The 243793-nt window shown below is 35.5% G+C and overlaps 3 protein-coding genes and 1 long non-coding RNA gene across 7 annotated transcripts in view; all 4 read right to left on the reverse strand.

The window, feature by feature from the left end:
* The window catches only part of LOC136026337 (nuclear pore membrane glycoprotein 210-like), a gene marked incomplete in the record, with an annotated part of 122795 nt that extends 100039 nt beyond the window's left edge, over positions 1-22756 (reverse strand). The window contains 6 exon segments of the mRNA XM_065702771.1: positions 1232-1420; positions 8426-8671; positions 15657-15889; positions 16878-17000; positions 19564-19721; positions 22558-22756. Coding sequence (XP_065558843.1) covers positions 1232-1420; positions 8426-8671; positions 15657-15889; positions 16878-17000; positions 19564-19721; positions 22558-22706 — 1098 coding nt within the window.
* Positions 22757-34326: 11570 nt separating this feature from the next.
* On the reverse strand, positions 34327-105600 carry LOC136026336 (SWI/SNF-related matrix-associated actin-dependent regulator of chromatin subfamily E member 1-like). 2 transcript variants are annotated; one of them, XM_065702769.1, is made up of 13 exons: positions 105512-105600; positions 92427-92542; positions 89317-89460; positions 88276-88371; positions 80745-80866; positions 72379-72424; positions 67567-67671; positions 57640-57758; positions 53188-53257; positions 50564-51444; positions 49460-49619; positions 40071-40130; positions 34327-34545 (listed from the first exon to the last, which is right to left on the reverse strand). In XM_065702769.1, the coding sequence occupies exons 1-13, from the start codon at positions 105549-105551 to the stop codon at positions 34489-34491; spliced, it is 2016 nt and encodes a 671-aa protein (XP_065558841.1). In that variant the 5' UTR covers positions 105552-105600; the 3' UTR covers positions 34327-34488. The 2 variants fall into 2 exon arrangements, with proteins under 2 accessions (XP_065558841.1, XP_065558842.1); XM_065702770.1 differs by lacking the exon at positions 67567-67671.
* A 13349-nt stretch (positions 105601-118949) lies between these two features.
* On the reverse strand, positions 118950-243031 carry LOC136026338 (E3 ubiquitin-protein ligase MIB2-like). 3 transcript variants are annotated; one of them, XM_065702774.1, is made up of 18 exons: positions 242927-243031; positions 231751-231989; positions 228685-228856; positions 217322-217437; positions 200225-200410; positions 188187-188368; positions 184815-185030; positions 182572-182749; positions 176876-177009; positions 165840-165988; positions 159993-160149; positions 155481-155635; positions 154373-154565; positions 153219-153371; positions 147457-147632; positions 137197-137450; positions 122050-122289; positions 118950-119211 (listed from the first exon to the last, which is right to left on the reverse strand). In XM_065702774.1, the coding sequence occupies exons 2-17, from the start codon at positions 231971-231973 to the stop codon at positions 122060-122062; spliced, it is 2874 nt and encodes a 957-aa protein (XP_065558846.1). In that variant the 5' UTR covers positions 231974-231989; positions 242927-243031; the 3' UTR covers positions 118950-119211; positions 122050-122059. The 3 variants fall into 3 exon arrangements, with proteins under 3 accessions (XP_065558846.1, XP_065558844.1, XP_065558845.1); XM_065702772.1 differs by lacking the exon at positions 242927-243031 and adding an exon at positions 237954-238094; XM_065702773.1 differs by lacking the exons at positions 118950-119211; positions 242927-243031 and adding an exon at positions 237954-238095 and having other exon boundaries at positions 122047-122289.
* Positions 169191-170273, reverse strand: LOC136026340 (uncharacterized). The gene is made up of 2 exons (XR_010617273.1): positions 169800-170273; positions 169191-169494 (listed from the first exon to the last, which is right to left on the reverse strand). It is a non-coding gene; the product is annotated as an uncharacterized LOC136026340 (long non-coding RNA).
* Positions 243032-243793: the final 762 nt, after the last annotated feature.

The following is a 243793-nucleotide window of genomic DNA, read 5'->3' on the forward strand; positions in this document are numbered from 1 at the left end:
ACTGCTTTAATTATGCACGTTTGAACTACAAGCTGCCCTTTCTCCAATCATCGTATCACTTTCTTGGCAAATATTTTAAATTTGTTACACATGGAACTCGTAATGTATTGGCGCGGTGGGTTTGATCTCAGCTTAGTAAAACGGGATTTCGAGTTTAAACTCAGTTGCAGCAACATACTGCGGTGCGAGACAAGGACCTTAGCAGTCAAGAAACGTTGTTAATACAAAACATATCCAGATACAAGAAGGATTTTTGACTTGGCCAAGTCAGTAAGCAGAATATTAAGTGAATTGCATGGCCATGTAATAAGTAACTCTACAAATGCTGTATTGAAAATTGTCATACTGATTGAGAGAATCTTTCAGCCTTGAATCAGTCAGCAAGAAATAAGCTCAAATTGAGCACTAGCTTAAATAGAAATCCATAGGCTAGAAAGTTCAAAGGTTGCTGTAACATACGACGGCATTGAATACAAACCGTAATTTTAGTTTGAATAAAATAAAGTCAGTACAAACCTTAAAAGTATTTTCTTTTAAACTCACAGATTTTAAACCAGAAAATTAGAGCAAGTCAAGGCTTGTTTTAAGAGAAGCTGCAAAGTGTTTTCTTCTTTTCTTTCAAATAAATACACCCTTGATATGCCAAACTTTGTGTCAAAAATAATGTATAGAACATTTCTTAGAACGTAAGGTTAGTTAAAAAAATATAATACTAGTGAAATAAAGTAATGAGCTAATCTCTTTTATAAACAACAATTAAATTTAAAACCTAATTATCTCCTTTTTTACATTTTTCTAAACTATGGGCTGAAGAAAAGGATTCACTTCTGTAAAAACGGGACATGAGTTCTTTCTTAACATTTTACGCTATTTTCTTTCGCTTAGCCTATTTTATTTTTTCTTGGCTTTACTTTTGGATGTCAATTTAAATTCACTGGGAATAGCTCCACGCGTTACCAAACGTTAGATGACGTTGAGTTTTTTTGTTTATTTTTTTGTCGACACTAGTACCAGTTTCCACTTAAAACTTACACCCAATCTTTAAAATTACCACTAAAAAACGTTCAGCATTCAACAGCTATTGAAAGGGGAGGGACTTTAACGCATATTTTAAAGGAATATCTGTATAACTACAATGTGCTTTGATGCTAAAATTGAAAAATATGAAAAAAAAAGGAAGTTAATAGATTTGACATCTGATAGGCGCAGATAATAAGAAGAGGGTCCTTACATCAGACGGGTGAATTTTGTTATCATATTGATCAAAGATTTCCACATCAAGAATATGCTCTGAGTGCTCGAGAGTAACCCAATTCTTGTAAGGCAGAAGATTCAATTTCAACTTGGCAGGAAATGCTACTAAAATTGTTGCAGTCGGATGTGGGCCATCTTCTTCCAGATTGGGATCCAGCAATGTCACCTTAAATAAAATTGTATTTTGTTACATGACCAATTATGCCGTTTCGTAAATGAATGCTTGAAGAAGGGATTATTCCCAAGGTAACATTGGCACAAAAGTTACATCCCACAATAAGCAAATACTTGAGCCAAACAATACATTTTTGGGGGGTTTGTCTTTATGAAAAATCACCACCATTAGCTATGCTTACCTATTGGCTTAACTAGTAGGGAGCATGGGAAATCCCCTCTCTCAAAAGACTGCCAAAGATGAGTGTCTACCTTCGTTTTGACAGGAGAAAGTCATGTATCCCCCTCCCCAGGGAAAATACCTTGCAATGCCTATGCGTTCACTAGTTAATATATATACGAACATTTTTTGGGGTGATTTTCTGTGGGGAGGGGGATTCTCCACAGGGAGAGTTTAACATGCCGAAGAAAGTTTCCGCGGGAATTTTACAGAAGAAACATTACACGGAGGAGCAGGGAAGGCCACTATTCCTGGCATGATTGAAAAACGGTCAAAAATTAAATAAATAAAACAAGTTTTTTTCAACTGAAAGGAAGGAGCAACGTTAAAACTTAAAACGAATAGAGATTATTTTGTATATGAGGGGGACTACTCCTTCCTCAGAGCCATTCCTAGGGTTGGTGATACCCAGGAAAAAAATAATTAGTACCCTCCCCCAGCCGTCTCAAGCAAAAGCAAAACAATCCAAATCAAAGTAACTTTTTACTTTGAAGTTTGCTTTTCACTTTTCACTCTACTTTTCACTTTTTACGCTAAAGTTTGACTTTTTGTTCCGATTCTTTAGGAAAAATTACTCAAAAAAGGGACATTGATTAGAACGAGAAGCATTTAAAGAAATTCACTTTAGCGTAAAGATTGGGGGGTTGAGGGAGGGGCAGCTCAAATCATATGCATTATAATTTCTGTTTGTTTTAAGTTTTAATGTTGCTCCTTACTTACAGTTGAAAAAAACTTGTTTATTCATTTAATACTAGGGTAAAACACCTCTTTTAAGGAAGATTACTTTTCTTTAGGATTCCAAAAAATAGCAATGGCTTTTTGGACCATCCCTATTTTACTACAACATAATGCAATGGGAGGGCAGTAAGAAGAACCCCACCTTTACTTTATAGTCTAAATTAAAGTAAAGTTGCAATTTACTGCAACTATTTATTAGTTGCATTAGTTAGTTAATTATTAGATAATCATGCTAGGTTTTGGTGGAGGACAACAGATAGGGGAATGCCCTATAGATAGGTAGACTAGCTCCATAGGAGGCTTAGACCAAGTAGGACCTTGTCCCAGTGGGGCCCATAATAGAAACTGGGAAACCCTCCCCTGGGGGTCATAATTGCAGGTGGAGGAGGAAGAAGGCCCCTCAAATGTACACTCAGCAGGGCCAACTGCCCTGTTCACACGTCAGATGAGTTACAAACCTTCTCCCAGTAATGGGTTAAATTGCATGGTGAAGCAGAACACCATCGTGGGAGGATCCTCTATAGGAGGACAACTGCGGAAGGGCGTAAGATCCAGATTTATGGACAACGGCCTCTGTAAAGGGCTGCCTCGACCCTTTCGGGGTACCTGCAAGACTGGGAAACTTGCGGTCAATTTTTCCCACTTGAGGAGTGGCGCCCCTCGAGGAAATTATAGCCTAGTAAACAACACAGCACTCGTACGGGATTCTGATTATTGGACAATTTTCTGGTCTTGGTTTGTTTTGATGGGCGTTTTCGGGCTGAAAAACCTCTTCCTAGCTAATTTATCTACTATGGGCTGCCTGCCCGTAGTAGCATAATATTTGTAGGCATGAATATATAATGAGTCGGAGGTAATAGGCTTGGGACTGTCTGTGCAGGATTCGACTCTTGTTGATAGAAGAGCATCGCCAAGTGCTGAAAACCATGTTGTGACCAAGATGGGCCCAGGATTGCACAAAACCTCCAACTTACTGGAGGTCCCAGGGACTTCTTGCTGTCCAGTTCTAAGCCGGCTTAAGCGCTTCGGTGAAGACTTGAGAAGATATGTTGGTCCCCATCCTGCACTGGTATACGGGATCACTGCTTTTCTTGAGGCCAAAATAATTTCAAAGATTTAAAGAATATGAAAATTGGAACTTGGAATGTTACGACGTTAAAAAATGACTATCGCATCGACATTTTGATTGACGAATTCAGACAGTTTGAACTGGATTTAATAGGAGTTTCAGAAACTCATATCCCAGGGGTGGGAAGCATGAAATTAGGTGACATAGAATTTGTTTACTCAGGCAGGAAGGATGGGGTACATAGACAGGGAGTAGGGCTCATGATGAATAAGGAAGCTGCTAAGTCTTGTTTAGGCTGGGAAGGTATTAATAATAGAATACTAAATGCTCATTTTATGACTAAAAAGTTTAGGGTATCAGTTATAGTAGTATATGCCCCCATTGAACCAACTGATGGAGATACTAGTGACTCAGATGAATTTTACTTACAGTTACAGGAGCAAATAGACAGGGTACCAGTAGAAATATGGTGTTTTTGCTAGGAGATTTTAATGCCCAGGTTGGTAGAAATAGGGATAGATGGTATCCTAGCCTAGGTAAATTTGGTGTAGGAAAAGAAAACAGTAATGGCTATATGCTTTTGCAATTTTGTAGGTATAACAACCTAGTTATAACCAATACGGTGTTTGGTCACAAAATGGCCCATAAGTTGACATGGTATTCAAGTGATGGTAAGACAGCAAACCTTATTGATTATGTTATTGTAAATAGAAGACTAGCAGGATCAATACAAGATACTAGGGTGTATAGGAGTGCCGTTATTGATGTTAAAAGTAAAGATCACCATCTAGTAGTGTCTAAGGTTAATTTAAAGCTGAAATTTCGGAAGGGTAACTCCCTCCCGGAAAGTTATGATGTTGGCAGACTTCAGGATGAAAATTTGAGAAAAAAATTCCAGGAACAGTTGAGTACTAAGCTTGAGGGTTTAAAATTTGACAACGTGGAAGATGGATGGAATAATTTCAGAAAAACAATTTGTGAAGTTGCTGATGGTGTCCTAGGGAAGAGTGCTAAGACTGCAACTAGGAATATTAGTAAAAAAGCTTTAGGTTTAATAGAGAGTAGAAGGGGTTTGTATAAGAATTATCTGAGTGATAGGTCGTATGAAAACAAAAGGAATGTAAAGAAAGTGGAGAAAGCATTAAAATATGAACTAAGGAGATGTGAAGTGGAGGCGATGGATAAAATTGCTGAGGATCTGGAAGATGCGGCTAGACGGCATAATAGTAAAATATTATACTGGCATGTTAATAAATTGAAAGGGAGTAGCCAATCCGGACTAGTCCCAGTTAAAGATAGAAATGGGGCCACAATTAGTGATAAGGAAAAAGTTAAAAAAGATGGGTGGAACATTTTGAGAATGTGCTAAACGGAGATACAGTTGCAGGAAAAGATATAGATGAAAATGAAAAAGTTTGTGATACCTTGGATGTGAAGGAAGATTTGTTTAGTGAAGAAGAATTAGCGACAGTACTAAAAGGATTAAAAAATAATAAGGCCCCAGGTGTTGATAGTATGATTAATGAGTTTCTTAAATATGGTGGCTCTGAGGTTAGGAATAAGCTACTGAAGATTATGAACATGATTTTTGAAAAAGGGGAAGTACCCAAGGATTTTAGGAAAACCTTAATTAAACCACTGTATAAGAAAGGTGACAAGAGTGAGTGTCGTAATTATCGAGGTATTAGTCTGGTTTCTGTAGGTAGCAAATTACTGAGTAATATGATACTTTTTAGACTGAGACATGCTGTAGACAAAGTTTTAAGGGAAGAACAATGCGGTTTTAGAAAAGGTAGAGGATGTGTCGACCATGTTTTCACTCTTAGGTTAATAATTGAGAAGTCCCTTCGTCGTCAAACACCTTTGGTCCTTAGTTTTATCGATTATGAGCAAGCTTTCGATTCTGTTGATAGAACAGCGTTAACAAAGGTCTTATCGTTATATGGTATATCAGAAAAATACATTAAAGTGATTTGCGCTATGTACGAGAATAATACTGCTGTGGTTAAGGTAGGAAATGAGGTTAGCAACTGGTTTTGTATTAAATCAGGAGTTAAGCAGGGTTGTGTTCTATCCCCCTTTATATGGATCATTTTGATGGACTTCGTCTTAAGGAGCACAGGAAAGGCAATTGGAGACCATGGAATCAAATGGGGAGGAAGAACGCTCCTGGACTTAGATTATGCTGATGATTTAAGCATATTAGATGAAAGTGTGAGCAAAATGAAGGAATTTTTAGAGGTTTTACGAGTTCAGGGTGCTAAAATAGGCTTGAAAATTAATGTTAAGAAGACTAAGTCACTGAACAGGTGACATTAGGTAACGAAAAGATTGATCAGGTTGGGAGCTTCAGTTACCTTGGTAGTATTATTAGTAAAGATGATGGGAGCAGTGAAGATGTTAAAAGTAGAATAGCTAAGGCTCAGGTTTTTTTTCACAGTCAAAAAAGTTTGGAAGAATAGAAATATAAGTCTCCATACCAAGATTAGAATATTGGAAGTGATGACAGTGGTCAAATATGGCTCTGAAGCATGGGCACTCCGAAAAGCAGATGAAAATTTACTAGATGTTTTCCAGAGAAATTGCCTACGGATTGTTCTGGGTACCCGGCTGACTGACCGTATTTCAAACAGTAGGTTGTACGAAAAGTGTGGTTCAATCCCGCTTTCTGGGGCTATAATGAAAGAAAGGTTGAGATGGCTAGGCCACGTTCTACGGATGAAGGATGACAGATTACCGAAGATTGTCCTTTTTGGCGAACCGTCTAGGGCTACACGGAAAGCAGGTCGTCCTTGTCTGGGTTGGGAGGATGTCATAAATAAAGATTTAAAGGAAATGGGAACTTCCTGGGAGGGTGTAAAGAGGAAGGCTTTAAATAGATTAGGTTGGAGGATGAGCGTGCGTGGCTGTGTTGGCCTCAGGCGGCTTGGTGCTGCAGTGAGTTTTTAGTAGTAGTAGTAGTAGTATTGCATCAAGTAAGCATATGAGCATGAGTCTCATAATATGAATGAAAAGTCTAATTGACTCTACAAAGAGAATGAGAGTGAAGATACACTGTATTGTAACAAGTGTGATCCTGACTTTTCACTTCAAGATCAATACATGGTGAATCCTGGTGATCTAGGGCATTTAATGGTTCCTGGCGATGAGCATTTATACATATGGAAGAAGATATCTAAAGAAATCTATCCAAACTGACCAAGTTTATGAAATAGCTATGCTACTGTGGATATTCGAAATTCATGAATGTCGACATTTACCAGTGAATGTCCAAAATAGCTGTTTTCCTCCTTGAATTTAGTCAGCGTAGCCAGTCAACTTTTCCTATTTAATGCAAGGTTTGATGATGACGGGTTAGGTTAGGTTTGATTAGGTTAGGTTTCTAACCCATTTCTGATATATATATATAACCAAATTTGGCATAATATAATCTAATCCAACATAATCTAACCTAACTTTTACCATCATAGCTTGGATAAGACCAAAAAAGCTGACTCGCAAAGCTAACTGAATCCAAGCAGAGAAAAAGTAATTTTGGATATTCACCATGAGGCTACATTCTTCAAAGCAAAAATGAGTGCTTCAAATTTACCAAATTGCAAGAGTTAAACGATGTTCTATTTTGTATTATTATATTTAAATATACTATTTGTTTTTCTTAGACGTAGCTAATAATTTATCTTGAAAGGTATGCACATAATTTTGTCATACATGCAGCAGTGATTTTCATAGGTGACTGGTGGGAAATTGGGAATAATAAGAAAAATAGTAAGCGATCCTTAATGGTCAGTAGCAAAACGAAATTTAGTGTAATGACAATAAAATGAGGCTTAACAGTGATCAAAATACTGAATTAGAAATGTTCTTTAACTATGACTGTAATATATGAAATGATATGGTCTTAATCAAAATCTTGCATAGTTTAAAAAAAAACCTCATCAAAAGTACTAGATACAATTTCAAAAGCACTAGACACAATAGCCACGGAGGTATCATCATATGGAAGATATCAAAATCAGTACGTCTTGCTGATCTATGGGTGCTGCTGGATGATGCTAGGAGACTAAATCTAGACAAAACTACCTTGACGAGATGAAGATTCGAATCATAGTTCACGGGGATCAGACAGTTTTATAGTTTTGTACATTTGAATTAAGGGTATGTATTAGTCAAACCATGAACCTATCACCAAATCGGTTGGAATCTGAGCTTTTGTTTATCTTATGCAGTAGCATAAGAGACAAGGGCAACGCCAAAATGGAGCTTTCGAACAAAAATTCGGTTTGGCTAGCCGATACCTATCTCATAACGCTGCTACATAGAGCTCCTCCCTACTCCCTGCTGATAGAGTGGTATGGATTTATAAGAGATATGGTTAAAAAACAGGAACTACACTTTATGTATAGATGATCAAGATAAAGGGCCTGGTAACTATGGAAACACTATCAGAATATTGTGATGTTTGTTGACCAATCTTTTGTTTCACAAAACTGGAGAGACTTTGCTTATCGTTCTTTTTTTTTTACGCGCTATCCGCTTAAGTTAAAACTATGCAAATTAGCAACATTCCAAGAAAAAATTAATCGCGGATTAAAAGTCTGAGATTCGACTCTCAAAATTAACAAATTGAATCTATACTCCACAATTCGTTATTTTATACTCCAAACAAAGTTTGAAAAGATACGACTTGATTACAATCTGCGGATTCATCACAGACGTTTGCGTCAATTGAGATAAGTCTTTTATAACACTGAAGGTTTGCACACAAACTCTTAAAAAGTCCGCTTCAGGGCTTTTGCCAAAATATCTTCAAAATTACTCATTCCCAAGGATTATTCAGAACGAACATTCTTATTGCTTCCATAGACTTTTACTCTCCACGTCTCCTTTTCCCTTCCAGAGCTAAAGTAGGGGCACTTCGGGAGTTACGTTCCAAGCATCCAATTATCAACTATGTTTCATATTCTTACCTGAGTTTCTCCAGTTGTAAGAGCAGTAACCTTAAACGAAGTTGGGTCTGAGACTGCTACCACACTGCTATTTGACATTCTAAGAAGATACTGCTGTGCTTCAATCATTGGCAATGGATGTAACCGCCCATGTTTAAACTGAATAACTTGAAAAGTTACCGAAGATCCAGGCATAAGGTACACTCTTGGTGGATCTAAAGCGATATTGGCTATCACTGTCATTCTGACCTCACCCGAAGGTACCTCCTATAAGAAAAGAAACAAAATTGGCAAATACGAAGGAATGCACTCAAATAAGATACATGCATCCCAAAGTTTTAGGTTGTTATAAAACTTAATAATAAGTTGGCTTTTATAGTACATCATCTTCGTTTCCTTGAAAACAATTATTGCATGTACAGTTATTTTCATACAAATGATCTATTTTGCTTGTCTTCAATTCCTTTGTGATTTCGTTCAAAAGATCAGATATTATTTTAAGGAGACGGGTTTAAAAGTCTAACTCAAAGCCTTTTGTGAATTATCGTAGTAAGATTTTATTTGATGTCACATTTATAAATATGTCTCATGAAGTTTTGTCACAAGCCACAGAATCATGAAGCTTTAAGGAGAAAATTTCAGCCCCACCAGCAGGACCTTTTCCAAAATTTAACATATTTGCTGATACATTATAATAATTCTTTTTTCTTTATAGATCATAATAACAACTGATAGGATATATTCAACGATACAACAATTTATAACTTATTTCTTAATAATTCTAAACAATTTCTCATTCCCATTAATGCCACTGACATTAAACAATTCGCTGCCATACAAACGTTACTTCCAAACTATTTTCATCCCAAAAGACTTAACACGGGCTCTGAGAGAGCATAATTTAATTCATGCATAAAAAAAGTCAAAATATAAGGCAACTACTAACCTAAATACAAAATAAAGCAAATACTTGATAATATTAAAAGAAAATGTCAAACGGTGTATAATCATCAAATAGCCACTATTTGATTTGCTTTTAAATACTCGTATGTATATGTATATACTCTGGTGAAAGGCTGGAATCCAAATGATTTAGCACAGAACTACTTATTCAGAACGGTTTGTTTTGGTCTCAGTTACCTGGTTGGATCTTTGCAAGAGTCGGCCTTTTTTCTTTCACATGAATCCTCATTCACAAGACTGAGACCAGTGGTGAATAACTTGTCAATGCTAGCTGATTATCTTTAGTAAATTGCTACATTGTTATCTTTAATAAATTGTGGATCACTGCCAGTGATCAAAGCTTAGGCCATAGCTCAATTGGGTTCTTCAATGCTCCATTTCTTTTGGTTCTACTACTACTTTTATTACGAGTTTTTAAGAAGAAAAGAGAGTAAAGAGGCAGCACTAGCGAAAACATGTCTTACAGGGCAAATCATCAGTAATTTCTACCAGAAAATGCGGGCGTTTGGCAACCGATAGAGAAAATATATTGGGTTATGTGTTATTTTACTTGTTTAATTATTCAATAAAATAATATTTTTAGTTATTTTTTATTTATTCATTTATTCTTATTCATTTGGTCAACCGCTTTGGTCATTCTTATTCAATCTCTGGTTAACCGCTATACGCCCTCTTGATTGATATCAAAGGGGCCTTTGATAACATTTCTCATGCATCCGCTCTGCTCACTTTAATCCATGCTGGATTGCCCCTAGCTGTCATACGAGTCCTTCGCTCTTGGTATTCTGGTTTAAAGATCTGTATCTGTCCGAGTTCGTCTTCATCTCAGTCCAAATTAATTCAAGTGGGTAGAGGAATTAGACAAGGAGGAATTATTTCTCCTTATATATTCAATTCTTGTTTAGCTACTGCCCTTAATTCTCTTTCCTGCTCGTTTGTTTCATTATCTCGAAATCTGTCTTACATTGCAAATGCTGATGACATTATCCTTCTAAGCCGGTCCAAGTCTAGTCTTGTTTCTAATTTTAATATTTTAATTAATTGTTTAAAAGGTTTGGGCCTTTCTATCAGTTTTGAAAAATGTCAATTTTTTGTTGTAAATTGTTTAGAGGATAATGTCAGGGCGACTCTCGATTGCGGCAATGGTGTTATTTTTCAGTCGTCGCCAATAGTCACTGATTTGGGATTACCTTATGCTGCTTCGAAAAGAGATTTCAAACCAGTCCTGGTTCAGCATGTTCAGTTGAAACTACGCAAGGCATTTGGTCTTTTAATTCGTTTTCGGGTCTTTACCGTCGGGACGTCCTTGGTCGTATGTATAGCGCTGTTGCTCTGCCTCACGTATTGTTCCCGTCCCTCCTCTTCCGAAATTTCAGACCTTCTGATCTTTCGCCCATTAAAGTTGCTTATTTTAAATTTTGTAAATTTTTACTTGGTTTCCCCCTTTCTTTTAGTAACACTGAGATTGTTTTAAAGCTTAATGTGAAGGATCCTGTAGTCTGTATAAAGAAAAAATATAAAACATTTGAAGATAGGGCGAAAATTAGCCTTTTAGGCCACAACTTATTTCCGTTTTTTAGTAACAGTTCTGGCTCTTCATGATTTATAGCAAGTTTTTTTTTTTTTTTTTTTTTTTTTTTTTTTTTTTTTTTTTTTTTTTTTTTTTTTTTTTTTTTTTTTTTCGATCAATATTTGATACGTTTTGATTGTAAGTGTTATCAGTTGTTTTTTCTTTATATTATATTGTAGCGTACTCCTCATTTTTTGAGGGAAATAAAGAAAATAAAATAAAAAAATAAAATCTACTTTATTCTTTGTTATTTTTTACGTGTTATTTCCTTTATATTTTTTTTTTTTTTAAGTGTTCGATCAATATTTGATACGTTTTGATTGTGTTATCAGTTGTTTTTTCTTTATATTATATTGTAGCGTACTCCTCATTTTATGAGGGAAATAAAGAAAATAAAATAAAAAAATAAAATTTACTTTATTCTTTGTTATTTTTTACGTGTTATTTCCATTATATTTCCAATATGTTGGAATTATTTTTTTATTTTCTCGTTTCAAATACTAAATTATAAAAAAAAAATGTCAAACGGTAACCCCTGAATTATATTATATGTTTGGAGTTTAAAAGAAAAACGAGCACATTTTGGCTGGAAAAGATTTCAGGATACTGGAGAAGTTTCGCCCTTGGACTTGTCCTACCTTTAGAGTGTCAAACGGTTCCAGTTTTACACTCAAATGAGTGTACAGTAGCAAATAACTATATGAAAATACTGTCGTTTAGAAATTGGAAGAGAACAAATACAGGATCATATAGGCATTATAAGTTCAAATATTCGAATCATTCTTGGGTCATTCCATGTCAAGTCAACCAGGTCATGACGCCCACCTCTTTAGATTTTGATGAAACTTGGCACAATTGTTGCATTTGCTATCCTATTGATAAATACCAAATTTTATTTTGATCTGTCTCTTATAGTTTTTTTTTCTACAAATTTTTTAATTTTATTAATATAACGCGATTTTAGGCCTCGGATTTCGCGTCTTGCAATGTAACTTGTAGCTTAAAAAATTAATATCTTGAAAACTATTTGAAATATCACCATGAAACTTTGCATAATATTTAACTAATATATTTAAAATAAAGAAAAATACATTCACTAACCTATCTCATCTCCAAAAAATAATAAAAATATTATAATCAGAACTTTTTTTTATTTGTAAACCGTTTTCGGGATTTTCTAAAATTGGAATATCTCAGGTCTCAGATCTAGTAAAGTGTTCATATTTTTTTTACATACTCCTAGATACATAGGCTAACAGATAAACAAAAAAGATGTATTGCTTTTTCACATGTTTAGTTAATATTCCAAAAAGTAAAATATTATTAAGGAATTATAAATTTGCGGTTTACTTACATTTAATAAATGTGAAATAAATAAAAACTGAAGTCTAAGAATCAATAACTTTTACAGCAATTATTAGTTCTGCTTGTTATACTTTTTCCACTTCATCCAACACTTTTTGAAATAACACATTCTGCCAGTGCTACTTGATTGCGGTGCATCAACTGTACTGTTAATGTGCTCCAAAGGTATTATGCACAAGTCTCCTCTTTGAGGCCAGTAAAAGCTGGCAGCAGGTCCTGGAGGGTGAAGAAAAAGAATTTCAGCATCTTTTTCTTTATGAAACAGTTTTAACGAGTCCAAAGTACCACTTTAAATCGTAGTTTGCAGCCACATAATCGTTTAAAGATGGTTGAATGCAGACCCAATCCGTAGCAGAATCAAAAGAAAACATTAGAGTAGGATTAGGACTATCAGTAGCCCTCCTTATTTCAATTTCATATGTATTTAATGGTTTGAAATAATGGAAACTCCTAGTACCGGGAATAGTCTTGGTGGTTAAAAATCGTGACGCTAACTACAACCTGAAAGCTTCAGCATTTTTTTGTCAATAAAGTGAAAGTTTATTTTTTCAATGTTGACTTTACAGAAGTCATAAACTGCAGTTGCTGTCTTGATTTGATTTTCATCTGAAAGTTGAAGGCTGGTTTTTCTCAAAATTCCCTTAACAGTTCCTCCCAAGCCATCACATATTGATTTCCCGTGGCTTGTTGCAAAGAATGAATGTTCGACTTTCATTCCAAAGTCTTCATGATGGTTTGTTAGGTTTTTGAAACTATTTCTATTTTTGTATTGACCAGCACAGCCGTCAGTGAAATAATGAACTTGGTTTATTTTGGGATGATTTTCTTTCGGCCATTTCGAAATTTGTTCTTGTATGTAATTCACAAAACAAGTGTCATGTTGTAAGTCATCACTTATGAAACAATGGTTGGAAATTAAAACTTTATCATCCTTTTTCAAGTAGAGTCCAACTGGATGAATTGTGCATCCACCTCTGTTCCAGTGATAACTTTGGATTTCATTTTGAATGATGTAAGAATAATTTTCACTGAAATCCATTACTACAATTTCTGTATTCAAAGGCGGATCTACTTTCAGTTTTTTGAAAGTTTTAGACTGTGATTTTGTAATATATGAATGTGGGATTAGGTTTTCTACAGATTCGTTCAGTAAAGAAATAAAGCCTTAAACGCTGATTGATTGCTTAACCATTTCTGTCCTATCAGTATTAACCCATTGGCTTATAATTATTTCTTCTTCTAAATCATAATCTTCGCTCAATTTTGCAGTTAAGTATTCAATCATCATCAGACGGACAGTTGTCACAATGGCGTAGCATACACTCACTGTTTTCAACATTACAAACCAACATCTTGATCAAATCTTTGTAACTTTCTTCGATTTTTACAGCATCTAGTCACAATTTCATATTCTGGTGTATGCTCCATACACATACTGAACGGGTAGCTGCTGACCCAGCAAGGACACACCACTTTGGTCTTATACTGCAAAATTTCGAGAATCCTACTTTCAAGTCGGGGCATTCCCATTCAAAACACGAGTAAAGCTCTCTCAAATTACTGAGAATAAGTCTTTTTCGCATATAGATATTTTTTTTTAATGCTCACTTTATCTTTTGCTCCGGGTAAAACTCTTGAATTCTCATCATTTTGGTAAAAGTCTGTGACAAGTTTAACTGTGTTTTCGGAGAGTGTGTTACCTTTTTTAGGGTCAGGGATAGCTAGGATACCTTTCTCTCGTTCAAGTTTTCTTGCTTGTTTTACCATATATTCGGTCACCTGAAGTTCTGTAGCAACTTTTTTCTGGCTCGATGATTCTGGCACCAAAGTCAGAATCTGGACTTTTTGGGATCTCCCAACAGACATAAGTTTTTCTTTCAAAAGGCCCACGAGCTTATCAAAATCTTCTGCTTTTTTGATAAGAATTTCTTGTCTTCTTTTTCGTCTTCTGACATTTCAATGTCATAATCTAGAGCTTTGGAGATTTTTTTCTTTGCTTCTTTTGTTACTTTTTCAACTTTTCTTTCGTAATACGATCCCTTACTATGTGATGACAAATTATGAAGTTTAAATGGAGTTAAACCCAAATCATCTAAGGCTGCATTTGTTTGTGAAAGGGAGACATTTCTAGATTCGAATGAATCCAATTCAATCATTAGTTCGTCATCAGATTCACTTTCAGTGATTTTAGTTTTTTCTTCACAGAAGTTTTGACATGAAGGGCATATCTTTTGTCCAGGTTTAATAAAAAAAAATTTTTCACACAACTGTTTTGAAAAACTTAAAGATACACTTCTTAGTGACTTTTTATTGGCTTTTTGTGTTTTTTAATGGATCTTTGCATACTGTTTGATATTTTTCAAACAATTGAGAAAGTAGTAGCTGTGATGGGAACAAACATTTTTAAATTCAATTAAATCGATTCCAGATCTAAGTTGAATTAATTCTTTTTCTTCCTCGGTTAATTCTGATACAGATCGTAATTTTTTGGAAGGTGTATAAGTTGTCTGAAAACAGTCAACTTAAATACAGTCAACTGAAACAGTCAACTGAAACAGTGATTGTTTAAATAGTCCAATGCTAGAAGCTTGAGGATTTGCCATTTTGATTTCCGCTTACCCCATTTTAAAGTCCAAGAAGAAAAATAGGTACAACCTGTAACTAGCCTATTCACTTAGTTTTACACAATCACTGAGTCAGAGAAAATTGACTTTTGTTGATTTCCAAAATTAAAAGGTGCATCTTTACTTCAAAACTAAATAGTTTTGTTAAAAAACATTTAATGGAAATCACAGTTATATACTGCAACTGTTATGTTTCACTTTTCACTTAATAAAATTAAAAATCACAGTCACTGCACAAGAAGTTTGCACTATAGGTCTTCACTCCCTCAAAGCAAGATCTAAACTGAGGCAGTGTTCAGTGATTAGCTGTAGAGCTAGGAGTATATGTACTATTGTAATTCGTCATACCAAAATATGAAAAATTTCAGACCTCTCCCACTGTACAATGTTTGGAGCTTACAAGGAAAAACAAACACATTTTGGTTAGAAAAGGTTCTAGAATCTTGCTCAAATTTTTCTGTTAAGGTTTAATAGCTTCATTTTACACACAAATTACTATACGTAATTACATAAGTAATTTTTAAACAGTTTTAAATAACATCTACTTTCTCTATAGATTTCAAATATATAACATTTTATAAAGAACTACTTTTAAAATTCTAGGCTATCACCCCCCTAAAAGAGGATGGGTGAAGGCACTCTTCTTTGTGGGAGTTTCTGATCCTGCACAATTGTTTTTTGCTGTTTTTTTTCAAACTCATTCGAATAAAAAAAAAAGAAATAATCTTACCTTCAAAAGAGGGTCTTCAAAGCGGACACAAATTTTGGCGGATCCAGTTTTCATACCTTCAATGAGAATAGTATCACCCCTCTTGCCTGACTTTTCCAGTTTTTCAACCGATTGACTGGCATCATACTTGGAATCTTCAAAGCTGACAATTCGGATGGCATCGGATTCCATCTTGTTAGTTGGTTCAATATGCCACTCCATTGCTAATCCATTCAAAGTGGAAAATTCATTTCCTAGAAAAATGCATCAAGGTTATATTTTCGATAGCATAGATGCAAGACACAAATCATGACAATATAACTAAGACAACTAAGCCCCAAATTGAGAGCAAAATTACCCTGCTGTTCGAAAACTCCTTTCAAGAAAAACATGTTAAAAATTTTGAACAATTCTTTACGAACGCTCCACAGTCCAGTTAATAATATTATATCAGCTTATTCTTTTCTTTCTTCGCTATCTCTGATAGCGAAAATAGATGAGCCGTATATGATGATTTCACTAGCAAGATAGATTCAGTCTCAGAAAGTGTTGGCTTGTTGTCTAGGATAAAATTTTACTTTCTGATGCAAAGAAACACAGGTTCGTAGAGAGCCTCCACTAAGACCATCTAATGGAAGGAAAAAAATTATGTCAAATGACAGAAGAGAACAAAATTCCGCATATCTTCTAGATTTCTTAGTAATAATTCTAGAAAAGTCGACCTCGAATGCCAATTCCCAGTTTTTTTAGTTTTATAAATTTTTGATTTGGTACCCATCTGTATTCTAATCGAGTAATGTACGTACTATAAAAAGTACCTAAGATGCAATAAAATTTGTATAGACAAAATTGTTTCCATTACTTAGGTTTCCAGAAGTTGCAATGAAGCAATTTTGCTTTTTACATCCTAGAGTTGATTTTTTTCTATACATGGTAGGATGATTTTTCCAACATGGATAGACAGATGGTGATAATTTTATAACTGGAGCTAAAATTGTTTTTCCAACAATAAAATTCCTTCCGATACTTTCTATTTTTAAGTTTTGATTTAGCAAATTCCTAAAAGTTTGTACGTTTGTACTTGTCAGCAGAAATTTTGATGAGAAAAAAAAAATCAGGAATAGTTTGTTTTGGATATAGTGCTTTTTTCTACAATGCTTTTCTTTTCATGTTCAGTGAATACTTTTTTAACAAGCGTGTTCGCTTGCTTTAAATTTTCGAATTAGTAACAAGAAAGCATACCTTGGTCATCATATGCTCTAGCTTCAATTTTTCCAACATCATCTAAGTATATTTCATGAGTTCGAACAGATATCTCTATCTTGTGAATAGTGCTAACGACTACATCACAGTACAGCGTTTCACCTGCAAAATCGCTTCAATTAATCTAACTAAAAGTGGTTTTTCGTTACAAAGCTACAAATCACTATTTCAAGGAACTGGATGCAAAAATGAACTTAAAAATATTATTTAGTAGGAAGCACAAAATTAACATGCACAGAATTAAGAAATTGCAAAATATATAAGCACATCAATTTTTGTAAATATGTATGTCTATTTTAAAATTTTCCAGTCTCCTTGAAGATATTTCTTTTACAGAAGAATTTATCTGTAACCCCCCCCCCCCCTACATGCACACGTATGAAATAAAAATAGTGTGTACACGGAATAGAATGTACAAAGAAGTGAAAAATGCACGTTGAAATAAGAAATAGCAAAAAATATAAATACACCAATTTTTGTAAAAATATTTAGGTCCATTTTAAAATTCTTCAGTATGCTTGAAGAACTTTTCTTCTGCAGAAGAATTTATCCGTCATCCCCCTATAGGCACGAGTAAGAAACAAGAAATAGTATCAACACAGAAATAAGAAATAGTAAAAAATATAAACACATCAGTTTTTGTAATAATTTGTACGGCCATTTTAAAATTCTCTAGGATCCTTGAAGAATATATATATATATATATATATATATATATATATATATATATATATATATATATATATATATATATATATATATATATATATATATATATATATATATATATATATATATATATATATATATATATATATATATATATATATATATATATGTTTTGATGACTAAACAGATATTCGGCTTGTCTGCTGCCCGTTTTGAAACTAAATTGAATTGAATTGAATTGAGAGGTGCTTATGTTTCAAAGCAGTGATTATGCTAGCAATGTGTCTGGTATTTGACAGGGTGTCCAGAAACACATATGAGCTGAAAAAAAACACATCTGATAGCTAGTACACTAAATTAAAAAAAATAACCGAAGTAGTAACAAAAACAAAACAACCAACATCATTATTCATGAAATAATTCATTCTTTGTCATACTTCACTCCCCTCATCCATACTTTCACAATTCATAGGCTATTCTTGCATCAGCACATCTTCACTACTTATCACTATGTTTGTTAAACAGCTGTCAGGAATCTACTCAGAATAGAGAAGTACTCAGAAATACTGCTAGAGTATACTACTGAGTACAGAAGTACTTAGAAATACTACTCAGAAATATTAGAGAAGTTCATAACAATATTTCTATTTAATTTTTTTAGTGTTTTTCAGCATTGACAGTTTATTGATAAACTGGCATAATTGAGATTGTCCATTTCAATCTTGATACATTTTTTCTCCTTTCAAACTCCAAAACTGAATAATCAAAAGTATGCTCATATTCTAACCAATCTTTGACAACCTTTCCAAACACTTTTTTTGCTAATTCTGCATCAATCACCAAAATCACGTTCTTACAAGTTTCTTTACTTTCAACTCACTGGAGGTTTTGCTTAACTGCAGACAATTCAGATGTTAACTTCACATTTTCACTAGCCAAAATCGAAATTTGCAACTTCAGATTTAACACTTCATCTTCTAAGGCAGAAACTTGTGGCATTAATTCTGCTATTTCCTTATTTGAATCCATCACAGATTTTTCTGTTTCTGTTAATCAGTTTTCTACTGATTTCATACTAACCGCTAGATCTGGCAAAGTAGTTGAATTGTCCTTTACTGTTGTTAAAATTATAGCTATATTGTCAGCTAATGAAGTATTTTCTTGAAGTGTTAATTAGATTTTAAGTACAAGAGTCTACTATTACAACCAAATACACAGTTGATATTTTAAATACGTTTTCCCTGCATTTTTAGAAGACTTCTCAATTAATTTGAATTAGAGCCTCCAAAATGGACTCTTGTATGTTTACTTTGTAGGCAATAGTAAAGTTTCAATAGTTATGTTATATCTATCAAATTCTAAATATTTCTATAATCCAAGTTACTCTAGATGAAACATCCTAATACAAAATTTAGCAATATCTGATATATCTGATCAGAAACATGTTCTAGTTGATTATCTGAAAGAGATTGTATCCTAAGGGAGCTACAATAGGAAATTGTAAAAAATTACTTCTTAAGTATTCTGAAATACAGTATTTCATGAGTTTTGATTAAGACTATATACAGCTTCCTCTTTCCCTCTATTAATGTCTATTGAATATTTTTACTGTTAGATCGCATTTGCATCCTCTTAAGAAATAAATTCTTGCCTTGTAGAAAACACTAACATTTCAATAATCATATTTGCCAAATTCTAAAAATTTCTATATTCAAAGCTGGTCAACAAGAAATATATTGATGCAAGACTAGACAATCCCTAAGAATTAGATTCTGATAAATGTTGAATTTTGAAGGAAATGGATTCAGTATGAAGTTGAACTCTCAGAGAGGCCATAAGTCTACAACTAAGAGAATTTGTTTTTCTTAAGTACTCAGAAACACACTATTTTACAAATTTTGGATGAAATTGCACACACCATTTTCTTAACCTATACTAGCAAATACTGAATGTAAACCTATTGAAAGACCAGTTTCAAACCTAAAAAAAAACTAACCTTCTCCAGCAGCTAGAACAAATGCTGCAGCCTTTTGCTGTGCCAGTGATATGCTGGATGATGAAAGGGATAATGAGACTATAGCAGAACGAGAGCAATCTGGACCTGGGCCATCTTTATTCATTACTACTTGAATAATGTCTGGTCTTGATGATCTCCTGGAAAAAATCGTAAGTAAATGTATACTGGCCATCCAAAACTACAAATACAATACACTGAAGGGCATACTACTAATACCAACTCACTGCAGCACCATGCCACCTAAGTCCAACACAGCATTGCAAGCTCCTCCTCCATCTCAATCCATTCAAAGCCACGCTGTTTACACCCTCTCATGAAATTTCCATTTCCCTTAAATCTTTCCTTATGCCATCCTCCCACCCCCTTCCAAACAAGAGTATATGTGCTTCACCATCTTGTATCAACAGTGCCTATACTTTGTCTCTGACCCTCCATGGTCAAAACTGTGCATGATCTATCCCCCTAAGGGTAATTCTGTTTGTGCTTTACTGAATAATAAAGATAGCTTTGAAAATTGCCAAAAGATCACATAGATTACTACTTAATAATCAATTGTGCATGCTTCTGAATTAAATAGAGTTGCAAGGAAAGAAGTTTAAAAGTATACACCCTTTCCAGATGACCAAATTAACTTTAAAAGTTTCATTTTTTTAGGAGCTCTTTGTTTTTTCCTGGAAACTTAAATAGTATCTTTTATGATAAAGAAAACACATATATTTTTCTCAGTGTAGTAAAAATACATTCTCAGTAAAGCACAGCTAATGATCTAGACTTAAGTGTACTTTAAAGACTGATGACCAACTCATATCTGCCTCTATTTTAAGACATAATCTATAATTATTGATTCAGCTGCAAGAACATGTATTAACTTTCTATCTACATGTATAAAGTAAGAAAGTTTAAGAATGTTTCATCATATTTTACTGATGATGAAACATGGCACTTCCTTGGCCATCAAGCAGACAAAGTAACCAAAGACAAAGCAGGATGTACTTTTGAGTAATGGCAAGAACTGGTGGAGTCAACTGAGGGGGGAAACAACCCCACCTAGATTTTGAACAGTATGTCATTGAAAAATGCCTTTTTGGGTATTTCCATTTACAAATACAACAATTGCCCTCTAGATTTTGAAAAATATGTTTTGCCCCCCTTTAAATTTTCATGAACTGGCACCACTGGCTACTGCTAAAAGAAGGATCCACAATAAATTTATGGACAGAGTGGGGGTAAAGAGGAGCTTGCACAGCTTTATAGGCCTCAGATGGCTTTTAACTGCAACAAGTTGTTATCAGTAGAAGAAGACATGAAAACTGGAATTGAATAAGATCTTTCTTTATCTCTCAATCAACAGCTTGAGACAAAAATAATACCTGGGAATTTTAACAATAGGAAAATAAGAATAATGAGGTGGTCATCAAGGATCAAAATTGGAAAAGTCTTTTTGACCCTTAAGACTAATATGGAAACAGACATAGTTTTTAATAATAAAGGGTCTATTTCAAAATTTCATTTATTTCAAAATTTCATTTACTCTCAGGAATCTAGTCTAAATTAGGATCCATTGAAATATTTTCAACCTTACACCTCCACCCGTCCCTACTTACTATAGCCTACTGGAAAGAATTAACAAAAATATGATCTTAGCAGCAACAACAACAAAAATAAATTGGTTTTAAGAGTCTACCTCAAGTCTAAGGAACTGTCCTGCAAAAGCCTAGAGTCCAAGAGAAGTAAACTTTATCCCAAATATAAAAAAAAATATGCATTTCTGCAATTTTACTCATCCTTGTTTAGATACCATACAGTTATGGCATTCTGTATCTTTCATTCTGCTAAAATAGATTAAGCATGAGCTTTACCATTTGAGATGAAATTGATCATTTCAATTATATTTCATGGCAAATTTATTATTTGATGTTAGAAGTATTTCTGATAAGGTAAAACTTACCACATGGCTGTCACAGGTTCAAAGAGCTAAAATTAAAGACATAAGGATATTTAGAAAAGATACTAAACATGTTTTTATTGTATATCAAATTGAAGCTAACATAAAAAGTTTTAATTTGACTTAAATGCCATGTCTCTATTTGGTAAAATTCTAGTCAATTGACTTCTTGCTATCTTGGAAAGAACTAAAGGCAGAGAAAAAGCAACTGGTAACTGAAAATTAAGGTAAAATGTTGTTTTGTCAAAATTTCAATAGGTATAGACCTGTCATTTATGCAAATTTCAGGGCCCTCTAGAGGGAGAAGGAGTGGAGGACATACTTCAAAATACCTTCCCAGGACATACTTTAGCCTGTAGATTTATCCCTGAAAGTTTCATTTTCCTAACCTAAACCTCTATTATAATTAGGAGATAGATAATTTTTTATTTACAACAATTATATAGATATGACAAACCAGTGCACATGCCTGGTGTCATAGTTTAGCACTGACAATATTACAATATTAGCACTGGTTATGAAAATAAGAACTAGCACTGACAATATTACATACTTTAGCACTTAGCCTACATTGTTGTACTTTGAAAATAAAAACTAAGAGAAGAAAGAAACAAATTTTGAAAAAAAATATTTTTATCACTGTGTTGTTAACTTTTGTTTAATAATTTCAAAACTGTCACTTATTGCTACATTCTTGCACTGGTCAACTAGGTTAATGCTGAATGAAGGCTAAACTAGGATATCAGTTCATAACCTTAAACACTACCAGCATATTTTCTAAAGGAGGTTCAACACCATTTTATCTTGGTGAATGAGCAACTTAAGGTAGGCTAACAGCCAAGCATATATCATAGCCTACCTAAAAGGAAGTTACTGAGCAGGAGAACAAAGCCTGGTTTTGAGCCTAATCAAAGATTATTAGTTTTTAGAGAACACAGTTCATGTTATTCTTCGTTTTCAAATAACCTTCAGCCTAGGCTATTTGGGTAAGAGTAGCAAAATAAGAACATGAAAATATGTTTGCTAACCATTGGTAGCAGCTTCCTCCTTCAAAGACCTCCAGCTTGAAGTAAGATGCTTTTTGGGAGTCTTCAGGCAATAAAATTCTAGGAACATTTAGTTTTGCACCATAAACTATTTGAAGGTAAATAAATATAAATATCCTAATTCCCGGCATTTTTAAAATCTTTGCCGAAAAGTTAAACCCACGCGAATTTTATTAATTTAACGCCATGAGAACGAAATACCTAAATATTAGAATATCAAGAAAAAATCACTTGTGCCAAAAACAATACTAAACTTGTATTTCGTCTTATTTCTTCTTAGAAGAGGTAGAAAGGGTGTATTTTTCAATTATCGAAATCTTTAGAGAAGCCGAAAGTAATTCTCCAAACGAAATAGTAGATAACCAACATAGTTGGTCACATCCTAGCTCTATGCTAGACGATGGGTATTTATTTACTACTGAATATTTTTACTGACTGCTTTCATTTAACTAAAAAGTACGATAGTAAACATTTCTTTCGTACCTTTTTTCTTGAATAAGAATTGCTTCTTGCAATTGTGCAGCTGCACGAATTAACTTTATGATTTATTAGCCAGCTTACAAAGGTGCTTCGAATGAACTTTTTTTCCTAAATTCGCGGCACCAAGCATATCTAAACATTTGATTTGTCGCCAGATTTTTTTATAAAGCTTTTAGAGCCATCTTTTGAAAGAATCAACAGAGGAAATCTCAGGGATAATTTCCTCAGGAATATCATTCAATTTTGGAATGCAACGTAGAATGATGTTGTTCTTCAATGCTCTATTTGCGGAGTGCGAACCACAAGATTATTGGACCGAGCTATTCTCATTGGTATCTGTCTTATCGGTTGGTCAATAGGGGGGACGCAATACGAGAAAACTCTAGAGAAGGAGATGAATTTATATACTTGTAGAAAATAACTATTGACGCTATGTCAAACTTGTCAATAACAAAAGGGAGAGAAACGTGAGGAACGACTGAACCTGCCCTATTACGAATATTTTTGAGCGGTGCCACTAACATTTTAGGAGCACAAACATGTAGAAAGTGTCCGTACTTGGCGATGGATTGTATGCAAGACTTGTAGAGTGGGATGATCAAGCTGAGTGGTAGAAGTTTTTGAAGGCGTGAGTGATCCCCAGCTTTCTTCCGCGGGTGGGTCTTACCCAATCGAAGTGGGTTTTACAAGAGAGGTCTTTGGAGAAGTGGATTCGGAGGAGACGAAGCTTGTTGACTTTTTTCATGAATTCACTAATGAAAATAAAGTTGTGGTGACTTTGACTTGCTGGTGCTGGGCCCGATTGTGTTTTTTTTTCGAAGGACCTCTCTATATATTTTAATGAGATATACACTTATTAAGAAAAGAAAACAAACACTATTCGCCATTCGCCTGCCAAGAAAGGCAATAAGCTTGTAAGGGCAAGCGAGGTTATCACCCTCAGCAAATTAAAACCACGTTCATATCACGCTACTCAATACAAAAGAAACTCAACTGATGAAGGAAGAAAGGAAAAAAAGAAAAAGAGGAAAAAGACAAGAAGAAGACAGAAAGAAAAATTAACAGAAAAACATTAACAGCAAATAAATCAGGGAAATGCCTTGAATAGAATGACAACCTGGAATAGGCCTTACAACAAAATTACTCACGAGATAAAAGAAACTTCTTTACCCGTGACTTGAAAGCCGGAAGACTAGGCACATTTTTCACACCCTCGGGCAAAATATTCCAAACATGGGGACCATAATGGCGAATCAAAAAAGATGCCCGTGTAGTACTCCTAAACTCATGAGTTAAGTTATCAGCTTTTCTTGTATTATGATCATGACGGTCTCTATTAAAAGTAAAAAGATTTTCAAAAGCAGGGGTGAGCAGGCGATTCAAATGTGTTATACGAGAAAATTGCAGCTTGGTAATCTCGAATTTGGGATACATCCATTAACTTATTCTTTTTAAAATGCTCATGAGCAGGAACCTCATCAGAATCATAAAATTCAGATAATAATTTTACAGCTCTATTCTGAAGTTTTTGTACTCTTTTGAAACATGTTACAAAGTTAGTTGCCCATATAGAGCATCTGTAGCCAATATATGGACAAAATATAGAAAAATAAATCATTTTTAGAATATTTTTTGGGACTGAATTTTTAATTCTTCGCATCACCCTAAGACCACTTAAATAAATGTATAATTTAGGAGGACTTTGTCTCAAAGAGCACTAGAAAGGCCGTGGGAGAAAACGGAATCAAATAGGGAGGAAAAACTTTCTTGAACTTAGATTGTGCTGATGATTTAAGCATCCTAGATGAAAAAGTAAGCATAATGAACAAACTTTTAGAAGTATCGTGAGCTCAAGGTGCTAGAATAGGTTTTAAGGCATCCTAGATGAAAGTTTGAGCAAATTGAATGAGGTTTTAGAGGTTTTGTGAGTTCAAGGTGCTAGAATAGGTTTGAAAATTAAGGTTAAGAAGACTAAGTCGCTAAAGCTAGGAATGAGAGAAGATTAAAAGGTGACGTTGGGTAACAAAAAACTGATCAGGTTTGTAAATAGTACCATGGTAGCTTTATTAGCAAAGACGGCGAGAGCATTAAAAATATTAAAAGCAGAATAGCCAAGGCTCAGGGTGTTTTTTCACAGTGGAAAAAGTTTGTAAGAATAGGAAAATAAGTCAGCAAACCAGGATTAGAATATTAGAAGCTACAGTGATGACAGTGGTGAAATACAATTCTGAAAAGTGGAGGAAGATATACTAGATAAACATCCGTTTGCTAGATAAATTTCCAGAGAGATTGCCTATGGATTGTTTTGGGTATCCGGCTGACTGACCGTATTTCAAAAAGTAGGCTGAAAAAAAGTGCGGTTCAGTCAGGCTTTCTATGGCTATAATTAGAGAAAGGTTGAGATAGCTTGGGCTCGTTCTGCGAATGAAGGATAACAGATTAGCGAAAATTGCCCTTTTCGGTGAATCGTCTAGGGATAAACCGAAAGCAGGTCCTCTATGGGTGGAATGGAAGGATGTCATTAAGGAAGATCCAAGGGAAACGGAAATTTCCTGGGAGGGTATAAAGGGTGAGGCTTTGAATAAATTGGGATGGAGGAGGAGCGTGCGTAACTGTGTTGCTCTCAGGCAACTTGATACTATGGTGAATTGTTAGTTGTAGTAGTAATAGTATTCAATTCTACCCTGATTCATTGTCGATCTCATATAGTTCTTTTAGCTTCAGCCTGGAGAATCATCTCCCTCCAGAACCAACGCTTACTAGAATTAATTTTTTTTAAACAGGTTTTTTCGGCTGAAAGTGAGGAGCAACATTAATACTTAATAAAAACATAAATTATTCTGTACATGAGGGGGCTGCCATCTCCTCAATGCACCCCTCTTCACGGTAAAATCGCTTAATATAAAAAAAAACTTTTGATATTAATTAAAACGCCCTTGAGTTTCAGGAGTGTTTCTTAAAGAATTGGGACAAAACGTCAAAATTTAGCATAAAGAGCAGGAGTACTGAGGAGGAAGGCATCCTCCTTATATACGGAATAATTCCTGTTTGTTTTAAGTATTAATGAAATTCCTTATTTTTTAGTTGAAAAAACTTGTTTTTTCCACTTGAATTTCTTATCGTTTTTTCAAATAATGCCAGAAATCCACCTTACCTTTAAGAAAAATAACTCAAAATAAACTTCTTAAAATAAAGTTCCCCCTCAGGAAAATTTTCCCGAATAATTCTTTCCTCGCTGAACATCCCCAGGAAAATATCCGGAGGATATTTTCATTTAAAAATTCTGCTTAACATACTTTCGCTTGAAAAAAGAATTGTTTTCATTTAATTTATTATTGTTTTTCAGGTCCTAGTCAGAATCCACTCCTATGTGGTAATTTTTTCAGGAACACCGCCCCCCCCCCATGGAAAGCTTTTTCTGATGAAAATTTCACCAAGGAGAATTTCTCCTCTTTATAATTTCCCATGGAAAGTTTCTTCTGTGGGAATTTGCTCCCCGTAAAAATTCTCCAGAGAATTAAAACACCACTGAAAATTTCCCTCGGAACATCTCCACATGTAAAATGAAGTCGCCAAAGGGAAAGTAAGACAAATAAAATAAATTTCACATATAAATTCTGGCCCCGTCTAAAATTTCCCCAGGAAAGGTTAACCCTGGAAACCTCCCTCCAAATAGAAAATTCTTCCCGTGAAATCCCCCATGGAAACCCCCTCCCCAAAATAATGTATGTATACTCCCTAATAACAAATACTGTAGCACAAGGAGCGGGGTGTCGAGGAGGAAAAGCCCCTTTCATATACGGAGTAATTTCTGTTCGTTTTAAGTTTTAATGTCGCTCCTTACTTTCATTTCAAAAAAACTTGTTTTTTTATTTAATTTCTGAAAGTTTTGAATTAATGCATGTCTGATTTTGGCTCTCCGTACATGAATTATTAAAATTAAATTTGCGTATTAATTTTTTTTTTGGCTAAATGTCTTTCTCTTAGTTTTGATCAGATGATTTTGAAAAATAAGGGGTGAGAAGGAGACCTAGTTGCCCTCCAATTTTTGGTTACTTAAAAAGGCAACTAGAACTTTTAATTTTTAACAAACGTTTTTATTAGTAAAAAATATACGTAACTTAAGAATTAACTTATTAAAAAAATTTTATATTCTATATATATATATATATATATATATATATATATAATATATATATATATATATATATATATATATATATATATATATATATATATATATATGAGGGGGTTTGTCCCCTGAATCAGAAAGGCCGTAGAATAAATAGTTATAATTACTAAAAATAATTCAGCATAAAGAGCGAAGTATTTATCTCCTCCTAAATACCTCGCTCTTTATGCTAAAGTATTTTTTGAGCCCTCATATGCGTAATAATCTCTGTTCGTTTTAAGTTTTAATGCTTCTCCTTACTTTCAATTGAAAAAACTTTTTCATGTTTATATTTTCATTGGTTTTTTTCAATAGTAATGCTAGAAAATCCTGGGCCCTTTTCATTGAATTTCTCTTCCCGCATGAAATATTCCTCCAAGGAAAGATCTTCCCATATAGCCCCCTCCCCTGAACCCCACACCCAAACCCAAAAAATTCCCCTGAAAACGTCGGTACACTTCCCAATAACCATTACTTTATGTAAACATTGGTCAAAGTTTGTAACTTGCAGCCCCCCCCCCAGGTACTGTGGGGGGGGGTAAGTCATCCCCAAGGACATAGTTAGCTATTATGGTTTTCGACTATGCGGAACAAAATGGCTATCTCAAAATTTTGATCCGTTGACTTTGGGAAAAAATGAGCGTGGGAGGGGGCCTAGGTGCCCTCCAATTTTTTTGGTCACTTAAAAAGGGCACTAAAACTTTTCATTTCTGTTAGAATGAGCCCACTTGCAACACTCTAGGACCACTTGGCCGATACGATGACCCCTGGAAAAAAAAAAAAAAAAAAACAACAAACAAACACATAAACACGGACCCATGATTTGTCTTCTGGCAAAAAATACGAAATCCCACATTTTTGTAGATTGGACCTTGAAATTTTTTCTATAAGGGTTCTCTGATACGCTGAATGCGATGGTGTGATTTTCATTAAGACCCTATGACTTTTAGGGGGTGTTTTCCCCCTGTTTACCAAAATAAGGCAAATTTTCTCAGGATCGTAACTTTTGATCACAAAGACTAAATTTGATGAAACTTATATATTTAAAATCAGCATATAAGTTCGATTCTTTTGATATATCTTTTAGCATCGAAATTCCGTTTTTTAGAGTTTCGTTTACTATTGAGCCGGGTCGCTCCTTACTACAGTTCGTTACCATGAACTGTTTGATATTTCAACGTGAGATGACAATTTTGCCGTCATTCGATAGCTGATATTCTCTTTCATCTACCTATTAAATCTTATTTTTAACACTTGCTTTGCTTCATTTTTGGGAAATATTCTGATCAAAGGAAATACTGCAAATAACATTCCAGTAGAACACGATTCTATTTTTTATTCATGAGAAAACAGATGGTCCAAATGGACAGGAAGGCTTTCAACAGCTCCACGAACTCAACCGGCATACCGTCTTCCACCATGATTCGCCAAAGGTTTTCGCGGGTTACTGAGTTGAAAGCAGCCAAAAAGTCAACGAACATGTTAATTATGGGAAGGTTGTAGCGTTCGAACTGTTGGAGAATATTGCGAAGAGTGAAGATCTGGTCAGCGCACCCTCTCTCTTCGAAATCTGCACTGATTTTCACGTGCCCGCTCCTTCCTTGCTTCCTCGAACTTGTTAAGCATAATCATCGCGAATACTTTGGTAGCCGCTAGAACGCGTGGCGAGGCCTTGTAAACCTCAGTAGGGAAACCATCTCCTCCAGGCGACTTATTGTTTTTTAGACGTTTGATCGCGTTTAGTATCTTTGAAGCTGAAAGTGGTGTCATGTCAATTTCATATGGTGGTCTTTCAGCTGTTGGTGGCAGCAATAGTGATGCATCTTGCCCATCTGTATTTGCATTAAGCAGGTATTTAAAGTTATTCTTCCAATGACAAAGTTTACCTTGTACGTCAGGGCTCACGCTTCCTTGAGTGTCTTTTAAGGGACCAGCGATAGGTGACGTTTTTCCAGTTACCCCTTTGAGGGTTCTATACAGCCTTCTCGTGTCATTATTTCTGGCTGCTTTTCCCATCTCTGAAGCAACCTCATCCCAAAATTGTTAGCGGCCTTGATGCAAGCTGGTTTTAACCTGTTTGCGTAGCGACTTTTTTTTTACTGCGATTGATGCGTTTGATGCCTGTCTCCTAGCCTCGATTAGCTTTACAGTTTTCTCTGAGACATAATTTTTCCTCCTCTTTGCACGAGCATAGCCGATAACTTCAGGGGCAACCTTTTCAGTGGTGTTCCGGAATTATTTCCATCGGATGGTAGGGTCTTCATCGCAGTCTGTCAGGCTTGCGAACTGGTTCTGTAACTTCAGGCAAAAGTCCCTTTTTACTGTTTGGATTTTCAGTTTCTCCACGATCAACTTCCTTTTATTGGGTTGTCTCTTCCTCGCACTCAACTTCAGGAGTGTTTTCGCACCTAAAAGCTTATGGTTCCTTCCAGATTTTGATCCCGTGCACGCCCCTCTGCAAGCTCGAGAATCGATGACTGAGGAGCGTCGAAGCTGACGGATCAATATATGGTCAATTTGGGCAGTCGTGGAGCCATCGTTTGAGCGTCAAGTTATCCTTTGAGAGGGTTTGTGTTGAAACATGGTGTTGGTGATGGAAAGATTATGAGATCTTGCAAACTGCAACAGTCTATCACCATTGGAGCACCGCTAGCCGCATGCAAATGGACCAGCAATATTGCGAATATTGGGGTCTGTTGGGCCAACACGGAAGTTCCAATGACCCGCTAAAATTAGGGAAGTCTCGTTTAGGGCATTTCTGCATTGTAATCTCCAGATCAGTGTAGAATGAATCCTTATCAGCATCTGTTGCCACTCTCGTTGGTGCATAGACAGCAATGATAGAAATGTTGTATAATCTTCCTTTAAGTCTCGCTATTCTCGGTTTCACTGGATCCCATTAGTAGAAGTAGAAACATTAGGATTCAAATATTTTCTTTCAGTTAGTTCAACATCGCTCACACCAAGCCCGGTTAATTTCTAACTGTTCGTAAGATATAGCTGTTACACCCTTTTGACAACCTGCATACAGAGGGTCTGTTCTGATTCAGTTCATGTTCCCCCCTGAAAATTTCTCCTTCATGCCCCTAGACATAATTGTAATAGTAGTATTAATATTACTAGTAATAGCATTGAATAGCGGTAGTACTACTAGCACTAGTAGTCATAACCTTTTGCCTTTTGGTCAGAGGAAAGACCCTCTCATCAAGTCCTGAAAGTTTCAACTTCATACAATTAGCCATTACTATGACATTGCTGATAAGTCCTTTTGATAACCTGTATGTTTATATACTTCATGGAATTTTCCCCCACTGCTCTTAGCCCTACAAGTAGTTTCAATAGAGGTAGTAGTAGTGGTAATAAATGTAGCAGTAACAGTAGAATTCTGCAGTAGTGTGCATATATTGCCTTTTGGTGACATGATCTTCCCATTTAAGTATTATCTGAAAGTTTCAACTTAATACCAACATCAAATCTTAAGATGCGCTATTTTGACAATGTGCATGCACATAGCGTCTTTTGATTAGTCCAAATTTCCCCTTAATACTGTAAATGGAGTAGTGTGGAAGTAGTAATGGTGGCAGTTGTAGTAGCATGGATAGCATACAAATTTTGCCGTTTTGATCACCTCCCTTACCATTTCCTGAATTTTCCAAATTAATATACTCAGTTACTCCTATCGTGTTTAGATTAAGTTCAAGACTACCTCAACATTCTCTGAAAGGCTCACCTGAATACCATTCGTCTTCTTGGAAAGTTAAGTTCAAACATATATACCTTTCTCAATAACATAGACTATGGGTAAACAATGTATAAATTGCCTAACTTGCAGCCTTTGTCCTGAGGACAGTGGGGAGGTTGACATCCCAAATACTGGACCTTTTAAAAATGGAGAACGAAACAGCTTTCTTAAAATTTCTATCGCTTATCTTTTCAGGAATTATCGGCTTGGGGGGGGGGGGGGCTGACGTCCTTCGATTCAATTTTAACTCTTAAAAGTTGACTCCTAATTACGTTTAAAATGTTTTAGCTTTTTAAACTTTAATAAATAAAAAAATTATTTAAACTTTAAGGAATAAATATCAGTATATGTACACTAAACTGACAATTCACATAAATTGAAAGGGCACTAGCCCTTTCAATTTCCTATCGAATGAACCTTTTTCTAAGTTTTTACGGCAACAAATGGTCATCTTAAAATTTGTATCAAATGCATTTCAGGAAAATACGAGGTTTGGGGAGGGGTATCCACCCTTTGATCACTTTCAATCTTAAAAAGAACACTTGAACTTCTGATCACCGATCTAATGAGCCCCCTCCGAAGTTTATACGACCACCCTTTCTATATAAACCTTATATGCCTCGAGGGCATAACTTACAACCCTTGCCCTCAGGGCTCTGGGGGGGGGGGTTGTCATCCTCAAAGATAAATTTCTGGACCTTCAATTACATTGAAAAAAAAATGGCTATCTAAAAATTTTGATTAGATGTGTTTGGGAAAATGGTGGGCGTTGGAGGGGTGTTAGTTGCCCTCCAGTTACTTTCGACTATTAAAAAGGCCAGTCGCCCTTTTGATTTCCAATCGAATGAACTCTTTTCGAAGTTTCTACGACAACAAATGGCCATCTCAAAATTTCTATCAGATGCATTTCGGGAAAATAAGAGGTGTGGGGAGGGGGTATCCACCCTCCGATTCCTCTGAATCTTAATGAGGGTTCTAGAACAAACTTCTGATTACCAATCCAATGAGCCCCCCTCCAAAGTTTATACGATAACCCTTTCTATATAAACCTTACATGACCCCAGGGCAAAAATTACAAACCTTGCCCCGAGGGCTGTGCGGGCGGGTTGACATCCTCAAAAACACAATTTTAGGACCTTCATTTACGTTGAAAAAAAATGAATATCTAAAATTTCAATTGGATTTTTTTAAAATGATGGGCGTAGGGGGGGGGGGGGGTTAGTTGCCCTAAAAACACTCTCGACTATTAAAAAGGGCACTAGCCCTTTCAAATTTCAAATCGAATGAGCTTTTTTTGAAGTTTTTATGACAACAAACGATCATCTCAGAATTTCTATCTGATACATTTCAGGAAAGTACGAGGTGTGTGTGTGTGTGGGGGGTATCTAACCTCCAATCACACTCAATCTTAAAAAGGGCACTAGAACTTCTGATCACCAATCCATTGAGCCTCCTCCGAAGTTAATAAGATCACACTTTCTAAATACCTTATATGTCCCCAGGGCAGAACTTGCAACCCTTGCCCTGAAAGGTCTGGGGGGGGGGCTGTCATCCTCAAAAACATAATTACCGGAGCTTTCAATTATTTTGAACAAAATGACTATCTCAAAATTTTGATTGGATGTGTTTGGGGAAATGGTGGGCATGGGAGAGGGATTAGTTGCCTTCAAATCACTTTTTACTGTTAAAAAAGGGCACTGGCTCTTTCAATTCACCCTTTCTATGTATACCTTATATGCCCCGAGGGCATAACTTAAAACCCTTACCCTAAGGGCTCAGAGTGGGGGGGGGGGCTCATCCTCAGAGACATAATTTCTGAACCTTTCGACTACGTTGAGCAAAATGGCTACCTCAAAATTTTGATTGGATGTGTTTGGGGAAATGGTGGGCGTAGGAGGGGGGTTAGTCGTCCTCCAATCACTTTCAACAACTAAAAAGGGCACTAGCCCTTTCAGTTTCCAATCGAACGAGCCTTTTTCAAAGTTTATGCGAGAACAAATAGACATCTCAAAATTTATATCAGATGTTTTTTGGGAAAATGCAAGGTGCACGGGGGGGGGGGGGGTATCCACACTCCCATCAGTCTGAGTCTCAAAAAGCACATTAAAACTTCTCATTAGCAGTCCTATGAGTCCCTTCCGAAGTTTAAACGATCACCCTTTCTACATAAACCTTATATGACCCAGGGCATAACTTACAACTCTTGCCCCGATAGCTCGGGAAAGGGGGGTGTCATCCTCAGACATAATTTCCGGAGCTTTCAACTACGTTAAAAAAATGGCTATCTCAAAATTTTGATTGGCTGTGTCTGGGAAAATGGTGGGCATGGAAGGGGTAGTAGTTGCCCACCAATTACTTTTGACTATTAAAAAGGGCAAAAGCCCTTTCAATTTCCAATCGAACGAGCCTTTTCCGAAGTTTCTGTGAGAACAAATAGAAATCTCAAAATTTCTATCAGATGTATTTTGGGAAAATACAAGGTCCATGGGGGGGGTATCCACACTCCCATGAATTTGAATCTCAAAAAGCACACTAAAACTCTTGATTAGCAATCATATGAGCCCCTTCCGAAGTTTATACAATCACCCTTTCTACACAAACCTTATATGACCCAGGGCATAACTTACAACTCTTGCCCTGATAGCTGAGGGGGAGGTGTCATCCTCAAAGACATAATTTCCGGAGCTTTCAACTACGTTAAAAAAGTGGCTATCCCAAAATTTTAATTGGATGTGTTTGGGGAAATGGTGGGCGTGGAAGGGGTGTTAGTTGCCCACCAATTACTTTTGACTATTAAAAAGGGCAAAAGCCCTTTCAATTTCTAATCAAATGAGCCTTTTTCAAAGTTTCTACGACATCTCCTTCAATGCGTAGTGCCCTGGTCTAAAGAAAATAATACATTTTGCCTACATCACTCTTTACTTAGGCGGCATTATTGAGTGGTCTATGATGAGAGTAGAAAACAAAGCAGGATTTTAAAATAATTTCTTTAAGACTAGATTTTAGGCACTTTGATGAGCAAAGCCCAGGCCTACAAGGACCAAAACATTCATTAGGTTTCGAAATAATTGGCAAATATGGGCTTCTAAGTTTAAGAAACATATAAAGAATCTCTGCAAGCGTTGCAAATGTGACTTAAGAAGGGTTTCCCAATATCTCTACTGGGATTAGGTAGTCCAACCAGATTGAAGCCAGTATCCCCCAGGGATGTGCACATAGGAAGGGTCTCACACACCCTCCCTCCGCATTCCTGAGAATTTCATATTCAAATTATAAAATTAAATATGCTTTTTAATGTTGGACCCCATGAAAATCATACGTGCCTGGTATCACTATAAAAGACAATTATACACAGTAATTGAACCAATTTAAGTAAAGATTTACTTAGAAACAGTGGGAAGTATGAAATACATCTTATCAATCTGAATATAAACCTAAAATATTGGACTTAAAACTTCCAAACATACAAAGACGAAACTGAATTTGTACCGTCTGTTTCAATTGGTAAAAATTGATCACATCAATCTTCATCTTCGCTCTGGCCTTCAACGCTATGTTCACTCGAAATCATATTTATCTAAAAAAAGATAATACTATACCTATCATTTCGAAAGAGCATTCTCTCTTATTCCGTTAGAACAGGACTAACTAGTAAGGCTATTCCATAAATACTAACTAATTGTGTATTAAAAATCCGTTTAGAACTGAGGTGCAATGTATAGCCTATACACAAATTCTTGTTCCAGATCAGCTTTTTGACAGGGCACTATCGGCAGAACACAAAATCGATTATCCAAGCAAAAATCGAAAAAAATGGTGAATTGAATGGATCAAACTATCATTTAATGTTTACCTCCAGTTTTATATATATCTACTTTATATAGTACTTACTGTGTCTATAAAAACCGAAATTAAAGTATAGGAAGCCCTGCCAATCGAATTTGACTTTGCTGCAAATCGTAATCCCATTATAATACCAATCGTAATCCCACGGTGCGCAAGGGTTAATAAAGACACACAAAGGGTATTTTTTTGCAGTATGGAGAAAACAAATATAATGAAAAGAGAAATCATCAATGTAACAGCACAAACACAAACACAAAAAAAAGAAAAAAAAGAAGAAAAAAAAAGAAAGGAGATAGAAGGAGAAAGGGAAAACTGTTTTCCTAAATTAGTGGCTAATATAGACCAGCACTTGAACAAGGCCTTAACCCTACTCATCCATACAACCACATAGGTCAAACAGCATAGCCATACACAATCAACCATAAAGAATAATCCATGGACAGGCAGTCATGTCGTCAATAAGTATAAGTCGTCATTTACCAAACAATAAAAACACTAAAGACAAATAATTCAGAGGCAACAACCCAACACAAGGGCTCATCAGGAGAATAAACTTGCCTATAGGGTTTCGGCACTTTAAATTCTCTACCCAGTCAAGTGTTGTGCCTACCACAGAATATCCATGGCATCCCCGTGTCAGGTATCACCCCCAAAATACATGTCTATGAAAAAAAAAAAAAAAAAAAAAAAAAAAAAAAAAAAAAAAAAAAAAAAAAAAAAAAAAAAAACAGCAAATGTAGAACAACCAAGTAACACCAAAACAAACTTATCCTGTTAATATATTCCTCTTTCTAGCAACAGTAGGTAAACTAAATGTGATAAATTTTACCAAATCACAAATATTAAAACATTGCAAAAAACCTGAATGAACTAAACAATTATAGAATTCATCTTTACCATGAGGCTATTTTTAAAAAATTCCGCTCTATTAGAAATACAATTCAAAATAAATGGCGCTGCATCATCTTTTCGCGAACCTCCGAAATTAGCCGAAAATTTCCTTAAGTATTTCCAGATAATTCTTTTGGTATTTATTTAAAAGTTCATTACAATGAAAACTAATTTTTTTAAATTGCCAAGTTAATTTATTTGCAGAAAAACCTCTTAATATCAATTTTTGGCTTAAGATTTTACATTTATTTTTAAAATCAATATAATTGCTACAGATCCTTGCATAACGAAGTAACTGTGAGAAGAACGCCGAATATGTGATATTTGAGTGTATATTACTTTCAAAGAATGGGAAACTAATCACTTCAAAATCAAAATCATCCGTTTTATTATACATTTTAAAACTTAATTTATTATTATCAGAAATATTAATATTTAAATCTAAGAAACGATCTTCATGACCTGCGCCATGACTAGGTTCAAGAGTAAGCTCTGATGGATATATATTCTTAGAAATATCAATGAAATCCTTACAATTTAAGACCAAAATATCATCTAAATATCTTTTATTATTTGACAAAACATGTTTTAAATCATTTGGATTATTCTTATCCATCATATATTTATATTCTAGTTGACTTAAAAACAAGTCAGCTATAAATGGGCTGGCATTCCCCCCCCCCCATGGGAATTCCCACGATTTGCTTGTACAGATCACCACCAAATCTTATATAAGTATTATATAAAACAAATTCTAATAACTCAAAGATCACATCCAAGTTGTAACATTTCGAATTAACTGTAGTCTTAAAGCAGTTTGTCCATATAGCTTTTTTATTATAAGTGTCTATTTTTAAGAACCTTTTACTAGATAAGAGGAAAGATTTCTTGATAACAGTTTTTAAATTATCTAACACTACATTAAGTGATAAATTAGTATACATTGTCGCAAAATCGAAACACTCAATTCTTTTAGCTGAAACCATTGTTAAAGAATCTATCACCTACAGTGAATTATTAACGCTCCAATATGGGTTAAAATTCGAAAATCTTTTAATACCAGAACAATAAGTTTCAAGTTTATTTATAATTTCCTTTAAAATTAAAGAGAGGTCAGTAGCAGCAATGCGGGTTGGGGTATAAATAAAATAACCTCACTCCTGACTAAACAGGCAATACTGAATGGCAAATACACGGGTCACTAGTTCTGTTTTTTTTTTAACGTAAGTAATAGGTTTGAGATGAGCAGCTCAAATCAGAATAGTCACTCCTTGCGCTGTTTCTGAAAACTAATTGAGAGCGACCAAAAAGTTCCCTTCGACCTAACAGTAGATCGCAATGGACGGTTTGGCTGTATCTATTTAAACAAATATTTGAGCCAAATCTAATGGTTGTGAAACAGTTCGTGGTAGAACGAACTGTAAGTAAAGAGCAACGAGGCTCAGTAACATTAAAAGAAACGAATTTATATGCTGATTTAAAATATATAAAGTTCCTTAAGCTTAATATTACCTTTTAAAAATGACGAGCGTGAGAAAATATGCCTAATTTTTTGAAAAACGGGGGAAACAACTCCGAAACTTCAAGCAGTCTTAATAAAAAATACAACCTCCGATTTAGCATACCAGAGAACCCTACTATAGAGGTTTCAAGCTCCTATATACAAAAATGTGTAATTTTGAATTTTTTGCCATAAAATAGTCAGGAATGCGTGTTTTTTGTTTATTCCAGGGGTATTTGTATGGAAGCTAGAAGATCTTTGAACCTAGAAGACCAGGGGAGGGCTGATTTGATGGAAAATCAAAGGTTTTAGTGCCCTTTTCAGGTGAAATAAAAAAAAAACTTTCCAAAACAGAAGTTTTCTAAAAAAAGTAAAGGCAGTATTAAGCTTAAGATATGAAGAAATCAAAATCTACAATAGCTCAAAATCAAAAATACCAGAGATTACTATTAAAGAATAAATGAAACCCAAAATGAAAAAAAAAAAAAAAAAAAAAAAAAAACAGAGCAAAAAAGCATACAACAGGTACTAATATAAATGAATGAGTAAATCTTAAAACGGGTAAAGCTAAAGTTGAATATGCAAGTCAAGCTTAAACGAACAAAAATATGAAGTATAAATGAAACCCAAAACGAACACAAATTAAATAAACAATCATAGCAAACAAACATACAATAGGTACTAATATTAATGAGTAAATAAATCTTAAAACGAGTGAAACTTAAACTGAATATGTAAATCAAGCTTGAAACCAACAAAATTCTTTACAGAAAAGAGTTTGGGTTTTGCCTCCTTCACTCACTGTAAAAGTCTAAAACCTACTCCATTATTGGCGCTTTACTGAAAACTACATGTGTTTTGAACAGTCTTGGGAAGTACAAATAAAATCAAACTGAACGCTTGATATATAATGCTATTAACTGTTGAAAGATCATCAGTTCAAGATTTTATTTCACTGTAATTTTAATTTTATTTTTAATTCTGCAATAACTGGAAAATAAAGTATTCTTAAGATAATTCAATTTCAGTGGAGCAGCAATGACGTAGTAGACTTAAGACTTTTACAGCTAGGGAAGGGGTCAGTATCCAAACTCTTGTTTGCAGTGAATCTATATTTGTCTTGAACAGCATTGGAAAGAAGTAATAAAATTAAAATAAATATTCCATACATAATGATATTAATTGCTGAAAGCTCTTCATTTCAAAATTTAATACTACTGAATTTTTTATGTTTATTTTCAATGTTGTAATAAGTACAAAACAAAATATTTGTATATAACTCGTTTTCAAGATCTGGATTTTATGCCAAGACTTCAGTAACTGAAATCACATCAATATGGTTAAATTTTGCTTTAGCGCGTGGAGCAAGGTATTAAGGAAGGGGCAACCTCACTCGTATACGGAATATTTGCTGTTCTTTTTCAGTTTTAATGTTGCTTCTTTCAGTTGAAAAGAACCTTGGTTTTTTATATTTAATTTTCACTTAGTAAGGTTTACCAAAACGTCAATATTTGTTTTGGCAATTTATTCGTCACCCGATGAAAAAAGAAACCCTGATGGCTGACATTTTACACCCCTCTGTTTTCAATCAAAGAAGAAACCTTATTTTCTCCATCTGTAATTTGATGCATTTAAACTAATGCTAAACCTCTTCCTTATGCTCTGCTAAACATGTTCTGTTAAAAAAATTTCTTTATAGATATATAATGGATATTTAATTTTTGGCTGGATTCCAAACAGTATCAAGGACATAATAAACATTCACTGACCCACGGAAAAACCACGATTTTTAATATTTCCCCTTGGTAGTTTCAAAACTATGAATTTTTCAGGGAATACCACTTTTTGTCAATTTTGCGACGTTGAACCGTGAAAACAAACAAGCAACACTGATTAAATTGAATTTGACAATACTTTTCGTCTATAAAACTTGAAACATCAACAATCCGTTGATTCCCCAAGGCAACTGCACTTTCAAAAGAAGGTAACAGCCCCTTAAACTGTTTGGTACCAAAAGCTTTTAGCTTTTTATTTGTTGATACCCCCCTCCTCCCAAGTTTCTTTATTTTCTTAAATTGGTGCCTGCTATTACTAAAAACTGTACTAATGCATATAAGCCTCTTTTTTTTTTATTAAAAACTGAATTCCTCATTTTTTTTCTGAATACTTTGAGATACGTATGGATTAAGAAACGCATTATGTGTGTATCTTAATCTATTGAGATACATATTAGAGACGTAGCAAACACTATCTGAAGCTGAACTGTGCCTGTTCAATAGCAAACTAATATCCATATTGGCATATGGATGCAAATTGTGGAGTCTGTCTACAGCTGTAGACAAAAAGTTGCTTCAATTTCAGAATAATTGCCTGCAAAGAATGCTTACAATTAGCTTCACCAACTGAAGACCTAATACCCAGATTACGTCTCTCACTAAGCAGCCACAAATAACCAATAAAGTCAGATGAAGAAGATGGCGGCACTGAGGTAATATGACTCGAATGAGACAGGCAAGGGTTCTATATGAAGTGTACTGCTGGAACCCTCCGAGGCGTGGAAGAGCGGTAGACAATGGACCATAATTAGCCGTTCCTTAGAAGCTGAGACAAAAGGTCTTCCTTCATCCTTCAAAGAACTGTGGTCTTTAGCTAATATCATCGGACGCGGAGTTCACCTGTTGCTGCCCTACGCGCCAATAAATGAGGACCTAAGTCTAAGAATAAATATATGGTTGATCAATTAAATATACACTTAACCAATTAAAACAGATTTTTTTTCGATGTCGTTAGCACTTCAGGAAATTTCAATAGAAATTAACAAATGACGAGGACACTAAAAAAAGAAAGAAGCAAAAATCACAAACCTTTTCGCGTATAATCGGAATGGCAAGTTTGAAAAATCTTTTTTCCTCCTGATCCAGGCCCTAAAATATATATGAAAATCAAAGGAAATAATTTGAACTCTCTTTTTAAAATGAAGACATGTTCAGAATAAATTTTCAACAAGTGAACTAAGGATAAACAGTTATTACAGGAAAAGGCGAATTCAACACTAGTGTAACTTTTTATCGAAAACCGATTGTAAGAACGATACTTTCAAGACCAAAAAAAAACAAACACTGATTTGTTTCTGAATTTCAACTTAATTGCAAAAACAATTCAAAATAAATGAGGAACCTTTATCATAGTATTTTTTCTTTTTTAAAGACAAATCAAAATTAGAACTGTGTTGTTTTATATGTATTTTCAAGCCCCGAAGGCCGTATAAAAAAAGAAACTTAAAACACAAATACAGGGGAAAACATACATTCCACAGATAAAAGATTATATTACTCAATTGACACACAGAAGAAACTCATGGCACTTGCGTATAAGTACACGGACTATTCAGATACAAACTCCTATTCATAGCTCAGATTATCCTTGTTCAAAATATCCAGGTGTACGCTTTTTGTTCTTAAAAATTCAAACATGAACAGTCTTGATTCCCAAGAGGTAAATCTTCAAAGAAAAGCTATATCATTTTAAGCTGCTTGGTGCCTTTTGTTTTTACCCTATTTATGCAGATTTTTCACTCACAGTCCTTTTTCTTTGTTTGGCAAGTGGTTCCAATTCATGAAAATTAAGGAGGGGGTTAAGGATTTTCTAAAAAAATAATTGTTTCTGAAAATTAGGGTAACTTCTCCCTCCCTTCATTGACTCTCCTGTTACAAAAAAAAAAATGCATAACTGCTAATGCCAACTTTTAAACACACATAACCCACCGATGAAATTGAAAAAGACTCCAAACATATTGGGATATGGTGGTAGATAGGTTTTTGAGCGTTAGGTTTCTCTTAAGAGGTTATTACTATTTATACGATATTTGAAAGATACGGTTTTGTTTTACTTTAACCCCCAATTATACCTTTTTGATGCCAGGACAGTTGACAAATTTAAGCTTAACGGAAAAGTCGATATGTCGTTTTCATCTAACATCAAGTTATGTCCTATTTTACTACTCCTAATTCTGATTCTATCCCCATGGTTCTAATTTAACACATGCAATACTTTTCGTTTTTTTACTCATCTCCTGGTAAAAACCCCACAAGAAAACAATTTATAATTAGATCTACGTTGCATGGGCAACGTGAGGTGTTGCGGCAACCTTTGCTCGGCTTCGCCGAGTAAAGTGTTGCGAGAGCAACACTTTGGTTTTGTTTCCTCGCTGCGACTAAACGCTGAAGTTGTTAATCTGTAAGGATGCTAAAATACATACTAGGTACACCAACTCGCAAAAGTTGCAAACTCCTCATTGCTAAAGATGATTGTAGCCTTACAGCCGATTATTACTTACAAGTCCCCTACATGTCTTACCACTGGAACCAAATTGGTCTTACCATCAAATACAACGGAAACAAAAAATAGGTACACCAACTAGTAAGAGTTGCGAACCCCTCATTGCCGACGATGATTATGAGCTAACAGCCGACTGTTGCTTACAACTCCCCTATATGTCTCACAATTGGTATCGGCCTATTTTTGGTTTCAGTGTGTACCTTACTACTGAAGTTGTCAACCCCTTTAAACTTTCAAACTGGTATATCTCATGAAGGAATTTTTGTACAAAAAAATGGATGACATATACTTTGATCAGCTCATCAAAAGCTATCGACTGCCGTCAAAAAAAAAAAATCTATCTGTCTTAGTTCAAAAGTTGACTTTTTTGCCGTAGGCCAACTTTCTAACGTCATCACTTAGAAAGGAGCAAAGGATAAACTCTAATTTCTTTAGCAATGAGAGAACTTTTAAAGTTTAAGAGGCACATCTGATACCATTTCTCTACCGCAATCCCAAGTGCGAAAAACCGAATGATAAACTCAGCTGAAATCACGAACAGAAATGGCTAGAAACAATAGATGGCAGCACTTTCGGACCCGTGGGAAAATGCCGCTTTTTTGCTTCTCTAAATTTTTCTATTTATCACTCAAAGAAGATATATTGGCTGTGGGGCAGGGTAACTGTCGCATATATTTAACACTTATGGATTTTAGTCCATCTTCAATTTGAAACTGGTGCCTGCCTGCTTGCCTGCTAGAACGGAGCTTTCCACTCGAAAGCAGAAACATGGTTTGATGAAACGAAAGCTTGGCTGCATAACTTCAGATAGTCCTCTCTGACATAGGCTATACAACTCCTCTTCACTTCACACACTATAGGCTCTGGCTCAAGGACAAGCAAAAACCATCCTTTTTGGCCCCAGGCAAGAGTTCTACGATGCTTTCCAAAATGTAAAGTCATATTCATCAATCCGGCCTAAGGTCTACACTTTCCGTAAAAACCGCAGAGGTTAGACCCTTACCACTTTCTAGCAATAAGCTGAAATCGGGGTGCTAGGAACAAAAAAAAAAAAACACGACAAAACCAAAGTGTTGCTCTCGCAACACAATTAAAGCTACATAAAGTATAGGTATATTTTTGTATTTCCTTTAATTCTTTATTGGGTGCCTGTCGAAAAATTAAAACCACAATCTTCTCAAAATGAGGATGGGATCCACTTCATATCAAATCATGTCAAATTGTCTCCCACTTCTTTTCTTCTTCTTCTTTTAAAATTATTTAATCTTATCCTCAAATCTGGTAGTGTTCCTTCATCTTTCAGGATGGAGGGAGGGGGGGGGTAACTCTTATCCCAAAATCCGGCAAAAGAGATCACCAATCACGTAACTCTTTTAAACCCATTACAAAGGGTTCTATAATTGGTAAGATTTTCGAACTATGTATAAAGGGTATCAAGTAGGCTTCAAAAGAGGAATAGGCTGTGGCCATGCCCATACAACTTTTAAGAGTAAAGGTCGTCTGGCTCTCCGCTTTATTTGCATGCTTCTGCTCTTTCAGCAAATTGCTTAATTTGCAACAAGAGTACTTCATTTCTGGTTTCAAATACTGTTCTTTTTCTGGGATTACCTTATTGCGCTTCAGCTCGAAGTTCAAAGTCAATGTTAATTTTAAATATTCAAGAAAAAATTAAAAAGGCATTTGGCTCGGTAACACAGCTTCGAGATATCTATCCTGCCCTTTTTTTCGAGATTTTAATATCTTCTATTTTTCTTCAATTTGCCTTTGCTATTTTAAATACTGTAAATTTTTACTTGGTTTTCCAATTTGTGTAAGGAATACCCAATTAGTTTTGAAATATAAAATTACAGGGCCGTTTGAAGTGACAAGGATTAAAAGGGATAATTTTACCACAAGTCTGAAAAATTTTTGTACGCATAACCTATCCTCTTTTTTTCCCAGAATTAAAATAATGTTTTGTTTTTTTTCTACGTATTTACTGAGTTATGTTATAAAGCTCATTTATAATTAGTTGTTTTGTTTCATTTGTTAATGTTTGTTTCGTTGTTTGGTGTCTGATTTCGTTTGTATAAAATCGGTTGTTTTGTTTGGTGATGTATTTCATTTTGTATTTTATAAACTCCTCAATTTTCAGAAAAATAAATAAAAAAATAAATATGAGTATAAGCATAAATTTCTCTTCTATTTCAATTTGCATTATTATAGTTCAGTTCCCGTAGTTCTAATTTAATGGGTACAGCATTGTTTTTCCTAATTCCATTTTCTGATTAAAACCCAACAGGAAAATGATATACAATGGGTTTAGCAAGCTGGTACAGAGTATAAAGTATATAGGGTACAAATTAAAATAAAAATATCAAAGCTAAAAATTAAGAGTACTCGAAATTTCTACACAAACCTTGCACCACATTATTTTCTAGAAGATATAAAAATCTTTTCTTCGGAGTATTTGTTGTTTTCGGCTATTTTGTTTTTAATGCTGTCATTTAAGAAGTATTTTGATTGTTTAGAAATATTTTTTCTTAAATATATAAACATTTAAAATTGAACACTAAAAGTAACAATCAAAGTTAGAGCTTCTTTACAATTATAACTTTAAGGTAACAACAACAACAACTTACAATACAATTGTAATCTAAGTTTTACAACCCATAAGGTTACACCATCAAAAAAGGCAAGAACTGAGAGAAGGTGATTATCTATATAATCCACGCCAAAATGGGAACAGGAGGAAGAACAGCAATATAATATATAGTTTGCAGCAGCACTTTGGCTTATTAGTAAGAAAACATATTTGCAGAAGTTACATGTGGAAAGAAAGAAAAAAAAATAAGCTTGAGGAATAGGAAACAAGCTTAAAGTACATATTTCCTTTTTACTTACAAAAAAAAACTGTAGCCCAAATCAAAAATTTTAAGCTAAATATTAACTAGGTGCTTACTTGTGTTGCGAGAGCAACACTTAGGTTTTGTCGTGTTTTTTTTTCTAGCACCCCGATTTCAGCTTATTCCTAGAAAGTGGTAAGGGTCTAACCTCTGCAGTTTTTACGGAAAGTGTGGACCTTTTGCCGGATTAATAAATATCACTGCATTTTGGAAAGCTTCGTAGAACTCTTGCCTGGGGACAAAAAGGATGGTTTTTGCTTGTGTTTCTACCCATTTTGGTTCGTGATTTCACCTGAGGTTATCATTCCGTTTTCCGCACTTGGGATTGCGGTAGAGAAATGGTATAATAATAATAATTTATTTATAACCCACAAAATACATAAAACTGTGAAGTAAACACACACAAAAAGAAAAAACAAGAAAAAAAGCATAACAACATAAATAACATAACAACATATAACATAAATAAATTACCTCAATTCAAAAAATGGCCAAAGAGGGTCAAAACCACCAATCATTTGCTGAGTTTTAAGAGACATATCTGTAGATAATTGTTTCAGTCGCGAGGGCGCATCAACGATGTCAAATTTAGAAACGACTGTATGGTTCCGATACCACCGAGGCAGACGCAGCAAATACTTGCAATACTTAAAATATCCTGAGTGTATTTTCTTTGTATCCTTCTTGCGAAGGAGGAAAGCGAAACCAGAAAGATAAAAAACAGCAGGGGCACAAAAACTAGAATAAAGACGACATAGTCCTTTCCGGTTATACCGACCATGATTTGGTGAAATTTTTCGTAACCAACCTGCATACTTTTCAGCACGCTCGACGTAATAGCGGAGCAAGTAGGCGAAAGTGACGTTGAAAAAGAGAGACCCAACCATTTAATACTTGCTGAACATGGTATAGTAGAAGAACCCAAGCAAAGAGCTGATGCCGGTGGAGGACTCCCAAAACACAAAAACTGACATTTGAAGGCATTAACTGAAAGGCCTACTGTGGATAGTGCGGTTGAAAGCCGGTCAAAGTTGGTAATTAGACTATATTTTGTTCGGCTAAGAAGCAGAACATCATCAGCATATGCAACGTGACTAATGCCTAAATTATGATTTTAAACAATTGACGTTTGAAGACGTCGGAGACACGAAGCTAAAACACACTTATATATGCTCGGGGATAACACGGCACATTGCCTAACACCTTTTTTAACAGGAATATACTCCCCTACAGTACCATTCCACTTCACCCTAACTGAAGAATTAGCATACCAATACTTAAGCACGGAAACAATAGAAAGGTTAACACCTTACGCTACTAGAAAAAACAAAGCATTTGAATGAATTACATTGTCAAAAGCACTAGATATGTCAACAGTCAAACAATACAGGGGACTTTTTTGAGCAACAGCTTGTTTCATGAGCCGACCCACAATATGGTGAGCTTGAACGCAGCCATACCTTTTCTAAAACCAAGCTGGAAGGGCGTAAAATTGCACTTGGAGTTAATGGCCGGTAGCAGTACATATTCAAATAGCTTACTAACAAAACAAGACACAATTATAGGACGGTAATTGGAGCAAGCACTGGGGTCCTTACCCCTCTTAACTATGGGATATATACAACCGGACAAAAAACTATCTGGCACAATGGATTGTGCCAAACATATCTGATACAATCACTGCAAATGCTTCAGTAGTTCAGGACAATCATAAGCAATAAACTTGAAGCAAAGACCATCACTATCGCGAGACTTAGACTTATTCACTTGCTTAAGAGCTCGGAATATAATACCAGATTCCACCGATAACACTAGAGATTGGTTGATACGAACTGGGAGGATTCAGTTGACAAGTTTGGAGATTAACATTAAATGAAAGCAAAATATTTTTATAATGAGAAACGAAGTCACATAGCGGAAGAGACGAATTAATTGGAGATGAACACTTTACACTGTTTATAACACGATCCCAGGATTTCTTGTCACAAGGACCATCCCAGGCATTCAGTCTCACTCTACGCAGGGAATATACTCTCGTTTGGTTTTCTGTTTTATTTGATGTACTGAACCAGAAGGAGGACGATCACAGGCTATCCACATACGGAGCCAGAACTTAGCTTTTTGCTTAGCCATCTTCACTTTAGGATCAACTTTCCAAAAGGGATTGCGAGTACCTGTTCGCACGTGCTGAGACGGGACAGCTTTTTTAGCGGCAGACTTGAGACAGAACACTATTTGCTGATAATAACTGGGACAATGTCAATACATAAAGTGGAACATTGGTATTTTCCCAATTTAACTTAGAGAACCACTTGGGAGAGTTACGTTGCACCGATCTAGCCATGGAGCAAGAAAGTTGGCACGTGATTGGTAAATAATCGTGGTCGATTTTAGAGTTGTCCAAATGAACTATTGATGAAAGTAAAGTTTAATCTGACACAACTACATGGTCAGGGTTGGAAGTAAGACCACCACTATTGTGAATACAAGTAAATAGAAGATCTTTATCAGCAAGATGGAATCCTCCGGGTAGTGAATCGAGAAAGATTTCAGATCGGTCAGAATTAGATAATAAGTCAGTGTTCATGTCGCCGGCGAGAAACCATTTGGTATTTTGTTTTGAAAGGTCCCTAAGTAGTGTTCGTAGGTGATTACATGCTTGTGAAAAACTAGACAATGACTGCACAGTCTTTTTATCACAGGGGAAATAAATGTTTATAAATGTGGTATCACCACATCTTATCGCTAAGATGTTAGCGTCACTTTGCAATAATATCGGCTGAATCTTATGTCTGAAATAGATGGCCAGACCTCCTGATGGTCTACCACGGCTTTTCTGGGTGGCTCTTAAGAAGGTATAATGGGTCCGAAAGCGCTTTAGGCTATCGACATTCACTTTAGAGAGAAGGTGCTCCTGTAAAAACACAATATCATTTTCAAGCAGGTCACTAATCAGTAGATCCTTGTCTTTTGTACCATTAATATTGAGGGACACAAGCCTAAACAGAGTTTGAGCATTCATTCATTAGCACTGTTGAGAGCCTATCGGAGAACTTTGCATTTCAGACTAAAACTTAAGTGTTCCATAGTGCAATCTGCACATTTTGGCGAGGCTTGGCAAGGGTTTTCGTTGGAATTCATATGAGGGCCAGAACATCTGGAACACTTGGGATGTGCTGGTGAGCGGTGACAAGCTTCAATCAGGTGATCAGTACTTTGACAGCGAAAGCATCAACGCGGAATGGATTGAAAGGGCTTAGCGCGAAAAATTTCGTACCCAATGCGGATTCCCGACTCCAGTACCGCGTTCAGAGCGGCTTCGTCGATAAACTCGAGGCGAAAAGTGCGAGAATTGCCGATTTGATTAGCATCTACTGAGGCCTCTAAATCAGTTCTTGAATAGTTATGGGGTATTTCACGGACAACTGCTAAAGGCTTTTTATCAATTACTTTGATTTCAACGTTTGGAATGGAACTAGTAACAGCTGCAGCCAGCGTGTCGGCTGAGCGCTTATCACGTGCCATCACAACCCAGCTTCTGCTGTGTGGCAAAGATTTCGGATTTGCAATCCCGTCGTGACCATCCAACGTTTCGAGCATCTTAATACGAAGGATTGGGTCACTGAGCTCCGGGGGTGGGTTCCTTGCAACGACAACATAGGACGGTTTTTTCATATTTGGAGTAGGGGCTTCAAGCTTAGACTGTCCCTCAGTAGCCTTGGACGCAATATCAGATATGCCGCTTAAAACTTAAAAGTTCTCTCATTGCTAAAGAAATTAGAGTTTATACTTTGCTCCTTTTTAAGTAATGACGTTAGAAACTTTGCCTACGGCAGAAAAGTCAACTATTGAACTGAGACAGATAGATTTTTTTCGACGACAATCGATAGCTCTTGATGAGCTGATCAAAGTATATTCCATCCATTTTTTGGTAGAAAAATTTCTTCATGTGATATACCAGTTTGAAAGTTTAAAGGGGTTGACAACTTCAGTAGTAAGGTACACACTGAAACCAAAAATAGGCCGATACAGAAATGATATCAGATATGCCTATTAAAATTTAAAAGTTCTCTCATTGCTAAAAAAAAATTAGAGTTTATCCTTTGCTCCTTTCTAAATGATGACGTTAGAAACTTAGCCTACGACAAAAAAGTCAACTTCTAAACTAAGACAGATAAATTTTTTTCAACGGCAATCAATAGCTCTTCATGAGCAGATCAAAGTATATGTAATCCATTTTTTTGGTAGAAAACTTCCTTCATGAGACATACCAGTTTGAAAGTATAAAGGGGTTGACAACTTCAGTAGTAAGGTACACACTGAAACCAAAAATAGGCCGATGCCAATTCTGAGACATACAGGGGAGTTTTAAGCAACAGTCCGCTGTTAGCTCATAATCATAATCGGCAATGAGGGGTTCGCAAGTTTTGCTACTTGGTGTACCTATTATTTTTTTTCGTTCTATTTGATGGTAATACCAATTTGGTTCCAGTGGTAAGACACGAAGGGACTTCTAAGTAATAATCGGCTGTTAGGCTACAATCACCTTCAGCGATGAGGGGTTTGCAACCTTTAATAGTTGCAATGAGGGGCTTGCAACTTTTGCGAGTTGGTGTACCTAGTATTTATTATAAGATCCTTACAGATTAACAACTTCAGCGTTTAATCGAAGCGAGGAAACAAAACCAAAGTGTTACTCTCGCAACACTTTACTAGGTGAGGCCGAACAAAGGTTGCCATAACACCTCACGTTGCCTATGGAACGTAGATCTACTTTCATCTTATAATGGTTTACTTTGCTAGCCTATTTTCTTCAGTAAACTTGAAAGTGGCTTCAAATCACGGAAATATAGAGAGGGCAAATATACTTCTCACAATCTAGAGGAGGCTAGACATATCATTTTTTTCAACCAAAAAAAAAAAAAAAAAAAAAAAAAAAACAAAGAGCGATGTGGGCAAAGTTCCTAAAATACACTTAAAACAGATAGGTCTACAAGAGGTATGTCTATAAACAAAAATAAAAAACTCACAGCATAAAATTCTTTCATCCTATTTTGAAAATCATCTTTTTTTTGACGGTACATCAAAAAAATTTCTTCCTGTTCCTTAGGTTGTAATCTTTGGAACTTTTTCCTAGCCTTTTCTAGATCCCTGGTAGGGTAAATTTCCATAAAGACGTCCAATGCTCCTCTGAAAATCACAACGTATTATAGTGATTATATATAGCCATTTGAGGAAAGAAGGAAGCATATGTGCCAGAGTAGGCATTAGAATGATCCTTACTTTAAACATATAGTGACGAAATTGGGGATGTATATTGGGGGTGGGGTATTCCACATTTTGTTGAAGATTGTAAAAAATTGGTAGAACTAGGGAAAGAATTTCGTGGGAAGAGTTCTAATGATGAAAACTATTGGGTAATGAGAACAAACAGATTCAGAGTAATTTTTTAAACTGCAAGAGTTCCTGGGACTGAACTTCCGACCTCTTTTTCTGTAGGCTGATGGTGGATTGTAATGATATGTTTAATATTAAGAGCACCTCTTTTCCGCAGCCCTTGCAGATCCCTTAGCAAATAAATCAATATTATTGTTATCCTATATATATATAACTAAAAAATTCGTTCCATGGACATCGAAAAATATCGAAAAAAAGCACATTTTTTTCCTATTTTGGCACCCAACAAGGTCCCAAACTGAAATGAAAAGTAAAGAGAATTTAGATAAAAAGAATTAGTTGGAAAAACAAAAAAATTTGTGAAGAGGACCCACTTTTCTTTACAGATGCTCATATATGCTGGAATTAATTGAACTTAAGAATGTCCAAACCCTCCCATCACAAGGCTGTAAAAGACAGGTTGTATCATTCTGCACAGTATTCCAATCCTAATTTACAGGCATTTTCGGATTTTTTGCGGCTAGAAAACCAAAAAGCCAGGTCTAAATCAAGGGACTTCTGTACAACTATGGTTATATGGGTGCATTCTTGAGAAGTTCCAGTTGCTCCGCAGCATGAAGAGGGTGTGAGGGCCATAAAAGAGGGAAAGAAGGGTGATTTAAGAGAAAGAGAGAAAGAGAGAAAGAGAGAGAGAGAGAGGGAGAGAGAGTGAGAGAGAGAGAGAGATTTAAACTCACAATGAATCCTGTACAGGGTAGCCAGGCACTGATTTTTTCAATGCATTTGTCAATTCGTTGTAATCGAGCGTTTTCATTTCATTGAGGCTCAAGTAACTCTTCTGGGTCCTTTGTACTTTTCCTCCTAAATTACCTCCCTCATTTTTTTTTAATTTTAAAGATGGCAGTACCGGCGTAGTATTGTCACTATCACTATCACTTTCCGTTTTTGAAAGGTCTGTTTTCGGCGATTCTCTTTCATTTTCACTTTCAGAAGATAAGTCTTTCTTACTTTGAAGTTTTACAGGCTTATTCGTTCGGTTAAATTTTCCTGCTTTAGCAGCTGAAGGCTCGGCAACATTTGTTTCTTCATCTTTTTCATCACTGGAGTCAAGCATCGGTGGTTCAAGAGAAAGTTTTCTAGAAAGTGTTTTGGGTATTGGTTCTTCTGTGTCACTACCAGAATCATCCGCTTTAGAAAAAACAATCAACTTTTTGTTTTGTTTTTTCTTCGTCTCTTCGGCACCTTCTGTCACTTCGCGTAACTCTTCTGAGTCTAAATCACTCAAATCTAGCTGTTTCTTTTCTAGTACCTTTCTTTTAGCTTCTTTAACCGGTTTTATCTCAGGTTCATCATCTTCAGAGTCATTACTTCCACTTTCCTTCCTTTTAGGTACTTTACCGTTCATCTTTTTTTTCCCTATTTGTTTTTTCTTTGTAGCACGTTTCTCATCTTCACTTCCATTCGATTTCAGCTTAGTCCTTTTTGATTTGGTCTCAAGTACATCCGGATCCATTTCATTTAGCGTCACGGTCGATTTTGATTTTTTAGATTTCGGCTGAGCTAAGTCAGAATCCTCGAAGTCAGAAGCTAAAACTTCCTTCGCAACTGATTTTTTTTTCTGAAAAGAAAAGAAAAGAAAAGAAAATGAGAAAGCCAAACGTAAAGGGAGAGTCCTCTTGAAGACTTGAAAAACACCTATTTCCTAACCAAAGTCCACTTTAAATCGTGTGAGTCGACAAAATTGTGTCAGTCCATAGACAAAACATCAGCTGTAAGGAGATGTTTATCCAAATATCCACAAAGATATTAGAAAAAGAAGTAGTTCAGGATTTAAATGAAAACAAGCTAATAACCATTTAATTAAGTATTGATTTAAACCCTCATAGGTTATCCCTAGCGCGAAAGTGTTGTATTTTATTTATTTATTTGTGAATGTTGAAATAAAAACTTGAGCTTGAAAAAAAAAAGACTTAAACTTGACAATAATAATAATAATTTATTTGTGACCCACGTGCAACAGCAGAGCATAAAAAAAAACACACAGAAAAAAAAACTTCTGATAACACATTAAATTACTGTAGAAAACATTTTAGAAGATCATGAAAAGGGTTAATAGTAAAATGTACCGAGTCGGATAGTTTCTGGTGCAGCACTTAAAGTTTATTTAATAAATCTGGAGCCCCTAAATTTGTTACCATATCACTGTTCTTGTACCAGGGAGGAAGATACAACAAAAAACGGAGGAAACGAAAATAAGATGACTTGAGAGCCTTTAAATCTTTTCTTTTTAAAACAGGATACAATCCAGAAAGATATAAAACCGAGTGATCACAAAAGCAAGAATAAATTTGTGAAAAGGCTTTGCGAAGAACCCTAGCTATACTTCTTTTTGGAATAAAAGAAACAAATAGAAAAAAAACACTATTATATTTATGGCAAGCTTAGATGTGGCATATTTACACTTATCTCCAACTACACTTAAAATTAAATACATACTTATTTTTTCTGCCACCCTGAAAAATTGAGCTTTGCAATACTATAACAGAAAGCGGTCGTGTGCAGTCACAGCGCTGCCTAAGTAACGAGCGATAAGGCTTCAACGCATTATTTTTTTTCTTCTCATGCTACTTCGCATGGAAGAAGTAGTCGTAGAAACTCCGGAGGGAGTTCATTTGATTGAAAATTGGGCTTTCTAATACTCTTTATAAGGGTCACAATTGATTCGATGATAGTAAGCCCCCCTCCCACACCTTTTTTAGCTGCCCCTCCCCCTAAAGACATCTGATCAAAATTTTGGGGTAGCCATTTTGTTAAGAATAGTCGACAAATCAAACAACTAAACCTCCGGGTTGACGTTCTTTAGTTTTTTATTTGACTGCATAAATTTTTAATTATTTGGCTTTTACAATTTGGACAAAACTAAAAAGACACAAAAGAGCGAGTATTTTTTTTTCAGGGGAAGGAGGAAAATTTTTTTTTTGCAAAACACGTCAATAACCTATTTATATGCATTTTGTTACTTTTTTATGGATCGGAAAAAAATAAGAAGGAGGGCAGTTCAAACTAGCCCCCCCCCCCCTAAAACAGCTTTGAAGATACCCCTTTTTATCATGAAATGTAGAAGTTTTGCATTTTACCATATGTCTAAGGAAACTTCCTAAGGGTACGCCAAATTCCAATAACAAATACTGGAAACCATAATCGAAGAATATTTCAATTTTCTAATAAATCTTCAGAAATATTTCATTTTTGTAGTATATTATAAACATTATATTTCAGGTAATCTTCTAAAAATTAAAATTAATCTATTTAAGCTATTTTTTCTAAAAAAACTAAAATTATTTAATCTATACAAAGTTACCTGCTTTGCTTCTTTTTTCGTAGGTTTTTTCTTTGTGTCCATCTCGGCTGCAATTTCAGGATGTTTTTCCCTAAAAGAAGGAACAGTTGCATGATCAGCTATTTCTCACGGAAGCAAGAAAACGGACGAAGGCCAGGAAAAGAAAAGGAAAGAGAGGATTCAAAATCCCGTTGCTTTCTTTTAGTGTAAGATTGTTCCTTTCAAGCAAGCAGTTAAGAGTTAAAGCACATGCATTTATAGGCCTCAATTTTTACGAGAACAAAGGCTCCCAATAATTTGGCATTGGCGTGTCCCCACCCACTTTCGTTTAGGTCAACCTTAGATTACCCCCCGTCACCATAAATAGAAGAAGAGGAATTATTTTACTTTCTATATATAAATTAAGACGTAAAAAATAGAAAACAAAATATATAATATTAGCAAAGATATGAGGTGATTTAATTTTGCAATCAAGTGGAACGGGCTAAGCTTTGTGCTATTTTGACGGAAATTGTAGGCCCATGAGCTCAAAAATACTATCAGGATAAATGAGAGGTAATAAAATTCTGATATTGAACATGAGAGTTTTAGGTAGGAACAGTTGATATTCCTACTTGAGGCTTACTGAAAGTGGAGAGGGGAATCTTCAAACCTTTTAAAACAGGAGAATTATGCAAAAAATAGATGTATAGAGAAACATGTGGAAAATCTGGCAAAAACTACATAACCGAATATGGAGATCTTTTTCACTAAAATTTTACCAAGATATTTTTTTTGAATTTCTAAAGATACACATATATGATTAAATAAGTTTCCACTTAGCCAATCCCAACGATCAAATTTCATTGTCACTGTCCTTGATATTTTAAATACTAATTTTTCTGGCAATTACTGTTATGTTGGATCTGTCTAGTAGTTATTTTTTTTTCATATTGCTGTCAACTTTATACTTTTTCTCAATTGAAAGTTTCGTTGAAAATATGTTTTTTATTTCCATTAGCATGGGGCTTAAATTAAAGTAAATTAGACTCAAATGAAAATTCAGAATTTTATTTTTCAATGCTAAAATAGGTATACACCCGTCTTTCAAGCAATTGTCTAATCTTTAGAAATAGGAAGACTCCACATAGGAGCTTTAAAAAACCTTCCCTGACGGATAATTTAGACGATGAATTCGTTTCTGAAAGTTCTGTTCTTCTAACATAACTATTTTTCAAGATAGCGCTTATAATAATATAAGCCGGGCATACCCTTATTGTAGTTGTATTATTGTTTGTAAATAAAAAGAACCGGAACCTGATAGACATCACCCGAATCAGTGAAAAAACTCTCATGAGCAAAATGGGCGCGTACCCATGATTATTTTTGAGGATTAATATTTAAAAAAGCTTTATATTAGACAATTTGAATAAAAGATTCCCAGAAATTCCAGGAAGTATGGGATCTTGGGCAGAAGGGCTGGGCCTATAAGATACCCTGGGTAAGTCCCTGGAGCAAAGACACAAGTTCAAATTTTTAAATCGCACACTACTGATACTTGGGACTTTCCAGTGTGAACACAATAGCCTAAAGGAATTTTCAATTATCAAATAGTTTGTGGTCATGAACTGTACATAAGGAGCGATGCAGCTAAATAATAACAGAAACCCTAAGAAACAAAGTCTTAAAAAAATGGAAACTTCAAAATAATCAAATTTTGATGATTACTCAAAACACATAAAAATTCATTAATTTTAATGTTACCCATCAATAGTTACGAGCATGAGTAAAATTGGCCCATTTTTAAATAAGGGGGGAAATATCCCCAAAACGTTAAGCTATCTTAATGAAAATCACATCAGATTCAGCATAGCCTATCAGAGAACCCTACAGTATTTTATATACATATATATATATATATATATATATATATATATATATATATATATATATATATATATATATATATATATATATATATATATATAGCTCCTATACATAAAAATGGAGAATATTGAATTCTTAGCCAAAATATTGCATTCAATGCGTGTTTATTAGTTTTTTTTGTTATTGATGTTTTCCCCAGGGATGATTTTATCGACCAGTGATCCGAGAATATCGGGAAAGGACTCATTTGATCGAAAATCACGAGTTCTAGAGCTCTTTTTAGGTTACCAAAATAGCAGAGGGAAGCTAGCCCCCCTCCCATGCCCTTTATTCCCAAACTCGCTCGATCAAAAGCTTGTATAGCCATTTTATTTAGCATAGTCAAAAGATCTAACAGCTATGTCTTTGAGGATGAGTTGACCTCCCACAGCCCCAGGGGAAAGGGCTGCAATCTATGAAATTTCCCATTATTCACATATATTATTGCCTATTGGGAAGTAAACATATATTTTTTGGAGGGATATTTTTCTGGAGGGGGAACGTGGGAGGATCTTTCCATGGAGGAGAAGCTGGATGTCCTGGCATTATTTAAAAACGATCAGAAATTAAATTAAAGGAAAACAAGTTTTTCTAACTGAAAGTAAGGAGTAACATTAGATCTTGAAACGAACAGAAATTATTAAGTATATGAGGAGGGTTGCTCCCTCCTCAATACCTCGCCCTTTACGCTAAGGATTTTTTAGAACTTAAACAAGCTCATCGTCCTAATTAAACGTCCCTCGTTTTTAAACAAGGGACACTTGACCTCCCACAGCCCCAGGGGGAAGGGCTGCAAGCTATGGAATTTCCCATTGTTCACATATATTATAGCCTATTGGGAAGTATACATATATTTTTTGGAGGGATATTTTTCTGGAGGGGGGACTGGGGAGGATCTTTCCATGAAGGAGAAGCTGGATGTCCTGGCATTATTCAAAAACGATCAGAAATCAAATTAAAAAAACAACAAGTTTTTCCAACTGAAAGTAAGGAGTAACATTAGAACTTGAAACGAACAGAAATTATTAAATATATGAGGAGGGTTGCTCCCTCCTCAATACCTCGCCCTTCACGCTAAAGTTTATTAGAATTTAAACAAGCTCATTGTCCTAATTAAAGGTCCCTTGTGTTTCTGGAGCCATTCTTAAATAATTGGAGCAAAAGGTCAAACTGTAGCGTAAAGAGCGAGGTATTGTGGAGAGCAACTCCTCTCATATACGAAATAATTTCTGTTCGAATTGAGTTTTAATGTTGCTCCTTACTTTCAGTAGAAAAAACGTATTTTTTCTGATTTAATCACAGTACAAGAAACTGCTTACATATGGCAAGAGGTTTAGGTCAAAAAGGGACCGTATTTTTGGCCGATGTGGGGAGAAAATGAGGACTTAGAGCACTTTATGTGTAATTGTAAGGAGTTAAAGGATTTGAGGGTAGAAACCTTTGGGATTGGTGTAAATGAAAAGATTGGATGGTTGGAATTTTAAAATGTAAGTGTAAAGTGGATATTAAGAATGTGGGGAGGTACGTGCGTGTAGCCATGCAGCACAAAGAGAGATTTTTGGAGGGTGAATGATACGCAGAACAAGAAAATATTGTTGAACGTTATTTTATATTGGTTGCTTGAAGCATTTCTTTCTTTTTTTGTAAACATGATCCATGTAGCTTTAAAACATTTAAAATATACTGATCATGCGTGTGACATTTTGTGTGATTATGTGAGTTTTATGATATTATGTGCCTTTTTTTTTGTTTTTTTTTGCAATTGTTATGCTTTTCCATAGTTATTATTATATACCCTGCTATGTCAGTTAGCATCATGTGGTGCTACTTTGTATTATTTGTTATTTTTTGCCATGCCCCCTATGTGGCTTTTGTTGCAATAAATATCTATCTATCTATCTATCTATGCAACCGACTAAAAAGAAGAAGAAAAAATTCTCGAAAATCTATGAATATAAGCGAAAGCGAGAGGCGCAAAACAGATTGGGCTTTACATAACTCGATCTTTCTACCTTGTTTCTTCAACGTAGCAACTTTTTTCGTTTTTGCATTTATGACTTGTATTAATGAGACATTTATTTGATATGATATCAATTTGATCAGTCCAATAGATAAATTCACAGAGAGTATCTCGTTTTTATAAAAGATATATAAAAAAATGTCGGAATAGCAGAAAAAACACCAAATAACACAAATAAAATAGCTAAAAACACTATTTACTGATATTTAAGGAGGTAAATAAATGTGGAAAAGACATTAAAGAAAAAAGAAGAAAGGAAACAAGATATCCATGTCTAGGGATCATCGCTTCCAACCAATCAAGGTTTGCCCTGTTCTTGATAAACCGCCCTCATTGGTCACGAGCGATATTGTCTGCACAATAATGAATAGGCCACAATATACTCCTAGTTTTCTATTATATGTTTATCTGGAAAAGCGTCTTTGCCTGCTGTATTATTTCGTTATATTTTTTCTTTATTTTATACTCCACTGTTGTTTTTTTAAAGTGGATAAATAAACAAATATATAGGCAACTACATATGAGAACTGGGCTCAAAATGAACTTGCCTAAACTCTGCAAGCTCTTGTTCATACTTTTTCAGCCTTTCCTTGTACATTTCTTCATAGTGGCTCTTCTCTTCTGCAGATAAAATATCTTTCTGTCCAACTCTTTGTTGAGCCTCTTTCTACGAAAACGAAAGACATATCAAGACATATTTTATAAACTATGAATGGATAGATACCAGTATAACAGCGTGTAAGGTGAGGAGCCCCCCACGATACTGATCACAACAACCCCCCATCCCAGACAAGTCCATTGCGAAAATGCACTTTTCCCTGTTTTGAATCCTCTTTCCTCAAAGGAAGTAATATCTGATACCGTCCCTATCTAATAATTAAATATAAAAAAAAACTAGTTGTTTTTAACTGAAAGTAAGGAGCGACATTAAAACTTAAAACAAACAGAAATTACTCCGTGTATGAAAGGGGCTGTTCCCTTCTCAGCGTCCCGCTCTATACGCTAAAGTTTGACTCTTTCTCTCAATTCTACTTTATTAAACAGTAAAAGCTTTAGCGTAAAGAGCAAGGCGTTGAGAAGGGAACAGCCGCTTTCATACACGGAGTAATTTCTGTTCGTTTTAAGCTGTAATGTCGCTCCTTACTTTCAGTTAAAAAAAAACTAGTTTTTTTTATTTGATTTCTGAACGTTTTTGAATTAATGCATGTTTGATTTTGGCTCTCCGCACATAAATTATTAAAATGAAATTTGCATATTAATTCTTTTTTTGGCTAAACGGCTTTCTCTTAGTTCTTATCAGACGATTTTGAGAAATAAGGGGTGGGGAAGGAGGCCTAGTTGCCCTCCAATTTTTCGGTTACTTAAAAAGGCAACGTTTTTTATTAGTAAAAAATATACGTAACTTAAGAATTAACTTACGTAACAAATTTCTATATTCATATATTTTTATTATGTATATGAGGGGATTTGTCCCCTCGTTAATACCTCACTTTTTACACTAAAGCTTAAGTTTTGTCCCAATTCTTTAAGAATGATCCCTGAATCAGAAAGGCCGTAGAATAAGTAGTTGAAATTACTAAAGATACTTTAGCATAAAGAGCGAGGTATTTAGGAGGAGAAGGACTCCTCATATGCGTAATAATCTCTTTTTGTTTTAAGTTTTAATGCTATTCCTTACTTTCAATTGAAAAAAAAAACTTTTTCATGTTTATTTTTTCAATGTTTTTTTTTTATAGTAATGCTAGAAAATCCTGCGCCCTTTTCATTGAATTTCTCTTCTCCCATGACATATTCCTCCAAGGAAAGATCCTCACATATAGCCACTTCCCATCAACTCCCCAAGCCAAAAATCCCCCTGAAAACGTCTGTACACTTCCCAATAACCATTACTGTATGTAAACAATGGTCAAAGTTTGTAACTTGCAGCCCCTCCCCCGGGGACTGTGAGGGAGTAAGTCATCCCCAAAGACATAGTTATTATAGTTTTTGACTATGCTGAACACAATGCCTATCTCAAAATTTTGATCCGTTGACTTTGGGTAAAAAATGAGCGTGGAAGGGGGCCTAGGTGCCCTCCAATTTTTTTGGTCACTTAAAAAGGGCACTAGAACTTTTCCTTTTCGTTAGAATGAGCCCTCTTGCGACATTCTAGGACTACTTGGTCGATACGATGACGCCTGGAAAAAAAACACGCACCCGTGATTTGTCTTCTGGCAAAAAAAAATACGAAGTTCCACATTTTTGTAGATAGGAGCTTTAAATTTTTGCAATAGGGTTTTCTGATACGCTGAATGCGATGGTGTGATTTTTGTTAAGATTCTATGACTTTTAAGGGGGTGTTTCCCCCTATTTTCCAAAATAAGGCAAATTTTCTCAGGCTCGTAACTTTTGATGACAAAGACTAAATTTGATGAAACTTATATATTTAAAATCAGCATGAAAATCCAATTCTTTTGATATATCTTTTAGTATCAAAATTCCGTTTTTTAGAGTTTCGCTTACTATTGAGCCGGGTCGCTCCTTACTACAGTTCGTTACCACGAAATGTTTGAAAATCCTTAACTAGGGACCAGCTTACTTGATAATCTAAACGTCAACCAGCTCACTTGATAGTCTACAGTTGGCTTATTTTTACCCTAGATATCAACATTAGAAGATCCCAAAATTATCTCTACAAATGCAGTTAGATAAAAAGAACAAAAATAATTTTTTTAAACGCAACTCGTTTTTTTGTAACAATAAATGTAAAATAGATAAAGGAGAAATTCAAATAGTAAAAAAGATATATATATATATATATATATATATATATATATATATATATATATATATATATATATATATATATATATATATATATATATATATATATATATATATATATATATATAAAAGGAGCTTAATGGTGAATAACTTTAGTTCACTTACCCGAAAATTTCGGCCAATTTAAATTTTAATAATCGAATTTTTGGTGTACTTTGTTTCGACATTGTCCAATGACTGAAGTTCGTCAGTTACGAGGATTGAAATTAAGGCTCCTCCACCCATTTCAACTAGGAATACTTTCTCAATTATTTAGAGATCATCTCAGCTCTGTATTGAGCTTAGTTCCAGGATAAAGGGATCACACAATACTGATGCATTTAATGTGAGGCATGTGGGGAAGCTACTGGAAAACCATACCTTTGAAATACCTTTGAAATGAAATAGAGTAAATGAAATTTAGTTTAGCGCAATTTTTTTATAGTTTTTCTGATTGGTTCATTTTACTGGTTATTAAAACAATAGAAAAGAAAATTAAAAACAATTGTCTTATTGTTATAATATTATTATTTTTATTTGTAATTGATGATCGGCAATAGTAACTAAGCATCGGCACTATTTCTGTTTTCTGTTTCTGTTTTTTCTTGCCTGTTTCTGTTTCTGTTTTTACAAAAAAACAGAACAGAAAACAGAAACAGGCTACCTGTTTTTGTTTGACCTGTTTCTGCTTCTGTTCTGTTTTTTTTTCATCTGTTTTTTTCCGTTTCTGTTTTTTTTATCTGTTTTCTTTTTTTTTCTGTTTTATTTTTCGAATGCTGCGCTATCTAGCGGGCATGATACCGAAATCGTCCTTTGTCAACAAGAAGAAGATTAATTTCTTTGATATTCAGGTGAAATCATAGCGAAATCTAAACTAGAAGCTCGATTTCTTTGCTAACCTTCATCCAATTTTGTGTGCTGGAGCAAGCATCCTAACGGTAAAAATTATGAATAGTTAAATTAGACCAGTTATGCTAGTCTATTTGAACTTTTGTAGGCATGCGGGTTCTAGGCCTATTGTTATCAGTCAGCTCATTCCAGATACAGCACAAGCCCATTTAACTTCTTCCTTTTTTTTCTTTTTTGTACTATGCTGTAACTCAGACTTATTTTATCCCTAGTACCACACAATTGGACATGCAGAATTCAAATATCACATTGATTTTTTTTTTCAATTTTTTTTCCAAAAAATTCATCACAACATTGTCGATAACTACATTGTATGCAAAATTAGTCACACTGACTGGGTGTATCAGGATTCTTGTAGGAAAAATGCCTGTCTGTAATTTAAAAAAAAAACTGATTCATATGACTTTCAGGTACTACTGCAAAACTGTCATGGATGTTTCCTCTGATGTAGAGGTAGAAGTTTTACCTAAAATCATAAAGAAAAAGCCAGTTTGGGCTAATTATTGTGTGAAAGACAAATGCAGCATCACCTGCAAGGTTTGCAAAAAGACTATCAAGGCTAGTGGAGGTTCTTCAACTACTTTTGTCAATCACCTGGAAAATGTTCATAAGATTAAGGTGAAAGTACAGTCATCTGCCTCTACTGCACCAGTACGGCAGGTCATGGATAATGTTGCCAGTGGCCCAGAAGCTGTTGTTTGTCGTACAGTACAGGGTTCATTGCCAGGATGTGGGATAGCTGAAGAACAGCCAAAGAACCAAAAGAGCAATTTTTCTTTCTCTAGAAAAGGAACTAGAGATATTCGTTCTCTGATGTTGCGCAACCGCTCAAGTCAACTTAAATTGACGAAACAGTGTGTAAGAACAGTACTTGCAGACAAGTTACCACTTTCCATTTTTGACAAGCAAGCCATGCGTGGACTGATACACTCCTTGACAGGCGGTATTTTGTCTCCATCGGGTCGTACCGTAAAAAGGCATGTGTTTCAAGCAAAGAAAAAGAAACTGTTGAAACTGAAATTGGATATGAATCAAGCACGAAAGGTATCTCTAACATTTGACTGCTGGTCATATACAGGGGGAGGATACTTGGCAGTGACAGTACATTACCCCAAGCTAGTCAGTGGAAAATGGGTAGGTCACAGTTGCATCTTGCACTTTAAGCGTCTCAAGGTTCGGCATACAGCAGCAAATATACTTGCAGCAATCAGAGTAGCCCTGAAGAAATTTGAAATTGAAGACAAATTGTTCTGTGTTGTAACTGATTCTGGCTCGGACGTCGCAAAAGCTTGTCAAATTGGTGGAATTGAACGTTCATCTTGCTTTGGCCACTGCCTCCACCTCAGTGTCACAAATGGCCTCAAATTTTGGGGAGAAATGAATTTTGACGTAGATGATGAATGGAATGTGATTCAGATAATGAAGGTGAACCCGAACAAGGCACTAGTAGAGAGCAATGTTCCTCAGAGATTGGTCTGACAGAAGATGACCTTCCCGATATCATAGATTCAGACATTGTTGACACTGCTTCACATGTATATGACTTGGAAGAGTACGACTCCGACACAGAAACTGAATGGGATGAATGGGCCAATGGTGCAAATGATTTTACTGAAATTGAAGACTCAGTCTCACTCAATGGTGCACTCAAAAAGTTGCGTCGGACACTCAAGCTTCTAAAAAAAAATCAAATATTCAACACGACCTCTTTGAAGGGCTTTGCAAAGAAATAGGACTTAGTGGTCACATCCCTCATGATATGAAAGTGCGTTGGAATAGCACTTACGTGATGATTAGTTCCTCGTTATGCAGAAAATCTGCTCTACAGAAATTTTATGATGTAAATGTTCGCAATGCGAAAATTAGAGAGGTTGAACTTACTGAGCAAGACTGGTCACTTTTAGAATGTAAAACAAGTTGTTTGAGCCCTTTTGAAGAGGCCACCGAACTGGCTAGTGGGTCCACTTACACCACTTCAAGCAAAGCATACATGCTGATCAAGGGATTGGTGAGCTTCTGTGAAGCGAGATCGACGAGGCCGCTTGAGAATCGCCTGAAGGATCAGCTGCTTATGCAGTTAAAAAAGTATTTTGTGCAAAATCCTAGATTCAAGTTGGAGCTCTACCAGCGTGCAGCTTATCTTGATCCTTGTACATATGAGCGAATGACTTTAGAAGAAAGAGTGGCAGAAAGACAGTCCCTCATATGTTTACTTGGCAGCTTACAAGATTCCTTTGTGCCCAGTGCAGTTGAGATATGTGTACAGGAACCTGAGAGCCTTAATGATGGCAATGATAAACTTTCCCAATTTTTGAATAAAGCATGACTGATGCCCTCTGTGCAAAGAGCAAATTCCACCTCTGCACTGAACATCGAAAATGTGGTCAAAGCTTACGAGGAGAGAGTTCCCGTTTATCTTGTAGAGCGGAGGCAAAATGGGCTGTCGGTAAGTCAAATGCAGTTCCAAATCTGTCTAGATACTGGGTTAGAATCTGCTCGATTGTTACTTTGTAGAAGCTTCCTATCCCTTCAGCCAGATAAGAAAAGGCTCCAAAGCTTTCTTTGTAGGCTAAGAAAAATCCAGACCGTGTTCAGACGCTTGAAAGTCGGAATAATATCCTTCGACTTATTTTATTCTATGATTATTTGGCTTATTCTAAACTAGAGTAAAGTAACCAAACATTCATTCCCATAACATACCTTTCCTCCCAACTGAAATCACAACACCCAAGGGGGCGAGTTAATTCTTGGCCTCCACTGATGAGTAGAAGGTGGAAAAGATTATCATCGGTCCAAAAAATGCCTATGAGTTATGTTTACTTTCGAGAAAACGAAAGAAATGTACAAATTTTCGTCCCCGGTTTAGGCAGGGTTTAGGGGACGAATTTCTTTTTTCTTTGCCTTACTGTTGGCTCAGAAAGAAAAGCTTTCTGAATTCTATGTTTGGAGAAGTTAAGGGAAACTTGAAAATAAAACTATATGTCATTAATGTAAGAGGTCTTGCTATTTTTCCCTCTCCCCTCTCCATTCCGTTGTCCTTCTGCCTCTTGTTTTTAACCTAATTAAGGTGATGCTTTTCTTCTAGGTAACGGATCCGTTCGACTTCTGGAGTCAGAATCACATTCCGGAGCTGACAGCTTAGGCTCTGGACCACCTCATAGTACCCGCCACAAGCGTGCCTAGTGAGCAGGCTTTCAGCGTGGCTGGGTACATTGTTAGAAAGCAGTGTCCCAGAACTAGCGACAGATCTCTGGAAACCAGAATGTTTCTTAGTGATAAATTTTAAAATGTTGAATCAGTAGGGTATATTTCATTTTGTTTGTTTTTTATATTTATATCGATAACTGAATAAAATATGATATCTGATTGGGGTCTTAAGTGACTATAGGCATATATTCTTGTCCCACCTAAAGGTCGCAAGTACCAGTAGCCTATAAAGAGTGGGGGCTAGAGATTTTTTGACAACCGTGGTGTATAATTCTGCTATTCTTATTGAATGTAGAAAAATCTTAGTAATGTCAAGGAAGTTCGAGAAAACGAAAGAAATGTAAAAATTTTCGTCCCCGGTTTAGGCAGGGTTTAGGGGACGAAATTTTTGTTTCTTTGCCTTACTGTTGGCTCTTACAGAAAAGCTTTCCGAATCCTATGTTTGGAGAAGTTAAGGAAAACTTGAAAATAAAACTATATGTCATTAATGTAAGAGGTCTTGCTATTTTTCCCTCTCCCCTCTCCATTCCGTTGTCCTTCTGCCTCTTGTTTTTAATCTAATTAAGGTGATGCTTTTCTGCAAGGTAACGGATCCGTTCGACTTCTGGAGTCAGAATCGATTTTTTTTTACGACAATCTTTTATAATAAATGAGTGACAAAGAATTTGAGAATAAATGCAATTCGGCCGTTAGGACTAAAAATTTTTGGTGAAATTGCACCCGATTGGACGCATTTTATTAAAAATTTTGCCAAATTTCGCCCCCCCTAAAAATACGCTAGTGTGTTGAATTACACGAAGTTGCTCATCTTTTGTATGTAACTAAAAGGATTTAACAAGAAGATGTTTTCTTTCCTATTAGAAATAGAAGAAGTAAGGAAAAAACAGGAAAAACAGCTGTTAAAACAGCTGTTTTTTTGAAAAAACAGCTGTTTTCTGTTTTTTCAAAAAACAGAACAGATTACAGAAACAGGTCACCTGTTTTGTTTGACCTGTTTCTGTTTCTGTTTTTCTCAAAAACAGGAACAGTGCCGATGCTTAATAGTAACTGTTATTTGTTGATGTAAGTAACTATACTGTGATTTAATAGATAGGAAAAACAATTGAAATATTGCTCAGGTTCATGAAATGCAATGTTTCGTTTGTGTTTATTTAGATGCAGTTTACCCCCCCCCCCCTCTCCCCTCCGCTATTGCCGGTTCTTAAAATGAAAAGAATCACTTCGTCACAATTATTCAATTTATTGAATCATGTGTGGTTTTTATGTTTATTTTGCTGTCATTGTTTTGAAAGTTCTTAAGCCGAACTGGCCAGACATGACAACAAACAACAAAGAGAGATAAAACTCCACAAAAAAGAAACTCAAACGAGACTGCGGCCAGTAGAGAGAAAAGAGATGAAAGACTAAATACCGCGGATACTTCATCTGTATCTAAACTAGGCGTCCTCAGCACAAGATAAAAAGAAAGAAAAACACTAAACTAAAAACAAATAAAACCACCACCAATAACAATAAAAACAATTGTCGCTATTGATCCACGTAGGGAAATGAAGCTACTAGAGTTACTTCAATGAGAACATCAAAGCAATGAGAACATCAGTTGCTTTGATGTTCTCATTGAAGTAACTCTAATAGCTCTTTTCCCTACGTGGATACGTAGCAACAATTGTATTTATTATTACTGGTGGTGGTTTTATTTGATTTTAGTTTAGTGTTTTTTTTTCTTTTTATCTTGTGCTGAGGAAGTCTAGTTTAGATACAGGCGAATACCCGCGTAATTTTAGTCTTTTCTCTCTACTGACCGTAGTCTCGTTTGAGGTTTTTTTTTTTTGTTCTGGAGTTTTGGTCTCTCTTTGTTGTTTGTTGTCATTGTTTTGGAACCCCACCTTCGGAAGTTTAGCTTCCTTGGATGTTGCAGATTTGATTTTCGCATTCTGATTTATTCTACTGATTATTTATTCTATAACTCTATCGACTGCTGATCCTTCTACTTTATTATCCTGTTATTCTATTCAATTATTCTTTCCATCTGATTTATTCTACTTCTATAGGACAGCAAGTAATACTAAATGAGATTTGGGGCACTGTATTGGACACACTGAAGAGGCCCATATCCAATCCTATTCTTCGGGCAACACGAATACAAAACGAATTGATGCAACTTCAGCGTCTTCAAAGACAAGCAATTTTTTTTGCTTTGTATTTTTTCTGTATTATCGTGTAGTTTTTGTTTTCGGGATTATTCTCTGGAGGCTCAGTAATTTCATTTTTTGGCTCATATTTTGGCTGAATTCAAAACAAAGTGACGATAACAGGGCAAATGATCGGTCAAAATGTTGCTTAATAGAATGATCAATGACTCAAAACTCGTAGTTACATGTGAGCTTAACCGTCTTCTTCTAGTTATACCAATCAACATATCTGAAAGAGCTAACCAAGAATATTTGCTAAAATAGTAATTTATTTCTCCAAATATTAACTTATATTATAATATAATATTAACTTATAAATCGAAAAATTAATTGCTTGAAAATAAACAACATAAAAACTGATAATCAAGGTTAAGTTTCTATCTGTGTTCATTTTAAACAAAATTTTTTGGTTGGAGAAACGAATTAATCAATTTTTGTCCCAAACATAACCGGATTGTGTTTTCGCCCCCCTCAAGCGACTGATTCGTATATAATAACAACAAAAATTAACTTACAATCCACTTCTTGCACCATACAAAAATCTATGACACTTGTGGTGTAATAGTAAAATATAATAAAGAGCCATAAATGAAAAAAAAAAAATCAAACTTCATATATAAACTTCATCATAAACTTCAAACATCAACTAATAAAACAAGCGAATTGAATTATCATTTGGCGAAGATTGGGATAATGCTGGGGCTGACAACATACTGCGTAGCCTGGCCAACTGTGCTGTTACGTCTGAGATACCAAACCTATCGCCAATTCTGTTACTATATCTCATCAAATAGACATCAAATTTATCACCAATTCTACTGTTACTATATTTGGGGGAGGAGGATGAAGGAACAATTTAAAATATCTAAGACAAATTGAGTGGAATCTACTAACATCGTTGCTTCTTAGAAGGTAATAAAAGATGAGAAAGGTAGTGGACAGAATCACCATAGGGAGTAGAATACACTCCTACCCAAGACGAAATTTAAATCCAATCAAAAACCATTTTGACAGAACATATTCCATCTTAGACATAAAAGTTTATTAGAAAAAGTGTAAACAGAAATTAACTTCGTTCAAACAAAATTAAAATCCCCAAAGAACTAAAATCTAGAATATTTGAAAAAAACTGGACGGATTTATTCTTTCTTAAAAGCTGATAAAAACTAGAAAGGTAGTGGACTGCATGATCAGAAGAAGTAGAATATAGCCTGCCTAGAGCACGCCCACCCAAAACGAAATTCAACTACAGTGAAAGACTTATTTGAGAGAACATATATCCGTCTTAGTTGTGAATGTTTCTTAGACAAGGTGTAAATAGAAAATAGCTTGGTTCAAACAAAACTCACAAAAGAAGATACTCACGAAAGTAACATCTCTTCCAAGCTCTTCCTTCATTTTTTCCCTCACATCTTGGCAAATCAGTGTATACATGTTGGTAGGTCTCTTGGGTTTACCAAACAGCTGTTTCTGCGGAATGGTTTTAAAACTGCATTAGGTATTTTCGAAGACCACACTGCCTTTCCATGACATACAAATAAATATTAAATAGGGACAAATCCTTTTATTTGGCAGTGAAACAACAAAAAAAAATATCTGGATATCTTAGTCACATATGCAGTGGCCGTTTTCAGAAGATAAATGGCCGATTGACGATAAACTGACGCAGATAAACAGTCGTCGTCACTTTATATGTTGAAAATGGCCACCGTATGTGATCAAAATATCCAGAAATTTTGTTGTTGTTTTATTGTCAAATAGAAGAATTTGTCTCTATTGAAAAGTTATTTATAAAACCTCATTAATCCGGGAACTTGCACCAACTGACTTTGTTTCGAATGATAAACAAAACATTATTCAAAGCCTGATTGGTCCTCTTGCATTAAATACTAACCCAGTTAAAACAACCCAAAATTTTGGAACTTCACTTCTATAAAAAAAATCTGCTACTCTAGGCACAGACATTCAAAGGAGCTTTTTAGATAAAATTCAAACAATTCATGGCAACAAACTATAAGTAAAGAGTGATACATGCCAATAGTAACCAAAGCACTTAAAAATGGTAGTTTGAATCGACATAGTTCAATAGAACTACAATGACTTTTTCTACCCATGCTTGAGTGGGTAGTGCTTTAATACAAGAGTAGTAGGACTAAGAGTTAATTTATTTAATGCTTTATCTATTCAAATTAACATTAAAAAATCAAATTTTTCAAAACAATCGCTTTCAAAGGCAGTCGATCACTAAAATACTTGGAATTACTATCCGGTTATATTTCTTGTAATTTATTATTTTTCAGTCAAGCGCTAGTTAATCCTGAAAAGACACCATTATTACTAGCAGCACGTTGCTTGTTAACAACCGGTAGATTTTTTTTTTCTAGGAATATTGCCAGAAGCTTTCAATAATCCGCGAAGGTATTCCTGTAATGTCTAAAAGGTGAATGGACATCCTACCGATCCACAGACCTCATAAACATAAGAAGAAGAAGAAGTTAAACTTCGACGAAAAGAAATGGAGTTAAAGATCAGCAGCTACCCTCATATATAGGTTGTTGTTTTTTTCACGTTTTAATATCTCTATTTCGTCTAATCTAACAAACTCGCTTTTCTTAGTTTGATCGAAAGAAGAGCTCAGTGAACTTTGTTTTTAACCAGACATACATAGCAACGTTGTTTGGTCATTTTACGTCTTAAGAAAGTATCGAGCCTATTAGATCCCTCCCTAAAATCCTCAGATTTTCCTATTTGTCAAAAGATTTCTTATACTTCCTTTGGATTTTTTTTTACATTCATATCCGTGTTTGTATATTGCTAAGATTCTCCTTTTTTTCAGGTTCTTCATCTCTAAGAGCTGCTAAAAAGCAAATCCATCTGATTACTCAAGCGGTGACTTTTCAATCGAAGAGAATTGATCTGAGGTAAATAAAGGCATCCATAGTCAAAAACAAAGGGGAAGTGAAATGGTTACTCTCCGGGAAACAGGCGCCGAATGCTTCAAAAGAGCACGTATATTCAGTAGGAGCAGTCAGTTTTGGAATTATGCCTAAATTAGGTGCACGTCTGTTAATTTTTAATTTTATAAAGGAGTTTAATTACACCATAGTCCGAGCAGTCAGTTTTGGAAATATTCCAAATTGGTTTTTCTTCTTTAGGTGCACGTGTGTTAAGTTTTAATTTTGTAAAGGAGTTTAATTACACCATAACATTCTACAAAATGAAATATAAGCATTGCGTAAAACAATTTTTACTTGAATATGATGGCGTTGCCAGCGGTGAAGTAGCTTCATAACTTCATCCATGTGTACCCATAAATTTCATTTTACGCGGCGTTTACTGCTCTGATGGTGTAAATATTCGAAAACTGGACTGCCCAAAATTCCATTAGTGCCCTAATATGATAGTATTGCACGAGAAAACCCAGTTAAGACATATTCACTGTCTCACATTAGTGCCATCTAGCTGTTTGAAAGTGGTATTAATTATATTTAAAGAAGCCTAGATAGCATTCAAAGCTTAACAAGGCCTTTCTATTGCACCTAACAAGGCATCACAGAACAAAACGCTTATCAACCAAGACCTAATTACCCAAAATGATTTGATTTGTACCACACGAATTGTGCATTTTTCCTGTTAGCGTTCTTAGCCACTTTTTATTCCAATCATAACAAACAATGGTGTTCAGTCTGGCTTCAGCTATGATTATAACTATTGTTTGATTAATAAAAGATTCTGAATCTTTCAGGTTGGCCGTCTCCTTTCAGAACTTAAGCTTTAAAGTCAGTACTGAAAACGTTTATCACTTATTCAGTCATAACAACTACTGAAGAAATCCTTCAATCCTGCCTTTATTGATCGGTTCGTACCAATGTGGTACCTTTGAAATTCACCGTATGAAATGAAGCTCAATGAAATATCATATGAGCAATTTGAAACCTTTGGGAGTTACCTTGTGGTGCTACCAGCTTTGATTGAAAACCTTGCCGACATGGGGGACGTATTATTTATGCTGAATGTACGTTGAATTGACCGCGCTTTGCTTAGCAATTAGTAAGAGATTCTTTATTTTAAAATATCTCTCGTTAGCTTTCTGAATTATTGACAAATTTATGATTCCCTATCAAATTTTTACCAAAATTTTAAGCAAATATCATTTAACTGATTTGTCAGATTTGTGAGTTCTCTGTGGCGCTTGAAAATTTGCAAATGGATCCTATGGTCTTTGAGACAGTCAGACGACACAAAGACACGAGAATAATTTTTGAGGGCGCCGAAAGTCCTTAAACAAACGATATTGATCCTCAATTTTCCTATATATTAGCAGTTTTACTGATAACCTACCGATTTAATTCGAAATTATAAATATCAAAAAACCGTTCAAAACTATCAAAACTGCTAAAACTGTATAACTGTCAAAAAACGTTAAGCTAAACAAAGGTTGCCCTTCTGGCTAACTGGAAATAAAGTTACACTGGAAATATTCGGGAAAATTATCAGAAACATGCTGTGAAATATGGCCCGATCAAAAGAATAAGATTGACGTAAGGTCGCAGCATCCTACATATATTTATCTTCAGGCCACTTGTGGCTCGTGGAACGCAGTTTTCCCAGGTTTACACATGTATTTCGTTACTGAATACTCGTGTAAAATGCTGTAAAAACCTAAGTGGCATCGAGAGGAAAGGGAGAATGAGCTTTGATTAATAATTAGTTGTATATTATTTCAAAAATCGGTTCTTCTGGAATTCCACATAACGCAGGAGTATAACATAAAGTTTTCTAACGAAGAAAGATTTGAAACACAGCGACTGATGCTACGTTAAATTTATTAGAGAAAAAGAAGGGAAGGGAGGGAGAGAGATAGAGAGACTCAGAAATACAAAAGACACAAATTTACATATGCAGGAAATATAGCCTTTTGTGAGGCCAGATGTGTGTTGTAATAATAAAATCTTACCCTAAAACTAAATGTCATAGTTCTTTAAAAATTACCCTTATTTCTACTTCAATAGATTTTCAATAAATAAAAAAAAAAAAGAATAAAAAGGACATATATCAGAACCCTCAGAATACTTCATTCAGCATCAGTCCACGTTTGAGCCCATAATAATAACAAAATCTATGTACATAGAGGTATTTCTCTATTTCCAAATCTACATTTCGAGCGGTCATTTATTAGCAATAAGTTCAACACAAGATTTCCTCCGCTCACGCCCCTGAAAGACTTCAACGCGTGCACCCGTACTATTCAGTTAATCGCATCTGAATATTTGGGGCATATGGCGGGCGGTATCTAAAATAATGATAGAAAATCACGTCTTATACGCATAAAACACGTTAAAAAGAAATCTTTAGATACACCTACTAAAAAGCATATACAACGTAAAAAAAATCATAATTTTTGGTATTTAAATGGTAAAGAAAGACTAAACAATATTATGGAATTTAAATGGTATAGATCTAATAATAAAAAAAAGGTAGAAAACAACGCATTTCACTTCACAGTCCCTATTAGCGGTGCTAATCTCCGTTTCGTGGCCCTTCGACCAGGAAGTGCAAATGGTTGAGGGCCTGCCATCCTGGGGTTTTGCATACCCTTAAATGCTATCTTCCCCAGATTTCTCCAGCTACCCATTTAAATCTGAGTAGACTCTGACTGAACTTATAGAGTCACGCCACTGACCCCCGTTCCAAATCAAATAACAAGTGACACCAAGAATCGAACCCCAATCCTCACGAAGAAAGGATTTCAAGTCTAGCATGCCAACCACTCGGCTAGGACGGTCCATAGATCAATCAAATAGAATTTCGGGAGCTCCTGTTCCAACATCATAGAAGACATATTATAAAATAAACCTTTATATGCAAAATAAAACAAAAAATGGGTAACACTGAGATTGAATACTACAGGGATCACAAAGAAGAAGTCATTAGATGCTGCGAGGAATTACCACTAAGAGGCAGCAGCTTCAGTGGAAACAAAATGAATTGAAGTTCTTAAGCCTGTCAGTCAAACGTAACACAAGTTACAATAAAAGAACCATAATTCCAATGAATATAGATACAAAACCTAATTTTTAAATAATCGAACAATCGACAAGGAAGAAGATAATCTACCTGCTTCGTTGTATTTTTCTTTTCAATTAGCAAGAAATAAAATTGGAGAATTTTACTTACCTTTCCTTCTCCACACAATACAGGAGCCATTTGTGGATATTTTGTCCTAGAAAAAATTCGTATTAGACGAGAAAATGAAGTACTGAAACGCTCCATAAACAGCATATCAACTTAACCCAGAGATTTGTTCCCAAGCAGAAAAAAATTGCGAGTAATTCCTCTTTTCTGAAAGCATGTCTCCATTTGACAGATTTTACAAATCTGACGGCATGCCAATCCTACCAAGCTTGTGATCTCCATGTAAACTGCCACAATATGGGTAAACAAGTCTCAACTGAAATGGAATTTGTCAACTAGCATTGCGAACTTGCAGAATCTGCCATAAGAAGTTGCGGTTTAGGCAAAGGCGTGTGCAGGATTTTTGTTCGGGAGGAGGGATATTTTTTGGGGGGGCTACAAAAAAACTTCAAAAAGGTGTCAAAATATTTTCTTAAACGCATTTTATAAAGTTTTTATGAATCAGACAAAGATCCCGGGGGAGGGGTTGTAAACCCGGTCCCCCCTAAATACAACCTTGGTTTTTTCCTTTGAATTCCTGCAGCAATACTTTATTTTCATTAACTTGCACAAAAAGTTATTTTTTGATAAGCAATTTTATAAATATCGCGGTATATTAAATGAATAAAATCAAAAGGACATTTTCCAGTGTTCGTTCAATGTTGTTAAGGGGGATGCACTTGTTCAATGAAAAATAGATATAAATTTCCAGGATTGGAACACACTGAGATCACACTTATAGTAAAGGCCATACGGCTCCAATGTTTTTTGTTTTGTTTTTTTCAGAGACACTTCATATGGAAGGGGCCGTCGTATAAACTTCAAAGGGGGCTCATTCAATTGGAGACCGAGAGTCCTATTGCCCTTTTAAGAGTCAAAGGTGGTCGGATGGCAAAAAGCCCTCCCCCCTCACGTCCTTTTCTCCCCAAACATATCCGATAAAAATATCGAGATAGCCATTTGTTAAAAATAGTTCAAAGGTAAGACAACAAAACTCAGATGTCGACACAACCCCCCAGGGCCTGGGGGCTGGCGTTATAAGCTATGCACTGGGGGCATATAAGGTTCTTATGGTAGGGGTGCTCGTATAAACTTCAGAGAGGACTAATTTGATTGGAAATTGAAAGTTCTAGTTCAAATTTAAGAGTCAAAAGCAATCAGAAGGCAGCAAGCCCCCCCCCCTCCAGCCCTTTTCTCCAAATACTTCCGATAAAAATTTTGAGATAGCCATTTTGTTATAAATAGTTCAAACATCAGAAAATAACAAGAGCTAAGAGTTCATATGACACTTGTGACGAGGTCGGAAGAGCCAAGAGCCAAGAACTCATATGGTATGAGCTCTAGCAAAATCCTAGGAATCAATAGATTGCTTTAAATGTAAAATCAGAGGCTTAATGCCGTTCAGGATTTAAAATAAGAGCTCTGAGTCACGAGGTCCTTCTAAATATTAAAATTCATTAAGATCCAATCACCCACTCGTAAGTTAAAAATATCTCAATTTTTTTCAATTTTCCTCTCCCTTCAGCCCCTCAGATGGTCGAATCAGGGAAAACGACTTTATCAAATCAATTTGTGCAGCTCCCTGATACGCCTACCAATTTTCATCCTCCTTGCACATCCAGAAGCACCATACTCGCCAAAGCACTGAACCCGACCCCCTAACTCCCCCAAAGAGAGCGGATCCAATCCGGTTATGTCAATCAAGTATTTACGACATTTATAAGCGTTTTCCAAGATTTCCGGTTTCCCTTTCCAACTCCCCCCAATGTCAACAGATCTGGTCGGGATTTGAAATAAGACCTCTGAGAAATAAGTTCCTTCTAAATATCAAATTTCAATAAGATTTGGTCACCCGTTCTTAAGTTAAAAATGCCTCAATTTTTCTGATTTTTCCAAATTAACAACCCCCAGCTCCCCCAAAGAGAACAGATCCGTCCCAATTATGTCAATTTCGTATCTATAACTTGTGCTTATTCTTCCCATCAAGTTTCATCCCGATCTCTCAACTCTAAGCATTTTACAAGATTTCTGGTTCTCCCCTCCAGCTCTCTATATCCCCGGATGAGATTAGAATTGAAAATGGAGCATCTGAGACATAAGATTCTTTTATATTTCAAGTTTCATTAAGGTCCGATCACCAATTCGTAAGATACCTCGATTTTCACGTTTTCCAAGAATTCCAGTTTCCCCCTTCTCCCCCCAATGTCACCATATCTGGTCGGGATTTAAAATGAGAGTTCTAAAGCACACAATCCTTCTAAATATCAAATTTCATTAAGATCGTAAGTTACAAATACCTCATTTTTTTTAATTTTTCCGAATTACTCCCCCCCCCCCAACTCCACCAAACAGAACGGATCCGGTTATGTCAGTCACGTATCTTGGACTTGTGCTTATTCTTCCCACCAAGTTTCATCATGATCTCTCTGCTTTAAGCGTTTCCCCCCCCCAATGATACTGGATCCAGTAGGGATTTAAAAAAAAGATCTGAGTTATGAGGTCCTTCTAAATTTGAAATTTCATTAAGATCCGATCACTCCTTCGTAAGTTAAAAATACCTCATTTTTTTTAATTTTTTAGAATTAACCCTTCCGCCCCCTAACTCGCCCAGAGAGAGCGGATCCATTCCAGTTATGTCAATCACATATCTAGGACTTTTGATTGTTTTTCCTAACAAGTTCCATCCCGATCCCTCCACTCTAAACGTTTTCCAAGATTTTTAACTCCCCCAAATGTCACCGGATCCGGTCGGGATTTCAAATAAGAGCTCTAAGACACGATATCCTTCCAAATATCAAATTTCATTAAGATCCGATCACTCCTTCGCAAGTTAAAAATAACTCATTTTTTTCTAATTTTTCAGAATTAACCCTCCCCCCTTCCAACTCCCCCAAAGAGAGCGGATTCGCTCCGGTTATGTCAATCACGTATCTAGGACTTGTGCTTATTTTTCCAACCAAGTTTCATCCGATCCCCCCATTATAAGCGTTTTCCAAGATTTTAGGTCCCCTCCAACTCCCCCCAATGTCACCAGATCCGGTCGAGAATTAAAATAAGAACTCTGAGACAAGATATCCTTCCAAACATCAAAGTTCATTAACATCCGATCACCCGTTCGTAAGTTAAAAATAGTTCATTTTTTCTAATTCTTCCGATTTAACCGTCCAAAGATGGTCGAATCGGGGAAACGACAATTTTTAATTTAATATGGTTTGGTTCCTGTTACGCCTGCCAAATTTCACCGTCCAAGCTTACCTGGAAGTGCCTAAGGTAGCAAAACCGGGCCAGACAGACCGACAGACCGACAGAATTTGCGATCGCTATATGTCACTTGGTAGATATCAAGTGCCATAAGAATTCCAAGGTTGACACATACACCCAGAGCCTGGGGGCAAGCGTTTTGAAGTTATATCCCGGGCCATATAAGGTTTTTATGTAAGGAAAGGTCGCATAAACTTCAGAAGTGGCTCATTTGATTGAAAATTGAAAGTTCTAGTTACCTTTTGACAAGTCAAAAGGTATCGGAGGGCAGCTACCCCCCCCCCCAAAAAAAAAAACACACACACACACCTTTTTTTTTATCTCAAATGCATCCGATCAAACTTTGAGATTTGATGTTTGATTGAAGTAGTCCAACAATCAGATAACAAAAACTTCGGGGTTAACATACCCCCCAAGCCCAAGGGAAGGGCTATAACCTATGCTGCGGGGTATATAAGGCTTTTATGGAAGAGGCGGTCGTGTAAACTTTAAAGGAGACTCAAATGACACAACCCCTAGCATTAAATCCAACCCCACAATGTCCCCACATTTGGAGCACAAATGGGGGGATAGCTCTATATTGCCTACTGCTTGTAAGTGGTAATCTCTTTTGTAAAGTTATTTTAGTTTTTTATAATTAATTTTAGACAATAAAAAACTTAGGGTCATAAAGGCAATAAGGTTTTGATGTTTTATTGTTTTTTTAGTTGTACACTAAGATTACTGTAAACAAGACCACCATGGGAAGATTGTGCACAGTCAGCCCCGCTCACCCCCAAGAGGTAAATGTAATTGCAGGGCACCTAGACCCCCACCCCTTTCATGCCTCTTTTCTCCAAATGCAGTCAATCAAAATTTTGAGATGGCCATTATGTCCAAAATAGTCAAAAGGTGAATTAACTAAAATAATTATGCCTCGATGGCTGACAAAACGTCTCAATTCCCCCAGGGTAAGAGCTGTAAGTTATGCAAGTTGTTTATTTTTAATATACAAGGTTTTTATCAAAGGGGTAATCGCATAGACTTAAAAAAAGGCTCATTCGATTTAAATCTAAAATTCTAGCTCCGTTTTTAAAAGTCAAGAATAATCGGACGATAAGCATAACTTAGGGGTTGAGAAATCCTCCATAGCCCCCGGAGAAGGATTGTAACTTATGTATAACGGTTTATGTATGTATAACTGTAACTGGATACACGTTTATGTATAACAGTATCTAAATTGTAACGTATGTAAGTTGCTTATTTATAGAATGTAGGGTTTTGTGGAAGGGGTGGTCGTATTAACTTTGGAGGGGGCCCACTCGATCAGAAATTGAAACTTCTACTTCTTTTTAAGAGTCAAAAGTGATCAATGGGCAATTAGCCCACGCCCCACTTTTTCAAAGGGTATCCGGTCAAAATTTTGCGATTGCTATTTTGTTATTAAAGGCCAAATAACTACGCTTCCGGGGCTGAACCTCCGCCTCAAACCCTGGGGAAATGGCGTAACTTCCCCTGGGGAGTTACAGAACTTGCTTATTGTTACTTTGACACTTTGTTGACTTGGATTTTAATACTTGGATTTAGTGATTTACGTAGAAGAATAAATGAAAATTTAAGAATAAATGAAAATTTAAGAATAAATGAAACCCCCCCCCCCAAAAAAATAATAAATAAGCAATCATAGCATAAAACATACAACAAGTAGTAATATAAATGAAAAAATAAATCTTAAAGCGAGTAATAATTAAATTGAATATACAAATCAAGCTTAAAACGAAAAAAATATTTTGCTATTGAAGTAAAAGTGAAACCGGAAACGAAAAGATTTAAGGCAGGACGGGCTCTCTAGGAATCTTCCTATCCCTCCCATGTTAAACATTTGGAGTTTGCCTGACGTTCCTGAATTAGTGATTTCGGCGGTTTTTATTTTAACAGATATAAAAAAAAATCTGGTGAATATTTTGATCTAATCAAACATTAAAGCCGACAATTATTTCTTTTTATAATTCAAAAATAATTATAAATCTGTTTTGGATTTGCCTTCTAGATTGCTATACTTGACTATGTTGTTGTGGAGTATCAAAAAATAGAGCAAAAATATACCATTCAACAATCAGAAACTTATTTCTACAATATATACTTGCTGGCTACAGTCCCTTAAATAATTTACATATTTGTGTTCCGAAGTCAAAAATTTTCCTCAGATGACTACATGCAGCTGTAATCAGAGCGCGTGAGAATTCATAAATTAGACCAAGGGACTAACCACTCGGATTGTTCTTGAGCGATTCAGTGAAGTATAAGTTAGTTGTAACCGGTTTAAATTGAGACTGGAGAATAAGTAGCATGCAGACAACAAAGTGCCAGTTAATAAATATATAAAAAAAATTATATTATATAAATAATTACAAGAAGAATTGCTAAGGATAACCTACGCCTAATCGAAATTTTGAGTGGGAAACCCCTTAAGTTCAACCTTCTCATGTTTATTTAGTAGAAGCGACGAAGAAAACTGATAACTTTGTCTTTGATCGAGTTGCCGCCTCTGAAAAATAATTGACTAGGGAGTAAAATGCTTGGACTTCCGCTAGACCTTAAAATAAACAATCAATGCAAGCAAAAATACAATAGATATTAATATAAATGAATAAATAAATCTTAAAGCGAGTGAAACTTACGTTGAATATGCACACCAAGCTTGAAACGAACCAAAATCACTACAAACAGGAGTTTGGGTATCGCCTCCTTCTCTCACTGTAAAACTCTAAAACCTACTGCGTCATTGGTGCTTTACTGAAAACGAATTATATTACAAATATTTTCGTTTGTACTTTACAATGGAAATAAACATTAAAATTACAGTACAATTTTGAATTGATGAGCTTTCAGCAATTAATATATACATCAAATATTCAGTTTAATTTATTAGTTCTTTCTAATATTGTTCAAGACGAATATAGTTTCACTACAAAGTTTGGGCACCGCTTCCTTGACTGTAAACACCTAAAGCCAATTACGTCATTGGTGCTTCGCTGAAAACGAATTACATTATAAATATTTTCTTTTCCAGTTCTTACAGCATCGAAAATGAAAATAAAATTACAGTGAAATAAAATCTTGAACTGACAGATCTTTCAATAGCTAATATCATTATATATCAAATATTCAATTTGATTTGGTTATACTTTCCATAACTCTTCAAGACATACAGTTTTCAGTAAAGCGCCAATGACGCAGTGGGTTTTTAGACTTTTACAGTGAGAGAAGGGGGCAATACCCAAACTCTTGTTTTAGTGATTTGTGTTCGTTTCAAGCTTGATTTGCATACTCAATTTAAGTTTCAATCGTTTTAAGATTTATTTATTCATTTATATTAGCATCTATTGTATGTTTGTTTGCATTGATTGTTTACTTAACTTCTGTTCGTTTTAGGTTTCATTTATTCTTTAATAGTAAGTTCCGGTCGTTTCGAGTTTGAATTTTAAAAGGTATTTTAATCTACTGATCTTCAGTTTAAAATAGACTTTACTTTTCTTTGAAAAACTACTTTTTCGGAAAGGTTTTTTTTTTTTAAATTAATACTTTAAAAAGATACATACTGTGTTTAAAACACATACTGTGTTTAGTTAGGTAAATTATTGCATCCATATTGGTAAGTACATACAGGGACTTCAATTGCGCCCAGCCCCCAAAATTTTAATTATTCTAGAATGTTCAATTACGGTTACATTGTCAAATAAAATATATTTTTCTTAATTGCCCCCCCCCCGAAAAAAAATGCCTGAGTAAATATTGGGTACATGTTTAAGGCAGATTTCTACCACACTGAGATTTAGTAATTAAACAAGTCATGATTCATTTGGTAATTAGCTGCTGTAAAACAAAACACTTTATGTAACAATTTATTGCATCTCACGTCCTCAAAAAACCAAAGTCCAATCGATTTCAATCTATCTTCAACTATTTTGCTTAGATTTAAAGATATTTCCATGCAAGTTTGAATACAAAAAATGTGGTATATCCTCTTTAGAACTCGCATATATAGTAAAGGAATTAATATTTTGGTACTCATGCATCTTGGATGCTTCAAATACTAATTTGGAAAGAGAAAAAAGCCAACTCAATAAACACGAACTCAACACACGTTTCGAGTTGATAAAAAAAAAAAAAAACAACACGTTTTTCAGTTTCTCCACTAATCTGGAGGATTCATCTTATTTACCGTTTGAGTTACTATAGGCAAGTCTATCAATCGAGGACGGTACGGTAAAAGATTCAAAATTAAGTGGTACAGGCGTTGCTACATTTATTATTTTTGCTCAACAGGGTAAAAAAAAAAAGTGTGATATTTTTTTATTCGTAAATTCGCGGCGGCAGATACAATGGAATGTCTTATTTGCCGCTAGTCTTTTATCGAAGCTTTAAATGACTGTTGAACCTTCTTTTGAAAGTCAACAGAGACACTTTTAAGGATAAGTAATCATTCCAGACCGAGGTACAACGCCGAATGATGCAAATATAAAGTGAAGTTATAAAAAGGTTATAAACAAAAAAGGAGAAAGAAAATTAATATGATCAAATGTTTTCATATTAGGCTGTGTGATGTTTCTGGGTAAAATTCGATTGCGTTCTTGATCTTTTATTTCAACGAAAAACCTGGGTCTTTCTGTTATCAGTTTCATATAACACCATGACAATCTTCACAAGAAAGTGAACAATAATTTTGAATGAAGTTGCGTACTAAAATAAAGGTAGTTAAATGAATTTATCTAATTAATAGGTACTTGCAGTGGCTGAGTTTTCGGTAGATAATCACAATTTTTTTTTTCTCTTTTTTTTTTAGTGTGGGTGTGTTCAGTTTTTCTCTGTCTTGTTTTGTCGTTTGTTTGGTTTTTATTCTAGAGTATATTTTTTTTTTATTGTATGTAACTTTTTGTTTTATTTCTCTCTTTTTTGTATTTGTTCGATTTATTTTTCTTTTCTTCCTCCCTGCCATAGAGCCATACGGAGGGAGGGGGTATTTGATGTTGATTGTTTTTTTTAACATCAGTTTCGTAGGTATTTTTGATGTAGATTTATTTTGTTGGAATAATAAACCTAATAAAAAAATAAAATAAGATACTTACAAATATTCCTCAAAGTCCTGATGATATTTATCCATGAGCAGCTGGTGCTGTTCTCCAAGTTTTTTTCTCTTTTTATCAGGGATCTGTTGATACAACTCGCCTACAATCTTTCCAATAGCACCCTTAAAAAACACACAGACCATGCTGAATAGACTTACATTCAAAAAAAAATAAAAAGATAAGTTGAACATCAATAAATTTACCTTCCCATGCAGAATTCAGACCTTAGAAAATCATTTCCACAAATCCCCCCCCTGAAAAATTTCTGAATATTTCTCAACAACAAGTACTATATGCAAAAAATGAGCTAAATGCATTACCTTCAGCCCTTTCCATATGGGCTATGGGGGTTATGTCATCCCAAGAGGTACAGTTATTGGAATTTTCAACTATGCAGTACCAGATGCCTAAATCAGACGTTTGATTGGATGTCTTTAGAGAAAAAGGGCGTGGGAAAGGGGCTAGTTGCTCTCCAATCATTTTGGTCACTTAAAGGCCACTAGAAATTTTATTAGCGTGCGAACGAGCCCTCTTTTGATCTTCTAGGACCATTGGTTCGATAAAATAACCCGCAAAAAAACGCATCTGCATAGCAGAAAACGATATGACTCATATTTCATAAAATTTTACACAGTGATGTGTAAGTACACAAAAGCATTATCGAGGAGGTACTGTGGGTAATTTGTAGGTTTGGGGAGAACATATGCTTCAGAAAGTACTTTTTAATGCCTAAATATCCTAATTCTCATTGAATCCTTAGACATTTATAGAAAGAGTTTGGGGGAAATTGATGAGGGGAGATGGTAGAAATTAGTATATAATCCTTATTGTGTCCTGGAATATGTTTGGTCAACACCTTTATAATTGGTCTTAAAGGGGGGGGGGCTAACAGTCCCATTTCCATTGCGACAATCTTTATCTATATAACATAAAAAATTAAATTTACCTACCTACCAGCAGAGAGGCGTAAAAAGCGTGACGGGGCATAAGGAGCCTGACCAGGAAATTTCTTGGGCATTGGAGGGAGGTGCTACCAGTAGCTTTGTTTTGAGCGATTTCAAATGGTGATATTCCTTTCCCCTTTTTTATAAAACATGTTCTAATGTGTTTAAACGTCTGTTTACACTCTATTTAAGCATTAGAGAACCCTGTAGTAGAGATCGCGATGGCTTCAGTCGCGTAAAAGATCAAAAGCCATGTATAATTTTCATCCATGCGAACAACAATACTCCTTTCCGACCATCCGAAATGCTGTAGTAATAATACTATTAGGGACTTGTTCAACTAAACTGCTGTTCATTATATTTTATATATACTATTATTATACTATTATTATATATTATTTTATATATATATATATATATATATATATATATATATATATATATATATATATATATATATATATATATTATTTATATTATTATTATCGGTATATTATTTTATTATTTTATATTATAATTATTTATTATTATTTTTTTGTCTTCGGTATCAAGTATCGACTAAAAATTTTGAAATCTTTTAAATTTTAAATTCATGGTTGAGATTCAAATTTTTACTTTTTTTGTAAATAAAGGAAATCGAAAAATGTATCAAAAAACATAGGTTATTAAAATTCCTTTTTTTAAAGATCCAAGCAAAATTTTTGCTATAAACTATTTTTCAAAATCGGTCTTTATGGCACTTGGTATCAAACAGTTCGTGGTAACGAACTGTAGTAAGGAGCGATCCGGCTCAATAGTAACCAAAACTCTAAAAAATTGAATTTTGATATAAATAGCTACATCAAAAGAATCGCATTTTAATGCTGATTTTAAATATATAAGTTTCATCAAGTTTAGTCTTAGCCATCAAAAGTTACGAGCCTGAGAAAATTTGCCTTATTTAGGAAAATAGGGGGAAACACCCCCTAAAAGTCGTAGGATCTTAACGAAAATGACACCATCAGATTCAGCGTATCAGAGAACCCTACTGTAGAAGTTTCAAGCTCCTATCTACAAAAATGTGGAATTTTGCATTTTTTGCCAGAAGACAAATCACGGGTGCGTGTTTATTTGTTTGTTTTTTTGTTTTTTTTGTTTTTTTTTTTTTCCCAGGGGTCATCGTATCGACCAAGTGGTCCTAGAATGTCGCAAGAGGGCTCATTCTAACGGAAATGAAAAGTTCTAGTGCCCTTTTTAAGTGACCAAAAAAATTGGAGGGCATCGAGGCCCCCTCCCACGCTCATTTTTTTCCCAAAGTCAACGGATCAAAATTTTGAGATAGCCATTTTGTTTGGCATAGTCGAAAATCTTAATAACTATGTTTTTGGGGATGACTTACTCCCCCAAAGTCCCTGGGGGAGGGGTTGCAAGTTACAAACTTCAACCAGTGTTTACATATAATAATGGTTATTGGGAAGTGTACAGACGTTTTCAGGGGGATTTTTTTGGTTTTGGGGGTAGGGTTGAGGGAGGGGGCTATGTGGGAGGATCTTTCCTTGGAGAAATATGCCATGGTTGAAAAAAATTCAATGAAAAGGGCGCAGGATTTTCTAGCATTACTATAAAAAAAAACAATGAAAAAATAAACATGAAAACGTTTTTTCAAATGAAAGTAAGGAATAGCATTGAAATTTAAAACAAACAGAGATTATTACGCATATGAAGGGCTCTAAAAATACTTTTGCATAAAGAGCGAGGTATTTAGGAGGAGATAAATACCTCGCTCTTTATGCTAAAATATTTTTAGTGATTTCAACTATTTATTCAACGGCCTATTTGATTCAGGGGTCATTCTTAAAGAATTGGAACAAAACTTACGATTTAGTGTAAAGAGCGAGGTATTAACGAGGGTACAAACCCCCTCGTACACATAATAAAAATATAAGAATATAAAAGTTTGTTACGTAAGTTAATTCTTAAGTTACGTATATTTTTTACTAATAAAAACGTTCATTGAATATTAAAAGTTATAGTAGCCTTTTTAAGTAACCGAAAAATTGGAGGGCAGCTAGGCCTCCTTCCCCACCCCTTATTTCTCAAAATCGTCTGATCAAAACTAAGAGAAAGCCATTTAGCCAAAAAAAAATTAATATACTAATTTCATTTCAATAATTTATGTGCGGAGAGCCAAAATCAAACATGCATTAATTCAAAAACGTTCAGAAATTAAATAAAAAAAACTAGTTTTTTAACTGAAAGTAAGGAGCGACATTAAAACTTAAAACGAACAGAAATTACTCCGTATATGAAATGGGTTGTCCCCTCCGCAGTCCCACGCTCTTTACGCTAAAGTTTTAGTTGTTTTAAAAAGTAGAATTGTGGCAAAGAGTCAAACTTTAGCGTAAAGAGCGTGGGACTGCGGAGGGGACAACCCATTTCATATACGGAGTAATTTCTGTTCGTTTTAAGTTTTAATGTCGCTCCTTACTTTCAGTTAAAAAACTAGTTTTTTTTATTTAATTAACCAAGTGACATATAGCAATCGCAAATTCTGACAGTCCCGGTTTTACTACTTTAGGCACTTCCAGGTAGGCTAGGACGATGAAATTTGGCAGCCGTATCAAGGACCGGACCAAATTAAATTAGAAATAGTCTTTTTCCCGATTTGACCATCTGGGGTGGAGTGGGGGGCCCGTTAATTCGGAGAAATAGAAAAAATGAAGTATTTTTAACTTACGAACGGTTGATCAGATCTTAATGAAATTTGATGATTGGAAGGATATCGTGTCTCAGAGCTGTTATTTTAAATCCTGACCGGATCTGGTGACATTGGGGGGGGGAGAGGGAAGCCTAAAATCTTGGAAAACACTTGAGTGGAGTGGAGGGATCGGGATAAAACTTAGTGGGAAAAATAAGCCCAAGTCTTATACGCATAATTGACATAACCGGAACGGACCCGCTCTCTTTGGGGTAGTTGGGGGGGGGGTTGATTCTGAAAATTTGAAAAAATAGGTATATTTAACTTACGAAAGGGTGATCAGATCTCAATGAAATTTGATATTTAGAAGGATATCGTGTCTCAAAGCTCTTAGTTAAATCCCGACCGGATCTGGTGACATTAGGGGGAGTTTGGAGTGGGGAAGCCTAAAATCATGGAAAACGCTTAGATTGGAGGGACTGGGATGAAACTTGGTGGAAAAAATTAGCAAAAGTCTTAGATACGTGATTTAAATAATTGGAACGGATCCACTCTATTGGGGGGGGGGCGTTAATTATGAAAAATTAGAAAAAATGAGGTATTTTTAACTTACGAATGGGTGATCGGATCTCAATCAAATTTGATATTTAGAAGGATATCGTGTCTCAAAGCTCTTATTTTAAATCCCGACCGGATCTGGTGACATTGGGGGGAGTTTGGGGTGGGGAAACCTAAAATCATGGAAAACGCTTAGATTGGAGGGATCGGGATGAAACTTGGTGGGAAGTAGAAGTCTTAGATACGTGATTTAAATAATTGGAACGGATCCACTCAATTGGGGGGGGGGTTAATTCTGAAAAATAGAAAAAATTATGTATTTTTAACTTACGAAGGAGTGATCGGATCTTCATGGAACTTCATATTTAGAAGAACCTCGTAACTCAGATCTCTTATTTTAAATCTCAACCGGATCAAGCGTCATTGGGGAGGGGAGCAGTTGGGGGGACCGGAAATCTTAGAAAATACTTAAAGCGGAGAGATCAGGATGAAACTGGATGGGAAGAATAAAAACTTCTCTAAGATAAGTGACTAACATAACCGGACCGGACCGGAAAAATGAGGCATTTGTAACTTACGAAAGGGTGACCAGATCTTAATGAAATTTGATATTTAGAAGGATCTTGTGCTTTAAAGCTCTACTTTTAAATTCCGACCAGATCCTGTGACATGGGGGGGGGGGAGTTGGAGGGGGAAACCGGAATTCTTGGAAAACGTGAAAATTGGAGTATTTTTATCTTACAAATAGGTGATCGGATCTTAATGAAATTTGATATTTAGAAGGAGTTCATATCTCAGAGCTTTTATTTCAAATCCCGACCAGATCTTTTGACATTGGGGGAAGTTGGAGGGGGAAATCTTGGAAAACACTTGGAGTTGAGGAATCGGGATGAAGCTTGGTGGATAGAATAAACAAATGTCCTTGATACATGATTGATGTAACCGTACCAGATTCGCTCTCTTTGGGGGAGTTGGGGGGAGGGGTTCAGTGATTTGGCGAGTTTGGTGCTTCTGGACATGCTAGGACGATGAAAATTGGTAGGCGTGTCAGGGAGCTGCACAAGTTGACTTGATAAAGTCGTTTTCCCAGATTCGACCATCTAGGGGGCTAAAGGGAGAGGAAAAACTAGAAAAAATTAGGTATTTATAACATACGAGTGGGTGATCAGATCTTAATGAATTTTGATACTTAGAAGGACATCGTGACTAAGAGCTCATATTTTAAATCCTGATCGGCATTAAGCCTCTGATTTTCCTTTTAAATCAATCTATTGATTCTTAGAATTTTGTCAGAGCTCATACCAAATGAGCTCTTGGCTCTTAGCTCTTGTTTTTTAAGGTTATATACGAGAGCACAAAATATTTTATGACTTAAAAAATATTACATTTTAATGTTGAAAGGCATTAAAATGAATTTTAGTTTATTTTAATTTTGCTTTATATTACTTACATCATTATTTCTTGTCTTTTGAAATGTGTTATATATAAATCATTATTATATATTTTGAAGTGATTTATGAATACCTTTTAAATGATTGTCTTTTGTCTTCTCCCAGATAAATACCCGAGTCTGAACTATGAAGCAAGTCCAAACAATATGTCAAGGCACTGAAAAAATTCAGGGGACCAAAAAATTGATTTAAATTGCAACAGTCTGATTTGACCATAATTTATATTTTGTGATTATAATTTATGTGTTTTCATTACGTTTTATGCTACCTCTGACTTTATATCATTTATGTAGTTTATATAATTTATATTTTAAATAATATTACATTATATACATATTAATCATTGTAATATATATATATATATATATATATATATATATATATATATATATATATATATATATATATATATATATATATATATATATAATATTTTAAATACAAATTTAATTTTAAAATAAATATTCAATTATATATATATTAAATAATATATATATAATATATTTTAAATAATTTATATAATTTATGACTATAGTTTATGTGTTTTAATTATGGTTTATGCTATCTCTGAATTTAGATCATTTATATAATTAATGAAGTTAATATAATTTATATTTTAAATAATATTAAATTATATATATACATTAATAATTTTAATACATATATATATATATATATATATATATATATATATATATATATATATATATATATATATATATATATATATATATATATATATATATATATATATATATAAAATTTAATATAAATTTGATTTTAAAATAAATATTCAATTATATATATTAAATAATGTATATATAATAAATATTGAATAATTTATATCATTTATGACTATAATTTATGTGTTTTAATTATGGTTTATGCTACCTCTGAAACATACCATTTTACAAAACGTCTACAGAAGTAACTCGCACCGAAATAACAAGATATTTATACCATCGGACACATTAGTTTCAGACCTATTCATTCAACAAGAATTAAAGAATTATGACAAAACTATCGATTTTTCTTGAAAGATGATCCAAACTTGCTCAAACACTAGAAATATTTATCTATTATATTTATTGATTATATTATATCATGTTATATTCACAAAGGGGCAGATCTAGAGCAAAATCTTGGGGGGGGGGAATGCAACGAGGGTGCCAATGAGCAAAATCTTTGGAGGGGCCTAATGTGACAAAGTTGCCAATAATTGACCAAATTGACAGATTTATTCTAGAAAGAGTGAAAAAATAAAAAGAAAACAAGAAAAGATGGCGATACAAAAATTTTGCCCCCCCTTCCTGGATCCAACGGTCTATTTATATCCTATTTATATTCTATTATAATTCTGTTACATTAATTCTATTTTATTATATTCACACAGCATATTTATCTATTTTCAACAATTTTTACATGTTTTCAATACAGAAAAAAAATGCAAAGCGAATTTCATAAGTCCAATTCATCAGATGGATCAAGCTGAATCTCATTGATAGAATGACAGCGAATTTTCATATAATATGTAAACAATTATATTTTACGACTTGGAAAAATGATATACCAAAACATAAACCAGGAACATAAGCCTTAAAGTACATTGTCTCAATTCCAAAACTAGTATGCAGCTTCTGGGATCACTTAAAGATGGCAGTTGAGTCACAAGAGAACACAAACAGGTCCAACCATTAGGGGGGGGGGGGGGTCAGGCGGTAAATCAGGTATATCATAGGTCAAAACACAAAAAAAACTGTTCTGAGACAACTGTTCAATTTTTCTAGGAAGTCTTCTACACAAATCTTTTCAAGGGGGGTGTCTCCTCCTGTTTTAACGTTATCACTTAAAAGACGAAAGTATAATATATTAGAACAAAAAAAATACATAACAAAACTCACCATGTCCAAATCTGGGTTCTCTCTTCTAATTTTCTTCTGTTTAGACATCGAATACAACATATAAGTTGAAAGTGGCTTTTTCGGTGGATCTGGAATCTAAAAAAGGCGAAAAAATAAAGTAAAAAAATTTTAAACACTTAAAAAATATTCCCACTTAACCTTTTTTCAGTTTTGAACATATATACAGATTGTTGTAAAGAATACTAATAACATAATTTGTATCTCTCCTCAAAGCTTTCTGCACTCATACCGGATTTCTTGTTGTTTCCGTTACAGTTATTTAATCACACACATAAAATTCAAAATAAACATTTAATAGCAGCATTAATTGATACAATAAAACAGGATAGACATAAACAGTTGCCACAGCTAGTTCACAGGGGACATTTACCACCAAAAATAACAATTTTCATAACCCCTTTCAGTTTAATTGCAACCCAGCCTCGCCCTCCAAATACCTGGACATAGCCATATGCCACACTGAATTTGATCATTTTGTTTTTTTTGTACATACTTTGATAATAGTACAGTTAACCCCTCATCTGAAGAGAAAACTATAATAAAAAAAATCACGTAGAAGTAGCAGTAGCAGGTCCTATTAAAAACTATTTTGGTGAACTTTTTTAAGAATGTTGGATGCCACGAAAGGAAACTCAAATAAGTAGTATTCTCCAATTTTGATTCGGTATATATATATATATATATATATATATATATATATATATATATATATATATATATATATATATATATATATATATATATATATATATATATTATCGAATCAAAATTGCTTTAATTATCAAAATAGCAAAATGTTACATCATATTTTAAAACAAAACGTGGAAATAAAAACAAAGTTAAATCTAAGAGGGTGAACTAAATATGATCTAATAAAGAAGTGTAAATACTTTTTTATTTGGGACTTAAAAAAAATTTAAGCTTCAAAATTAATTGCTTCACTTTTTGAATTCGATGCATTCAAAACAAGCGTGTTTCCTTCCGTCCTAAATCAGTTTATATTGGATGAAAACTACTTACAAATGGTGGCAGATTCTTTTCGGCCTTTTCAGCCAGGTCATCCATCAACTCATTTAGGAGTCGGTAGTGGCGGACGTGACGCTTGTCAAGTAGTTCCATTAAAACAGCCTTAGTTTCATCCTTGTTTCGATTTTTTATCTCAATCTAAAAGAGTAATAAAATCACTATCAAACAATAAAAATAAATTCATACCTCCATCAAAGCAAGAATGATGATCTAAAAATAAAACTTTTAGCGTTTTGAAACATTCTTGAAAAAAAACCTTCACTACCTTTACTGATGGGTGTGTGAAATGCACCAGTGCATAACTTTTTTTTTATCTATAAACAGTCATTTTAAAGTCATTTTTAGTCGTTTTAGTCATTTTAAACATGTAGCACCAAAAAATATAATAGTCATTTTTTGGCATTTCGGAGCCTCTCATCTCCCCTTAGAAATTTTTCTCTAGGTTAACTGAGCCAAAGGTCACACAAAATGGAATAAACACCGTCTTTTTACCATTTGATACCACAGTAACAAATTTGGGCCAAATAATGCCAAAATTTCGTCTGTCAAAGACTATAAGACAAACATCTGGTTTAAGGTGTCGAAAATGCATATAAGGATCTAGAAATTTCAAAGGGGACATATCCATATGGTGGTGCGTTTCAAAATCTAAAGTGTTGACTGAAATTTACTTACTATAGCCAATTAATAACGAACAGAAATTGTTCTTTTTATCACATTTAAGATAAGAGCCACATTAAAATATAAACGAAAAAAGATGCCAAAAATATGAGGGGTCTTACTCCCTCCACCCAATCCACCAACTCTTTTCATTAAAGCTATTTTTTGTTTACGGTAAACTTATTATTGAGTGAAATACATCTGGTTAGTAACTGCAGAGCTATTAAATGCCTTCAAGTCTTTAAAAAAATCTTACTCTGTAAAATAAATATAATTAAGTGAGTGGATTCAGTCTTGAAGCCTAGTAATAATTTTGGCATAAAAACCAGGAGGATGGAGTTAACTATTATAGATAATTAATGAAGCAGTATCTAATCAAAATCACAACAAAAAGACATAAGTAATACTACAGAATTACATTGTTCTAACGAAAAAAAGAACCTGCCCCTTAATAACAAAAATTAAAAAATTATATAGTTGAATAGAAAAAATCAATACACGAAAAATACGGTCTAGAAATCAATATACAGTTTTAATGCTGTTACCTATATAGAATTAAGATAATTTGGTTTCAGACAATCATGAAGAAAAACCAGTTATTTTAAAATTAATTTTTGTTAGCTTTAAATTAATCATTAAATATTGATCTATTTAACTTAACTATTTAAAATTAAACAATTTTAGGAACATCATATTATTGTATTTATTATGGGCGGAAATAAATTGTAAATACCCAGTCCTACTTTGGCTCTCACTATCTAAAATCTTAGGAGAAGAGTTTTGAGCTCTTAATCCCCCTATGTATGTATATGACACTCTATCCACTTTCACAGGGGTTCTTTTACATTTCGAATTCAAAAGAAATGATTTGCAGTGTGTAGTCATAGAAGTATGTCAGTAAAAAAATGACCAAAGTATTTTGGCAATTAAATGCTAATTTTTGTCCCATACTAAAACACAAAAGCAAACACCAAACGATCTTTAACATCTTCTACATTAGCAATGTATCTTCAGTAATGAGCTTCTAGAGAAGTAACATTTATACTGTTCTATGACAACAAAAGCCCAATGTATAGGTTAAAAACAAATTTTCCTGAAAGTATTTCTCAAGCAGATCTGTTTTAGTGAAAAGGCAACTTTTCATGTCTCGTGTAAATTAAATTAGGAAACCCTGAAAGTTTCCTATAAAATATGAATGGCATCAAAATTAGCAGTATATATATTGTAATTGTGAGAGAGACAAGCTTCTAGAGAAGTAAAATAAAAGATATGATATAAATTTCCAAAAATTGCTACCCCAACCTCGGAAGGGCTGAATTCAAATTTCTGGGTCAACAAAAAAAACAGGACAAACAAAGAACAACAAAACTAATAAACTGGCAGAATTGCAAAATTGAAATTGTTAGAATGAAAATCCATTCATTAGCCATTATTCGAGCCGAGATTGGTCAAAACATATTAAAAAGATAAAAATAAATCAAACTCAATAAAAAAAAGATAACAAAAATTAATAAAAAGAGGGGGGGCTAGTGATATGTACTGTTTATTTTTTGCTAAATACAGGGAACAAAGAATTTATTCATATCCGGAGGTAGAGTAGCCAACGGAAGACGATGTAGGAACAGGCTTGGAAACGGCCAGAGGACAGTGAATTCTGGGGGTGGAGGAGGGCGAAAGTCTCATTCTTAATGCTCTGTCAACAAAACGGCAATGCATAGATTAAAAGCAAAAAACATTCCTCAAGCAAGTTTGTTTTAGTGACAAGGTGACTTTTCATGTCTCAAATAAATCAAATAGGCAAATCACGAAGGTCTGGAGATCAAAACACCCATATGAGATTAACAAGCTTTGTCTTCCCTAGTCCTAGTCCAAGAGTGAATATGTTGTGTGGATTGATGGACAATCAAATAGTAAATCCGTATTTCTTAAACGAGGCAACAAATGCAGCTGGCCTTTACCTCAACTTTTGACAAACATATAGCACCACACTGAATGACGTACAACCAACCATCAAATTTGAGTAAAATACTACATGATAGCATTAGGGATTACGTGTTCTTCACTTCCTTAATCAAACATTTCCAGACTGATAGATTGCAAGGGATGTTCCTATTCATGTTGAATGTGTTTTCTAGATATCACTCTCTTGGAATTTCTCATACAGGACTATATAAATGATAGTACATTAAAAAAAGATACAAGATACTGGTGACTTGAAGCAAAGTATTTTTAATATTGTTGCCCCAACAGTTGAGGCTACAGTAAGCATGACAAGAAACTGAGCACAGTATTGATATACTTTGTGCAACGTTGTGCTTAGTGGCTGAAATAAAACAAATCTAGTTAAAATATTAAAAATATACTTTATAAATTTTTTTAATAGTAATGAGCCTTTACTAACAGCCTGTGTAATACTACAGAATAGCAGACAAACGAATACTTGCCTCATCCCATGGGAAATGGTCCCTAAGGAATTTGTCCCATGAGGTAACTCTTTTTGTCTTATTAGCTATATCTTTTACTTTATTATATAGCCTCTGCAGCTCATCTGGGGACCAACCTGAAATTAAATAAGAACTTGTTAAAAGTTATGCTACATGAAAAAAGGTCATCTGACACCGCAAAGTATACTTTATTTCACCTCAGAACTTACCCATAAACAGAATATAGTGTATTTTTATTGTAGAAGATTCATTGGCTTTTGTAATTGGTTGTTTCATGCAATTAATTAAAAAAAAAAATCCACGAAACGAGTTTTTCAGGGAAAAATAGAGTAACGTTAAATCAAAAAATAGCAGAAATAAAGTCAAATAATGTCTCAAGCGTAAAACTACCACAAATCACCTTGAATAAATAAATAAAACTCAAAAGGAACAGAAATTACAATAAATAACTGAGTAAAGCTTAGAACGAGCAAAAAATAACGTGAGTAGTGCTGACAACACCCATGCCTTTTCAAGACCAGAACATAATTTGGACTTTACTGAAAATAAAATACATTTTGAATGTTTTTACTTTAATAAATAAAAAAATTGAAAATTTAAAGAATAAATATCAGTATATGTATATTAGACTGACAATCCACGGTCATTTGTTTTTGGTTTGTTTTTTCTTTTTTTTTTAGTCTTTGAAGATTTTAAACAAATTGGCTATCTCAAAATTTTAATTACCTTATAAATATTTTTACCTTAGATCACACGTGCCAACAATAAGAAAAAATCCTGTAGATTCTAATCAATCATGATAGGAACTCAGATTGTTGGCACATCCCAAACTGTTCACCATGGCTTGCTGCACCAATCTCTGTCATTGGCTGATTTTAAGGCTTCAGTACTAGGGGACATGACTGTATTCCGGCTAAGGGAGTTTCATAGACCAGCCACACAGATGAACTTGAGCTGCTTTTATGAATTGTAGTACCAACAGCGACTTTATCAATAAACGTACCACAAGGTGCCCCCCTCCCCTCAAAAAAAAAGACTATTTTCTAGCTCTCCATGGTAGTCAATTTTAGATCAAAATTTCCTAATTCAATTCACTGCCCAGCTGGTTTGTTATTTTGCACTTTTGTATGTACATAGACTGATTTTTAACAGCAAACTAGTTAATTACATTTAGGATGTCTATACCAGTTTGATATTAGGCAAAGATTTTAGCTCTCATCTAGGGATGAAGATTAGGAGGCTAGATATCCCCATCCTTGCCCTCCTTACCATCATCGGAAAAATAATAGGAAAGGTAAAATCTAAATTTATTATTATTCTGAGTCAATTAAACTTGCTAAATGTGCTAAAATAAGCGCATTTTTTAATCCCGGTCACCTCTCCAATGAATAATTTTGTATAGGGGGGGGGGTGATATATAACCTTGATATAATACCATTTTTTCAATTAATTTTTTATTTCCTAAGTAATACGCCAATTTTTGGTGAGCTTCTTTTAAGTGTTGCCCAATCTCAAACATCAATCCATTCCCTTTCCTAAAACAATGCTAACTTTTCGTGTCGGACAATCCCGGAGACAATTATGTTGTTTGTTTTTTTTTTTTTTGCTAAATGTAACCTATGTTACTTTATATTAGCTGTGTGATGGATATCCCCAGCCTCCTGCCCTCCTGTAAAGGGTACTGGCCTTGATCACCCTTTATCCTAATTTTTGTGTTATGAAAGTGAAACCTCGAGAAATGAGCTAGCCTTAATGCAGTGTAGGAATTGGATCAAGATCTTCTAGGAAAAATTTAAATTTCTGAGTAGGCTCTATTAATTCCTGTTTCTCCCCTAATTACCCTTTTGTTTTTTGTTTGTTTTTTTTTCAAAAGCATTGCTGTGTTTAAAATTATAATCAAACTATGGACCCACTGGGGGATTTTAGGGGTATTTAATTCCTCCCAAAAGGTCAAAATTTGCACTAATTACAGGGATGTAATTTGAGTCTTCACTAGCATCCAACCTGTGAGGATCTTATGTTGTTAACTGTTGAGCGAAGTTTTTCTTCCGAGCCATTAACCTCTTAAAGAACAATGGTTTGACAAAGGCTAGTTTGTCCCAAATATAGGCTGAGAGTCTTTTCAAACTCTGTTAAATATGGAGGGTGCAATTGCTTGTTTCATGGAGGACCAGAAAAGTGTACCAAAAGTAATACAGCTAATCGGAGTTGGAGCTGGTGTTGTCCTGGCTGCTCCTCTAAGAAAATGCCAATCGATTTGGTAAATTCTTTAAACCTCACCTGTTTTACCTTCACCTTGCACCCCTTGTTCTCCAAATTCAAGAACTAGGATGCTTTATATCTTAAAAGAGCTTAAATCACTGGTGCTCCCCTCTATGCAGAAGTTGACTCCAGCCTCTCCCTATTTACAACATGAAGTGACGCCCTCCCTCTTGAAGTTTCTTGTAAGGCTCAGGGTCTTGTAAGACATCTAAAACGAATGGTATACCATACCATAAGAATAACTTGCATATATCTGGAGTCAAAGCTCAACAATTTCTTTGCAATCAGAGCATTCCTTTCTTTTTTTTTCACTGATGCTAGACTAACTCCATCAAATCCTTTAGTCATTACTAGGTCTTTACTACTTGCTCTATCAAATATATTTATTGGTATTTATTGTAATTGGTCTAATTCGAGAAAAATCAATTGGTGCATTTTTTGGAGGGATTGGTGTAACATATCCATTTTTCCAAAAGGATGGGGAATCACCAGACTTTGTTATTAGATTAAAAGTATGGGCTAAAGGGAAACACAATCTGCCAGGGAACGCTTTAATTAAATCTACAGGAATATCAACCAGTGTTATACTAGTTTTTTCGAAACACTTAACTTTTGTTTTACTTCATTTGACGATATAATAGGGAAATCACAAAAATCAAGTGAAGGACTCGGTATTTCATCTTTTGGTAGAGGAGGGATTGACTGGACAATATTAACCAGGTGGGTATTTAGCTTATTTGCAGTTTCAATTTCTTTTTCATCTAAACTAGACACCACTCCTTTCTTTTTCTGTATTTTTGATTCTTCTGTACCACAGGCTTTGACTTAAACAAATGATTCACTTCTCTTTTGGTATATTCATGGGCCGCATTTCATGTCATTTTCCAAATTTTGTATTTTAGTTTATTCGCTTGTTCACGTTTGCCTTTAGGGAAGAGCCGCCTTTTTTTAGAATGAGCGTGTAAGTACAGATGTACTTAGAGATGTAAGTACAATCCGCAGAATGATATTTTGAAGTTCTTTCGGGAAAACAAGACTTGTATGCGCACTCTAGCTTTTCTTGTACCAGACTTGCTTTTGAATGTATACCTTCCGCCCTATAAATCTCATCCCCACTCACCTGGCCAATCCAATTACCAAATTTTAAAAAGCCTTTGTCACTTATTTGTCTGCAGGCCACTGTTGCAGTTTTGTACTCAATCCGAATTTTGTGGAGAGGGTTAAGCTCAAGAGCAAAGTGGTAACTCCTGCCCAACGGTGCGCCAGGTACTGGTTCCCTGTAGAACCCGTGTAAATTAGAAGTAATAAGGTCTAACATAGTATCCCCTTTAGTGGTTGGCTTTTTAACCAGTTGTTTAAGACCAAGTGTTCTGTTGATTTGCTCAAGTTTCAGTTCATTGGCATCACCAAACATAAATATTCCGCAATTAGGGTATTTAATAGTTACATAATCAGCACTTAATTGCATTTTTTCTAGAAGTAACGTTCGGGCATTTGCATTCTGGCCTGGTGAACAATAATATGAACAAACAGCAATTCGAGTGAGTTTGCGTGGAAACCGTTTAGGCTCCACAAAAACCCAAATCAACTCATCATACTTGTTTAAACATAGGACTTCAATTAACCTTGCTTTAATAACTCCCCAGAGGATGGTCATCTGGGCGAAACTTAACAAAACTATTGTAACCTACAATTTCTAGTAATTCAGGGCCCTGTCAGTGCACTTCAGCAACAACTATGATTGAAGCTATTAATCAAACTCTCTAACTCACACACTTTATCCATACTCAAACTTTCTGCGTTGCTGTAAAGAAAGTTGGGAAATTAAAATCATCTGAACAATATTGTCCTACAGTGTACCTTAACATTAGCAGTGAGAGGTTCTGTTTTCAAAACTGACTCTAGGCTCTTATCCATGTATTCATCCAGGGTAAATGTAGCAAAGCGGTTCTGAACTGGGCACGTGACTAAGAAGGCTGCTGTGAGTTGCTGTTGTTCAGTGGGAGTGTTGTCCGGTGCTGTAATCGAGATTGAGGCGGGGAAGTGGGTTGGGTAGACATGGAGGGAGGAACAAAAACATATGTGAGGGAATTTGGGAGGGTATGTAAAACTCCAGTCTTTGGTACATGGGAGAAGTCGGACACGTCCGAGAGAGCTCCAGAGGAACCAAGTTGTAATGATCTTGGTACAGAGGGCTGCAAACTGAAAATATAATCAGAAAAGGCGGGGCCTTCCTCCAAAATCCATCCCGTTTTTTGTCAAATTCGTAGCACTACCATCGTACTCATGAAAAGGTTTAGCTTGTGGCTTGGAGAATAACCTATTAAAAGACTTAGAGGTAAAAACATAATACTTGCCACAACCGAAACAACGACCCGACATAAAAACAGAACAAACTAAAACATGGTCAAACAAGCACAAAATCTTATTGCAAGAACCTGTTAGAAAATATTTGCAAACATTGAACCGATTACATTGTCTTCCGTGGTTATATTTTGCACATTAAAAAACCTTGCAAACTGATTTCGTTTTTTTTTATTGTCAATTACACACTGATCACCATTTTTTCCAGCTAAACCTTCCTTATCCTTCACTTTCATTTGCCACAAGTTCCTCATAAACAATTTCTATCAAACAGTTCGTGGTAACGAACTGTGGTAAGGAGCGACCCGGCTCAATAGTAACAAAAACTCTAAAAAATGGAATTTTGATACCAATAGCTACATCAAAAGAATCGCATTTTAATGCTGATTTTAAATAAATAAGTTTCATCAAGCTTAGTCTTACCCATCAAACGTTACGAGCCTGGGAAAATTTGCCTTATTTTAGAAAATAGGGGGAAACACCCCCTAAAAGTCATAGAATCTTAACGAAAATCACACCATCAGATTCAGCGTATCAGAGAACCCTATTGTAGAAGTTTCAAGCTCCTATCTACAAAAATGTGGAATTTTGTATTTTTTGCCAGAAGGCAGCTCATGGATGCCTGTTTATTTGTTTGTTTTTTCCCAAGGGTGATCATATCGACCCAGTGATCCTAGAATCTTGCGAGAGGGCTCATTCTAACAGAAATGAAAAGTTCTAGTGCCCTTTTTAAGTGACCGAAAAAATTGGAGGGCACCTAGGCGCCCTCCAATTTAGCCCACGCTAAATGTTTTCCCAAAGTCAACGGATCAAAATTCTGAGATAGCCATTTTATTCAGCGTAGTCGAAAAACCTTATAATTATGTCTTTGGGGACGACTTGCTCCCCCACAGTCCCCGTGAGAGGGGCTACAAGTTACAAATTTTGACCAGTGCTTACATATAGTAATGCTTATTGGGAAGTGTACATACGTTTTCAGGGGGATTTTTTGGTTGGGGAGGGGTTGACAAGAGGGGGATATGTTGGGGGAATTTTCCATCGAGGAATTTGTCATGGGGGAAGAAAATTTCCATGAAGGGAGCGCAGGATTTTCTAGCATTATTTAAAAAAAACAATGAAAATTTTTTTTTACTGTTTTAAAAAGCAGAGTTAAGAGAAAGAGTCAAACTTTAGCGTAAAGAGCGGGGCGTTGATGAGGAAGCAGCCCCTTTCATATACGAAGTAATTTCTGTTCGTTTTAAGTTTTAATGTCGCTCCTTACTTTCAGCTAAAAAAAAACTTGTGTTTTTTATTTAATATCTGCATAGGATTTCGCAGTAACCTTAATAGTCTTTAAACAAAAGTGTCATTATCCTTTTCAAATTCAGCATACAACCAGAATCCGTTAAGTTATTCCTGTATTCAGAAGCTTGATTCTCTACCACAGTAATAGAAGATTTGTCAGTGGGATTTTTACATTCATGAACTTTCATTTCAACATTATTAACTTGACCGTTCTGGTCAATGTCATTGCTAATAACCTGGTTTGTCACTGGTTCGGACACCCTTGACCTCTCAAATGAATTTACAAAGGACAGCATTTTCTGAATTTTCATTTTCACTTGATTGACTTCATTATTCTTTTTTATATCACTGTTTTGATTTGCAGATATAGGTTCAGAAATAACGGTCGAAATGTAGCTTAATAACTCTTCTAGTCTGTCTTTTAATTTTAAAAGCCACAACACAGACTCTGGTTTAATCATATTAAGATTTGTCTGGCAAGAAAAATTTTTAACACAGGGATTTGGATACGTTGAATTTTCACTGGCAACATATGAGTAACTTTCAGTTTCAGTATGGTGGTGCTAAGAGTATAGGATGGGTCGATGGAAAAAACGGCCTGACCCTGAGTCTTACATGAAACTTCAAGAGGGAGGGCATCACTTCATGTTGTAAATAGGGAGAGGCTGGAGTCAACTTCTGCAAAGAGGGTAGCACCAGTGATTTAAGCTCTTTTAAGATATTAAGCATCCTAGCTCTTGAATTTGGAGAACAAGGGGTGCAAGGTGAAGGTAAAACAGGTGAGGTTTAAAGAATTTACCAAATCGATTGGCATTTTCTTAGAGGAGCAGCCAGGACAACACCAGCTCCAACTCCGATTAGCTGTATCAATTTTGGTACACTTTTCTGGTCCTCCATGAAACAAGATTGGGACAAACTAGCCTTTGTCAAACTATTATTTTTTAAGAGGTTAATGGCTCGGAAGAAAAACTTGGCTCAACAGTTAACAACATAAGATCCTCACAGGTTGGATGCTAGTGAGGACTCAAATTACATCCTTGTAATTAGTGCAAATTTTGACCTTTTGGGAGGAATAAATACCCCTAAAGTCCCTCAGTGGGTCCCTAGTTTGATTATAATTTTAAACATAGCAATACTTTTGGGAAAAAAAGGGTGATTAGGAGAGAAACAGGAATTAATAGAGCCTACTCAGAAATTTAAATTTTACCTAGAAGATTCTTCTTGATCCAATTCCTGCACTGCATTAAAGCTAGCTCATTTCTCAAGGTTTCACTTTCATAGCACAAAAACTAGGATAAAAGGTGATCTAAGGTCAGTACCCTTTACAGGAGGGGGGGGGAGGCTGGGGATATCCATCACACAGCTAATATAAAGTAACATAGGTTACATTTAGCAAAAAAAAAACAAACATAATTGTCTCCAGGATTGTCTGACATGAAGAGTTAGCATTGTTTTAGGAAAGGGAATGGATTGATGTTTGAGATTGGGCAACACTTAAAAGAAGCTCACCAAAAATTGGTGTATTACTTGGGGAATAAAAAAGTAATTGAAAAAATTGTATTATATCAAGGTTCTATATCAGTCCCCCCCCCCCCTTATACAAATTATTAATTGGAGAGGTGACCGGGATAAAAGAAAATGTGTTTATTTTAGCACATTTAGAAAGTTTAATTGACTCAGAATATATAAAAAAAATTACCTTTCCTATTATTTTTCTGATGATGGAGGGGAGGGCAAGGATGGGGATATCTAGCTTCCCAATCTTCATCCCTAGATGACAGCTAAAATCTTTGCCTAATATCAAATTGGTATAGACATCCTGAATGTAATTAACTAGTTGGCTGTTAAAAATCAGTACAAGTACATACAAGAGAGCAAAATAGCAAACCAGTTGGACAGTGAATTCAATTAGGAAATTTTAATCTAAAATTGACTACCATGGAGAGCTAGAAAATAGTCTTCTTTTTTGAGGGGAGGGGGCATCTTGTGGTATGTTTATTGATAAAGTCCCTGTTGGTACTACAATTCATAAATGCAGCTCAAGTCCATCTGTGTGGCTGGTCTATGAAACTTCCTTAGCCAGAATAGTCATATCCCCTAGTACTGAAGCCTTAAAATCAGCAATTGACAGATATTAGTGCAGCAAGCCATGGTGAACAGTTTGGAATGTGCCAACAATCTGAATCCCTATCGTCATTCATTAGAATCTACAGGATTTTTTCCTTATTGTTGGCTCATGTGATCTAAGGTAATTTATGATAATTGCACAGAGGTATGCATAAACTAAAAAAAAGGAAAATTGATTAAAAAAAGATAATGTACTTTTAATTAAAACAATAATGACAGTATCTTAAGGTTATTGCAAACATAAAATATGTCTTACATTCACCAATTTTTTCTCCAGCCCTGCCAAGGGCAGCATAAATTGCCAAGGACCTCTTTTAACCCAAAAACAATCTAGCAAATGTTCAAAGCTTGTGCTTTAACTAAAGTTCTTTTAAAGTTATGATTAAAGCTTTTTTGTCATCATCTAATTGTTAGCTAACACTTCTTGTTAGTACAGCAGAAACAGGATTGTTAGCTAACAAACCACAGAAATGTAATAAATTAGCAGGATATCCAAAAACACAAAGAACAACTAGTTAGCTAACTCTAAATTGTATATAGAACTCTATTTTCAGCTGACTATTGGCTATTTCAGGCTTAAGTGTATCTATAATAAGACATTGATAACAAACTAGCTAGCTAGTTCAACTATATATAAGACACTTTATCAATAGCCAAGTAATTGACTATTTTAAGCTTTAGTTCATATATTTCAGATTCTGAAAAAGTCTGATGAAGAGAAAGGGTTTGGTTCAATAAGTCACAGAATGATGTCTCCAAAACCAGCTGTAAGAAAAGAGCAAAGCAATATGAGGAATTGTAGGTCAGGAGTGCACAGGGCAAAGGTGTTTAGGTTATCCATGGGAACTCTATAGTTCCAAAAAACAGTCAGATCTGTGCAGCCCATCCTACTACAATAGAACATTAAATGATATACCCTGCAATGTAACCAGTGTAAATTGTTAGTTAGATGGTATTGTTTTCAAAGTATGGTGTTTACAAGTAATAATAGTAGTGAGGCAAACCAAGAGACTTCTGTGTCTTCTGCCAGACTTAGTATTGTGCTGGCACCAGCTATTGCAAGAACATTGCTGGGCTTAGTGTTATTTTTAGCAATGTCAACTGCATAACTTCAAAATTTCAGGATATCAGATGTGTCCTTTCAGCAAATGAGGGAGACATTTATGCTTTTGTGAAATCAAACCCAGATACAAATCTTGGGATACAGACTGATGACAAACCTTTCCATGGATGGAGGTAGAGGAATTGCCATAACTGTATTTGATGAGATCCAGGTAGGCATAATCGATATTAAATTATATTATGAGCCATGGGTAGAACAAATTTGGATATCCATTAACCTACCAGGGGGTCCTGTTACACTTGGTTGTCTTTACAAGACTCCTACTTTAGCAAGCATGGAGGACTCACTCTTGACTATTCATCAGTCTATTGATAGTGTTGACTGAATATAAAAGAGTTTGTTCATACTTGGCAGCTTTAACTTACCTGTTGGCTGAGGAATACAGCCACACAAGCAATATGGTAACATAGTCCTTTCTGAGCTGCTTAGAGGAACACTTGCTATTCCAGACGGTGACATTTTCAACAAGATCTTGAGAAGGACAAAATCCTATGCTCCTTGATCTTGTTTTAATAAATGATCCTGAGTCACTCAGTAACAAAGAATCACAACCCCTATTTCGGAAGTGACAACATTGCAATTAAATACTAATTTTGGCTGTACCCACAGACATCAAACCTAACTAACCATGTGTATAAAAACTACAGTCAAATCATGCATGAAGTTTGATCTGATTATGGAGGTAGATGAAAAATGCGTTTTTGGACACCATCAATAAAATTACAACTATTACATAGAGAAACAAACCAAGAACTCTCCTCTTTATGGCCAGAGAAATGAAAATGAGAACAATAAAAAGAAACTGTCTAAGCTCATAAACCAGAACCCACATAGGAATGACTACCTAATTAAGTTCAAAGCTGCAAGGAACAAATTTCAAGCACTGTCCAGAAAATTGATAGAGATGGAATCCAGTCAAATAACCCTCAAAAAATTGCTGAAGCTTCAAATCACCAGTTTCCACACCTGCAGACACTGCCCACCCCTATCAACTCCACCAAACTATGTAATTAACACTCATGTTTCTCCAATAGTAGTAGATAATATGCCCAATTAGTGTAACCAGTCTCAAGGCTTTTTCAGAAGTCTATTGATGCCAAAGTCATAGCATTGGGCCAAGAAGTTGTCCAATCTTGCCAATACATAAAGGAGGTAACAGGATCAAAGCTCCCAATCATTGGCCAGTCAGTACTACCTTTACTGTTGGGAAAACCCTTGAAGGCATTGTAAAGGATGTCATTCTCAATCATTTGGCCACAAATAACCTTCTATTAAAACACCAACATGAATTCTAACCAGGTAGATCAGTTGAGACAAATCTGATTCATATAATTACATAACTGAGCTTGACTGAAGTCTCCCAGTTGACATAGTTCTACCAGACTTTGCTAAAACCTTCAATAAAGTCTGTCATCAAAGGCCCCAGTTGAAAATGAAGGCCATTGGTATTGAATAGGGTGTGGTGGACTGGATTATGTCCTTCTAGAAGAAAAGAAAGCAAAGGGTGAGAGTTTTTGGTGAAGATGGTACAGCTTTCTGATCTAGAATAGCAGAGGTCTTAAATGGGGTGCCTCAAGGAACTATTTTGGGACCTATGCTTTTCAATATCTACATTAATAACACTCCAAAAAATGACATAGCCTATATGCTGATGACTCAAAACTTATTGGTCCCATTGACCCACAGTAGGATGTAGCCTCAATGATGTCAGGCATAGATTGCTTTTGCAAATGAGCCAATATATGGAGACTCAAGTTTAATGCTGAAAAATGTAAGGTTCTACATTTTGGAAGAAATAGCCCAGGATGGCAATATTCAAGGCTATCAAATCCTGGTGAGAGACAACCAATTTTCAAGAGTGTCTCAGATAGAGATTTGGGGGTTTTTGGATGACAACCTCAAATTCAACTACCACACCCAAGCTGCAGTAGCAGGGGTTAACCAGACTCTTGGCACCATCAAGAATACAATTTCTACTAAATTCCCAGCAAGAGTGACAAAACTCTATAAAAGCCTGTTGAGACATAGATTGGAGTATGAAGTGTGCATTGGCATACCAATTAATAAAACAGAGCAGATGGCTCTCAAACCTGTTCAGACACAGGCAACTAAATGTGTAAAAGGTCATAAGGATAAAGAGTATGGATGTTGACAGCAGAACCTGAATATGATATTGGCATATAAGTTGCTCCAGTCTGATGACAAAGATATGTTTGAACCTGCCTAGTTATCATGTACCAGAGGTCATTCAACAAAGCCATTCTGTAGGCATGCCAAGACAAGAAATACAACCAACTTCTTCTACAATCAAATCATTATCTGTAGAACAGTTTAAGTGGTAAATTTGTGACAGTTCATGTAACAGACTTACCAATAAAGTGAACATACCACTTGATGTCTTATTTCATGATCTTTATGGATATAATAATCACTTCTACCACATATTCAAATTTAAGTACTTTTTGACCTAACCTTATTATAAATAATTTTAGCACTGGATTTGGTCAAAAACAACCAAGAAAAGATGGCACTGAGAAAACATAGTTTTATTTTGTTAGACCTACTTTAATTGAAAATTTGTCATTTTTAAGAGCTCAAAAAGTGCTTAAATTTGAATTTGTAGTAGAAGTGATTATTATTTTTGTAAAGAACATAAAAGAGGCATCAAGCAGTATGTTCACTTTATTGGTAAGTCAGTTCTATGAACTGTCATAATTTTACCACCTAAGCAAGACAACTGTGGGATCTATGTCAACCAATAACTTCAAATTGAATTTTGACAAGGACTGGGTAACAAAACCATGGCTCACTCAATAGAATGCAGCAGATGTTTCACAGCCCCACCATCACTAACTGGCACATGCTAGATTTGTCCATATTGTTAGCAAGTACAATTTAAGGTAATAACTTAGATTCTAATAGCCAACTAGTAAGCTAATTTCACAGCACATGAACTATGTTGATAGCTGACTTGTTGGCTAATTCAGGCTGAAATGTATACAGGTAAAAGTGCTATTGAGATACAAACAGGATACCACCAGATAGCTAATTTGACAGTGTCTATAGATACAAGTCTTTGAATTAGCCAACCAGTAGGCTATTATAAACCTAAGAGCCCAGATGGACATAAGGAATTGTTATCTAACACATTTTGCACACAGCCCTGCTACTTTTTACCCTTTACCCCCCCCCCTGGTGGATATTCAAAGCAGGTATTCAAGTGGGTATATATCAATTGGATGGTGAATATTAAAAGCAAAATTGTAAGAAATCAATTTGTAGGCTACTTCATAATATGGATAATAATTGTAGCTGACACATTTTGTATGTAGCCTATCTCTGCTAGGCTATTATTTACCCTTTACCCTCTTCACCACTAATGTGCAAATATATAGTCAATAGGCCTATTAGATATTTCCTATGTATTCTCCCTATGATAGTCTGTTGTTTCAACTCACATGCCTGAAAAATTTAAACAACTGTGAAAAAAAAACAAGAACCAGAAAAAAAGGATGATGGGTGGCAATCAATTGGAAATAGCCTATCTAACTGGGACTAGCTGATATGCTTGTACATTAAAGAATTGGGGTAAATTATAGCAGGGCTGCATCAAAAACATGTTAGCTACAATTATTCTACATGTTATGAAGTAAGAATTATGGTAGGCCTAAATATGGAGCAGTCCATTTTTCTGACCTATAAATAAAGTAAACATGCCAGTTGATACCCTTTTGAAAACTCAATTTTAAACTAACACAGCCTTTCTAACTTTAGGTATTTGCCTATAAAACTAATTAGGCCTATTAGAAAAAAAACTAGAGAAGGACACATAGGCTATTAAGAATTCTTACTTCGTAGACTAAGTCTGATCTAGGTCACTAAGTTTATTTCTAATGAAATTTTCACGTTGCTTTCTTGGGTTTACCTTGTCTAGCAGGTGACTTTTCTTCTTTATCTAGCTCCATTTTCAATCACATGTAGAAATTCAAAAAGCATTGGCAAACAGGGTTGATGTCAGACAAAAAAATCGTAACTTCCGAAAACGTTACTTTTTCGTCACTTTTGATAGGAAAGTCTCTTTTCAAGGCATGGTGCCTTTATTTCGCTATCAAGAGCGGCACTTAAAGGGGGGACATTTGTTGCCTATATAAATAGAAAGATATAATTTGACGTAATCTAATTACCAACTTTTAAAAGGTGGCATTAGAAATTACCAACTTTTCTAATAGCCTCCAACTTTTGAAAAGGGCCAAAAATTCCTCGAGAATGAGAATCAATAAAAAAAAATCATTTATATACTATTCATAGTGTGCATTTACTCAAATTCTGACAAGGTGTTCCTTAGTTTGTTTTCAATTTGTCTTTGATTTGATTGTAATTTAAGATACTTTGAAGAAAAAGACAAGCAAAGATAATTTTTTTTTTAGCAAAATCAAAATAAAACGACTCAGAGATAATCATTTGGGGCTTAACTGAAAACTTATCTTTTATTTAGATATAAGACATAAAATATTATATTCTTATACAGCAAAGCAAACAAAATCAATTAGGGAACATGGTTAACTTGGAAGTTTACTTTTTCTACTTTCTTATTTTCCTTATTCGGGATTTCCCAAGAATTTGGGTCAGGAATTGCTCTTTTGACATACATAAGATCAGAAATAGTTTCCGGATCGAGTCTATCGCGAAATTGGGTCTTTATCATTTTCAAATCAGAAAATTGACACTCAGCCCCAGCTGAAATTTGGCAAAAAAAATATACAAATTTCATTTTAATCATTCTTGTGCGGAGAGCCGAAATCAAAACATGCATTAATTCAAAAACGTTCAGAAATTAATGTAAAAACAAGTTTTTTAACTGAAAGTAAGGAGCGACATTAAAACATGAAACGAACAGAAATTACTCTGTATATGAAAGGGACTGTTCCCTCTTCAAGCCTCGCTCTTTACGCTAAAATTTTTTACTGTTTAAAAAGTAGAGTTGGGAGAAAGTCAAACTTTAACGTTAAGAGCGGGGTAATTTATATATACGGAGTAATTTCTGTTCGTTTTAAGTTTTAATGTCGCTTCTTACTTTCAGTTAAAAACACTTGTTTTTTTATAATCAATACTTACTTAAGATGCTTACTTATTTGCAGGAATTCTATGCAAAGATACCCCCAATATACCACAGTTTTTTCTGCTGCTTTTGCTGTCATCAACAATGCATTTCTCAAATCAGTTATAGTCAGAACCTATTTTATCAACAGGCTAAATACCTGGATTGGAACCTCGATTTCATCGATTACGTTCAGTTTGTTGTCTCCTAGAACCACCCACACGCGCAGTGGCGTAGTGGGCTAAAATTTCTGTACCAGTAGGTATTTGAACCGGAACGTAATATTTTATAGTGTAAGGAGAAACATTTAATTGCCAATAGGTACTGAACGCGTTTAATATGCATTTATTATTTAGTATGCTATAAGGATGCTAAAGGTTTAATTCTATTTGAATAAATAAAATTGAGCAAATAAAATTCTTTTTATAATAAATAGAATTGAATAAAAAAAAATTGAATAGTGTAATATGTATTTCATTTCAATTATGCAATAACTGGAAAAGGGAACATTTGTAATATAATTCGCTTTGAGTGGAGCGCCAATGACGCAGTAGGCTTTAGATTATTAAGGTTAGGAAAGGAGGCAGTAGCTAAATTCTTGTTTGTAGTGAATCTAAATTTGCCGTGAACGGTCTTGGGAAGAAATAAGGTTAAAAGAAATATTTGATGTATAATAATGTGAACTGCTGAAAAGCCAATCAGTTCAAAATTCGAATTCACTCTTCTTTGTTTTCAATTTACTATTGTTCTTATTTACTATGTTTGTTTTCACTGTTATAATAAGTAAGTAAGAAGATGTTTGTAATTAAGCGTTATTTTCAATAAAGCGCCAATAACACAGTAGGTTTTAGCCTTTAACAGTTAGGGAATGAGGTAGTGCCCATATTCATCTTTGAATTGATTTTTGTTTGTTTCAATCTTGATTCGCATATTTAATTAAAGCTTTATTCGTTTTAAGGTTTATTTATTCACTAATGTTAGCACATGCTGTATGTTTGTTTGCTATAATTATTTATTTAGTTTCTGCTCGGTTTGAGCTTCATTTATGCTACAATAGTAAAATATTTTTGTTCTTTTTAAACTTGATTTGCATGTCCAATTAGAGTAGTACAACAAAAGAGTATAAACGAAAACAATACGAAACCGGAAGAAAGAAACAACAAGAACAGTGCAAGAAGAGATAAGGAAACTAGAAACAATATTTTTTTAAAAGATAAACCAAAAAAAATCGCCCCTCTCCCACAAAAAAAACTAAATCAAATGTATTTATACTACTCCAGCCCCATCCAGGTAATAAGAGTCCAGCCTAATGCGGTTTAGAGTTTAATTACTTTTCTTTTTCTTGTCAAGCAATTCTGATTTCCCCTTCTCTTCTTCACTTGATTAGTTGCAATTCCTTTTTCTTATTGTTAGACGTTTCTGTTCTTTTTTCTGGTTTTGCCGGCAATGAGCATTCCTTGTTTGTTGCATCTAAAGATATTAGGGCTCTGTTTTATTTTTTTTTATTTATTTTTTTTTTTATTTTTTTTTTATCTTGTCCTTTTTCGATGGGTGGCGTTAACCCAGAAAATACACTCATGGAAAATCCAACCGGTAAAAACACAGAAAATACCCCCCCCCTCCAAAAAAACATCACCCCCACGCAGCTGGTTGATCTCCAATCCATCTGAACTCGAAAAAAAAGACTAGAACTCTCAATTTCTGATCTAATGAGCAGAGTCCAAGATTTCTTTGACCTTGAGGTGTAAGTGTAGATAAAGAAGAGGCAATTCCCCACCTGCACGGAATAAATTCTGCTAATTTGGGGGTTTAATGTTATTCTTTACTTTCACAATAACAGCACAGATCAGAAATATACCCAGAAATCGTAAGGGAGTAAAAATCAATTTCAAATTTTTGATGCGTTTTTAAGTTTCCTTTGTACCCCCCCCCCCTAATAAAAAAAACACTTTGCTAAAATATAATTTTTTGCTGGCTTTTTGTTGGGAAACTTTTCACGGTGGGAATTACCGACATGATTTGAAAAACAATAAGAAATTAAAGTATTTTTCAAACGAAAATGCGCAAGAAACATTTTTCACCTGAGATCGTCCATAAGAAAGTTTCTAGGTTGAGTTTTCAGCTAGAATGGAATTGTCTTGGGGGAATATCTCTAGGGTTGGGGGGTATTTTTACCTGTAACGAGCTTTCCACAGTGGAATTTCTCCGTGTGGGAAGGAATTTTTCACGGAGGAGAGCCAGATTTCCTGGTATTATTTGAGAACGATTAGAAATTTAATTTTTTTAAAAGTTTTCTAACTGAAAATAAGGAGCAACATCAAACTTAAAATGGACAGAAATTATTACGCATACTTTAGTACGCTTTAGTATACAGTATACGCATTTAGTTTAGTATAGTTGTATATAGTATACGCCTCAATTAATCGTAAGTTTTGACTTCTTGTCCCAATTCTTTAAGAGCGACTTCTGGAACAGAATGGCTGTTTAATAAGAACGGTAAGCTTTTTTTTCAAATTTTCAATCATTAGTTATGAAAAAGTGTCGGTGGGTGCAGAGTGGAGACAGAGAATGATGCCTGAAATCACCTTCAGGGAGTCAGAATTTCTGGCAAGATCTGATTAACAATCAGAAATTAAAAATTAGAAAAAATAAGCTTTTTCAACTGAAAGTACAGAAAAATATTGAAAAAGACCAAAAATTAGCCCATTTTTGAATGGGGTTGCACCCTTCTAAATTACTTGCTCTTTAAACTGAAATATCTATTTGCTTTGACAAAGCTTTTATTCTAAAAATTGCCAAGTTCACAACATATTCCCAGTCCTTCCATATAAAACTGACAATTCTTTCAAGAGAACTATTGACTTTACGAAGCTTAGCAAAAAGAAAAACGAGACTATGTAGTGGAGTTACGGAATGATGGTTCAAGTAGGGAGCCATCAGTTTTGTATCCCGACTCCTTTCGGCAAACTCCTTTTCAGCAATGCTGTGCAAGAACTCTTAGCGGAATACTGCTATAATTTCCTTAATAAATTCATCTTTCTGCTAGCTAAGGGTGGCATAAGAACATTTGTTCTTGTGTTCAACAAGCATTGCTACCAATCGGGATTCAAGGAAAGCGTTTTTGTAAGGATGAATTTTCTTAGTTCTGGGGGGGTTGTTGATACAGACATTGATGATTTTTGTTTTGAATCAAGACAATAACGGCTTCTCGTGGCTTTCGCTATGGCCTGATCTACGCTATGTGTGACCATTTTCAGAAAAGGAAAAACGCTATTTTCAAACGTCACGAGATAAAGAACGTGCAAGTCATCATGGACGGCTATAGGCAAGAAACCGAACCATCAATTAGAGCCACACCAATTACTTTTCACGTCTAAAACGAAGGAGAAGTCTTCGTCGATCAAAACATCGAGTTTGCTATCTGTCATGCAGAAGCAGACCAGACAGTTCTTTTCTACAGTTTTTTTTTTACTGAGAGTAAGGAGCGACATTAAAACTTAAAACGAAGAGAAATTATTCCGTAAATAAAAGGGTCTGTCCACTCCCCAGTGCCTCACTCTTTATGCTAAAGTTTTCATTGGTTTTAAAAAGTAGAATTGGGACATAGAATCAAACTATAGTATAAAGAGCGAGGCGTTGAGGAGGAAAAAATCCCTTTCATATACGGAATAATTTCTGCTCATTTCAAGTTTTAGCATCGTCCCTTACTTTCAGTTCAAAAAAAAAAATTATATTAAATTCAAAAAAGAAAAGCCTATTGCCTATTGCTTACGCATAGTATTTGTTACTGGGAAGTAAACCGACATTTTTCGGGGAGGCGAATTTTCTCTGGGGCAATTTTCAGTGTTGGGATGTGGGGGATGCCCCCTCTTAAATACTTCACTCTTTAGGCTAAAATATGACTTCGTATTCCAATTCTTTACGAACAACAAGTGAAACAAAAGGTTCGTTAGATTAGAATAAGAAGCTTTTTGAAAATTTGAAATAACTTTAGCGTGAAGAGCAAGGTATTGTGGAGGTGGTATCCTCCTCATGGTTCTAGGCACTTACCCCCCGCGGAAAATACCCCCGAAAAACACCACCCGGTAAATAACCCCGCATGGATAAGACTTTCCAAATTTGAGAATTTTATTTAAGTTATTTTTTCTTATTTTACATAGGCGGAAGGTTGGACAGTTTGAAGTCAGAAAAAAAATTCTCATTTCATAATATGGAGAGTAATTGCACCTAACATATTTTAAACCCAGACCCGCTATATCCCCCCTCTAATGTGCAAATATATAGCCAAAATTTGTCAATGGCATCACACGGTTTGGTGCTGCGATGAGTTGTCAGTAGTAGTGGTAGTATTAACATTGAATATTTTTAATAAAAAATACTAAATCATTGAAAATATCAGTGCCGGCCCGGAACTATTACGGTTTCTACCAATTTTTCATGTGGAGATGTTCCGACGGAATTATGGAGACTTTTTCCCTTGTGTTTTGATTTCTGGGAAATAATTTCCACGGAAAGGGGAAAAAGGTGATCGAGAAACCGATTAGAGATTGAAGTTTCATTCCAATGAAAGAATGCTAAGGAGAATATTTCAGACTGAATCATCCACAAGCAACTTTACAGGGAAGGGGATTCTCAGTGAGGATGGAACTGTCAAGAGGGAATTAAACGGGGGGGGGGATTATTTTACGTTAGATAAAATTTCACCGAAGGAGATTTCCCTGTGGGGGAGGGTTGCCCCCTCCATATATGAAAGGTGTCCCCCTCCTAAATACCTTGCTCTTTACGCTAAAGTTTGACTGTTTGTCCCAATTTTTAAGAACGTTTACTGATAAAACGGGGGCTTTTTAATTAGAATAGGAAGCTTTTTTAACAGTACTAACAGGTTTAGCGTAAAGAGTAAGGCAATGAGGAGGGGGAACCTTCCATATAAGGAATAAATCTTCCAAAATTTATCCGCAAATTTGGTTTTAATTTTTCATGTACGATGAGCCAAATTCGAACCTGCGTTAGTTGAAAAACGTTCAGAAGCTAAATACAAAAAACAGCTTTTTTGAACTGAAAGTAAGGAGCAACATTAAAACATAAAATGAAGAGAAATTTTTCCGCATAGGAAAAGGGCTGTCCCTTCCTCATCACCTCCTTTTTACGCAAAAAATTTCATTGTTTTGAAAAGTAAAGTTGTGATAAAGATTTAAACTTAAGTATAAAGAGCGAGGCGTTGAGGAGGGAGCAGCAACTTTCATATACGGGATAACTTCTGTTCGTTTTAGTGCCGTTCGTTAGTTTCGGTTAAAAAACTTGTTTTTTCATTTAATTAAAAAAAGAAGCCTATTGCCATTTGCTTAAACATAGCATATGTTATTGGGAAGTAAATAGACATTTTTCAGGAGGCGAATTTTCAATGGTGGGATGTAGGGGATGCCCTCTCTTAAATACTTCACTATTTACGCTAAAATATGATTTTGTATTCCAGTCCTTTACGAACAAAAATTGAAACACTAGGTTCGTTAAATTAAATAGCCTTTTGAACATTCTAAATAACGTTAGCGTGAAGAGCGACTCAAATCCATTCTAAGATATTTTAATCGTCTAAGATAGTTTAATATCTTTATTGTCAAAGTCTTACATCAGAAAGCTTAAATGTTTTGTGCTTTTTATCATAAATACAAAATTGATATTAATGAAAACATTTTTTTGCGTTCACTTTCCCGTTGAAGACCCAAAAGCCATTCTAAACCTTTCTTTTAAGGTTAAAGTAAATTTAAGTAAACTAGGCCAGAACTCTTTATTTCGAACTTGAAACTTAAGAACGAAAAACTTGGGAAAAGCTTTTGGAAATAGATTTTTCCATAGCTTAATTTCTTTTTGTCTCTTGATCATATCATCGTGACTTCGAGGTGGTTTATAGGTAAACTACTTGTAAAGTTAACTCTTTATAAGTCGTTTTTTGCGAAAATTGGGCAACCTTGACACGACAATTTTATTTTCCTTTTTTAATGAAACACCATTCTAAAGTCACGCTCTGATTTAATGTTTGCTGAAAGCCATCGTTCCGCTGTGCCTGTTTTGTTGCCTGTAGTTTGTTCATAAAAAGTTGTTATTCATTGTTTTCAAATAATGAGCCCATAAAGAAGGAAAATACAATATTTTTCTAAATTTACGCTCTTATTCACTGTATGTTGTGTTTTTTTTTTCATATATTGTAGTGTAGGTTTTTATATTATAGTATTTGTTAAGTATCAATCAGTAAAATTAGGAAAATCCTAGTAGCATCCGTTGTCTCTTGTGTTTCCATTAAGTTAATTGATTAGTTTTGTTTGTTAATTTATGTCAGCTATGAAAACTGAAATTTTACATAAAGTACTGTTAATATCACCGCTTGTTTTAATTATCTTTTTTTCAATTTGTGCTAATCATGGTAGCATGGTATTACTAGCAACGGGACCATAAATATTTATAGGAAAAGAGTTAAAGAGAGATGGGCAAAACATTTTGAAAATGTCTTCTCGTTGCTACAAGGGGACATTTATTACTACTATTACTACTTTGCCTAAGAAAAGTATGAATTTCTAAAGTTAAAGCGGCAATGCTGATGAGACAACTTTTTTTTGTTTTTATAAATGAAGCATCATTCTAAATTCACACTCTGACTTACTGTTTCCTGAAAGCCTACGCTGCCTACGATAAAGTTCAAACATGCATACTGTTCTCAACAACGTATATTATATGTACGCAATGAACGAATTGCCAAACTTGCAGGCCTTAACGTGATGGATCAGGGGGGGAGCTGTCATCCTCAAAGACATAACTTCAGGATATTTTAACTACCCCGAACAAAGTGGCTATCTCATTCTAATTTGAGCGGGGCTGACAACCCCCATGGATTCTCAAGACCAGAACATGATCTGTGCTTTACTGAAAACAAAATATATTTAAAATGTTTTGTCCATTAGCTTATAATTAGTAAAAAAATAGTTTTTTGTAAAAATAATCAACATATTAATTTCTGAAATTTTCCGTACATTTGTCTATTTTGAAGAGTAAAAGAAGTTTTAATTTTGGTACTAGTTAAATTCAGCCGGAATATCGACCGTTGAATATGTCCCCTGGAAAACTTGAGAGGCAAAAACTCCCACCGGATTCCCCCCTAGCCATATTACCCAATGATAAAATTATCAGTGTAATAGCTTCCTGCCGTTGCATATAATTTTTCCTACCTTAGCAATTTTAGTTCCTAATTATTGTATCGTGTCCCAAGTAATGGACAAAATTGTCAACGAAATTACTTTATTGGTTTCCTGAACAGTAAAATTAGTGACTTGTGAAGTCGCTCCTACTTAGTACCAGTAGGTATGTGTGGCGCAGTGAGAGCTGTCTCTAGAGTTGGTATCGACCAAAGAAATATTAGCAAAAAAAAACCAAAATGAAAGATTTGATCAAAGTGGGCTCTCCAGCCCGCTTTCAAGTCATGGAGACTGAAGCCACTCCGCCGCCCCCTTTAAACGTCTCTGGACGCAGAACCTACAATCCTAGGAATTACGGCATTCATTACATGATTACGCAGTATCTAGCACGCATCACTATGTATATGCTATATGATTTCTAGCCATTTACACCTCTTCAAAACGAACAAGATTTTAGATATGGTTAGATATATTTTTTAATAAAGAGTGTCAACATGCACAATTTACTCACCTTCCCCAACGGGGTGAAGAAAGTCATGTTAACCTAGTCGCAGTTATTAGACCTTCTGGTTAATTCCAAATAAATGGCTTATGATTATTCAAATTTGACTGGAGGAGGAAAATGAGAGGGCATTTGAAAGGGCGTGATGAAGGACTCGTTACTTTTTAATTACTTTTGGCTCTTTAAAAGAGCAAAAGGATTCCTAATTTTGGTACTAGACGTGCTCTCCCAAAAGCCTCCCTGACAAAAATTCCTCACACGGAAAATTTCGCCTATAGACCCCTCACAACTAAAATATCACCGACAAGCAACCCCCCCCCCTTCAGAATATTACTCCACCTGTAAAAGTGAGCTGCCAAAAATACGTAATTTTGACAGTTTGCAGGCACATAGGGTCTTTTGATTCGGTTCGAGTTTCCCCACAATACTATAAATAGAGTAGTCTGGTAGTAATAGTGGTGGTAGTTATAGTAGTATTGGTAGCATGTAGATACTGCCTTTTTGATCATATCTTTTATCATTTCCTGAATTTTCCAAATTAATGTACTCAGTTATTCCTATGTCATACCATTTTGACAATCCTTATAAACATAACGTGCTTTAATTTAGTTCAACACTCCCCTCAAAATTCTCTGAAAGGCTCACTTGAATGCCCTTCGTCTTCTCGGAAAGCAAAGTTCAAACATGCATACCCTTCCTAATAACATATATTATGCATGAACAATGAACAAATTACCTAGCAAAATGCCCTTGTCCTGATGAGGACTATGGGGAGGTTGAAATCCCCAAAAACTTAATTATTGGACCTTTCAACAAAGCTGAACAAAATAGATCTTTCAAAATTTCGACCGGATATGTTTTGGAGAATGATAGGCTTGTGGGGGACAGATTGCCCTCCAATCCTTTTTTACTCTTAAAAAGGGCACTAAAGCTTCTTACTTCCAATCAAATGAGCTCAATTCGGTCAGAAGCTTATACGACCACCTGTTCCATAAAAACTTTAAGTGCCCGGGGGCATAACTTACAACCCTTACCCATTGGCTCTGAGGGATTGTGTCCACTCTAGGCTTCATAGGCTCCCAGGGATTATGTTCACCCCAAAGACATTGTTATATGATTTTTGGACTATTAGTAACAAAACGACTATCTCACAATTTCAATTGGACGCGTTTTGGAAAAAGAGGAAGTCAGGGAGGGGGAGGGGCTAGTTGCTCTCCATCATATTTGACTCTTAACAGGGAACTAGAACTATTCATCTCAAATCAAATGATCCTTTTCTAAAGTTCACAACCACTCCTTCGATCAAAACCTTACAACCTTTACCCCAAGATTCTGGGGGATTCTGTCAACCTAAAAGACTTTATTATATGATCTTTGGACGATTTTTGAACAAATGGCAATCTAAAATTCTTTATTTGATGCACCAGTAGAAAAAACAGCGTTGGGGGGGGGGGGGGCTGCCCTTCGATCACTTTGACTTATAACAAGAGCTAAGAGCTCATATGGCACTTGTGACGAGGCAAGAAGAGCTGAGAGCCAAGAGATCGTATGGTATGAGATCTAACAAAATTCTATGAATCAATAGATCGATTTAAAAGGAAAATAAGAGGCTTATTGCCGGTCAGGATTTAAAATAAGAACTCTGAGTCACGATGTCCTTCTAAATATCAAAATTCAATAAGATCCGATTACCCACTCGTAAGTTATAAATGCCTAATTTTTTTCTAATTTTTCCTTTCCCTTTAGCCCCCCAAATGGTCGAATCTGGGAAAACGACTCTATCAAGTCAATTTGTGCAGCTACCTGACACGCCTACCAATTTTCATCGTCCTAGCACGTCCAGAAGCACCAAACTCGCCAAATTACTGAACCCCTCCCCCCAACTCCCCCAAAGACAACAAATCCAGTACGGTTCCGTCAATCACGTATCAAGGACATTTGCTTATTCTATCCACCAAGCTTCATCCCGATTCCTCCACTCAAAGTGTTTTCCAAGATTTCCCCCTCCAACTCCGAACAATGTCAAAAGATCTGGTCGGGATTTGAAATAAGAGCTCTGAGATGTTAATTCCTTCTAAACATCAAATTTCATTAAGATCTGATCACCTAATCGTAGGATAAAAATACCCCGATTTTCACGTTTTCCAAGAATTCCGGTTTCCCCCTCCAGCTCCCCCCAATGTCACAGGATCTGGTCGGAATTTATAATTAGAGCTTTAAAGCACACGATCCTTCTAAATATCACATTCCATTAAGATCTGGTCACCTTTTCGTAAGTTACATATACCCCAATTTTCAAAATTACACCCTCCAACTCCACCAAAGAGAGCAGATCCGGCCAGGTTATGTCAGTCATGTATCTTAGACAGGTTCTTATTCTTCTCATCCAGTTTCATCCTGATATCACCACTTTAAGTATTTTCTAAGATTTCCGGTCCCCCAACTGCCCCCCCCCCAATTACGCTGGATCCGGTTGAAATTTAAAATAAGAGATCAGAGTTACGAGGTCCTTCTAAATATGAAGTTTCATGAAGATCCGATCACTCCTTCGTAAGTTAAAAATACGTCATTTTGTCTAATTTTTCAAAATTACCCCCCCCCCCCCAATAGAGTAGATCCGTTCCAATTATGTAAATCACGTGTCTAAGACTTCTGCTCATTTTTCCTACCAAGGTTCATCCCGATCCCTCCAATCTAAGCGTTTTCCATGATTTTAGGTTCTCCCACCCCAAACTCCCCCCAATGTCACCAGATACAGTCGGGATTTAAAATAAGAGCTTTGAGACACGATATCCTTCTAAACATCAAATTTCATTGAGATCCGATCACCCGTTTTAAGTTAAAAATACCTCATTTTTTTCTAATTTTTCACAATTAACCCCCCCCCCAATTACCCAAAAGAGAGCGGATCTGTTCCAGTTATGTCAATCATGTATCTAGGACTTGTGCTTATTTTTCCCACCAGGTTTCATCCCGATCCCTCCACTCTAAGTGTTTTCCAAGTTTTAGGTTTCTCCCTCCCAAATCCCCCCCCCGCCCCAATATCACCAGATCCGGTCAGGATTTAAAATAACAGCTCTGAGACACGATATACTTCGAAAAATCAAATTTCATTAAGATCTGATCAACCATTCGTAAGTTAAAAATACTTCAATTTTTCTATTCTTTCTGAATTAACAATACTTCAATTTTTCTATTCTTTCTGAATTAACGGGCCCACCGCTCCCTCCCAGATGGTCAAATCGGGAAAACAACTATTTCTAATTTAATTTGGTCCGCTCCCTGATACACCTGCCAAATTTCATCGTCCTAGCTTACCTGGAAGTGCCTAAAGTAGCAAAACCGGGACCGACAGACAGACAGAGAGACCGACAGAATTTGCGATTGCTGTATGTCACTTGGTTAATACCAAGTGCCATAAAAATGTAATAGAACATGTGATTTCCACTCAAATGAGCCCATTTCGGAGTTCTTACGACCACCCTTTTCATATAAACCTTATATGCACTCGATACATGGCTTACAACCCTGGCGCTGAAGCCTATGGATGGGGGATTTTTTTTTCATCCTCAAAGACATAATTTTCAGACCTTTCAGATACGCCGAACAAAATAGCTATCAAAAAAATTTGATTAGATGTGTTTTGGGAACTGATAGGCAGTGGGGGCTTGTTGCTCACCAATCACTTTCGACTATTAAAAAGAGCACTAGCCCTTTTAATTTCCAATCGAATGAGCCTTTTTCGAAATTTCTATGACAAAAAATGGTCATCTCAAAATTTCTATCAGACACATTTTGGGAAAATATAAAGTGTAGGGGGAGGGGGGTATCCACCCTCCGATCACTCTAATTCTTAAAAAGGGCACTACAACTTCTGATTACCAGTCCAATCAGCCCCCTCCGAAGTTTATACGATCACCCTTTCAATATAAACCTTATATGCCCCCAGGGAATAACTTACAATCCTTTCCCTGAGGGCTGTGGGGAGGGCGGGTTGAGTTTTCAACCTCAAAGATATGATTTTCAGACCTATCAATTCCGTTGAACCAAATGGATATCTCAAAATTTTGATTCAGTGTGTTTGGGGAAATGGTAGGCGCGGGAGGGGGGTTAGTTGCCCTCCAATCACTGTCAACTATTAAAAAGAGTACTAGCCCATTCAATTTTCGATAGAAAAAATCCTTTTCAAGGTTTCTACAACAATTCCTTCGAATCGAAGTGCCCTGGTCTAAAAAAAAAACAAAAAAAAAAAAAACGAATGAAATAAAATGGAAAAATTTAACACATTTATAATGCCCGGAATCCTGGCTCAATGGAGCTCTTTGCTTTTCTTTGAAAAAGTTTTAAAAATCAATTTTGGAAAGAGCTGAATATATTTAAATACATATGGAACAGCCTAATGTACTGAATGAACTGGGTTGACTGCTGACATAGAAGGTAATAGAAGTGTTTCCAGAGGACTACAGCAACTGCTTCGTTTTCTCAGCTAAAACAAATCTGGAATTCTCAAGACTGCACCTGTAAAATTAGTTTTAAGTCTTGTTGGGATACAAGTACTTTAAAAACGAGAGAAAACAGACTTAGTTAATTTTAGTATTGAATCCTCTAGTAAACATACACGCACTTGCAACAATAAGTGAAAAATCAACGAAACTGACATAATTAAGCAAGAATCGATCCACATTAACTTCTTCAATCCAAATCAGCAACAAAATATTTTGGGAAACACTTGTCGTTTTACTCCTTTTTCACAAAGCCTTTTAAGAAACGACAGAAATGAGACTCGTACCTAACGGCAAGTTAGCAAATCTCACCAGGATATAAAATTCAAATTTCTTCACCTAAAAAAGAAAGCAATAATTCAATCAGAGATTAATAGGATTAAAAAAATAAGATTAATTAACAAAAAAGATTAATATATTAATAATCATGTTGACTTGGTCGCAGTGAATTACATTAATAGAGCTAACAGGGGTTAGTATTTTATTCGATCTCACGAATATTCGTCATTATTTCATTTTGAAATGAATTGGAGATATTTTTGATTCTCAAAATTGGAAAGGGCTCAACTTGTACCTTATGATATCGTATAATGGGCACACCCTAATTGGCTTAAAAATTAGAAAATAACAAAACCCTTTTTGTTTTTATGACCCATCAAGATCTAGTTTTACTAATCAAAGATTAAGTCTTAGTCTAGAGGGCTAATAGGTTTATATATCTTGGTTACACCCGTTAGATTGCCACCCCCCTATCTAGAATGGGTTGCCACCGGTTCGGAATTAGATATTCACCAAAGAGTGCAAAAAGCCCAGGCCGTCTGTGTCTCTTTCCAAGTTTCGATAGATTTACCACTAGAATCAGAATACCACTAAAAATCCAAATATCTTGATAATCTTCTATGGGTACCTATACCAGTAAAAATTAAAGGTTGCGGCATATCTCTTCCTATAAATAAAATTTACATGCAAATAAGACATTAGAATGACAATGAGCATTTCTACATTGAAGGAAGACACACACTCCTCCATAAAGAATTCTAAGAATCATGGCCAAGAAACTCTTTTAAGCTTATTTTTATCCTGTTTTCTAGCCGTTGTAAAAGATATATCTCCCGTCCTGAATTTGTTTTATATCTCCAGTTGGAGAATCCAGAGAAAAAATAGCCAGCCCCCCAGCTATCGAGGGGCTGTTAAAACCCTCTTGACGAGTGCCAACCACCACCACCCCACCGCTTATGCTCCAGGTACAATCTTTTGACCCTATCTCCACTAATACTATAGAAAAATAACATGCCAAAATTACACAAGGAACATATACCTGGACTAAAAGAAAACAAAAGAAAAAGATCGACGCATAAGTTTTAGATTCAACTCCATATAATTTTTTCAGAATTTAATTTATTATAACTTAGGGAAACCTAACCAACCGATTTTAGGTAATTTAAAATCTAATTTATTTATCAGTTGACTGTTTTTTTTTGCAATTTGTACAATGATTATAAAAAGTTCCGAAGTCTAATTTGAACGAATAATAGCAAACTCGGACAACTCTTCATGCAACAGGGACAGCTTTGCCGTTATATATGGAGCATTAAAATGCTGTAGATTTTTCTATTCTTTTACTATGGTGGCAAATAAAGTAAAAATCTTAAATACCGAAAATACACTGAGCGAAGAGCTCGGATATCTTTTTGGGGAATATTTAAAATAAGTCAGATACAGATAAGATGGAGTGGTCGCAATAGACCGAGTACAGCTTCACTAGTGCTTTACATTTATTTTCATTTCTATTAGTAACCAGTTTTGAATACCCGATCTGGAGCTTAAATTTAGCGCCAGAAACTGTACACCACTGTAGATAAATTTAGACAGTAGAGTCATACTCAATAATATTTGTCTACTACAGTCTCGTAATCAAGCAATAATTCGATTCTTTTGATGTATGTATTGGTATCAAAATTCCATTTTTTTTAGAGTATGGTTACTATTGACCCGGGTCGCTTCTTACTTACAGTTCGTTACCACGAACTGTTTGCATAAACAATATAACAATTTTACCATTTAAAACCAGAGAATAAAGAACTTGCCCGTGGACAATAGAGTCAACAGCTGTTAATAAATCAAGAGCACATACATACAGACCATCACCTCTTTTCGAAACTTCGACTGGAAGCGAAGACAGAACCCTGTGTGTCTGCTGACAACAGAAACATTTCTGAAACCCAAACTGGTTTATCCAAAAATTAATATTAAAATTTGCAAAAGGCAGCAAAAGATACTCCAGCCCTTTGCTAAGACTACAAAAAATGGTTATAGGGCAATATGAAGAACAAGTGAACATTCAACAAGGAAACGTATTGGCCAGTTTAATGATCAGTCATAGTTTATTAACCAAAAAGAAATGGTCAGTTAGAGCATTTCTTTTTTTTTCTGATTATAGAAAGTTCAGAAGTCTAATGTGAATGTATATTGATTCTTGAAGCAAAATATTTAGCTTTTAAGCAAAACTTTATGTATTTGTCCCAAGCTACGCAGCATAGCTATTGCTATTATAACAATACATTACCTATTTGCTTATTCAGTCCGATTTTCAAGTTCTATGTGTTAGTTTCCACCATCTCGCAAGTAATTGCTAGTGCACCGTTTGGTTTTCAACAATTTTTCCATTTCGCAACGCAGTTTCGACAAGAACTATTTAAGTGCTATCTTCGTACAGGTAAAAACAAATCACCAGGATACACAGACTCCAAGAAACCTCCAAATTCCCTGAAGGCAACACTCGGGCTTTGTAACAAGAGTCAAAATTCACTTTGTCAATGAGATTTTACCACATTCTGGGAAATAGCTATCTAAAGTGGGACAACAAACAAAAACAAATAGAACCCAGAACAGGTGATAAAAATATTATTGTCGCATCATTTTGAGACATACATTTGGCCATTGTGTTAAGGAAACCCAAATTCAGAAGGATTGGGCCAGAGAAAGGTAAAGAGAGAGGATGCGTATATTTCAAGCCCCATCCAAAGAAAAAATGAGATGGATCAAAATTTTAAGTAAAACAGAGTTTTTCAAACTCTTATGCCTTCCTGCCATTTTCACCTAAAAATAGACGTGTGTTCACAGACTGTATAGATAATCACTTGCTACTTTTTGACATAAGAAAACTTCTATTAATACCTGCCATAGCCTAGTAGAGGCTTATCCGTTTCAGAATTGGTTTCCGGCACATATGGCACGTTTTAAGGGTTTGTGCACAGCTTTCACAAGTTCCATGGCCACATGAAAATGCAACATTTTTTCTTTTTTCTAAGCAAATTGGACAACTAGTTGCCTCTTCCATCTCAGCAACACGTTTTTCCAGGTACTGTAAACGTTCCACAGCCCGAGAGCTACTTCCAGCATTTAACGAAATGCCATCTAGAATGAGAATAAAATAAAATTCTTATTCTTATGTCATTAAATGGAATAATCTTATGTCATTAATATCGAATTCTTATGTCATTAAATTTAAAGTATTTCCAACTCTCCCCCCCAAAAAAAAACTTCTTACTCAATTGGCTTCACCAAAAATATTTGAAGTTAATTTTTAAGATCTCATAAAATAAGGAAAAACAAATATAGAAAATAAGCAATGATTAACTTAGTAGATTGTCAAACAATTTTTAATTAAAAAAATAAAAAAAAGCAAGCAAATACTTCCTTTATTGACTACTGCTACTTCTACTAACAACTCATACCATCACCATGCCACCTGAGGCCAACACAGCTACGCAGGTTCCTCCACCATTCCAATCTATTCAAAGCCTCCTTTTTAACACCCTTCCGGGAGGTACCCATTTCCCTTAAATATTTCTTTATGACATCCTCCGACTCCAACCGCGGGTGACCTGCTTTCTGTTTAGCCCTAAGCGGTTGGGCGAAAAGGACAATCTCTGGTAATCCGTCCTCTTTCATCCACAGAACGTGCCCTAGCCATCTCAATTCTTTCTCTCATTATAGCCCTAGAAAGCAGGATTGAACCGCACTTTTCGTAGAGTCTACTGTTTGAAACACGGCCAGTCAGCCGGGTACCCAGAACAATCTGTAGGCAATTTCTCTGGAAAATATCAAGCAAATCTTCATCGCTTTTCAAAAGCATTTGCTTTTTCAAAGCATGGGCGCTTTTCGTAGCGCCCATGCTTCAGAGCCATATTTGACCATTCTCATCACTGTAGCTTCTAATATTCTAGTCTTGGTTTGCAGACTTATCTTCCCATTCTTCTCGGCTTTTTTCAGCTGTGAAACAAAAAACTGAGCCTGTGCTACTTTTAAAATCTTCACTGCCCCAATGTCTTTACTAATAATAGTTCCAAGGTAAGTGAAGCTGTCCGCCGGATCAATCTTTTCGTTACCCAGCGTCACCTTTACATCTTAACTTATTCCTAACCTTAGCGGAAATTTTCTTACCATAATTTTTCAAACTTATTATAGCACCCTGAACTTGCAAACCTTCTAAAAGCTCATTCATTTTGCTCACACTTTCAATTAGGACGCTCAAATCATCAGCATATTCTAGGTCCAGGAAAGTTTTTCCTCCCCATTTGATTTCGTGTTCTCCCATTACCTTTCCTGTGCTCCAGGGCTTCCTCTTTTCAGTTTGAATTTTCCCTAAAATTCCTTGTCTTTAGATCTGATTCCTTCCTAATTTTTTTCCCTAGAAAAAAGAGATATTTTGCCTTAGATCCCATACAATCTACACGAAAAACGTAACGTAGAATCAAAATCTTATTTTTACTCCAGATAATGATATACATAAAATCTGTTACACTATCGAGAAACCATAAAAAAGTTGAAGCAAGTGTAATCTCCAGCACTTCATTGCACTTAGCGTTTGCTTTCGTCTTGAAGCCAGCAACAGCTTTCGGTATGCTGACAGTTGATGAAGTTTTATCTTCGTTTTTCAACCAGTAACTGACTCGAATAAGTGAGACTATTGTGATGTTCTCGAAACTATTTCGAATGTCTGTTTTGATTAATTTCAGGAGACTAAACAAACGCTCAGCTAGTACATTACTAAAACATAACGAAAAGATCAGTGATATGTACTTCCGCAATTCTGGGTACTTGATTTCACCACTGCAAGCCTTCAGACTAAGTATCTTCATCCAGTACTGCTCAACTGACAGTTCTTCAAGTTGGGTATCTCCCAAATGAAGCTTAGTGACATCGGTCATTGCCTGAGATCTCCATTCTACGTCCGTATTTTGGACGCAACACTTTTCTATTACAACAGGAAATCTCGTAAATAATGACCTTAGAGATTTTGGCATCAAATTTCTTGCATTCCTTGGTTCAACCAATGCCAAAATGTCATAAATTTCGTCTTCAAACTTGAAACGGTCTTGAATCTGCTTGATTAGGACTATATAATAGTTTTGACAAGACTGGTAAAAGAGATCAATATTATCACTTGGCTCTTGAGCATCTAAGAGTTCTTGCATTAAATCGGTTGCAGCTATTCCCACATATGTCTGGTTCAAAGGCAGGTACTCATTTGAAAGGTAAGGATTCAGTTTGGTAAACAAACCAACACTGCGAATATAGTCTAGTTCCATGAAGTTAGACACAACATCATTCACAAGTTTTCTGACACTTGCCTTTAGGAAATGAAGAAGTGGAAGCTCAGATTGAAAAACTGTGTTGACTTCATTAGAGGGGCGAAGAGAGTATTCCATAAATTTTAGGTATGGCTTTGTCAACTTGCTTTGTAATGTTGACAAGATAAGGTCATTGTTTGTAGTTGGGTCGTCAAACGTGGTTTCTATGAAATAATGAGTAAGAGCAACCCGGTACTCAATAAGCCTCCTTATATAGGCCTGAAGGGACTATCAACGGGTCTGTCCTGGTGCAAGAATTGGGAGTGCTTTGCATACAAAGGACTTCTGAAATTCGGCATACTTATCTCGCATGGAAGCACTCCTCGAAAAGTGGGCATAGATATTTTGTGCCAAGTCTTCTAGTGTCTTGGGAAGTGACAAGCATGCATAGGATGAACATAAGTGAATAAGAAGGCACAAGCATTTCACATTCAAGATATGAGACACCATGGCTTTCATTAGCTTTGAAGCAGATCTATTGGCTCCAAAGATGACGTTAGTAGTATCTGCACAAAATTCAACAATATTTTGCCAGGAAATCGAGTTTTTTTCGATGACTTGTTTGATGCAGTTAGTCAGACCCTCAGCTGATCCATCACTACACTTAACCATGTCCAATGTTTCAACATGAAGTTTTAGATCTTTCTCACTAAAAAATATTACAATGATGAATTTTTCAGCTTTTGTTTGAAAAAATCAAACTTTCACTGAAAACCCTTACTTTCCCAAGACTTCCCTTTGTCCCTATATTCAAAATAAGTATCCCTAAAAGAACTGATTTCTCCCTAAAATAGGGTAATCTCCCTAAAAGTGGAAGCCCTGTTGTGCTCCTTAAGACCAAGTCCATCAAAATGATCAATATAAAGGGTTAAAGACACTCCCCTACAGACACAACAACATTGGTCCTTTATTGACAGAACAAAAAAAATGTACTTGAGGCGTGCCCTTAACTTAAACACGATTGCTCAACCTTAAAAAAAAATGTAGCCAAAGAAAAACTCTATATTCCGTAAAATGAGCAAAGACTTACACCATTATTAAAACAAAAGAAATGATATATCCCCCCACACAACTGAACATTTCATTAAAAAATACAAAATTCCAAAACAATAATGCACGTGGATCAATTCGTCCCTTTAGTAGCAGAACATATTTACCATAAAAATAAATTAGTTACAATTTTAAAAAGCAAAAGTTGTAGTTTGTTTTGAGGCAGGTATTTAGAAAGATTTCCAGAAAAGCGTAAGTACGTTGTAGCCAAAGTACGTTATCATCGTACTTGTGCCTTCAACTCTTGTACGCTAGTAGTAAAAAGTGTACACAAAGCCATACTTAATTTTACTAATAATAACTTAATTATTAACTTATTATTTATTTATTAATTTTAAAGTAATAACAAAACAGACAGCTATTTTTTTTTGTTTCCACCACTCACTTGGGCCTTCAAAATATAGTCTAATTACGTCTACCAACTCTCGCTATGATCGGAAGCTTGGGCTTTTGGCCCAAAAACTTGTCAGCTCTTTAGTTGCCAAAAAGCTTCTTTTCACACCACCTCACTTGCAACTACAGCCTTCTATCACGCCCCCGATCACTATGCTTGCTATGGTCAGCAGCTCAAGTCTTCGGCTCTTGCACGTTTGTTATCATGACTTTACGTTTCCATTTATTTTATTTTTTACTTTTTATTCTCATTGTTCCAAAATATCACGTTTCTAGCTTCAACAGTTCACCTGCAAAAACAACGGAAACAAAGACCTATACACAGTTGACTTTCTATTCCTCCGCTTAAAACAGTCAGCAACATAGGCTTTTACGTCAAATTCCGAAGGCTTTTTTTCCGATATTTTAAGCCTGCGTCCACTCAAATAGTTTCAAAATTATCTGACAGCAATTTTCATTTTTTTTTTAAAGAATCAATTTAGCTTATTTTTCTTTGCAAGGGAAAAGATTTACACTTGCACACACAGGTAAACGCACACTTGACTAGCAAAAGAGCCAAAATGGCTGACTCTTTACCATGCAAAATCCCATCCACTCGCTCAGGTCTTCCAGCCTTCCAATGTTGGCCTGACATCACCACCCTCTATTTGATTCAGACAGCAGTGCCACCGGCCCTCATGAATGTGCACTAGCTTCGCTTGGGCCTTCGGCGCTTACAGGCATATTATCATGACTTCTGATGTCTGGTTTTTGCATTTTTTTTTCTGATTTTTAAACCCTACATTACTCTTCTCCTTTTCTAAATCTACAGCATAAATTTTATGGTTTTTGGACTGTTTTTACTGCAAAGAAAAATTTTACACGCATAAAGACACAAGGAGACTCTTGTTTTTGTATATATATATATACTCACAGACAGACACACACACACACACACACACACACAAGCATATATATATATATATATATATATATATATATATATATATATATATATATATATATATATATATATATATATATACTAGCTGTTGGGGTGGCGCTTCGCGCCACCCCAACACCTAGTTGGTGGGGGCGCTTCGCGCCCCCCCCCAAGCCCCCCCGCGCGCGTAAGTCGTTACGCGCCATAATAGTTACGCGCCATTGTAGTTGTGTCCCTATGTCCCACCTGTGAATATAGATAGATATATATATATATATATATATATATATATATATATATATATATATATATGGTTTTAACTACGTAAAACTTGCGAATATACAACATTCTTTGCTGTCCCATTGTCTTTGCATATAAATAGATTGTCAGGTTTACCGACTCTTGAACATGCAACATATAATGGTCCATGGGAAAACAATCTGTATTCAGATCTATACCTCATGATTCTAATGATTGCCCTTGAGCTTTGTTGATGGTGATTGCTAATCGACCATTCCCTGTCCCGGTGTCCCGGTCGTCATTTACATCCCCCTGTTTCCCCCGGTGTCCCCGTTGTAGTTGTGTCCCTGTGTCCCGGTCGTCATTTATATTCCCTGTGTCCCGGTCGTCATTTGTATCCCGGTGTCCCGGTCTGTATATACATTCGTTTTTTAGTTTTGTTTTTCTCCTTTATTTTTTTCCTTTTTTTTTCTTTTTTAGCTTATTTAGATTTTTAGATTTTTTAGTTTTTTTATTAGTTTTTAGTTTTTTTTTCTTTTTAGTTTTTTTGTCCCGGTCGTCATTTATATCCCCCTGTTTCCCCCGGTGTCCCCGTTGGTTTTTCTCCTTTATTTTTTTCCTTTTTTTTCTTTTTTAGTTTATTTAGATTTTTAGATTTTTTAGTTTTTTTATTAGTTTTTAGTTTTTTTTCTTTTTAGTTTTTTTGTAGTTTTTAACTTCTTTTTAGTTTTGTTAATTTTTTTTTTTACTTATGTCCTGGTCGTCATTCATACTCCCTGTGTCCCGGTGCTTCCCGGTGCTTTGTTGATTGCTAATCGAACATTCCTTTTGTCCTGGTCGCTTTCTCTTTGAGTTTCGTCATTTATTTTTTTCTTTTTTAGTTCTTTTAGTTTTTACCTTTTTTAGTTTTTTTTAGTTTTTTAGATGAAAATTTTTTTTAGTTTTTTCCTTTTTTTCTTTTTAGTTTTTTATTGGTTTTTACCTTTATTTTAGCTTATTTTTCAGTTTTTTCCTTTTTTTTAGTTTTTTTTTATTTTTTATTTTTTTTAGTTTTTTACCTTTTTTTAGTTTTTTTAGTTTTTTTAGTTTTTTAGCTTTTTTACTTTTTTTATTAGTTTTTAGTTTTTTTTTTGTAGTTTTTGCCTTTTTTTAGTTTTTTCAGTTTTTTTTTTAGTTTTTTATTGGTTTTTACCTTTTTTTTGGCTTATTTTTCAGTTTTTTCCCTTTTTTTTAGTTTTTTTTAGTTTTTAGTTTTTTTCGTTTTTTACCTTTTTTTTAGTTTTTTTTAGTTTTTTTAGTTTTTTAGCTTTTTTATTTTTTTTTATTAGTTTTTAGTTTTTTTTGTAGTTTTTGCCTTTTTTAGTTTTTTTAGTTTTTTAGCTTTTTTATTAGTTTTTAGTTTTTTTTGTAGTTTTTGCCTTTTTTTAGTTTTTTTAGTTTTTTAGCTTTTTTATTTTTTTTATTAGTTTTTAGTTTTTTTTGTAGTTTTTGCCTTTTTTAGTTTTTTCAGTTTTGACGTCACCTGATCCAGTTTTTTCAGGTGACGTCACCTGACACATCCATCCACACATCCACAGACAGACAACTTATTTTTATATATATAGATATATATATATATATATATATATATATATATATATATACTAGCTGTTGGGGTGGCGCGAAGCACCACCCCAACACCTAGTTCGCGCCCCCAAGCCCCCCCGCGCGCGTAAGTCGTTACGCGCCATATTAGTTACGCGCCATTGTAGTTGTGTCCCTGTGTCCCACCTGTGAATATAGATAGATTTATATATGTGTTTCAAACTACGTAAAACTTGCGAATATACAACATTCTTGGCTTTCCCATTGTCTGTGCATATACAAAGCCTTGTGTACTAATAATGACGTCATATGCAAACGCTCTTTTTACAAACAAACAAACATGCATGCACAAAACTCGTTTTTATATAGATAGATAGATAGATAGATACAATATAAATTAACTGCGTAAAACTTGCGAATATACAACATTCTTCGCTGTCCAATTGTCGCTGCATATAAATAGATTGTCAGGTTTACCGACCCTCGAACATGCAACGTACAATTGTCCATGGGAAAAACAATAAGTATTAAGATCTATACCACATTTTTCTAATGATTGACCTTGAGCTTTGTTAATGGTGATTGCAAATGCTAATCGAATTGGGAATTGCAATCTTTTAAATTGAAAAGGCAGATCCGTTGGAATCATGGGAATGCGAGGAATAAGAACAGCCTCACCCTCAAAAGGCCCTGTCAAGATTGTGGCCTCTATTAGGTTTTCCATTGTTTTTTTTTTACGGCAAGTCGTGTGCCATTGCAAAGCTTTGGTGGGTTGATATTTCTTAAAAGTATTATTGGTACGCCTATTTTTAGTTGTAGCACGTGTGGTGGAAACCCTGAAAGATCCACGGAATTTAAAAATTCAGATGGATAATTAACCGCTTCATTTGGTTCCAAAACTGTGTCGACTGACTTGTAAAGGACTGCCTGGTCTCGAATCTTGGTCAAAACAATATTGTTGATTTCGTGGACGTCTATATTTTTGGGTGCAAGAATCGCTCTTTCACTTAGCCATTTATTATTTTTATAATTGTTTAGAATATTCGGAAATACTTTTTCAATCAATTCATTTTCGGACGTCACTAAATTACAGAAATCAGCAGGTAGTTGTATACGTCCTGAAATTGAGTCTACTGGGAGCTTTCCGTTTCCAATTGCCAGCAATTATTCTGAAAATGTTTGACCAGAGTCATCGTTTTGCAATCGGACACGCATATTTGTAGTTAATTTAAATGTTTTTACATGTGCCCATAAATTAGAATTTTTCAGGCAAGCATTCATTTCGTCAGCAGGAGTTGATCTAGGTATTATAGGTAATGTTTGCCTGAAATCTCCCGCAAGCAATATTAATGTGCTGCCAAAGGGTTTCGACTTCCCTCGCAAATCTTTCAAGCATTGATCCAGAGCCTCGAGCGATTTTTTGTGTGCCATTGTGCACTCATCCCAAATAATAAGTTTGCATTGCTGCAATACTTTACCCATCCCAGATGATTTGGAAATATTGCACGTGGGAGTTTCTGTAGAATGCGAATTCAGAGGCAATTTCAAAGCGGAATGAGCAGTTCTTCCACCAGGCAGCAATGTTGCGGCTATTCCGGACGACGCAATTGCCAACGCTATATCATTTTTTGATCGAATTGATGCCAGAATCAGTTTTATCACAAACGTTTTACCAGTACCTCCTGGCGCATCCAAAAAGAAAATTTCTCCAACGTTGTTATCGACACAATGCATTATCGTATCATAAATGTCTTTTTGTTCCGACGTTAACTTGGAAATGTTATTTTGTACATACGACAATAGATCACTCTATTGACAAGAGTACTGTAACTTTGTTCACGATCCAATTCTACACATGTCGAAACAGCAGCGATACGGTTAGGTGAAGGCATTCCCAAATCCTGAAGACGTTTGTTTGCCATACGTACGCACAAATCTTCTATAATAACTAAAGTGTAGTTATAAATTTCTGATGTAAAATCAAAACTGTTTTCGATGGAGTCTTCGGACATTTTTTACTTATGTTTTTCCCATAACTCTGTAGGAGCTGATGGAGAGCAAGTTGTTAAAATGATGCCAAACAATGCACGAATTTGACTTGGAGTTGACGTTTCGCACGCGTCATTGATGCAGTTATCCCAGTGTTGGTCATTCTCCAATAAATTCAGAGCTTGGTATGCACTACGGTAAGTGTCATGTATAGTACCGTTTACAGTTCTCAAATACTCAAAGGATGTCGGACCGGGTACATTCACCAAAAGCAGGCGTAGAAAGAAGCATTCATGTTGATTGGGGTGAAAGGTGTAGTCTTCCTATCGTGGTATCTTTGAAGATGGTACGTTGGCCGTCGACTGACTTACCCTGTTTTCAACGTTCAAATACTTTATTTTTAGTATTCCACGTGTAATACGAAGGCACTTCAGTATACAGCAGTTTTTTTGCAAAAGAATCATTTTTGCAAAGCGAAAAGAAACCGGTTAACTTTGTATCCGGTGGATTCAGGGCTCTTTGTTGCACGTTGGTTTCCGAGAAATAAACACGTTGACCATTCTGTAAATGTACCGCTAAATGAACAACAGCTGGACTACGTTCATGTATCGGAAAATGAAAGAATTCGCCAAACAGCTTCATTACTGCTTATGTATCTTCCAGCCTGATATTGTACGATTTCGTCGATATCTTTGATTTCGGGCTGCAAGCCAAAAACTGCCATGTCACTGCCTTTGTTGACGTATTTACATTTGTATTTGATTGCCTTTACGGAGTTACAGTATTCAACGTTTATGTGTGCATTAAATGTTTTTGATAATAATGGGGAATATGGAACAACCCACTGGTTATCTACTTCGATGGTGGTACCGTTACTCTTCTTTATTATTGCTGTTTTACCGCTATCTTCAGTAGATCTTCTTCTATATTGTGGGTAACCATCATTGCCAGTAATTGTGTTGGATACTAAAAGTCGAGGATATTGCTTTGTGCACCTTCCTTTGGCCATGCATGGTGAATTTTCGTTCAGTGCACCGCAAGGTCCATGTATCATAATTTTTACAATAATATCATGTAACCCCTTATTGACATTTTCATCAGGTATTTCAGCGGAAATCACATCATCAATTTCGTTCGAAGTAATTTTTTTATGTAGCCAGATTAGTATATGTGCGTGTGGCAAACCTCGTTTTTGCCATTCCACTGAGTACATCCAGCATCGTACTGACCCAAACACTTCAAAATTTACTATGTAGTTTATCAGTGATTTCAACTTTTGCCGGAAGACACGGGCCGTAATGTCATGTCTATGAACCGCCGATTGTCCTTGAAGTAAAAGCTGCAGTACCTCGTCCCAAGATTGATTACATGTAAATGTAATAAATAAATCTGGACGACCATAGAGACGAACATACGCAATAGCATCTTGAGCATATTCATGCATATGACGGGGACTGCCAGCATATGACGAAGGTAAAATTGTTAATCTTCCAACGTTTGTGGTATTACCGTCATTTATAACTGTATCTCGCAAATGAATGTATTGTTCAGAGCGGAGCTTGGTCTGATTCAGGCGGATATATAGCAAACGTTCTGATTCAATTTTAGCATACATATCAACGACGAATTGGTGAAACAATTGACGGCATTTTAAAATATAATTTTCTTCATCCTGCCGAATCATTAGTCTATAGGAATAATAATGCATTGCACTGCATTTCAAATTCATTTCTTTGTTAGTGGCTGGATTCATCAATTTAATATTAAAGTGATAGCCGTCGGCTCCATCCCAAAAAATGATAGGATATTGTAGGGCATCGTAGCATCGATGAGTTTCAGCAATTCTTAACAACTGAGCGTTTCGCTTATGAAGAATAATATCTCGAGGTAAAAACTGATCACCGACCATAACGATTGCCACTTCGTCGATAGTTGGAGCATTGTATCTACGCACATGTTGGCCAGGAGGCGTTTTGTCAGCGGAAATAACAATTTTATGCGTATCAGTAGGCATCAAATCGATGGCTGTTTTGAACAGACGCACTAAATTATTATTTTCGTGGAAAAGATGTTGCAATTGGGAAACGATTGTCCTTTCAACGTTGGGAGAAATTTCGCAACGTGCATTCAATTCAGAATTTCTATCACTGATGAAGTACAATTGTAAAAATTTATGATTCTCGCCTGAGAATGGTAGAAGGGACCCTGCTCTATGATAAATTTGCCCTTTTACTTTGAAAGTAGACATAAATTGATCTGGATTTTCGATTTGGGCTCCAAACGACGTCATTTGGAAACATGAGTTATATTTTCTGATTTGTGACAAAAAACGCTTAGATTCTGACGTAGTTCCAGTAAGGAAAGTCTTCAATGGCTCTGGTGGTGCAGCCAATAGAGGAAGTTTAACTTTTCCTGAGGCGCAACACATTCCCATTGTTTCACCATTGAATTTCAAGGCCTTGCAATAGGGACAAATTTTAGACATAGTCCCGATTTGAACACATCTACTCAAGCTATAATCATCGACTGGGCTGTACCTGAATGCCAGGCGATAACTTTATGGTTGCTCTGATTCCTCGGCACGCTTTCTTTTTTACTTTCTCTATCAGCAGCAAGCCTGATTTCTTGCTGTTCTTGTGATTCCTCGGCACGCCTTCTTTTTTCACTTTCTCTTTTAGCAGCAAGTCTGGTTTCATGTTGCTCTGGTAGTTCCTCGGCATGCCTTCTTTTTCACTTTCTCTTTTAGCAGCAAGTCTGGTTTCATGTTGCTCTGGTAGTTCCTCGGCACGCCTTCTTTTTTCACTTTCTCTTTTAGCAGCAAGTCTGGTTTCGCGTTGCTCTGGTAGTTCCTCGGCACGCTTTCTGTTCTTTCTTTCTCTATCAGCCTCAAGCCTGTTTCCTTGCTGTTCTTTTGATTCCTCGGCACGCTTTCTTTTCTTACTTTCTCTATCAGCCTCAAGCCTGTTTCCTTGCTGTTCTTGTGATTCCTCGGCACGCTTTCTTTTCTTACTTTCTCTATCAGCAGCAAGTTTTTTGGCATAGACTCTTTGAGCATCTTCCTCGGCTGTTGCCATTGTAAGTTCATCAGTCATTTTACAGTTAAACATTAATAGATTTCTACGTGAACGCATGTCTTAAATATCTTTAATGACGTCGCCATCATAACAAAAATGACGACAACTAACTTCATGACGTCAGTCAACACACAAACATGACGTCACCCGACAGACAGACCCACACATCCACAGACAACTTATTTTTATATATATATATATATATATATATATATATATATATATATATATATATATATATATATATATACCAATCGTAAAGTCAAACATTGAAAACACCATTACGACAATACACTATCTCATTTTCATCACTGAAACAATGAAATGTATGCTCGTTCTTCAAAACCAGTACAAGTAGAAGTGTGACAATTTAGTGAGATTAAAATTCCACCCTTTTCTCTTTCTTAGAAGATCGTGTTATATTTAAACGCACGTAAAATAGAAGGTAGGGGAGCCACATTCAAAGGCAACCGTAAAAAATGTCTATTCCTCCTAACAAAAAAATCTTTTTGGGCTTACCCCTACCTGTAAAGGCTTCAGCAGTTAACATTGGAAACTACGTCACCGGCCTTCCACGGCTATCTAGCATTAATATTTTTAGCCCCCCTCCCGGCCCAAAAAAAGGGATACAGTAGGAGTGTGCACAGCTGCACCAGTTTCAGACGTCTTGGTGCTGTAATGAGCTGTTAGTAGTAGTAGTTGAAATACTCTGACAAAGAAATTGTTTTTCTTTTTTTGCTTGTTTTGCCTCTCGATCCCTTCACATAGGGAGGACTGTCTCTGAAAAAACTTGTGATTTAAATGGACATTTTTTTATGTCCATTGAAATCAGAGGGGACCCCACCCCCCTCTGTCCATGAGGCTCTTCTGACAACTTTTCAATAGCTTAGACCTGTAAACACCTATGGTACTGTAGCATTCATCAAGCTATTGATATATAGGGACCTTTACTGAGCTATCAAAACCTTTTTGAGTTCTATACTAACATACCAATTAAAAAGCTCGAGAGTTCTATAGTACCAAGGATACAAAAACAAGTAGGACAATCTACGATAAAGACCATGAAACTCGAATTTGTAAATTCTTTTGCTCAATCTTCTTTCTTCAACTGCCATACAAATGATAGCTACGAAACTTCTCGTTCTAATGAGTTTAAGGAATTACCCAATTGCGGGTCCAATGCCATTTGTCAAACCATCTTCAGAATTTTGCCTTAGTCTTAACCCAAATTGCGCTTGCTATGGAGGAACTCACTTTTCCCCGAAGGCAACCTTTTGTGGCCCATAACAAGCAAAGCTTCTTGGGCCAAATAACTTTCTTACGTTTGTAATAGTCTTTTAGTATTAATAAAATGATTGATTGATTGTATCTCTGACCTTCAACTGGCAAATTGTAGTAATGACCACCTCCCTTAAAGCATTTCTTGCCCTGTTATTGAAGAGTGAATGAAGTCCATTCTTAGGTCACCAGCGCATTATATTATCTTGACCAATATTGAATGTTTGATGCAATTTATTTCAGGTATTTGCCTGTGAGTGTTTTTGAATGTACCAACCATTTATATATTTAATGTGCTGATGTATTCTGAATAAATGGTTACCATTTTAACCTTGAAAGTAGATCCTTGACTTATAATAATTTTATATTAATTTTTTTAAGATTCATTTAATTCTTTTTTTACTTAAAGCAGAACTTGCTGCCTTAACTTTTTTGTGTTGCTATTTATTTGTTTTTTTTATCCTTCCTTTGTGTCTTTTTGTGTCACGACATGCTCATGTTAGCTCCAGTTATTGCAGTAATAAAATATATTCTATATTCTATTCTTTTAATCCCAACTACTTTGTTCACATTAAAGATAGATAAGGATTATAGATAAGGATTTCATTATGGATGTACTGTTGGAATCTTAAGCTCTAGAGCCTCAATTTTGGATTTTCTGCTGCGAAGCAAGCACCATATCGTATTTCTGAGTCTTGCAAAAGCTGGGGGTGGTCATCCGTCCAGTGGACTGACTTGTTTCTTTAAAGAGGATATAACTCACACTTCCTGGGTTTTGTTCCATAGATTTTTCTTTGTTGTACGTCGGGGCCACCATCTTTAAAAACTGACCACCGTCATAAAATCTGAGGAGAGTTCTGTTAAATAGTTAACCATATCGGCAAAGATGTGTATCCAACCAAAAACTCTTGTGAATCAGGTTACTTCGAATTCATTACAGTATATAATCATAGTTGATCCCCATGCAAATATTAATAAATCTTTGGTGAGAACTGAATAGCTATTGGATCCATTTCCGTTTTTCTTTGTATTAGGTTATGCCCAATTCTCATAGAGTGTTCTCTGTTAATCTCTCTGGAAGTATTTGTGATATTGATCATATAATTGGCTCGACAGGTATAATTTCTTCTTTTACTACTCCGTGACGACGTACGACGCTTGGACCATATACCTATTTTAGACTAATTTACGTTAGATATTAAACCATGAAAAACTAAAATTCACTCGAAGGAGGTTGGATATTATAACTGGAGTAAAGCAAAAATATTGTTCTACATTCTTTTCTAGTATATGCGTCTCAGACGGATACCTACAAATAGCAAAACTTAAACAGGATGCGGTATGAGAGCAGGTTCCTTGTAAAGGTCAGAGTTTTGTTTTTTTATCTTTATTTTTGTGTCGTTGATGGTGTGATTTAATTAATCTACTGAGCCACAGTGTACAGCTCATTTGTCTTTCTAGTAATGGCTATATTTACCAAACTGACTTGTTTGTTAATTGTGAATTGACGAAAATAAAGAGATTATAATTTTCGATACTGACTATTTATAAGAAGTAAATCATTATGTGTATGAAAGAGGCAGAATATGTTCAAATACCTTGGCAGCGCATACATATAAACAAGATACCCGGTACACAGACCCTTATTTGAAGTCGATAAAAATTAAATGGCTGTAACAAAATGCCTTAAAATGTAGAGTGAAAGTGGTCCATGAAATTCTATGTGTAGTTAATCTTAAACGCAGAATTTAAAATATTAGAAACATTATTTTAAGGTCGGTGCAGACAGATTCCTGTGAGTAGGGAAGCGATTACTTCAGATAAATTAAACTGTGATACTAAAACTAGTACTGACTTTCCACAATCTGCTTGGTATAAACTAAATTTTTTAAATTATCGGTTATTTATCATTCATTGCACTCTTTAAGAACTCACCTTTTCATTTTTCTTAATAGTCCCCTTTTGCAATCCCATTCCCTATATCTCTTTCCTTTGTTATTCATGTTACAAAGAAATTTAAATCTGGTATTTTTAGTATGGAAGTCTTAAGATTTTAAATTTTAATAGTATTTTTAAGTTTCATCTGGCAAACGCCTCCCTTTTGTCTCATTGTCGCGTGGCTTTGGCGTAAGCGAATTGATGAGTAAAAAAAACTAACCTTTTTGCAATTTATGCTGAATCACCTCTTTACACGTTAAACATTTTTTCATCCTAATTGCACAATCTATGCAAGCTATTTTATGTCCACACGGAATAAACTGTACTTGATCACGAATTTCACAACAGACTACACATTCTGAGGGTTCTTCTACCGCTTCTTCCAAGTTTAAACCAGACATCAACTTCGCAGCAGCATCAGGAGCTGAAGATGTTGATGGCTTGCATTCTTTAGCCCCTAATAAGGGAGACTGCCTGCAAAAGACAAATAGATAAAACAAAATACAGAAAAGACAGCTTTTACAAAAACTCGTAAGCAGGTTTCTTTGTAGCCACGCTTGTAATTTCGTTTCCTATTGATATATCGGGCAAGTAAAATGTCAAGAAAAATAAACCTTTTGTCATCTCCTAATTTCATGGCCTTTCTCGATTTACCTGAGATTGTAGGATTTTTCTGAATGAACAATGGGCAATTATATATGGATTTTAATAAATATAGATGAATATATATATGCCAATAAATACAAAAGCATTAAAACGAAATAAAAAAATATATACATATATATGTAAATAAGAAATATATAAATAATGAACAACAAATAAATAAAATCAAGTGACAAAATTGTGTTCATGTGCAGACTTTAGTCTCTTTTCTCATTATTCTGCAGTTTTTGGTGTAAATCTGTAAATTTTATCCGTATAAACCCGTAAATCTTTTTGCCATGTATTTGTGTGAGATGAGTTCAGATCTGCACCATTAGTTTCAATTATAGACTCCTGGTGAAAATTTCCAGTTTTCAGTTATTCACTACTAGCGAAAAAACTGTTCTAAGGTTTTACACCGTATACCATAAACTGTTGCACCTGAAACCACACACTATGAAGTCATTAGCCAATAGTTATAAGTTATATTTAATATCGTTGAAACCGAAATCTACAATATTTCTTAATGGTCTATATACTTTCATCCGTAAAAAAAGAGATAATAAACTAGTTGGTATTAATTTTTTTTTACCTGATTTGTTAAATTTCGCAGTTTTACCCAGTTTGTAAACATGTGCAGTTATCACCTATTGTACAATGCTCATTAAATAGAAAAAAAAGAAATTAATTTTCTTCACTTCACCATTAGACCACGAGGATAGACAGTAATTTAGCACTTCCCTCTTTTGTAGATACTGTAATGAGGGTGTCCTATAAATTCAGTAGGTATTGAAAAATTTTAGTGAGATTGTCAATAATAGAGCCAGCAAGATTCAATTTGAGAACCAACAAGCTTCCGATTGAAATAATTGAAAGAAGGCTTTAATGAAATTGAAGCCTCCACAATAGTGATAGTCAGAGGCAACGCTATAGCGTCGCCTATAATAAAGGCCCTACAGCTCCCATGCTTTATTATTTATTTATTTTTTCCCAGAGGCTTTTCATATGGATGGTGTTGTCTTAAAACTCCAAAGGAGGCTCATTCGATTAGAAATCGAGAGTTCAGGCTCACTTTTTAAGAGATAAAAGTGATCAGAGGGCAATTAGCCCCCCCCCCCCACACATCGCTTCATCCTAAATGCATCCGATAAAAATTTTGACACAGCCATTTTGTTAAACTATTTCAAAGATCTTATAACAAAAAATACGATATCAACACAACCCCCCAGGGCCTGGGGTAGGCGCTGTAAGTTCTGCCCTTGGGCATATATGGTTCTTACGAAAGGGATGTTTGTATAAACTCCAGAGGTTGGAAATCGAAGCTTCTAGTTCACTTTTTAAGAGTCAAAAGAGATCGGAGGGCAACTAAACCCCCCTAAGCCCACGCCCCCTTTTCCCCAAATGCATCCAATAAAAGTTTTGAAATATCCATTTTATAGATAATAGTTCAAAGGCCAGATAACAAAAACTCCGGTGTCGACACAACCCCTCAGGGCCCGGAACAGGCGTTGTAAGTTATGCCCTGGGGTATATATGGTTCTTATGAAAGAGATAATCGTATAAACAGCAGAGAGGACTCATTTGATTGGAAACTAAAAAATCTAGTGCACTTTTTAAGAATCAAAAGAGATCCGAGGGCCACTAGCTCCTCCGAGCTCTTTTTCCCCAAACCCATCCGATAAAAATTTTGTGACAACCATTTTTTAAAATAGTTCAAAGGCCATATAAGAAAAAATCCGATGTCAACGCAACCCCCTCTTGGCCCGGGGGCAGGCCCAGGGCCAGGAGTTATATACGGTTTTTAAGGAAGGAACGCTCGTATAAACTTCGGAGAGGGCTCGTTTGATCGGAAATTGAAAGTTCTAGTTAACTTTTTAAGAGCCAGAAGAGATCCGAGGGCAACTAACCTTCAGGTCAACTAAAACTCAGGTGTCGACACAGCCCCTAATGGCCCGGGGGCAGGCGCTGTAAGTTATGTTATGGGGGCATATATGGTTCTTATGAATAGGAATGCTCGTATAAACTTCAGAAAGCACTCATTTGATTGAAAATTTACAGTTCTAGTTCACTTTTTAAGAGTCAAAAGAGATCCTAGGAAAAATAGCCCCCCCCACGCCATTTTCCCCAAACCCATCCGATAAAAATTTTGAGATAGCCATTTTTTTTAAATAGACCAAAAATCAGATGACAAAAACTCCTAGGTCGACACAACCCCCAGAGCCCGCGGACAAGGGCTGAAGTTATATCCCAGAGGCGTATAAGGTATTTATGTAAGAGGTGGTCGTATAAAGTACGAAAGTCGTTCATTTGATTAGAAATTGAAAGTTCTAGTTCACTTTTTAAGAGTCAAAAGAGATCCGACCACAACTAGCCAGCCCCAGCCCTTTTCCCCCAAATCCGTCCGATGCAAATTTTAAGATAGCAATTTTTTTTTAAATATTTCAAACATCAAATAACAAAAACTCCAGGGTCGACACAACTCCCCAAAGCCTGGGGGGAAGTGTTTTAAGCTATGCTCCGGAAACATAAAAGGTTTTTATGTAAGGGTGGTTGTATAAACTTCGAAGTTGGCTCATTTGATAAGAAAATGAAAGTTATAGTTACCTTTTTACGAGTCAACAGCTAACGGAGGGCATCTCCCCCCCCCGACACAAAACCCTCTTTTACCTAAATACATCAAATGAAAATTTTGAGCTAGCCAGTTTGTTTGAATTGCTCCAACAATAAGATAACAAAAACTTCGTTGTCATCATGACCCCTTCCCCAGAGCCAGGGGAAGGGTTGTAACATATGTCACAGGGGCACATAAGGTTTTTATGGAAGATATGGTCGTATAAACTTTGGAGGGGACTCAAATGATTAGGAATTGAAAGTTCTAATTCACCTTTTAAGAGTCAAAAGTGACCCGAAGGCGACTAGCCCCCCTCCCTGCCAATCTTCTTTTCCCCAAATGTGTCCAATCGAATTTTTCTTATATAGCTATTTTGTTCAAAACATTGAACAAAGATAAAATAACAAAACTCCAAGTATAAAACAATCCCCCCTCCCAAAATCCGAGAGCAAGTGCTGTAAAATGTGCCCTGGGGACACACAAAGTTTTTATGGAAGGGGTAAAAACTTCGGAGGGGGTTTCTTTAATGGTACCTCAGGATTTCTAGTGTCCTTCTCAAGTGTCGAAAGTGATCAGAGGGAAACTAGTCCCCCCCCCCAAGGCCCTTTTCCCCCAAATGCATCCAATAAAAATTTGGAGATAGACATTTTGTTCAAAATAGTTTAAAGATCAAATAACAAAAGCTCCGGGGCCCACACATCCCCCCAGAGCCCGGGGGCAAGTGTTATAAGCCATGCCCCGAGGGCAAAGGCCTGTAAGGTTTTATGTAAAAGGTTGTCGTCTAAACTTCAGAGATGGCTCGTTTGATTGAAAATTGAAAGTTCTAGTTACCTTTATAATAGCCATCAAAAGTGATCGGAGGGTATCTACCCCCCCCCTCACACCTTTTTCCCTAAGTACATCCGATAAAAATTTTGATATAGCCATTTGGTTCAAAATAGTCCGAAATTCAAATTGCTATAAATTAGGGGTTGAAAAATCCTCAATAGCACCTATGGAGGGGGGGCACCTATCGTAATAACTTTGGAGGGGACTCATTCGATCGCCAACTAGCCCATGCCCCACCTTCTAAAAGGGCATCCGGTCAAAATTTGGAGATTCCCATTTGTTCAAAACAGTTCAAGACCAAATAACTATGCTTCCAGGGTTGACCACCACCCCCCCCAGCCCCAAGAAAATGGCTCTGAGTCACAGAAATTAATTGTTGTAACTTAGATGTTTTTTGTTGTTTTTTTTACTTTGATACTTGGATTTAGCGATTTACGTGGTAAGTTCGATTTATGGTGCAAAGGCTATAAGCTACGCAAGAGGCTTATTGTTGCTTTGATACTTTGTTTACTTTAATGCCTGGCTAACTTTGATTCTTTCTTTACTTTTATACTTTGGCACTCTGATATTGTTCGTTTGATACTATTTTTGATACTCCGATGCTAAAAAAAATCTTATTTTGAAATGAGGAGTTTTTTTTTTAAACTTGAAACTTTTTCCAATCAAATAGTGAACAAAAATTAATTGAAAAAAAAACTTTCCGAAAGTTTTTTTCCCACTTCTTTCAAAAAAAAATTGGGGTTATGTACTTCTAATGAATGATGTCTTCACTACAAACAAGAGTATGGCTACTGCCCGTTTCCCAAACGGTAAAAGTATCATTCTCTTACTTAAATGGCTACAAAGTTCTGCAAAATTAATTTACCTTTTTTTATTATAATAATTGGCAGAACAGAATTCAAAGGCAAGTGAGAATTGGATTAAGGATTGGTTGTTAGACCGCGGTTGTTTTCAGGCAGTAGGGATCATGTACTTCTAATGAATTCACTACAAACATGAGTATGGCTACTGCCCATTTCCCTAACGGTAAAAGCATCATTCTCTTACTTAAATGGCTACAAAGTTCTTCAAAATTAGTTTACCTTTTTTTATTATAATAATTGGCAGAACAGAATTCAAAGGCAAGTGAGAATTGGATTAAGGATTGGTTGTTAGACCGCGGTTGTCTTCAGGCAGTAGGGGTCATGTACTTGTATTGAATTCACTACAAACATGAGTATGGCTACTGCCCATTTCCCTAACGGTAAAAGTATCATTCTCTTACTTAAATGGCTACGAAGTTCTGCAAAATTAGTTTACCTTTTTTTATTATAATATTTGGCAGAACAGAATTCAAAGGCAAGTGAGAATTGGATTAAGGATTGGTTGTTAGACCGCGGTTGTCTTCAGGCAGTAGGGGTCATGTACTTCTAATGAATTCACTAAAAACATGAGTATGGCTACTGCCCATTTCCCTAACGGTAAAAGCATCATTCTCTTACTTAAATAACCAATTCTCTTACTTTTTCTTTTTACTTTTAGTAAGGGAAAATACATTCCCTTACTTAGTGGCTACAAAGTTCTACAAAATTAGTTGTTTTTTTTTTATTATAGTAATTGGGAGAACAGAAATTCAAACACAAGTGAGAATTGGATAAAGGATTGGTTCTTAGATCGTGGTCGTTTTCAGAGAGTAGGGGTTATGTACTTCTACTGAATGGTGTCTTCACTACAAACAAGAGTATGGTTACTGCCCGTTTCTCTAACGGTAAAAGTATAAGGCCTACAAAATGAAAATTGCAGTGAAACCAGACCGGGATTTACCAATAGGCCCTGCGGCTTTCACTATTCCTAAAGTTGTAAGGATTTCCCCGAAAATCTTGCAAAAACGAAGCGGCAAAACACTTGGGCCTAGAGGCATCAAAGCTTTAAATCCGGCCTGGATGAAACAAAATCTTGAGCTGGTGAGCTTTCAGCAATTACTATCATTATATATCCAATTTTCAATTTAACTTATTAGTTCTTACCAAAAATGACAATTTATTTTGTAACAGAAACAAGAGCTAAGAGCTCATATGGCACTTGTGACGAGGTCGGAAGAGCCAAGGGCTCATATGGTATGAGCTCTAGCAAAATTCTAAGAATCAATAGATTGCTTTAAAAGGAAAATCAGAGGCTTAATGCCGGTCGGGAGTTAAAATAAGAGCTCTGAGTCACGAGGGCCTTCTAAATATCAAAAACTCATTAAGATCCGATCACCCACTCGTAAGTTAAAAATACCTCAATTTTTCTAATTTTGCCTCTCCCTTCAGCCCTCCAGATGGTTGAATCGGGGAAAACGACTTTATCAAGTCAATTTGTGCAGCTCCCTGACATTCTTACCACTTTTCATTGTCCTAGCACGTCCAGAAGCACCAAACTCGCTAAAGCACTGAACCCCACCATCTAACTCCACCAAAGAGAGCGGATCCAGTCCGGTTACGTCAATCCCGTATCTACGACATTTATAAGCGTTTTCCAAGATTTCCGGTTTCCCCCTCCAACTCCCCCAAGTGTCAAAATATCTGGTCGGAATTCGAAATAAGAGCTCTGAAACACGAGTGCCTTCTAAATATCAAATTTCATTAAGATCTGGTCACCCATTCTTAAGTCAAAAATACCTCAATTTTTCTTATTTTTCCAAATTAACAACCCCCAGCTCCCTCAAAGAGAACGGATCCGTACCAATTATGTCAATCTCGTATCTATAACTTGTGCTTATTCTTCCCATCAAGTTTCATCCCGATCTCTCCACTCTAAGAGTTTTCCAAGATTTCCGGTTTCCAAGATTTCTGTTTTCCCCCTCCAACCCTCTATGTCCCCGGGTCCGATTCAAGTTGAAAATGGAGCATCTGAGACATAAGATTCTTCTATATATCAAGTTTCATTAAGATGCAATCACCCATTCGTAAGATACCTCGATTTTGACGTTTTCCAAAAATTCCGGTATCCCCCTCCAACTCCCTTCAATGTCACCGGATCGAAATTTAAAATGCGAGTTCTAAAGCACAAAATCCTTCTAGATATCAAATTTCATTAAGATCTGATCACCCGTTCGTAAGTTACAAATACCTCATTTTTTTCTAATTTTCTCTAATTACTCCCCCCCCCTTGTCCACCAAAGAGATCGGATCCGGTCCGGTAATTTCAATCACCTATCTTGGACTTGTGCTTATTCTTTCCACCATGTTTCATCCTGATCTCTCCGCTTTAATTGTTTTCAAAGATTTCCGGTCCCCTCCCCCTAATAACACTGGATCCGGTCGGGATTTAAAATAAGAGATCTAAGTTTCAAGGTCCTTCCAAATATGAAATTTCATTAAGGTACGATCACTCTTTCGTAAGTCAAAAATACCTCATTTTTTCAAATTTCATCCCGATTCCTCTACTCTAAGCGTTTTCCAAGATTTTACGTTCCGCCCCTCCCAATTCCCCCTTCACCGGATCCGGTCGAGATTTAAAATAAGAGCTCTGAGACACAATATCCTTCTAAACCTCAAATTTCATTATGATCCGATCACTCCTTCGTAAGTTAAAAATACCTCATTTTTTTCAGAATTAACCATCCTCCCCCAACTCCCCCAAAGAGAGCGGATCCGTTCCGGTTATTTCAATCTCGTATCTAGGACTTACGATTATTTTTACCACCAAGTTTCATCCTGATCCCTCTACTCTAAGCGTTTTCCAAGATTTTATGCCCCTCCCAACTCCTCTCAATGTCACTGGATCCGGTCGGGATTTAAAATAAGAGCTCTGAGACACGATATCCTTCCAAACATCAAATTTCATTAAGATCCCATCACCCGTTCGTAAGTTAAAAATACTTCATTTTTTCTATTTTTTCCGAATTAACCGACCCCCCACTCCCCCCTCCCAGATGGTCAAATCATGAAAACGACTATTTCTAATTTAATCTGGTCCGGTCCCAGATAAGCCTGACAAATTTCATCGTCCTAGCTTACATGGAAGTGCCTAAAGTAGCAAAACCCGGACAGACAGACCGACAGATCGACAGACAGACAGACCGACAGAATTTGCGATCGCTGTATGTCACTTGGTTAATACCAAGTACCATAAAAATGTTTGAAATAGGAAATTTTGAAAAACTTGAAACTTTGGCAATAAAAAACGAACAGAAATTAATTTTTTTTTTAGTTCAAAAAACAAGCTTCCTAAAGAAAAGCAAAGGTCATATTAAACTTAAGATCAGAAGAAATAGAAACCTACAATAGCTCAAACTCAAAACAACCAGGAATTACTATTAAAGAATAAATGAAAACCAAAACGATCAGAAATTAAATAAACAATCACAGCAACAAAAAAAAAAACATACAAGAGGTCCTAATATAAATGAATAGTTAAATCTTAGAACTAGTAAAGTTTAAGCTGAATATGCAAATCAAACTTAAAACAACCAAAAAAAAAATTTACTATTAAAGTATAAATGAAACCCAAAACGAACAGAAATTAAATAAACAATCGTAGCAAAATATACAATAGGTACTAATATAAATGTGTAAATGAATCTTAACGAATGAAATTTAAATTGAATATTCAAATCCAGCTTGAAACGAAAAAAATTCTACAAAAAAGAGTTTGGGTTTTGCTCCTTATGTGATTGTAAAAGTCTAAAACCTACTGTGTCATTGGTGCTTTACTGAAAACGAATTACATTAAAAAAATTTTCTTTGGTACTTATTACAACATTGAAAATAATCATAAAAAATAACAGTAAAATTTAATTTTGGACTGATGAGCTTTCAGCAATTAATATCATCATGTCTCAAATATTTAGTTTAATTCTATTAGTTCTTTCCCTGACTGTTCAAGACGAATATAGCTTCACTACAAACAAGAGTGTGGATAATGCCCCCTTCCCTAACTGTAAAAGTCTGAAGCCTACTGCGTCATTGAGACTTTACTGAAAACGAATTATATAACAAGTATTTTGTTTTGTACTTATTACAACATTGAAAATAAACACAAAAATTACAATAAAATTAAATTTTAAACTGATGACAATTAATAACATTGTATATCAAACCTTTCACAATGAAAGGAGGCAAAACCAAAACTCTTCTTTGTAGAGATTTGTGTTCGTTTCAAGCTAGAATTGCATATACAGCTTAAGCTTTATTCATTTTAAGATTTATTTATTCATTTATAGTAGTACCAGTTTTTTTCAATGACTATTTATTTAATTTCTGCTCGATTTGGGTTTCATTTTTCTTTAATAATAATTTTTGGGTGTTTTGATTTTTGTAGGTTTCTGTTTCTTCTGATCTAAAGTTTTTTTTTAATTAATCCCATAAAAGTACGCAACACAGGACAAAGCTATTTTATGTACTTTTAAGTTAATTCCCTAAGTTAAAGCTACCCATACAGAAGCACGCAAACGTTTAAGCTACAAGCATGGTTAATCTGCTATATGTGATTGCATGATATTGCATTTTATTAGTTTTTGTATAAATCATTATTGTCAGTATAGGCGTCAATCATTATGGATCAGTCTAAAAATTATATACATATAGACATTATATACAAACAGACATTATACGCTTACAGACATTATATGCATACAGACATTATAGATCATTATGGGGGATTATAATTTACGAATGAATCATTTTAGGCGTAACAGTAGTCACCATAGCTCCTAATGGTATGAACCAGGCATTTCCACACTTTTGAGATAATTGCCAAAACCGTTTGTAAGCTGTTCTCATAGGGAGCATCAACAGGGCAATACATGTAAAATCACGTTTTGATTCATATGATATCCTCATTGCGCTTCTGATCCTCCCTGTCAGAATAACCCGGAAAATATTTCCTGACAATTATCTCAGATCGGTGAAAATATCATACGAGACCTTTAGACATAATACCGAAATTATGCATAGTACATTTTCTTGCAAAATAGCAATCGCGTAGATTGGGGAGCAGAACCAGCGTCCTTTGTACAACATCCTACCTTGAAAAATCACCTTGCCACATCCTGTTTTGAAAAAAAAACTTGTGTTTGGATATTTTCTCTGAAAAAGGAAATATTGTATCGAAAAATCCCCTCACCAAAATATTTCGTAAATTGACCCTACAGCAAGAGGAAGTCCTCAAAAAAATTAAATTTTCTTGCAAAATAGCAGTGACGTTGGGGCGGTGGCAAGGGGCCTGTATCTCACCTAGTTTTTGAAAATACGTTTGTTGGAATATCTTCATGAAACATTTAATCGACAAATTGCCCCCCCCCCTATTTTTTCCTGAATCCTCTCGACAACCAAATGAAAACTTAAAAAAAATGAAAAAAAAGTTTACAGTAATCCAAAAAGGCATTTTTTTTAGTGGTTTCATTCGAAATTTACTTGACAAGCTTTGAGTACATACTTTTTCGGCATGAATAATCCAAGAATGATTTTGACTTCATTTTCAAGAACAAAATCCAGAGGCAACTTCTTCGCTTTGTTTGGTCTTGATGAATCGGCTCCTTTCTCAATTAGATAGCAAGCAATTGCGAGTCCAATAGCATCTAATCGACCTTGCTCAGCTAAGTCGCACCATATCTGAAATATAAAGAGAAGTATTTTTAATTTTATAATCAAAATATTAACTATCATTAAAGTTATATATATATATATATATATATATATATATATATATATATATATATATATATATATATATATATATTTGGGTCAATTGGTTAATTGAATTTCTGGAATAAAGCTAATGTATCAGATTAATCGCTAACCTGAATGGAACATTGGCCTATAATCCTCCCTCCACCTTATCACATGTCGATTATGCTGTACCCATGTTTCTTTTTATTAGTCCATAGCTACGGATGGAAGTATTTTTCACTAAGAATGGTATTAGTCACCCCAAACCACTACAAAGCTACTCCAGCGTACGCTTTTAGTTTCTCTCCAGGACGTCCTCTATCAGTCAAACATGTTTTAGTTGGTGACAGTTTCGAAATAAATGAAAAAATTGTGAAACAAAGAAAAAACTAAATTATGATTCCGAACGAAAACGGAAAAAATCACATTTCTTTGCCTTATATTCTATTCTTCGCACACAAATGAAGGATATAATTAAAAGATATTCTTAGGCAAGATTGACTGTTACATATAACTAGAAAACAAAACAAGGCTGATGACGCAGCAAAAGACTGGTGGAAATTTTGCTTAATTAAACAGTTGAAGCCTGATAATCCCTAACAGCACGTAAGCTACAAAAATTCTTCTAATTACAGAATTAAAACAATGAAATTAGCATTAGGAAATAAATTAACTTTAGGATCATTTTTTTAATATGGCAAAAGATTTAGTTACTAAGAGAATGGACTATTCTGAGACTATTTAAGTGAGATAGTTTTGTAAACTACATTGGCCTATGACAAATTCTAAACTAACAAAAAATTTACAATAAAAGAACAGCGCGAGTGGGTGGCTTTTGAGCTGTTTTTTTACTTTTAATGCTTTTAATTCTGTTTATTGTGATTTTATCTGTTGTTGGCTTTTTTGTCAGTGTTGTTTTTTTCTAGTTTTTCCAATTTGGATTTCTGTCTCTTTTTTATTTCCCTGTTCTTTGTTTAGTCTTTTATCTTGTTCGTTTTGCGCGCATTTTTCCTCAGAAAGTGTAAACACGTTTCTTTGAAAGTTTCTCTTATAGCGCTGAAAAAAGGGAAACGGTTGTCATCAAGAATTGTCCCTTTTGTTTTGCATGTCCTTTTTGTTTTGTCCGAAATGTCTGTTTTGTTTCTCTTGTCCGCTTGATTTTTTTCCGGTATTTCCATTGGCCTAATAAAACTCCATTCTCGTTTTTTTTTTTTTTTTTTTTTTTTTTTTTTTTTTTTTTTTTTTTTTTTTTTTTTTTTTTTTTTTTTTTAATTAATCCCATAAGAGTAGAGTCAACGTGCTTCTGTACTAGTTATCAAATAATTTTGCTGGTTTACTATGAATATATAAAAATAACTCAGATCATTTTTGCCCCCCCCCCAACAGACCGATATTAGGTCCATGCATACCTAAAAACCAGGATTTTCTGGGACCTTTCTTTTGATTGTTTGTAAATCATAAAGTTTTTAGCCTAGTACCATAATCTTTATCAGTATTGCCATGCTAAAACGGTGTATTGCCACGGTATTGCCACGCTAATTCATCAATTGGACTACGCTTTTAGTCCGTATAAATTCAGAAATCGACAATTAGTTGTTTCCCAAAGACAACTACACCTGTAAAGGAGTGCTACTACGTTCTTTAGCCGTTTGTTGCCAGTTGTTTTTACCACCAAAAAATGCATATCCGCAAGTGGAATATTTTTTTTTTCAATAAATGTTGAACTTCCGTTTTTTCCTAATTTTTTCAGACGTATATGATCGTCTGAGTTTCCACAGAACAATTCAAACAATCAGATCTGATTTCCACCGTCAATGGTACTTTAAATACTACTAAGACTTAGGGCCGTTCCAAGGGTTAGTGGCGCCTAGAGCAATATTAATTACGCCCCCTCCCCAACCAACTCCAATACAAATAAAAATTCCAAAGAAGCCTCCGTCGCGGCTCAACACACCCCGGTCACTCCCACCCTTTTACGGCCCTTCGGACACTAGTATTTGCAGTTTCCTATTTATTCAGTTTTCTGAATAAACAGAGATTTGATAGAATAATATCGTAATTTCTCGCAGTTTTCTGTTAATTCGCTAAGAAATTATGATTCACGGCAATTTAAAAAAATCTAACAATTTAAAAATAAGGGATAACAAAATTTGAAATTTACCTTGGTCTCTTCTGAAATATAGTCTTTGTTTTCCTTTATTTTTCCATTGGAAAAAAAAATCAACTGGGAATATGAAACATTCAGGTCATCTTAAACAAAATCCTCAGAAAATGGTTTATATTTAACACATTTTTACTACAAGTTTTAATAAACACATCATGGTTGATCGTGTACTATGGAGAATATTCGTAACTGCATTTTAGACTTTGGTCAAATTGGCATCTACAATTATTCAGCCTTTGATAATAAACAATAATTTCTTAGACCACACTGTCTTTCCAATTAAAACAAGAGCTAAGAGCTCATATGGCACTTGTGACGAGGCGAGAAGAGCTAAGAGCCGAGAGATCATATGGTATGAGCTCTAACAAAATTCTATGAATCAATAGATTGATTTAAAAAAGGAAAATAAGAGGCGTAATGCCGTCAGGATTTAAAATAAGAGCTCTGAGTCACGATGTCCTTCTAAATATCCAAATTCATTAAGATCCGATCACCCACTCGTAAGTTATAAATACCTATTTTTTTCTAATTTTTCCTCTCCCTTTAGCCCCCCAGATGGTCGAATCTGGGAAAACGACTTTATCAAGTCAAATTGTGCAGCTTCCTGACACGCCTACCAATTTTCATCGTCCTAGCACGTCCAGAAGCACCAAACTCGCCAAATTACTGAACCCCTCCCCCCAACTCCTCCAAAGAGAGCGAATCCAGTACGATTCTGTCAATCACGTATCATGACATTTGTTTATTCTATCTACCAAGCTTCATCCCGATTCCTCCACTCCAAGTGTTTTTCCAAGATTTTCCCCTCCAACTCCCCCCAATGTCAAAAGATCTGGTAGGGATTTGCAATAGGAGCTCTGAGACATGAATTCCTTCTAAAAATCAAATTTCATTAAGATCCGATCATCTATTCGTAAGATAAAAATATCCCAATTTTCACGTTTTCCAAGAATTCTGGTTTCCCCCTCCAACTCCCCCCAATGTCACAGGATCTCGTCGGAATTTAAAATTAGAACTTTACAGCACAAGATCCTTCTAAATATCAAATTTCATTAAGATCTGGTCACCCTTTCGTAAGTTACAAATACCTCAATTTTCAAAATTGAAAACTACCCCAAAGAGAGCGGATCCGTTCCGATTATGTCAATCATGTATCTGGGACTTGTGCTTATTTTTCCCATCAAGTTTCATCCCGATCCCTCCACTCTAAGTGTTTTCCAAGATTTTAGGTCCCCCCCCCCAACTCCCCCCAATGTCATCAGATCCGGTCGGGATTCAAAATAAGAGCTCTGAGACACAATATCCTTCCAAACATCAAATTTCATTAAGATCCCATCACCCGTTCGTAAGTTAAAAATACTTCATTTTTTCTATTTTTCAGAATTAACCGGCCCCCCACTCCCCCCCCAGATGGTCAAATCGGGAAAACGACTATTTCTAATTTAATCTGGTCCGGTCCTTGATACGCCTGCCAAATTTCATCGTCCTAGCTTACCTGGAAGTGCCTAAAGTAGCAAAACCAGGACCGACAGATAGACAGACCGACAGAATTTGCGATTGCTATATGTCACTTGGTTAATACCAAGTGTCACAAAAATTAAACAGATGAAAATATAGAAAAACAGGTGAGACTAAAATATCTAAAATTTTATTTCAATTTTACTTGTAAATTTATTAAATTTATTTTAATTTTAGTTTAATATTAAAATTTATTTAAAACATTATAGAAGTTTTTCTACATTTTCACTTGTTTAATTTCGATAATAAACAACTCTATTTTTTTTAGCTTCAGTCCAAATTTTTCGGGAGTATTCTTGTTGCAGTATAAAGTTAAGAGTCGATCGAGAGACTTTTAAGGTTAATCTAGCTGCACAAGAATTAATATATATATATATATATATATATATATATATATATATATATATATATATATATATATATATATATATATATATATATATATATATATATATATATATATATATATATATATATACATATATATATATATATATATATATATATATATATATATATATATATATATATATATATAAAACGTTTGATACACACAACCCTAAAATTGGAAAACAAATACTGGTGTCTTTCCAATTAAAAAATTAAACAGGTGAAAATATAGAAAAACAGGTGAGATTAGAATATTTAAAATTTTATTCAAGTATTATTTCAATTTTAGTTTTTAAATTTATTTTAATTTTAGTTTAAATATTAAAGTTTATTTAAAACATTATAGATGTTTTTCTACATTTTCATGTGTTTAATTTCACTAATAACAACTCCATTTTTTTTTTTAGCTTCAATCCAAACTTTTCTGGAATATTCTTGTTGCAGCATAAAGAGTCAATCAAGAGCCTTTTAAGGTTAATCTAGCAAAAAAAAGAACAAAAACAAATTATATATAAAAAATAGTTAATAAGCACAACCTTAAAATTGAGAAATAAATACTGGTATATACGGCAATTTACCACCTGATAGCATTACCAGCTGAACTAGAAATAAATACAATTTGATTTCAAGTTTATCAAAACCCAGAAAATAAATACCATTGTAAAGTGTACATGTTGGATATTTTGAAAATTTACAATGTCTATTGACACAATAGCAGCATCGAATTTTTATTAATTCTGATTTAGACGACATTAATAGACCCCTTACCGGCATCCAAGCTACTGAAAATTTTACTTGATGCTCATAAAAAAAATAGCAGGCAAGTGGAAGAAACGCATGCTTATAACATAGTGATGGTAAAAAGATTGATAATAATTTATGTTGAAGATTTTTTAAACAGGATTCAAAAAAACGTTTGTTAAATAATTCTTTTTTTAGATATTAAAAATTTGTTATATTTATTTATTTTGGATTTTCTAAAGTAGGGAGTGCCGGGAGAAAATGCCCAGTCCACCTTTCTCCGGGCACTCGTATATGTTCAAAACCAAATTATGCGTCAGACATTGCCTAGCTTTGCAGCATTGCCTAGGATTTGTATTCATTTAATGTGAAGCTTGTTTGCTTATTATTTTTTTGTTACTCACTTGTAAAAAAAACGAAGACTAATAACAGGTACGTTTACTTTACGTGTTGTCCATAGAAATTATTCACGACACATCGTTCAGTCCACCCAACCCTGGACTCAAGGCCGTATGCAGGGGGTGGTGACGGTTTCAGGGATTCAACCCAACCAAAAAGTTTGTTTGACTCGCAAAAACGTAAAAAAAAATGCATATAAGCAAATTTTTGATGTGTTTCTTTGTAACCCACCCAAACAGGAATCCTGGATACACCCTTGCGTTGACTATAAAGAGAATGATTAGAATGTATTTCGATTTTAGACGGCTAATAGTTACCCGATAGATCAAAGGAGATTCTTCTTCTGAAATGGCACCAGTCGTCGTCGCGTGTTTCTTTAGAACATAGTGCAACGGGGTGTTGCCTTCTTCATCTTGTACGTTTAGATTGGCCCCATGGGACACCAACAGTTGAACTATAGATGGATGCAACTATAAAGATAGAAAACAAAATTAATTGAAACTCAAACTTTATAATAAACAAGTTCTAATATTTTTAAAAAGCCTTACAGGAGCATTGATTTTGATTTTTTTTTTTTAAGTTTTCGACTGTTATATTCATCCATTGGGTCACTTTCCCCATAATACATTGTTTGTTATCTGGGGTTCTTCAATAAGCGATAAAGCTGCATCTTTCTGGCAACCCTGGTCATTAGAAAATCGCCATTTACTTATTTATTCTAGTTTTCAAATATTTTGTAAACTGTTATTTTATTAAAATTAAATATTCTCCTGTATAGAGTATTAAATTATTTCAATCGATATTAACACTTATTAATCACGACCTGGCTAGACTACGCGAACCGTATTACTTTTTAGGTCGATACTTCTCTTTTAGTGGCGTATATGTTTATGGATGCCACTCTAGGAGGGGAGGGGGAATCTCCTCCCCCTGGGAAAAAGGAAGACCTTTTTCCCAAAATGATCCTAACTCAATGGCAAAAAGACAGACTATAAGTCTTAAAGTGAAAGTACGTACAATAAAGAATTAGCCGTCAAGTATCATAGACTCTCTCATTTATTCATGTACTTAATTATAAATAATTCATAATACCATAAATATTGAATGTAACCATAAATAATGGACGAGGTAAGAGGAAAACACTGCCAATCCTTGGAACTGTAATGAGGTTGCCGGAATAGGCTATCTATCCAAACTGTCAATAAACTGTCTATCCATAGGTCACTGAACAAACTATTCCAGCAAAAAGCTCAAGACATTATTTTTGCCGTCCCACAAAATGATAAAAAGATGTCGCCAAGCTATAAGTCACATTTTTCCTTGTCCTTGAAACTGAAGATAAACATGATTAAAAGTAAAACATGAAAAAAATTGTCTTTTCGAGTTTAATCCCCCCCACATCCCTCCCTGAGGAAAGATCTTTCCAAGTTTCAACTTCAAGTAGTTGCGAATATAGAGGCAATTAACTCACCTGAGACACTGCCAGATGAAGAGGAGTATGCCCTTTGGTATTCGTAATGTTAGGATCGGCTAAACCCTGGACTAGGAGAAGTTCGGCAACTGGACGGTGATTATTCAGTGTTGCCAAGTGCAATGGCCCAAATCCGTCGTCTTTCAACATATCAACCAATTGACGGGATTTTAAGATAATTTTATCAGCAGCGCTTGAAACAAATAAATTACTGTTAATATCTTAAAAGTGAACTAAAATAAACTAAATAGCAGCAAAAAAATTACGCACTGTTACGACAAAACGTTACAACTACATTGCGTCAAGTAATATAAACCAATTAAGATTCTTGATGAATTATAAAAAAGATAGAAAAGTAAGAAAATACCATTTTGCATATTTTTGAATAAACTTTGATTTGGCTTAAAGCCAGCATAACGTCTTTTTATTCTAGTACGACCACCTAATTTCTGTTTGAATGGAGCCCATTGTAGAAAGACCACACAACAAGTAAAAAAAGAAAAGGTTGAATCTCAATAAAAGGTTATATATTACACAATGGTTGCATTTTATTTAAAAAAAAGTATTATTTTTGCAAGAAACAGATTATTTTGGTAAGTCAAATTTATTAGGCTCTTGTCAGTGTATCATCTTTTTTTACTATGTGGGTATTAATATTCTATAAATTTAGCATGTTCTTGAACTGTGTATGATATGGTTTATGGTTGAGAACAAAATCGAATCCAGTGCCGCTGAATAGGGGGGGGGGGGTGGTGGAATTGGGGCTACCATTCCTGAGCTTGGTATTACTATTCATATATATTGTTTTTTTTTCTGGTAACACTGCATGACGACTACTTTGGTGAAGAAAATGCTATGATAACATTTTCTTAATTTAACACTCTTAATACAACTTAATTTCACACTGAAGACTCTTTCCAAATATAATAGTCGCTACCTTGCACCCTCCCCAATAGGCTACATATAGCCTCTGGAACACCCTGGAACACCAAGGACACCTTGGCTAGTGACATGGAAAAAAAACCGCTAGGAGGTAACGAAAACTCATGGTGTTTGCCACCAAAAATTCATACGTCTATGGAAGAAATCAACAACTTCCTGTACTTACAAATGGTTTCCCTTCAAAGAAGCGTGATGGAGGCTATTAAAGCCACGAGAATTTTTTATAAAGAGATCAATACCAGGACATGCTACTAATAACTCAACTAATTCATCATTCTTTCGACAGATGGCGTCATGTAAGGGGGTGTCGCCAAAAGAATCCTAAAAAAGAAAAAAATTATTTAGTTACTATCATCAAAAGCAACGAAAATTTACTGAGGATGCAAACATCTTCGAAAAGCTGCGGATAAAAAAAAAAGGAAAAACAAATAAAGGAAGAAAGAAAAAAAAAATCGCAATCTAGCCTTTTTTCGCGTTCGAAAAAACGTAAAAATAAATAGTAAAATCGATAATAAAATTATAAAAATATATCAAACAATTTGTATCATCAGAGCCTACAAAACTTTGGGAAGGGCCCATAAAATATTTTGTCATTAGCTTTTGACTCTTAGCACAATTAATTACAATTTTGATGCATGTTTGACCATTCTGTTTGATTCTATTCCGAGGCTATTCTGAAGACAGGGCAAATAATTATGAATAAATTTTATTAATAAATGACAGCATTGCGAAGATAGAAACAATTTTCTAACTGTAAACCAGTGATTGCCAACCAATTTTGCCCCCTCGTAAGATTTAAATTTTGTTATTCAAAATTTTACGTTTATTCATCTGGAGGAAGCTTACAAGGCCATTAACTTGGTATCCTTTTTGGGGTCGTCCCAATGGCATATTTCCTAGTAATAAAAAATATTTTCTGGATACAACACTTGTATCATAGGCAGCGCTTGCACTGCCAAAGCAAAGAGCGATGAGGACACAATGTAATATTTATTTATTTTATTATTTTTTTTTCTTGGACCCTTTGTTAGACACTTCGTATAGAAGGATGTATCGTAGAAACTTCAAAAGAGCTCATTCGACTGGAAATTGAGAGGGCTAGTGCCCTTTTTAATAGTCAAAAGTAGTTAGAGAACAACCAACCTCCCCAACGCCAATCATTTCCCCAAAGACATCCAATCAAAATTGAGATAGTCATTTTGTTCACCGTAGATAGATGGTCCGGAAATTATGTCTTTGAGGAGGACACGCCCCCCCCCACAGCACACAGGGCAAGGATTGTAAGTTATGCCCTGAGGGTATATAAGGTTCTTATAAAAGGGTGGTTGCATAAACCTCGGAGGGGGTTCATAGGATTGTTTATCAGAATTTCTAGTGCCCTTTTAACAGTCAAAAGAGATAGGAGAGCAGCCAGACCCCCCCCCTGTAAATACCCACCAATCATTTTTCCGCACAGATCCTATCAAAATTTTGAGTTAACCATTTTGTTCAGCGTAGTTGAAAGGTCTAGAAACTATGACTTTGAGGATGACAACAACCCTATAGCCCTAAGGGCAAGGGTTGTAAGTTACGCTCTGGGGCTCTCTAAGGTTTCTACAGAAAGGGTGGTCTTATAAACTTGGGCTCATTGGATTGGTAATCAGAAGTTATAGTTCTATTTTTAAGAGTCAAAATGATCGAATGGCAGATACCCCCCCACACACACACGTCGTACTTTCCCGAAATGCATCTGATAGAAATTTTAAGATGTTTATTCGTAGAAACTTCGAAAAGGGTTCATTCGCTAGGAAGTTGAAAGGGCTAGTGCCCTCTTTAATAGTCAAAAATGATTTGACGGCAACCAGCCCCCGTCCCCCACGCCCATCATTTCCCTAAACACTTCCAATCCAAATATCAAGAGGTTGAGAACCACCCTATAAGCTGTAAGTTTTGCGGTTTTTATGGAAAGGGTTGTCTTGTAAGCTTCGAAGAGACTCGTTGGATTGGAATGCGGAAGTTTAAGGATCCTTTTTAAGACTCAAATTATCGGAGGGCAGTAACCCCCCCCCCCCCACGTCATTTTTCCCAAATGTATCCGATAGAAATTTTGAGATAGCCATTTGTTCAAAAATAGTCCGAAGATCACATAACAAGGCCTTTGGGGTTGACAAAGCCCGGCAGAGTCTGGGGGTAAGGGTTGTAAGCTATGTCCTGGGAGTATGTAAGGTTTTTTTGGAAGAGGTAGTCTTGTGAACCATAGAGGAGACTCATTTGATTGGAAATGTATAGTTTTAGTTCCCTTAGGAGTCAAACGTGATGGAGGGAAAATAACCCCCCCCCCTCTACCTGACATCCACTTTTCCCCAAACGCATTCGACCGAAATTGTGAGATATCCATTTTGTAACCAATAGTCCAAAGAGCAATGTCTTCAGTAATCAAATATAAGGAATATTTAGACGGATAATGAACTAAATAAAAAAGAAAAAACTATGAGTATCTGAACTTTCAAAAAAGTGACAAAGCAATATCTCAAGAACAGCTTATATTATTAAGCTAGACCTTTAACAGTAAGTTGTGGGAAATTTTGAATGTGCATACTTTTAATACTACCATCTAGTGTTGGGCGATAACTAGATTAAACGACACACCGATATTTTTACTTTCGATATTCGATATATTGATTTAGATATTTCTGATCAGTTTCTTGCTCAGATTAACTTTATGTTTTGCCAAGATTCAAAAATTGTAACTAGAGTATTTTGCACATTTTTTTTCCAATTTTGAATAAAACATAAAAGCACTTTCATTACATGAATGAATATCACAAAAAACTATAATTTGGAATTACTCGGGATCAAGATAAAGAAAAATAAGCTACTGTATATTTTTGGCTAGTCAAAATCAGCAACATATTAATATTTTCCCCTGGAAATTGATCCTACTTTTCAGCAATTAAAAAAACATTTTTTTTAACTGGAAGTAAGGAGCGACATTAAAACTTAAAAGAACAGAAACTTTTCCGTATATGAGGGGGATAACCCCTCCTGAATACCTCATTCTTTACACCAAACTATTACTCACGAATATAACACCTATGATCCTGGGCACACCCAGCCTGTGAAATAATCAATGCGCATTATGTTGGTTCACGGCCGACTTCCCTCGACACTGGATCAATATTCAAAACAGATCACCTAATTCATCTTTATTCAATAGCGTCCTTGCGCCTTTATTCACCAAAACAACGTCCTTATTCAAGATCGCGTTTGACACGGTATCGATAAAAGAAGCGAATATGTCCTCCTTTAGTAGAGTTAAAACTGTCTGGCACTTGATAATGTTTCCACTTCTATACTCTACTACACACAAATACATTATTTTTCGATCAATTATCTTCTAGCTTGCAGCAGAGCTCCCAACTTTTCCGTTCTTCTCTATATAAATATATATTTTGTTTTTTCCAGATTATGATAATTATCTTCTCACTAGCAGCAGAACGGCAGACATAACAAAAACAGATCAAAACTGTAACGTAAGCTCATTTCGTCAGAACTAAAAACAAAATTGACCCCCACCTTAAACACGATGCTCAAAGTTCCCTTAACCCCTCATCCCTAAAACATTTTTTTTTAAGATTGACCTCGATCCACCGGCCGTGAGACTAAGCAATGCAAACGTACCAAGATGAAATTCATTACAGTTTTAATTAACATATTGACTGTATTGTATAATGAGAAATACTTGCTTGGTTTCAAGGTTCCGGTACCCCTTGTTTTCTCAGCTGAGGTATGCCATTGCTTTCACAGCTGAAATTACTGATTGGTTGGAGTCACATACACTTACCATTTATATAGGTGTATAACCCATAGCGTGTTGACAAACCTATTGAATTGTCCTCTACATATTCTGCAAATAATATTGTGCCTACTAGAGCCTTTTTCAGCCTTCGCAAAATCTGCAATCCTTCTTTCTTTGGTGCAGGGATTCGAGTTCTGGAATTACTAATTATTTTGTTTGGGTTGGGACAGGGGTTAGTGGAATGACTCGGTAAAATCAGGCAAAGTCAACCAATTCCATATGGGTACCTGAAGAAAGCTAAGGGAAAACTACGGAAAGCGTAAGATGATTTGCCTCAACCACGCACAGCACTGCCAGTCGAAGAAAGAGAATCCAGAGATCGGATCCCAACATGTAGCATTGGTCTGTGTGTGAAAAAGTTTCTTAAAATTTAAGTTTTTAAAATTAAAATGAAAAAAAAATAGAGGACAATTTTTCAACAATGACAGCTCCAAGATCCCCTACAAATTTTTTAGCAAATATTGTAACAGAATTTCTGCAAATAATCAAATCACTGGTAGAAAAAACTGTCTGGAAAATTGAAGCGCAATATTCAAAAATCGACAATACAGAAAAGTAATATTACTATGTTCTATACTATAAAAATGGATAGATAACCAATGATTTGCTAACATAAAACAAAAATTCCGGAAAATTTATTTTCTGGAAATTCTTTTTTAAGCTAGCAAAACGTACTGTGCTGATTTTCCAGTCAAATTTTCTCTTTTTTTTATTTCCTGTCTGATAACTACATTTCCGGAGTTATCCTTGGATGTTAGAGACACGGATATTAAATATCAGTTATACATTTGCGAGACATGTTTGTTTCCGAATACAAAATTCAAACCAGAGTTCGCTTACCTGCATATTTAGACTACAATTAAATTTGATCAGAACTTTGACACATGCCACGTGTTGCTTATTAACGGCTATATGAAGCGGTGTACATTTCCCTTTGTTGATTGCGTCAATTTTGGCACCTTTCATCAAAAGCATTTCCGTCAATACCTCCTTGTTTCTAAATAAGTATACAAACAAATGAAAAAAATAACATATAAGCATAAACAAAAATTACAAGAAATAAAAATTTTGACAGAACGAAAAAGAGAAGAAAAATGGGAAGAAGAAAAAGTGAAAATATCTTAGTTAAGCGGGTTCATTAAAGCTAAGTCCGGACAGTTGACGGCAATGTTTGTCGAGCAAAAACAACCACGAAGGTCACTACGTGCATTTTGACTGCTAAATCTGATTGAAAGAATGATTTTAGAAACATTCTTGAAAAAAAGACAACTTTTATTATTTATCTTAAAAATTCTACCAACAGTATATTTTTACAGTAGATAAATTTACAGATCATTCAAATGAGTATATGAGTAGATGTAAGAAGTTAAATATTGACCAGCTGCTAATGGTGAGCCCAATTCCCTTTACGGTTGGCTCAAAAGGTCTATTACTTTCGCACTTGTTCTTAAAGTTAAAATAAATGATTCTTTAAAACAATTCTTGTCTTACTATTTCTTTTTATACTCTATTTTAGACCAGAAATTTGTCCTTAAAAAAGAAGTCTCAACTAGTTATTCGCAGATAAAACAAAAATTACAGGACAACATCAACGTTTAGCCTACACAGCCTCTATATGGTATTATGACAATATGCCCACAATCGCATTGCACATGTAAGCCATTTCAGAAATTGTAAATGAGTTCTTTTTGTAAATTCCTGTCAACCAATTTCTTTTTTTCAGTTAACTTCAAAGCGCGGAACCTTCCTTTAGGCTAGGACGATTAAAAAATGACTATCGCATCGACATTTTGACTGACGAATTCAGACGGTTTGAACTGGATTTATTAGGAGTTTCAGAAACTCATATCCCAGGGATAGGAAGCATGAAATTAGGTGACATAGAATTCGTTTACTCAGGCAGGAAGGATGGGGCACATAGACAGGGAGTAGGGCTCATGATGAATAAGGAAGCTACTAAGTCTTGTTTAGGCTGGGAAGGTATTAATAATAGAATACTAATTGCTCATTTTATGACTAAAAAGTTCAGGGTATCAGTTATAGTAGTATATGCCCCCATTGAACCAACTGATGGAGATACTAGTGACTCAGATGAATTTTACTTACAGTTACAGGAGCAAATAGACAGGGTACCAGGTAGAAATATGGTGTTTTTGCTAAGAGATTTTAATGCCCAGGTTGGTAGAAATAGGGATAGTTGGTATCCTAGCCTAGGTAAATTTGGTGTAGGAAAAGAAAACAGTAATGGCTATAGGCATTTTGCAATTTTGTAGGTATAACAACCTAGTTATAACCAATACAGTGTTTGGTCACAAAATGGCCCATAAGTTGACATGGTATTCACGTGATGGTAAGACAGCAAACCTTATTGATTATGTTATTGTAAACAGAAGACTAGCAGGATCAATACAAGATACTAGGGTGTATAGGAGTGCCGTTATTGATGTTAAAAGTAAAGATCACCATCTAGTAGTGTCTAAGGTTAATTTAAAGCTGAAATTTCGGAAGGGTAACTCCCTCCCGGAAAGTTATGATGTTGGTAGACTTCAGGATGAAAATTTGAGAAAAAAATTTCAGGAACAGTTGAGTACTAAACTTGAGAGTTTAAATTTTGACAATGTGGAAGATGGATGGAATAATTTCAGAAAAACAATTTGTGAAGTTGCTGACGGTGTCCTTGGGAGGAGTGCTAAGACTGCAACTAGGAATATTAGTGAAAAAGCTTTAGGTTTAATAGAGAGTAGAAGGGGTTCGTATAAGAATTATCTGAGTGACAGGTCGTATGAAAACAAAAGGAATGTAAAGAAAGTGGAGAAAGCGTTAAAATATGAATTAAGGAGATGTGAAGTGGAGGCCATGGATAAAATTGCTGAGAATCTGGAAGATGCGGCTAGACGGCATAATAGTAAAATATTATACTGGCATGTTAACAAATTGAAAGGGAGTAGCCAATCCGGACTAGTCCCAGTTAAAGACAGAAATGGGGCCACAATTAGTGATAAGGAAAAAGTTAAAGAAAGATGGGTGGAACATTTTGAGGATGTGCAAAGAATTAGCGACAGTACTAAAAGGATTAAAAAATAATAAGGCCCCAGGTCATGATAGTATGATTAATGAGTTTCTTAAATATGGTGGCTCTGAGGTTAGGAATAAGCTACTGAAGATTACGAACATGATTTTTGAAAAAGGGGAAGTACCCAATGATTTTAGGAAAACCTTAATTAAACCACTGTATAAGAAAGGTGACAAGAGTGAGTGTCGTAATTATCGAGGCATTAGTCTGGTCTCTGTAGGTAGCAAATTACTGAGTAATATGATACTTTTTAGACTGAGACACGCGGTAGACAAAGTTTTAAGGGAAGAACAATGCGGTTTTAGAAAAGGTAGAGAATGTTTCGACCATGTTTTCACTCTTAGGTTAATAATTGAGAAGTACCTTCGTTGTCAAACACCTTTGGTCCTCAGTTTTATTGATTATGAGCAAGCTTTCGATTCTGTTGATAGAAGAGCGTTAACAAAGGTCTTATCGTTATATGGTATACCAGAAAAATACATTAAAGTGATTTGTGCTATGTTTGAGAATATTACTGCTGCGGTTAAGGTAGGAAATGAAGTTAGCAACTGGTTTTGTATTAAATCAGGAGTTAAGCAGGGTTGTGTTCTATCCCCCTTTATATGGTTTATTTTGATAGACTTCGTCTTAAGGAGCACAGGAAAGGCAATTGGAGGCCATGGAATCAAATGGGGAGGAAGAAAGCTCCTGGACTTGGATTATGCTGATGATTTAAGTATATTAGATGAAAGTGTGAGCAAAATGAATGAATTTTTAGAGGTTTTACGAGTTCAGGGTGCTAAAATAGGCTTGAAAATTAATGTTAAGAAGACTAAGTCACTAAGGCTAGGAATAAGTGAAGATGAACAGGTGACATTAGGTATAGAAAAGATTGATCAGGTTGGGAGCTTCAGTTACCTTGGTAGTATTATTAATAAAGATGGTGGGAGCAGCGAAGACGTTAAAAGTAGAATAGCTAAGGCTCAGGGTGTTTTCACAGTTAAAGAAAGTTTGGAAGAATAGAAAGATAAGTCTACAAACCAAAATTAGAATATTGGAAGCTACAGTGATGACAGTGGTCAAATATGGCTCTGAAGCATGGGCACTCCGAAAAGCAGATGAAAATTTACTAGATGTTTTCCAGAGAAATTGCCTAAGAATTGTTCTGGGTACCCGGCTGACTGACCGTATTTCAAACAGTAGGCTGTAGGAAAAGTGTGGTTCAATCCCGCTTTCTGGGGTTATAATGAAAGAAAGGTTGAGATAGCTAGGCCACGTTCTACGGATGAAGGATGACAGATTACCGAAGATTGTCCTTTTTGGCCAACCGTCTGGTGCTACACGGAAAGCAGGTCGTCTTTGTCTGGGTTGGGAGGATGTCATAAATAAAGATTTAAAGGAAATGAGAACTTCCTGGGAGGGTGTAAAGAGGGAGGCTTTAAATAGATTAGGTTGGAGGAGGAGCGTGCGTAGCTGTGTTGGCCTCAGGCGGCTTGGTGCTGCAGTGAGTTATTAGTAGTAGTAGTAGTAGTAGAATAGCACAGAGCTATTTTATTCAGTATCTTAAATATCAAACCAACGACCTAATTATGCCAATTATTCTAATAATTATTATATATATTACATATTATTATATAATATAATATTGGATTATAATATAATATATATTATTATATAATATACTATATATTATCATATAATAATTATTATTATAATTATTATATATTATTAGATAATAATTATTATAATAATAATTATAAATAATTATCCTAATTATCCAAAGTCCTAATTATCCTAGTTAATAAAACACAATTGGAAAGCAAATATATCTGCCAAAAATCGGGATATTTCATTTTGTATTTGATTTAACTTAAAGCTTTAACTGAAATCTAAAGTTTCAAGAATCATAAGATTTTCTTATCTTTTAGTTTTGTTAGGGAACACCGCACCGTAATTAGAACCGGCGTCTCTCTATGTATTTTTGGTAATTTTCTTTCTTAAAACACTGTTAAAGCACCCAAAGTTTCTCATACTTGAAACTGAAAGGTTTGATTTCTAATCAGGTTATCATACTCTCTTTAATTGAGATTCACTGATGATATTTTACTTCACTGAAGAAATTACTGAATTGATATTACAGAAGATATTATTAATACACCTGATATTACTGAATTACTAATATTACTAAATTATACTCAAGATATTACTTCACTGAAGATTTTAGTCACTGAAGATATTTTATTGCTTTAGTAAACTTCACCGAAAATGTCGCATACAGCCTCGTGCATTTAATGAGCGCAATTTATGTGACTGGTAGTAAGAAAAGATCATTAAAAAGATACAAAGCAATTTATAAAAACCTCAATACAAATGTAATTTTTGTTTTTTATAATTTTATTTCTTTTTTAACATGCATCGACAAATGTAATTGGAAATAATGTACACAGTAAAAACACAGTGCATTACAAGACACACAGTATATTAGCAAAAGTGCAGATCGAGTGTATTGTTTATTAGAGTTAGCCACGCGAAACTAAGAATAAGGACAAATGAAGTTGAAGATAATTTCATTTTGATCGTCCAATATCTTCCTTGGCCTGAAGAAAACCCATTCTCGATCTTAATTTCTCTTTTTTGATAAAGTAGAAAACAGAATAAGAAAAACACTAATTCATTTATTATTTATATAAATTCTCGCCAATACATTGGCTACTTCTAGCCAATAGAAAAGTGGTCGAGGATTTTCCCTACGGGGCAAGAGTATGTCAGGTCCCATAAACTCTTGGCTCTGAAAACTTCATAAAGTTATCCCATTTTACCTTATACAGCAATCAGGAAACTATAAAAGAATTTATCCCGGAGGGGTAGGGGGGGGGGGGCTGAGAAAAAGCAAAAAATTGGTAATTATATAGAGATTAAAGGAAAGATTTTCAGGATAGGGAGAAATGTACCAGTAAAGATGTTAAATCCGGGGAGTTTTTGTTCATTTTGCGACCCCCCAACTTGTAATTATCCAATTATCAGACTAGCAATATATCACAAAGCAGTTGAAGATACCCAGACACTGTAATAGAAAAATTCAATGAAGTCAAGTAATTAATGACGGCCCAAAATTTTAATTAGGCGATTATAATCGGACGACAATTCTAATTAATGAAAAGATCTTTCAACCGTTGAATCTGCTCAGTTTCTCAGTAATTTTACAGTGCCAGGAATACCGAAAAATGGAGAAAAACAAAGAAAGAGAATGAGGGGGAGAGAGGGGGACAACGACATTACATCAAAAATATCAATGAAGGCAAGCAATTAATGACGCACCGCAATTTCAATTAGACGATTATAATCGGGCAACAATTGTAATTAGTGGTCAGCTTTTTCACCGTTTGAATCCGTTCGGTTTCCCAGTTGAGAAAGGAAGAGAGAGAGGGGGAAAGGAAAGAGAGAGAGAGAGAGAGAGAGAGAGAGAGAGAGAGAGAGAGAGAGAGAGAGAGAGAGAGAGAGAGAGAGAGAGAGAGAGAGAGAGAGAGAGAGAGAGAGAGAGGGGGGAGAGAGAGACAGAGAGAGAAAGAGAGAGAGGGAGAGAGAGAGAGAGAAAGAGAAAGAGAGAGGAAGAAAGAGAGGGAGATAAGCGTTACCCAAAAACTGCATAATGCAAAGCAGTATCTCCTTCATCATCTTGAATTTCCATTGAAGCATTAGCTTGTAAGAGGGCTTTTACAACCTCGACATGGCCTTCGTGGGCTGCAACTTGCAAAGCAGTCTTTCCGTTACTTTTTTCATCAATCTAAAGCAGAAAAGAGAAGAAACTTATTAATGTGAATAAAATCATTTAAAGTCATTCTCGTTAGAGTACTAAAGAAGAAAGATAAAGCTGATCATACAAAGTATATACGCAATGAATATAGAACTAGCAAGTAAGCTGTTAAAGAAGCCTTTAAAGGCAATGCCTTTAAAATTGCAATGCCTGCTGATGATGATGAACAATCGTAGACTTATCCAAACTAATCCACAGATAGCGCTAAACTCATCTGGAGCAAGTAGTCTCTTGCCGAGGTATATTTACTTAAAAGAAGATAAGGGAGCTATGATTCGGACAGAAAATATTTCAATGACTCTACCTCAAACAACACTCACGATCTTCAAAAAAAAAATAATACATATTAATAAAGAAAATAATAAGACTATCTTCAAAAAGCATACGTGACTTATTCAAAAAACGAATAAACAAATTTATAATTGACGATGGAGGGAAAGCCTTAATGACATGGTTTTAACAGTTTCAGATATGATTTGCGTTCTTATGTTATTTGTTTTTTTTCTTTCTCTAGTGAAGCTGTTTCTAAATTCATTCAAGAATAAATAGTTCTACTAATGCTGTTGGGCTGATAGCCCTCCTAGGAGTAAATGTAACCTTACGAGCTATATGTTCTCTGTTAGGGAAATACATTTTATCTTTATGTGTTGTGTTAAATTTGTCGGTTAAAAAATATATTCAATGAGGTAAATACAAAAACTCGGCTAAAAATCTAAATTTTTACAGATTTGTTGACGTAAGTCTCGAAAAGAAACCTTGCAGGACACTAAATAGAATTTCGTAAAATTCTGTCAAGCAGTGAATTAAATGCAACAAGGTCATTTGAGACACAATATACGCAGTTGGGGAGGAGAAGGGGATACTACTACTAACAACTCATCGCAGCACGAAGCCGACTGAGGCCAACACAGCCACGCACACCCCTTCCTCCAAATCTATTCAAAGCCTCCATTTTTACACCCTTCCAAGAAGTTCCCATTTCTTTTAAATCTTTCTTTATGACATCATCCCATCCAAGACGAGGACGACCTGCTTTCCGTTTAGCCCTAGTCAGTTGGCCGAAAAGGACAATCTTTGGCGACCTGTCATCCTTCATCCGCAGAACGTGCCCTAACCATCTTAACAGTCCTTTCCTTGTAACCCTAGGAAGACTGATTGAACGACACTTTTCGTACAACCTGCTGTTTGAAATACAATCAGTAAGCCGGGTAACAAGAACAATCCGTAGGCAATTTCTCTAGAAAAAATCTAGTAAATTTTCATCCGCCTTTCGGAGCGCCCGTGCTTCAGAGCCATATTTGACAATTGTAATTACTGTACCTTCCAATATTCTAATCTTGGTTTGCAGACTTATCATTATATTCTTCCAAACTTTTTTAATTGTTAAAAAAACACACCTTCAGCCTTGGCCATTCTACCTTTAACATCATCACTGCTCCCACCGTCTTTACTAACAATACTACCAAGGTAAGCAAAGCTGCCCACCTGATAAATCGTTTCGTTACCCAACGTCACCTTTTCATCTTCACTTATTCCCAGCCTTAGTGACTTAGCCTTCTTAACATTAATTTTCAAACCTATTCTAGCACCCTGAACTCGCAAAACCTCTAAAAGTTAATTTATTTTGCTCACACTTTCATCTAGGTTGCTTAAATCATACGCATAAACTAAGTCAAGGACAGTATTTCCTCCCCATTTGATTCCCTGGTCTCCCATTGCCTTTCCTGTGCTCCAAGACAAAGTCCGTCAAAATGATCCATATAAACAGGGATAGAACACAACCCTGCTTAACTCCTGATTTGATACAAAACCAGCTACTAACCTCATTTGTTACCTTAGCCGCGGCAGTATTATTCTCGTACACAGCACTAATCACTTTAAGGTACCTTGTGACAGCTTTAAGGTATTTGTCTGGTATATCATATAAGAGTGAGAACTTTACTAAAGTTCTTATATCAACAGAATCAAACGTTTACTCATAATCTAGACTAATGCCTCGACCAGTGCTGCAACAAGTACTGCAAATTTTTACTTAAGTATCAAGTATTAAGTACTCATTGTTTTTTACTTAAATATTAAGTAATAAGTACTTTCCAAATTCTTACTTAAGTATCAAATATCAAGTACTTGCCAAAATTGTACTTAAGTATTACTTCAAGTACTACTTCAAGTATTTATTCTATATATATATATATATATATATATATATATATATATATATATATATATATATATATATATATATATATATATATATATATATATATATATATATATATATATATATATATACTAGCTGTTGGGGTGGCGCTTCGCGCCACCCCAACACCTAGTTGGTGGGGGCGCTTCGCAACCCCCCCCAAGCCCCCCCCCGCGCGCGTAAGTCGTTACGCGCCTATGTCCCACCTGTGAATATATATATATATATATATATATATATATATATATATATATATATATATATATATATATATATATATATATATATATATGTTTTTAACTACGTAAAACTTGCGAATATACAACATTCTTTGCTGTCCCATTGTCTGTGCATATAAATAGATTGTCAGGTTTACCGACTCTTGAACATGCAACATATAATGGTCCATGGGAAAACAATCCGTATTCAGATCTATACCTCATGATTCTAATGATTGCCCTTGAGCTTTGTTGATGGTGATTGCTAATCGACCATTCCCTGAGTCGCCATCGTCATTTATATATCCCCCTGTGCACCCCGGCGTCCCCTTTGTAGTTATGTCCCTGTGTCCCGGTCGTCATTTATATTCCCTGTGTCCCGGTCGTCATTTGTGTCCCGGTGTTCCAGTCTGTGATTTCTCTTTGAGTGTCCCGGGCGTCATTTATATTCCTTGTGTCCCGGTCGTCATTTATATCCCCCTGTGCCCCCCGGCGTCCCCATTGTAGTTGTGTCCCTGTGTCCCGGTCGTCATTTATATTCCCTGTGTCCCGGTCGTCATTTGTATCCCGGTGTCCCGGTCTGTATATACATTCGTTTTTTAATTTTGTTTTTCTCCTTTATTTTTTTCCTTTTTTCTTTTTTTTCTTTTTTAGTTTATTTAGATTTTTAGATTTTTTAGTTTTTTTATTAGTTTTTAGTTTTTTTGTAGTTTTTACCATTTTTTTAGTTTTTTTTTTACTTATGTCCTGGTCGTCATTTATACTCCCTGTGTCCCGGTCGTCATTTGTGTCTCGGTGCTTTGTTGATTGCTAATTTATATTATATTTATATTTATATTTTTTATATTTATTAATATTTTTTTAGTTTTCTTTTTCTCTTATTTTTCAGTTTTTTCCTTTTTTTTAGTTTTTAGTTTTTTTTTGTTTTTTACCTTTTTTTAGTTTTTTTAGTTTTTTTAGTTTTTTTGCTTTTTTTGTTTTTTTATTAGTTTTTAGTTTTTTTTTAGTTTTTGCCTTTTTTTAGTTTTTTCAGTTTTTTTTAGTTTTTAGTTTTTTACCTTTTTTTAGTTTTTTTTTTAGTTTTTTAGCTTTTTTAGTTTTTTTTCTTTTTAGTTTTTTTTGTAGTTTTTACCTTTTTTAGTTTTTTTTCTTCTTTTGTATTAGTGTGAAATAATTCAGACGTCATATGCGGACAAACACGACGTCACTCGACAGACAGACAGACAGATATAACCCACAAACAACTTATTTTTATATATATTTATTCATATTTTTTTAGTTTTCTTTTTCTCTTTTATTTTTCAGTTTTTTCCTTTTTTTTAGTTTTTTTCTTTTTAGTTTTTAGTTTTTTTTAGTTTTTTACCTTTTTTTAGTTTTTTTTAGTTTTTTTAGTTTTTTAGCTTTTTTAGTTTTTTTATTAGTTTTTATTTTTTTTGTAGTTTTTGCCTTTTTTTTATTTTTTTCAGTTTTTTTTTAGTTATTAGATTTTTACCTTTTTTTAGTTTTTTTTTAGTTTTTTAGCTTTTTTAGTTTTTTTTTCTTTTTAGTTTTTTTTGTAGTTTTTACCTTTTTTAGTTTTTTTCTTCTTTTGTATTAGTGTGAAATAATTCAGACGTCATATGCGAACAAACATGACGTCACCTGATCCACAGATCCACAGATCCACACACAGACAACTTATTTTTATATATATAGATATATATATATATATATATATATATATATATATATATATATATATATATATATATATATATATATATATATATATATATATATATATATATATATATATTATATATAAAAGTAGATAATAAAGTAGATAGTCTTTTTACATAAATTATCACTGGAAGACTGAATCCGAGAAGGCACGTCTATTAAACCAAATCGAGCAATTATTTTTCTGTTTTGGTGCCATCTAGGAAACCGGAGGAGGAATTTGCAATATCTGAAATAAGCCGCGCGTAGAGTATGGGGATTTTTTTTTACGAAACAGATGAGCCATGCCTGATAAAAACAAAAGCACAGGGGCGCAATAAGTGTTATAAATCATGCACAAACCGTTGCGGTAGTAACGGCTTTTGTTTGGGGATATTTTTCCGTAAGCGACACATAGGTTTTTCACGGCTTGATTCACTAGGGATGAAAAGGTAGTGGAAAGTGCTGGACCGAAACACAGACTAAGCCAACTAACTAAAGAAGAACATGGCAGAATTGCAGTCCCAGCAACGAATGGAGCAACCACATAAGGGCTATTAAAACAAATAAACTCGCATTTAGACGCATTAACTGACGGTCCAATCTTAGATAGTTCATTGGTTAATATAGTAAAATCATAAAGCAATCCACGGCGAGTCCGAGCAACAAGAAGAACGTCGTCTGCATATGCAACAGAAGACAAACCAATATTACCGTAAGAAACAGAACTTTTAAGGGGACGCAGGAACGATGTAAGCACACATTTAAATATACTAGAAGACAATACAGCAGAAGTTGCAACCTATCTATTTCTAGCAGCAGATTTCACACCATGAAGTGGCAAAAACCATGAGACTAAGTCGAAAATCTTTTGAGAAAAAAGGAATAAAATAAGAGCTAAGAGCTCATATGGCACTTCTGACGAGGTCGGAAGAGCCAAGAGCTCATATGGCATGAGCTCTAGCAAAATTATAAGAATCAATAGATTAATTTAAAAGAAAATCAGAGGCTTAATACTGGTTTGCATTTAAAATAAGAGCTCTCTGACACAAGGTCCTTTTAAATATCAAAATTCATTAAGATCCAATCACCCACTCGCAAGTTAAAAATACCTCATTTTTCTAATTTTTCCTCTCCCTTGAGCCCCCCCCCCTCAGATGGTTGAATCGGGGAAATAAACTTTATCAAGTCAATTTGTGCAGGTCCCTGACACGCCTACCAATTTTATTGTCCTAGCACGTCCAGAAGTACCGAACTCGCCGAAGCACTGGACCCCCTAACTACCCCAAAGAGAGTGGATCCAGTTTGGTTTCGCCAATCACGTATCTACGACATTTGCTTATTCTAACCACCAAGTTTCATCCCGATCTCTCCACTCTAAGCGTTTTCCAAGATTTCCGGTTTCCCCCTCCAACTCTCCCCCAATGTCACCAGAACTGGTCAGGGTTTAAAATAAGAGATCTGAGACATGAGTTCCTTCTTAATATCAAATTCAAAAATACCTCTCGAACGGTCACCCGCTCTTAAGTTAAAAATACCTCAATTTTTTTAATGTTGCCGAATTAACACCCCCTCCATCTCCCCCAAAGAGAGCGAATCCATTTCGGTTATGTCAATCACGTATCTAGGACATGTGCTTATTCTTCCCACCAAGTTTCATCCTTATCACTCCACTCTAAGCGTTTTCCAAGATTTCCGTCCCCCCCCAAATCCCCCCAATGACACTGGATCCGGTCGGGATTTAAAACATGAGATCTAAGTTACGAGGTCATTCTAATATGAAATTTCATCCGATGAAATTCGAGATCCGATCACTCCTTCGTAAGTTAAAAATACCTAATTTTTTCTAATTTTTCAGAATTAACCTTCCCCCCAACTCCCCAAAAGAGAGTGAATTCGTTCTGTTTATGTCAATCACGTATCTAGGACTTGTGCTTATTTTTCCCTCTAAGTTTCATCCCGATCCCTCCACTCTAAGAATTTTCCAAGATTTTAGGTTTCCCCCTCGAATGTCACCTGATCCGGTCGGAATTTAGAGTAAGAGCTCTGAGACATGATATCCATCTAAATATCAAATTTAATTAAGATCCGATCTAATTTTTCCAAATTAACCGCCCTCCCACTCCCCCCCCCAGATAGTCGAATCGGGGAAACAACCAGTTCAAATTTAATCTGGTCTGAACCCTGATACGCCTGCCAAATTTCGTCGTCCTAGCTAATCTGGAAAAGCCTAAACTAGCAAGACCGAAACTGACAGACCGACAGACCTACAGAATTTGCGATCACTGTATGTCACTTGGTAAATACCAAGTACCATACAAAATAATTTTTCTCTGGGGACGGAATATTTGGTTGAAGGTTGGCTTCAGTATGACTTATTTTGGAAAAGGGTTATTTCCAGGCTTTGGATAAGCCATGGGTAGAAGTAGTTATAGGCCCTACTAACCTGAAGGAAAACTCGACTTTCTTAAAACTTGAAACCCCCTCCCCCTCGCCCTATTTTAGATATGGCTTGTGACACCAGAGCTCGATATGAGCCCTGATCCTACTCATCTTTGGTCTAGCTTTCATTTGGATCCGTTGCTCCATTCGCAAGTTATACTAAATTAAACCAAAAGCTTGACTTTTTTCAGCACTTAAACCCTCTCTCCCTCGTTCTATTTGAGCTAGGGGTTTCATCTCAAAACTTGATGCCTGTCATGGTCTTAGGCTACTTTGGTTCAATATTCACTGAGATCCATCAACCTCTCGCAAGCTACACTGAATTAAGTGAAAAACTCAACTTTTAATTAAGCTTGGGTCTCCATCCAGAACTCAATGCATATCATACTCTTAGACATCTTTATTCAATTTTCATCGAAATTCATCTCCATATGCAAGTTACAGTGAATTAAATGAAAAACTCGAATTTTTTTTAACACTTAAAGCCCCATCGCCCTAATTAAGCTCAATTTTAATCCAAATAGTTCAATTTCAATACAAATCCGCTATACTCGATTGCACAGACGGACGGACAGACAGACAGATCTCAAAAACCTATCTTGATGGATATTTTCCACTGTCCAAATAGGTGATGATACCTGCATGATGATATGCCATTGTTTTTCTTGTTTTGGATCCAATTAGCCAACATGGCTACCTAAGACGCTGTAAAATCCCTCTGTCCGTCTGTCTGTCTGTCCGTCCGTCTGTGTAATCACGTATAGGGGGAGAAACGTTGGTTGGATTTGGATGAAAATTTTGATGGTTAGATTTAGTGCCAAGGATCATGAGATACATCAAGTTGAAAGATGAAGACCCTAGCTCAAATAAAACAGGAGGGAGAGGGCTTTACCTGCTAAAAACAGTTTTCGTTTGATTCAGAGGAACTTGCGAATGGAGTGATGGATCTGAATGAAAATTGAACCAAAGAGGCCTAAGACCATGACACATATCAAGTTTTGAGATAAAGACCCTAGCTTAAATATAACAAGGGGGAGTGGGTTTTAATTCCTGAAAAATTTAAGTTTTCTGTTTAATTTAGTATAACTTGCAAATGGAGTAACGGATCCGAATCTAAACTAGACCGAACATGCCTAAGATCAGGGCTCATATCAAGTTCCGGTATCGCAAAACCTATCTCAAATAGGGCGAGAGGGAGAGGGTCTCAAGTCTTAATAAAGTTGAGTTTTCCTTTAATTTAGTAGGGCCTATAACTTATGAATGGAGTGACAAATCTGAAGTCAGATTCGTCTGAATACCTGAATTTGCTGAAACGAATTTGACAAAATACCACTGCATTGGATCCTGCTAGAATTACCTAGCAGGCCGACCTGGCCGAGTGGGTTGGTGCGCTGGATTCGGGATCCTTTATCTGAGAGGACACGGGGTCGAATCCCAGTGTACCCAATTCTTCAGTTTGGGAGGGGGGTCAGTGGCGTGACTCTGTAAGCTTAGCCATAGTCGACCCAGCTCTAAATGGGTACCTGGAGAAATCTGGAGAAGGTAAACAGGAAGGGTGTGCGAAAGCACAGGATGGCTGGCCCCCAACCCCCCATTGCACTTCCTGGCTGAAGGGACTGTAAAGTCTAATGCCGTATCCTTTACCTTTTTTTATTGCAGACAACATTTAGATGGGCAAGGATTCATAGCTTCAGTAGTTTTACCAATAATATGGTCCTCAAGATGATGAAATGGTAGAAATCTGGTTCAGTTGACGAGATGACAAAACTTAAACATTAATGGTAGAAATATAAGCCCAAACGGACTATAGCATGCAACATTTAGCACAAGACAAGGATTTTAGCTCACTGTCGACCTGTGAACTGCGAAATAATTTCAATTTTCTTTGTTATATAACTTTTAAACAAAAATTAAACCAAGTGTTAATAATACTATAATTTTTTTTGTCAAAAACAAATACCTTATTTCATATACAAAAATAGGGCATGGAGGTATATCTGAGTTTACTCTAAATCTAAAGGGTGAGGTTTTCTTGTACATTGCCAAAGCACACACACACACAAAATTTTCGTGTCAAAGGTAAAGTATTTGAAAAACAAGTACATTAAAAGTATCTGAAGTAATAAGTATTTCGTAATCTTACTTAAGTATCAAGTAATAAGTACACCCTAGAGTTTTTACTTAAGTACAAGTACAAGTAATGGAAAATTTTACTTAAGTAGTACTTCAAGTAAAAGTACTTCAAGTAAGTGACAGCACTGGCCTCGACTAATGCCCGACCAGACTAATGCCTCGATAATTACGACACTGACTCTTATCACCTTTCTTATACAGTGGCTTAATTAAGGTTTTCCTAAATGCTTTTCCATTTAAAGGTTTTAACCTTTTTAAAATGGTTTTAACCATTTAAATGGTTAAAGGGTTTTCCTTCCCCTTTTTCAAAAATCATATTCAAAATCTTCAGTAACTTATTTCTAACCTCAGAGCCACCATATTCAAGAAACCGATTTACCACACTATCAGCACCGGGAGCCTTATTATTTTTTTTTAGTTCTTTTACTACTGTCGCTAATTCTTCCTCACAAAAAAAAATATTGCTTCACACCCAAGGTATCACAAACTTATTAATTTTCCTCTATATATTTCCCGCAAATGTATCTCGGTTTAGCGCATTCTCAAAATGTTCCACCCATCTCCTTTTGTCTTTCCTTATCACTAATTGTGGACCGTTCCTATCTTAAACTGGGACAAGTCCAGATTGACTACTCCCTCTCAGTTTATTAACATGCAAGTACAACATTTTACTATTGTGCCGTCTAGCTATATCTTCCGGATCCTCGGCAAATTTATCCATGGCCTCCACTTCACACCTCCTTAGTTCATATTTTAATGATTTCTCCACTTTCTTTACATTCCTTTTGTTTTCGTATGATCTATCACTCAGATAGTTCTTGTACAAACCCCTTCTCCTCTCTATTAAACATAAAGCCTTTTCACTAATATTCCTAGCTGCAGTTTTAACTTCAGCAACTGGTGTCACTAAGACACCATCAGCAACTTCACAAATTGTTTTTCAAAAAATGGTTTAAACATCTTCCACATTGTCAAATTTTGAATTCTCAAGTTTATTATTCAAATGTTCCTGGAAAATTTCTCTCAAATTCTCATCCCTCATCATTTTTAACGTCGTAACATTCCAAGTTCCAATTTTCCTGTTCTTTAAATCACTGAAATTATTTTGGCCTCAGGAAAAGCAATGATCCCGGATACCAGTGCCGGACGGGGATGAACATATCTTCTCAAGTCTACACCGAAGCACTTTAGCCGGCTTAGAACCGGACAGCAAGAAGCCCCTGGGACCTCCAGTTTGAATGGAAGCTTTGTGCAATCCTGGGACCATAATACTGGGTCATAACATGATTTTTAGCACTTGGCGATGCTCTTCTATCAACAACCGTCGAGATCCTACACGGACAGTCCCAAGCCTATTACCTCCGACTCATTATATATTCATACCTACAAATATTATGCTACTACAGGGCGGCAACCCATAGTAGATAAATTAGCTAGGAAGAGGTTTTTCAGCCCGAGAACGCCCGTCAAAACAGACCAAGTCCAGAAGAATTATCCATTAATTAGAATCCCTTGCGAATGCTGTGTCATTTACTAGGCTATAATTTCCTCGAGGGGCGCCACTCATCAAGTGGGAATTGCTTTGACCGCAAGGTCCCCAGTCTTTCAGGTACCCTGAAAGGCTCAAGAAAGCCCTTTGTAGAAGTCGTTGTCCATAGACCTGGACCTTACGCCCTACCGCAGGTGTCCTCCTATAGAGATCCTCCCACGTTGGTGTTTTGTGTCACCATGCAATTTAACCCATTACTGGGAGAACGTTTGTAACTCATGGGAGGTATGGACAGGATGGTGGGCCCTGTTGAGTAGACATTTGAGGGGCCTTCTTCCTCCTCCACCTGTATTTATAGCCCCGGGTCAGGGTGCCCCAGTTTCTGTTAAGGAACCCTAGGGACAAGGCCCTCCTTGGTCTGTCCCTCCTATGGAGGTACCCTATATATCTGCAGGGCATTCCCCTATCGCCAAGGAAGGAGATAGATCAAAACTAAATGGTACATAAATGCAACTACAAATGTATGAAATAAGTACTACGCAAGAATCCTTATTTTATGCCTACTTTGGTGCTAAAAAGCTGGATGAGAGGAGAGGAGGAAGTAAGTATATCATATAATGAGTTACATCAGCAATTATACCATTAATTTAAATAGAAAATCAACCAAATCAGTTTACCTTCTCCATATTTTTTGCAAGGATTTCCTTAACTTTATCAACTTTCCCTTTAGCAGCTTCATGCACCAGCAAATCAATTTCGTTCGACTGGACTTCAGGTGCCCTTCGTACCAAATCCATTTCAGGATGAAGGCCTAAAAACAAAACTGTTATTCTGAAATCTTTAGAAACGATGAAAAAAATGAGGATAACCACTGAATAGCCGCGAATGGTTCCACTGAGCCACTGAATCACGCGGATATTCAGCTAACTTGTCCATATTTGAAATAATTACCATTTTTAGGTTTCCACCACAAAATAAACTACATACTTTACCTTTTTTTTTATCCTCACGTGAGAGGGTCAATGCCCTTATCAATTTATCAGAGCCAAGATGGTAGACATTTTGGATGTTTTCTATTTTTTTCAAAATTATAAGTTTTAACTTTTCAAAAATAAAAATAATGACGTTTATCAATAATTGATTTATTTGCGGCAATGTTGTAAAAATATAAAAATATAAGGAGTTCTTTCACAAAGTAAATTGTTACAGTACGATTTAACATCAGGAAACTTAAAAAAACAGGTGGAGAGAAAATTTTATTCATTACATTGAAAATGTAAGCGATCTGATGAACAGACACTGCTGCAAGAGATTTTAATCGAAAAGGCTGGCGAGGAGAAAAATTTTAGGCTTCTCTTTTGATTAAAGAGTCAAATCTTTAGTTCCAATCTCTAGCGGTATTTCTGGTAACATATATGAGTCTAATAGTTTGAATCAACAAAACTAAAGATTTTTGCATTAGATCTATAGCAACCATTGTTATTGATAGTAGAAGGTGTTTCTCTTTAGATAAGCTTTCCAGTCAGTAGCCGTGATATTCTTAATAAACTGTTTAAAATATGTCTACTCATTTTATGATATTATTTTCTCTGTAAGGATTTAAATTAAACTTAACCTGTTTAGGAAAAAAGACGACCAAAATTTGTTAACAAGTAATGTTAGGTGGTTTTGAAGTAGAGGCAGGCGTGGCATTGGGATAAAACGTAACAAGTGACAATTCTCATTATAATGTACGAAGCGCAAAAATCAATCACAAAATATACCAAATACTAAAAAAAAGTAAAAGTACTTACTCATCTGTAAGTACACTAAAAATTAAGATTTTTTTTTTCTGCTAGGCGTTCTCGGAAAAATTGAACTCGTAAAAAAAAGTAAGCGAAAAGATAAAAACACCAAAAGAAAATTAAGAAAAGACAAAAAAAACTCACTCTTGAATGTTTATATAAATGTCACGGTTCCCAACACTTTCATTTTTAACTCAAAAAATAATTTTTGTTTGGGTGGCACGAGACATTTCTTTTTCTTTTTTTTTTGTAGAGTACAGGAGATGAGTCTTTTTTTTAAATTCTTATCTCCTTGACGAGAATACAGAGAAATATTCAAACGTTAAAATACAACAAAATAAAAAAACTTAGAAACGGAAGGGGAGGGGGTGCAGCTTTTTCCCGAAACATGCAGCCAATATTGGTTGAGAACTCAACTTTTAAAAAAAGAAGAAGAATATAATACCATCATTTGAATTAAAACTTGCTAAACTTGACACATGTTAAAATGACTAAAGATGTGTTAAAGATTAGCTATAAAAAAGAAAAGAAAAAAAGAAAAAAAAACTGCTAAGGGTGGACACAGTATGTATGACATTGACCTCTGAATGTCAAACTTCTATTACGGTAGTTCAATCAAGTGCTTTATCTCACATAGTGGTAGATATGACATTTTTTTTTTTGGGGGGGGGGTCAATATCCGTTTTAGCTAAACCGATCCATATCCTAGAATTTTACGAGCTTTTTTCTTTTCTTTATTTTGTTCAGCACGTTGTCGAGTCATGCTATATATAATCGCCATCAATCACCATTAAGGGAAATACTCAGAAATGGGTTATAAATTTAATTAAATAGGAAAAATCAACAGTTTTTTCGAAGTGAAAATACAAAAAACTCAAAACGAATAGAAATTATCCTACTTATGAGGAGGGCTGTCACACCCCCCTCTTTACACAAAAGGTTGACGAGCGATTTACTGAACGCATTCTAGACTGCAACAAATAACGAGTATGTGATAGCATGTGCTTTGCTTATGAATTTTACTGTGTTTTCTATTTATTATTGAAGCTTTTGATAAAAAATATATATTTTCGTCTCATTGTTATAGTGTTGAATGTTACGTTCCAGAAGCATTGAGGAAAAAGTCAAACTTTAGCGAGCAAAAAGAGGAATTGAGATGGTGGCAACCCCCCTCATATACAAAATATTTCGCGTTTACTTTAAATTTTAATGAAGCTGTTTATATTCATTAGGATGCCTTTATTATATATTTAACTTCGGTTAATTTTGGCGACGTTATTAAATATGAATGAAGGGGGGGGGGTGTCACTGTGCTCGAAAAATCATTGCGGAGAGACTTAAAAAATTCTTGACTTTATGCATGATCGTCCACAGTGAGAGTTACTTTGTGCTACCTTTCGTTTGTCCTACACAAGGTCAAAGCACTGAACAAAGAATTTCAGGCAGTTGAAACATGGATCCATTGGATACTGGAGGGTTCACAACTGATTTATCCGTAGTTTCCCAAGAGTTTTATCGAACAAGAAGAGATAGCTTGCCCACAAGATCCATTCTAAGTTCGATTAACCCCAGCTCATTTTCTTGGGCTTGATTATATAAGGTTGGATTCAAATGTATTTTGCCAAGAGAGAAGCCTGTAAACCACTGGGCTGTTGAGCTCTCAGGTGAGCCTGAGCTCACATCCGGGTGAGCTGTCTTAATCTTGTCGTGGAGTTGTGCTTATAAACGAGCAAGCAGATTGACCGCAACAATCAGACCTTGAACTCTTAAATGCTTGAGCCCAAATGCTTCCTTCTCTCGAGATGTGGGCACCCTCAAATGTTTTCAAATTTACTGCACGTCACTGAACTGGACCGTAACTAAATACACAATTCAATCGAAGATCAGTGGTTCAGAAAAAATATAAAATATTGGGATGATGGCAGGAGAAGAAATTTTTTGAGAAAAAATAAATCCGCGAATACAAAAAAAAACGTGTTTAGAGAGCTATCTGACTCTAGACTTAATATTTGTGCTTTGACACACTCAGGCGCAAGTCCTGGACCAAAACTTTTCGGTTTCAACGATCTGAAAATCAAATTCAGAAACAGACCGCTGAAAATAAATAGTACAGGCATTAATGTGCTCAGGCAGCATATCGGCCTTACATGCAGCTATCCATTTTCTTGGAATGTGTCAGGAAAGCTGCTAATACCATTATAAAAATTGAAAAGAAATTTCTAAGAGAGAAAAAGAAGGAGAAAACCCTCTCGAAGAAGAGGAAGAAACGTTTTTGTGCAACTGAGGCCTCATTCCAGGTCGGTCAAAAGGAAATAAGCGTTACTTCTTGATTTATATGGCACTTGCTAATTACCAAGTGACATATAGTGGTCGCAATTTCTGTCCGTCTGTCTGTCGGTCCCGGTTTTGCTAGTTCGGGCCCTTACAGATAAGCTAGGACGATGAAAGTTGGCGGGCGCATCAGGGATCAGACCAGATTAAATTAGAAATAGTCTCTTCCCCGATTCGACCATCTGGAGGGGGGGGGGGCGAGCGAACGAGATAGTTGAGAAAAATGTTTATCTACCAATAAAACAAATGATTGTTCTTAAGTTTAGCTTGCTGGTCTAGGGGTATGATTCTCGCATGAGGTGCGAGAGGTCTCAGATTCGAATTCCGAGCCACCCCAATTTTTACAAGAAGAAGATCCGAAACTAGATACGTGATCAATATAGCAATTGCTGAAAGTTGGCAGGGGTATCAGGGACCGGACCAGATTAAATTAGATATAGTAGCTTCCTCGATTCGACCATCTGGAGGGGGGAGTGGAAGGACGGTTAATTAAAAAAAGAAAAATAGAAAAAATGAGGTATTTTTAACTTATGAACGGGTTATCGGATCCTAATGAAATTTGATATTTAGAAGAATCTCGTGTCTCAGAGCTCTTATTTTAAATCCCGACCGGATCTGATGATATTGGGGGGAGTTGGAGGGAGAAATCAGAAATCTTGGAAAACGCTTAGAGTGGAGAGATTGGGATGAAACTTGGTGGAACAAACGTTACAATACCAAACAAGAAGAGACTACAGGAACACTGTATTTGCAAGTTTATCTTTGTAATAATTTCCATAAACAAAGAACAGCAAAATCGATAACTCTAGTACCGAGTCTAATTTTAGGTTCCAGCCTCGTCACAAGTGCCATACGAGCTCTTGGCTCTTATTTTTTTCGTTCCAAATCGTCGAAAGAAACTACAGAAGAAACCTGGGAGTACATTCGCATCCTGGACTAAGGTACTTGACTACAGTTAAGTCAACGGTAATTCTGGCTGTATTTTCGGTAAAGGCCCGAACGATTGAAGTTAACACATTGCAAGCTTCTGGTAGAAAATCAAATTTCAACTATAAAAGGATTTAAATTTATTATCTAACACATAACTTAGATGTTTGTTTACATAGAGAGCACTCTTAACCTTTTATTTTACTAAGATTACATTTCGAAAAATACGAGGGCAATATGTTTAATGACAACATAAAACTTAAAGTAATTCCTGAGTGACGTGAGAATCCTCAGAACGAAGAGAGGGCGGCGTAAGCCATGACGCACAAATCTTTGACTTTACTGTGTTCGACCAAAAATCACTATTTTCGAGCCTCAGTTTTCAACACAGAATAAAATAGAATTCTAGTCTTGTTTTTTTTTTTTTTTTTCTGTGGAGATATAATTTATTCACACAAATAAATAAACAGAAAAGCATGAAGCCCAGTAGTCTGGGACTGTATTGCCACTCCAAAAAAAAAAAAACAGCTTATATTCACATACATCAGTGCACTTGGGTTCCCATTGCACAAGAAAACAAAAATATGAATTAAACATATTAAACATACAGAACTACTTGAGAAGAGAAAAAAAATTACAATTAATAATCCTGCAGGCAATGGTTTCTCAACTGCTCACAGAAGCTAGACCTTTCAACAATATCCCTAATAGAAGATGGCGTCTGAGACCAAAGCACTGGAAGAATATGACGAACAAAGAAAGCTGACCTCGAAAACACTCTAATCAGCCTTCTATACATACCAACCTGTCTCGTTAGATGCCCATGGACATCAGTGGCTGTCTCAAACATATGACGAAGACACACATTGTAGTTTTATTATTAATTATATCATTGTATTAGCTGAAGCTTATAAAATAAGCACAACCTTAAAAACGGTAAAATATGGATTCGCAGGTAAATATTTCTAACTGAGACAAGTCGATGAATTCCACAAATAGCACACACAACTGAATTCGAGAGAACACACAAAGGTTTCAGGTGAATATAAAATGTTCCAGACCAAACAGAATAACAGTAAACCTTCTCCGGAAACTGATGCTTTAGCTTCCTTATCATGCCTATATGTCTTGCTACTTTCGACGATATACGTTGTACATGCTTTGAAAAGCTTAATGTTTCATCAATTATTACACCTAGATACTGACATAATACAAATCTCATAATGAATAATATGATGAATAATATTTCGTGATGAACAAAATAGATCTTTTAAGCTTTATAACTCACTTGTAATTACTTATATCTTACACATACACTTTCTTATACTTACTTTCCCTATTTTGATTCGTCCCAGCGAAATTATGAGATTCCGTGCTGCCAGAGACATTGACGAGGCACAAAGGATTGAATGTCCATGACTGAACACGACTCTGTTCACACGAATACGTTTGAACACGAACATCACCATCCATATAAATCTGCATCACTTTCCCAACTTTTCCAAGAGTCTGAAATATATACTTCATGTAATAAACCATTTCTCAAACATTTTTGCAGCTAAAACAACTAGAAAAAAAGCTTTGGGGGAAAACGAAACGAACTCGTTTCGACATTACAGCACATATTTTCATTGCATGTCCGGAATAAGATATGGAACACTTTCCGTCTAATTTCACAAGTTTCCATTCCATCGGAATGAATTGATTCCTACTAATATTTATTGTATTGGGGATGAAACCCAATTCACAACTCACGAAACAAATTTCGTTTTTTAGTGGGCGGAGATGGTTCCAAAATTTTGAAGTTTTTCGCCAAATATTTTTCTAGGCTTCAGTTACTGAACTTCTTGCTTTTCTCTTTTTTCTATTATTTGTGGCTTTCACATTAGTGCTTATATACCGTATTTACCCTTCCAAAGGTCTCGGAAGCTTTGAAAAAACTCACGTTTTATGTATTGTATCAGTAATACAACGTTAATACAACATGAAGTTAAGCTGCTTGTTCTCTTTATTTACTATATTTTCAACACGAAAATTAGACGTATACTACAAGCTATATTTAATAAAGGTTGTGTGATCCATTCATAAAAATACAAATATATTCAAACTTAAAATTCCTATCCGTCTATACATCCTGACAATATTATCGGCGTTTTCAAGCTAATTTTCACAAAGTGGGTTTAAAAGTAACCTTATTTTTACCACAAAAATCGACAACTGACATGACCACCTAAACTGATTCAAACTGAATTGCAGCATAGTTAATTGTGCAGTTGAAACAATAAAGTGGTCCAATTTGAAACGTTACAATCTTATTATAAGACGGATAAAGGGCACTGCTGCGTTTGTGCCTACAGGTAAGGATGAGACAAAAGCTATTACAGGTGGAACATCGATTCTCCTCCTGTTCTTAAACATTGCTATCCATACAAACCTCCATAACTGCTTAAATTTTTCCCAAGATCTAAAATGTATAAAAGGTAATAGCTCCCAAAATATTCTCTCACTCAAGAAAAAATCCTTACTGGAAGTCCTTTTGAATAGGACCACAAGATTTGGAGATATAAACAAATTTCTGTTTCCACACTGTCTTTCCCCAACTCGATATAAAGTATCTTTTTTTTTTACAACCAAACACTTATTTTACTGACATTCAGACAAAAAAAAAATAGAACAAACAACGAATCCTGAAAAAATACCGATTATTTAGGGACCACGTCCCACCTCCAGGGTAGTTTTTCTTATAAAAAAGAAATTTTTATAAAAACAAATTCAAAATAAATTCTCCAAAAAGTGCAAGAATAAATACTGACACAAAACCTGGTCCGTGGAACGACAAAAAAGATGAGCTTGTAGATAAAAGAGACAGATCTAGAGAATTAACAGACAATTAAACTAGATTCAATTTTGGAAAATTCAACACTGTCTTAAACCAACCAAATTGTTCAACATAATAGTATACGATGATTAACCTAAGCAAAACTAAGCAACATTTCCGAGCCCAAAAAATCAACATTCGTTAACTGATGCAATAATATCAACAAGGTTTTCCATCAGATTTCTTTTCTAATACAAACGGTGATGAATCCAAACAGCACTAAAGATGATGCAGTGCAAGTATCTGGAGAACTATGGACAGAGAATCCAAACGAAGGCCTTAAAATCGACAACAAGGTCAGTAGTTTAAACACCCTTTTCATCATGTTGAATAATCTCACCGGCTTAAGAATCTCAAAAGCATTTTCTGTAGACGCATTCCCGGAATCCAGAATCAGAAACTTTTTCCCGAACTCTAAAAATCGATGTTTGTTATTTGAGGTAAGAATTTCAATGGGGTTTCCCATCAGGGTTTTTGTCTACGACAAACCATGATAAATCCAAACAACTCTGAAGGTTATGGACAGAAAATCCAAGGAAAGCTTAATTTCGATAATTTAGGTCTTTAGTTAAGACACCCTTTTCATTATGTTGAATAATCTGGCTGACTAAAGAATTTCTAATGCTGAAAGAAAAACGGTGGATAACCTGAGCTGAAACAGCAATTTTATTATAACAAAATTTAACGGAATAATACCGTTTCCATAGCATCAACCCATTCACCATGTCCACGTTGAAGCTCTTGAATCTTATTCTTGTCCTGAATAATCATAACTTCATCTCCTATTGAGAACACGGTAACTCGGGAAAGTGCTTTAGGATTGATAGTCCATCTATTACTGCAGTGATCATAGGCCACTCTTATGTCTCCACGTTCTGTGATACGGTGAACAACTCCCACTCTCCCAATCAACTACAAAATAAGAAAAGACTCTTTAAAATAGTAATCAAAGAATATTTGACTTACAAGATTTTTTGTATGAAATGATGCGCATGGAGTATGACTATGTATACATGATTACATCTAATATACGTAATTAACTCATAATAAATCATTAAAAGAAGAAATATAATAATAAATTAAAAGAAGTAAAATTTATTGTAAAAGAAGAAAAATGCTAATAGTGCCCCGCAGTAACTCGTAATCTTTAACAAAACAGATGATGATATTTAATGGATGTCCTGCTTGTTTCACAGAGTTAACGAAGATTAAAAATTTCGAATCAGTACATCGTTATTATCATATGATAAAAATAAAATAAAATGGAGAGCCTGGTTATGGAGAAGTTTGCCTTATCTCCCTTATTCCAATATTCTAAAAAATATGTAAAGGATTCCTTGCAGAAGGCCGATTGAAAAAAATCTACTTCTAACTGACCTCAGCCAACCAGGAACCCCAACTCTACTTCAACTTTCCGTTCCCTTGTTGACTCCATTGGAAAAATTTTACAAAAGCCTCATTTACATCAATATAAACAAGAGCTAAGAGCTCATATGGCACTTGTGACGAGGTCTGAAGAGCCAAGAGCTCATATGGTATGAGCTCTAGCAAAATTCTAAGAATCAATAGATTGCTTTAAAAGGAAAATCAGAGGCTTAATGCCGGTAGAGATTTAAAATGAGAACTCTGAGTCACGAGGTCCTTCTAAATATCAAAACTCATTAAGATCCGATCACCCAATTGCAAATTAAAAATACCTCAATTTTTCAAATTTTTCCTCAGATCCGAACCGATTATGTCAATCTCGTATCTATAATTTGTGCTTATTCTTCCCTTCAAGTTTCATCCCGATATCTCCACTCTAAACGTTTTCCAAGATTTCCGGTTTCCAAGATTTCTGTTTCCCCCTCCAACCCTCTATGTCCCCAGATCTGATTCGAATTGAAAATGGAGCATCTGAGACATAAGATTCTTCTATATATCAAGTTTTATTGAGATCAGATCACCCATTCGTAAGATACCTCAATTTCACGTTTTCAAAGAATTCCGGCTTCCCCCTTTAACTCCCTTCAATGTCACTGGATCTAGTCAAGATTTAAAATGTGAGTTTTAATGCACAAGATCCTTCTAGATATCAAATTTCAATTAGATCTGATCACCCGTTCCTAAGTTACAAATACCTCATTTTTTCTAAATTTTCCGAATTGCCCCCCCCCCAAACTCCACCAAAAAGAGTGGATCTGGTCCGGTTATGTCAGTCACCTATCTTGGACTTGTGCTTATTCTTTCCACCAAGTTTCATCCTTATCTCTCCGCTTTAAGCGTTTTCCAAGATTTCGGTCTGAGTTTCGAGGTCCTTTTAAATATAAAATTTCACTAAGACACGATCACTCTTTCGCAAGTTAAAAATACCTCATTTTTTCTAATTTTTTAGAATTAACCTCCCCCCAAACTCCCCGAAAAGAGAGCAGATCCGTTCCGGTTATGTCAATCCCGTATCTAGGACTTGTGCTTATTTTTTCCACCAAGTCTCATCCCAATCCCTCCACTCTAACCATATTCCAAGAGTTTAGGTTCCACCCCCCCAACACCCCCTTCACTGGACAAGGTTGAAATTTAATATAAGAGCTCTGAGACATGATATCCTTCCAGACATCAAATTTCATTACGATCCGATCACTCCTTCATAAGTTAAAAATAACTCATTTTTTTAATTTTCAGAATTAGCCCCCCCCCCCTACCCCAAAGAGAGCGGATCCGTCTCGGTTATGTCAATCACGTATCTAGGACTTGAGCTCATTTTTTACACCAGGTTTCATCCCGATCCCTCCACTCTAAGCGTTTCCAAGATTTTAGGTTCCCCTCTCAACTCCCCCAATGTCACCGGATCCAGTCAGAATTTAAAATAAGAGCTCTGAGGCACGATATCCTTCCAAACTTCAAATTTCATTAAGATCCAATAACTCCTTTGTAAGTTAAAAATACCTCATTTTTCTAATTTTTTCACAATTAACCCCCCCCCCAACTCCCCCAAAGAGTGCGGATCCGTTCTGGTTATGTCAATCACGTATCTAGGACTTGTGCTTATTTTTCCCACCAAGTTTCATCCCGATCCCTCCACTCTAAGGGTTTCCCAAGATTTTAGGTTCTCCCCCTCAATTCCCCCAATGTCTTAGATCCAGTCAGGATTTAAAATAAGAGCTCTGAGACACGATATCCTTATAAACTTCAAATTTCATTAAAATCCCATCACCCATTCGTAAGTTAAAAATACTTCATTTTTTTTATTTTTTCCGAATTAACCGGCCCCCCAATCCCCCCAGATGGTCAAATCGGGAAAACGACAATTTCTAATTTAATCTGGTCTGGTCCCTGATACGCCTGCCAAGTTTCATCGTCCAAGCTTGCCTGGAAGTGCCTGAAGTAGCAAAACCGGGACAGACAGACAGACAGAATTTGCGATCGCTATATGTAACTTGGTTAATACCAAGTGCCATAAAAAAGGTACAAGGGGATTTTAAGCATCTGATAGCGAGTTTTTGGAAAAAATCCCATTTTGGGTGCCGTATACCACCTTATAATAATAATAATAATAATAACTCACCGCAGCACCAAGCCGCCTGAAGCAAACACAGCTACGCACGCTCCTCCTCAAACCCAATCTATTTAAGACCTCCCTCTTTACACCCTCCCAGAAAGTTCCCCTTTCCTTTAAATCCTTATCCAGATTTAAGTATTAGCTTTCAACTTTGTTATTGGAAGAGCTTTCTACGATATCTTTCTTGTCCTGACAGTGCAGGAGAAATAAAAAGAATAAAAACGATACATGTGCGTTTTAAGCTCTTTTTTCGAAATTTCCAAAGATTTGTTTTCGTATTTAAATTTTACTGTTATGCAAGGCCGTATCCAGAGGTCAGGAATGGGGGGGGGGTATCTCAAAAATTCTTAGTGCCTCTGACAGGTGCCACATCTTAATTGTAACATCTTTCGACCCACTACAAATTTTATGTTATCTCCATGAGAAACATAACGAGCTTACGAATTATTGAAATAATATACATGAGTTAACTACAGTCTAAATTATCAGAAATAAACTTTGTTCCTGGGGCAAAAAAAAAGAAGATTTACTTCAGTCATTCTTTGATTCCATCCTCCGTGGTTTTCTTGTAGCCTTTTCAACGTAGTAATATCAAGATCGACCTGTACACGGTCACCAACAGAAAACGTATTTGTTTCCTCCACTGCCCTTCGAGAGCCTTCAGGGGCTTCTAATGACATTGGTATTGTGGGACAAACTAGTTCTGTTTTTCCTAGAAAATGTCAATACTCAATAAATCGGCTACCATAATTCGTATCGCAGTATTCATCATCTTTCATATGAAGATACAGTTTTTTTTGTAAAAAATTGGAATTTATTTTAAATATTCTGTTTTGTTAATTAAGAAAGTACGCAGATGTAGCAATTTCCTTTAAAATGAAATCTTTACAGGTCAAGGAGTTTTTGTGGGGATTTGTGATTGAATTATTGGATGATTTTTTCATTACTTGGTCGAAAATATATCTCATCTTAAACAGCTCTCTATGATGTTCCAGTGCCCCACTAGCAGAAGACAAAAAGGAATAACCAGTGCTACCCATGCGAAAAAGTGATCTCCCTGTTGATCAAGCCAGGGAGCTGTAAGTTTTCGGCAGAGAGTTTTCTACCATAGTGATTTCAATGGCGTACTTTTTGTTTCGATCTGACACCTTTTCTAGGAATTTCAGGCTATTTTTCGAAATTTCCATAAATTTTCTTACGAAATAACATTTTACAAGCATTTTACATATATTGAGATAATGATTACCATTCCTGAATCAGCTGCAAATGGCAATTTTTTCTCACTTGACGGTTTTTTTTACCGCATGTTTTAATATTTGTTTACTATGGGACGTGGTTCATAGTTTACTAGGTGGCAGCTACCACTGCAACCATGATAATCTTCGTGTCTTAAAAAACACAGTTAAAAAAAATGAATTGGAATGATGGTTTATTAATAAAAGCAGGCCTTCATTAACCATAAGAGACCCGAAGTGTGAGATAAGAAGTTTCCCATATTTCCTTTAGCATCGTTACAAAATGTAGATTTTAAAGGGGAGCCGAAAAAAGAAAAATCATTGTCGTGTTTCTTAGATATAAGACAGAGGTTTTAACTTATAACAGACTGTAAATAGTGTGTAATTTGGTGAGCTCATTGCGTCTTTTCTTCAGTTTCACCGACAAAGGTTTCCTAAGATGCTTGCCAGCGGCAAAACAATCCACTTAACTCAGCTTCTCATTCACCACTATTGATTGTTAGGTGCCTGGTAGATGTTTACCTGTTTCCAATACTTTTTTATAGTTTGCAAGAAATTGAATCTTTAATTAAATTGCCCTTCATTTTATTTAAAAATAAAATTTCATGTTTCATGTTTACCTACTTCCAATTCATATTCCATTTGACATCCATTCATATAAATCTATGGTTAGTAACGATTTATTTTTGTGAACGGGACATGTTTTTTTTAGCCGTTCAAGACACGACAAAAATTAGCCAGCTCTGAACAAACTGACAGTTTTTAAGAAAGTGAGAGAGAATTAGTTGGTATAACTTATCTTTAATCAATTCCCTTTTATTTGCTTTTTTTCGAACAACCAAAACCTACGATAATCTTTTTTCCTATTTAAAAGATTGACTTCGACTCTGTATGCTTAATTAAATTTAAAAAAAAGTTTTTTAAATGAAAGTAAGGAGCAACATTAAAACTTAAACGAACAGAAATTACTCCGTACATTAAAGAGGCTTTTCCTCCTCAACGCCTTGCTCTTTACGCTAAAGTTTGACTCTTTCTCTTAACTCAATTTTTTAAAACAGTAAAAAACTTGCAACTTGTAAAACAGTACTTGAAACATGCAACATATAATTGTCCATGGGAAAATAATCCGTATTCAGATCTATACCGCATTTTTCTAATGATTGCCCTTGGGCTTTGTTGATGGTAATTGCTAATCGAATATTCCGTGTCCCCGTCGTCATTTATATATCCCCCATGTGCCCTTCCTGCGTCCCCGTTGTAGTTGTGTCCCTATATATATATATATATATATATATATATATATATATATATATATATATATATATATATATATATATATATATATATATATATATATATATATACTAGCTGTTGGGGTGGCGCTTCGCGCCACCCCAACACCTAGTTGGTGGGGGCGCTTCGCGCCCCCCCCAAGCCCCCCCGCGCGCGTAAGTCGTTACGCGCCATAATAGTTACGCGCCATTGTAGTTGTGTCCCTATGTCCCACCTGTGAATATAGATATATATATATATATATGGTTTTAACTACGTAAAACTTGCGAATATACAACATTCTTTGCTGTCCCATTGTCTTTGCATATAAATAGATTGTCAGGTTTACCGACTCTTGAACATGCAACATATAATGGTCCATGGGAAAACAATCTGTATTCAGATCTATACCTCATGATTCTAATGATTGCCCTTGAGCTTTGTTGATGGTGATTGCTAATCGACCATTCCCTGTCCCGGTGTCCCGGTCGTCATTTACATCCCCCTGTTTCCCCCGGTGTCCCCGTTGTAGTTGTGTCCCTGTGTCCCGGTCGTCATTTATATTCCCTGTGTCCCGGGTCCCGGTCATCATTTGTATCCCGGTGTCCCGGTCTGTATATACATTCGTTTTTTAGTTTTGTTTTTCTCCTTTATTTTTTTCCTTTTTTTTTCTTTTTTAGCTTATTTAGATTTTTAGATTTTTTAGTTTTTTTTATTAGTTTTTAGTTTTTATTTCTTTTTAGTTTTTTTGTCCCGGTCGTCATTTATATCCCCCTGTTTCCCCCGGTGTCCCCGTTGTAGTTGTGTCCCTGTGTCCCGGTCGTTATTTATATTCCCTGTGTCCCGGTCGTCATTTGTATCCCGGTGTACCGGTCTGTATATACATTCGTTTTTTAGTTTTGTTTTTCTCCTTTATTTTTTTCCTTTTTTTTTCTTTTTTAGTTTATTTAGATTTTTAGATTTTTTAGTTTTTTTATTAGTTTTTAGTTTTTTTTTCTTTTTAGTTTTTTTGTAGTTTTTACCTTCTTTTTAGTTTTGTTAATTTTTTTTTTTACTTGTGTCCTGGTCGTCATTTATACTCCCTGTGTCCCGGTGCTTTGTTGATTGCTAATCGAACATTCCTTTTGTCCTGGTCGCTTTCTCTTTGAGTGTCGTCATTTATTTTTTTCTTTTTTAGTTCTTTTAGTTTTTACCTTTTTTAGTTTTTTTTTAGTTTTTAGTTTTTTTAGTTTTTTACCTTTTTTTAGTTTTTTTAGTTTTTTTAGTTTTTTAGCTTTTTTATTTTTTTTATTAGTTTTTAGTTTTTTTGTAGTTTTTGCCTTTTTTTTAGTTTTTTTAGTTTTTTAGCTTTTTTATTAGTTTTTAGTTTTTTTTGTAGTTTTTGCCTTTTTTTAGTTTTTTTAGTTTTTTAGCTTTTTTATTTTTTTTATTAGTTTTTAGTTTTTTTTGTAGTTTTTGCCTTTTTTTAGTTTTTTCAGTTTTGACGTCACCTGATCCAGTTTTTTCAGGTGACGTCACCTGATCCACGATCCACAGATCCACAGACAACTTATTTTTATATATATAGATAGTTTTTTTTTTTTTACTTATGTCCTGGTCGTCATTTATACTCCCTGTGTCCCGGTGCTTTGTTGATTGCTAATCGAACATTCCTTTTGTCCTGGTCGCTTTCTCTTTGAGTGTCGTCATTTATTAGTTTTTTCCTTTTTTTTTTAGTTTTTTATTGGTTTTTACCTTTATTTTAGCTTATTTTTCAGTTTTTTCCTTTTTTTTAGTTTTTTTTTATTTTTTTTTTTTTTATTTTTTTACCTTTTTTTAGTTTTTTTAGTTTTTTTAGTTTTTTAGCTTTTTTACTTTTTTTATTAGTTTTTAGTTTTTTTTTGTAGTTTTTGCCTTTTTTTAGTTTTTTCAGTTTTTTTTTTAGTTTTTTATTGGTTTTTACCTTTATAGTTTTTTTAGTTTTTTAGCTTTTTTATTTTTTTTATTAGTTTTTAGTTTTTTTTTGTAGTTTTTGCCTTTTTTTAGTTTTTTCAGTTTTGACGTCACCTAATCCAGTTTTTTCAGGTGACGTCACCTGACACATCCATATATATATATATATATATATATATATATATATATATATATATATATATATATATCTATATATATAAAAATAAGTTGTCTGTGTGTGGATCTGTGGATCAGGTGACGTCATGTTTGTCCGCATATGACGTCTGAATTATTTCACACTAATACAAAAGAAGAAAAAAACTAAAAAAGGTAAAAACTACAAAAAAAACTAAAAAGAAAAAAACTAAAAAAGCTAAAAAACTAAAAACAACTAAAAAAAGGTAAAAATCTAATAACTAAAAAAAAACTGAAAAAAATAAAAAAAGGCAAAGACTACAAAAAAAAATAAAAACTAATAAAAAAACTAAAAAAGCTAAAAAACTAAAAAAACTAAAAAAAACTAAAAAAAGGTAAAAAACTAAAAACAACTAAAAACTAAAAAAGGAAAAAACTAAAAAAAAGGAAAAAACTGAAAAATAAAAGAGAAAAAGAAAACTAAAAAAATATGAATAAATATATATAAAAATAAGTTGTTTGTGGGTTATGTCTGTCTGTCTGTCTGTCTGTCGAGTGACGTCGTGTTTGTCCGCATATGACGTCTGAATTATTTCACACTAATACAAAAGAAGAAAAAAAACTAAAAAAGGTAAAAACTACAAAAAAAACTAAAAAGAAAAAAAACTAAAAAAGCTAAAAAACTAAAAAAAACTAAAAAAGGTAAAAAACTAAAAACTAAAAAAAACTGAAAAAACTAAAAAAAGGCAAAAACTAAAAAAAAAACTAAAAACTAATAAAAAAACTAAAAAAGCCAAAAAACTAAAAAAACTAAAAAAACTAAAAAAAGGTAAAAAACAAAAAAAAACTAAAAACTAAAAAAGAAAAAACTAAAAAAAAAGGAAAAAACTGAAAAATAAGAGAAAAAGAAAACTAAAAAAATATTAATAAATATAAAAAATATAAATATAAATATAATATAAATTAGCAATCAACAAAGCACCGAGACACAAATGACGACCGGGACACAGGGAGTATAAATGACGACCAGGACATAAGTAAAAAAAAAACTAAAAAAAACTAAAAAAATGGTAAAAACTACAAAAAAACTAAAAACTAATAAAAAAACTAAAAAATCTAAAAATCTAAATAAACTAAAAATGAAAAAAAAGAAAAAAGGAAAAAAATAAAGGAGAAAAACAAAACTAAAAAACGAATGTATATACAGACCGGGACACCGGGATACAAATGACGACCGGGACACAGGGAATATAAATGACGACCGGGACACAGGGACACAACTACAATGGGGACGCCGGGGAGCACAGGGGGATATAAATGACGACCGGGACACCGGGACACAAGGAATATAAATGACGCCCGGGACACTCAAAGAGAGATCACAGACTGGAACACCGGGACACAAATGACGACCGGGACACAGGGAATATAATTGACGACCGGGACACAGGGACAGAACTACAAAGGGGACGCCGGGGTGCACAGGGGGATATATAAATGACGATGGCGACTCAGGGAATGGTCGATTAGCAATCACCATCAACAAAGCTCAAGGGCAATCATTAGAATCATGAGGTATAGATCTGAATACGGATTGTTTTCCCATGGACCATTATATGTTGCATGTTCAAGAGTCGGTAAACCTGAAAATCTATTTATATGCACAGACAATGGGACAGCAAAGAATGTTGTATATTCGCAAGTTTTACGTAGTTAAAAACATATATATATATATATATATATATATATATATATATATCTATATTCAAAGGTGGGACATAGGGACACAACTACAATGGCGCGTAACTAATATGGCGCGTAACGACTTACGCGCGGGGGGGGGGGCTTGGGGGGGGCGCAAAGCGCCCCCACCAACTAGGTGTTGGGGTGGCGCGAAGCGCCACCCCAACAGCTAGTATATATATATATACATAAATATATATATATATATATATATATATATATATATATATATATATATATATATTTATATATATATATATATATATATATATTTTTATATATATATATATATATATATATATATATATATATATATATATATATATATATATATATATATATATATATATATATATATATATATATATATATATATATATATATATATATATATATATTTATATATATATATATATATATATATATATATATATATATATATATATATATATAAATAAGTTGTTTGTCTGTGTGTCTGTCTACTGACGTCATGTTTGTCAACTGACGTATCTATATTCTATCTATCTATGTATATATAAATAAGTTGTCTGTGTGTCGAGTGACGTCATGTTTGTGTGTCGACTGACGTCATATTTGTCGACTGACGAAATAACAGACCGGGACACCGAGACATAGGGAATATAAATGACGACCGAGACACTCAAAGAGAAAGCGACCGGGACACAAGGAATGTTCGATGAGCAATCACCATTAACAAAGCACCGGGACACAAATGACGACCGGGACACAGGGAATATAAATGACGACCACGACACTCAAAGAGAAATTACAGACCGGGACACCAGACAACACAAATGACGACCGGGACAAAAATGACGACCGGGACACCGGGAATATAAATGACGACCGCGACATTCAAAGAGAAATTACAGACTGGGACACCGGGACACAAATGACGACCGGGACACAGGGAAACAACAACAACGGGGACGCCGGGGGGCACAGGGGGATATATAAATGACGACGGGGACACAGGGAATGTTCGATTAGCAATCACCATCAACTAAGCTCAAGGACAATCATTAGAATAATGAGGTATAGATCTGAATACAGATTGTTTTTCCCATGGACAATTATATGTTGCATGTTCAAGAGTCGGTAAGCCTGACAATCTATTCATGTGCACAGACAATGGGACAGCCAAGAATGTTGTATATTCGCAAGTTTTACGTAGTTAAAAATATGTATATATCTATCTATATTCACAGGTGGGACACAGGGACACAACTGCAATGACGCGTAACGACTTACGCGCGCGGGGGGGCTTGGGGGGAGGGGTTGCGAAGCGCCCCCACCAACTAGGTGTTGGGGTGGCACGAAGCGCCACCCCAACAGCTAGTCTATATATAAAAATAAGTTGTCTGTGTGTCTGTCGAGTGACGTCATGTTTGTGTGTCGACTGACGTCATGTTTGTCGACTGACGAAATTACAGACCGGGACATCGGGACACAAATGACGACCGGGACACCGGGACATAGGGAATATAAATGACGACCAGGACTCTCAAAGAGAAAGCGACCGGGACACAAGGAATATTCGATTAGCAATCACCATCAACAAAGCACCCCCAACACCCCCAAAAATATATATATATATATATATATATATATATATATATATATATATATATATATATATATATATATATATAATATATATATATTCACAGGTGGGACACAGGGACACAACTACAATGGCGCGGAAATATGGCACGTAACGACTTACGCGCGCGGGGGGGGGGGGGGGGCTTGGGGGGCGTGAAGCTAGTATATATATATATATATATATATATATATATATATATATATATATATATATATATATATATATATATATATATATATATATATATGTTTTTAACTACGTAAGACTTGCGAATATACAACATTCTTCGCTGTCCCATTGTCTGTGCATATAAATAGATTGTCAGGTTTACCGACTCTTGAACATGCAACATATAATTGTCCATGGGAAAAACAATCCGTATTCAGATCTATACCTCATTATTCTAATGATTTCCCTTGAGCTTTGTTGATGGTGATTGCTAATCGAACATTCCCTGTGTCCCGGTCGTCATTTATATATCCCCCTGTGACCCCCGGCATCCCCGTTTTAGTTGTGTCCCTGTGTCCCGGTCATCATGTATATTCCCTGTGCCCCGGTCGTCATTTGTGTCCCGGTGTCCAAAAAATTTGTGTCCAAAAAAATATTTGATGTGTTCAAAAAGCAGAACCTCTTTAAGAGCTGTTTATTGAGAAATATTTTCTAGTTGATCTAAATATTTCCTGAAATATTTTCTAAATGATAAAAATAGCAGCGTTTAGTTATACATGCAAATATATTTTTCCATGCCTTTTGGACACTATAATGACATGTTTCTTCATTCCATTATAATTTTTATTTGTCTTTGAAAAAAAGATTTCATTTTGCATCATTCTCGTTTGCAATAATGTGATTTTCATACATGCGTCACAAATACCAAAAACAATTCCACCCCTGAAAAAAATTATGTGATTTGTTCTTTAAATTGGAATATTGAGACAGATGAATGTGACTGCAATCAAAACTAACAATCTACCTGATTGTTGACAGTTAATTCCGGGATTTACAAGGGTGATGTCTCCTAATCACATAAATCTTGTGCTTCATTTCCGTTTTTCGTTCGCTGTGATTCTCGCTTTTGCTTGTCTTCTAACCGAAGATAAAATACGAGTCGAACTTAATAGTTATATACAAGCAGAAAAATTAATTAAAGGATTCTGCAAGAAATCTAATAAGGGTCGGTGTTGTAACTGTAAACATACTAGCTTGATTTCGTTAGAGGCAAATTGCTTGACATGATGATACTAATTAGATATTGATTCTAAGGACACAATTATGAGAGAAGAGGTATGGTGTTTTAGGAAGGAGAGAGAATACCTCGACTGAATTGTCACACTTAGATTAATAGTTGAGAAGTGTTTTAATTACCAGGCCCTTTAATAACGAGTTTTACAGGCTATGAAGTGTTAAAGGGTAATGATTCGGCAGGATGAAGACAATTATATTTTAAAATGCCGTCAATTCTTTCACCAATACATCGTTGATATGTATGCAAAAATTGAATCAGAACGTTTGCTATTTATCCGTCTGAATCAGACCAAGCTCCGCTCTGAACAATACATTCATTTGCGAGATGCAGTTGTAAATGACGGTAATACGACAAACGTTGGAAGATTAACGATTTTACCTTCATCATATGCTGGCAGTCCCCGTCATATGTATGAATATGTTCAAGATGCTATTGTGTATGTTCGTCTCTATGGTCGTCCAGATTTATTTATTACATTTACAAGTAATCAATCTTGGGACGAGATACAGCAGCTTTTACTTCAAGGACAATCGGCGGTTCATAGACATGACATTACGGCCCGTGTCTTCCAGCAAAAGTTGAAATCACTGATAAACTACATAGTAAAACTTAAAGTGTTTGGGTCAGTGCGATGCTGGATGTACTCAGTGGAATGGCAAAAACGAGGATTGCCACACGCACATATACTAATCTGGCTACATTATAAAATTACAGCTTATGAAATTGATGATGTGATTTCCGCTGAAATACCTGATGAAAATGTCGATAAGGGCTTATATGGTATTGTGGTAAAAAGTATGATACATGGACCTTGCGGTGCACTGAACGAAAAATCACCATGCATGGCCAAAGGAAGGTGCACAAAGCAATATCCTCGACTTTTAGAACCCAACAGATTGTCAGGTTTACCGACTCTTGAACATGCAACATATAATTGTCCATGGGAAAAACAATCCGTATTCAGATCTATACCTCATTATTCTAATGATTGCCCTTGAGCTTTGTTGATGGTGATTGCTAATCGAACATTCCCTGTGTCCCGGTCGTCATTTATATATCCCCCTGTGACCCCCGGCATCCCCGTTTTAGTTGTGTCCCTGTGTTCCGGTCATCATTTATATTCCCTGTGTCCCGGTCGTCATTTGTGTCCCGGTGTCCCATCCTGTAATTTCTATTTGAGTGTCCCGGTCGTCAGTTATATTCCCTATGTCCCGATGTCCCGGTCGTCATTTGTGTCCCGGTCTGTAATTTCTCTTTGAGTGTCCCGGTCGTCATTTATATTCCCTGTGTTCCGGTCGTCATTTGTGTCCCGGTTGTCCATGGGAAAAACAATCCGTATTCAGATCTATACCTCATTATTCTAATGATTGCCCTTGAGCTTTGCTGATGGTGATTGCTAATCGAACATTTTCTGTGTCCCGGTCGTCATTTATATATCCCCCTGTGCCCCCTGGCGTCCCTGTTGTAGTTGTGTCCCTGTGTCCCGGTCGTCATTTATATTCCCTGTGTCCCGGTCGTTATTTGTGTTCCCGTGTCCCAGTCTGTAATTTCTCTTTGAGTGTCCCGGTCGTCATTTATATTCCCTGTGTCCCGGTCGTCATTTGTGTCCGGTGACCCGGTCTGTAATTTCGTCAGTCGACAAACATGACGTGAGTCGACAAACAACTTGAGGGGGCTCAACCTTCGTCGCTCTTTAACACTAAAGCTTAGATTTTGTCCTAATTCCTTAAGAATGACCTCTGAATCACAAAGGCCGTAGAATAAATAGTTGAAAATACTAAAAATACTTTGGCGTAAAGAGTGAGGTATAACAAGGAGGTAAACCCCTCATATGCATAATAATTTTTGTCCGTTTTAAGTTTTAATGCTGCTCCTTACTTTCAGTACAAAAAACTTTTCATTTATTTTTTCATTGTTTTTTCAAATAATACTAGAAAATCCTGCGCCCCTTCATTGAAATTCTCTTCCCCCATGAGAAGTTTCTCCATGGAAATATCCTCCCACGTAGCCCCCCCCTCAAATCTACCCCCCTAAACCAAAAAATCCCCCTGAAAACGTCTGTACACTTCCTAGTAACCATTACTATATGTAAGCGCAGGTCAAAGTTTGCAACTTGCAGCCCCTCCCACGGGCACTGCGGGGAGTAAGTCGTCCCCAAAGACATAGTTATTAGGTTTTTCGACTATGGTGAATAAAATGGCAATCTCAGAATTTTGATCCGCTGAATTTTGGGAAAAAATGAGCGTGGGAGTGGGCCTAGGTGCCCTCCAATTTTTTTTTGTCACTTAAAAAGGGCACTAGAACTTTTAATTTCCGTTAGAATGAGCCCTCACGCGATATTCTAGGACTACTCAGTCGATACAATCACCCCTGGGAAAAAAACAAATAAACACGCATCCGTGGTCTGTCTTCTGGCAAAAAATGCGAAATTCTACGTTTTTGTATATAGTAATTTTTGTAGCTTGAAACTTCTACAATAGGGTTCTCTGATACGCTGAATCTGATGGTATGATCTTCGGTAGGATCATATGACTTTTAGGGGGTGTTTCCTCCTATTTTCTAAAATGAGGCAAACTTTCTCAGGCTCGTAACTTTTGATGGGTATAACTGATCTTGATTAAACTTATATATTTAAAATCAGCATTAAAATACGATTCTTTTTATGTAACTATTGGTATAAAAATTCCAATTTTTTAGAGTTTCGGTTACTATTGAGCCGGGTCGCTCCTTACTACAGTTCGTATCACGAACTGTTTAATAAGAAACTGCCGAAGCTGGATTTTTGTGGATGCTGCATTATTTGTTGTAAGGAAAGGAAAAAGGAAGAAAAGAAAAGGGAAAAAATCGAAGAACGAAAAAAAGAAGAAAAGAATGTAGTAATAGAAAAAAACTAATCTTTGGAAATAATCTATATGGAAGCAAAAAGGCGACTAATGAAACATAGAACAAATGGATTATTTGTTTTATAGATGTCTGCACAAAAGGAGATGGTGACAGTTCCCTGCTTACCCCCAACCCATTCCCCGCAACACAATACGCCACCCTTTCCAGGTTAACCCCTAGAAAGGGAGCGATATGTCATCTAATCTCTTCGAATAAGCTCCAGACCCGATTGAAGTGGAGAGCAACCGACACTGCCTCCATGCAAAAGAGGGCCTAAGTCCAAGTAAGTAAGTTTAGCGCAATCATACTTTCATGGCTGTTATAGCATATGGGTGTTATAGTTCTATACTGTTCTTGCGAAATTCTAACCCAAAGTCAGTGACTCAATTTTATTTCTTCTCTTCGAGTACATGTGTTTCACTATTATTTCCTGGATTGGTTCCAACTTAATTCTAAACCTTCCAAATACCATAAGATCACATAAAAAACATTTACCAAGTATCGCTAAATGGTCCATATAGCAATAAGCTCCAATTGCTTCTGATACACATGTAAGATCCACTTTTCCTTTGTGTCCGATTCTATAAATGTTGGTTTCTCCTGAAGGCCAATTAACGGACGCAACAGAGAAATTGGTTTCGTTTACCCAGCCACGGACTTCCAGAACACGGCCCACTTTACCTAAAAAAAAAGTTGTTCAACCCTACAGACACTTGCTACAATAACAGATAAGTGTTACTATATCCTTTTTTCTTTAAACATAAAGATCCAAGTGAAAATACCAGGCAGGTTCTGCTTAAAATAGCGTCAAGTGTTGAAACTTGCACCATTTCTCCAGTATTAAAAGAAGTGATCGTAACATTTTATTTGAGCTTCATCAGCAGAATAGCATAAAATATGGATAATCACAAGAACAACACTAGTGGTATTAGGGTTAAAAAGTAACAGCTAAAGTTACGGACCCGTACATTCTCTGTCTACTCAGCCATGCAACACGCCACACAACAAAGCTCGTTTCCATGAATCCAAATCGTTTCTACCAGGCCATATTCAGAAAGTTGGTTTTCATGGCTGGATCACTAGTTGTAGCCAAGTAAAGAGCGAACCGCGGTCTATTCGTCTAGCTAAAAAATATAGCTAATAACAGTTTAGCAAAAAAATATTTGATGTGTTCCAAAAGCAGAACCTCTTTAAGAGCTGTTTATTGGGAAATATTTTCTAGTTGATCTAAATATTTCCTGAAATATTTTCTAAATGATAAAAATAGCAGCGTTCAGTTATATATGCAAATATATTTTTCCATGCCTTTTGGACACTATAATGACACGTTTCTTCATTCCATTATAATTTTTATTTGTCTTTGAAAAAAAGATTTCATTTTGCATCATTCTCGTTTGCAATAATGCGATTTTCATACATGCGTCACAAATACCAAAAACAATTCCACCCCTGAAAAAAATTATGTGATTTGTTCTTTAAATAGGAATATTGAGACAGATGAATGTGACTGCAATCAAAACCAACAATCTACCTGATTGTTGACAGTTAATTCCGGGATTTACCAAGGTGATGTCTCCTAATCACAAGCAGAAGCAGAAAATTAGAAGCAGAAAAATTAATTAAAGGATTCTGCAAGAAATCTAATAAGGGTCGGTGTTGTAACTGTAAACATACTAGCTTGATTTCGTTAGAGGCAAATTACTTGACATGATGATACTAATTAGATGTTGATTCTAAGGACACAATTATGAGAGAAGAGGTATGGTGTTTTAGGAAGGAGAGAGAATACCTCGACTGAATTGTCACACTTAGATTAATAGTTGAGAAGTGTTTTAATTATCAGGCCCTTTAATAACGAGTTTTACAGGCTATGAAGTGTTAAAGGGAATGATTCGGCAGGATGAAGACAATTATATTTTAAAATGCCGTCAATTCTTTCACCAATACATCGTTGATATGTATGCAAAAATTGAATCAGAATGTTTGCTATTTATCCGTCTGAATCAGACCAAGCTCCGCTCTGAACAATACATTCATTTGCGAGATGCAGTTGTAAATGACGGTAATACGACAAACGTTGGAAGATTAACGATTTTACCTTCGTCATATGCTGACAGTCCCCGTCATATGCATGAATATGTTCAAGATTCTATTGCGTATGTTCGTCTCTATGGTCGTCCAGATTTATTTATTACATTTACAAGTAATCAATCTTGGGACGAGATATAGCAGCTTTTACTTCAAGGACAATCGGCGGTTCATAGACATGACATTACGGCCCGTGTCTTCCAGCAAAAGTTGAAATCACTGATAAACTACATAGTAAAACTTAAAGTGTTTGGGTCAGTGCGATGCTGGATGTACTCAGTGGAATGGCAAAAACGAGGATTGCCACACGCACATATACTAATCTGGCTACATTATAAAATTACTGCTAATGAAATTGATGATGTGATTTCCGCTGAAATACCTGATGAAAATGTCGATAAGGGCTTATATGGTATTGTGGTAAAAAATATGATACATGGACCTTGCGGTGCACTGAACGAAAAATCACCATGCATGGCCAAAGGAAGGTGCACAAAGCAATATCCTCGACTTTTAGAACCCAACACAATTACTGGCAATGATGGTTACCCACAATATAGAAGAAGATCTACTGAAGATGGCGGTAAAACAGCAATAATAAAGAAACGTAACGGTACCACCATCAAAGTAGATAACCAGTGGGTTGTTCCATATTCCCCTTTATTATCAAAAATATTTAAAGCACACATAAACATTGAATACTGTAATTCCATAAAGGCAATCAAATACATATGTAAATACGTCAACAAAGGCAGTGACATGGCAGTTTTTGGCTTGCAGTCCGAAATCAGTGATATCGACGAAATCGTACAATATCAGGCTGGAAGATACATAAGCAGCAGTAATGAAGCTGTTTGGCAAATTCTTTCATTTCCGATACATTAACGTAGTCCAGCTGTTGTTCACTTAGCGGTACATTTACAGAATGGTTAACGTGTTTATTTTTCGGAGTCCAACGTGCAACAGAATCCACCTGAAGAGCCCTGAATCCACCGGCTACAACGTTAACTGCTTTCTTTTCGTTATGCAAAAATGATTCTTTTGCAAAAAAAACTGCTGTATACTGAAGTGCCTTCGTATTCCATATGGAATACTAAAAATAAATTATTTGAACGTCGAAAACAGGGTAAGTCAGTCGACGGCCAACCTACCATCTTCAAAGATACCACGATAGGAAGACTCTACACCGTTCACCCCAATCAACATGAATGCTTTTTTCTACGCCTGCTTTTGGTGAATGTACCCGATCCGACGTCCTTAGAGTATTTGAGAACTGTAAACGGCACCATACATGACAATTACCGTAGTGCATGCCAAGCTCTGAATTTATTGGAGAATGACCAACACTGGGATAACTGCATCAATGACGCGTACGAAACGTCAACTCCAAGTCAAATTCGTGCATTGTTTGTAATCATACTAACAACTTGCTCTCCTTCAGCTCCTGCAGAGTTATGGGAAAAATATAAATCGAAAATGTCCGAAGATATACTCCATCGAAAACGGTTAGAGACGTCAGATATGACTTGATTTTACATCAGAAATTTATAACTACACTTTAGTTATTATTGAAGATTTGTGCGTATGTATGGCAAACAAACCTCTTCAGGATTTGGGAATGCCTTCACCTAATCGTACCGCTGCTGTTTCGACATGTGTAGAATTGGATCGTGAACAAAGTTACAGTACGAGTGATCTATTGTCGTATGTACAAAATAACATTTCGAAGTTAACGTCGGAGCAAAAAGACATTTATGATACGATAATGCATTGCGTCGATAACAACGTTGGAGAAATTTTCTTTTTGGATGCGCCAGGAGGTACTGGTAAAACGTTTGTGATAAAACTGATTCTGGCATCAATTCGATCAAAAAATGATATAGCGTTGGCAATTGCGTCGTACGGAATAGCCGCAACGTTGCTGCCTGGTGGAAGAACTGCTCATTCCGCTTTGAAATTGCCTCTGAATTTGCATTCTACAGAAACTCCCACGTGCAATATTCCCAAATCATCTGGGATGGGTAAAGTATTGCAGCAATGCAAACTTATTATTTGGGACGAGTGCACAATGGCACACAAAAAATCGCTCGAGGCTCTGGATCAATCGTTGAAAGATTTGCGATGGAATTCGAAACTTTTTGGCAGCACATTAATATTGCTTGCGGGAGATTTCAGGCAAACATTGCCTATAATACCTAGATCAACCCCTGCAGACGAAATGAATGCTTGCCAGAAAAATTCTAATTTATGGGCACACGTAAAGACATTAAAATTAACTACAAATATGCGTGTGCGATTGCAAAACGATGACTCTGGTCAAACATTTTCAGATCAATTGCTGGCAATTGGAAACGGAAAGCTCCCAGTAGACTCAATTTCAGGACGTATACAACTACCTGCTGAATTCTGTAATTTAGTGACGTTCAAAAATGAATTGATTGAAAAAGTATTTCCGAATATTCTAACCAAATATAAAAATAATAAATAGCTAAATGAACGAGCGATTCTTGCACCCAAAAATATAGACGTCCACGAAATCAACAATATTGTTTTGACCAAGATTCGAGACCAGGCAGTCCTTTACAAGTCAGTCGACACAGTTGTGGAACCAAATGGAGCGGTTAATTATCCATCTGAATTTTTAAATTCCCTGGATCTCCCAGGGTTTCCACCACACGTGCTGCAACTAAATATAGGCATACCAATAATATTGTTATGAAACATAAACCCTCCAAAGCTTTGCGATGGCACGCGACTTGCCGTAAAAAAACAATGGAAAACGTAATAGAGGCAACAATCTTGACAGGGCCTTTTGAGGGTGAGGCTGTTCTTATTCCTCGCATTCCCATGATTCCAACGGATCTGCCTTTTCAATTTAAAAGATTGCAATTCCTAATTGGATTAGCATTTGCAATCACCATCAACAAAGCTCAAGGTCAATCATTAGAAAAATGTGGTATAGATCTTAATACTGATTGTTTTTCCCATGGACAATTGTACGTTGCATGTTCGAGGGTCGGTAAACCTGACAATCTATTTATATGCAGCGACAATTGGACAGCGAAGAATGTCCTATATTCGCAAGTTTTACGCAGTGAATTTGTATTGTATCTATCTATCTATCTATCTATCTATATAAAAACGAGTTGTGTGTATGCATGTTTGTTTGTTTGTAAAAAGGGCGTTTGCATATGACGTCATTATAAGTATATAAGGCTTTGTATATGGACAGATAATGGGAAAGCCAAGAATTTTGTGTATTTGCAAGTTTTACGTAGTTAAAAACACACATATATATATATATATATATATATATATATATATATATATATATATATATATATATATATATATATATATATATTCATACACAGGGACACAACTACAATGGCGCGTAACTAATATGGCACGTAACATCTTACGCGCGGGGGGGGGGGGGCAAGCGCCCTCGCCAACTAGGTGTTGGGGTGGCACTTTGCGCCACCCCAGCAGCTAGTATATATATATATATAGATAAATAAGTTGTTTGTCGACTGACGTCATGTTTGTCCACTGACGCCATTATAAGGATTTAGCATTATCACGTCATGTATGTATTTTGTATGTTTGTATATGACGTCAAAGGCTTTGTATATGACGTCATTATAAGTATATATGAAGGCGTTTCAAAGAGAAATTTTTGTAGAGATCTTAAAATGACAGAAGAAACAGCCGAGGAAGCTGCTCAAATAGTTAATTCAAAGAGAAATTTTAGTATAAATCCTACAATGGCAGAAGAAACAGCCGAGGAAGCTGCTCAAAGAGTTAATGCCAAAAGGCTTGCGGCTAAAGAACGCGAAACCGCGCAGTTAGATGAAAATCAACCAGGACAGCGAGAGTCAAAACGTATCAAAACTGAAAATGATAGCGATGATGATTGGGTTTGGGATTTTGACTTGGATAAGGTCATCAATGCCTACCAGATTTTAGTTAAAAAAAAAACAAAGGTTCGGCGATATGTATTTCATAGTGACGAAAGACAAGCCAAGGTAAAACAAACTAAACAGCTTGAAAGTGATACCGATGATAAAAAACAAAACGATGTTGAAAGGACTATCGTTTCCCAGTTGCAACATCTTTTCCACAAAAATAATAATTTAGTGCTTCTGTTCAAAACAGCAATCGAATTGATGCCTACTGATACGCAACTATCAATTAAGTGGCAATTGTTATGGTCGGTGATCAGTTCTTACCTCGAGATAATATTCTTTATAGGCGAAACAATCAGTTGAAAAGAATTGCTTAAACTCAACGATGCTACGATGCCCTACAATATCCTATCATTTTTTGGGATGAAGCCGACGGCTATCACTTTAATATTAAATTGATAAATCCAGCCACTAACAAAGAAATGAATAAGAAATGCAGCACAATGAAATATTATGTCTATAGATTAATGATTCGTCATTTATTACATTTACATATAATCCATCTTGGGATTAGATACAACAGCTTTTACAGCCTGGACAATCGCTGGTTCATAGACATGACATTACGGCCCGTGTCTTCCGGCAAAAGTTGCTCTCCTTCCACCGAATACGGCTAGAAAGGTCAGATATGACCTTGGACTTTACAACAGAAATTACAGATCGAGACACCGGGACACAAATGACGACCGGGACACAGGGAGTATAAATGACGAGGACGCAGGGACACAACTAGAACAGTGACACCGGAAGGGCACATGGGGGATGTATAAATGACGACGGGGACACAGGGAATATTCGATTAGCGATTACCATCAACAAAGCCCAAGGGCAATCATCGGTATAGATCTGAATACAGATTGTTTTCCCATGGACAATTATATGTTGTATGTTCAAGAGTCGGTAAACCTGACAATCTATTTATATGCACAGACAATCGGACAGCGAAGAATATTAACTAATATGGCGCAACTAATATGGCCCGTAACGACTTACACGCGCGAGGGGGCTTGGGGGGGGGGGGGGGGGGTTTGCGAAGCGCCCCCATCAGCTAGGTGTTGGTTTGGCGCGAAGCACCACACCAACAGTTAGTATATATATATATATATATATATATATATATATATATATATATATATATATATATATATATATATATATATATATATATATATATATATATGTATATATATATATATATATACATATATATATGTATATATATATATATATATATGTATATATATATATATATATATATATATATATATATATATATATATATATATATATGTATATATATATATATATATATATATATATATATATATATATATATATATATATATATATATATATATATATATATATATATATATATATATATATATATATATATATATATGTGTGTGATTGTGTATATATATATATATACGTTAAGTATTCTTTTCATCAAACGTGCAATAGAAATGCAGACACGTCCTGTATTTCAACCCCCCCACCCACCCATAACAGAAGAAATGGAACTCCCTTTGAAACATAATGTAGCTCAGGTCCCAAATTCAATTCTATTACGTTACCAGCATCCGCAACATATTATCAATAAGGAATTCTAAGCACCTCTTGTAAAAATAAAACGCGGTGTGTAGAACCGTACTAAACTGGAAATATTCATTTTCTCTAATCGATGGGCTTGACCTCAACACCTATCAAATAATAATATTTCTTAGTTTTTCCAAAATATGAGCTAAAACAATACTAACCGTACAAAAACAGGGTTCATTAAGTTCACAGAAACTAATCACACTGAGTCAATAATACAAAGAGGATTGGGCGTCAACTTGCGTAAATGATTGGGTCATATAAATAAATGGGTTGTGGGCAATCACACCATTTTTCGACCACACTTGCACAATGTAGCCATAGGCGTCAGGCACGTAAGCAGATGCTCCCCCCAAGTCCCATGATTTCCACGAACATCCCTGTATTTCAGCATAACTTTTATTTAATGTGCTTGTCCTCTGTTCTGATAAACTTGGCTCAACCCTTTTCTTGCAAACATACCTGATAGTTAACACTGCAAAAACGTTACTCCCGAGAGCAGTAAATCATTCGGGGGGGGGGGAATTGAAAAAACTCTAAAAATACATCAGAAATTTGTTTATTTTCATTTTTGTTACATTTTCCCAAGTCGGACAGGTGGGGTGGGGTTCAAAACCTCTAGCCCCCCTCCGGATATAACATTGCCGAAGGGGATTTTTATACTAAATTCGTGTATTTTAATTCCCCAAATATAAGGGTTTAATTTCACCTCTTTTTGTAGGTTTTGTGATGCCTTCAAAGATTTTTAATGGAAGGGATAGAGGATTCAAGAATATTTCTCCGAGATAACCCCAGCCTACTCCATCTTTCAGCCTACATGCAGCTATGGGTACGATGTCCTTGGGCAGCCTGCGTCCACCAATACCACGTAAAAAATTAACAGAAATGACATAGTAATTCGGAGTGCATCAGAAAGGTCAGAACTCTTGAAACGATGACAGTTACCCGAAAGAGATAACTTTGGTTGGTGTTCCCATATAGAACAGTCAATCATGGTAAGAGATTTACTGACATAGAATATTTTAAGAAAGCCATATGCAACACTGTCAAACAAAAGTTTTTTTAGATTGAGTGGTGGTCCTGCAGTGACGCAGTGAGGATTGCTTTCAGCACTGCAATTTATTTTTTTCTGTCCCTGCTGATAAAAACAAATTAGTCTAATCACTTAATCTACAGCGTCAAAATCTGCACGTGATATTATGTCTTAGATGGCACATCATTCCTTCCAAATATTCAACATTCCTGTCCATTTTGAACTTGGTTGGTCCTGACCTGGAATGGAACCCCATACTATTAGATTAAATTGAAAAAATTAAAGATGCTTCAGACTGAAAAACCTTCTGATGTACGCCAAGAGGACGCATTCTCGATCGCAAGGGGTGAACTTATATCAGTAACTTAGATGTCGGAAAGACATTGTACTCGTATTTCTTGGTCGCAGCCTTTTATCTGTGTGCACTTCTACCATAGAGCACCCCTTCCAAAGTTGCCACCAATTTCATATCTCCAAATCATTTTTAAACATTTATGTTAACCTGTTATAATAACTCAAACCTTAAAAACCCCAACAAAAGAATCGAACCAAACAATTACCTATATATTAAAACATAGTTAGAATATTCCAAAATCTATTCTTGTCTTCATTCTCTTTACTCGTCACACTTTCCCTTTGGCTGCTCAATTTTACACGTGGGGGAATTTTTCAAGTGGAATTGGCCGTATAGGAAAGATTTTGTGGACAGGATTGTCATCGGGATAATCAGCTAAAAACAAGAAAACTTGGTGTCTCGACGGGAAAATACCCGAGTTAACTTTGCAAAATGCTAAGTCCATCCCATGAAGTTTTTTTCCCAACCACTCCGCATAGAAAAGGTGGTAGTAGAAACTTTCCATGTACCCATTTGATCAGAAATTGGAAGTTCTAGTGCCATGTTTAAAGGTTGAAAACGAACAGAGGTTTGCGGCCCCTTCTCGTGCCGTTGTTTGCCCCTAGGGATCCAAGTAAGCCCCATAGCAAACGATCAAAATTTCCAATTAGAAATTTTCCTCAAAATAGTTTAAGGGTCCAATAAATATGCCTCCAGGATAGGCCTGACCTATGCAGCCCCAGGGGCAAAGGCCCAAAGTTGGCAATTTACCCATAGTTTAGGAATATATTTGAAGTGAAAAAGAAAGAATGTTTGATCTGGGTTCTCAGATTAACTTGAAATTTTCAGGGATCATTTCCTGGGCCGAGGGTACTACCTATTTTTTGGAAGGCATGACGGTGTAATGGTCTAAAAAGACCAGACACATTTTCTGTATCTGATAAGTTTAAATTCTACAACCGCAAGTCCCTGCGCAAAGAGGACATCCACAAGTTCCTAGGCCAAGGAGACACTACTGGGAAAAAATTAGGTTGGGGGAAAGGCACCTTCTAAAAGGATTAAAACTTGGTTGAATTTGGGCGAAGTTAAAATATATGGGCCCTTAGGTCAAGGGGCCCCCAAGTAAAAAAAGAATAGTTCAGCAGATAATACCATCTACCTTAGTTCTGTCCTAGGATGGATGGATAGATGATAGACTATGTATCAACAGGTGGAATGACATCGTTTTTATACAATTCTCGGCTTTTCCTACAATTAGCCGTCGCTTGATGCCGACAACTTGATTTTAATTCAAAATTAACGGGCTCAAGTGTAAGTTCCTGGGACAAGGCTCAGATGTACAAAGAAAAACAAAACAAAAAACACAAAATATAGACTAAAACTCCTGATGATATAGGACTGAAAATTGTATTCAGAAGTTGCAGGACCAAGAGTGACGGGAGAAAAATTTTGATTGTGGTTCGGGTCCCCAAAAAACGGATTAGCGATCAGCTTCAAACTTTAAAGATTTTTATTTCAACCTAGGTCGAGGGAAAATCAAATTACTTCAAGAGTGAGAGGGGGCGTTAGGGACACTTGACTTGACTTACTTGACTTAATGCTCCTGCCGAAATGCTTCCGGCGTCGAGAGTGATGCTACATGGTGCCTCCATTTAGACCGGTCTCTTGCAAGGATGTGGACGTCCTCCTGAATATTTGCCATGGCTAAGAAGGCACCTGTCATGTCCTTCCATCTGGTTGGGGGACGACCTCTTGGGTGGTTCCCGCCGTGCAGCACAGGATCAAAGTCAAAAATCGTTCGTATGGGAGTGTCGGGGGGCATGCGAAGGAGATGTCCGAACCTGCGTAGTGTTCGTTGGGCGAGTTGGACTGAGAAGGGCGTTTGAGCAGTTAACGCCAGGAGGTTCTCGTTGCTAACAAAATCGTGCCAGCGTAGTCCTTTAATGCGGCGAAGATGTTTAGTTTGGGCTATATTTACGGTGCTAAGCACAGACTGAGTGGCTGGCCAGGTTTCAACTCCATAAAGAAGCATGGATCCCACCGAAGCATTGTATATGCGCAGCTTGGTCCTACGGCTGATAAAAGGTTTCCTCCAAAGGGCACTTAGTCTTCCCACTATAGCTGAGGCTTTGGCAATTCGGTGCATTAGATCTTTGAGGATTGATCCGTCATTTGAGAGGATAAAGCCAAGGTATGTAAATTCTTCAACAATCTCATCTGGTTTGTCACCGACCATTAGGACTGGCGGGGACGCGGTGAGTTACAGGGCTCAAAAAACATCACTTTTGTCTTCTGCCAATTAATCGACAGCCCTATCTTTAAGGCTTCATCAGCAAGGATCTGTAGGGCTACTGTGAGCTTCGACGGTGAATCGGAGACAAGCAATCAATCGTCTGCCATTGACTTGCACGCAGTTCTCAGTCCCTTCGTGGAGCCGCTCAAAAAGGTTGCAGTACTTCGCTGGTGGTCCCGTTGTTTTCAGTATGAGCCAGAGTGATTGCCGGTCGACAGAATCAAAAGCAGCCTTGAAATCCACAAAGGCAACATATGCTTTTTGTTGAAATTCTCGAGTCTTTTCTATCAGCTGCCGCATTGTGAATATTTGCTCCACGGTGGACCTTCCTGGCATGAAGCCAGCCTGTTGGATTCTTCGTTGGCTTCTGAGGAACGTGGTACAGCCCCCCCCCCCCAAAAAAAAGAAAAGGTCGCTTAATTATAATTTTTCTGATAGGTCTGGAGCTTAAAAATGTAAGTCTGTTGGACAAAAAGATCCCAACGTAAAAAAAGCGAGGAGAGTACAAGCTTAAAGAACTTTATTCCAACCATCTGGAAACTTATGTGGTAAGTAAGTCCTTAAGCCAAGGGAACCACAACGCACACACACACTCACAAGATCATACTGGTTCGCCCAAAAATGAGTCAGAAAAAGAATTATTTTCTCTGAGTGACTCTCAAATTTGTGACTGTGAGCACGAGCCCACCGAAAATGGGCCGAAAAACTTTTTTTTTTTCCGATTGACTTGAAACTTTTATATGTCCCAAGAAAACGCAAATACACAAAAAAAAAGGGGGAAAAAAGCTCGGACTTGGATAACAACATTTTGCAAACTCTATTTTTTTTTTATCTCGAACCAAGAGACTGAAAGAACCGCGACGCCTAAAATGTACGTATATGTTTTGTGTCTCCTACTGCCTTGAAAATTGCATCAATACGTTCTGGCCCATGTAGACTCTAATGCAGAAAAGTAGGAAACTAATTTTGGCTGAATCGATTCGTGAGGCTTGAAAACAAACCCAAATTGGTTTAATCTGTGATCCTACTCAAAACTTAAAGGACATTTAAGAAAGCTCTCAAAATCTTCATAAATTCTTTCATTTCGCAAGCCTTTTTATCTAAATGGCTGAAACCATCTGCAAATTCTAATTCTAAGAGAGCTTTACCTTAAAATGAATACAATGTTCTTCTATAGCCTTAGTCGTGTTCCTTAGGATGAAGTCCATCAAACTAACCCATATGAACAGGGATAGGATGCATCCTTTTAACACCTGATTTTGCACGAACAAACTAATACATTCATTTCCTACCTTAACAGATATAAAATTATTCTCGTACATAACACTAATAACTTTAATGAATATATCCGGTAGACAATATAAGGACAGAACCTCGCTGTAGCTTTTTTATCAGGTGAATCAAATGTCTGTTCAACATCTACAAAACAGAGGACTATATTTTTCAACTTTTTTTTTCAACGATCGTTCAGATTAGTGAACTGCTTTTGTAAGTGCACCACTTTTGATTTTAAATTAGTACTTACGGGCATCGAGCAATTGTTTAATTATAGAAAAAGCCAAGACAGATAGTCCAAGTGAGTGAGAGGCAAAATCTGGCAAAAGCTCTTTTTAGGATCGTATAGAAATGATGTGATTTCCCTTGATGATAGATAAATCTATCATCCATCCGTCCATACATCATTCCTAGGGTAGAAATAAAGTAGATAGTCATAGAACTAAGGGATAAAAGATCAGATTGATTTTGGGTTGGCGCGTGACGGACAATGTCCACTGGACTTGTATGCAAAATGGGGGACTGAATTTGCTTGGACTCACAGGCGAACAAGTAACCTAAGCCTAATAGGCTTGGCCGCTTGTAATCTAAAGGTGGAATACCGTGTCATAGGATTGACACGTGACAAACAAGTCACCTGGACTCGCAGGCGAATGGTGAGACCTATAGTTTTCTAAGTGTTTGGTTAAATGGCACGGGTAAACGGCGGGAGTAAGTATAACTCTTTTATGTGACAAATACTTGTGTGTTAGCTATTGGAAAGGCACACCCGCTTAGTCTCAGGCAGGTTGACCAAGAATTTAGAATTTACGCAGTACCGTTAATTTACCAGGAATAACAGGCAAACAAGCGTCCAAAGCCTAATAGCGGGGCCCCAGCTACCTAGAGCGTCAGGCAGGCAAGTGACTCGATTCACAAGCCCAAATAGTGGATATAACAAAAAGTTCATCAAATATTGGTTGACGAACAGGTTGCCTGAATTTGTAAGGCAACAAGCATCTACTGCTCAATAGGGGGAATCGTCTGCCTAAAGTGTCAGGCGAATGACCCAATTCATCTTCTGATATAACTACATTTTTAAGTTTTTCAACTAAATCTACGAATTTACTTGTGTAGGACTTTGGGAATACAACAAAGGTTTGAAAGCTGTACATAGCCATTTTCCAATATTGGAAGCTACGATATACCTTGAGGAAATGTCTTGTTTATGAAATTTTGATAAATCCCAGAATTTCGGACGAAAGCTACCACGGGGGATAATTTATTATGTAATTGTGAAGTAATTCTACCGTTTTTTTAGAGTCTTTGATTCATTTATCAATGAATCAGCAGACTGATCGGTATGATCTTGAATTACCGATAGATATGAAGTTTTGTCGTTTAACAAGGAAACAATTTTATTGTCAAAACCATTCGTATCCATGACAATTAGTTAACTCCTTTTGTCTGCTTTAGTTATTATACTAGACGGGTCTTTTTGGAGATTAGATACTAATTTTAGGTCTCGCGAATTTTTTGGTGTCAATCAGTTAGAAACTTGGCTTTTTTGTTGCTTTTGTAAAGGTTATGAATTAGACAAGACTCACAAAACCTACCAGCATCTGGGTTAGAAACAGATGTATAGCATTTGTGCGAAAAGGACTCTAGAGAGGAAACTATATCTACCATAGGAGTCCATGAATGAATCTCAGAATATAGGTGCGGTCACTCATTAAAGTTCCGTCCTTCAGACTTTCCACTTTTTTTTATTAAGTCGTTCCTTTGATAAGCGGAAATCATGACGAAACAAATTCCTATCTAACCTAGAAACCTGACAAAAATCTACCGTGGACAGATTTTCAAATAAGAATTTTTCAAAGATTTTATTTCCCAAAGGAAAAACGCTTCTTTTTTGTTTTTGTCTTTAATAATGTGAATTAATGTTTTTAATAAGCGAATTGGGCCTCTTTCTGGGTGTTTAATTGCAATCTGTATCTTAAAGAATTGGGGACAACATTTTCTTTTCTGCAGGATTCTAAAAATTTGTGTTGATTAATTATATTAGCGTGTTTTTTGCTAAAATTAATAAAATAAAAGATATCATAGGTCAACTGCTCTCCATAAACTATACGAAAGTAACGACAAAAACCACACTAATATAATTAAGTAAAACAATAGGGAATTTTTAAGACAGTGTAACTTCCTCAAACCTCAAATGAATCCAAGGGCGGTCCTCAGCAAAACTGTATAAATAAAATAAGAGTTACAGTAAAATACGACCTTTAAAACTAAAATTAAAATTAAAAAAGTCCCAGAATCATTAATTCAACGAAGTTCAACCAGGACTGATAGATATAACAAAACAAAATGAGGCAATTCATTCAGGTGAAGTAAAAAATTAGAACACATTTATTATGCTATTCTTGGCTTTTCGGCAGCTAGCCTCAAGGGTCTTTTAGTAACAGGTCTGACTACTGGTATTGACTACTGTTTCTTTAATACATTTGTCAACTCACTTTAATTAAATTTTGTGCATAAAGCATTGAGTGAGTACTCTCCCGAGTCCCTATTTTAAAAAATATGAGTTTAGTTTCTATTGCCTCACGAACAACCTATTTTATACCTAGGCCATTGCTAATGAGGGAGGATTTTGCAAAAAGTAATGTATGGCTGGGGTTATCAAAAACATGGTCGCTTAGAGCAGAATCAAAAGAAATATGTTTTTAAATGAAACGTTTAATGAGAAAAAATTCTAAATTTACTTAAAGTGGTAGCTTTTGTCTAGAATCAACAAAAAAGAAATTTGTAGTGTAAACAGATTTCAAGGAATTCAAAAATTTCGAAAGAGCCTCGGCTCCTTAAATATGAGTCAAATCGAAACAAATAATCACACCAGCAAAATCACCATCGTTGAACCCGTTGGAACAGAGGTTTTAAAGTTGTCCATATTAAAAACCAAGTGGAATGCTGATTAAAGTCAAAATGTCGTCAGATGTAAATTCTGAGGCAGCAAGTTGTCTCAACCTTATTGAAAAACCATATTTAGCTTCACAGTTCACAAGAGTATGCTGCCACGCGGAGGCGCACTCGTCATTAAAGCTTTCATCCCTGTATTTCATAGAGCATTCCAGTGATCCAATAAACAGTCACTTATTTCGTTTATTTTAAAGGTTTCTGTCACCTCCTCGCCTCTTCAAAATCCTGAATTTATCAATGGATGGCATTCAAAGATGCAATATATTAAATCGCCTCCTCTAGGGCACATGGTTTACCCGTTATATAATAACATGGTGCGACTGTTTTCAGATGAGTGATTACCTGGTAATTACCACCATTAGGCTGCCAATCGCACAAAAGTAAGATTGCCATGTTGGAATCCCATACCAATTAGTTAATACTTCGATTTTACGAGGATGCGATTTCAAATCTTGGAGTTGGCATTTTTTTTCTTCTCTTTTTTGCAATTTTGAGGTTGCTCTTACTATATCAACAAGATTAGGTATAACTAAATTCTGACCATCAGTTCATAGCATATGCCCAATTACTAACTACATGTACAACCGATGACACCCAATGTGGATACCTAATTGATAAATACACAAGTTAAATCGATTTTTTTTTTTTGAATGGAAGTATTTTTATGTTCCCAACGACAATATTGAAATGTGTTATAAAGTTAGGCACAAGGAAGCACTTGAACGTTACGAGTAGGATTTTGAGAGGGGTTACAGCCTCCTCCAATCCAAAGCAATGTTCAATTTTTGACAGCCCCCCCCCGCTAAATACTTTCATTAATGATTATTTTTATAATTTTCATCTGATAATTAATAATTCATAAAAATTGGTTCCAAGACAACATTGTTCATGTGTAATATAGAGAGAAAAAAGGAGAGCGAAAAAAAAGGACAAAACAAACAAGGACAATTTTCAGCCTGTGAATATAGAAAACAAAACATATTTCAACAAAGACATCCGCTAAACCGTCTTCAGTGCTCAATGCGTCTTCGTGAAGGTTGCTTGCAAAAGCTGGTTTTTCTTTTACAGCAAGTCACTTTTTCGCTTTCGTGAAGGATTTTTGAGAGATTAGTTTTGCTTTTATAGCGCAAATCATTTTTTGGCTTTCATATAGGTTACTACCAAGGATTTTTTTTTTTTTTTTTATTAATAGCATATTCACTTTTTTTCCTTTTGTAAAGTCTTCCAAAGGTTATTTTTCTTCTTTTTTTGTGTTTTTTTATTGCATAAGTATATTTATTAGCACTACAGAGGGCTTAGTAGTGGCAGTCCGGGAAACAATCTTGATTCTCCTCCCCGTCTAATAAAAAGGTTTTGGCCAAATTTTCAAAAAATTTTCATTTATGAACAAAACTTTCGTTTATTAAAAAAACGTGAATATAAAATATCACAGAAAACATTTAAATTAATGAAATTTGGTCTACTTACTTTAAATTTAAAAAAAAATGGTGATGAATATATGGTAAAAATTGAAATTTGGATTCAAATTATTTATACTTTATTTATTTATTATATATTTGTGCTTTATTTAATAAATTTATTTATACTGCCGATTGCGCCCTCTGCTTTATTTTAATACAAGTAAAATTTTAAAAATTGCAAAATGATAATAACCGTTACATTATTTAAAATTTCTGCATCCGGGGCAAGTACCCCTCTGCCCCCCCCCCCCCTAAAATCACGTCTGGGGCTTAGCGGAGATCTTTGGTGAAATATATGTTCCGTTTTTTTTTATTTGCTAGTCGAAAATTATCATCGATCCTGTTTGTTTTTTGTTTTTTTTTTTTCATTCTTCATTTTTTTCTTACTAGTCCACAAAATATTTTAACGGTAGTTCGTTATGCAGGCACCTTTTCATTTTGAAAAAGAAGTAGAAAAAAGAAGCCAAGCTTCGAGATCAGCTGAGTGAATTTCGTACAATATAAATGCCAGTCAGTAAAAAAAAAAAAAAAAAAAAAAAAAAAAAAAAAAAAAAAAAAAAAAAAAAAAAAAAAAAAAAAAGACAAACCATCGCCACCGTCTTGATTTCCCCAGTCCCAATCTGGCCCTCGAACAACTTTTGAACCAAAGAATATCCCCTTCAAAGGTGTTTTTTTAGAATGCTTCCTTGGTGGCATGAGACTCCTGAAAATAGAAGGAATTAGAGCACCTTTTTTTTTAATCATTACTTTGTACACACCTGTAAAAAAAAAGGGGGGGATTTTCTTTTTCACAATAACTGAAAAGAAACCCCTGTCTCCTCCTCCCCCCCCCCCCCCAAGGGTAAGCCCTATTTGCACTTATGTGCTTAAACCTTATACACTAATGCTCTAGTTCAAGTTCAACATATTTCTTAATGGGGGGAGGGAGGTATTTAGGGGATCAAGACGGAATGCTACACCTGCATTTTCAAATTCCTAATGATAAGTACTTCAAATAAATATACGGGGGAGGAAGCAGACCTATGGTCTTCCTTTATTTGAAAGAATAATTTAAGCATTCAACATATAGTGCATTCGAGCATGCCTTACCGGACTCATCGGCTAAACACGAACTTCCCCGGATGTAATCTTTAAAAACAGCAATTAATACTCGTCTGGCAACTTGTTAACTGAAACACTACGGACAATTAGGCAAATATCAACATCAACCACGTGTATTCCAATGTAATAGCTTATCTAAAAATATTTTTCTCTGTATATAATTTCATACTTTCTTTAATTTTTTAAAAGATTGAATCTTTTCTTGACATATGATCTCCATTATCCTTACTTATCCTGCATTTTACGGGATTAGCATACATAACTTACCCTACGACTAATTCAGACCGTTTCAAGTAGTAATCACTAAAAAGGGACGCTAGAACTTATGATTTAAGTTTGAATGAACCCTCTCTCGATTCTCTACTTGTATAGTGCAACTTGAAAATTCCCAGTAGGGCTCTATAATATGTTGAACCTGATAGTGTGATTTTCATTAAGATCGCTAGACTTTTTGAGGGTGTTTCCCCCTTTTTCTAAAGTCAGACAATCTTTTTCAGGATCGGGGATTTAATGATCAACATTAAACCTGACGAATTTGATATATGTTTGGATTCAGCATAAAAAAGGAACTCTTTTGATGCATTAATTTTTATCAGAATTCTGGTTTTTTTTTAGAATTTCGGTTATCATTGGGCCGAGTTGCTCCCTGTTTAGTAGTTTGGTACCACTGTTTAAGTACCGCAGTTTAAGTACCAAGTACTTAATATTACGCTTTTTTTAGTTAGTTTTTATTTCAGTAAAGCGCTATTTTCACAGAATTCTACAGGTATAGGCAGTTATTACGAGTCAGTTTATTTGAGCTCGTTTTTTAAAATATACTACTATGTTGTACAGACTAGGAAGTATTTGTGCTTTTAAGCTTGAATGCTCCAAAAACGTTCAAAAATGTGGGCATCGTTACCACAGAATAGATTGATCATAGATCCTGTGATAAGGGGGATCATAGACATAGACACAAATCACGAGTTGCATTGCGAGCCCTAGAAGGACAAAAAGTTTATGAGAGGATGTTAGACAGTGATTGAGGTAGGCGCAGCAAAAAGATGGCAAACGTTCGACAATTGCGCAGGCTTATGTGAAGCTGAAATACGAAATAACTTTTAAAAAAAACAGACTGAGGTGGGATATCTAAAAAATAACAAATATAATTTTTAAGAAATAGAAGAAAATATAGAGAAATAGAAGAAGAAATAGATTCTATCTTTTAAGAAATAGAAGAAGAAATAGAGGAAGAAAGAGGAAAAGAGCTAGAAGAACTTGGGCAAGAGGAAATGGACCTGCAGGACGTGGTCGTGGACGGATTAGAAAAAGGGCAAGAAGAAAATGAGTATGAGGACACGTTGAAAAAAAACCTGAAGAGGCTGGGCTAAAAAAATTGGGCGGGCAGTTCCTTCAAGTAAAACCGCTAACTTAAAAATTATTAACAGAGAAGAAGCCAGGCATTCTAAAGAATACAAGCGAGGCTCTGATATAAGTACCAAATATCAGATTTTATTGGCCCTAAAAATGTAGTGAAGAAGTTTGGGGAGGGCATCCACCCTATGTTTAGGATAACCCTGAATCTTCAGAAAAAAGAAAGAAAAAGAGATTGATTCTTTAAAAATATTAAATGAAAAAACAAGTTTTTTAACTGAAAGTAAGGAGCGACATTAAAACCTAAAACAAACAGAAATTACTCCGTATATTAAAGGGGCTTTTCCCTCCACAGCGCCCCGCTCTTTACGCTAAAATTTGACTCTTTCTCTCAACTTCACTTTTTGAAACAGTAAAAAACTTTAGCGTAAAGAGCAGGGCGTTGAGGAGGGAAAAGCTAAAACATATATATATCAAGTTTCATTAAGATCCGATCACCTATTCGTAAGATAAAAATACCCCAATTTTCACGTTTTCCAAGAATTCCGGTTTCTTCCTCCAACTCCCCCCAATGTCACAGGATCTGGTCGGAATTTAAAATTAAAGCTTTAAAGCACAAGATCCTTCTAAATATAAAATTTTATTAAGATCTGGTCACCCATTCGTAAGTTACGAATACCTCGTTTTTCCGAATTACCCCCCCCCCCCCAAAAAAAAAAAAAAAAAACTCCACCACAGAGAGTGGATCCGGTCCGGTTATGTCAGTAAAGTATCTTAGACAGGTTTTTATTCTTCCCATCCACTTTCATCGTGATCTCTCCGCTTTAAGTATTTTCTAAGATTTCCGGTCCCCCCCCAATGACGCTGGATCCGGTTGAGATTAAAAATAAGAGATATGAGTTACGTGGTCCTTCTAAATATGAAGTTTCATGAAGATCCGATCACTCCTTCATAAGTTAAAAATACGTCATTTTTTCTTATTTTACAGAATTAGCCCCCCCCCCCCCCCAATAGAGCGGATCCTTTCCAATTATGTCAATTACGTATCTAAGACTTCTGCTTATTTTTCCCACCAAGTTTCATCCCGATCCCTCCAAATTAAGCGTTTTCCATGATTTTACGTCCCCACCCCCCAAACCCCCCAGTATCACCAGATCCGGTCGGGATTTAAAATAAGAGCTTTGAGACACGATATACTTCTAAAATATCAAATTTCATTGAGATCCGATCATCCGTTCATAAGTTAAAAATACTTCATTTTTTCTATAAAAAAATTTTTAATTAACCCCCCCCCCCAACTACCCCAGAGAGCAGATCTGTTCCGGATATGTCAATCATGTATCTAGGACTTGTGCTTATTTTTCCCACCAAGTTTCATCCCGATCCCTCCACTCTAAGTGCTTTCCAAGATTTTGGGTTCCCCCCTGCCAACTCCCCTCCAATGTCACCAGATCCGGTCTGGATTTAAAATAACAGCTTTGAGACACGATATCCTTCCAAACATCAAATTTCATTAAGATCTGATCAACCGTTCTTAAGTTAAAAATACTTCATTTTTCTATTTTTCCGAATTAACCGGCCCCCCACCCCCAGATGATCAAATCGGGAAAAACAACTATTTCTAATTTAATCTGGTCCGGTTCCTGATACGCCTGCCAAATTTCATCGTCCTAGCTTACCTGGAAGTGCCTAAAGTAGCAAAACCGGGACCGACAGACCGACGGAATTTGCGATGGTTAATACCAAGTGCCATAAAAATTGAATCGATTTTATGTCCCGTTTTCAAATATCTATCTAATGTAAGCTTTTGCCACGGTTTTCAACACACTCCATTATGTTAGCACTATTTTTAACTGTATCTTAAACAAGATAGACATATACAAAATGTTGTATTTAATTATCACCTGTATATTACCTAGAGCATGAAGTGAATAAAATCCACTTCATTATTTATGGGCAAGACTCAACTTTTAAGTTTTAGGGAGCAAGTCTAAAAGACGGAATTTTGAAAATACTAGGTACATCAAAAGAATTGGATTTTTATGCTGATTCCAAATATTTACCAGAATTGAATTTATTAAATATATTTATTAAATGTAAATTAGATTTATCAATATGTAAAATTTATTAAATTCTACGTTACCCATCAAAAATGACGAGCCTGGGAAAATTTGCCAAATTTTTGAAAAGGGGGAAATCTCCGAATGTCAAGCGCCGCCGTGCAAAAAGTAGGGCAGAAAAGTAGCAATGTTACTTGGCAGTTTTCAAATTTATAGGCAGATTTTTTCGGAGAATACGATTTTTGCATATGAACAAACTTTTTACTCAAAGAAAAGCCGACAAAACACAAGTTGTGCAGCTTTGGTCTTTTATCTGCACACAAGTTGTGCAGCTAAAGTGTCGGCAGCTTTCGGAATTCGGTCAAATTTAGCTACTGGCAGCTTTGGAATTTTTTCCATAAATGGTCAGGCGATCTTATTGAAAATCACATAACCCGAGCCAGCATTTGGGGGAACCATAATGTAGATGTTTCAAACTTGTATCTACAAAAACGTGAAATCTTTTGTTTGCTTTTTTTATGGTCAGAAGAAAGATCATGGATGTTTTTTTTTTTTTTAGAGATGATCATAGCAAACCAATTTTAAATTTGGATTGAGTTAAACTTTATTTAAAAAAAACGATACATCATTCAATCATTTGACAAGTAGCCGTCCAAGAAGAAACAAAGCTCGGAAGACAAACGACTAAAACAATCAATATCAATAAATTCAACTAAATTACTAAAATAGATATATATATATATATATATATATATATATATATATATATATATATATATATATATATATATATATATATATATATATATATATAAACAAGAGCTAAGAGCTCATATGGCACTTGTGACGAGGTCGGAGGAGCCAAAAGCTCATATGGTATGAGCTCTAGCAAAATTCTAAGAATCAATAGATTGCTTTAAAAGGACAATCAGAGGCCTAACGCCAGTCGGGTTTTAAAATAAGAGCTCTGAGTCACGAGGTCCTTCTAAATATCAAAATTCATTAATATCCGATCACCCACTCATAGGTTAAGAATACCTCAATTTTTCTAATTTTTCCTCACCCTTCAGCTCCCCAGATGGTCGAATCGGGGAAAACGACTTTATCAAGTCAATTTGTGCAGCTCCCTGACACGCCTACCAATTTTTATCGTCCTAGCACGTCCAGAAGCACAAACTCGCGAAAGCACTGAACCCCACCTCCTAACTCCCCCAAAGAAAGCTGATCCCGGTTACGTCAATCACGCATGTACGACATTTATAAGCGTTTTCCAAGATTTCTGATTTCCCCCTCCAACTCCCCCCAATGTCAACAGATCTGGTCGGGCTTTGAAACAAGAGCTCTGAGACACGAGTTCCTTCTAAATATCAAATTCCATCAAGATCCGGTCCCCCGTTCTTAAGTTAAAAATACCTCGATTTTTCTAATTTTTCCAAACTAACAACCCCCAGCTCCCCCAAACAGAACGGATCCGTACCAATTATGTCAATCTCGTATCTATAGCTTGTCCTTATTTATACCATCAAGTTTCATCCCGATCTCTCCACTCTAAGCGTTTTCCAAGATTTCTGTTTCCCCCTCCAAGCCTCTATATCCCCAGATCCGGTTCGAATTGAAAATGGAGCATCTGAGACATAAGATTCTTCTATATATCAAGTTTCATTAAGATCCGATCACCCATTCGTAAGACACCTCGATTTTCACGTTTTCCAAGAATTCCAGTTTCCCCCTCAACTCCCTTCAGTGTCACCGGATCTGGTCGAGATCTAAAATGCAAGCACAAGATCCTTCTAGATATCAAATTTCATTAAGATCTGATCACCCGTTCGTAAGTTACGAATCCCTCATTTTTTTTCTAATTTTTTCGAATTAGTCAGGATCCGGTCGGGATTCAAAAAAAAGAGATATGAGTTTCGAGCTCCTTCTATATATAAAATTTCATTAAGATACGGTCACTGTTCTTAAGTTAAAAATACCTCATTTTCTCTAATTTTTTAAAAATAGCCCTCTCCCCATCCTGTCAATCCTGTATCTAGGACGTGTGCTTATTTTTCCCACCAAGTTTCATCCCGATCCCTCCACTCTAAGCGTTTTCCCAGATTTTAGGTTCCGCCCCGCCAAATTCCCCTTCACCGGATCCGGTCGGGATTTAAAATAAGAGCTCCGAGACATGATTTCCTTTCAAACATCAAATTTCATTCAGTCCGATCACTCCTTCGTAAGTTAAAAATACCTCATTTTTTTAATTTTTCAGAATTAACCCTCCTCCCCAGACTCCCCCGAAGAGAGCGGATCCGTTCCGGTTATTTCAATCACGTATCTAAGACTTATGATTATTTTTACCACCAAGTTTCAACCCGATCCCTCCACTCTAAGCGTTTTCCAAGATTTTAGGTCTCCCCCAATGTCACCAGATCCGGTTTCCAAACATCAATTTCATGAAGATCCGATCACTCCTTCGTAATTTAAAAATACCTCATTTTTTTCTAATTTTTCCGAATTAACCCTTCCCCCCCCTAACTCCCCCAAAGAGAGCAGATCCGTTCCAGTTACGTCAATCACATATCTAGGACTTGTGCTTATTTTTCCCACCAACTTTCATCCCGATCCCTCCACTCTAAGCGTTTTCCAAGATTTAAGGCCCCCCTCAATTCCCCCCAATGTCACCGGATCCAATCGAGATTTAAAATAAGAGCTCTGAGACACGATATCCTTTCAAACTTCAAATTTCATTAAGATCTGATCACTCCTTCGTAAGTTAAAAATACCTCATTTTTTCTACTTTTCAGAATTACTCCCCCCCCCCCCTCCCCAAAACAGAGCAGATCCGTTCCAATTATATCAATCACGTATCTAGGACTTTTGCTTATTTTTTCCACCAAGTTTCATCCCAATCCCTCCAGTCTAAGCGTTTTCCAAGATTTCAGGTTCCCCCCTCCAGCCCCCCCCCCAATGTCACCAGATCTGGTCGGGATTTAAAGACAGAGCTCTGAGACACGATATCCTTCCAAACATCAAATTTCATTAAGATCCCATCACCCGTTCGTAAGTTGAAAATACCTCATTTTTTCTATTTTTCCGAATTTACGGGCCCCCCCCACTCCTCCCCAGATGGTTAAATCGGGGAAAAGGCTATATATAGTTTAATCTGGTCCGGTCCCTGATACGCCTGCCAAATTTCATCGTCCTAGCTTACCTGGAAGTACCTAAAGTAGCAAAACCGGGACAGACCGACAGAATTTGCGATTGCTATATGTCACTTGGTTAATACCAAGTGCCATAAAAACAATCTGTCTCACCAATAAAGATATATATATATATATATATATATATATATATATATATATATATATATATATATATATATATATATATATATATATATATATATATATATATATATATATATATATATATAAATGAAAAAAGACCACACAAACAATGGTTCCTCACCCTCCACTCCCAATAAATACTCCTTAAATCTTTTCTTAAATTGCTGTAGATGTTCAGCATTGTCCTAGACGGCTCACTTGAACCAAAATCAAAATTTCTAGTACCTTTTTAAGTGATTGGAGGTCAACTAGCCCCTCCTCGTGCCCCCTTTTCCCCAAAGACATCCAATCAAAATCATGAGATATACATTTGATTCAGCATAGTTAAAAGGTCCAATAACTATGCTTTTGGGATGACATGCCCCCCCCCCACAGTCCCAAGAGAAATGGCTGTAACATATAGGCAATTTTGAGATGAATTTTCTGCCCGGTGGGGGAGGGTGCACGGAAGAATTTTCTGTGAGGGAAAAAGTTTCCAGAATAAATTTTACACTGGGGAAGAGGGGAAGGAAGGGTAATTCCTGGTATGATTGGACATAAGGTAAGAAATTAAATTAAAAAAAGTTATTTTTAAAGTAAAATTAAGGAGCAATATTAAAACCCAAGACGAAAAGAAATTATTCTGTATATGAGGGGGACTGTCCCTTCCTCAACCTTTGCTCTTTACGCAAAAGCTTGACTTTCTTTTCTTTTCTTTTTTATTTAATTTGGAATAAGGTCCAAGCAGAATTGAAATTTTTAGGGCACTTGTCAGTCATCTTATCGTTATGTTTGGAATAAACATGTTTTCTTTTGTTTTCAAGACAATTCTTATCCTTTTTTTTACATATATACATCGCTTCAAAATTTGTCATGCTCCAAAAAACAACCAGTTAGCCAGCCTTGCTGCTTTAATATAGCACATAGCTAAAATAGAAAATACCATTGAAATAGAAATAAGAAGGTATTTTGTATTGTCTACGGAGACAATTGCCCCCCCCCCACCTTACCCCATTGGTACCCTTGCCAAAGAAATCATTTGGTGGATGTTTAAGTTGAATAGCTTCAGATACTCAAACGATCAGATTCACACACAAGTATCTTCAGATAAAAATAAAAGAAAAAAGAAGAAAGCTTTTGTTTTAACAGCCAAATTAGACAATGCAACATATTAATATGGTCAACAACATAACTAGAGAAAAATTTATCGAACATAAGCAAGTAACAAATACCTAACAAACTTGTGACTACTCAGTTTACACATAAAGATATCCATAGAAAGAGGAATGAATGAATGAATGAATGACTGTATTTAAAGCCATTTTTCAGGCCGTATACATACATATATAACAACAAACAAACTAAATTATGTAACAATCGACTTTCGAATAACAAGACCCTTCCGGGCAAAATTTGCCACTGCTACTATATTTATTTTCGACGTCGACTTCAAAGTTCCAAGAAGGGGCTCACGACCATCCACCCCAAGAAAGCTCCCTCTTAACTCATTTAGCCCCTGACACCTGAAAAGAAAATGGTCTAGCCCATCAAGATCACCGCAAATTGGACAAGTATACCGCATTTCCGGGTGACACCTATTTTTCCAAATACTGTGAAGAGGGAGACAGTTTGCTCGCACCTGCATCCAAGACCTCAGGGATTCTTTTGGAATCCCTAATTTAAAATATAACTCTTCACCATAATTTTCTTTCACCTTATAGTAAGAAATTAAGCTTTCCGACTGGCTAAGGTCATTCCATCATTTCTGAATTTCTTGGTCTTCCAGCCTTGTTTGGATCTCTGAGAGAAAGGCTTTTTGATCTGAGATTGGGCCCTCTCCTCCATTGCATGCATACGATAGACCTGTGCTGTCCAGTAGTTTTTTGACATGGAAGGGCCATGACAATTTTTGTCCCAGGGTAAGTAATTCATCATACGCTGCTCTGATGAGTCTTGAGGAGGGACATTGCAGTATTTTCAGCCAAAACTTAATTAATTGGATCTGTCTATGTTTTCTCATGGAGAAAAGTCCCAAATCTCCCTTGATGAAAAGTGTGTGAGTTGTGGCGTGCAGACCGAGCATTCGTTTATAATATTGTAGCTGTAGTTTCTAATGAATTTGCCACTTCTAGGCCCCACACTTCCCCTCCATAGTGGAGGATTGGCCTTATTTTTGAGTTGAACATGTTTTTGTGCATCTTTAAGTCACCTATTCCCGTCAAATGAACAGCGTTGCCATTGCTGCTTTTCCTCGATTTGCCATCTTCGAAATATGATAGCTCCATCTTCCGTTCGATGTTAGATGGAATCCTAAATATATTGCCTGAGACACAACCTTCACAGCTTCACCAGTCAAATTAAAACTTTCTTCATCTTTATTTCCTGTTGATTGTCTACGGCAAAAAATCATCACCTCTGTCTTTTTTGTGTTAATTTCCAGTTTCTTTTCCTTTAAATATTCAGCTGTTAAATCTAACAGAGTTTGTAGCTCCGAATTGGATCTGGCGAACAAGGCAATATCATCGGCAAATAATAGTAATGATAATACTTTATTTCCAAGGTGTACAACTGGCGCCCACCTTTTTTAAGGTATTCGGCAAGATCATTTATAAAAATAGCAAAAAGTTTCGGTGATAGGGTACTACCCTGTTTTACTCCTTTTACATTAAAAAAAACTCTAGATATACCGCTTCCTGATATCTTTACCACATTTCTGGTCAAACAATACATCGAGAGAAGAACCCTTAAAAAGGGTGACGGAATTCCTGTTCCTAAAAGCGTTCTAAACAGAATTATACGGTCAACATTGTCAAATGCTCTACTTAAATCAAGAAAAGCCACGTACAACTTTCCGTTTCCCTTGCAATACTTACTAATCAATGCATTTAGAACAAACATTCGATCAGATGGTGAGTATCCTTTACGAAAACCGGCTTGCTCTTCTCTCAGAATTTGCCTCTCATCCAGCCATAATTCCAGCCTTTTGTTTAAGATTTTGTCCAAAATTTTTCCAAGACAGTTTCCTAAGCTGATTGGTCGGTAATTCTCGCGCAAACTTGCATCACCTTTCTTAAATAGGGGGATAACTACAGATATCTTCCAAGGATCAGGCCACTTTTTTTCTTTCATAACCAAGTTATACAACCCCAGAAGCAGAGGTAATAAAACTACTTGTAGTACGTTCAAAGCCTTTGCTGGAATTCCATCTGGTCCTGGCGCAGACCCACCTATAGTTTGTTTTATGGCATCTTCTACTTCTTCCCGCTGGATTTGGCGGCAAAGGTGATAATCTTCTTCCAGTAGGGGGTATTCAGTGTGGTCACAAGAGGGGGTTCCGACTTCTTCTGCCAGTTTTTCGAAATCGGATGGGGGCTGTTGTGTGCCAGATGCTGTACCTGCTTCTAGTTTCTCAAAGAAGGGGGGCCACTCGTCTTCCTGCGGAATACATTTGGGGAGCAGTCATTTTTTTTTATGTAACTCTTTTCCAGAATTCCCGGAAATCATTTGTCTTATAGAAATGCGCAAGTTCATTTTGTTCCCGCCATCGAAACTCTAGTTTCTTCATTTTTATCATTAGTTTATATTCTTGAGAGGTGACTCAACAATATAATAATTTCAAGTCATCAAATAAATTTAAGAACGGTTAATTGAACAATGCATACAAACAGCTTCATTCACGGACGCATGCTTGATTTTACTTCGGTGGGCCTGTTACCACAATAATCTTTAATTTTTAGGATTATGGCTGCTTTTTGTGTGTGTGTGCTTTTTTTCATATACTTCGCTTCTTTTTACGAGTGATAAGTTCGGGGCACTTGAGAGTAGATGAGTGTTAAGTCTGGAGAACTACCAAAGCTCCAGCCTTTTAGATACCTCTTGTTCCAAGCCAGGTCGTTCTGGAGGTTTCAGCATAATTCACATATACCTGAAGCTAAAAAAAAAAAAAAATTCCACATTTTTTGCTTTAATGTGACTTGTTGTCATATTGAGTCAAGTTTATGTTAATAAAATGTTTGAACTGAATTTAATTGAAAATATACTTAAAAATTTAGATAAAAAAAAACGCATGTACAATAAATAATTAAGTAAGCATATGATAACAATATAACTCAGCAGATAGCTTACCCAATAGAATCAACTAACAAGTATCTAACAAAGGCGTGAGAAGTATCATGTTTATCGGCCATATAGCAAAGGGTACAAAGATCATAGTTTGGGCAGACATTACATTTCCATAAGGTTCCTGGTATTCCATGCTTCCGACAATTATCACACAAAACTTCTGGATGACTTACACCTGGAATAAAGGCGTTAAAGCATAGTAATAAACTAATCTATAGCACAGAGGTACGATTAAGAGAGAGATCATTACCCCTAGATTTTGCAGGGACCGAAAAATAGCAAATGCAATATAAAAAATGAATAGAGTTATAATACTATAAATGGCAAATGCGCTATACAGACTTTAACTTTAAGGCATTTTTAAAATGACATGGCAAGACATAGTCCCAAAAGAATAAATTAGATTTCGTCTTCATAAGACAAACATTGGATAGGGGTTAGATACTAACCATCCCTTTGGTTCTATTATTTTAAAAAGAGGCTAGAGTTGATTTCATTTGCAGATCGTCAGAGGAGATTCATGGGCAATAAGAAAAATGTTCTTCATTAGTAAGAGCAGATGTTTTTCATTGCTCTCATCCTCATCTCATGGAATAATATGCGAATCCAAGTCAACAGAGAATCAAACAATCCCCCACTCAGTGGCTCAACAGCGTTATCAACCCTCATGAATCATGAGGGTCTAGGCTGACGGCCATCAGGCTTGTCTAAGTTATCATAGTTTAATGCAAAGAAAACAACTTAGAAAAACGCATAAAAATTTGTTTATATACATTTTGTTACGTTTTTACGAGTGGGACGAAGATTCGATGGGAGGGGGGAGGCTCAAAACTCTTCATCCCCCTCCACCTAGATATGACCTTGTTTATTAGTGTTAGGTCCAACTCTCTATGGCCCTAAAAAGTTTTAAATGAAAATAAGGAAGAAGACAATCAGATAATGTACTCACTTAGAAACTTTGCTTTAAGGCAATATGTAGCAGAATATTTCAAGAACAGCTTCCCAAAATTTTACATATGGGTGTGTACCCTATTTTTCATCAGACTGTTTTAGAGTAAACTACAGCTTGGCAAACTTTGCATAAAGACTAAAACTGATCTATTCATGAATATAGCATAATGCTGATGTTCATACAGTCAACCCCAACCCGTATTTACGCCACTGGAGAGCCTTTACTAAAGCGTCTAGACCACTCAAACAAAGGACAATATTACAGGTAAATCTCTCTAACAAATATGCAAAGCATGGCAAGAGAAAAAAACTAGAGAATAAGAAAAAATATAAGTCTTAAAAGCAATTAAGTTTGAATATTATGTGCAAGCTTAAAAGAAGCGTCTTGGCAAATCCTTCATTTCAGGAAGCAATTAGTAGAACAAGGGCCCTAAGCAAGAGCATACCCACCTCTCGGAGGTGTGAGAAAGGATTTCTATAAGTTTGATTTTAGAAAGAATGTACAAAGAATTACCTAATATGGTAGCATTTACTTTTTTATGAGTACTGGGAAAAAACACATGTCATAAGAAATTTATTGAATATTTCTTATCAATTCCAGAAGTCTCGGGAAACACTGTGTCCCTTTTCTTTAGGGAAGTTCACGGATAGAAGGGAAGAGCTTCTGTTCTGACTGCAAAATTGGAAAGGTAATGCAACATATTGTCACAAGTGAACATATGATAAGACAAATAGGCTACTCAACTCCTTTAATGTTTTTGAAGAAATAGGGATCTTTCCCAGAGAGCAAAAACTATTGAAGACTCGTACACAGATGTTCAAATGTTTTGAAATATATAAATAGCATAAATCCTCAGTACAAAACACGAAATGAAAGAAATTATTAAAAACCATCATAAAAAGGAAACTTTAATATTCAGATATTTTGAAGATCTGTTGCCTTTAGAGTAACCATTCTTCGTAGGAAACACAAAATGTAAATCAACTTCAACTAAGAGTGGATAAAATCAGAATTAAAACTAGATACAAGTTCAGTTCAATTTATGAAAGAACAAATATGAATTAAACAAAGTTTTCAAATAGAAACTAGCAATGCAACAGCATGTCAAATTGATCTATAGGATCTATTACTACATTAATTTTATCAACAAAAAAGGTTACACCAAGACATATATAGCATGTTATTCCCCCCCCCCACATGACACTAAATCCATCTAGCCTATTATATACCTTATATGCATCCATTTTTTTCACTCCAATAGTGGAAAATTTTAACCATGGTTAATATCTACAAACTGAATCTCAGAGGTGGCATTACAGTCTTTTACATATTCTTACATGCATGAAGGCATTCTTGTTCTATTCCTTTTTTTTTTATTTTGGTTCATTATAAGTATAAAAATGTATTCTTTGACTCTCCTACCTGTAAAGATAGAAACAATTTCATTACTTTAGAAGCATTTAAAAGATTTCCAGAAATTCCTAGTTTTTGTCTGAAAACAAGACCTTGTTAATGCAGAAATTTGTATAGTTGCTAGAAGATTTATTAATTATTTATAAATAGCAGATTTATTAATATTGCCGAAGGTAAGAAAAGGCCATAATACTTCTAAATAATATAACAGAAAATATTTAATTCATAAGGGAGCTATTTGATAGATGTTCATCCCTGTTAAACCTGACAAAAATTTGGTGGCTCCAAAATTTAATTTTAAGTGGACCTTTATGAAGGAGTATTCTAGTTCATTGCAGATTTATTGCCTCAAAGAAAGCCAAGTACCACTTATCCAGCATACTCATTCAAAACTTTGTTGTTGTTTTTTTTTTTACAACAAGGCTGGATTGAACTCCCCAGAATTGGTTTTAGGCTTCTTTTTTTTCATAAAGAGAAACTGCAGTTATTTTCAAAGTACTTTACCAGTCGGAGCAACATCCAATACCCTGAAATATTGTTACCCAATAATACACCATACTTAACAGATAGGAGAAGACTGGTCCAACTAAAAGGCTTTGATTGTGAGGCGAAGTCTGATGCCAGTAAAGTTTGTTTTTGGGCAATCTTTTTAAGTTTTCTAAAGAGGATGGCTCCCATATTCCTCCTTTATGAAAGTATTATACCTGTGGGACCATTATCCCAGATCCTTAAATCATAAGAATTCTGATATCCAATACGGTAGTTAGTTCTCCAGCCCATATCCCATTGGACAACAACAGTTTTATCTGGGAGATTTTCACTGCCATGTGTTCCTTTGTCAATCACTGTACCAACAAATCCTTCACCACCATCTTGATTACCCCACTTCCAGTCTGGTCCTCTTACGACCCTTACACCAACATCCATATTTTTATATATTGACCTGTAAGAAAGAGGGGAAAATGTCAGCTTTATTTTAAAATTACTCAGTTCATTGCACCATAGTCAACACAGTATGATTAATCATAGTCAATACAGTAGCACTGCCTTAGCATAGAAGAAAGTGTCTTCTTTGTATTACCTTTTTTCTCTTCCCACTTAGTATGGAAGGGTTAATTGAATAAACTTGGTGCTCATTTGATCTGAGTCCCTCGAACAAGGGCCAAAAATTATACAAGTTCCCTATTGTTCACATACAGGTTTTAGTAGAAACAAGGATGGTATGTTTGGCCTTAGCTGTCTGATTGGCTTGAAACTTTCATGAACTGTTCTCTAGGTTCATAGAGTCCCAAATTTTGCAAGGAAGGGCTTTTGGCCAAAAAATTGTTTGGCTCTGCCTGGCCTAAAACTTATATCCATAAGTTTATAAAATTAGGCCATTAAGCCTTAATGTACAAAAAAATAGAGGTTAAAGTCACATGATCCCTCCCCAAATTGGCCAAAAGCAGCATTTCCTATCAGATTGAAACTACTTAGTATACCCATAGGTCCTTAGCCCGAACAACCGCAATGCACAAAACAACTGAAAAACAATATTTTTTATAATTAAATTCTTTGATCTTGTCCCATTGGCTTAAAACTTTCAAGGATTGTTCTTTTTACCAAGGGGACCTCAAGTTATCATGGAGGACATTGGCGTCCAAAAAATAAGTCGAAAAACTTCATAGGCTACTCTTATAGGTTTGAAACTGACACTCTCAAGTCTTTAGATTAACAGGACCACAATTTGCAAAAAAAAATGGTTGAACACATCCACCCCACAAAAATAGGTGATTTCTTTCTAATCAGCTTTAAACTTATGGCCTTGAGTCCTTAGTAAAATGGGCCCTAGTCAAATAAAGTACTTAAATAGCGCTTGTTTAGTAGTGGAAAAGAGTGCGTTGGTATTTTTAACTGAAGTAGTTTCTATTTTATTTTGTTTATCTTTACTGTTCTGTATCTTAAAGCACTTAAATAGCACTAGAAATACAAAGAAAAAAAAAGCTACATACCAAGCAACTCTGTGAATGCAATATTTTTGTATTTAATGATTAAGATTGATAAGCTAGTTTTTTTGTGGCAAAACTATCATACTAAAAAACAGTTGGCTTTGAGAATTGTTTTCTTATGTGCAAGCTTCTTTCGTTGAAAAAATTAATTTTATTTGTCAAAAGAAGAGATTTTGCTTTTTTGTCATTGTGACCATAAGAAGCTAATGTAGTGACAAAGGAGGCCTGCAGAAACTTTTCAGGGATGGGGGCAGACATCAGAGTGATGGGTGGGGGCATGGGAATATACTTAGAATACATTTTCTTAGGAATAAATTTATTTTTAAATTCATTTAGAAATAATTTTCAATTAAAAAGAACAACTAACTTTACATGCAAAATGAAACAAAGCTAGATTTTAAAATGGTCACAAAGAAAATTCACAATAGCAAAAAAAAATTATATTCCATCTTACAATCCAGCTGTGAAATCGACCCTCTTTTTTCAATACCCCAATTCAACTGAACAAAATGGACAGGTTCAAATAAAAATGTTTATTACAAGAAAACATCATCAAACAGTTTGTGGTAAAAAACTGCAAGCAAGGAGGAGCTTGGGCCAATTTCCACCAAAACCCTAAAAACAGAATTTTGATGACAAATGACATGTTAATAGATTTAGATTTTTATCCCGATTCTAAATATATAAAATTAATTCAGTTTATTGTTACCACCTAAAAGCTACAAATATGAGAAAAATTACCTGATTTTCCAAAAAAGGGAGTAGCACCCCCAAAAAAGCAAGCAATATTAGTGGAAATTGTTTTATTAGGTTCATCATATCAGAAACAAATCAGAGAAAAAGCTTCGAGCTCTAGTCTACAAAATGTGGAATTTTGCATATTTTCCCCCCCAGACTAAAGATTGTGGATACATTTTTCCCCCGGGGTTGATCATATCAAACTGAAGGTCAAGAGAGCTTATTTAAACATTAATTAAAAGTTGGCATGCCATTTTTAAGCAGCCAAAAAGATTATGCCATGGGAAAGTGAGGTTTTCTGCCATGTTACAGCACCAAACAAACGATTTTGCCTCAAAGAGGACCAATTTACAATCAATCGAAAATTCTTACAAAGAATCAATTCAAAAACATCAAAAAACTCTATTTTATGCTTTCTAGTTGCAGAGGTAGTCAAACTAAAGTACTGAATTTAACTAAATTAATTCATTTTATTTTTGTAAAACTATGTTTAGTGATGTATATACTGTATTTATACTTCAGAGAATTTGTAGAGGTTGTGATGGCTTCAGCCATGTAGAGGTTTAAAAGTTACACCAAAGTCCTTACACCCCAAAATTTTGCAACAAAAATATCATTAAGCAAAAATACTGGCCATTGCAAATTTTGACAATAAATCCGAATTTTAATTCTTAAGCAGAAAAACTGAAAAATTGGGGTAGTACTAATCAATTTAAAATTATTAATATATACAATTTAACAGCAAGAAACTGGGGAGTTTAAGGGGCCAGTGCCCCACATTATATCTTGGTTAGACCTGGGCATGATTTGGAAAACAATCAGATATTAAATATCAAAATGTAGCTTTTTCAACTGAACGTAAGGTGCAGCTTTGAATTTAAAATAAACAGAAATCACAGCATTCCTTATATGATGGGGACTGTCTCCTCCATAACTCCTTACTTTTTACTATAAAGTTTAATGTTTTGTCCAAATTCTTTAAGAACATTTTTGGAATCACCATAAAAAGCAGATTCATTGATTTAATGTTATGAAAATTTAGGTTCTTAAGCCTTTGTTATTAATAAGAATTACTATTTACTTACCACTTGAAGAATTTGTTTGTTTGTTTGTTTGTTTTTTTTTTTTTTTTTTACTCCAAAAAAATCACACAGAGAAAGTGTTTGCACAAAAACAGAAGGAGGCCTTTCAATCACAAATTAGAACTCGTATTGCCTCTGTTAAGGTACATAACCTATTTGTAGGCAGTCAACCATGGGCCCCCACAAGTGTTTTTTCAATTTGCTATTATGCTTTTTCTTTACCACGCCCTCTTTCCTTTGGTTTCCTCATGATTACTAGATGTCACTGATTTCCAGGAGAAGCCCCATTTTTCCGTTGAGTCGATGTCTCTGGATTGGATTTGATATTTACCCTAAATCAAACGTCCAGGAAGATAAGATGGTAAAGAGTGTCCTGTAGAACATCTTGCTAGTGGTGTGACATGACTGTGGTTTGGCATTCCATGTTATGGTGCACTGTATAGGCCCAGATATGGTCAACTCCTTTCTTGAATACGTCTATGGTTTGGGGCTGGATGGTGGCTTTGGAGAGGCTGTCATAGTGAGGGACAGCACATACAGAGAAGAAGTGTCAATGCTCATGTCAATGGCAACAAGGGACTTGCAACTTCTTCGTGTAACCTCAAGAAATGAGGGGAAGACTGGAATTGAGAGCTTGTTTCTGCAGCTCTCAAGTAGTGATAGCATCTCCTCTCTTCCTTTGATAGACTACGGTGGGTTTAAATGAGTTGTTGGAATCATGTGCTACTCCCCTGCCCAACTTGAGATTTTGGGGATTGTTAAGGCAAGTGACTAGATTATGGACTTTGTTTATGTGTCTTTTGTTGGTGTTGTTCCTTCCCTGTTACTTCCTGGCCATGAAACCTTATGGGGATATTATTTTGCAGTTGATTTTGCTTTAAATTTATTGATAAATAAAATAACTCAAAAATCCACATATTTCATATTGAGTAAATACAGCAAAAAAAAAGTAAGTTCTTTGGTTGACATTTTTTAAAGCCAGGGAACTTGTTTCTAAAAACCGGATCTCTTTCAACACTTAGAAAAAGTAAGGTATAGCCCTTTTCTCTGCCCTTGAAGAACAAAGAGCTATAAATTGTTTTTTGTTGTTTTTTCTGTACTTTTGTGGAGGCATTCAAGGGAGCTGTGGACAAAGATTGGTCGTCTAAACCATGGCTTCGAGAATGGGATGCAGCCAAAACGTTGCCTGACAACGTTCTTGACTAACCAGCACCTACAGGATAATTCCTTATTAACTGGAAAATACGATGTAAGGTAATTAGTAACACTAGTGTGATTTTGATAGAATTGTGGATAAAAACATTATTCAAAATTATGGTATTAACCTACAAATGGGACTATTGAGAAGGAAACATGTCAAGAAAATAATTCTTAAGTCATAATATACAGAAAATATTGTAGTGAACACATTTTGGAGGCTGTTCCACTATAATTTATCATCACCACCCCTTTTATGCAGGTATCTAGCCTAAATTATATATTTCCCATGTATCACTTTTGTTTTAATCCATGAGCCTGTAAATACTTACAAAATCAAGAAAGCAAAAAAGACATGGGATCTATATAATTAGGGCTATAAAATTGCACATTAGGGGGGTTTGGGGGTAAAGCATAGTGGAAGTGCCTTTAAAATGTATTTATTTTAATTTTTTGGCAAACTATGAAGTAAGAAGATTAACATGTTCCCTTGTCAATGGCCCCAATTATAGGCAAATTCTAAAATGATTTTAAAATGCAAATGAAAATGGAAAAAAAACTAAGAATCTGATTAAAATAAATATTTTACATATTATGAAGTAAAATCTAATGTTTTATCATTATATCCTAGAACTATATCTGGGATCATAAGGGGCTAGGAGGAGATTAAACTGTCAAAAAACACACATTATATTCAGAAAGAGCAGAAAATCAGGAATCCAATTATAGGCACAACTTAGCCTATATTCTATTAGCAAGTTGCCCTTATAAGAGCCAATGTTACAAAGGTAGAGCATTGGAGGACCCTTGAAAACATCCAGGCACCTAAAACAAGGTTACTATGCTAAAGGAGATCCTAATGACAGATTTCTACAACTACTTACAACAACTCACTGGGACACCAAGCTGCCTGAGGCCAATACAGCTATGCATGCTCTTCTTTCACCCCAATATATTCAAAGCCTCCCTCTTTCCACACTCCCAATATTTCCCACTCGCTTTAAATCTTTCATTATGACATCCTTCCACCCCATTTTGGAAACTTGGGACACACCTCCACCCCACTTTTCTTTGACCCTAGATGGTTGGCCAAGAAGGACAATCTGCCATCCTTCATCTGAAAAATTTGTCCTAGCCATCTCATCTTTTCACCATTATAGCCCTAAAAAGTGGGATTGAGCAATATTTTTTGAACAGCTTGCTACTTATGATATAGTTAGTCAATTAGGTACCTAAAACAATCCATAGGCAATTTCTGTCAAAAACATACACCAACTCCTCTTGTGTTTTTTGGAGCACTCACACTTCAGAACCATACTTAACTGCTGTCATCAGTGTAGCTTCCAGCATTCTAATCTTGATTCACAGACTTATCTTCCTACTCTTGCAGACTTTTTTCAAATGTGAAGAACACCCTGAGCATTGGCTATTCTATTTTTACACCTTCACTTTGCCCACCATCTTTAGTAATAAAATCCATCAGTCACTAGTAGCTCTATCAGTTTGTTCTACAGGGGCATATACCACTATGACTTATAGACTGCACTTTTTAGTCATAATATGAGTGACAAACATTCTACTATTAATGCTTTCCCCACCTTTAAAGACTTGGCAGGTTCCTTATTCATCATGAGCCTTACTCCTAGCCTAAGCACCCTATCCTTCCTGCCTAGTAAATTCTATATGTATCACCTAATTTCATGTTTTTCCTACCCCTGGGATATGTGATGAAACTCCAAGTATGTCCAGTTCGAAGTGTCTGAATTCATCAGTTAAAATGTTGACATTGTAGCTGTTTTTTAACATTGTTACGTTTTAATTTTCATATTCTTTAAATCATTGAAATTATTACAGCCTTAGGAAAAGCAATGGTCCCAGAACAAGTGTAGGATGGGGACTAACATATCTTTTCAAATCTATATGAAGCAGTTCATCTGGCTAAGAGCCAGACAGCAAAAAGTCCCAGGGACCTCCAGTTGAATACAGGCTTCGTGCAATCCTGGACTCATCTCGGTCAAAAGACAGTTTTCCACACTTGGTTATTGCTCTTCTATCAGCAAGAGTTGAAATCCTGCAATGACAATTTTAAACCTAGGATAATGTTTATATTTATTCATTGATTAATACCAAAATATGGTAAGCTTTATCAAGCTTGTCACACTAAACATTATAAAAAAGATTATGACGATGCTGACAGGTTAATGCACACATACAAATCTATGAAAAATAACCCACTACGAAAACATATAGGTCACAAAACAACTAATACAAAAAACAAATTATCAAAATGGATTGTGATAAGACCAAGCATGGAAATCTGTAGAGGCTAAACTACTTTTGAAAAACTGGACCATGGTAGTTGCAACTGTTTCTGATGGAAGTCCCTTCTAAATCTTCCATACTCAGCTAGATAAAGAGTTTTGGCCAATCTTTTCTGTGAACATGGTGGTTATATTTTGTGTTGGTGTTGACAGGTACTACTGTATTCTTTAAAAGTGAAGAAGTGAGTTGGAGTGGTATTATCAATGTTCCTGACAATGCAGAATTTATTTATTAGGGCAGCTGTATCATGTCAGAACTGAAGACTAGGCAACTGTAGTCTGTCCATTTTCTGGTTGTATGGTAGATGTCTCAGGTAAGGCATAAGTTTGGTGCCCCTATGTTGCACTTTCTCAACTCTTTCTCTATCTCTCTTATTAAGAGGATATCATACTGATGAACAATACTCAAGTATTAGACATACAGTGGATACATAAAGTGAAATCAATGACTGGAGATTAAACTTAGAAAATGTATGCTTTAGACATAATAATTGGTAATTTGCCTTATGGGTGATTTCTGATACATGTTTATCAAATTTGAGACTTGAATCAAAGAAAACCATAAGGTCTTGAACACACCCCATGCTTGAACTTGATTTACCATCAACCAAGTAATGGTAATATTGAGGAGTCCATGCAAATAGTGCACTGCATTGCACTTGATTTTGTTCATGAGCATAAGAGTTTGCTGCACACCACCAATGCAGAGCAACCAAATCCTCTTGAAGTAAGGAAATCTCATGTTCATTCATGACTGACCTGTAAACTTTCACATCATCCACAAACAATTTTAATGTCAAATTGTAACAACACATGGTAAATCATTGATAAAAAGGCAGAAGAAAACCATCCAAAGATAACTGCCTTGTGGAACTCCACTTAAGACAGACATAGGTGATAACAGAGCATCACCTACTTCAACCTCTTGGGTTCTATTTGTAAGATAATCCATTATCTATGCTTTAGTTTGCAGTCAATACCATATAGTTGACATTTATTTATCAAAAGTGGGATAGAAACTTTGTGACACCCTTGGGAAAAGTCAATATAAATACAATCAAACAAAATACCATTATCTGCCATTAACTGAAAATCATTAATCACCTCCAGAAATTGTTTGTTACACTTACAGAAACCCATGCTGAGCTGAATGCCATAAGTTATTTTCTTCAGAATGTGCCTGGATTCTGCTCACCAGAACTTTCGCCATTATATGGGAAAATATTAATGTATTTGAAATTGGTCTGTAATTTTTAAAATGGGGAACCATTCTTGTACAATTGCCTAATGATGGTTCTTTTTAAAGCTTAAGGACATACTACACACAAGAGACAGAGATTAAAGAGATAAGTGACTGGTCCAGCAAGCATTGATGCAAGTTTGCACAGCATCATATTTGAAAATCCATCAATATCTGGTACCTTTCCAGGATCAAGATTTTGGAGTGTTTAGTAAACCTGCTGGACCAAAAAATCTGAATAATCAAATTCTTTTGTTAAATATGGTGGAGTGAATTGAGCATTAATATAATCTATATACAAAAGAGTTTCAGGATCTATAAAGGAAGTGGATGATAGGGCTTATGAAACTTGATTCCTTCTTACATACTTCCAAAATCTTTTTGGGCAACTATGGACTGATGCAATAACATTCAACTCAACCTCTTGATGACTTAGATAAAGGAACTTAGTTGCTCTATCTCTTTTATATTTTGATGATGAATCAAACGTTTTAAATTTTACATGTCCATGCCACCTATCACATTTTTCTTTTAGCATTTGTACAATATACTAAGGAAGGAACTGTCTATTTTTGGAAAACTGTCTGCTCATAGACATTGGTACATACCAATCTTTACCTTCTGCAAGGGCCTGCTTAATCAAATCAAAGTACACATCAGTGGTACCCTTACATTGCTGTAACTTCTCTTGGATAGAAAAAGACAAAATATAATCAGAAAATGCAATGAAATTTGCTGTACGATGATCATATTTGGGAGAAGTAATTGGAACATCAGCACAACCCAAAAAACAATTTAGTAATATCACCAATACCAAATGATTGATTTTTCCTAGCAGTGGTAAAAACTTAACACTAGCAATATCTTCAGGTGATTTTGTAATTACAAGGTCTAAGACCAAAGGGGTTGAATTGTCACACAAATGAGTAGGATTTTGAATGTGCTGATACAAGTCAAGCTCTTGTAAAGTTTAAAGGAATTGATTTTCAAATGACTCACCAGAAAGTTGCATTGTAATTGAGGTCCAATCAATAAAGGGTAGTTAAAGTCATGAACTATTAGAAACTTAGAACTAAGTAAAGAAACAGAGAACAAATACTGCAATATTTTTTTATTATTAAGTGTAGACAATTCAATAACAATAGGACTATGATAAATGGCTACAACTCAAACAGCACTTGTGGACCCAGGGAACTTCACATCAACAACTAAACATTCACTTATACTCAAAGAGATTGTGTCATTAATTTCCACATACTTCAATGAGGTATGAACATACAGAAAATTCCATGCTTATAATACTGTTACATTGAAATTATATTTAAAGATCCTTTCTGTTGACTGGGGCAATGGCTCCTATATTAACAGACTAGGTTAAACACCATAACTTCTATTAACCTCCATATTAACAGACTATTCAGGTAGGCTAGCAAAAAAATAAACTTGTCTCAATGGTCAAAATTGCACCCTGAATCAAAATTTGATGAAAATCTGAATCATTGCATCAGAAATAAACTTTACTCTCACCTCTCTCTCTCTCTCTCTCTCTCTCTCTCTCTCTCTCTCTCTCTATATATATATATATATATATATATATATATATATATATATATATATATATATATATATATATATATATATATTATATATATATATATATATATATATATATATATATATATATATATATATATATATATATATATATATATATGTATATATATATATATATATATATATATATATATATATATATATATATATATATATATATATATATATATATATATATATATATATATATATATATATATATATATATATATATATATATATATATATATATATATATATATATATATATATATATATATATATATTATATATTTATATATTTATATATATATATATATATATATATATATATATATTTATATATTATATATATATATATATATATATATATATATATATATATATATATATATATATATATATATATATATATATATATATATATATATATATGTTAAAATTGGATTCAGGATGTAATTATGACTATAGAGATAAGTTTGAACTTTACCTCCATCCTCAATATGCAAATATTAGGCCTACCCTTAATTTGTATATATAGGGGAGGGAGTAAAGTTCATTTCTTATGCAAATACATGTTAAATTTAGGATAGAATTCTGACTATAGAGGTAAGTTAATTTCTTAGCTACCTGAATAGTCTGTTAATATAGACATTACCCCTAACCTCTTACTTCTGATTAATAATATATTTATGCCTATAAATAGTGTGCTATTATGGGGAGGCAACCCATGATAGATAACTCAGCAGTAAAATTCTAGTTTAGTGACTTTTGGCTATCTTGGAGAGGGGTTAGGTTAGAAAAATTGAATTTTCAGGGATTGATCTATAGGCTAAAGTATATCCTGGGAAGGTATTTTAAAGTACCCATCTCTACTCCTTCTCTCTCTAGAGGGCCCTGAAATTCACCTAAATGACAGGTCTATACCTATTTAAATTTTTCAAAATTTAGGAAATATATTTGCATATCTTTAAAACCTTATAAATTGGGATTCAGCAAAGTTGTGAAGCTGAAAACAATTGTTTGTACTTCATTTAAGCAGAAGATCTATTTTTCAAGGTTTCACTTTTATAACACACATAGGCTATTGTTAAAGGTCATCAAAGGTCAGGACCCTTTAGAGGGAGAGGGAGTGGAGATAGGTAGCCTACTTCAAAATACCTTCCCAGGACATACTTTAGCATTTAGACCCATCCCTGAAACTTTCATTTTCCTAGCCTAACTTCTTTCCAACATAGCCAAAAGTCACTAAATTAGAATTTTAGTACTAATTCTTGCTATTTTGGAATGGGACTAGGGTAGGAATATGAAACTTTCACAGGTAGGTCTACAGGCTAAAGTATGTCCTGAGAAGTTATTTTAAAGTAGCCTACCTACCTTTACTTGTTCTCTCTCTGGAGGGCCCTGACTTTAGATGACCTTTAAAAATATTGGGTAAAATTCTAGTTGAGTGACCTTTTCAAGATGGCAAAAAGTAGCCAAACTAGAATTTCACTGAGTTGCATTTTCAAGGATACCGAGAAATTACTCAAATTATCGAAATAAAATAGTTACAATGAAAAAAATAGTTACATAAATTTGCTTTGTAGGCTTAACCTAAGTGCCCCTGGTCACAGCAATTAGGCCTAGCCTACCATAAAAATAGCTGTGTTATATTGAGGACAAACCAATGGCATAGAGCGAAGTAATATGAAAAATCGAGAGAATAGAATGAACAAAACCTGAATAGAACAAAACGTTATCCACTTGGACGCTTCAGCCCCCTTGAGAATATTTTTCTTCCATTTCTTCATATAAGATACAGGGTTGCCAAAAGTTTTTTGGACTAAAGTGTCAAATTCAGCAAAAAAGGGACACTTTTAGTGTCCTCCTAGAAAATTAGCCAATATACTTTAAAAGTTGACAAAAAAAGGCTTTAAATGGTTTTCTCGCAACTCCAGTGTCAGATTTGCATTCCTCTTTTTCAAGTAAAAGCAAAGCGGTTCTTCAAATAAGTAAAGTCCCATTTAAAACCTCAAATCGCCTTATACGCCAAGAAGAAAAAGAATTTAGTACAATTTCTCTGGTTCTCTCGAACCTTTAGTTGTAATAGTTATTCTTCTTCCGAAAACTCAGTAAAGCCCAACAGTTTTCGTTTTTGTCGTTTTCGGCAAAAAATTCGAAAGCGCAGTCTTATTTCAGGAGCTGCAGAAAATTTTGAGTCATTTGTGTTGCGTTTGTGGTTTTACAGGAACGTAAAGAAATGTTGGAGTAGCCTACAACTAAGATGAATGACAAATTGTGTTGTTTAGTTTATACGTTTTCAGCCAAAATGTCTACTCTGTACGGCAAGAAAACGAAAACGGCGATAAAACCTGTCTTCACTATGAGCCGCCCCAGCCGTCTCGGCCAAAAACAGCATAATGAAGACAGGGCTTAGAAGATTTGCATCAGCAGACTACAGATACGATGTCTGTCGCTGCTGACACGGCTTAATTGCCCTCGTTCCCTCTTTTCTTTCAGTAGCATATCAGATCTTCTACAAAATTTTGTCTATCATTTCCCACAGACTGGGGCTTAATCATTTTAAGCCCAGATTGGATAAAGAT

The sequence above is a fragment of the Artemia franciscana genome, chromosome 4 (genome assembly GCF_032884065.1).
Source record: "Artemia franciscana chromosome 4, ASM3288406v1, whole genome shotgun sequence".
Lineage (NCBI taxonomy): Eukaryota > Metazoa > Arthropoda > Branchiopoda > Anostraca > Artemiidae > Artemia > Artemia franciscana.

Coding starts and splice junctions, on each gene's coding strand:
- LOC136026338 (XM_065702772.1), bottom strand. Junction 185,031..188,186: donor GGAATCAAAGAATGACTGAA/GTAAATCTTCTT, acceptor CTTATTTTGTAG/TTGATTGGGAGAGTGGGAGT. Junction 154,566..155,480: donor TCTTTGAAGGGAAACCATTT/GTAAGTACAGGA, acceptor ATTTGTTTCAAG/CGCTGCTGATAAAATTATCT.
- LOC136026336 (XM_065702769.1), bottom strand. CDS start 105,551: ATGGAGCTAGATAAAGAAGAAAAGTCACCTGCTAGACAAG. Junction 57,759..67,566: donor TTGGAAGAGATGTTACTTTC/GTGAGTATCTTC, acceptor TCGTTTTCGTAG/AAAGAGGCTCAACAAAGAGT. Junction 40,131..49,459: donor GGATGAAAGAATTTTATGCT/GTGAGTTTTTTA, acceptor TATATATTTTAG/GGCCTGGATCAGGAGGAAAA.